This window comes from Erpetoichthys calabaricus, chromosome 17, assembly GCF_900747795.2.
Source record: "Erpetoichthys calabaricus chromosome 17, fErpCal1.3, whole genome shotgun sequence".
NCBI lineage: Eukaryota > Metazoa > Chordata > Cladistia > Polypteriformes > Polypteridae > Erpetoichthys > Erpetoichthys calabaricus.
This window is the reverse complement of record NC_041410.2, coordinates 18,525,801-18,814,158: the sequence shown is the minus strand read 5'-3', so window position 1 is coordinate 18,814,158 and position 288,358 is coordinate 18,525,801. Positions and strand designations below refer to the sequence as shown.

The 288,358-nt window shown below is 39.5% G+C and overlaps 3 protein-coding genes across 3 annotated transcripts; 2 read left to right on the top strand and 1 right to left on the bottom strand.

Moving 5' to 3' along the window:
- The first annotated feature begins 57,614 nt into the window (after window positions 1–57,614).
- On the top strand, window positions 57,615–73,650 carry mns1 (meiosis-specific nuclear structural 1). Its single transcript, XM_028823574.2, has 10 exons — window positions 57,615–57,727; window positions 58,002–58,226; window positions 62,300–62,427; window positions 62,551–62,653; window positions 63,855–64,084; window positions 67,436–67,652; window positions 67,958–68,065; window positions 69,906–70,163; window positions 70,858–70,983; window positions 73,252–73,650. Exons 1-10 carry the CDS (start codon window positions 57,725–57,727, stop codon window positions 73,360–73,362), a joined length of 1,509 nt encoding a protein of 502 aa, XP_028679407.1. The 5' UTR covers window positions 57,615–57,724; the 3' UTR covers window positions 73,363–73,650.
- Window positions 73,651–79,732: 6,082 nt separating this feature from the next.
- On the bottom strand, window positions 79,733–108,017 carry tex9 (testis expressed 9). The gene is made up of 12 exons (XM_028822925.2): window positions 107,921–108,017; window positions 106,638–106,756; window positions 104,290–104,353; window positions 102,360–102,439; window positions 100,895–100,934; window positions 99,426–99,511; window positions 97,115–97,281; window positions 95,704–95,786; window positions 90,015–90,188; window positions 87,346–87,480; window positions 84,984–85,118; window positions 79,733–81,262 (listed from the first exon to the last, which is right to left on the bottom strand). The coding sequence occupies exons 1-12, from the start codon at window positions 107,954–107,956 to the stop codon at window positions 81,185–81,187; spliced, it is 1,197 nt and encodes a 398-aa protein (XP_028678758.1). The 5' UTR covers window positions 107,957–108,017; the 3' UTR covers window positions 79,733–81,184.
- A 16,755-nt stretch (window positions 108,018–124,772) lies between these two features.
- On the top strand, window positions 124,773–274,605 carry LOC114667589 (DNA-binding protein RFX7). Its single transcript, XM_028822950.2, has 9 exons — window positions 124,773–125,325; window positions 212,877–212,910; window positions 243,363–243,448; window positions 246,578–246,700; window positions 250,964–251,080; window positions 255,271–255,355; window positions 255,443–255,650; window positions 264,789–265,090; window positions 270,847–274,605. Exons 1-9 carry the CDS (start codon window positions 125,189–125,191, stop codon window positions 274,126–274,128), a joined length of 4,374 nt encoding a protein of 1,457 aa, XP_028678783.1. The 5' UTR covers window positions 124,773–125,188; the 3' UTR covers window positions 274,129–274,605.
- The last annotated feature ends 13,753 nt before the right edge of the window (window positions 274,606–288,358 follow it).

Below are 288,358 nucleotides of genomic sequence, written 5' to 3'. Positions count from 1 at the left end.
TCTTTGGCAATATGAGCCTATTATCACAACAGGAAAAACACCTGAGCTCATCCATTTGTAATGGAAAGGAGAGAAAGAGAGGACGTGCCGTGAAAGGCACAGGGGTGGAAGAGATGCCCTGCAACTCTGCTGAATTTCCCCCTTTATATCAAACATTCCCATCCTAGACTGTCCAAAAATGTAAAAATGAATAAAAATACACCGTGTCCATATATGTTTAACATCGCCAACCTAAGAGCTAAGAGGTAACGTACACATAAACTGTCCCATGGTGGCACAAACAACTTCAGAGTATTTAATCTCAAATAAGAGAGATGGGGATTGTGGAAGAGAGGTGAAAAAGAGAGTGCAGGCAGGGTGGTGAAGAGTGTCAGGAGTGATTTGTGACAGACGGATATCAGGAGGAGTGAAAGGGAAGGTCTACAGGACGGTAGTGAGACTAGCTGTGTTATATGGGTTGGAGATGGTGGCACCGACCAGAAAGCAGGAGACAGAGCTGGAGGTGGCAGAGTTAAAGATGTTAAGATTTGCATTGGGTGTGACGAGGATGGACAGGATTAGAAATGAGGACATTAGAGGGTCAACTCAAGTTGGACGATTAGGAGACAAAGTCAGAGAGGCGAGATTGCGTTGGTTTGGACATGTGCAGAGGAGAGATTCTGAGTTTATTGGGAGAAGGGTACTAAGGATAGAGCTGCCAGGGAAGAGGAAAAGAGGAAGGCCTAAGAGAAGGTTTATGGATGTGGTGAGTGAGGACATGCAGGTGATGGGTGTAACAGAACAAGATGATGAGGACAGGAAGATATGGAAGAAGATGATCCGCTGTGGACTCCTGTAACGGGAGCAGCCAAAAAAAGAAGAGGAGGCACCTGAGATGATGAGCAATCAGATTGCTCTGAGGTGCCGGACACACAAACTTTAGCATTTTATTATACAGTTAGGTCCATAAATATTTGGACAGACAACTTTTTTCTAATTTTGGTTCTGTACATTACCACAATGAATTTTAAATGAAACAACTCAGATGCAGTTGAAGTGCAGACTTGCAGCTTTAATTCAGTGGGGTGAACAAAATGATTGCATAAAAATGTGAGGCAACTAAAGCATTTTTTTAACACAATCCCTTCATTTCAGGGGCTCAAAAGTAATTGGACAATTGACTCAAAGGCTATTTCATGGGCAGGTGTGATCAAGTCCGTTGTGGGAGGACCCAGGAAGTGAACCCAGGTCCCTAGGTCTCCCAACTGTGAGGCAGCAGCGCTACCCACTGTGCCGCCTGTTTACAAATATTTTTTTTTCTTAAAAATGATCTTTTCACTGAGGTGGGCTGGCGCCCTGCCTGGGGTTTGTTTCCTGCCTTGCGCCCTGTGTTGGCTGGGATTGGCACCAGCAGACCCCCGTGACCCAGTAGTTAGGATATGGCGGGTTGGATAATGGATGGATGGATGGTGTGGCAGACCGCTGGGGGTGGTACCCAGCCGGGACACCCGAGAGGACCGGAGGAGGGCTTGCACCTCCTCCAGACCACGAGGGGGCGACTGCCCTGGTTGTGTTGGGGACCACGGGTGCAGGGCTTGGAAGCCCAACCCTGTATGGGCCCGTGGTCACCGCCAGGGGGCTCCCCAGTGCCTAGACAGCCCTGGACCTCAGCACTTCCGCCACACCCGGAAGTGCTGGGGAAAAGAAGACTGGGGACACCCGGTGCGCAGCCGGCACTTCCGCCACACAGGGGAGTGTCCGCGGAGGAGTGTCGGGAAGCACCTGGAGCCCATCCGGGCTTGTATAAAAGGGGCCGCCTCCCTTCATTGGATGACTGGCAGTCGGGCAAGGAGTGGACGAAGTCTTGGTAGAGAAGAGTGGAGACGGCCTGAAGGAAGCAGGCACTGGAAGGAGAGGCCTGGACTTTGGGGGATTGGTGCTGGAGGCACTGGGTTTGTGCGACTGCAATAACTGTAAATAGTGTAAATAAACGTGTGTTGGGAGAACTTACGATGTCCATCTGTCTGTGTCCAGGCTGCTTCTCACAATGGATGGATGGATGGATGATCTTTTCAGTCAAATATCATTGGTTACTAAAGAAAAAAAATATATCTCTCATAATTTGTCTTCAAATTTGCCTTAACACTAACAAAATCTGACATTTCATTAAGAGTGTACGCTTTTGATATCCACCAGTTTGCATATAAATCTTTGTGTGTGCATGTATAAATAAGTGCAATAACGATATGCTAATAATTATTATGCTAATTATTACTGAGCCATAATGGATTGTAACTGGTTGTTGCTTCAAATTGTATTCTCTTTCAGTATAACTAATCTCCTCAGACCTTTGACCCCAGAATTACTTGAATATAAATATGCCATCCAATTTACTTCATCTAAATTAAAAAAATGGATTGGTTTTACCTTACAGGTAGCAGTGTGTGCACGGTATGAGCTGAAAGCCATTACCTAATAAGCCTAATTTGAGGACTAAGAAAAAGACAGATGCATAATGTGCACTAGAATTGAACAGGCAGAGAGATGCGATGATAAGGTTACTGTGGCACGGAAAAAAGAAAGAAAGAGCTGGAAAACGATTAACTTCCAAATGCTTCATCTTCTAGTAGGTCCATCTAATTCTAGTGCCTTCAAGCTACAATAAAGCTAATGCATCTAATTACATCAAATGGCACTCTGCTTTTTGTCAAGGTTTATTTACTCTTACAATTGGTATTTCTGTACAGGCTCAGCACTACTGGAAATGGCAGCCACATGGGTAATTGCAAAGTAATGCATTTGGTTTTCAATTTAGCCCGCTTTAATTCCGTTCACAATTAAAGAATTAGCAGTTCATTATCCGCTGCCATCTCACACAGCCATGGCGATCAGATAGAAAGCTGCGAGTGAAAGTCGTAAGGATTGTAATGGGATAACATTAGGAGAGAACACACAGATTAGTTTCTAAACTTTGCCAGCAGCACTCTTTAGCCTCACGTCGTCATGAATTCTGCTACCCCCACGCCCCCCCATTTCTGTTTTATTTCTTAATGCTGCTGACAGTAGAGGATGCACTTGACTTTTTTTTCCCCTAACTGTCTTGGAAAAATGCTGCTTCGGGGATGGTGGAACTGATAGGCAACGCAGGCGTTTCTTGAATATCCTTTACTGCACTTTAACCTGTTAAGGAAAATTCCCTTCACGCTTCCCTAGTGAAAAAGAACAAGACACGCTCAAATATGAGCATTTGACTTATTGGAGGTGTTAAGAGTAAGGGCCACTTTGCCAGTAGCAATTTATTTTACAACTTCACTCTATTAGAACATTCAGCTGTTCGGTTTAATTTCTCTTCGTCTTCCATTATATCATCTCTTGAAGGAGTCGAACTTACTAAGATCCATTTGCCACGTGCAAATGTTTGGTGACGACACTGCTATCGTGGGCTGCATCAGGAGTGGGAAACCACCTACACCTGAACACCAGCAAAACCAAGGAGCTGGTGGTGGATTTTAGGAGGCCCAGACCCCTCATGGACCCCGTGATCATCAGAGGTGACTGTGTGCAGATGGTGCAGACCTTTAAATACCTGGGAGTGCAGCTGGATGATAAATTGGACTGGACTGCCAATACTGATGCTCTGTGTAAGAAAGGACAAAGCCGGTTATACTTCCTTAGAAGGCTGGCGTCCTTCAACATCTGCAATAAGATGCTGCAGATGTTCTATCAGATGGTTGTGGTGAGCGCCCTCTTCTACGCCGTGGTGTGCTGGGGAGGCAGCATTAAGAAGAAGGACGGCTCACGCCTGGACAAACTGGTGAGGAAGGTAGGCTCTATTGTTGGCATGGAGCTGGACAGTTTGACATCTGTGGCAGAGCAACGGGCGCTCAGCAGGCTCCTATCAATCATGGAGAATCTACTGCATCCACTAAACAGGATCATCTCCAGACAGAGGAGCAGCTTCAGCGACAGACTGCTGTCACCGTCCTGCTCCACTGACAGACTGAGGAGATCGTTCCTCCCCCACATTATGCGACTCTTCAATTCCACCCGGGGGTGTAAACGTACACAGTATACAAAGTCATTGTCAGTTATACCTACATTTTTATTACTCTTTAATTTAATATTGTTTTTGTATCAGTACGCTGCTGCTGGAGTATGGGAATTTCCCCTTGGGATTAATAAAGTATCTATCTATCTATCTATCTATCTATCTATCTATCTATCTATCTATCTATCTATCTATCTATGTTTTGTTTTAATCGGGTTTTTATGTTGGGCGTCATGGCATCAGAAGAGTGCTCCTCTTTCTCTCTCTGTTTCTTCTCCCCATCATCTCTGAATGGAGATTTATTAAAATCAATTAAAAATGTTTTCCAAGAAACAAAAAAAAAAACCACAAAGAAGTAGGAACTGATTTGAAGTTGAGTTCAGGAGCAGGAATCTTGGTGCCAATGCGGATGTCAAAGTGGCAGTCTGTACCACTGTAGGTGTGCTACCATCTGAAAGCGTACCTTTTGTGTTTGCATAGAGGACACAGGATGGCGGGTATCTCAGCCAGGATGGATGTCTCCTTAGCTAGTCAGGAAGCTTCCTGGGAGCCATGGGTTCCTCCAAAACATAATAGGTGGCCACTGGATCTCACATGGGCACATCCGCTGAGCAGCATGGGAATTGGAGTCCCGACGGGTATCTTAGGAGCCACCGGGGGCAACTTCATGGATTGCTTGTTTTTTTTGTTTTGCTTCCAGGGTGCAGTAAAGTGGCACTAGAAGTGATCCTGAGTCTGGCATAAAGGAAGCTGATCCTCCTCAGCCAAGCGAGTTGGAGTTAGGAGAGGAGAAGAAAAACGCTTGTCTGGGAAAGAGTGGAGGGGAAAAGACAAAAAGAATTGTGCTTGTGATGAAGAGAAGGTCAGTCAGTCATTGTCAGGGGTGCGGAGGGTGCTGGACCCTATCCCAGCTAGTATAGAGTGCAATGAAGGAACAAACTCGGGACACGGCCGGGCCTGTGATAAGGTATTACGTTAAAAAATAAATTGTCATTTGAATCTCATGCCTCGGGTCCTCATGTCTGGAGTTTGGGGTCTGAGATCCCCACTATTGACAGCAATAGTTTGTTTTTGAGAATTTTCAAGTGCATTATCGTTATTCTGGTAACGTTTATGGTTGCTACATCCATTGCCATTCATGGGACATTATGTAATTTTATCCATCCATCCATTAACCAACCCGCTATATCCTAACTACAGGGTCACGGGGGTCTGCTGGAGCCAATCCCAGCCAGCACAGGGCGCAAGGCAGGAAACAAACCCCGGGCAGGGTGCCATCCCACCGAAGGGCAAGCACACACACCCCAAGCACACACTAGGGATAATTTAGGATCGGCAATGCACCTAACCTGCATGTCTTTGGACTGTGGGAGGAAACCCACGCAGACACGGGGAGAACATGCAGACTCCACGCAGGGAGGACCCTGGAAACGAACCCGGGTCTCCTTACTGCGTGGCGGCAGCGCTACCATTGCGCCACCATGTATATAATTTTATCCCGCCTATATAAGTTGGGGGCACACAGATTCTGCCATGCAAGTATTGGATTTGCTGCAAATTCAAAATATTTCCATTCTTAGATAATTAGTGGTAATTAAAACAAGTTAGTATCAAGATTTTTTGCCGGTCTTTTTTGACCTTGATTTTTGCTCCAGTATTTTCTACCTGATAATTGATATTTTGAGTTCTCCCAATATTCATATTTAAAGCCTATTCCTGACTTCACCTACGCCTCCTCCATGTTTTTACACGATTTTACTCAACTTGCCCTCTCTGTTTGTCTGGGTCAAATTTTACAATCAATTTTTTACCCACTTTTACCAAACCAATTTCTTTCAAACTTTGCATGAATGCTGATGACCGGTGACAGTGCAATATTTAATCAGTTTTCACATGGGGTCTGTACATTAGTTACATCAAATTTAAATTTCTTATTTCCTTATACTTTCAGCGATTACACACATATATACAGTATATAGTGCTTTCAGCCAAAACACATTTATATATGAAAAATGAGTAATGTTGGTCAGGTGGTTAGTGTTGGACTTTCGATCAAATGGTCCAAGGTTCAAGACCAATGTAAATAAATTAATTTAAAAAAATCATTTTGATTAATTGATATTAAAGTTTTCTCAAATTACTGCAATATGACAGTTAAGCAGCATTGGTCAAGTGGTTGGCATGATGGACGTTCAATTAAATGGTCGAAGGTTTGAGACCAATGTACACAAAGAAATTTTTTTTTTTTAATTTTACCAGTTTTTCCTCATTTATATACAAATTTGGCAAAATCAGTGATTTGGTGATATTGGCTCAGTGGATAAAGTCTTGGACTTGTCTAAGAAAGATTGAAGGTTCGATTCTCCAATAGACAAATGCACATTTCCAGGACAGGTGGCACAGTGGCGCAGTGGTAAGGAGACCCTGGGTGCACTTCCCGGGTCCTCCCTGCGTGGAGTTTGCATGTTCTCCCCGTGTCTGTGTGGGTTTCCTCCTACAGTCCAAAGACATGCAGGTTAGGTGGCCTGGCGATTCTAAATTGTCCCGCGTGTGTGCTTGGTGTGTGTGTGTGTGTCCCCTGCGGTGGGTTGGCGCCCTGCCCGGGATTTGTTCCTACCTTGCGCCCTGTGTTGGCTGGGATTGGCTCCAGCAGACCCCCGTGACCCTGTAGTTAGGATATAGCGGGTTGGATAATGACTGACTGACTGATTGACATTTCCAGGACCTTCAGGTTTCTGAAGGATTTTCTGAAATGAGAAATGAAAAGGATTGAATGTTACATTTCACTGTAAGATCGTACATTCGATTCACTTTTGTCACTAATGTCATTTCTGTCAAATCGCCTTCCCACCCAAGAGTCAAGGTTTTTGTAATGTGCCGAGGAAGGTGTGGCGTCAGGGTGTCTAGAGATTCCTGAAATAACTCTTCCAATTTGAAAATATCTCCAATTATAATCATTATCCGACATTCATTGATCAACTTTAATATGATGCGTCATTTTCTTTCCATACCTAAGCTGGTTAGAAATTCCACTTTAACAAATCTGTGCATTTTAATTGAATTGAATTCATTCTTTTATGGGCACCCCACCATTTTATTTTTAGCCACATATGAATCTTAATACAAGAAAAAAAATATTTTTACATTCTAGTGCATTTTTGAATAAAATTGTGTCATTTAAAAATCTTTTTTTTGATAATTGATAATTAATCATACTATTGTCTGCACTCGTCCCATCTAAGATCATGCAAAGGTGTACTGGTAACCAGTGGAGAGTAAACGCTCCAGCTGTGTCTGTCTGCCTGTCGCTCTGTCTGTCTGTCTATTTGTAAAGCTACTGTATACAGGTATTCAGATATAATACTATGTGTATATGTAGTGGTATCTACATGACAGTAAAAGAACACTTTTGTCTGTGTGTAACACTGTAGATGTATTGACAGTACCGTGCTGCCCATGAATTTAATATGTTTTGCACAATTTGTTTCTTTTTAATTACCGCAGGACACACACTAAGATAATGAGTCTCAAGTTTTTAGGATCAGTCAGATCACCTCATTTAAAGGAAAATTTAACCATCACACTCATACACCATTTTTTAGTGTTATCACAAAGTTTTACCTATAAAACACATAGCAAATATACAATATTAGTAAAATAAAAATAATCAGTGTTGTTACTGATTTACATGAAGAAATTTTACTGTCTCATTTTTATAGCTCCTTCTAATAAAATAAAGCATAAGAACATATGCCACTGATTCAACCATAATCATTTACAAATAAACATATAATGAAAAAAATGTGTATTATGAATTTAATATTTTTTTACACACAAATATGCATGCTTCAAAACAAAAATTACCTGGATTTCCTCATTTTATCAATTTAAGTCTACAATATTACACAGCTGTGCCCTTTCATGATCAAGAAAACATTATAGTCTCCATCAATCAAATGACATACTTACTAAATGATGGAGAACGTTTCATACTAAAAAAGACTAAAAGTCTTATCTTTTCTCCTCACAGGTGTTCCCTGCTGTATGTGAAGTTCCTAAAATGTTTAACCTCTGGAGTTTTTTGTTTTTTTTTGTAAATAAAGAGTCTGGCAATGTGTTAAGAACACCACCAGGATACCCCATGGCAGGGCAAAGTCCAAAGACATACCTCCAAGACAAACAAAAAGAGTACCACGTATGCCAGTGTGGGCTGGCAGGGGCTGCTTGGAGAAGAAGAGTGAGCGTTGTAACGGGTCAGGCCATGGGTCAAATTGGGGAACATGCACTAGTAGAGCACATTACTGCACCTACCACACAACAAAACAGCTCGGGGTCCCCGGTTGGCAACCCCCCAGGCGGACACGCAGTCCAGTCCCACCCTTACGTAAATGACCATCTATCTGCCACATCCAGGTGTTACATGGGTGTCCCCTTGGCCTGGTCCAGCTGCTCGGGTCCTCAGCTATGAGGATCCTTCAAGCCATATCACCCTCAGGAAACTGTGTCACATGGCCGTAGTGTTGTAACAGACACTCCCTGACAATGCAGGTAATGTGCCTCATTCGGGACTCCATGAGTGACCACTCTTACCCAAGTGGTACTCAAGGATTCTTCGAAGAGACACAGTACCAAAGGAGTCCAGTCTTCATCTTAGGTCACTGGATAGCATCTTGTGTGTCACAACCATATAGCAAAACAGGGAGCACCAGGACTCAAGACTTGGACCTTTGTCCTTGTGTAGAGATATCAGGAGTGCCACACACCCCTTTCCACCAACCTCATGACCCCCTTGCTCTCCCAATCCATCTACTTACTTCATAGGTAGAGTCACCAAAGACATGAATGTCACTGCTGAGGTAAGTAAACCTCTCAACGAGGTCGACACTCTCTCTGTGGACAGACACACTGCTGATGGCCGTGCCCAGGAGGTCATTAAAGACCTGATTTTGGTTTTTATCAGGACACTCGCAAGCCCAGACACTCAGACTCCTCTCTCACTCTCTCGAGACCCCCGATCAGAGCCTCCATTGACTCTGTGAAGATCACAGCATTGTTGGCTAAGTCAAGATCAGTGAATCTCTCTTTACCAACAGATACCCCACAGCCCTGCCCAACTCCCAGTCCATGCCATCACTGACCAGAGTAGGAGCAAGAACACATCAGATGAACCCCAGAATCAACTGGGAAAAAAGCAAAGATTCTGCCTCCACTCTGCACAGCACTCAGTACCAGTGTACAGGCCGGCCATGATATCCAACAACTCTGGGAGATCCCGCAAAGTCTCATAATGTCACACAGGACAGCTTGGTCAACAGTGTCAAATGCAAACACAGCAAAGAAACTCTGCCGATATTCACATTAGGCATGTGCTTGATGAGATCTCTCATTGCTGGGATGAAGTGGATGGTAGACTTCTTAGGCATAAAACCAGACTGCTCCAGTTGCAGGTAGGTGAGCAGGTAATCACAGATTGTATTGAGGATGACCCTAGCAAGGACTTCACCCATCACAGAGAGCAGTGAGAGCAGATGCCCGTCTCCTAAATGGAAGCAAAGATTGCATGCAATGCCAGGAGGACAGCCTTACCACCAGCCTGCAGAAATTCATTCCGGACACCACAGATCCCTGCAGGCTTCCCCACCCTCAGCTGGAACACCACCTGTGCAAGATCAGTGAAATTGGAAGCACAGCTTCATCCATGGACCCAGAGATGTCCAACATCCTAGCCGAAGGATCAGCTTTAAACAACTGCTGAAAGTAGCCAGCCCAGCGGGTCACAACTGCAGCGTCATCCTTAAGGGCCATTCTATCACCTGGAACAGAATCAGATGTGTGTAATGCTTCGATTCCTCTGTAGCAGGACATGGGTCGCTAGACCACAGATGGTGTGTTAGATGCTCACAAACTCCTCTAACAAACTCTTCCTTATCTGCCCTCAGAGCCCTCGCAGCCATCCTTCTCAGTTCCCAGTACAGACCAGAGTTGCCATCAAGCTGTGTGCTGCGACTCCTCTTGATGATATCCAGGGTGCCCTGCAATATGAAATACATTCTTCTGGGAGCACCAGCAACACCAACACAACTTACAGCAACTTTCAGGGTCTTGTCACAGAATTGGCATTGGCAGTTGCACCTATGTCTGCAAATTCCTCACAAGAAACAGCCTGATCTTGGAGTCCAGGTCCAGTCTCATTTTTCTAGTAGGTGGTAGCCTACTGGACCTAAGCTGAATCTTCAGAGTAGCAACATGTCTGTGGTCAGAATTCACAAATTGGGCTCTTCTGTAGGAGCCTCCAGTTTTTTCCCAAGAGATATGATCAATCTCCTTCACTGCACCACCAGTATTGGAGTACAAAGTCCAATGAAGCAGCTGAGGGCGCTGGAACCAGGATCAAGCGATCAGCAGCCCCTGACCTTTTGCAAAGTCAAGAACGCTACATCACGGTCACCAGACCCATGGGGGCCAACACAATCCTCATAGCCATCCCTGTCAGTGCCAGTGGTCACATTGAAGTCACTCATGACCGGAGCAGAGTCACTTTGAGGGCAACCATCAACCACCAAGCTCAGTTGTGAATGTCTCCCTCACCAAGACATCAGTCACCACAGTCAGACCATACAATGAGACAACAGACAAGGCACCCAGAGAGTGCTTTAATCTGAATTTCATAATACACTCATTGAAAGGAATGACATTGGACACCATCGGAAGATGCCAATCCACCACAGCAACAGCTGCTCTCTGAGTATGACAGCCATCAGAGCAATCAGACCAACCTGTACCCACCTACAGAGATTTGGCCAGTCCCAGGTCTGTACAGACAGTGTCCCACTTCCGAAATGCAGAGTTTACGAAGCTCCTCTGACAGCCGAGGAAGATCATCAACATGCCGGAGAGACATTGAGGGCTGCCTTACATTGGGACCTGAGCACTGTTGTGCAGCAGGCAATGCCCAACACAGATCCCCAACACGCCTGACCCCACTGGCTCTCCGATGGTTTCGACTCTTCCAGGGATGAGGGCCGGGGGCTTTCCCTTATCTTCTTCATAATGCAGCACAGCTATTCCCGCAGAGAGCAGAAAGGAGTCTTGTTTGACGTTTTGGAGTTGCGAGAAGTTTTTACTGTGGCTGGAGTGCCAATCAGGCCACCATCCCCCAAATTGTCCCTGCAAGTTAGAGGACCACTTACAAAGCCATCTGCAGTTTAACGTCATATGCTGCAACCTGGCAGGAAATATTTATGTTCTTATAGATCGCTTGAGGGCAGGTGACCCAGGCATATCAAGAGTAACATGAGGAGCCAATAGATCTATGGACTGATGGTACCTGGGATGCTGTAGCCAGGTTATCCACTCAAGAAAGAGCTTGGGAAGGACTGGCCAAAGTTCAGTCATCTGCCTTTTAATTGATATGGGTCAGCAAACTGTCCTTGATTGGTAGAGGTCAGGCCATGCAACCTCTTTTAGGGAATGAACAGAGGAGGAAGCAGTATTGGAGACCCAGCCCTATAAGAACTCCGGAAGTGTTGGGGCGTCATTGCCACCCACTTTGGGGAGATCAAGCCAGATTCTCCTCTAATTAAGGGTTACCCCTTATTTTAGAACGGTGGTCACAATTGTGATTTATTCACAATCCTATTTAATCACTGTGTTACAGGCATGATCAAGAATTAATCCCCTTGGGATTAATAAAGTATCTATCTATCTATCTATCTATCTAGGAATGGTTTTTGTCTAGACATGGATGAATCCCTTACATTTAGTGCACCATTGTGTACCACTGTGAAACAGCAACTTTTCTGATGACTTATGGTGTATGGACTTTTAAATGATACAAACGGAGAGAACACAGAAGGTTCATCACTTAGTCTTAAATTCTGCTTTGATCTTCAACGTACTGTACTTTACACCAGATCTTTTGCTTTGTTTACCATTGTTAATTTTGTTTCATCCTAAAAGTTCTCACTCTTTTCTGAGGATAAGCAGGTTCCTATCATCTAAACCCCTAAAGCATGGTCTTAATCCAATCAATGACATTTTGAAGCTGTAAAGAGAACCAGACCAGCAGTGTGTCCGAGCTCTAGCCAAGAAGTAATCAACAAGGGCTCGATCAGAAATGTGGATTATTTTTAAAGGTGGGAAACACACGAATGCACAGTACAGGGGAGGAATGAAATGTCTTTCAAAGCTCACCCTACAGTAACGCTCTGTGCCACTCTAGTGTTTTAACTTGGCCATCCTCCTAAAAGATTTCTGCCGCCTTCTGTGCCAATGTCAAAATTCACATGTCTACCTCAGTGTATAAGGAAATCACGCTTTTACCAACAAATATATTGACAACTCAGTTGATCAATAAGACCAATCATTCAATCGACAAAGTGAAAATGTAACTATTTAAATTAAATAAAATAAGCCATTCAGCAGTCACAAAATCAATTATTGACTCAATCAGTCACAGTATCAGTCATCAATCGAGTAAGAAAGAAAGCTATCTAGTATGACCTCATTAAATATTGACTCGGTTAAAAAGGCAGTCAATTTTCAATCACACCATTAACCACTGAATAAATACATTCACTTAATTTTCCAAACATTTTATTCCATTAGATTGCGTTGTTGGGGCTGGAACCTATCCCAGAAGCATCACATGCAGGGCAGGAACCAATCCATAACTAGTTTCAATCAAAAAATGAATGATTTAAATCATAAATGTAACTGGGTAATTCTAATAACCACAGTATCAATATTCTAAGAAATCAATCCACAATAATAAAAAGGTGCCTATGTGTCAATCTGTTTGCTATGTCTTTGTTAATCCAAAAGATAGATATTAATTTTAGTATAGTTGGCAGGAAAAGATAGATAGATAGATATTAATTTTAGTATAGTTGGCAGGAAAAGATAGATAGATAGATAGATAGATAGATAGATACTTTATTAATCCCAAGGGGAAATTCACATACTCCAGCAGCAGCATACTGATACAAAAACCAATATTTAATTAAAGAGTAATAAAAATGCAGGTAAAAACAGACAATAACTTTGAATAATGTTAACGTTTACCCCCCCAGGTGGAATTGAAGAGTCGCATAGTTTGGAGGAGGAACGATCTCCTCAGTCTATCAGTGGAGCAGGATGGTGACAGCAGTCTGTCGCTGAAGCTGCTCTTCTGTCTGGAGATGATCCTGTTTAGTGGATGCATTGGATTCTCCATTATTGATAGGAGCCTTTTGAGCGCCTGTCGCTCTGCCACGGATGTCAGACTGTCCAGCTCCGTGCCTACAATGTAGCCTGCTTTCCTCACCAAAAGATAGTGCATCACAAACATTTATAGTAATAAAATGCACTGCATTTGTCATTCCAACAGATGGCACATCACAAATATTAACACTGCTTTTATGAATCCCATACCAAATGGCATATAACGGAGACATATGCATTTTGTGGTGCACATGCTATGGCACCATTCGAATGAGCTACTCATTCATTCAATCAATCTATCTATTAATTGCAAAATCAGTCATTTAGTTATACAAATGAAAAACACCTTTTACAGGGACTAGTTTTATCATAATTTTGTTAGAACTGTCTATCTCACAATATTTTGTTCCTTTTATAAATGATGATGTGTGTATAATACAGTATTCCAACGTTAAACTCATTTGTACTTAGCAATTGACATTGTCAAATGCGAAGGCCATCGAGACTAATAACAACAAAATGGCAATGCCTGTAGTCATACCACTGTGTCCTTAGGGATTGATGATAACCAGTCGGCAATATGCAACTGGACTTATCTACACTCTGGGGTGAGAGTGTGTGCACTGCTACACCTAGTGATTATCACCCGGTCATTTGCACCCATTAGGCTTCTAATTTGCTTGACACTTGTCACTTTTCAAATGTTGCTTGTCCATATTGATGACATGCCCTTTTTCTGGGGTTCTCCTAACCAGTACTTTTATCTTTCATTATATTTTTCTTTGTTTTTTTCTTACTCATTTGCTTTTGATTTGTTTGCATTTGTACTATGTTGTGCTTATATTCCCAAGCCCTTAACCTAACCTTTTCCAGGTAGGACTCTCGGGCGCTACATTAATTCAGTCTGTGGTTACCTGAGAGTCCGATATGAACCACCTGCAGCCCCAGTCACTTTCCTGTAGTTTTAGTGAGCTTTGTTGCATTCCTTGCTTCCTTTTGTGCCTCCTTTTTTGTAAAGTTTACAGCCTTTTCACCATTTCTGCTTTTTTATTTTTTTGATTTTGTTTTTAATGCTTATGATTTTGAATTTTACTTTGTGAACGTTCGCTTTTGTAGTTAGTAACTGCTAACTATTTTCATTTCTTTTGTCTTGGTCTTGGTTTGTCTTTGGTCTTTTCTTTATGGACCCTGTAATGTTGGATTTTGAAGTCTTTTTTGAATTCTCATTTTATTAATAGAATTATTACATAAATTGAATAAATTAGATTCATGCTGGGTTAAGATTTTTAATGGTTTTGGCCTTTAAATAACTTTCAAGGCTGATTGAGAGGTACCAGTGCTTCTGCGAGGCCTCCATTGCAGTCCTCACAGAGTTGGCATCGGCAGCCAAGCCTCCTGACAGCTGGGCACAAGAAGCTGTTTTTTTTTTTATTCTCTCTTTCCTGCACCTGCAAGTGTGAGAAATGCAATAAAAAAAAAGAAATGCTGCGTTATGGAGTGCCTTATGAGAAAAAGAAAATCCAGCGAGCCATGAAGCTCAGGGGAGAACGCTGACAAGTGCTGAGCTGTAAACATGCTTGAGAGGGGTTTAATTCTTTTGACAAGTGCCAGTGGTGGCGTTGTCTCTGGCGCACACAGGGAAACGCACCGCGCTCCGGAGCAATGTCAGATCTGACAGGCCTATAAATAGCCAGGAGGATCAAGGAGAAGACGCCAGAGCTTGCAATTTATGCCTTTTTAACCATATGCGTCCCATAAAACAATTTAAGGTGATTTTTACCTTGTTCAGGCTACAGCAGGCAGGATCTACTCTGACGTATGGACCAGAGCGACATGAATTCTGTCTGACTGCTGTCACCATCAATCTGCCAGGACATCTGGAACTTGTGAAGCTCCTAAATAGAACGTGTTGTATTCGAGCTTGACTCCATGACTCGCTTCTTGACTGTGCAGCGGGTGTAGCTGTAATTCTGAAATAAGCTTACGAGCAACCAAATTACACACAAGAGGGGACCGCTGAAGTTCCTGCTGACACCTTTTTTAATTTTCTAAAACTAATAGCAACATGAAGCTCAAGTAATATATCAGTTTTGGCCTTTACTGTTTGGAGGGCCAGTTACCATTTCCAGCCCACTGTATGTCATAAACATGTTGGAGGATTCAGTAAAAAGGACTTTATTATATCCCATTGTATTATCTTTCTCTTCTTATTGACTTATATCTGGGTTGGATAGAAATCTTAGTCTCATTTGAAATATTCGTAGACATACATTTTTTCAATGGTTTACATGTAATTATGTTTTTCCTTAATATACCAGACTCTCATATATAATCATTATGGCTCCATTCCATGTGTTTTATTTTAAAAAAATGTTAAAGCACATACAGTACATTCTTGCTTTAATTTCTATTCAGCTTATATGGCATCATCGGAAGTAACTAACTAGAAGTATTCAGAACTGAAACAGCTCTGGCAAACATGAGAAAGCCTTTCCAAAATAAGTTTGAGTATTTCTGCCTGGTTTGAAAGATCAAGAAGAGTGAAAACTATTTCTGATCTCTTTTTATGATTTTAAGCCTATGAACTGTCTAAGCTAAGTCATATCTGTTTACTTTTCTTCCCTGATAGAGCTGAAGTATAAAACAATTTCTTTGCTCCTGGAAGAGTATTTTCAGACTGATTATTATAAAGCATGTCATTTGACGGGCGGCACGGTGGCACAGTGGTAGCGTTGCTGCTTCGCAGTTAGGAGACTTGGGTTTGCTTCCCGGGTCCTCCCTGCATGGAGTTTGCATGTTCTCCCTGTGTCTGCGTGAGTTTCCTCCCACAGTCCAAAGACATGCAGGTTAGGTGGATTGGCGATTCTAAATTGGCCCTAGTGTGTGCTTGGTGTTTGTGTGTGTCCTGCGGTGGGTTGGCACCCTGCCCGGGATTGGTTCCTGCCTTGTGCCCTGTGTTGGCTGGGATTGGCTCCAGCAGACCCCCGTGACCCTGTGTTCGGATTCAGCAGGTTGGAAAATGAATGGATGGATGGATGTCATTTGACCAATTCACAACTCTTTCCCTTGTTATCTTATGTCAAGGAGAGGAATGAAGAAGGTCAGAGGATAGTGGATTTTGCCAAAAGGATGGACATGGCTGTGATGAATACGTATTTTAAGAAGAAGGATGGAACATAGGGTTACGTACAAGAGTGGTGGAAGATGCACACAGGTAGATTACATCCTATGCAGAAGAGTCAATCTGAAGGAGATTGAAGACTGCAAAGTGATGGCAGGGGAAAGTGTAGTTAAGCAGCATAGGATGGGAGTCTGTAGGATGACATTGGAGATCAAGAAGAGGAAGAGAGTGAGGGCAGAGCCAAGGATCAAATGGTAGAAGTTGAAAAAGGAAAACTGCAAGGTTGAGTTTAGGGAGATGGTGAGACAGGCACTGAGTGGTATTGAAGAATTACCAGACAGCTGGGAAACTACAGTAGATGTAGGAAGGGTGACAGCAAGAAGGGTGCTTGTCGTGACATCTGGACAGAGGAAGGAGGAAAAGGAAACCTGGTAGTGGAATGAGGAAATACAGGAGAGTATACAGAGGAAGAGGATGGCAAAGAAGAAGTGGGATAGTCAGAGAGATGCAGAAAGTAGACAAGAGTACAAGGAGATTAGGCGCAAGGTGAAGAGAGAGATGGCGAAGGCTAAAGAAAAGGCATACGATGAATTGTATGAGAGGTTGGACACTAAGGAGGGAGAAAAGGACCGGTGGGCTACAGAGAGGGGCAGAGCTGGGAAAGATGTGCAGCAGGTTAGGGTGATAAAGGATAAAGATGGAAACGTACTCACAAGCGAGGAGAGTGTGTTGAGCAGATGGAAAGAATACTTTGAGAGTCTGGTGAATTAAGAGAATGAGAGAGAGAAGAGGTTGGATGATATGGAGATACTGAATCAGGAAGTGCAACGGATTACCAAGGAGGAAGTAAGGACAGCTATGAAGAGAATGAAGAATGGCATACCTATGGAAGCATGGAGGTGTTTAGGAGAGATGGCAGTGGAGTTTTTAACCAGATTGTTTAATGCTATCTTGGAAAGTGAGAGGATGCCTGAGGAGAGGAGAAGGAGTGTACTGGTGCTGATATTTAATAAGGGGGATGTGCAGGACTGTAGTAACTAAAGGGGGATAAAATTGATGAGCCACAGCATAAAGTTATGGGAAAGAGTAGTAGAAGCTAGGTTAAGAAGTGAGGTGATGATTAGTGAGCAGCAGTATGGTTTCATGCCAAGAAAGAGCACCAGAGATGCAATATTTGCTCTGAGGGTGTTGATGGAGAAGTTTAGAGAAGGCCAGAAGGAGTTGCATTGCGTCTTTGTGGACCTGGAGAAAGCATATGACAGGGTGCCTCGAGAGGAGCTGTGGTATTGTATGAGGAAGTCGGGAGTGGCAGAGAAGTACGTAAGAGTTGTACAGGATATGTACGAGGGAAGTGTGACAGTGGTGAGGTGTGCGGTAGGAGTGATGGATGCAATCAACGTGGATGTGGGATTACATCAGAGATCGGCTCTGAGTCCTTTCTTATTTGCAATGGTGATGGACAGGTTGACAGACGAGATTAGACAGGTGTCCCCGTGGACTATGATGTTTGCTGATGACATTGTGATCTGTAGCGATAGTAGGGAACAGGTTGAGGAGACCCTGGAGAGGTGGAGATATGCTCTACAGAGGAGAGGAATGAAGGTCAGTAGGAACAAGACAGAATACATGTGTGTGAATGAGAGGGAGGTCAGTGGAATGGTGAGGATGTAGGGAGTAGAGTTGGTGAAGGTGGATGAGTTTAAATACTTGGGATCAACAGTACAAAGTAATGGGGATTGTGGAAGAGAAGTGAAAAAGAGTGTGCAGGCAGGGTGGAATGGGTGGAGAAGAGTGTCAGGAGTGATTTGTGACAGACGGGTATCAGCAAGAGTGAAAGGGAAGGTCTACAGGACGGTAGTGAGACCAGCTGTGTTATATGGGCTGGAGACGGTGGCACTGACCAGAAAGAAGGAGACAGAGTTGGAGGTGGCAGAGTTAAAGATGCTAAGATTTGCACTGGGTGTGATGAGGATGGACAGGATTAGAAATGAGGACGTTAGAGGGTCAGCTCAAGTTGGACGGTAGGGAGACAAAGTCAGAGAGGCGAGATTGCGTTGGTTTGGACATGTGCAGAGGACAGATGCTGGGTATATTGGGAGAAGGAAGCTAAGGATAGAGCTGCCAGGGAAGAGGAACAGAGGAAGGCCTAAGAGAAGGTTTATGGATGTGGTGAGAGAGGACATGCAGGTGATGTGTGTAACAGAACAAGATGCAGAGGACAGAAAGATATGGAAGAAGATGATCCGCTGTGGCAACCCCTAACGGGAGCAGCCGAAAGAAGAAGAAAGTAACAGTCTTGATCCGCTGTGGTAATTCCCTTCATAATTTTAAACACTTCAGTCATGTCTCCTCTTAATTTTCTTTTGCTTAAACTGAAAAGCTCAGCTCTTTTAATCTTTCTTCATAACACATCCGCCTGTAGCCCTGGAATCAGCCGAGTCACTCTCCTCTGGATCTTCTCCAGTGCTGCTATGTCCTTTTTGTAGCCTGGAGAACCAAAACTGCACACAGGACTCTAGATGAGGCCTCACCAGTGCATTGTAAAGCTTGAGCATAACCTCTTTGGACTTGTACTATACACATCGTGCTATATAACGTAAAATTCTGTTAGCCTTCTTAATGGTTTCTGAACACTATTTGGAAGTTGATTGTGACAAGTCCACTACAACTCCTAAATCCTTCTCATTGTGTCTCCATAAGATTTTTTTTTGAAACAGGCAGTAACAATCAGTGAAGCTTACTGCCCCTTGGTGTCTGTGTTTTTTACCTTCTCTGACATGTAGATTATTTTTAACAGAAATGTGTACTCAATCAAAGTGTGAATAGGTGAACTGAATTATTCTTTAATTTTTCTTATTCTTGAATTATTCTCTGAGCCAGCAGTAGAATTTGAAGATACTACCTTGAGAATTTAAATCTATAAATCTGAGTTATATAGTGCATAGCTAGGTGAGCTAATCCTACAATTGGCCTAACTGATCGATAAAGGAATAAAGATAACACCTTTTGACTATGTGCCTGATTTTATAGAGCAATAGCATGCAAGTCCACTTTGAAAGAAATTTCATTATTAATGTGTGAGTTTCTGATTACTTTAATTGCATTGGAGTTTTATAAGATTCGTTTTTCTGTCTTTGGCTGTCTTTGGCTTGCTTCACCCAGATCCTTTGCTGTGGCCTTAGCTACGTGTTCACAATATTTACTAAAAACACAAGTTTTTATATCAAACCTCCAGTCAGCAGAAAATATCCAACCTTTGCCTAGCTTTCAGTTCTTTGGTAGAAACAGCCAGAGTGCTGGTCACTTCTGGTGGCAGTGATGAAGACTGTGTGTGCAGGAGGAAAGAGGCAGCTTCATTACGGTCAACCATGATACCACAATCAAAGTTAGAGGCTTTTTATCTAAAAAAAAAGAAAAAGCTTGGTTTTGTGGAATTATTAATTACAGCTCACATTACATATGGATATTATGATATTTTAATAGTCTATTTAGATCCCTGTAGTCACGCCGACGCTCGCTTCTAATTTTTTTTATGTGTAATGCAGCTGCTTTCAATGATGAAAGGAAAAGTCTCATTTCATCTAGAAAAGAGATTTCTTCTGACTATTATTACATATGAAAAGAGGTAGAGGCAAATACATTCAGACAAGCTATCATCAGAAGGAAAAATTAGCCTTGAAACAATATTAGATAAATGCAGGCCTCACCACATTAATTTCAATCCTAGGTGGAATTGTGAGGCTTAGATGGGTAACCTGTGAGATTCGTCAAAGCAGCGTGTCTAGCTCATTCCCAGTCGAGCATTTGAACGCTGACAGCTGGTGAAATTCTCCACGTGAGGCTTCACTTCCATATTGCCTTCATCTCAGACACCTGTAATGTGATTCATCTGTTTTCCTTGCTGCTCCCTGAGCTCATTTAAATATCATTTGCATTTTTCACTTTTCGGTATGTCTGTTTTTTTTTTTTTTGTTTGTGTTTTTCTTTTGTTTGTTTATTGCCTGCTCAGACTTAAGAAGGAAAAAAAAAACACTTAATGAACTAAATGAAAAAGGCTAAATTAATGAAAAGGAAGTAAGAATTCATTAGCAAAAATAACACAACTAATGCAACCCTGTCCTGGATAAACAGTTTAGAAAAATGGATGGATGAATGAATGAAAAGAAACACAAAAATTAAAAAACCAAGATTATCCTAGTGATGTAAAACAACAGAATAAAGAGTGCAGCAAATAATTTTACACTACCCCAAAGCAGCGGACAGTGGCTCTGTACAACTCTTTATGCGTAATTTACAGTGGGAGCATAGAGGGGTCATATGGTGTGGACTGAACTGGCAACTTTATCGTTTTATACTGTGCCTTTATAAAATTAAAGTTCTGCCCAGAATGTTTCAGTTTACCCTGTTCGATTATTTTTAACCCTGTATTATATTTTATCTATCACTAGAAGATGATCCGCTGTGGCAACCCCTAATGGGAGCAGCCGAAAGAAGAAGATGAAGACTATTCTTATTCACATTGTTAATTAGTTTTTCACTATAGCTCTTCTAGATTTACATAAGTTTTCTTGACTTTAGTTTATCTGCTCCCAAAGGGAAATGTCATTAGAAAACATAACATTCATTTTCACTCGTATGCAGATAATACTCAGCTATACCTTTATTTTAGACCAAATTACATTTCTCCTATAGTCAGGTCAGGTCAGGTCAGGGAGTATGCACTGGTACAGCGCGTTGCCACAACCACCACACGATGAAACAATTCAGGATCCTGGTTGGCAATCCCCCAGGCAGATATGCGGTCAAGTCCAACCCTCTGGAAATGACCATCCATCTGCCGCAGCCAGGTGTTACATGGGTGTCCCCTTGGCCTGGTCCAGCCACTCGGGTCCTCAACAATGAGGATCCTGTAAGCCGAATCACCCCGGGGAACTGCACCACATGGCCGTAGTGCCATAACTGACACTCCCTTACCATGCAGGTAATGTCACTCACTCAGGACTCCATGAGCAACTACTCATTCAACACAAAGTCAAACCAGCGGTACCCAAGGATTCTCTGAAGAGACACAGTACTAAAGGAGTCCAGTCTTCGTCTCAGGTCACTGGATAGCGTCCATGTCTCGCAACCATATAGCAAGACAGGAAGCACCAGGACTCTAAAGACTTGGACCTTCATCTTTTTGCATAGAAATAGGGGCACCACACACCCATTTCCTTTGACCTCATGACCCCCCATTCTCTCCCAATCCATTTACTGACTTCATAGTAAGAGTCACCGGAGACATGAATGTCGATGCCGCAGTAAGTAAACCTCTCGACAAGGTCAACACTCTCTCCACAGACAGACACACTGCTGATGGCTATGCCTAAGAGGTCATTAAAGGCCTGGTTTTTATCCAGGACACTCACAAGCCCAGACACTCAGACTCCTTGCTCAGTCTCTTGAGAGCCCCAATCAGAGCCTCCATCTTCTATAGTGTCCTCAATTACATGTGTCAGTGAATTAAAAGAGTGGATGTAGGACATCTACTTGTTTTTCAATACAGAAAAAAACAAATGACGATCTAAACAGTAAATTTACTGAATTGGCACACAACTTGAGCTGTATCATTCACACAAGTATATCTTTTAAAACACATGTTACATCACTACGTATGAAAGATATTGAGAAATGAATTCATGCATTTATTTCCAGGATTCATTCCTGCAAAATATTCACTAGCTGTTCAAACTATTCTTTATGCAACTCTTAGTTAACTTAAAATGCAGCTGCAAAAATCATGACCAGAACTAGAAATTATCACCATATAACTCCTGCACTTATGTTGTTACACTGGCTTCCAGTTAAGCAGAATTCAAAATCCTCTTTCTTACTGTAAAGCTTTAAATAGCTTAAGCACTACTTAACCTATCTGAATATATCATTACATATACGCTTTCAGATCTCAAGATGCCAGACTACTAAATATTCCAAATAGTAATAATCTGTCTACTTGTATAAGAGAAGCCCCAACAGTCTCAGCTTTTAATTCCAATCTGAAAACACACAACTTTAGACTATGATATATTGATTAGAGCTGCTGATTAGCTGTGCTTATTGCATCTCAATTTGTTCAAACATGTTAGTATTACAATAATCATGAACTCTTACCGGTCCCTCTCTATTCTGTTTCTCTTCTCTGTATACTTTTAAGCTGTTCTCCTGCACATGGGAAATACAGCAGAGGTATTGGGAGCATTGAAATGCAATGATAAATTCAAACAATAAAGAATTTTGTCTTCTTATTTGACTGTCCTGATCACACTTACATTATACTAGAGAATGACCAGGAAGGGGTGGGTGTCAAGATGAACTAGGTCTCCAGATGTATGACTGTATGTGACTTGGTCTTTTGTTAGACATTCCAACATGACCATGGACACCCCACAAAGGTTTATTTTCACCAGGACTGGTGCTGCTGGAATTTTTATTTCCCTCTCCTCTGTTGACAACTGGCCATACCTCAGCAATAATATTAATGAGCACATATTGTTAGGATTCTTTTATGTCAATCAGCTTCAAATTTAAATGAACATGTACAGTATGTATTTTAATGTGTGCGCATAATGTGATTTTTTTTTCTTTTATTTATTATTTAATTTTATTTTTTTTGATATATTTAAACTTGTTACAGCACTTTGGGTCTGCACTCAATGAAGGGTGCCATATAAAAATGAACTGAACTGAATATACACAATCTTCCAGATATATTTCCATGCAGCATTTCTTGTATCTACTATACTGTATGTCTGTTTATACTTAACACTTTACAGTTTGTTAAATTTAATATTCTACTATAATGTGAAGGTCCATACTGTTAATGGAGGAGGAGGAGGAGGTTAGGAGCTCACGCTGATACAGCGCATTGCTGTACCCACCACACGACAAACCAACTCAGGATCCCCAGATTAGAACCCAAGTGTAGCCATGCAATGGGTGACACCTCAGCACCACACTAGTTCACATGGAGTGGGACCAGTGTGAGGTTTTTTATGGTGGCTGGAGTGCCAATTCTGCCACCAACCCATACTGTTAATGGTGCTATAAAAAATAAAGATAGATGGATTGAACGCTTTCTAAGTGTGCTCTACAAGTACAAGATAAGCTATTGTTAAATTATTTGTATATCCTTTTCAGATTGCAAAACCAAATTCACTCAGGTGCACACAGTGAGTCACAGGCAGTGACTAAACTGGCGTCATCCACCAGCAGAAATACAACACTACTAATAAAGTCCTTTTATCTATTTTCTGAACCTAATTATTTCAGGGCAGATGATGTAAAAAAAGAAAGAATAAATAAACGAACTAACAGCAAACAAAGGAAATTACACAATAAATATTGAAGAAATATATTAATATTATAATAAGATCTTTATTATGTGCCCAGCACATGACTATCTCCGCTTAAATCTATGACTGTAGCTGTAAAATTCTGTAAGATAATGTGCACAAAAAATACAAAATCATTCTCTCTGTAGAGCAGAATCTATAGAAGTGATTTTGCTAAAGATCAAAAGGCTTCCAAAATGTAACAATAATAATAATAATCAGACTTGATGAATGATTTTTGAGCTATGGGTCGGATATACTCATATTCTGACATACAAACACCACTTCACAAGTGGTCAAACACATAACATAAAATACAGAAGATAAAATGTTCAGATTGGTAGTTTGATAATAACCATTTATTACTGAGATGCATTGATGTGTGATCATATACTGTAAGTGCACAAGTACACCACTAGCAGTGTGTGTTACAGTATGAAAGTAGCATAAAGAACTGTAGGGTAAAAAAGAGCACCTTCTATACTATTGGTCAGGATGCGTATGGCAGATGATAGACAAGTGGGTGGAGTCGGGTTGAGGTCACTTTTCTTCCTGCAGGTAACCAGCTTCTAAACTGTGGAGGAATCAGATGGAGATCCTATATTCACCTATAGTCAGTCCCTGAGCCTGACCACTGGCAGTGCAAGTCCTGAGGATTGTACACATGGAAGTAACCCCTGGGTATGGCTGAAAAGCACCTTTCATATAAGCTCCAGTAACCTTAGTTCAACCACCAGCTAGAAGTGAGATGGAATTTAGACCAAAGTTTTCAGAAAGAGGAAAGAGGAGGAGGTTAGGAGCAAACCAAACTCAGGATCCCCAGATTAGGACCCAAGTGCAGCCATGCAACAGGTGACTCCTCAGCACCACACTAGTTCACATGGAACAATGTGAGGTTTTTTATGGTGGCCGGAGTGCCAATTCTGCCATCAACCCCCATGTTTTTTTTCCTGCAGGTTGGAGGGCCTACAAGCACGGATGGATGCAGATTAACGTCATACCCAGGATGGAGCAATTGCAGGTTAAGGGCCTTGCTCAAGGGCCCAACAGAGCAGAGTCACTTTTGAGAAAGAGGAAGGTATGAAATTAAATATAAAAAATGAGTACCTTTATTTGTGAAGCAACGCCCCCCCCTTAGACAACAAGGAGTTCAATACCTGTGGAGAAAGTCATTTGTTAATTCCCTTCCTTGTTCCTTTAATTTTGACAATAAAGACATTACTTTTTTTATAATTTTGCTCTACTCAGCTTAATTTCTGGATTCAGAAATGGCCATGAGAGCACACTCTGTTTTCCAAGAAAGAATGAATGAATTAATGACACTACTCATATGTTAATATGGTATTATAGAAAAGATTTTATAATAGTGCTCATTAGTTAAGGCATTATATAACTGAAAAGGGTCCAAATGTAACATGTTCATATAATATACAAGAAAGAAAAAAATCTTTTACAGTGCTCATATGTTAGATATAAAGAAAGAAAAAATTATAACAGTGCTTGTTAATTAAGGGTGGCATGTTGGTACAGGGTCACGGGGACCGGGTTGGAAAATGGATGGATGGATGTTGGTACAGTGGTACTGCTGCTGCCTTGCAACAGGGAGACCAGGGTTCAAGTTCTTAGTGCTCCATGCCTGACGTTTGTATGTGTTCACCATGTCCAAGTGAGTTTCCGCTGGGTGCCCTGGTTTCTACCCCAAAGTCCAAAGACATGCAAGTTAAATGGATTGGCAAAGCTAAATTTGCCTCTGATGTATGTGTGTGGTCACCCTGTGATGGGCTAGCGTCCTGTGTTGGATTTGTTTCTGTTTTGCAGACACAGTGTTTTCTGGAATAGTCTTCAGCCTCCCCATAACTCTGCTCTGGATGAGTGGGTTTAGAAAATGGACAAGATGTTCATTAATTTACTGACTATATTATTTAAAGGACTCAAATGTAAAAATTCAGTAAGAAAATGAGTTAGTGGTCAAGTAAAATAAGCAAAAGGAGACACTACAGAGTTTGGAATAGGTCCAGGAAGGCACTGATTATAAGAAAATGAAAATGTCAGTACTACCATCAGTGGGACATAGATCAAGAGTGTATAATAAATACACCAGAATTAGGAAAGTAATAATAAAAAATAATGAAGAAAGAATTAAATAGCTAAGTAAATAATACATGAATGTAAAAAGCAGCTATAAAAAATGATTTCATATACTAAAAACATTATGGCAAAATAATTAATATATGTATGAATAAAAAGACCACAAAAATAATATGTGAGTTACAAAATTAATGATAGGTCAATTATGAAATACCACAACTAAAAGTAGAAGTAATGTACTAACAAAAGAAAAGGAAACATTATTGAGTATAAAGAGATTAAAACGTTTATTAATGTGTCAACCATTTAGGGTTGTATCAGGGGGAAGGCAGGAGCCAACCATAGAAGGACCACCAGTCCTATGCTTGGTGTACCCATGAATACACCCACACTGTGCCAATTTAGAGATTCCAAATGACCTAAAAAACAAATCTTTATGATGTGGAAGGAAAATCGAAGTTGATGAAAAAAAAATGTACAAACATGAAAAGAATGTGCCAACTCCACACAGATAAATTACAGAAACATCAGAGCTGCAAAGCATTACAGACATACACAGGCTAAACTAAAGCACACATCAAAGGTACTGATAACAATCTGACAAAAGAAATGAAAATGTAAGCAAGGCATGACATTCTACACAGGGGGGTCAGGAGTAGTCTTAGGAAGTCTTTATCAAGATGAGATAACATGTGCTTTGTACCAAATTTTGGGTCATAAAGGATGGCTATCGTTATCCTACATTAGTTGAGCATTCTGGTTATTTGTTAAGGGAAGACTCCACCCAAAAATGATCTTCTATGAATTTATAAATGTAATGACAGACAGTGGGTCTTCAATTCAAATGCTCGGGTGTGTTGGAGCAAATGCCATTTTCAGTTACAGGAGCATTTTCCAGAAGTGGTTTATTTAAATGTATTTTAGTAAAAAAGACACTTGTTTTGTACTATGTGAGCATATGAATGGATGATGTGATAGATAGATAGATAGATTTTAATTTTAGTATAGTCGGCAGGATTAGATAGATAGATTTTAATTTTAGTATAGTCGGCAGGATTAGATAGATAGATTTTAATTTTAGTATAGTCGGCAGGATAGATAGATAGATAGATAGATAGATACTTTATTAATCCCAAGGGGAAATTCACATACTCCAGCAGCAGCATATTGATAGATAACAATATTAAATTAAAGAGTTAATGTTTACCCCCCCCCGAGTGGAACTGAAGAGTCACATAATGTGGGGGAGGAATGAATGTGATGGGATTACATAACATAAAGAATGTGAGATATTTTTTTTTGGACTTTTTGATATTGTTTGTCCAGTTTTGGTCATCTTAGACTCCTTTTTATAACAGAAAATGTGTTATAATAATAATAATAATACATTTTATTTATATAGCGCCTTTCCCATGCTCAGATTTTATGTTATGTATTAAATTTTATGTTATGTATTAAAACAGGAGATTACATTTTTTTTCTTGGCCATCACTACAAACTACATGGGCTAAGCAACATATAAAAAACTATCCACGAGTTTTCCTTTAATGCTTTTCATACGGCTCTTTTGTTTTTAAATGTTACAGGCGGCGTGTCTTTGATAAGTCTGCTTTTTTGGAATGTGGGGTGTAAGTGCCAGACGTCTACATACTGCTTATCATTTGTGCTGACCATTGGCTTCAGTTGTTTGAAATATCATTCATTGCAAAAGCTTCCATTTATAGAGTTGGGTAAGAGATCAGGTGGGGACAAACAAAAGCCTGCTGTCAGGAGTTGGGGGCAGCTTTGTCTTTAGAGGTTTGCCTTAATTTTCCCACTCACACTATGATGTGGTTGCGTGTTTGTGAGCTTGTGAGGTAGGCTGCTATAAGTGCTTTCATTTCATCTCTTGTAAGTTTAGATATTTATTTTTAACATGTTTGAACTTTAATCCTTGCATTTTAAATAAAGACTTATGGTGAAAATTATTAAATAAATTAATAAATTATTAGTTTTTTAGCTGATTATAATTTCCAAAATTCAAGATACATGACTTGAATGGATGTCAGCATTCTGCATCCAGTAGGCACACTCAGTTTAGCTTGCCACTCAGCACAAGCCTTGACATGTGTACTACTGCCATTCCACCATTTTATATATTTCTGACTTAGAATTGGGTGCCAAGTATGAGTTCAGTTGAAGACACTCACCCCATCTGGGGCAGGCACTGAACTCTGGATTGAAATGCAATACACAGTGGATTACCAATACAACAATAAAAGGAGTGGCAGCAGCTGATCCTTAACCAGAGACCGACAGTATTTCCTGAAGTTAAGTTTTTCAAAGCTTTCGCAAGAACTCATTCAGACTAATAAAGCTCCATGGGACTGGATTCAGCATTGATTGTCAATGGCTTCCTATCATGTCACAGCAGGAAGCATCAAATCCTTCCAGGGGGACCTCGAGGAGACGGAGGCTTAGCTTGTTTCTTTGATCCAGGCCTTGCATGGCAAAGTCTTTCATCCATCATTTAAAATAAAAATAAATAGCGGCAAGGCCAACTTGCCCCCGATTTGGTCCTTGTCACATGTCATTCAATAAAAGGCAAATGAGAGTGGCAATAGAACGGGGGCTTGGAATCGACTTCCTTGTACTGCACTGCCGGCTTTCAATCATTCAGGGGATTATTCTAATAATAACTGTGCCCATCGTCCTGCTCCTTTTCAATTTTAAATGGATTCGAGAGGGAAAGGAAAATGACGAACATATCAATGCTTATTGTGCTCAAAGCACCAGGCACTGCAGCTCACCCACCACCACTTATACAGCAAGCCCTATAGCTTCTTAAATGTATGCTCCCGGCAAAATACGGATGGCACTGAGATATTTGGGAATCTAAGGCAGATGCTGGCATGATGTACATATATATATATAAAAGGCTTTGGGGATAATTTCAATGGAGGGACTTTACTCAAAAAACATAGCTTCTTTACTCCTGGGGAAAACAGAAGGCGACAATCGGGTCCAGAGCCCAGGAGGGGATTCGTGAGAGAACAAATATCAATTGTAGGAATGATTTAGTATCCACGAGGGTACTGTTTACTTATAACGTACGAAGTAAGGGAATAATCACTGTGGCAGCAGATTACTTATTTAGTACGAGGTGGAGAAAGAGTTCGTAAATCATGGACATCATTTCTTTAATTGATTTTGCCATTTTACACTGTACTGCTTCATGTAACTGCTGCAATTTCAAAATTCCTATGAGTCAGAAAAATATCGTGCCAAGAACACAAGAAAATCATACCTGCAGTTTATTAAATCATTTTAAAGGCTTGAGCTATCATATAAAGTATTTGTTCCCCACGCAATAGTAAATTATTCCCACAATATGAGCAGATAAATGTTAGGAGTAAATCATTTCCGTAATATAATAAGTCCCCATATAACAACAAATTGTTCCCCATGAATCCCCATAAGTCCATTATTCCTGTAATATAAGTAAATTATTTCATACATCTTACCAGATCATTCCTATAACAAATTGAGGGTTAGGGGTAATATAGCTAAACTTCTCTAAAATGTAAATGTCCACAGTGCAGTTCATAAGTAATGTAAATAATTTCAATAACTAAATCATTTCCATAAGACACTTAAATTTTCTCATACTATAAGTAAATAATTTCCCAGTCTGAAAAAATGGATGGCATAATGCTAAGCATTGATGCCTCATAGCATCCTTAACCCAAATCCCACGGCCAGTCTGTGCCAATGTAGAGTTTGCAGATTTCTTCTGTTTCTTGGTTGGTTTTGCTCCCATAAGCATGTTAGGATAATTGTTAACTTCAAAGTGGGCGAGTGTGTAAGATGCACTGGTACACTGTCTAGGGCTGTTTCCAGCCTTGAGCACAGTGCCACTGGGATGAGCTCCAGCCCCCATGATCCTTGATTGAGGTAACATTGTTTGAAAATGTTTTGTTATATATATATAATCACATGACCACAACATACTATAAATAATTACCTTAAAATAAACAAATTGTTTTCTATGCATTTCTTTAATTAGTACATTTTCTGAGGAAATTTCATAGAAAAGGCAGATTTGGACCAAAATGTTTAAGTTCCTTTAAGACAGCCTGGGTGTCACAATCCCTCCTAACCCACTAACAGCTGTGTTTGGTGTTCTTCCAGATGGGTTCAAAGTGGGGAAGGACAAACAAACTGTGATTGCATTCACTACACTTTTGGCACGCGGACTTATTTTGCGAAACTGGAAGAATCCTAACTCTCCTCTTTTAAGTCAATGGGTAACCAATGTTTTATACTATTTGAAATTGGAAAAAATCAAATATTCAGTTGAAGGTTCTGTACAGAATTTTTTTTAAAACCTGGCAGGATATAATCAATAAAATTTTAAAATAAGCTCTTAAAGCACCGAGGAAGCAATTATCACCGCATTTCTTTTTCCTCTCCATGCATCTCTACTGGCCTATTAAACTCATAAATTTAAATATGTCTACAAGCCTTAAGTTTTACTCTGTTGGCCATGCTCTCTCTCTCTCAGGGGCGGGGGTCAACTTGTTTTTTTGTTTTTTTTCTTCAATCTTATTATTTGTAAAAATTGATTGATTTGTATGAATGATTACAATAAAATTAATAAAAAAAAAAAAAGAAAAGGCAGATCCTGTGCCAGTAGTAACAGGAGCAATGGGGTGAAACTCACTGTAGAGCGGTGCCAGTCCATCAACATTTTATACTTATGCATGCAAACTGGGAACCAGCTCTGGAAGGAATGCTAGCCCATTGCAGCCACACACATTCACCATGGGTCGGAGTAGAGTCTCCTAAACACGTGACGGCATGTCCTCCTGCTGTAAGATGGCGGCCACATGAACTTAAAAGTAACATCAAAACTCAACTGGAGAGCAATGTTAATTGACATGCCACTTTGCTACTCACTCTAATTTTTCATCAGTTTTTTTTTTTAAGTTTGAATGTTGAAGAAAACAACATTTCATACAATCGTGTCAAATTTAACAAACCATAATTCAACCCCCGCCCGAGAGAAAGAGACAGCAAAGAAAGGAGAATGTCCTTTTCCCAAGTATACAGGAAATACTTAGATTCTAAGGTTTGATTAATTAGATCTTGCCATATTTTAAAAAAGTTTTGAACAGATCCTCGAAGTGATAATTTATTTTTTTCCAATTTCAAATAGTACAGAGCATCAGTTACCCACTGACGTATAACAGGGTGGCTGGGATTCTTTCAGTTGAGCAAGATAAGTGTATGTGCTGGTAGTGTGGTATAAACAATTACAATCAATTAGTCCTTTTCCACTTTAAACCCATGCAGAAGTACACCACACCTCTGCTCTTAATGGGTTAGGAGTGATTGTGACACCAAGGCTATTTGATAGGCATTCAAAGATTTTTGTCCAAAATTATGTTAATTTGGTACACACCCAAAACAGGTGGCCCAGTGAGGCTAAAGCTAAATTTCAATGTTCACAGGCTGAATTTTGCCCTGGATACATGTTGGACAATTTTAAACAAGATAAACATGCTCAATTAAAGATTATAAGTTGGGTGAATAAATGCTCTGCACATATGGAGCTAGAGTGTATTCTATGCATGGCTGCCTTACACTTCTTTTCGGAGGCATTAAGTTAAAGATCCTATCCCCAATGTACCATAGGATATTTGAAAGGAAGAGATTTTAAAATGCTTTTATATATTGTTCACATGCTGTCAAAGTCTCCAAGACTGATCAGTATTGGCTCTGGAATAGAAATGGGTGGAAGGTGAGGAGAATTGGGCAGGTTCCTTTTAGCGAAGCTTCTGAAAGTAGTGGAAAATAGTGTTGATGGGAAGTTAAATTTGAAGTGTAATTGTTCATAAGCTACAAAGACATTATCCATACACATATCTCTAAGTGTTTTAATCCCAGACGTTTTGCGAACATTAAATACTGTGTAAGTTTAAGAGGGTAGAAAAAAGTGATTATCATGTAAAGGTGCAAAAGATAAGAGCTTCTCTGTTTTAACGTCTTCCTACATTGATTCCATATACTGAGGGATTGATAGACAATTGGATTATCAGTATATTGATGCTAATTTACTGGGACATAAAATAGGGCACATAAATAAGTACAGCAAGATTTTATTACTATTACAGACCAGGCTTGTGTATATTCATCAATGTGTGTTGATGTCCAGGTCTGTATATTTGTCACCCAGTAATAAAACTGAAAGTTAGGTAGTGTCATGCGCCCTTCTGCTTTAGTCATTGTAGAGACGTCTTTTGGATGTGTGGATGTTTTGTATTCCAAATAAATGAGGTTATAACTGAATCTAATTTTTTAAACAATTTTTTAAACAACAATTGGTTACTGTATATGGGGATGCTTTGAAATAGAAATAGAAGCTGGGGAAGGATATTCATCTTGACAATATTGATTCTCCCTGCTAATGTGAGATGGAGGGTTGACCTTCTGTTCACATCTTGTTTAATTTTTTCCATGCAGATAGCAACATTTTGTTAAAAAACATTTTTATATTTACTTGTGACATTAACCCCAAGGTATTTGAACTGATCTGCTAAAATAAATGAGAAGGTGTCCAGTCTAATATTGTGTGCTAGAGAGTTTACTGGAAAAAGCACACTTTTATTCAAATTAATTTTGAGTCCAGATATCTGCTAGTGCGATGAGGACTGCTGGTACGGAGGTTTGTGGGTCTGATATATACAGCACCATATCATCTGCATGTAGTGATATTTTCTGATCAAGTCCTCTCATAATTCCGTTTATCTCTGATACATTTTGAAAATTAATGGCCAATGGCTCAATGGTAATTGCAAAGAGCAATGGTGATAAGGGGGCATCCTTGTCGAGAACCACGTTCTAGTATGAAGTAGTTTGTAAAAATGTTGTTAATACAAACAGAGGTTTCTGGACTGGTATAAAGTAGTTTGATCCATACACATATATCTGGGCCAAACCCAAATTTGTGCAATGTGGTGAATAGGTAATCCCATTCAACCATGTCAAAATACTTTTTCTGCATCCAAAGATAAGATCTTTGGTGTGTTCGATTTTATGGGTGAGTATATTACATTAAACGAACATTAAAGATTAGAAGCTAAATGCCTGCCTTTAATAAATCCGGTTTGGTCTTGTGATGATATTACAGAGGGAAGCACTTTATCAGTCCTTCTAGCTAGAACGTTAGAGAGTATCTTAACATTTTATTATTCACAAGTGAAATTGGTCTGTATAATGCACAGTATTGTTCTTTTGGAATAGGATACTTAATGCTTGGTGAAAAGTTTGAGGTAGAATTGTGTTGTCTCTGTAAACATTACTAATAGTAATGGAGCTAACTTATTTGAAAATCGTTGATAAAATTCCACTGGGTATTCATCAGGGTCTGTTGCTTTCCCACATTTAATTTTTCATCAAATCTTTTCTCATCTAGTTAGACGACATCCTATCTGTTATTACAGTACATGTAACAACACCAGTAAAATTTGACCATATCATAAATAAATCATAATCCATATAATTAACATAAGTACATAATTGTCTTAACATAACTATTGAAGTTCCTACAGTTAACCTCATCATGTTCAGTTTCATTCAGTCATCCCTTAATTCATCTATTTACTTATTCATTCACCCATTATCAGTACCCACATTTTCCATTAGAGGGACAATGGTGTCAGAACCTGTCCTAACAGTATTGTGTGTAAGGCAGGAATCGAATCAATCCATCACAGGCGCCACACTTGCTTACATCCAAGCTCTGTTACCAGTCACCTTAACAGAATGCTTTTGAATTCAAAAGGGAAACTCACACATGCTTTGTAAGAATGAATACTTTAAACAGAAGACATCTACTGCAAGAATAAATACCACAAGGACCATGAGGAAATACCTCCTATTAGTTACTTATTTCCATACTATAACTAAGTTTTATCCCATAGTTTAAGTTCATTATTCCTCATAGTCTTAACAAAATTATTGCACACATCCAAGTGTATTATGCCTACAGTTATTTACATAATAGATATAAAATGCTCCCCATTCTTTTACACAAAAATAAACAGTTTATATATATATATATATATATATATATATAATTTATCCATATAAAATTTCCCAAAGTATATTCTTATTTCTCCTACATAATAAAAATAATAACAATTCATTAATTTATATAGCGCTTTTCTCAGTACTCAAAGCGCTATCCACAGAGGGAGGAACTGGGAAGTGAACCCACAATCTTCCACAGTCTCCTTACTGCAAAGCAGCAGCACTACCACCTCCTTTCTCTAAACTAATTAGCTAGATGTGACGGTTCTACACAAATTTGACCACAATGCTCTTTAATATGACTTTGTCGTATTTTTGCCAAGTCCAGTATCTGTCCTTCTGGGTATGATCCACATTTCATGGCTAACACTTGGTGATCATGGCACCAGTTTGACTATGCATTGCAGGGTGGTTGGACTTGCAAGTAAGAATTTCACTGTATTCTGTACACGTGACAATAAATTCGAACTTGGACTTCTAGTTTTATGTTGCTAAATGTGTTTGTTCTTAATGTTTCCTTGGATGGTATTTGCTTTTATATTTTCTACGACTTCTTACTTTGTGTTGCTATGTTTTTTTTTAATTGTACAATTAGTTTGTGAGGGGCATGGTGGTGCAGTGGTAGGTGCTAGTACCTTACAGGTCCAAGACAGTTGGTTTAAAGCTCCACCTGGGTACAGTCTGTAAAGTTTAGATGTATTTTCCCCTCACATTTCATAGGGATGATCATTAAGTTAATTGGTCATTGTAAATTAGTCTCGTTGAGCCAGGAATGGCTCTAAAGTGGCCTCCCATTCACAGTTCTAGCTTTGTGGCTAACACTGCAAAGATAATACGTGACTTCCTACAACTCTATATTTAAATAACATGTAAGTAAGAAAATGAATGGATAAATGATTAGCATGTATTACTGTACTGTAATCTTGTTTTCTCTGTAGTACATTGTACAATGTGTTGTTGCATGTTGCTAAATGTGTCATCTGAAATAAATATACTGATTGATTAATTATATTTTCCTAGAGCATAAATAAATCAATCCTATAATATAATAAAATAACATTCTCTAAACCACTTAATATAGTTTTGATTGTGCAGGGCTGGAGCCCATCTTGGAAGCTTAGGGCATAAGGCAGAAACTGACCCCCATAATATAATGTTTCTCATAGTTTGAGTAAGTTATTACCCCTGTGCTCCAAAATATATGTAAACGTCTCTCATAGCATAATTTAATAATTTAACACATACCAAAATCACTCAGCTTAGCTCTTAGCTAAACAAACAAGCATGGTGGTCTTCTTATAATTCAATTAAATTAAATTAAATAACTACCATAAAAAAATATATATATGTTCCTATTATTAACAATTTAGTGTTTGTCAGACATTCTCCATATATTCCCACAATAACGAGTAAATATAGTTAATTGTATATCCTTTATAACAATGTAATTCCTACTCATCCCTAACACGTTTTCTGTTTTTTCCCTAAAATATAAATGTATTATTGTCATAGATGTTTTTTTCCCCTCTCCCAACCCATCACGTGTCCAGGTTTGGCTCCATAGTCAGGAGATGTTTTATTTATTTATATATATATATATATATATATATATATATATATATATATAAGTTTCTTTGTTTTCCTTGTTGTTAAAACCCTCCGGAAAAAAAAAAAACATCAGAAAGCCGCAGAGAAAGCAGATGCATTTATTACCCCAAGACAGGCATCAGCTGCACAGCCAGTTTCCAATTTTCTAGAGAAAGGTGAACTAAAAAAAAACTTGTCACTGCTCTACGCAACCTCTTAATCTTCCTGTTTATTCTGGGCTTCATTAAAATCAATCTCGGCTCGGCGGCCTGTCATTCAGCCCGGGCCTAGCCGGCTGTCGACTCTCTCCTGAGAACATCCTTCATCCTGATAAATGGTCTGTTAACAGAGTTCAAAGGGGGAAGAATGCTCTAACAACTAAATAGACAAAAGTGGACAGATCCCTCAAAGATATCTCAGTAGGATTTATTAAAGGGGCTTCATTAAGGTATGGGTACACTTGGGGATGCCGGGGCTGGGAGAAGCCATGTTAACTATGAGATCATAAACCAGGCAGGCTTGGCTGACACATGAACACCTCTGTTTCTGGCAAATTACAAAACGCAGTCTTTGTGGTTCTCAGAACGCTGAGCTGGGCCACCACCGAATTCCCTCAGCCGCATGTGTCAGGAGATTTGAACAGGGCAGCAAACATGTTGAACAGAAGCCGACTGCCCTGTCCTTCTACTGTCGGGAATGTCCATTTTAGGCCTGGGTTGGATAAAATTCTGAAGATTTCTTCTAAATATTTTTATCACCAAGATTACACCTTTTTGATCTTTTAAAGATGCTGCAGGACATGAATTCAACCGTTATACTAGAAGAACATGATTGTGGTAGGTTTATTTAGCTTCTTGAGCTGTCAGGTCAGCCGGAACTTCCATTTCAGGTCCAATAAAAACCTGAGGAACATATATTTTTTTAATTAAGTGCTGATATACAGTAACATATTGCGTACATATCAGAATTCTTCACTCTCAGATCCAAATTCCTAGAAGTACCAAAAACAAGCAGAGTACAAGACAGGCACCGTGACTTTTATTAATGGTATGAGACATATGTTTAACCTAAGATAGAAGCTGCAAGCAGTTTTGCAACTTTCAGGCCTGTGATTGTGACAAATGCCCAAAACAATGCAACTGACATGCCAGACTCTTTTTAATTTTTAACAGTATAACTTGTAGTGAGAAATTTTAATTTGGCAAACACAGTATGTAATCAATATGTAAAGACCTAGAGTCTTTACACACATCCTTTTCTATACATGGTGATGAGGCTGAGGAGAATTATGCTGATGACTGCTTGAAGGTAATAGAAAAAAAGGTATGGGTGGATGGAGGTGAAAATATTTATATATATAATGTATAATAAATATTATATATAATAAATATGTGTATTGTAGGAGGAGAATAGGCATCCTAGCCAGATCAGATGCTGTGCCATTACCCGGACAGGCGACCAGCACGAAGACGCTAGCAAATTGGACTGCGGGTGTGGAGAAATAACTTTGTGTCTGGCTGGCACAAGTAAATGGATGGACCAGCAGAAGCCAAAAGCTGGGAGTTGTTCCATTCCCCCATACTCCAGCTGGTGTGTGGCATCATATGGCAACCCAGTCGGGACACCCATAGAGGTGCTTGGAAGTTGGAGACCGGAAGTGTAGTCCTGTCAGGGTCCCTAGTTATTGTTAGAGGGTGCTGTCTAGGGAGGACCTCCCTACTTATTTTATGGCCTGGAAGTGCTTACCAGAAGCATTCCTGGGTCTGACATAAAAGGAGTCTGCGGCCTCAAATCAGGAAGACAGAGTCGGGAGGCAGCAGGCAACACTCAGCAGGAGGTAGCCAGGAGGAAGAAGTGTTTATTGCTTTGTAATTATGGCTATAATTGGAGAGGTAATCATTGGAAAGGTGCTTGGTGTGAATAAATATGTTTTATTTTATTCTGTAGTACTAGGGTGTTGTACCGTGTTAGCCATTATGAATGTAGAGAAAAGCCAAGCAAAATGACACCTTTTATTGGCTAACTAAAAAGATTACAATATGCAAGCTTTCGAGGTAACTCAGGCCCCTTGATGATTACATCTTGCCTGTAATCTTTTTAGTTAGCCAATAAAAGGTGTCATTTTGCTTGGCTTTATTTTTATTCTAAAAATGTGTGGTGTATTGCTGTGACTTGAGTTTGGGGCTCACTGGCACCCCTTGTGGTCACAGTGTATATTGTAGTTTAACTTTCTCTCTCAGATCTGGCCAAAGTAGAAATGACTATAAACTTGACTTGGTTGGAGTTGACCTGACTACACCATTTCAATCATTTTGTAAGGAGATGGTTAAAAATCTCCTGTTGAGTTCATACTTCAGCCAAGTTCTGGAATTACATTTGCAACACAGATGGCCTGTATTTGTTTCAGGAATATAAAGATAGAGCATCCTCCAGTAGCCCTCAGCTGTCTCTGTACAAGTAAGACTTTTGTTAATGTGCCAGGTGTTATGAACTAGAGGTTGCCTATGCATAAAGTCCCAAACAATGACTCAAATTTCCCACTAGAGTGGGAAAACCGTTAAACCCTAGTTAGTCGAAAAACAGCAAAGGTGGTATCTTTTATTTATAATCATTCATTATAAAGAAATGTTTGACAACTGTGAAGCTCCAAAGAGCACAAAAATACCGAAGGCAATGCCTTCAAAGTTGTCTATCCTAAAAACAAACAATGTTTCAATACAAACCCCCCCCCCCCCCAAAAAAAGTCTCAAAACTCTAGCAAATCAAAAATAATAAAAACAGCCAAAAACACCAGAGCACTCACAACCCATCTAGTGCATTCAATGAACCACAAGGGACTGTGTATTTTCCTCTGCCTTTACAGGACTGTGGGCAGCCCCTTGCAGTGAGGGGCAGGTGGTCCCAACTCTTGGGGAACTACCTACAAAAGAAATGGTATGTTAAAGAGGATGCTTCATCATAAAGAAACTAAGTGAACTACAATATTAACAGTGAAATTGAACACCACCAACTTTCACACACGTGCAATTAGAAGGGAGCTGAGTGGACCAAGTGGAGGTAATTACCCGCCAGGCCAGGGGTTGTTGGATGCGCTAAATCTATTTCTGTTATCTCTGCAGGCCCAAAACAGGAAAACTTGCCTGATTTAACATCACTTCCGGCTCCGGCACCACAACAGATGTCACTTCCAGTTCCGTTGCCAGATGACATCACTTCCAGGTTTTGCCTTTAAATCTGCCATCTTTTCCCCAGTCAAATCAGTTCAATCTGGAACTTAACCCACGCACATCAGTGCTTATTTCAAAACCCTTTTTGCAGCCAGGGACAATATTCCCTTGGGATTAATAAAGTATCTATCTATCTATCTATCTATATGGGTGGCTGCCCCAAACTTTTCCAGTATGTTGAGACTCATTCTTTTACACAACATAAAAGAGACTAGGACCCTAGCCTGGGATTGGATTGGAGGAACCATGGCTGAAACACAACACCAAGTCTCTAAGCCATTTTTAAACATCTTTGTTCTGCCAAACATGTTTTGGTAAAGACCAGAAGGTTAGAGATTAACCAGAAAGCGGTTAACAATTTGTAAGCAAGAAATCAGAAAACATAATCGTTAAAACAAAAATCAAATCCTAAACTTGCAGTCAAAATGTTGAAACCACTAAATCTGTTTGCCAGAAAGACTAACCAAATGAAACATATGCAATTCTTTATGTTTTTCCCCAAAACTCAGAAAGTGAGTTATGCCAACGGGTTGGTGACGTCACATGCCTCACATGTCCGGATCGTTTCTTAAGCAAAGTGGTAGTGACCAGGTAGCAAGGGATTCAGCAACTGTTTAATCAGACCCAGAGGGGTGGCAGAATTTTATTTTCAGTTGTGTTTAAATGTATATTTTATGTTGTCCAGTGTTCATCCTCCTTTTATTCCCTTCTTATCACAATACACATACATACATAAATTATATTTATGCAATTACAGGTTTATCTGCCATCAGTGTGCAGTTTGCAAGTGCTCCCATGTTCTGCTGCAAGCTAGACATGATGGTACACGAATTGAGAACTAAACTGGCCCAGTGTGTGCGAATGGGATTTTCTTTAAGGTGGGCTGATGTCCATGGTTGTTGCAGGGACAAGCTTCAGCCACTTTAGTACAGTATTGTTAGTACAATATTGATAGGAGCAAAAAAAAAAAAAACAAGGAAAGAAAAGATTTGGATTTCAATAGTCACTTAATTCACAATTATAAGATGACATTTTAATGCTTTTAAGGTGTCTGCTGCTATAGTCATAAAATATGAATCTTTAAATATCCTTACTGTAGAATGAAGTAATTGCATTATTAAATATAAAATATGAGTACTTTAATGGTTGTTTATGTTTAAGAATGCCATTTAAAGTAAAAAATACTGCAAATGAGAAACTTCAACACTAGAACAAAAAATGAAGTGCAAACTATTCACATTAATAGACATATGTTGCTCTAATGTGACTTCAACAGCAATGTTTACCTGGGTAATTCAAAACAGCCTTAGTGCTATCACTACTGGAACTGCTGTATGTCTGGAAGCTCATACATTAAACATTTTTATTTAAATATTGAAATGGCCGATGCCCAAAAGATGTTCTTCTTAAAATGCATGTGCAACATGTACAAAATAATTAGGACCAAGCCATCAGAATAATTGGTGCTCTGCTACATAAATTTTGATGCATTACACTATCAACAAATAAATAAACGGATCCTTGACTGACTGTGGGTGACTTGCATGAAGAATACATAATTCATAATTATATACTATATGTATACACACACACATACTGTATATATATATATATATATATATATACAGGGTACACATACATACATATACACACACACCACGTGTATATGTGTGTGTATACACTAACATAATATAAACAAGACAAATTGAGATGTGTGCAAGGACCTGATGAATTTTCTCCTTAAGGCATCCATTAATATAAATCAAAAGCCACACTTTTGTTTGATCATTTATTTGCAAAAATCATTAAGACTTATTAGCATAATTATTCCCAACGGGGCTACATGACACAAAAATGAAAAATGGCATTATCAATATTTAAAAGACAGTATGAATCTTTCAGACTAATTTTAACAATAGTGTGCAGGTGCTGTCCAGCTGTAGCAAATTAGGTACATTTTACTAATTAATAAAGTTAACTTGACTTTAATAGATTTTTTTTCACACAGTAACTCAGCAGAAACTGTACAGTTAATTTTTTACTTTTATCAGTGTCACTGAGGCAAATCTCCAACACCACAGCACAATAATGAATGAACGTACACGATGTGGATAAACAGTGCAGGCACATGGCTAACCAGGCTGGAAAATAATGAAGCAGTGTAGCCAAGCAGAAAGGTTAGTGTGTTTACGGCCCTCAGGGACTAACAGGAGCTACTTACACTGTCTAAGACATGAGTCATGCACGACTTTTAATTCTTGCTGTGCTTCTAATATTGTAAAACCTTATTAGCAACCCATCTCTCCTCAAGCCGCAATGCAAGAAAAGAAATCATAAGCAACAATACTAAAAATACACATCTATCTCTTTTACATTTTTTATTTAATAGAGAACTTTTTAAAGCCAGATAGTTAGACAAGGCAGTACATGATAGATAGATAGATAGATAGATAGATAGATAGATAGATAGATAGATAGATAGATAGATAGATAGATAGATAGATAGATAGACCGACCTGAAATGTAACTTATATGTAAATAGACAGATCTTACACACACACATTTTTATATATATATATACATACATTTCATTATATTCTTTTCTGAAAACTGCCTGCCACTTTTGGTCATATTCCAACTACAATCAAAGCATGCCTGGCATGGCCCAACAGCCATCATTTTCTCCCAAGGTGTAATTATTCATGTCAATAATCATCCTGGGTAAGCAAGTGAAGGCTAGAGACAAGCTACCTCTCCAGGTGGAGCTCAGCCTTATAAATTTCAGATGAAAAGAGTCAGTTCACAAGAAGCTGTAGGCTTCAAGCCTGCACTGCAGACACGCAACCTGGTGCTACAAGCCTCACAGGGTGCTTGGTGAGGTCAGTGTCAGAAACTTTTGTGTCAGGGAAGCTCACTGGGACTTTGAAAATCTCTTTGACACCAAATGCCTTGTCTTTTTTAACAATTGACATTAAATAGATTTTTAACATTTCCCTCTTCCCCCTCCTTTTCTTTTTTATGTTTCTGTTTGAGTTAACAGTTAAACTCAGAGGCAGAAAGTGAAAAAATGTTATTTACATTTATTGTTAATTTCACTTACTCACTTATTAACACCACGGACATTGGACAATAATGGTGCAAGAAAAAAATCTCATACTGAATATGGTATTAGTCAACTACAGGAAATAAAATAAAATTTATGTCAATTGTTTTGAGGCCGGGTGGCACAGTGGTAGCGCTGCTGCCTCGCAGTAAGGAGACCTGGGTTCACTTCCCGGGTCCTCCCTGCGTGGAGTTTGCATGTTCTCCCCGTGTCTGCGTGGGTTTCCTCCGGGCGCTCCGGTTTCCTCCCACAGTCCAAAGACATGCAGGTTAGGTGCATTGGCGATCCTAAATTGTCCCTAATGTGTGCTTGGTGTGTGGGTGTGTGTGTGCGTACCCTGTGGTGGGCTGGCACCCTGCCCAGGATTTGTTCCTGCCTCGCACCCTGTGCTGGCTGGGATTGGCTCCAGCAGACCTCCATGACCCTGTGTTAGGATATAGCGGGTTGGACAATGACTGACTGACTGTTTTGAGGCCACAGTTAGTATGTAATAGAAATGCTTTACATGAATTCATCAAGTATCAGGTGCCAGGTGAAAATCAAAGTTTTCTTGAGATATGTTCCAGTTCTCTTTTACCAAAGAGAGAATTGATCAACCTTTTAAAATCATTGTTTTTAACAATAACTCATTAACAGCCACCACCAGTGGGACAGGCCTGCTGAGCATCTGTGGGTCCCGAAGGGGGGGGGTGCTCCTGATAAGGGATGTCTCTACTTTCAGGGACTTTTGCCTGACCTGGGAGAGCTTCCTCCTTGACAATGGAAGCATTTCCAAGTCCAGCATAAAATAATGCATTCAGCGTTCAGTCGGAAGATGAGTCGGACCAAGCTCACGTGGGGGATTGGAGGGAAACTGACGTTTATTATAGTTGTGTACTGGAGAGAAACATAACTGTGTAAGATACTGCAAAATAAAATGATTTGTTTGCACCATGACTGTGTTTATAAGATTGTGTCATGGGTTTGGAGACCGTGAAACGCCCCCTACAGGCCACACTATGTAAATAGAAGTCATGGCCATTATAAAGATAAAGCAGACTGGACACTGAAAATGAAAGCTGTTAGTAATTGACAATCATGATTAGTGTATTTTACTTCAACAATGTGGTCTAATTAGGCTGTCAAAAATAAGAGTTACTGGACGGTTACATGTCCAGGATTATAGATAGATAGATAGATAGATAGATAGATAGATAGATAGATAGATAGATAGATAGATAGATATGTGAAAGGCACTATATAATAAATAGACAGATAGATAGATAGATATGTGAAAGGCACTATATAATAGATAGATAGATATGTGAAAGGTACTATATAATAGATAGATAGATAGATATGTGAAAGGCACTATATAATAAATAGATAGATAGATAGATAGATAGATATGTGAAAGGCACTATATAATAGATAGATAGATAGATAGATAGATAGATAGATAGATAGATAGATATGTGAAAGGCACTATATAATAGATAGATAGATATGTGAAAGGTACTATATAATAGATAGATATGTGAAAGGCACTATATAATAGATAGATAGATAGATAGATAGATAGATATGTGAAAGGCACTATATAATAAATAGATAGATAGATAGATAGATAGATAGATAGATAGATAGATAGATATGTGAAAGGTACTATATAATAGATAGATAGATATGTGAAAGGCACTATATAATAGATAGATAGATAGATAGATATGTGAAAGGCACTATATAATAAATAGATAGATAGATAGATATGTGAAAGATACTATATAATAGATAGATAGATATGTGAAAGGCACTATATAATAGATAGATATGTGAAAGGCACTATATAATAAATAGATAGATAGATAGATAGATATGTGAAAGGTACTATATAATAGATAGATAGATAGATAGATAGATAGATAGATAGATAGATAGATAGATAGATAGATAGATAGATAGATAGATAGGAGAACAAGTAATTTATTTCTGCACATAAGACAGACAGCATTTGGAAACAATCCACCTATAATCATCTGTAAGGTCCCACATGAGGCTGTGTTAGAGAACTATACTATATGGCCAAATGTCTGCGCACACCTGGCCATTACACCTATATGAGGTTTTTGTACATCTCCTTCTAAATCCATCCGGCATTAATTTGGAGTTGCCCTGGTTTGAATCCTACATTGATTGTTGTCTACATGGGGCTTGTATACTCTCTCCTTGTCTTTTTGGGTTCTCCTCTTCCATCCCTTAATCTGTGTGTGTGTGTGTCATGTTTTTAGGTGACTCTAAAATGACCCTGTGTTACTGCATCCTGCTATAGACTGTCACCCTATGCAGGAACATTTAAATCCTTGTGCCCAGTGCTGTCAGGATAGGCTCTGGCTCCTTCAAACCTGGATGGCATTAGGTAGGTTTGAGAATGTTATGTTAATGTAATTGTACTTAGTGTATGCAGCTCTGGGCTTATCACTGGAAGCACACATTACAAGAATAAATTAAAAATTGATATCCTTAAATAGAGTCATTTGATGATATTCACAGTCGCAACCATATGATACGAACTGCCTTTGGAGATTTATGCATAAAGAATGCAATTGTGAATCTAATCGGTGTATCAAATTACACAATTTTAGGAATTTACCCTCTGATTGCTCCTTGAAATGATTCTTTATAAGAATCAAGGACAATTATTCCTTGCAGAGACAGGACCGATTTAATTTCTTCTTTGAAAAGCATTAAGGAAGAGAAGAAATAAAACATTGCCTTACTTCAAACAAAATGTGACTAACCTGCAATTTGGGCTAGTCATTTTAATTTTAACACAGAAAGACATCATTGCTTTTTATGACAAAATGATTAGGTTTTGAGTATTTCTTGGATACTGTTCTTATTTTTTCTGTTAAGACACAATATAGTTTTGTCACCTTTTTTATAGCTAAGCCCTGTAAAGCAGAAAAGTCAGAAAAGAACTGCAGGGAAAGTCCTGCACAGTATAGCCATCTCTCTAAGACACCATAAATATTAAAACATGATTTCTACGCAGGGCAGTGTTGAAGGCTCACAGAGATGGACCCCAGGTTCAGTTCCAGACTGTGGGGTCTCCTCTGCAGAGTGTGCATGTTCATTTCCAATGATACATGGTAGGTTTATAAAGATGCACCCTACTCTCTGAGACAAATCTATAAGCATCTGCAAAATGAATGACCCCTTACCTCAAATCAAAACGCCATTGGTTATTTATCCATAAGATCAGCAGCAATACATCCAAGCTGTGGTAGTGTACCCTGTCTGATGACTTTAGATTAGGCTGAAGGGTAACACTACACTGGCTCAGTATAAATGAGTATGCTCTCCAATGGACTGTCACCCCAACCAGAGTTGCTTCCTTCCTTATGCTGATGCTGCTGATATCTGGCACCCTCTCCCCCAAGACGCTGAATTGGATTAAGATAGTTTAAAACAATGAATGGATTATAACATGTGTAGCTTGTCCATCTGAAAAATACGTCACAATTGGCAATTTTTACAATTTATCAAATCTAGTGTGATGAATGGGCCTGATGAACCATACAAAGATGCATGATTTCTAGTGTGATACTATATAACTGCAACAGTAAATTTCTGATTTTGCTATTTGGGGAATTACCCAAATCAGCAGAAACAACTGCAAGGATGTCAAAGAGTGCTTTCTTTTTAAAGTGGCCACTTTTACCCAGAACTTGAACATCCTATCACTGAAAATCTCCATTTTACATGGCCTCACTATACCCCTACATGACTTTCCTCATAGAAGGGGAATGTGCTGTTAAATGTACTGCAAATGCACTTTAACAAACAAAATGACTAACTTAATCTATCAGTTTTATAACAAAGTATAATTATCCACATATTAAACTTAACATACTTGTCATTTTTTTCTTTTAATTGGCAAAAACTAATAACAACAATTAAACAATTACATTTCTGCACTGAACACTAATATTCAGCTTGTGAAATAGTGCTAAAGAATCACAATAAGAAAACAGCAGCAGTGACATAAAAACTGACTGTAACATCATAAAAAAAATTGCTGAAACAATATTTCACAAGGGGTGCATGGGCAAAATTATTTATTAAGGATTGTTAAAGATTTTTTTTTTCATTCTCCAGGTTTCAGTTAGTTATATCTTTATGTAATGGGCTAAACAAAACAATTTGAACCTCAATCTAAAAACTGTATTCTCTAGTGCAGATTTTGTAAGTGTGCTAACAGGAGCTCCTGGGTACTAACATACATCAATTTATAAGTTTATAATAATAATAATTCATTTTATTTATATGGCACTTTACATTTTGTAGTAAACCTCAAAGTGCTAGTTTCTAACATTTGTGCATTACAATGTATGTTCTGTGTTTCAGGACCAAGTCAACACTGGTGCTTAAAACCACAAAATTGTGCCAATGCTGTTTTTCTAATGCTAGAAAAAATGATGCCTTCAGAGATTTATTCTCACATCGTTGACGTATGTCAGGAGTCTGGGTCAGTTTCCTTTAGATGCAACTATCAAGAGATACTGTACGGAATTCCACAACTGGAATTACCACTCTAGCAGAGGACGCAAAGTCTGGTTGGCATTCACCTTCAAAGACAAAAGAAACATTGCCACCATGGAACAAATTGCACTAGAGGATTGAAGTGTGATGGTGCATAAGAAAACATACACTACAGAAATTAGTTATGGGTCAAGTGAAAAATCATAATAAACAGTCAAACGGGAAAGAGGTCTGTGCACATTGGGTGCCAAGAATGTTTACGTCTGAACAGAGGCATTGCTGCATTCAATGTTTCAAGGGGAATATCAAACTAATGAATTCAAACTGGAAGAAATTTAAAAAGCTTTTGCTAACTGGGAATGGAACTTAGTTAGCTCACTTGTACCCCGAGGACAAAGAATATTATAAATAATGGAAGCATGGGGATTCTCCAACACCAAAGGTCCAAGCTGATGCCAGCAATATCTCAAGTACAATCTTTTATGATGTTGAGGGATTGGTTTATATTGATTACATGCTTCAAATGGCCCACACGGATTTGCTTTGGCTTTAAGGGAGTCATTCAAGGAAAGTGAGTAAAGCTACCAAGCATCCTTCTTCTGTTTTATGTCAATGTCTTTAAACATGATCCAGGGATTGAAAAAGCTGCTCTGGTAAACTGTGTATTCAAAGGAATGTCACACCCACTCCATACAACTAAAGGACATGCTATGCCATTGATAAAGACATCCATAAAACCCTCATTACTCTTAATAATGGATTTGAGTGGAAAAATAGTGGAATGAATGAGCAGTACCAAGAATGCATTAACATTTTTTTTTTATTTTAACTTATTGTTTGCTTATAGGGCGGCACGGTGGTGCAGTGGGTAGCGCTGCTGCCTCGCAGTTAGGAGACCTGGGTTAAGACTCCCTGCGTGGAGTTTGAATGTTCTCCCCGTGTCTGCGTGGGTTTCCTCCCACAGTTCAAAGACATGCAGGTTAGGTGCATTGGCAATTCTAAATTGTCCCTGGTGTGTGCGTTTGTGTGCCCTGCAGTGGGCTGGCACCCTGCCCGGGTTTGTTCCCTGCCTTGCGCCCTGTGTTGGCTGGGATTGGCTCCAGCAGACCCCCGTGACCCTGTAGTTAGGATATAGCGGGTTGGATAATGGATGGATGGATGAATGTTTGCTTATAATTTTACGAAAAGGACAGTGATGTAATTATTAATATAATTTTTGTAACATTATTTTTGAGCACCACAATGTTGTGTTTTTATTTGTATGGTGCAACCATTTTCTGTGCCTGATCATTATGATGTTACGTCTTTGTAAAGTGCATTATGTATTTGCCATGTGACCCATGACATCATGGCAGCCATATTATATAAGATGGCCAGACAATTACAGCAATGGTCTAACCCTGCTGAGAAACAAATAAAAGGCGTGTGAGAAAATTTTGTTTTTGAGCACTGCATTAGTTAAAATCCTCTTGGTTAATATAGTTTTGATCCTTAACTTAGTCATTTAGTCTGTCTGGACTTAACAAAGCTCCTACTAGCCACAGAATTAAGTGGAAAAAGGTAATTAGTCACACAAGATGTACATCACTTTGCTCTCCACAACAACCTGAGTATATTTGTGGTGCACACCAAATTACTCTAGGAGAACAGAATGCTTAGAAGGCTTCTGGTAAGTCTGTTATGGGTTGAGGTACATTTGGCATGTTTCCGACAGGCAAATACCAACAAAAACAAAACAACCGTAAGTGGTTGTGTTTACCCTATGGCAGGGGTGCCCAACTCCAGTCCTGGAGGGCCGCAGTGGCTGCAGGTTTTCATCCTAACCCTTTTCTTAATTAGTGACTTGTTTTTGCTGCTAATTAACTTCTTTTGAATTCATTTTATTTGACTTGTTCTTGAAGACTCAGACCCCTCAATTGTTTCTTTTTCCTTATAGCAGCCAAACAATAATGAGATACAAAATGAGCCAAAACAGGACCAGCAAACTGTGACCATCATACAATATCTGAAAATAAAGAAAGGTGAAGGTCTCAGGAATGCTGATCTGCTCTTAGAGAAGAGAAAATCCACAATTTCTGAAATGTCTGCTATTGCACAACGAGAGCAGCAACAAGCCATGGAGTTAAAGAACGGGTTTAATTTACGACAAGACTCAGCGCCTCATTAAGCAACTGGTTGGAGTGAAATTGGTTGGAGTTTGAGGCCCTGACTTAGTTAGGCTTCTGTTGGCTCACTCACTTCACATTTCATTTCTGTTTGGCTGCCATTTAAGGAAAGAAATGAAGCAATTCAGGGGAACATTTCTTAAAAACCAAGTCAATTAAAATTAATTCAAAAGAAGTTAATTAGCAGCAAAAACAGACCACTAATTAAGAAAAGGGTTAGAATGAAAACCTGCAGACACTGCGGCCCTCCAGGACTGGAGTTGGGCACCACTGCCCTATGACAGTGAAATTACAAAATTATGAAATTACGACAATACATGTATCCATATAGTACAAGTGCTTAGTGAATGGTCAGACCAGTACAATCATGATATGCCTGTCCCTGTCACATGTTCTCAACCTAGTTAAGCAGCTATGGACCATTCTGAAGCAGTGCCTGAGACTTTGGTTTTCATCAACATCATAAAACATCATGGCATGGAATTTCACATAAAAGAATGCAATTACATGACTTTAATACAGTTACAGACAGTTGTAAGTTCTGCATTGAGGTGAAATCAAGCTGTTCTTGTCATACATGGTGGTCAAATATATTATTAGAGCAATTTTCATCGGGGGCGGCACGGTGGCGCAGTGGGTAGCGCTGCTGCCTCACAGTTGGGACACCTGGGGACCTGGGTTCACCTCCCGGGTCCTCCCTGCGTGGGTTTCCTCCGGGCGCTCCGGTTTCCTCCCACAGTCCAAAGACATGCAGGTTAGGTGGATTGGCGATTCTACATTGGCCCTAGTGTGTGCTTGGTGTGTGGGTGTGTTTGTGTGTGTCCTGCGGTGGGTTGGCACCCTGCCCAGGATTGGTTCCTGCCTTGTGCCCTGTGTTGGCTGGGATTGGCTCCAGCAGACCCCCGTGACCCTGTGTTCGGATTCAGCGGGTTGGCTAATGGATGGATGGATTTTCATCGGTATAGCCTCATTTTATCATCTACCTGCTACTAAACAGAGCTTTTCTAAAACTATCTATAAATGGTGTTTTTTTTTTATTGTCATGTGTTTTGTCACTCAGCAAGCCTGCTTGTTTGTATTATAACAGAAATCCCATGATTCATTAAATAATTCCGTAGATTCAAAGGGAACATTTTTGATTGCAATGTCACCTACAGCCAGTAGTGTTGAATTGCAAACTGTAAACAGGTTGAGTCTCCACAGGTGCCTCATTGAGTTCCTGGCATTTCCTATACTGTGTAAATATGGTAACTATTCTTGGAAGTAAAGGAGATGTGTCAGTCACTTCTGTAAAATAAAAAAACACTTCAGTTAAAACTAACAAACAAGACTATCTCTTGTTCCCTGCTTTATTAACCTAAGTAATGCACAACCAAATGATTTTCTGCATTAAATTAACAACTGTTCAGAGTAAGCCTTTCGATTGACATTTAGATTAGAGGGTAAAATGACAGAAGTCAAAGCTCAGGATCACTTGGTTAATTTAACATCGTTGTCACAGTCCCTCTTGCCATTTAAACAATTTGCACCTTACGTGTAGTGTGCCTGTTCACAGCGATCGCTACTCTATTTGCGTGTGCTTGGATGACAACGACGGACTTGTCAACTAGAAAACATAGTGACGTAACATTCACTTCAAATGCTTTTAATGAGTTGTATATAGGGCTTTCGTCGCTTCTTTAATTTTGTCTGTTCTTCCAAGTAGGAAATTTTCTTCGATGATCCTCTGTCTATAGGCCTACCACTTTACGAGCATTTCCGCGCTTCTCGGATGAGATGACGTGCCGGTGGCTGCGCAAAAGCCCGGAGGGATCAATCACTGAGAATGAATGGTTTTAAGAGCACCGAGAAATAATATATATATGGCAAAGATGCTGCTGGAATCTGCATTTACAGAATTCTAAACCGAATTGCTAAGTTACCTTGAGACTAACGATGACCAGATGTTCACAGCATTGTCTACCGTTCATTAGTTAAAGCATCTGTGCTAAAGATGATGACAAAATCAACGTATCAGCAACTACCTGGGGTCACGAGCCACACTGGTACATAAAATATGCACAGCTGCTCGCCGCCTTCCTGATTCACCTTACACAGCATCAGGCTTGTAATTATTTGAGGAAACGTGACGCAAACATTCCAGCAAAGGAGCAAAATCGAAAATAACTAACTGCCTCCCGTCAGAAGCGTTATGTGATATTTTAATATTCACGAATAAACTGTCTCTCAGTTAAAAATTCTGTTAAATAAACCATGGGTAAAAAGTGTTTTTATTTCTTCAAAACTAACATAATTTGCCCATTTGCTTTTTTTTTCTTTCTTTTATAAAAGACGTTGTGAAAGGGAAACGTTTTCCGGGATCATCAGATTAAAGATAGAAAATAATCTTGAGCTGAAAAACAGTCTGTCATAGGCCACACGCAAGTACTGTATACACTCCAAATTTTGATTTCTTAATCCACCTTATTGAGTGTCTCTGGACTGTGGAACGTGAATTTAGTTAATCTAACTCTGTGCCTGGCTTCATTTGTAAAATTCATTTAATTGTATATAAGGATCTAAATACGCTGGCACTACTCCTTCTCTTATTTTGGAGTGCTTGTGTGTCCCCCTTTCCCCATTCTGTAACTCTGGCTTGTTCAGTATTCCAAGTGTGATAAATAAAAGAACTGGTGAGGTGGTTTTCTGTTTCTATAAAGCAAAATCAGGAATAGGCCTACTTAACAGTTAAGGATACACTGGGCAAGGGTAGCTGAACACTTCAAAAAAGATACTGAAAACCCACCTCTTTAATCTGGCTTTCTTAATCATTTAAGAAATTACGAGCATCACTAGTATTCCTTCATACATCCATCCATCCATCCATTTTCCAACCCGCTGAATCCGAACACAGGGTCACGGGGGTCTGCTGGAGCCAATCCCAGCTAACACAGGGCACAAGGCAGGAAACAATCCTGGGCAGGGTGCCAACCCACCGCAGGACACACACAAACACACTCGCACACCAAGTTAGAATCGCCAATCCACCTAACCATAATGTCTTTGGACTGTGGGAGGAAACCGGAGCGCCCGGAGGAAACCCACGCAGACACGGGGAGAACATGCAAACTCCACGCAGGGAGGACCTGGGAAGCGAACCCAGGTCCCCAGATCTCCCAACTGCGAGTCAGCAGCGCTACCCACTGCGCCACCGTGCTGCCCTTCCTTCATACATAAAGGCTGAATTTTTTCTTTACATGAAATGCACTAATATTTTCTGTTTTATAGGCTAGTCATTAATTGCTGATTTTGTGTTCTTTCATTTTTGCCAGTACTCTGTGGTGGCCCTATGTGGCATTATTCCCTGACCTAAGTACACCATAACCACTTGAGATGCTGGTAAGATGACGAGTGCTCCACAAGAGTATCCTGTTAATGATGACACATTCATGGCCTTGGATCACCATAAGTTTATTTTCTCCAACATCCTGCCAACTGGGATTTTTATTGTCTCATCCTTCCTGCCCATCTGACCATTTGCAATTAAGCAGGACATTATGATTCTTTACTTTTATAAATAACTGCTCCTTTTTTTTACATACTTTTACAACTATATTACGCATTTATTAATGTAGAGCACTATGAGCTACTTTAATATATGAAAATGTGCTATAGAAATAAATGTTGTTGTATTTGTTAGTTAGTCTGAATTTATTGATGAAAAAAAATTGTTCACAACCAATCAGGTTTTATCCCTCTATATGCATTTTGTTCTTTAAACTTGCATTTTTGATATGTTTTGGTGTTATTGTCAATGAAACAAATTATCAAAGTACTCATCTGTAGTACGATGGCACAGAGGTAGCAGTGCAAGAAGACCAGTTCACGTCCCAAGTCCTCCCTATGTGGAATTTGGAAGTTGTCTATGTGGGTTTCTTCTGGGTGCTCCGGTTTCCTCCCATGGTCCAAAGACATGCAGGTTAGGGGGAATGGTGACACTAAATCGTCCCTAGTTTGTTTTTGGTGTTCCTGTATTGCACCCTATGCTAGTTGGGATAGGCTCTAGAGCTACTACCCACCACACCACGACCTTCCCGGTCTGGATTTAGTGGGTAAGAAAATTACATGACATCTGTACACTTAGATGAAGTACTGCATTAGTACACTCAGGAACATTACTTTCATTGTGTACTTATTGAAGCTTTCACCTACTAAGAATGAGTGGCTTGCTTCATGGAAGATATTTTGTATTAAATATTTTTTTTTGACTGAATTACTTAATTAAACATTATTATGCCTTTCCAAAATCAACCTATCAGTAGTTGCCAAGTCTGCTAAATTTACACTAGGGCAATCTTTCATTTTTACCAATTTTGAGTTACCAAAAAAAAGAAAAAAACAAATGTTTAGCATGTGGTAGGACGTTGCCTGAAAAACAAATGCAGATAAGGCAAGAATGTGCAAAATCCAGAGATCCTGGAGTTAAATTTAACCTGGACACTAATTGTAGGACTAATCACTGCATGTTTTATTTTTATAGATCCTTTCATTATGATACTTGAGCAACTTTACAGAACAATCAAGAAAAGAATAAAAAGGAAATCAGGATAAATCTTATCTATATAGCTTATTTCATATTGGGGCATCATGAGTAGTTCACTTCCTTGGACAAGCGGGAATAAAGAATTGAGTTTAATTAAAAGGAAATCTTCAGAGATAGTATAACTGTATTATATATCTGAGAGATGAGATGATGCGTCACTGCTAAAGGTATATCACTATATGCCAATAGATATTGGGAGCCAAATATGCAATTTTCCACTTTCAGTGAGAGTGGCATGATGGGAAATATACAGTGCATCCGGAAAGTATTCACAGCGCATCACTTTTTCCACATTTTGTTATGTTACAGCCTTATTCCAAAATGGATTAAATTCATTTTTTTCCTCAGAATTCTACACACAACACCCCATAATGACAACGTGAAAAAAGTTTACTTGTGATTTTTTGCAAATTTATTAAAAATAAAAAAATTGAGAAAGCACATGTACATAAGTATTCACAGCCTTTGCCATGAAGCTCAAAATTGAGCTCAGGTGCATCCTGTTTCCCCTGATCATCCTTGAGATGTTTCTGCAGCTTAATTGGAGTTCACCTGTGGTAAATTCAGTTGATTGGACACGATTTGGAAAGGCACACACCTGTCTATATAAGGTCCCACAGTTGACAGTTCATGTCAGAGCACAAACCAAGCATGAAGCCAAAGGAATTGTCTGTAGACCTCCGAGACAGGATTGTCTTGAGGCCCACCTGAAGTTTGCCAAAAGGCACCTGAAGGACTCTCAGACCATGAGAAAGAAAATTCTCTGGTCTGATGAGACAAAGATTGAACTCTTTGGTGTGAATGCCAGGCATCACATTTGGAGGAAACCAGGCACCGCTCATCACCAGACCAATACCGTCCCTACAGTGAAGCATGGTGGTGGCAGCATCATGCTGTGGGGATGTTTTTCAGCGGCAGGGACTGGGAGACTAGTCAGGATAAAGGGAAAGATGACTGCAGCAATGTACAGAGACATCCTGGATGAAAACCTGCTCCAGAGCGCTCTTGACCTCAGACTGGGGCGACGGTTCATCTTTCAGCAGGACAACGACCCTAAGCACACAGCCAAGATATCAAAGGAGTGGCTTCAGGACAACTCTGTGAATGTCCTTGAGTGGCCCAGCCAGAGCCCAAACTTGAATCCGATTGAAAATCTCTGGAGAGATCTTAAAATGGCTGTGCACCGACGCTTCCCATCCAACCTGATGGAGCTTGAGAGTTGCTGCAAAGAGGAATGGGTGAAACTGGCCAAGGATAGGTGTGCCAAGCTTGTGGCATCATATTCAACAAGACTTGAGGCTGGAATTGCTGCCAAAGGTGCATCGACAAAGTATTGAGCAAAGGCTGTGAATACTTATGTACATGTGATTTCTCAGTTTTTTTATTTTTAATAAATTTTCAAAAACCTCAAGTAAACTTTTTTTCACGTTGTCATTATGGGGTGTTGTGTGTAGAATTCTGAGGAAAAAAATGAATTTAATCCATTTTGGAATAAGGCTGTAACATAAGAAAATGTGGAAAAAGTGATGCGCTGTGAATACTTTCCAGATGCACTGTAACTGTCAAAAGGAATCTCCTTACCAGCCCAATGGAACATGATTCATTTACATTCAACATGAAATCCTAAAGGCTTCACTCTCTCACTGCCTTAAATAAAAACAGAGCATTAATCCAGGCAGATGTGGAAAAACGTATTTGTATTTTTTGATTGTACTTAACAAAACAGACAAGTTGGTCCTGAATCACGAGGTCACAGATTCAGTTCATTTCAAAGGGCTGCTGCATGACACTCAACCATGAGGAGCTCTCTGAATCCTCATCTTTGGAACTCTCTACCTAGATCAGTTCATGTAGATTTTAAAGTTTAAATGAAGGCCATTCTTCTTTCCTTCTGCTTGGTACAAGGTTTCTTCAAGCAGACTTTACTGTTATATTCAAACTCTGGAGGGGTACAGTGGCTGCAGGTTTTCCTTCCCGCCACTTTCTTAATCAGTTTCTGCTAATAATTGACTTCTTTTCTCTTAATTTTTAAATGCCTCTGCCCTCTGAATTGTTTGTATTTTCCTTAAATGGCAGAAAACGAAAATGAGATGTGAGCCAACAGATGACCAACTAAGTCAGGCCTTAACCAATTTTGCTCCAAACAGTTTCTTAATTAGAAGTTAATTCTTGTTAAACATTTTTTTAGCTACAACTGACATGTCCAAAACTGTGTGGTTTTTTTTTTCTTTATTTTCATATATTTTATAATAGACACAGGTTAGCTGGTCATGTGTTGGCTCATTTTGTATCTCATTATTGTTCGGCTGCTAATTAAGGGAAAAAAGGAAACAATTTTGAGTTTTAAACAGCAAGTCAATTAAAATGGAACCAAAAGAAATTAATTAGCAGCAAAGACTGGTTACTAATTAAGAAAATGGTTGGAATGACAACCTGAAGCCAAGGTAGCCATCAACGATCGGATTTGGACACCCCTGGTCTAGCGCATCATGAGTTTCGATGAATTCTTTCTCTGAAATACATTATTCTTTGTTACCGAGTGTGACCTTCAGGGCCGGATTTATATGAAAAGAGGCCCTAGGCCAGGGGTAGGCAACGTCGGTCCTGGAGTGCCACAGTATGTGCAGGTTTTTGTTCCAACCCAGTTCCTTAACGAGAACTCAATTATTGCTGATGAAGCACATATTGCTTAAGTGACATTTTAATGCTTCATTTTAGTGGTCTCGCTTGTTAAGGTTCTCCAACCTTAATTGCTTATTTCAATCTTAAACTGCTGCATTCAGTGTTTTAATTGCTCCTTATTAGCAATAAGATGTAAAACAGGGGTAGGCAATGTCGGTCCTGGTGAGCCGCAGTGGCTACAGGTTTTCATTCAACCCAATTGCTTAATTAGAAATCAATCATTGCCAATCTCAGACCTTATTTAATTTTATGGCTTGTTAGTCTGTGCAATGTAAGGCTTTTATATCGTAGATGTTTTTCCTTTCCAAGGATATCATCCAAATGATTTGAAGCCTAAAACAGATCATTTTCAGTCTGTCACATTTTTCTATTAAGTGTTTTATTAAATCAAACCGTGCATGATGAACACACACAGATGTAATTGGAAAAAAGCAAACTGGAGAACTGCTGGCTGCTTTGTCTTTTACATCTTATTGCTAATAAGGAGCAATTAAAACACTGAATGCAGCAGTTTAAGATTGAAATAAGCAATTAAGGTTGGAGAACCTTAACAAGCGAGACCACTAAAATGAAGCATTAAAATATCACTTAAGCAATATGTGCTTCATCAGCAATAATTGAGTTCTCGTTAAGGAACTGGGTTGGAACAAAAACCTGCACATACTGTGGCACTCCAGGACCGACGTTGCCTACCCCTGCCCTAGGCTATTCCACTTATGAGGCCCTTTCACCTTCCATTTTTAAGTTTGTAAATTACATGAGAGATAATAAAATTTTGCTAACAATTTGAATGTAGGCCCCTCTTGATCTTGAGGCCCTAGGCTGAAGCCTAGTTAGCCTATAGGAAAATCCGGCCCTGGTGACCTTGTCCAGCAACTCGCTTCTGAATCAAATGTGAGAATTTTAATCTCTGTGGACCTTTTCCCACAATATCAGGTGATTGTCATGAAAAACGCTACATAGCATAAAGATTTACTTCCTTGTTTAGAATTGTAGTGCTTTTTGTACACATAAACGGTAAAAAAAATGGTTTGCTTTATCAGCATTAAAATGCCTGTTAACTTCACACCCGAGTTCAGGACTCTAGTGTGGCGGGGCAGCGCCACCTTGCCGCTCTCACACTGGCCTTGCAAGCACTATGTGGCAGCTACTTTAACGTCTTGTTCATTCTGCCAGAAGTTTAAAACTAGAAAACAAATATATTTATATCTTGTAAATTTCGTACTATTTGAATAATACTGTAGCGACCCAGCCAGGTTGATGCCTTTTTTTTTTGACTGACTGTTAGGTCCGATTGAGGGAGTGCGGAGTGCAGCACTGAAGACTGACAGCGGGGTATTGATTGAGGCGGTAAGGGGGGGCGCGGGACCCGGGATGGGAGTAGGGTTTGGAGAGGGTGCTTAAAAGGGGGTGTATTTGGGGTTACGAGGTCGGCGCTCTTTTTCTTGATTGTTCAAGCAAAAACTTTTTGGTGAGACTTTACTACGTCTGCCTGTTTTTTTTTTCTTCTCTTTTTGAGCCTGACGCGGAGGTCGCTACAATACCTTATTTATTATTACTTACATGTATGTAAGCTCCCATGACAGACGAGGCTGTACCTGCAGCATAATGAAATACCAAACCCCAACAAATCCTTACGTGCTGCCCTCTTCATATCCCGCCCGCTTCCAAATCAGCTGCAGGTGTCAGCCAATCCAGCTGAACTTCCGGCACAGTGCTCGCCTACTTTGGTTGCGGCAACAAATCAAACTGTTCGCTGCGCAGATTTTCACGCATATTTTGCAGTCGCTAAGCTACCAAAACCGCTTTGTGCGCATTTAAGCCAATCAATAGCCTTTATGTTAAGGTGTAAAAAAGGCGCCAGGTTACCCAGGCGACAGGGGTGTAAACTAGAGCATCGGGAACTGGAGAAGTACTGCACCTCCCCTATATTTTGTATATATATATATATATATATTTTAAAATTGCAGACTGATGGTAAGTTTGCAGTATTATTAAATGGATTGTTTTGTAGCAGTGTATAATTTTTCCCAAAATAATGTATAATTGGAATGATAAATAATAAAAAGTACGGTACGAGTTAAAACACGACTTTGATACCGAACGTAAAGCTATACAATTCAAATGGTGTTAAAAGAGGAGCCAAGAGACCGAAAGTTTGAAATAACCTTTTCAGGGATTCGCATTACGGGATTGTCTGCATTTTACTTTCGTTCACATTTTCGTAATAAAAATGTGTTACGTTTTACAGGCTTCAATGAGTCAGCGACGTAACTTGACACACAAGCAGCAGGAAAAAATGATTCTGAAAACAAGACAACAGGAGTTCCAGCGGGAGGATCGGTTGAAGCATCTGACTCAGGAGAAAATGATGGAGGCCAATATGATCAGCGAGGAGCGCCTGGAAAATAAACGGTATCAGAGAAGACTGAACGACGCGCAAAATGAGAGGCGCATGGAGGAAGCCCTTCAGCAGGTGCTTACAATAGGAGAACATTCAAGCCACATTCTTCCTAACCCTTCCATTAACCCCACATACCGTTTGTTTTTATTTGAGCTAAGCGCCTAATAAGAGATTGTTAAACGCACACTCTTCTTAAGGTCCGCACACATATATATATATAATTAATATATATGTGTGCGGATTATAATTAATAACTGATACCACAGTTTTCAAACCTGAATGCACACAAAGCCAGTCGCTGATATACTTTTTATATAACACTGAAGAGACTCGGCATTTGACAAACACAAATAAACTAAACCCTTTCTCGAGGCAATTTAAAATATCAAAAAGTTTAGGCAAACCATAATCTGTACTAAACGTGCATAGCTTTTTAGAGAACTACAGATTTCTTCATTATATTTTACGTGGCTTTCATTCAGCATCACTTACAAATAAATAATTTTATGTTTAAAGTTTTAAGGACAGAAAAAAATATTCTAAAAATGTGTCAGTGTGAATTGCTGGAATCTGGATTCATCATATTAAGTGATGTTTCTTATTTCTAGATCTGTGTATAGCGCTGGTGTTTCATTGATTGCTGCAACTGCAAATATTTTGGTTTTTGATGACAGGGGTGGAGGTTTGTTGGTTTTCTGGCTGGTATGCCCCATCTATGACATGAACAATGAGTTGTGCGATTTTGAAAAACTACTTTTGGCACCATTGCTGTATTGTGCTGTTAATTGGCTGACTAACACCCATCTGTTTCTTAGCAGAAATCGTGCTGGTCTCCCCTTTTCATCAACAGTCTGTTCCAGACCACAGGACTGCCTTTGGCAGGGTGTTTTTGGGCAGTTGCCTATTCTTAATACATTCATGACACATTTATTACTGATGACCACAGCAGTATTGCCGTCTTTGATTCACTCCTGTGTGTCCATTATTATGTCCAGTACAAAGTCAGTTAAATCTCAAACATTGCTCATTCATTTTCTAAGCATCACACTTGCACACATCTACTTGCGTGCATTTTGTGTCTGCTCATTTTCAATAATTTTTGGCTACTTCTTGTTGTAAAACAAATGACTGAAGGATGTGTTTTGTTTTGACAGTTCAGTAATTTGTTCTTAGATCTAGCTTTGCACTTCATAATATTATTATATTGTTTGATGATTTTTTAATTAAGCCAATTATTATTATTAATTATTATTATTATTATTATAATACGTAGCACTTTTTACAGAGTGTACCATAATAAGGTATTTTATAAACTGTATATACTGTCCTAATAGTACTCTACACACATAAAAATAGTTGACCTGTCTTGTTAAAATGAGTTAAAAATTCAATAAATACAAAGTTAAACCACATCTAACCTGAACTAGATTACTAGACACTGTTTAAAAAAGTAACCTTGTGCTTGTGCACCTAAGTGATCCTTAAAACTATTTTACCTGAAGGTAAGTTCCCCTAATAATAATGACTTTAATAATAACTTAATGTATGATAAGGTGCTATATAAATAAACATGCAACTCAAGGTGCTTTGCACAGATTTATCAACAAAAACAAAGATGTACTACTTTTACTTGGATTATCATTAATTAATACTATGATAATTTCTAATAAATGTAATTATACTAAATACAAAATCAATCCGGTATTGTTTAGCAAATGTAACCACTAAAGTACAAAACAAACCTTCACTCGTATCAGGAAAAAGGTTTTCTAATTAAAATATTGATACATTAAGGCTGATAATTTAACAACCAGGTCTAATTAATAAACAGGTATATAAAAATAAATATATACAGTATGTATCTACAGTTTACCTAGGCATATGTAAATGAGAACCCATTGAGTAGAAACAATTTGATGTTATTAAACTTAATGAAAAGATACAAAAGCAAATTAAACAATCAGTAGCGGTTTCTGTTTATTTAGGATGTCGATGAAGTTCTTGTGATTTGTTTAACCAGCTGATGCAGAAGAGAGGAAAGGAATAAAGTCCTACGATCGGCCATAGGAGAAAAACAAACCTCTGGAGGGCCACAGTCGGTAGACAGAAATGAGCAAATCAGTGGTAGTCAGTTTTTACATCATCCATCCATCCATCCATTTTCCAACCCGCTGAATCCGAACACAGGGTCACGGGGGTCTGCTGGAGCCAATCCCAGCCAACACAGGGCACAAGGCAGGAACCAACCCACCGCAGGACACACACAAACACCAAGCACACACTAGGGCCAATTTAGAATTGCCAATCCACCTAACCTGCATGTCTTTGGACTGTGGGAGGAAACCGGAGCGCCCGGAGGAAACCCACGCAGACATGGGGAGAACATGCAAACTCCACGCAGGGTGGACCCGGGAAGCGAACCCGGGTCTCCTAACTGCGAGGCAGCAGCGCTACCACTGCGCCACCGTGCCGCCCAGTTTTTACATCATGAAAGTCAGAATTACCTAGGCCGGCAGGTTTCCCACCCTCCACTGGGCACAGCTGATACAGCTAGCACGGTCGATAATAAGGTTCCTAGGGTAATAGGGTTGGCAGTAGGGGGGTGAAACAGACAAAGAACCATTTAGTAAAAAGCCTCACGATGGTCTCGGATAAATCAAAGAATACATTGTCTCGAAAAGGAATACTAGGATCTACTCCTAGAGCAAGGCCAAAGCATGGAGTTCACTGGTGTGCACCTGATGGCAGTGTGTCCCATTTACTGTAGCTCAGTCAATTCTGTCTCAGGAAGCTGCCCACAAGATGAATGATTGAGTTGAGTACAATGCCAGTAATGCAACAGACAAGAGCAGGACATATCCAAGCATATTAAACCTTGGCAATGAAAACTGGCTCTGGGAATGTGAAATGTAACTTCTCTGGCAGGTAATGAGCTGGATCTCATGTAGGAAGTTGAAAAATATCAAGTTAGATATTGTTGAAGGCCATGCACAGCATTGACTCTGGAACTAGATTTGTTGGTCAAGACAAGTCCCACACTATTCCAAGACAGTTGCCATCAGGCAAAAGATAGAGGAGCATCAAAACAAAGACTCACGGACTGAATAACAGTTTCTACCCTGTTGCTATTAGGGCTCTGAATGCCACCTAATCACCTCCAATGCAGCAGTGCAATAGATGACATCTTGTGTAATAGTGTTCATGCGCAATTAAGGTCTTGTGTTGAATGTTTGTGTTCTACCTCATTTCTTCTTATCCTTTCCTATCCTTTTGTAATTATATTTATTTATATTTTGACACCACAGGGACTGCACCTAATTTCATTGTATTTGTTACAATGACAATAAAGATATTCTGATTCTGACTTTTTATAGCTGCAGGGGCATAGTGCAATTGTTTATATTTTTAATAAATAAAACGCAGGTAGGTAGGTTTAAATGATCTTCTCAGAGAGTGGTATTGATTGCACTAACAACCTTATGCTTCTATGTTGCGTCTTTTGTATAGCCATTGTCATCCCAAGGTTCTACACAAGTACAATGCTATAATATAATTTATTTTTTAAAACTGGTATGTGCTCAGTTTAAAAAACCCATTCAGAGTCGTACAGTAAGTCTACTGACTTACACATACAGTCCAGTACCTTGGTCAAATTTACACTATTGCAGAAAAGGTGGAAAATATTAATAAGGCAACTTGTAATTGTTGCTCCAGACTTTTTATGTGGTTTCACTTGATTGTGTCCATTAAGTTATTTTCCTCCCATCTTCCAGGTAAGCCAGGTTAAATGTAATGTCCAAAACACAATGTACACTATGTAGCACCTCATCTTTTTTAAAGTCCTAAGCTGAAACTGTCCTATACAGTATGTCCCACCTGGATAACCCTACACAGTTGTTCAGAAACTGGATTTTAACTGGCTTACCTTTCTTTAAGTACATGGGCTATCTGTGCTCTTTAACAATTTGCCATTGAGTTATAATTTTTCATTTATTAATGACCACAGTTTTATAACCCATTGAATATTGTCAACTGTGCACAAAAACTGTAAGCCTGACGTTATCATGGAAACATTCATGTGCTAAGAGCGTCCATTGTTTTGATTTTTGTAGGGCAAATATAGTTTTTTTTTTTTTTTTAATTAGGCTGAAAATGAAAGAATAATGAAAGAACAACAGTTTGAACAGGAAGAAAGGATGGCTAAAGAACTATCAAGGATAAATTATGAAAAACTGAAGGATGAGAAAATCAGACAACGGATCAGAGAAAACAGGTAACAAAAAACATAACAAGAATGTTGTATTTATAGAGCACAGTGGTGATCTAGAATCCAGCAAAGCGATTTTCAGTTCAAAAACTATCTGTACATTCACATTTTGGATTTTGTTTTTTCTAGCATTGAACTTCGTGAGTTGGAACTGAAGCTAAAAGCAGCTTATTTGAACAGAGAGAGAGCTGCCCAGATAGCCGAAAAAGATGCGCTAAAATACGATCAGTTAGTAAGTAGTACTTGAAGTGGGTGTGTGTGTGTGTGTTTTTCTATGTAAATGATACATTTTTGTGTCATTTTGGTTGACATAGGATGCAGGTATTAGTCCGGCTGCCTCACAACGCTGCTGCCCAGCTTCTTGTACTTTGCCCAGCCATTGTCTGCGTAGAGTTTGCCCGTTCTCAGCAAAAGATGGACGTGTTGAGTTAATTGGGTAACTTTGAGTACATTTGGGATGTACAAGAGTGTGTGTTGCAATGGAGTGAGTGGCATTCTCTCCAGGGCTGCTACTTGTCTTCTGATCAATGCATCTGGGATAGTCTGTTGCTTCCCATGACTACTTGGGTTTAGAAATGCATGAATGGATTTTCCATTTTTATGATAGTGTGTGCAACGTTCTGACTTGACTTTATGAAGAGCACAATTTAAAAATAAACAGTACATTGACATTTTGTGAAGTACTTTGAGCTCCATCCTGTTTATTAAAATATGCTATAGAAATAAATCTTATTGTAGTCACTGAAATATTTAATTCTTATAAAAATGGTTTTTTTTTTTTTTGTTTTTTTTTTTTTTAATTAGTTTTTTTGTCCCATCTGCTCCGTGATGGACTGGGCCCTCTCCAAGGAACATTTCTCCTTTGTGCCTATTGTTGTTATCATGAGATAGTAGCAGTCTATCGAACAGTGCACGTGAGCCTGCTCTGTGAACATGACAAGTGAACTTTGGGTTGCCAAGTTGAGCACTCGGAAAAAGCTTACGTAGACACAAAGAAAATGTTAAATTATTACATAGATATTGAGCACGCTGGGAATAGGATTCAATTCAACAAAAATGTGAGGTGGCAACGGTAACCACTGTGCTGGCATGCATGAAATATTCTTCAGCTAATTAAGCTATCCATAAGGAAATTGCATAAGGAAATGTAGTCTTCAAGATGGAAAATAATTATATATATATGTGTGTGTGTGTGTGTGTGTGTATGCAATATACTGTATAAAACAAAAATGATCTAATGTAATAAAAATATATATATAGAGAGTATATTATAATATATATATAATATATGAATATATAATAACTAAATACAATATATACACAGTACGCTTCAGATTATGAATTGAATTTTTCTTTATATGTATTTTTTGTTAAAATGCCCTTAAGATTCTATAAATATTTTACCTTTCATAACCATAATGTTTTATCTGCAGAGAGAAGAAGCAGAAATGCTCCAAAAAATGAAACAGGAGCATGAAAAAGTGTCAGAAGAGGAGCTTAAAGCTGAAAAGAGACGCTATGAAGAGATGGTTCACTACCAGCAGGACCTGGAACAGCAGCTTGAGGAAAAGGAAAGGATAAAGCAAGAAGCCTATGAAGAATTTTTAAAAGACAAGCTGTTGATTGATGAAATTGTTAGAAAAATTTATGAAGAGGATCAGACGTAAGTTCTACGTTTTATACCAAAAAGATGGGTGTAACTATACTCTGACTACAAGGTTCCACCATAGAAAGTTTGGGGAGAACAAACTTAAAGAAAGATTCATAGCTCTGTGGGGTGTCCACATTTGGAAGAGTGTTAGAAAGTGTTTTTACTTTACACCTTATGCTTCCAGGATGGACACTGATTTCCTGTGATCCCGTACTGGATAACCAGGTTAGTAAATGGATGGATAACTGGAGTTACTTTGATATGAGAGGTACTGAAAATTAAGGTATTTTTTAATGTCTCCATCCATCCATCGTTGATCTTGAGAGCCTCTGGTGTAAGGCAGAAACAAATCATGGATGGGATAGTGGTCCATCATGGGAAACAGTCAGATGTTGGAGGAAATTCGGGATACCCAGAATAGACTAACAAAAATGGGGATTGGGGGGGCCTGCAAATGTGAATGGTGACTGGGCAAGGATTTGAACCAAGATGTCTAGATCTGAGAAGCCCTAACCGCTCTGCTGACCTTAATGAATAGAGTACTTCTGAAATATGTGTACAGTGTACTTGAACTGATTAACACACTACATTAAGTACTGGTACTGTATACAAATTAAAGGTGAGTGCTCTGACAAGCTGATACCTAAAAGTGAGAAAAGTGGCAGAACATTTTACTGACCAAAATAAAAATAAATACATAAGTAATATTTCCTAAAAACAGTTCTTTTTTTGTTTGAATAAAAAGAAAAACATAAAGGGAAATATTAGAAATGGTTCTTCTTGTTTTGTGCTGCTGTACCCCACTCCACACCCACTCCCCACTCACCACCATGCATACAGCACCCTCTGGTGGTTTTCTACTGCATTTTCCCTTAGATAATATGTCAGTAAGCCCTATTACCATATAGTGGCCTATTATTGTCTTACTTCTGTCAATTCTTTTCATACTTAATAGAAGTTTTAATGATTTTTTTGTTTTTTGCATTTATTGTGGGTAGTCAAATTAACATTTAGAAATAGCACAAAATTAATTTCACTTATCTTAAAATGCAGTTTACCTTTTTAGATATTTATAACTGAAATCAAGACATCCCAAAATAAGTTCCCTGTATATTTTAAGCTATCAAAAATATATTTTGAAATATCTCCCATTCATTTCATGATATGTAAATTAAATTGTCAGATATCTAAAAATACCTTTCTCTGAATTTCAAGATATCTCAAATACATATTCATATATTTCACATTGACCTCGTATGCATTTTAAGATATCTGAAATTAATTTGGAACTATCTCAAAATCATGCCCTATAAAATTTCCTTCTCTTTTTAAAGGAATTTCCTGTTGAATTTAAGATATCTTGAAATATTTAATTGTATTTCAGATATCTGAAAAAAAATCAGATATATTGAAATAAAATGTGAAATACAGTACCTTAAAATACATTTTAAGATATCTCAGATGGAGCAGAGGTCCATTTTAAGATATCGGGGAATTCATTTGAGACTGGACATATCTTAAGAATGTATTTTGGTTGTCTCAAACATGTGTCAATGTAAAGGTATCTGCAAAGTATTTGAAAATATCTAATTCAGTTTCTGGATATTTTAAAGTAACACCTAGACCATTTTTAGATTTCTGAAATGCATTTTGATGTTACATCTTAAATGTATTTCCAGATTTCTTTGAAAAAAGTTTCTTGTGCATTTTCCTAGATCATAAGCAAAATATTTAAGAAACAAAAACTCCTGTGCAATTCAAAATATAGTTACTTTATTTCATGATATCTTAAAATGAAAAGAAGTCCCATTAAAAACATAAACAATTACAGTCAAAGTCATCTATCCATTATCCAACCCGCTATATCCTAACTACAGGGTCAAGGGGGTCTGCTGGAGCCAATCCCAGCCAACACAGGGTGCAAGGTGGGAAACAAACCCCGGGCAGGGTGCCAGCCCACCGCAGGGCGCACACCCACACACCAAGCACACATTATGGACAACTTAGAATCGCCAATGCACCTAACCGGCATGTCTTTGGACTGTGGGAGGAAACCAGAGCACCAGGAGGAAACCCACACAGACACAAAGAGAACATGCAAACTCCATGCAGGAAGGACCTGGGAAGCGAACCCAGGTCTCCTTACTGCGAGGCAGCAGCGCTACAACTGCGCTGCCCAAGTCATTTTCACATATCTTGATTTGCATTTCAGACACCTCAAATTGCAAATAGAGTGTTACCTCAAAATGATTTTAAGATATCAGTCAGTCATCCTCCAATCCACTATATCCTAACCCAGGGTCACGGGGGGGTCTGCTGGAACCAATCCCAGCCAGCACAGGGCGCAAGGCAGGAACAAATCCCGGGCAGGGCGCCTGCCCACCATAGGACACACACACCCACACACCAAGCACACACTAGGGAAAATTTAGGATCGCCAATGCACCTAACCTGTGTGTCTTTGGACTGTTGGAGGAAACCCACGCAGACATGGGGAGAACATGCAAACTCCACACAGGGAGGACCCGGGAAGCGAACCCAGGTTTTTTTATTGCAAGGCAGCAGCGCTACCACTGCGCCACCCGATTTTAAGATATCTTAAAGTTTATTTAAGCTATCTGAAAGTGACCAGGATGTCATTCTAAGATATCTTGAAATGGATTTTGAGCTATATCCAAATGTTCATTTTGGTGGTCATAACTGTGGTTAGCACTGATGCCTCTCAGCTCCAGCAGTCTGGGCATCCCTGATGGCATGGTCACTATCTGTGTGAAGTTTGCATGTTCTCTCAGTGTTTGTATTGATTTTCTCCTGGTGCTCCAGTATAGCAAAGATATTCTTATTAGGTTTATTTATGATTGTAAATATACCCATTATGAATAAGTGAGGGAGTGTACCTCAATGTACCCTGTAGTTGACTGGCATTTCATCCAGAACTGTTTCTAGCCTTGTGTCAAAAGCGGCTGGTGTAGGCTCAGAATCTCCATAACTATTTAATGAAAAAGTAAGTTTAGAAAATTGACAGTGACATCAGACACCAGGGCCATCTTGGTGCTCTAGAGTATCTTCTGTGTGTCTACAGGTGTTAAGTTCACCCCAGTTTTACATAGGTTTCCTTCCACAGAAATGATAATAGCGTCATTGGTGATTCCAAATTAACCTAGTTTTGAGTACAAATATATTGACCTGTATAAAAACATATGCATATTTTTCCCCATCTAGAAATGGGGAGAAGTGTTTTTTTTTGTCAGGTATCAGCCAGGATTTCATCACACACATAGTACTGTATATGTACACGTATATCTACAATTTTAATATGTGTTTGTGTTCATATACTATATTTATTAACTGCTGTGTTTGCAGGGAAAGACAATTAAAATTGGAAAAAATGACAGCTACTCAGAGATATATTAAAGAATTCACCGAGCGCCAGACAGAGTGGAGACGTATGGAGCGTGAAAGAATGGAAGAAGAAAACCGGAAAATCATGGAGTTTGCTAATTTTCAGCAGCGCCGGGAAGAAGACAGAATGGCTAAAGTCCAGGAAAGAGAAGAGAGAAAATTACTTCTTCAGAAAAAGGTCAAAAGTTTATGCTTTTATGTTATATTGAGTAATAAGATATTGCCTAAACCAATAACTTTATCTAAAATTCACTTCTGCAAACACTTCCAAAGAGTTTTTAAACTATTCATTACTTTTTATATGTATGTTATTTCTTTATTGAACCCATCCGAGTTTAAAATGTCTTTTGCAAATGAGACCCAATCATCCAGAAGCAAATAGAGATAAACATTCTTATCAACAAAGCTATTGTAGCCATTGTATATATTTTTTGTATTTGAAGCTGTTTTCAGAATATACTCAATTTTACATTTGAACCACAGCTGGCAGAACAAATTCAAATGGAACAGCAACAGCGTGACCAAATGGAGAATATCAGAGAGGAGTTGTATCTTGAAGAGCAAGAGGAGGCTGAAAGACAAAGAGAAATTGTAAGTCATTTCAGAGTGCCTCAAACTGTTTGTCACTCCTTCACGATTGACTGCTGTGTATATCTGTTAAAATATAAGTCAGGTTATGTTGTTAGTTGTCCATATTTTGTTCACACTGTTTTTGCTTTAGCACAAGGTTATTACAGTACAAGTAAATAACATACAGTACTTTAAAAATCTCCGATCCATTACAGGGTTGCAGGGAGTCAGAGGCTATCCCAGAAACAACAGATGCAAAGCAAAAAATAACGCACACAGGGCCTGTTCACATTTATGCCCACACTCCTATTCACATATTAAAATGATCAGACTGCTGCTTCATGCTTATTGGATACAATCAGAAGCATCACACTTACAGTGAAGTTGTAATAATGTGGGCTTTGTAGCAACATGTGGAGTCTGAACTCGTATGGCTCAGTAAATAACTGTAGAAGCAAGTGGAAAAACTGTTGCAAAATAACCCAAGCAGGCTAAGAACACCATTTAAACGGCCTATTGTGGTGTCTTTTGCTGTAAAAGGAGCAATATAAAGTAAATTCATTTAACTTAAAGAAGTTACCTAGAGGGCGGCATGGTGGCGCAGTTAGGAGACCTGGGTTTGCTTCCCGGGTCCTCCCTGCGTGGAGTTTGCATGTTCTCCCCGTGTCTGCGTGGGTTTCTTCCCACATGCCAAAGACATGCAGGTTAGGTGCATTGGCGATTCTAAATTGTCCCTAGTGTGTGCTTGGTGTGTGGGTGTGTGTGTCCTGTGGTGGGCGGGCGCCCTGCCCGGGATTTGTTCCTGCCTTGCGCCCTGTGCTGGCTGGGATTGGTTCCAGCAGACCCCCGTGACCCTGGGTTAGGATATAGCGGATTGGAGGATGACTGACTGATATCTTAAAATCATTTTGAGGTAACACTCTATTTTCAATTTGAGGTGTCTGAAATGCAAATCAAGATATGTGAAAATGACTTGGGCGGTACGGGGCGCAGTGGGTAGCGCTGCTGCCTCGCAGTAAGGAGGCCTGGGTTCGCTTCCCGGGTCCTCCCTGCGTGGAGTTTGTATGTTCTCCCCGTGTCTGCGTGGGTTTCCTCCCACATGCCAAAGACATGCAGGTTAGGTGCATTGGCGATTCTAAATTGTCCTTGGTGTGTGCTGGGTGTGTGTGTGCTCTGCCCGGGGTTTGTTTCCTGCCTTGCGCCCTGTGTTGGCTGGGATTGGCTCCAGCAGACCCCCGTGACCCTGTAGTTAGGATATAGCGGGTTGGATAATTGATGAATGGATGGAAGTTACCTGGAATTTTTCTTTCAGTGCCTTTCAAAGATGTTGTAGGTATGCTTTTTATACAGGTGGCTTTTCTGCTCAATAGAAAATTTCTGACTGTTGGTTTATATAACAACTTATTAAAATAATATACTTCTAGATATGCATTTTATGTCACCAAATGTTTATAAAGTCAAAAAGTGGATGGGAGGGAAGAGGTGGGAATAGTCTTAATGAGGTAGGGTAAAATAAGTAAGAAGAGCACAGAAAAGAAAACTAGTGCTAATAAACACACAAGGCCAGGAAGGAAAGCAGATGGAGTATTTTCCAGTTCTAAGGGCCTCATTATAAAAGACCAGAGTGTGGGAGTGTCGGACAAGAGCCCAGGTTTCATTCTATCTAAAATCCTGACCAAAGACCAAAGCTGAGGAAGTGTGACTTTATTTTCAGGCAGGTTATAGGAATAGAAGAAAGATAGTGTGCAGTGAGTGAATAAGGTGGGCTAGTTGGAGGGATTCTATTCAGAAAAGAGGTGCATATTCACTCACTCACATTAATCTGAAACATCCTTAATATAGTTTATTCTTTTTTTCATAGGAAGAAATGGAGAAGAGAATTCGGCAGAGGCTGGAGATGCAACAAACCTTCAGGGAGCAAATGGCCTTTAAGCAACTTCGGCAACAGGCAGAGAAAGAGGAAGAAGAAGAATTCAGACGAGTTATGATGGCAAAGTTTGCAGAGGATGACCGTATTGAGCAAATGAATGCTCAGAAACGGCGAATGAAGCAATTGGAACATCGCAGAGCTGTGGAGAAACTTCTGGAAGACCGAAGGAAGCAGTTCCTGGCTGACAAAGTAAGTATGATCCAGAAAGAGAGAGAGAACCACTGAACTGCTCCGTTTGATCTTTTGAAATTAATTTAATCCTTAGTCCCACGGGATCTGGATAAGTAAAGCCCTGCCCAGATCAAACGCAGAATTTGTAGTTATTGTGCTGTTAAGCACTTCAGGTTTCTTTTGTGTAACAACACAAAGATAAAGAAGAACAGATGAGTCAGCCAAACACTGCTCAGTTGGTGATATTAAGAAGCAGTGTCAAGTTGAGATTTTAAAGTCCCTAATGTGCTTCTTGGCACCAGCTGCAATTAAAGGACTGTGTCCATATACTTTCAACATGGGTTGTGAAAAACCTTTCTTGTTTTAAAAATTATAATAATTTTAACATTTGTTTGATCTCCACATAGTCAGATTCCAGTTGTATATCCACTGAAGAACTTTATTCATAATCGCTTCATAAATATGTCCCTCAGATCTACTATTTACTTTCATTTGTTGTCACCACTCGGAGCCTGAATCTGGTTAACTTTTCTTTGGACAATCTCTAATGCCATTATCTCCTGATTTTATATATTTTATTAATTGATATTGACTGTAGTACTTACTAATTTAAATGTGTGCAATTTATTCTTCAAACCAAAAAAATGCTATGAACTATATCTTATTAAAGTATACCCAGTTTTGACCTAAATAACTGCTATGTATTAAACAGGAACGTGAACAACAGGAACGTGAAATTGAGCTCCAGCAAGAAGCTATCCGCCATCAAATCATTGAGGAAGAAAGACAGAAACTGCTCAAACAGCATGCCAGTAAGCTGCTTGGGTACCTTCCTAAGGTAAGATCATAGCTCTGAGGCTAGGGATCTGCACTGGCAATCGGAAGGTTGCCGGTTCGAATCCCGTAAATGGCAATAGGGACTCTGCTCTGTTGGGCCCTTGAGCAAGACCCTTAACTCTTTGAGGGCTGAATATTTTTTTCCAAAAAACAGTTTCTGAAAAGCAATGGTTTCACACAGAAATCAACATAAAACGTCTGTTGCTGCATGCTGTGGCTGCCAGTTTATGAAGAATGTGCAGCAGGTTTGCTGCCAGGCTGTCTTCACGTGGCTGGGGCAGCAGCAGCAGCAATCATGGTGGTTTCTACCTCTTATAATTGTTAAGTGGCAGTTCTACCTGGTGAATATTGTCAGTACCACGATTAGCTGGGGACCAATACAGCTGAAGCTGAAGCCTCACATTCGTTTTCGATGACTTGTATCAAAATCAGAGTCAGACAAGTCATAGTCCAGTTCAGAGATAATAGGCAAAATGTCGTCTGCGGAGTATTTTGCTTTACGCATTCGCTTTGATCTCTCGCCAGATCTCAGTCCCATTTTTGCCATTGTTTGCGCCTTGCTACTCACGCGAGCGCAGGAAATTTTGGTCAAACCAATGAATCTAACGTTCCTCCAGACAACGAGAATCCAACTAAAACATAACAGTTGTTTTTTTTCACAGTTTAGTTGATTACCATCATCAACTCCTCCTTTTGACAAAAGTCGACATCAGCCCTGAAAGAGTTAACCTGCAATTGCTGAGCGCTTTGAGTAGTGAGAAAAGCGCTATATAAATGCAAAGAATTATAAAATAAAAAAAAAATACTGATTTGGCCTTTTCTTGAAAATGTATTTTACTGCACTGCACTGGGAGTTTATAAAGACCATCTTTATTAAAGCTGTGCAGTGTTAATGTATTTACATCTCAGCATTATTGTTAACAACAGTGACAGATCTGGCTGATCATTGGCAAGCACCGTATCATCCGTCTCCTGCCACAACTCAAGTTCTCATGGTCTGTCAGGCTCTTAGAAGCTTACATTTATGACAATACGTGAACTATAGCAATTGAAAATGTGTACATTGTCTCATTACAACAAAATAACCCATCCACCCAATATCATTCATTACCTGTTTCTACTGTTCTGGGTTAAGAAGAACTGGAGCCTAACCTTGTAGCAGAGCACAGAAAGCTGAAACCTGTGCCAGATGAGATGTTCATTTGTTATTTACCTTACAGGGTTGTGAGGACCCAGGATGGCGTCCTGCCCGGGGTTTGTTTCTTGCCTTGTGCCCTGTGTTGGCTGGGATTGGCTCCAGCAGACCCCCGTGACTCTGTAGTTAGGATATAGCGGGTTGGACACAGACTGACTGACTTATCTACATGTGATGACTAATATGTGAAAGGACTCGTTCAAGTAACTCTGACTCAGTGGTGTGCCTCAAAATTTCAACCTCACACCCTACAGTACCACTCTTCAGCGAGTAGGGGGTCACAATAGGCCAAAAAACTATCAAGTTACTTAGGAAGAATTGATAGGAGTAGCAAAAATAGTATTGCCACATGTGCAGAGTACAGAAAAATTGTTACTTGTATGTCTATTGTACATGCAACATGTCTCCACTATACACTTTTCCCCATTTTTGGGATCCAGATAGGCTGAAGCCTGCTAGTAGAGTTTGGACTCAGGCTGCCTGGTATGAGGCCTATCTTCAGGCAGGTCAGTGAAAACTACAGCTTGATTATGTGGGTGTTTTAGAGGCTGGATATAGCGGGTTGGATAATGGATGGATGGATGGATGGGTGTGAGGACCCAAATCCAAACCTAGAAGCACTGGGCTCAAAGCAGCTAAAAACCCCAGTTAATAAATAAGTAGTGGATATAAACTGTGAAAGAAACTAGCTTCACTTTCTGTTTGGTAGTTTAAATTTAGAAAGCAGAGTGCAGCACAATAGCACAAATACCAATGGAGACAACACAAATCATCTAAACAATTAAAAATGTAGATTACTGTCACCAATGAACAGGCTTTTTAATGATAACTATGACTGACAGTTTTCACCTAATCTAATCTGGACTACTAGAAAATGTTCACCTCAATGTTTACTCTTTATACTTAACATAATAATGTACAAAAATGATCAGTACATTTAACTGTTGTATGAATGTGTATGGAGAATATTCAGTATTTCTGGTAAGTGCATTTTAAATAGTTATTAAGTGCTATCCACGTTTACAAATGTAAACCATTGATTTTTAACCTTTTTTTTTTTTTTTATATGTTTAGGGTATATTCAAAGGTAAAGAAGACCTTAATTTATTTGATGAAGAATTTCAAAAAACTTTCCAGAAGAGGGAAGTGGATCCATTTTCAGAAGAGGGCTGGGACTACAAATAATTTCCTTTTAAAGGTCACTTTAGAAGAGTACCACTAGATGTCACTGTTGTCAGTATAGTTACAGCAGGCACACCATAGGATAATAAATATAATAAAGTACCCAGGTATTGTACATAATTTATTATTACTTTGATGATAAAATGACGAAACATAATCATTTTGACTAGTATAACTTTTAGCATTTTAGGTTGTTGATAAAATGGGCAGAAGTGCCTTTTTATAAATAGTGGGTTTGTGATGTATATGTGAACATTAAAGGTTTTATTTTCTGTCTGAATTTGTAAATAAGACTGAAACTAAATGGTATCACTAAGAAGATTTTGTTTTACAATTTTGCTTGAGTGCTAATGCTCTGTTGGGAAGACACTTCTTTTTATCACAATATTATTCTCTCTCTTGCTTTCTGTGCATTTTAACATAAGTTAAAAATCCATCAGAATTCAAGCCTGGGTGGATAAACTGTTATAAAATCGGGGTTCTTTTTCAATGAACAAGCTATAAGAACAGAAGAAAAATTAAATGGTGATGCACATAAACAATAACCCTACTGTGATAAAGATGACATAATAGTAAGGTTCTGCACACTATGGAGCAGCAATCAATGCCTTCAAGGGTTGAATTGAAGGCAAGAAAACTGCTTCTGCCAAATGTCTGCAACTTTAAACTCTAAATCCTCATTTTCTTCAGCAAACCGTGCTTCCTTTGGGAGGTTTGGGCTTTTTGTATTGTTGTCGGCATATTGATCAGGCAAATACACCGGATTCCCTTCCTGATGTAACCGTACAAATTTATCCGGGCTTGGGACCGGCCCAAAGAAACGCACTGTTTTGTGCATCCCCTGTAGCTGGGTTATATTGTCACATGTTACAGAGTACAATACAATTGTTCTTTGCATGTCTGACTAGCACACAACATGTCTCCATTCCCTCACACCAATTTATTTAATGCAAAATACAAATTAGTTTACCTGATGTGCTCGTTTCTTTTCCCCTGGTTCCATACCATTTGTCCTATAATGCTCTCAGTGCCATGTGGGGGGAAACACCTTGAGAAAAACTCCAGAGAATTATGCTGCCATCAAGACTTATGGAGGTATGATTTTAAATTCTGCGATAACATAACATCCTCAAATCTGTTCAATCCAATTTTGGGTTCTTTGCACTACTGGGCCAGCTTTGTAGAGCAGGGGTCTCCAGCTCCAGTCCTAGAGAGCTCCTGTGGCTGCAGGTTTTCATGCTAACCCTTTTCTTAATTAGTGAGCAGATTTTGCTGCTAATTAACTCTTTGCCTTAATTTTAATTGATGCACAACTTAACACTCAGGCCTCTTAATTATTTCTTTAATTAGCAACCAAACAATATTAAGACACAAAATGTAACAACACATAAACAACAACCTGCGTCCATCACATCATAACTGAAAATAAAGAAAGGTGAAAGCCTCAGTAATGTCGATCTGCTCAGGTCCACAAAACATTTTAACAGCAATCTTAAAAAAGAAGATCAACAGTTTTGGAAATGTCTGCCATGGCAGAATGTGCACCAAGGAATTAAATAATGGGTTTAATTAGCAACGAGAATTGGCTTCAAATTAAGAAACTGAATGAAGTGAAGTTTGTTGGAGTTTGATGCCCCACCTTAGTTGCTCATCTGTTGGCTCACTTCACATCAAATTTATGTTTAGGTGCCCTTTAAAGAAAAAAGAATCAATGCAGCAGTTAGAGCCTCAAGAAAAGTCCAGTAAAATAAAGGGAAATAGTTCATTAGCAGCAAAAACTGGTCACTAATTAAGAAAAGGGTTAGAATGAAAACTTGCAGCCACAGTAGCTCTCCAGGAGCGAAGTTGGAGACCCTCGTTGTAGAGGGATATCAGACCTTCACAAAGCTGACACTCTCATGGGATGGAGTTAGAATAGTCAACCCACTTATTACACATATCTTTGGGATGTGGGAGGAAAACCATAGCATCTGGAGAAAAGCACTTCACGAAAAGGAAGAACATGCAAACTCAACAGAAATGCAAGTGCTAATCTTCTTCTTCTTTCGGCTCCTCCCGTTAGGGGTCGCCACAGCGGATCATCTTCTTCCATATCTTTCTGTCCTCTGCATCTTGTTCTGTTACACCCATCACCTGCATGTCCACTCTCACTACATCCATAAACCTTCTCTTAGGCCTTCCTCTTCCGTGGCAGCTCTATCCTTAGAACCCTTCTCTCATTATACCCAGCATCTCTCCTCTGCACATGTCCAAACCAACACAATCTCACCTCTCTGACTTTGTCTCCCAACTGTCCAACTTGAGCTGACCCTCTAATGTCCTCATTTCTAATCCCGTCCATCCTTGTCACACCCAATGCAAATCTTAGCATTTTTCCTTAAATTTTGGTGATTTAAGACATTTTTGAAAAATTAGCTTTCTTGTGTATTTAAAGAGATTGCATTTTGAAATCCCATCGTTTTTGATGACTTTGTGTATATAATGCTTGCTTATTAATCCCTCTCTTAAAACATTAGAAGGTAATAGGATTAACAGTAGCCTAATTAAGGGGGCGATTACTCCTTCCAATATGATTTTTAGAACTGAACTTTAATTAAAAAAGGTAAGCTCATGAGAAAATACTGGAATAAAAATAAAAAACAAAATAAAAAAAAAAATGACAGACTGAGACTGTTCACTCCATTATGTGAATTTAGTTACCTGAAGGCTAAGCTGTCCTAACATCCTATGCAGATGTTTCAAAGGCACAAAGCCCCTTGAAAAATGAGCTCAGGAGCCAGCTACTGATATCTAAAACTGCTCCCCTAAAAATTACACAAGAAAGATTTTGTGAAAAGGGCGGCACGGTGGCGCAGTGGGTAGCGCTGCTGCCTCGCAGTTGGGAGATCTGGGGACCTGGGTTCACTTCCCGGGTCCTCCCTGCGTGGAGTTTGCATGTTCTCCCCGTGTCTGCGTGGGTTTCCTCCGGGCGCTCCGGTTTCCTCCCACAGTCCAAAGACATGCAGGTTAGGTGGATTGGTGATTCTAAATTGGCCCTAGTGTGTGCTTGGTGTGTGGGTGTGTTTGTGTGTGTCCTGCGGTTGGTTGGCACCCTGCCCAGGATTGGTTCCCTGCCTTGTGCCCTGTGTTGGCTGGGATTGGCTCCAGCAGACCCCCGTGACCCTGTGTTCGGATTCAGCGGGTTGGACAATGGATGGATGGATGGATTTTGTGAAAAACATCAATGCTAAGCCCTTTGCACCCTTGTCCAGTTTCTCCAGTTTGTCCAGTTACAGGTATACACAATCAAAAATGAATAATGGTTACAGTTTAGGTCTCCAGTATAAGCAGTAATTTTAATGTTATTAACATGTTATAAGCCTTTTCAACATGATATAAAACAAAGAAAAATAACATTTCAGAAGTTTTGTTTTTAATAATAATGTATTATTTTTAATACCCATCCATCCATCCTCTTCTGCTTATCCGAGATCGGGTCACGGGGGCAGCAGCTTGAGCAGAGATGCCCAGACTTCCCTCTCCCCGGCCACTTCTTCTAGCTCTTCCGGGAGAATCCCAAGGCGTTCCCAGGCCAGTCGAGAGACATAATCCCTCCAGCGTGTCCTGGGTTTTCCCCGGGGCCTCCTCCCGGTTAGACGTGCCTGGAACACCTCACCAGGGAGGCGTCCAGGAGGCATCCTGATCAGATGCCCGAGCCACCTCATCTGACTCCTCTCGATGCGGAGGAGCAGTGGCTTTACTCTGAGCCCCTCCCAGATGACTGAGCTTCTCACCCTATCTTTAAGGGAGAGCCCAGACACCCTGCGGAGGAAACTCATTTCAGCCGCTTGTATTCACGATCTTGTTTTTTCGGTCACTACCCATAGCTCATGACCATAGGTGAGGGTAGGAGCGTAGATCGACTGGTAAATTGGGAGCTTTGCCTTACGGCTCAGCTCCTTTTTCACCACGACAGACCGATGCAGAGCCCTCTTTTAATACCGTATTTGGTAAAATGTTTATAATGGCTGGCTTATAAATGACTAGCCACAGTACCTGTTGAAGACAGATATCAAATATTTTTGAAATTATTCTGTTATCTCTTGCCCTTTGTGAATCCTCAGCACCACTCCTCTTTATTTGTTTGTGTTTGTGCCCCGATTGGCTCTAGCAGAACCCCGTGACCCTGTAGTTAGGATATAGCGGGATGGATGGACATAATCCTCAATCGAAAATGCACTCAATAGCCACTTTAGCACAAATATTTTCCTCCTCCAGTCAAACTATCATGTCGCTACAATGCTCGTTGACATGGTCAAAAGTTTAGTAGTTCCTTGACTAAACAGTAGAATGTCCAAGCCACATGATCTAGGAGACTTTGACAGTGGTATGCTTGTTGGTTACAAAGGTGGAGGATGCTGCCTTCATGGGATTTTCAGGCACATGTCTCTAAAGTATACTGAAAATGTCGTAATGAACAAAAAACAAACCAGTGAGTGGCAGTTAACTGTGTGAAAATACTTTGAGAGAAGTCACAGAAGAACAGCCCGATTCGTTCAAGATAACATCCATCCATCCATCCATTTTCCAACTCGCTGAATCCGAACACAGGATCACAGGGGTCTGCTGGAGCCAATCCCAGCCAACACAGGGCAGGAACCAATCCTGGGCAGGGTGCCAACCCACCGCAGGACACACACACACCCACACACCAAGCACACACACTAGGGCCAATTTAGAATTGCCAATCCACCTAACCTGCATGTCTTTGGACTGTGGGAGGAAACTGGAGCGCCCGGAGGAAACCCACGCAGACACGGGGAGAACATGCAAACTCCACGCAGGGAGGACCTGGGAAGCGAACCCAGGTCTCCCAACTGCGAGGCAGCAGCGCTACCCACTGCGCCACCGTGCTGCACCTCAAGATAACAGGAAGGCGGTAATTCACTCCAGCATCAGCTCTTTTTAATAGTGGAGCACAAAAGGATGTCTCTGAATGTACAACATGTAGAACCTTCAAACAGATTGGCTGCATTAGCAGAAGAGCATGATGGGTTACACTTACTATACTATACATCTGCTAAGACTAGGAATATGAAACTACAGTGGCCAAGAGATCATGAAAACTAAACAATCGAAGACAAAGAAAAAATGTCACCTGGTCTGATGAATCTCAATTGTTGTTCTGACGTGGAGATGGCAAGATCAGAATTTGGCACAAACATCGTTACCGCATGTGATCTTTATCGATGCTACAGGCTAGCAGAGGGAGTGTAATGATATGGGGAATGTTAGAACTCTCAAGGCCAAGTGAATGTTTTTTGAATGCCACAGTGTCTCTAAAGCATTGTTCTAGACCAAGTGCAACCTTTAATAGCCACAGGTAATAACTTACCAAATGGATAACATGTTGTGCTATGCACCTCGAGTCGTGATTCACAAACCTGGCAGTATTGCAGAGAAGTGTGGAGTCCTCAGTTCATTTCGGCATCTTGTTGAATCAATGCCTTGAGGACTTAAGTCTGTTCAGGAGGCAAAAGTGGGTCCTACATGGTACTAGATAGATGTACTTTATAAAGTCTCCCTTTGAGGAAATACAATCTATGGCCAAAAGTATATGGACACAACCAACCCCGCCCACCCCACCCCAAATTGCTGAGTTTAGGTGTTTCATTACTAACAGCTACATAAAATCAAGTACATAGCCATGCAATCTCCACCGTCACACATTGGCACTGGAATGGGTAGCACTGAAGAGCTCAGTGACTCTAAACATGGCCATGTCATAGGAGGTCACCTTTTTCAGAAGTCAGTCAGGAAAATTTTTGTTCTGCTAGACCTGCACTGGTCAACTGTAAGTGCTATTATTGTGAAGAGGCTGTGCCGAGGGGCAGCAACAGCTCAGCCATGAAGTGATAGACCACGCAAAGTCACAAAACGGGGCCACCCAAAAATGTGGCATCAAATTTTCCAAACTGCCTCTGGAAGCAACATCAGCACCAGAACTGTGCATGTTAGGAGCTTCATGAAATAGGTTTCTATAGCCGAGCAGCTACATGCAGGCCTACAATTACTATGCACAATGCCAAGCGTCGGCTGGAGTGGTGTAAAGTACGCCACCATTGAACTCTAGAGCAGTGCAAACTTATTCACTGGAGTGATGAATCATGCTTCACTATCTGGCGGTCTGATGGACCAGTCTGGGTATGGTGGATACCAGGAGAACACTACCTTCCAGACTGCATAATGCCTACGTAAACTTTAGTGGAGAAGTGATAATGGTCTGGGGGTTTTCAGGGTTTTTGCTAAGCCCCATTGTTTCAGTGAAGGGTCATGTTAATAGATAGATAGATAGATAGATAGATAGATAGATAGATAGATAGATAGATAGATACTGCAGTATACAGAAAGATTTTGGGCAATGGTGTGCTTTCAACTTTGTGACCACAGTTTGTTGAAGGCCTTTTTCTGTTCCAGGATGACCAGGTCCAAAAAGACATGGAGGAACTTGAATGGCTAGCACAGAGACCTAATCTCATCCCTACTGAACATCTTTGGGATGAGTTGGACCGTCCACTGTGAGCCAGGTCTTCTCGTCCAACATCAGTACCTAACCTCCCAAATGCTTTTTAGGCTGAATGGGCCCATATTCCCACAGACACAATCCAAACTCTTGCGGATATCTACAAAGGTTGCAACTGCATATTAATGGCCATGCTTTTGGAATGGGATATCCAACAAACTGATATAGGTGTGATGAGCTGCAGTCGGACATTGAAGAGATGTTGATTTTAAAATGGAATAACCTTTGTTTAGAGAAGAGAAAAATACTTTTATAGCTTAACTTTTAAAATAACTCAATCAAGCTACATTTAGCATTTCTCTTTTTCTCTCAAATGTGCACTGATTTAACTGTGACATCCTAATACAAAGCCAAATGCACAGCACAAACTTCATTAGTACAGATTATATGATGAACCATTTAGGTCAGGGGTGTCCAACTCCAGTCCTGTTGGGCCACAGTGGCTGCAGGTTTTCATTCTAACCATCTTCTTAATAAGTGAGCCTTTTTTGCTGCTGATTAACTTGTTTTTGCCTCAGTTTTAATTGACGTGACTCAGACCCCTTAGTTGTTTCTTTTTCCTTAATGAGCAGCCAAACAATAATGAGACACAAAACAAGCCGCCATATAAACAGCTCACCAGAAAATAAAAAAGGTGAAGGTGTCAGTCATATTGGTCTGTTCAGGTCACCAAAACATCTTGACGGTGGTCTTAGAAAAAACAGAAAATCAATAGTCTGCTGTGGCAGAACGAGAGCAGCAACAAGTCCTGATATTCAATAATGGCTTTAATTAACAGCAAGAATTGGCTTCTCATTAAGAAATTGGTTGGAGTGAAATCGGCTGGAGTTTGACGTTCCAGTTTAGCTGGTCATCTGTTGGGTCGTTTCATATCTCATTTCTGTTTGGCTGCCATTTAATGAAGAAACAAATCAATTCAAAGGACTGAATCCTTAGGGCTATGAAAAAGAAGGAAAAGGAGTTAATTAGCGGTGAATAGTACTCGCTGATTAGGAAGAGGGTTAGAATGAAAACCTGCTGCCACTGCATCCCACCAGGACTGGAATTGGACACCCCTGACTTAGGCCATTCTCTTCAAGATTTCCCCACCATTGCCATAGATGCTGGCCCTTAAAAGTAATATTGTTGCGCTGCTGATCCAAATAGAATCCTGCATTAGTTCTGTAACCAGACTTTAAACTTCATGTTTCATATTTACAGCAGGTGTCATGTATTATCGGTCTTGGCCATTCAGTCCTCTTTTAACTTTGTCACCGATGTGTATCATGAGTTTCCCCAATCCAGTGCTTTCATAAATTCCTCTTCAGTAAATGAAAGCATCTTAGCTGCTTCAATATGCATCTGTAAAAAGAAATAACAACAGTCTGTAAGCGAGCTAAACATTGAGTGGCCTCCTCAAGCTATGCTAGCCTAGCAGCAATTTATACACATTCAATAATATGGAAGAGAAAGAAAAGTTAGCTACAATACATGTTGAGGTACGGCATCTCCTGTGGGCTGGTCAGAGCAGAACATTCCTATGGGTAGTATTGTCATGTGCACAGGGTACAGTTTACACAACATTCCAGGATTTTATGAGTTTAACTTGTATGTACAGTGTAAGAATGAGAACCAGACACAGAACCAGACAAAGATAAGGAGTTAGGGCACCGGATGGTGAACCCCCTATAACTGGCAGATGAATTGACCAAGAAAACAAAATCTACAAAACAATTGCCAGCCGGAGTTGTGGAGTGGCATCTTCTTCAGATTGACTGACTCTATCCGTCGGTGGTATTCTTCAATACCAGTAAACCCAATTCTCAAAAGAATCGCAAATCCAAGAATGGCAATCACTTTCTGTTCCCTCTGATCTTTGGAGGGATGAAAAATCATGGAGAGTGGGTGCATCCTGGGAAAGTTTTCATTGAATTAAATACTTATATTTGTACTAAAGCTGTTTCTTTTTGGAGCCGTGACTCCTTTGGTTCTGGTATTTCAGAAGCGTGTTGTAGACGCCTTCGTTCATTGTTTTTATCCATGCGGTCTCGTTTTTGTTTTTCAATGGCTGTGTTATTAGCTAGAAGTTGTTTGCTGACAGTGGTGGATTTGCATGCTGAAGAAGTGACCATGGCGGCGGATCCGGGCTTGGAGGTCTACATTACTAAATGAAAGTTGTACATGCGGTGGTGTGCGCGTTTACGTTCGGGCGGCAGTTGTACTGTGTACGGTTTGCTTCTGGCCTCTGGCATCTGTGCATACCGTATATACAACCTGGCGTGCTCGCTTTACCTCAAGTTTAGTTTACAAGTTGTGTTGTGTTGTTTGGGCGCCACCTACTGACTCTGGGAAGCCGATGAGTTTGACTCTAGGGCGCTGAGGCGCTGTGCGCATGCGCTTTCGGCACGGCTTGCTTCTGGCGTCTGGCATCCGTGCATATATACAACCTTCGTTTAGTAATATAGATGATCCTGGCAGGAACAGGCAAGAGTGTTGGGGGAAGTGGAAGTGATGCCATCACCGTTCCTTTTGCCTTCAACCTTCCCTTTTGAGGTCAAAAAGGGGAGACGATGTGAAGGACAGTGCCAGCCGCCGGCTCGGAGAGGCACCACAGTAGCAAACATGCTCTGAAAATGTCCTCTATTCATGCATATGTGACAACAGTTAAAAGTTTACAAAGCCATCATCATAGTGACACTGTAATGATTCCATATTTGGGCAAATAACATTCAATCCTCTTCTAACTATTAAGAACAAAATGGGCTTCTTTTGGTCCCCTGTGATTTTGTTTGAGGCCGCCTTCCCTTCAGAAGATTTTGCAAACAGAATGGGCCTAGCTTATAGAACATCACGACAAATCAGTGTCTTTCACGTGACATATGGTCTAAAAGTGGTACTGGGTTAGGAGTTTAGAAGAACATATTGAATGGATTACAGTTATAAGCTTATGTTTTCAATCACTTTTTTTTTGTTTAGGTATTTGTGTTCTTTACTATCAGGTATATTATTCAGAAAATTTGCAAAATGCTAACAGACAGCCTCTAATGTCACTGCTCAAGTAAATCTAAAGCTAAGTCCACACTACTATGTAGTGGTTTAAGAATGCAGACATTGGTCTGCGTTTTTATCTTTTGTTCACACTACACCAGTCTTTTTAAGCCCTGAAAAGTTTTGAAAACGCTCTCCATTTCTGAAAATACAAGTGAAAACGAAGACGTATGAAAATGCAGACTCTAATCGCGCTATGATTTGTTCATTCTTATTATGTAGCTTTACCTTGATTGGCTCTTGCTCATTAAAATATCTCGTACTTTGATTGGTCACCTTTCACGTAAGAAAATCATATTCCCACATAATGAACACAGAAGAATTCCTTTCCATGGCGTCAGTTGTGCTGCTTACCTGTATGCATCTAATTCATGTTTGTACATTTTGAATGCTGCATACATGCACAAAAGGCAAATGATTTAGCAGTCACTACAGTTTTGAGATAAATCCCCAGCTGGTCGTGTTACCATCCCTTCAAAGATTTTTCCAGTGATGTGCACATGCCCAGTGTACACTAATGTCTACATCATATGCTTTTTCAGTCGTTTTAGCATGAATGAAAATACTTTCATAAACAATATGAAAATGCAGGTGGATGGATATTATTTTCATTTAAAAATGCTGTAGTCCACGAGGTTGTGTGGATGTAGCTTTAATATTCTGGTACTGGAGAAGGATCTTAGCCTAATGCCCTGGCAAGAGGACAACAGAACTACAATATTTTTAGTGAAGAGAAACTCTCTTGTCAGCAAGCAGCATGGGTGACATAGCTCAGCCTCCTTGTGCTGTGTTACAGCCAGGGTCTGAGGTCTGGCTTATGTTTTTTTTCTATTTTATTGTTATATTTGTCTTTTTTTAATTATCATGTTTTCATGTGCTTTTCATTTTTATATAATTTTGGTTAATATTGTCATGTTTATTTATTTAAGATTTATGTGTTGTATATATGTACTTGGGCGGCACGGTGGCGCAGTGGGTAGCGCTGCTGCCTTGCAGTTGGGAGACCTGGGTTCGCTTCCCGGGTCCTCCCTGCGTGGAGTTTGCATGTTCTCCCCGTGTCTGCGTGGGTTTCCTCCGGGCGCTCCGGTTTCCTCCCACAGTCCAAAGACATGCAGGTTAGGTGGATTGGCGATTCTAAATTGGCCCTAGTGTGTGCTTGGTGTGTGGGTGTGTTTGTGTGTGTTCTGCGGTGGGTTGGCACCCTGCCCAGGATTGTTTCCTGCCTTGTGCCCTGTGTTGGCTGGGATTGGCTCCAGCAGACCCCCGTGACCCTGTGTTCGGATTCAGCGGGTTGGAAAATGGATGGATGGATGGATGGATATATGTACTTAAAGGATACATTCCTTGTTTTCGGTGGGAGGCGAGGCCAATATTGCATCACTGCTAAGGGGCCGCCCATAGCCTTTCAGTTTAAGGGTGCCAATTGTACCCCCCAGTGGACAAAAGATTCACAATAGCATTGAAGTTGAAATTCCTATTTTCGTGACCTTTTGTTTTGTTTCTAGGGTTTCAGATTTGGACGTTTGCATCAGATTGCCTTGTTATGCAGATCTCCTTGCCCATATTTTTCCAGTTTTCATTTTTGCTCTTTTTTTGATTGTTTACAAATAAATTCTTCATTTATAAAGATTTGCATTGGCCCTATATTACCAAGCCAGAGGATTTACAGTCTGGGACATTTGAAATTACTTCTGAACTTTTAAAGCCAGTGTCCTATTTTTGGTCTCTGCAGGCTTGAAAGCTTGCCTCTTGCTTTTGATGGTCTGGCTGCACAGACGTGAAGTTTGTTTCTAGGCAGACCAGTGAAGTCCCTGGTTTGGTTTTAGTACTTTTCATAGGCCTGTGCCCTTTTTTGTTATTTTGTAATAGCAAATCACAACACCTTGGGGACCACATGGGACATCTAACCATGGAGGTGGTTCTGTGAAATCAGTAACTTAGGAGCTACCTATTCTCATCTGAGGTAGAACATCACAGATTGGTACAGTGAAATAAAAACTCTCTGGGAGAATTCTGAGCTCTGTGACATACTAACCTTTTGTCTTTTTAAAATGTCTATCAGTTTAAGTTGTTTCTTAAAGCCTGTCATCAATTCTGCTTTCTGCTTCTCGAGCTTCTTATTTTCAGCCTTTAATTGTTCCACCTTGTGATGCTCCTGGTTAGCAGTGTCCTAAGGAAAAAACATTGGAGTTATACAGAGATCTGGAGTGGGAGCCTCACATTTTACAATCCTGCAAACTGCAGCAAATAAATTAAATTGATAAAGTTGTTTGAAAAGCATGTTCTTCTCCTTCATGATGTAATGCATGGTTCGGCTAGCGAGTGATGAATCAAATGCCATAGAGCGAGGGAGAGAGAGGATGACCCACATTCTCACCTAAAGAATACTTCACGTCAGTGCAGGTACAGTGCGGGACACCATATTGACTCTGAGGTCAGGTCAGGAGGGGAGTAATGATAAAGGAGACAATCAGGAAGCAGAAAGAAATAGAAGCATTATATTACACTTCCTGAACACTGCAATGAGAAAGTGGTCAAGTGGGCAAGCTTCCTCACATGTTAGGGTCTTGCAAAACATCTTGATGAGAAAATTAAAAAGTGATCAGAAAATGAAATGTTAATTAAGGACCAGGCAAAATGGAATCAAAGAACAGGCAATGGTCAAAAATCCTAAGAGGAATTTAAAAATACCAATTGTCAAAACCAAGAATCTGTGAACCAAAACTGAAACCAAAAAATACAAGGCCAGAAATTCCTAAGTAAAAATTAGACTTTTCTAAAGATATCACTGAACTTAAGAGTTATTTTTTTTTTTTAAACAGAATTATCCCAAAAAAGACAAATAAGCAATTGCATTGCCATCTTTAATACAATGACACGATGAAGTCAGTGTGTGAGATTATTTGGATAGCAATGCAGGTATAAACAATATGGCCATGGCCATGAAAATTGACCACAACTGATAGCAGTATCTGAAAAAACAAGATCAGAATGGGACCTAAATGCAGTAATTGAAACATTGTTTAAAAGAACAGTATTAAAAATACACAAAATCTTCCTATATAATACGCTACCGTGGTTGTCCGTTTGTCTGTCCAGGAATTTAAAATCACCTGTAGCTCGCAAATCGTTTGACCGATTGACCTGAAATTTGGTACACATATACTACGTGACATCTACTATCCACTTTCCGCATTCTTTTTATTCTATTTTATTGTAGAATCAACTCTCGGCAGCGGCCAGCAGGGCATCGTATGCATATGGGCGCCATTCTCATCCCTACCACTTTTGCCGCCACTCTTCATATCTTAAATCATCCTTGAGGCAGATTGAAGAGTTAAGTGCCAGCTTAAGTGAAAAACTGAAGAAAACGTACTAAGTAATTGCAACACAAACACTGGCTTAATCAGTTTTACCGTGAAAAGATGCAGAGGAAAGAAAAGAAGAAGCGGGCCGCTAGGGTGGAGAAAAGTAGAGCAGCTCAGGAAGCAGCAAGCGCGTCAACCTCTGAGCAAACGAATGGTAAACGTACAGAAAAAGAGTACAAAAACTAGGAATGCTCAAGTCAAGAGTATTCACTGCACGTTAGTGCAGTGCGCCATTACTGGTATGCAATAAAATTGTAAAATGTGATTTCTCAGAGCCCAAATCTTAAATTGACAACGTCACCCGACAAACAAATTAACCTTTGGCATCGACTGGTCCAGTAGGGTAGCAGGCTTTTCTTAGTGTTGTGTTTCTTTTTGGGTATCACTTAATTGCAGACATTCTCAAACCCACCTAATGCAGCCCAGGGTCAAAGGAAGGCAGAGCGCATCCTTGCAACATGAGGTGCAAGATAGGAAACCGACCTGGACAGGACACCAGTCCATGAAAAGGCATACAAACAATCACAGTGGGCTAACTGGGAGTCAACAATTGACCTAATACACATCTTTGGGGAAATCAGGAAAACTGATTTGCCAAAAAAGGAAAACCCATGTACTGTAGACATGAAGAGAATATGTAAACTGAACATGGTTAACGACTGGGAGTGGGACGCTGCATATGTGAGGCAGGAACAGCAGGCTATGCCCACCTCTGAAAATGATCTCAATAAAGGTGAGCACATTTACTGGCTTGGAACGTAATCTTCTACTGTCATGCAAAGTTTGCATCGATACGTTATTAATCAACATCACTTTTAGATTTTAAAGAGTCTTAAAAAAATATTTTTTTCTTCCACAGAACAGAATTTTGACATGGTTGTGAAGATTCTGTCATGAAGAAGTAAGTGCAACGTCACACTGCATGCCACAGATATGAATATCTGGAATGACATCAGATTATGTAACTTCTACCCGGCACAAGTGACCAACTATCCTTTAACACACTAAATCACAGTGCGGCATGTTTACCTTACTACATTGTTTCACTTTGTTCAGTTCAGATTTAAATCTCTCCACTTCTTCCAAGGCCCTATTTAGCCGCACTTCAGTAGCTCCATGGGTGGTTGCTGCTTGTTTCTGCGCTCTCTTGTGATTCTCCAGCTCCTTTTATCATAAAAACAAAATTAATAAAATCAATCATTAGTTCTTAACTGCTATAAAGAAAACCTACTATTTTACCTAATGAAAAATAATTAAAGCCTGACTGAGTCACAACATGGTATACCGAACCTCATGCACAGAACCTTTACAAGGAGGCAGGAAGTTATCCAAGTCAAGGGCAGAGAGGTGCCAATCAGCTTCACCTTCCCCTTCACCCCTGCAAACTTTACACTACACGAAAAATACACCTGGATTGCATTTAACATTGAGCAAAATTTCACAGCTTACAAAAGCAAAACAAAAATAACTTTAAACGTCTTTCCATTTTGGTACAAATACGTAATTTTATTTGCTCATTAAATATTATGCATATTTATTAGTACTGTATAGGTTATTTTCAAGTTGCTTACTGTTTTGTAAAGGCATTACACTGCTCCTTTATGCACTTGAGTTTAATTTATTAAGAATAATTCATTTTTATATTTTTTAAAGATGTATCTAGGATAGTCTGCGCAACCTTTGTAGAAAATATGTAAGGGGGTAAAGACAAGGCTAGATTAACCATTAGGCAAAATAAGCCCATACTTACAGCATCAATGAAAGGGGTTACCACAAAAATTCTGCATCGTCAGATTTACCACGGACCACATAGTGCAAAACTGCAAATGGTGGATCTGAACCAGGTCCCACAAAAAGAGCCCCGCACAATAAATGAAAAATTTCATCCATACATATATATGCACTGTATATACACTGTCATTGTTTAGCTGTAAAAGATGTCAAAGCAAAAACAACAGAGATCCTCAACAGTCTTTTAGAAAATGATCTGTGGCATTGCTTTGAACGTTGGCAGTATGCAGTTGTGTGTCATCTCAGAAGGGAACTATTTTAAAGGTGACCATGGTTAATTTTCTTAATTTGTTAAAATAAAAATGAGTTACAGGCACAGTCTCATTTTTTTTGTGTCTGACCTCGTACACTGAGGATGCCAGGTAGAGAAGCAGATGTAAATTAATGTTCAGCATGAAGGTATTGGCCTCTCCATTAGTAGCTAATATCATGTCCAAGATGATTAAAATAATATTTTATGCAATGCCATCTAGACCAAGTCTATTGTTTTTGAACCAGCCAGTCAAAAAATAAAATACTGCAACAACCAAGCATGCTAGCTCTGGTGAATGTAGGAAAGTTTGTAGTGTAAATTGAAGTTTTCTTATTCGTTAGCATTTAACATGGCAATAGCTGATCTGGTTCAAACAAAGTGGAAACAGTCTAATTCTTCCATTATCTCCACCAATACATGTTGTGCCTTTAAGATGTAACACAATTAGTCATCTCCACTAGTTTTCACCCGCAGCTGCCAACACCTGACTAAAGTAACATCAGAAATGAGTTTAGATGAATAAACGCTAGTCTTCACCCATTATGCAAGTATATCTTGCAAATCCAAGGTGACTAAGAGAACAATATTATATCAGACTTAATCACAGATACTTCCAAAATTAAAGCCAGTATCATCACAGACGCAGTACCTTGTGACTAGAAGCCTGCTGTTAGAAGAGATGAGCTGCCATTTATTCTAGATTGCACAATGCTGCACACACAGTGAAGCCACTCTATGCACATAATCGGAAGGTTGCCAGTTCGAATCCCGTAAATGCCAATAGAGGCTCTGCTCTGTTGGGCCCTTCAGCAAGGCCCTTAACCTGCAATTGCTGAGCGCTTTGAGTAGTGAGAAAAGCGCTATATAAATGCAAAGAATTATTATTATTATTATTAGGCTGAACCAGCATCATTCCTAAAAAACCCTTTGAGCAAAATCATCACCTCATAGTGTGCTAGCATAGTGAAACCAATGAGTAAATGAGATGAAATTTAGAATTGAAAGGACACGGAAAAAGAGGGTAAGTTTAATCCACTGTGAGGCTAAGAGAGATGCTGGAAATTGTTTGAACAGAAGTCAAGGAATAAATGTCAAGAAAGAAGTGCCCTCCATTCATCCTGTCTGCAGGGCATTCTCAAAATTCCAAGAAGTCAAGTGCCAGATTACCACCAACTATAGCTAGGGTTCAGTTTCCAGCATCAAGCAAGTCATGCTCATGAGGCCATGCCAGGCATTCCTTTGGTAAAGGGTTCATTTCCATCTTGCATAAGCAGACTCATGTGCAGTCTAAGAAGACTGGCTACGTATCATCCTCCTTAAATGTGGGGCACCTTGTAATGTTATCAGGTAAAACAAAGTTATTCTTTCGAGGAAGCCTGTTAAACCACTGTACTAAAATGAAAGCTACAAAAAGAAACATGCATACACTGGGCCGTGTGTCTTTCCACAGCATAACTCACAAATGGGAAAGATTTACTATATGATAATAAAAGTCAAATAACCCAAACTCGCCTCACAGGGCCTGTACTCCCTTTACCCTCATTGAATTCAGGGAGGGAACACAGGAAGGGTGACTGGTACCACTGCACCCAGTCGATGGACTAGACCAGGGTACTTTCAAGGGTTCATTGTTTCTTACTTGTGAAATACATACCTTTTGCAGAGCAGAGAGCTGATGCTGGAATCCATCACTCTTCTTGCCATTCTCCTCTGCAAGACTTTTATATTTTTCAACTTGCGTCTGCTGAATATTTGTTGTTCGTTGCAGCCTTGAACGCTCCTCTTCCATTTCTTTCACTTTACCACTTAATATGCTAATCTCATCATCCTAGAGCAGACAGAGGTAAGCTAATTTAAAGGTATTTAAAGGTATTTAAGTATTTAAAGGTACAAAACACAATATTTGTATTAAACAATGTTGCTGATATTTTCAAATACTGTCATTAAACTAAATCCATCCATCCATCCATTTTCCAACCCGCTGAATCCGAACACAGGGTCACGGGGGTCTGCTGGAGCCAATCCCAGCCAACACAGGGCACAAGGCAGGAAACAATCCTGGGCAGGGTGCCAACCCACCGCAGTTAAACTAAATCCTTCTACCAAAAAAAAACTATAATACAATAAAACAAAGCACTCTTGAACTATGAAGGACAAGCTAGAAATATTATAACACAGTGACAACCCAGATCAAGGTGAGAAAAATCCATAAAACCTTGATGTTCCACAGCAGTGAAACCCAGAAGGCTTCTATATATATACTAGGGGGCTCCGCCCCCTGCTCGCTTCGCTCGCCAACCCCTGGTGTTGGGAATGACAAAGAGCGTGATGTATGAATGAGATATAGAATAGTGTGACGGTGTAGATGATGCAAATAGAAAGCAAACAATAAAGTGTGTGGCACAGTGTAAAGGTTTATTTGAAAATTTCTTTGTACACGCCGTTTAAGTGTAAAAGGTAATTCCAGCTCAGAACTTGTAAGGTAAATGAAGATGGTTATTGTTGTGATCAGAGTCAAGTTTGTCAGAGCTTAGAAAGAGTTGTGTCTCTCCAGGAAGTAATGGAATGACTTGGGTATTTATGTTTCCACATTAATATTTTTTGGACATAATATAGTGCGTTGTGTTAAAAGGGGCATTTGGTCTAATGAGATTGCTGTTCCAAATCTCTCTGTAACTAAGTCGTCGCAGATAAAGGCTTGAGGAATCGTAATAATTTGTGGCTGAAGTCCATCTGTAGTGGTGAGTGTACCATCTCTCAGTTGTAATAAGCAATTGTTATGATGTGGTTCTGGACATCGTATCTTTTTTACTAACTGTATCTTTTGAAAGCAATGCCAATTGTCTGCGTATTTTAAGGTGCATTGAACAATAGCTGAGTGCATGGCATCTGGAAGAATAGCTAATCACTGTCTAAAATCTCCTCCTCATAAAAGTACCTTTCCTCCAAATCGAATATTATTATTCATAAACGTTTGTAGAAGTTTATGAATGGTGTTGAGTAAGTGACTTCATGCCATTGAACATTCATCAATAAACATTTTTTCAAGACGGATGTCACGTGCAGTGCCACCGTTAATGTTCATAGTGGATACCGATTTGTAGGATCTAATGTAGTTGCTAAAGATTTCACTTTCAGGTACATCGTCAGTTAGAAGCTTCTGTAGATATTCAGTATATGAATGTAAAGAAGGCAGTCTAATTTGACCCTTTTGACAACAACGTGTAAATGTATAACTTGTATTGCCAGTTGTTTCTTCAGGGAAGTGAACTGAATGACAATGATTGCAAATGACATTCATTAATCCGAATGAATTTTCCTGGTGTATGTTTTGCTTGTGCCGTTTGAGAGGCGCGTTGTTGCATGTGTAGTATTTGGGACGTGTTGTTTTGGAGCTGTAATCGATTTGTCTGTGCTGTGTGAGAAGCCCGTTGTAGCCTTCGCTGCCATTAACGTATGTCTGAGACGGGAGGTGTTTCGTTTTGAATCCGTGACTGTTGCGATGCAGCACTTTGATTGATAGTTTGCGTCATGTGGATCTAGGATGTAGATTTTTGCATATTTGCGTTGTTGATTTGTCTCAGGGTGCACTGTTCCAATGCGATGCAGTATTTGTGCACATATGCGAAAGCAGTATGGGCCATTGCCTTTTGGTGGCCTGATATTTACTCCGGTAGATGCAACAGGAAATGAACTACTGTAGGATCTAATGCAGTTCATAAAGTTTTTACTTTTAGGTACATCGTTAGTTAGAAGCTTTAGTTGAGCTTTGCGTTTTTGGAGTCGAGACATTTTTTCTTTTAGAAATATGGATAAGTAATAAGGAGTATTGCACTCACTGTTAATATGGAGCCTTTTCTGCGGTTGAACGGTTAATAGTGCCTTATTGTAATGAGATCCACCTATGCTGCATAGCCGTCTATTTTGTTGTTTCTTTCGTGTTCGTGTGTTTGTTCCTGTTATCCTTTCCTTTTCGTTTTGTACCCATGACCGTGTATTCATGACTTGTTTCTTTCTCAGCATGCGAAATATGGATAAGTAATAAGGAGGATCGCAGTCACTGTTAATATGTTTCCTTTTCTGCAGTTGAACGGTTAATAGTGCTTTATTGTAAGGAGATCCACCAATGCTGACACCTATGCTGTCTAGTGTGAAGGTGTTGATGTTCACTTCAGAATATTTGGCTTTGGGTGTCACTTCTTATGGATGTGTGTGTGTGTGGGGGGGGGGGGGGGGGGGGGGTTGAGCATTGTTGTCGCGCGAGCGTCTTCTTTCTTTTTGTGTTCCTGTGTCTTGTTGAATCCCCCTCTTTGTGTGTGTCCCGTCCCTTGCTTGTAGGGTCTGTGGGGTGGTTTTGTGTTCTTTTTTTTGGGGGGGGTAAGGGGGGTGCCCTGCTGTTGTAAGCGAGCCTCTTTTTTTTTTTTTTTGGGTCTAGTTTCGTGTGCAATGCCTCATTTCTCCATTTTTCCTGTGCTCACTCCTTTTTTCTGTGGTCTTGTCCACCTCTCGCGGCCCCTCATCCGCCTCTCTCGCCCTCTTTTGTCCGCCTTTCTCGGCTCCTCAGCCGACTCTCGCGGACTCTTTTTGCGCCTGCGCAGTACGTCTTTTTGCAGCTACGGCCCATTGCCGGATGTGCCTGCGTCCATCATCCGGTTTAGCATTCTCTGTTAGTAATATGGATATATATATATATATATATATATATATATATATATATATATATATATATATATATATATATATAAAATTCCTATGTGCGTCCAGGTGTCCATGTGTGGGTGTCTTCTGGTGAAGTGCGCATGCGCAGGGCACGCTGCTATGCGCGATATTACTGTCAGAGAAAGTTAGAGGCGTTTTACGGAAATACAAAACCAGTATTACTGCAAGAGGAAATTAAAGGTACACAATACAGTGACGCATATTACAGCCACATACAAGCCAGTATTACTGTCAGAGGAGATTAAAGGCATATTACCGACGCACACGCCTGTATTACCGCCAGAGAAAATTAAAGGTATATTACGGACGTATATTACGGATGTACAAGACGGTATCCATCAATAAGGGCACGCACAAAAAGGCGAGCCTCAAAAGGACGACCTCAATTGGGCGCAGCGAATAAAGGCGCGCGTAAATAAAGATCTGCATCTGTTGCTCTTCACATATTCCAGAGCCATTTGAACTAAATTATCTACGCGCCCTTATTGAATAGAGCCGTACAAGACAGTATTACTGTCACAGAAAATTAAAGACACACAATACAAGGCGGCAGCCCACGAAGAACGGTCAGCTCAGCAAGTAAACATCAACAAAAGAAAGGTTGAAAGAAAGAAAAATACGACCGACAAAAAGAATGAGGTCAAAGTCCCTTGCCATTTAATATAGACTGTCCCTACTAATGTTTATGCACTACTGTTCTAGAGCCCGTTATTGTAATGGGCTAAATGACTAGTATATATATATATATTATATATACACAGTATACATTTCCTTTTCTAATGCAGAATGTTATATGAAAGGATCAAAAATGAGTGACAAGACTGTTTGGGATGCCTAGTGCTGGAAAAATGCAAAAATTTGACAGACTCTGTCGCCCTCCAGTGGCCCAGAAAGTGAAATTGTAAATCACGCAGTTGCAAATTCTACTGGCTATTAACAAGCCCTCATTATGCAACATTTAAATGAATGCTGATAATAAAATGTGCTGTACTGTTTATATAAAAAAAAAAATACAGTATTAAGGTGTGCTTTACTTTAAAAGATAATATATAAACTAGAATATGACAGATTAATAAATGAAAAATATCATAAAAAAACTGATTACCTAATGAATATGGATAAAGAAATATGAAAGGCACACTATATCAGATAGATATTTAGACAGATGTGCAAAGTACTATGTAATGCATGGTAATGAAAATCACTAAAGGAATGGCAGATGTGAAATGCTATGTAACAGAACGCACTGTATGTTAAAGAAAAGCTCTATATCAGTGCTTCTCAAGTGCAGTCCTGGCAGCCCCTCCATGGCAGCAGGTTTTTGTTCCAACTATTTCTGCTTTTAATTGAACTCCTACCTTAATTAAACAAGCAGTTATATCCCAATTTGGATGGTGTAGTGTTTAGAGTGGGTTCACTCCATTTTAATAGGTACTGTATTTAGGAAGCATTAATATATATTATATTAGGATTAGTTAGTGTTTTTATCATGTATTTTAAGTTTTTCATCATTATGATTTCAGATCATAATGGTTATTTAAATTGTTACTTACTAATGACCTCACTATTAGGTCTGCAGCCTTTGAGCATTCAGTAATGTCTGTCCCTGCGTCCACTCCACTCCTTTGTTAATTGTCAGTATGTTAGGGTATAATTAAGGGAACAAAGTCCACAGCAAAAAGGTAAATTAATGGGAAAACATCAGAAGACAGCTAATCACTTAAAGTGATTACAAAAATACAAACATTTCTAAATGTCTTATAAATGTAAAAATGAAACCACTGTGATTGTTTAATACTTAAAAAGAAATGACGAAGAAAAAAGACCAGCTAATCAAACAATGAGATTCATTCAAAGTAAAAATGACTTGATTATGAAACTGGCAGGAATAAAACCTGCTATTTCCTTTTTTTCAGTTGTTTCTAACCTCTGAACTTGTGTGGTACTGAGGTGTCACCCTTTGCATGGCTGCACTCGGGTCCTAATCTGGGATCCTGAGTTGGTTTGTCATGTGGTGGGTGTTGCAATGCGCTGTATCAGCGCCTGCTCCTAACCTCTCTCTCTCTCTCTCTCTCTCTCTCTCTAACCTAAACTTTAAATTTAAACTTCTGGCAGTTTACTGCTTACTTTTTATCATTTTAAGTCATTCGTTGCATTTCAACTGATTAAATTTGAAAGGAAAGCTGGAAAAACTGAGGTGTTCTAAAACTTTTCACTGGTAGTGTATCTCCCGGTCATGTTTTCTTTGCCCTTGTGGTGGGTTTTTCCCATCTAGGGCACAACACAGTGACCATACTTTTAGCTTGTTAAGCAGTTGTCATCAACGGTACTGGCTCACTGTGTAAGAGTTTTGTATTCTTCAGCTCGTTACTCGCTTTACCCTGTAATGCTCATCTTCCAACTCTTTTACTTCTTCTCTGAGACTCTTTTCAGCTGCCAGTCCAGTACCTATTATATGTAAATCGTGTTCAATAATGGCATTAGCTAAAAAAACTAAAGGTGAATGATAAGAAGCATTGTAGGTGGGAGAGAGGAATTCTGTTCTGCTATATGTTTAAATGGACAATCCGAAAACTCATAGCAGGTTTACAAAATGCTAATTGTAAAGTGAAAAATGTGTTTACCTTCTTGTTACACTCATTAGTAAGCCGGTCTAATTCTTCCTGCATCACTCGCAGCTTTGCTTTAAGAAATCGTATCTGTGACTCTAGATAAAGAAGGATAAAACAGTACTTTATGATTGAGGTATGTTATAAAACAGATGGATTTTTTTCAAATTTTATTATGAATTAATCTTGCACATTGGAAATTTATTCCAATGCTGTTATTAATTGAACTGATGTTATGAAGCAGTACAGTACAAAAATGAGAACCTCTCATGTCTGTTTTGAAGGGATGCCCAATTGGTAACAGATTATTGGGGACTGAACATTGCCAGGATGGGATGGGGTACCAGAAGGTGAGACCGCGTGAGAGGAGGCAACTGTGGCAAAATCAAAGGTCTTGGACATGTTAGTGATTGAAAGAAGGCCTCGAGACCCTGTCAGATGTGGTGCACCAAAAGGACAACAGGCAGAGGCAGCAGAGCAGAAAAACAGTGAAGAAACATGCAATGACTTCTTAGGATGCTAGATAGTGGGTACACAGGGTGCCTTACTCTTAAATCTGAGTGAGACAAACAGAGGGGATGGAGGGCTAACAAGAGGTTGCAAGGTATCCTGCCTGCTAGATAAGAGCAGTTGTTAAAATCTTGTAAAAGAAGGGACTGAGGTGCCACATCAGAGGAGTCCGGGGAATTAATGGCCAAACAGTCTGGAGTGGAAATAAATAAAACAGTGCTGTCCCTTTAAAACAAAAGGAAACAGCAAAAAAAAAAAAAAGCAGGAAATGGCAGTTTAAGGTTGAAGGCTTACCAGAGGCCAGTAGGAGGAGTTCTGGCTTTGGTGTACCAGAGGTGACTTAGTGCTTGGCCAGATGTGGCACCTGGAGTTGCATCAAGCCACAGGCCAAGTGAGAGTATAGGTTGGAAGAGAATTGTGGGGAAGCATTTACTGGCAGGAGAATGAAGCCAGGGTGGAAAAAGACAGATGAGTTGCGATAATGGTGAAGACTACCTAAGTGGTGGGAGTGCCACCCTACCACATAGACATAGGTTCAGCAATTTGTATAGTTAGAGCCAGTGGGAAAGTAGAGTTTTCTTTATCTTTTTATTTGTATCTTTTATATCTTTTTACACTATTCCTGGTTGGTGTGGGTGGAATTACAGTAGGAATGCCATGTCAAGTGCAAATATTCATTTTTCAATCCAGTTCAGTTTACTTCTGTATAGCGCTTTTCACTGAGTACAGGCTCAGAACGCTGTAACAAGTTTACAGATAAATGGAATTCCAGACATTACAAATTACTAGGCCAACTGGCTGCCCACCCCTTCCTAGGCATATCTAAAAACACAGACCCAAGGCTAGCAAAAATCATTAAAAAAAATGTGAAAGGCTTAGCGGGACCAATAATTAAATTTATAAAAAAAGAACTCACCTGAACCCATTTCATTGCAAGCACCAGGAATGACATCATCCTCTGGATCATCCATTCCATCTCCTTTGCCCAGTTTTTCCTCAATGTTACTTATGGTTTTTGCCAAAGAGAAGTCAACCAAATCCTCAAGGACAGCAACATCATCTGCCAAGGTGATCCCTGGAGTGCTAAGAAGATTTAAAACAAAAAAAATGTCTACAAGTCAATAGGAAATTGTTGATTCTGTATAACTCACTTCCATTACATACTTATTTAGCAGAATCTTTTTTCCAAAGTGACTTACAATTTGCAGGTACTACATCTCTACATGGGGGTGGCACGGTGGCGCAGTGGTAACGCTGCTACCTCGCAGTAAGGAGACCTGGGTTAGCTTCCCAGGTCCTCCCTGTGTAGAGTTTGCATGTTCTCCCCGTGTCTGTGCGAATTTCCTCCCACAGTCCAAAGACATGCAGGTTAGGTGCATTGGCGATCCTAAATTGCCCCTAGTGTGTGCTTGGTGAGTGGGTGTGTGTGTGCCCTGCCCAGGGATTTGTTCTTGCCTTGCTCCCTGTGCTGGCTGGGATTGGCTCCAGCAGATCCCCGTGACCATGTAGTTAGGATATAGAGGGTTGGACACTGACTGACTGACTTATCTACATGTGATGACTAATATGTGAAAGGACTCGTTCAAGTAACTCTGACTCAGTGGTGTGCCTTAAAATTTCAACCTTACACCCTACAGTACCACTTTTCAGCGAGTAGGGGGTCACAATAGGCCAAAAAACTATCAAGTTACTTAGGAGGAATTGATAGGAGTAGCAAAAATAGTATTGCCACATGTACAGAGTCCAGAAAAATTCTTACTTGTATGTCTATTGTACATGCAACATGTCTCCGCTATACACTTTTCCCCATTTTTGGGATCCAGATAGGCTGAAGCCTGCTAGTAGAGTTTGGACTCAGGCTGCCTGGGGTGAGGCCTATCTTCAGGCAGGTCAGTGAAAACTACAGCTTGATTATTTGGGTGTTTCAGAGGCCTCTTACCCTTTTGCTATTATTTTTTTTTTTTTGCACTGAATCATAACACCAATCACATGGTTGTCAGCATTGTGATGTGCAAAGTCAATACGCTTACTTCTAAAAATTTCAAGAATTGTTTACCTTTCATGTACTGAACTGAAGGTTTATACATTTTGTTCCCCTGTATTTTTATATCAGAAATCAGGGAAAAAGACATAGCCATGAGATTGAGTATTTTGACTTTCATTTTTGGATAATGCTTTGCGATGTTGGTGCTCAGTTTTTGTAAAATCCTTCTGATTTTCAACCCCCTATATTTTGTCTCTCACATTTAATCGGTCTTTTCAAATATTCTCTGACTCTCCTGTTCAATCTTTTCTAATCTCCTGGCCTATCAAATATAACCACTTTTCAGCCATACTTTTTCCAACAGTCATGCAGTACAGAAGCAACTGTAAAAATGTAAATACTATACAGATGATTAATTTTTGTGTTGAAACTCTTGAACTGTACGTACAATATATTCTTATAACAGTACAGGCACATAAAGTGATCCGGTCAATGTTATATAGTGAACAACGGACGGTGTTTAAACAGGACAGGTTGTGGTTTGCAGTCCAGTGCCTTAGCAACTAGTGGAGATGTTGTCACACTGTCTGAATAAGGAGACTCTATAGTGTCTTCCATGGTGAATAAAACCCAAAGTGATTTTCATATATGATAGGATCATAATATTGTAAGGAGAAGTGACCTAATAATCTTGCAGTTTACAGTCAAGTACCTTAGCCGATAAGCCATAATTGCAGCAAGATGCTCACTGTTCATGACTGGTTGATACTTACTAAGCAAACTGAAAACCTTTATAGCATGTTTTACAGCCTCACCTTTATTCATTACCTTCCTGAAAATATCAGTGTCCACTTGGTGACCATTCAGTATCCTCTCATGCATCTTGCTATTTTTCAGTCACCAAACAAACAAAAATCGACAACAGAGAACACGGCCTTCCAAACTATATCAAAATGCTCATTTGCACCTAGAGTACCTTGCCAAATAATGCTGGAAACAGCAAACTAACAATTGCTAACGACTACGGCAATGCATACTGGCAGGAAAAAAGCTGCTTTTACAGCAAAGGTTGGCCTTTTCTTGTTTTTAAAGTAAGCTTGGACAACATATACATTCTTTAACAGTACTATGGGACTTTTTTTTTATACTGAAGATAGAAAAGACTCACTTTAACACAATGATGAATGGACTCAATTGATAAGTGTGGTTTATATTGCAAAGTGATGTTTTTGCACCAACTTACCTGGTTGGTTTCTTGGCTTGATGACCTGACTGGGGTCTGTTTTGTTTTGGAGGCTTTGACTTAGCATCAGCTTTGTTCAAGACCTTCTATTAACAAAAATAAATAAATAAATACATTTATCTGACAGTTATTCTTCAAAGCAATTTAGAAATGTTTCAATTGTTAGTATACTTCTACAGCAAGGGTCCCAATGGCTTCACGTTCACTAACCCTTTTCTTAATTAGTGCACTGTTTTTGCTCCTAATTAACTTTTTTGAATTAATTTTAATTGACTTGTTTTTAAAGATTTGTTCCCCTGAATTTCTTCATTTCTTCCCTTAAATGGCACCCAAATAGAAATGAAATGTGAAGTGAGTGAGCCAACAGAAGACCAACTAAGTCAGAGCCTGAAACTCCAACCAATTTCACTCCAACTAATTGTTTAATTAGGCACCGATTCTCGTTGTTAATTAAACCTGTTTTTTAATTCCATGTCTTATTGTGCAATAGCAGACATTTCGGAAAATGCTGACTTTCACTTTTCTAAGAGCAGTGTTAAAATGTTTTGGGGACCTGAGCAGTTATTTTCAGATATTGTATGATCAACACAGCTTGCTGGTCATGTTTTGGTTCATTTTGTATCTCATTATTGTTTGGCTGCTAATTAAGGAAAAAGAAACAATTAAGGGGTCTGAGTCTTCAAGAGCAAGTCCAATTAAATTAATTCAAAAGAGGTTAATTAGCAGCACAAACAGGTCACTAAATAAGAAAATGTTTAGAATGAAAACCTGCAGCCACTGGGTCCCCTCAGGACCGGAGTTGGGGACCCCTGTTCTTTTTTTTAATTTTCACTCTACTTATCCTGGACAAACCAGGCCACATTTTCGACAGCAAGGCATAGTCTAGCAGGAGAACCAGGATGGGTATTAACACAGTTACTAGAATACCATATCTAAATGGGTATCCAACTTTATCAAGGTTCACATAACTTTATTTTAAGACAAGACAATTTGCCTTCTCACTTCTACCTGAGTACACACTGTTAACTGAATATCTGCCTCATACTGTGATGGACAGGGTGTACAGCCTTAGGCTTACTAAGACAGTCCTCCAAGTATCTGTATCTGACATCATGGGTATATATGAATGACTACTAATACCCCCCACTGCTTATTAATATTGATGATCTGAAGCAGCAAATCCCTGGTGATGATGGCTATTGCTGCATCAGCCACAATGTATGAGGGATCCGGGTGAAGAATTTAATCATGAAATCGATCTCTCATATGGGGCTCACATCAAGAGCCCTTCAACCTACAGTACATACAGCAGGAATTCATAGGTTCAATAGTACCTGTACACCATATTTTTGAAAGGTCACAGCTTCTTTTTCAATAGCTCTGTTTTTTAATGTTTGTTGCTGGGTGTTTGTGAATTTTTTTCTTTAGATATGGAAGAAGCATTCAGCATTAAATCTAGAAGAGCCTACCTTTGAAATAGGTGGTTCATTTTTTTTTATCTCAGGAGTTCTGGAAAAAGAAAAGTAAAGCAGTATCATAAATAAAATTCAATGCACATACCATTTTTTTTAACAAAAGTACAATATGACATGTGCTTAGCTCCAACAATGCATAAAACTTTATTTAGCACTTATCTAGGAGCACATTTCCATATTCATATTTAGGTTTAGGTTCAAATTTACTGTCACGTGCACACTATAAGAGACAGTAGTATAATGCAAAAAGACTGAACAAGAGGCTTAAATTTAAATTAAGAAATATTACATTTCTAAGACAGTGTGAAAATTGTTCTATTTGACACACCTGGACTAGTGTAATGCCCTTTTTAAATTTCCTCAGCCAAGAAGCTGTGGCTCATCTTCAATTGGCAAATATGTTGCAGCCCACCTTTCTACTAAGTCTAAGTGTAACAATAACCTCATTACAGTGCTCAAATCTCGCCACTAGTTGCCAGTGAGGTTCTGAATTGATTTTAATACTGATGGTTTCCTCATTGTGATTATCTAATATTACTTCTATTTATAATTTATTTTATTTATTTTCATATATTTTATTTCTATTTATGTTATTTATGTTAATTGTATGTTTTTCTTTTATTCTATTATTGTAAAGCACTTTGGCCACAGCATTCCTATGTTTTTTTTAAATGTGCTATATAAATACGTACCAAGCACTACATGGTGAGGCTCCATGAATATTTCTAAACTGTTCTTGGTCTACAATAGTAAGATACCACTCTTGACCAATGTTTTTCAGTTTTAGTCTTCACTGCCCCCACAGAAGTTGACTTTATGAGAAACTTTGTTTTCTCCATTTTCTATGAAAACATGCAATTACACTTTTTTCCATCCATCACTATAAACAATATGTGGAAAGTAACAGGTAAAAGAAACAATTTTGGGTGTACAGTAGTATTTCTTTAACCATGAGTAGCATGAATGCATGCAGAGAACAGATGGATTTTTTTCACCATTTATATACTGAGATCTGTAAATTCCATACCAACAGCCAGTCTGCTGCAATCTGTTGAGTCCTCTGTGCAGTTCCTTCCTGTCAAATTGTATCTTCTTCACAATCATAACAGCAACTCAGGTGAAAGTGTGTGTTGCTAAACTAATCCAATCTTAGACTACGTAAGCAATGGATGATTTACATTTGCTTATTTGGCTGACGCCTTTATCCAAGTTGATTTTTGATACAATTGGTTCCATTTCTTTTGGTTTCCCAATTGGAGCACAGGCAGGTCAAGTGACTTGCTCCCCGTGGTCACACAGTGTCAGTAGCGGGATTTGAACCCACAACCTCAGGGTTTGAAGTCCAAAGCCTTAACCACTCCACCACTGTCTGCCTGAACGTGTAAATATGTAAATCATTAGTAAGAAATTTTTACAAAAATATATGGTTTAGTTAAATTGAAGTGTTAGAGAATATTACCCCAAATTATGACTAGAATCTTCAATGTCGTCGTCAACATATGAGGAAACTGGTCTTGACAATACTTCTTGCTGTTCTTTCTAAGAAAGACAAAAAGCTAGTTTTAGATTTAAAAAAATAGAAAATCCTTGTACGCTCATCTGAATTTTAAACTGTAACTTTTACTAAAAAAGGGTTTTTAGAGATTTTGGTAAAAAATATATTAATTAGGCATGAGTAATGAACTAAGTACACCAATGGAAGAATGAAACGGACAAGAAGCTATGTTTCTGGGAAAATGTTCAGTGATTATGATTGCTTCAAGGTGAACAAAAACATAATTTCAGTCTGACTGCATCACATAGACATGAATACATGATACAAGATACAATTAAAAAAAGTGTTCAGAAAGCAAACTCTTTGTTGGCAGGTGTTGTTAATCAAGACCCAAGTCATATAAGACATCTTGCAATATCATAAAGATCCGCAATTTCCAATAACCGGGTTGAGGGTGGCAAGGGTACTAGAGCCTAATCCAGCAGCATCAGGAACCATACCTGGACTGAGTGCCAGTCTTATACAAGGGCACACTGACTCACACACATCCATTACACATGAGAATAAACTTGGACTTTCAATACATAGTCCCCAATCAACTAACCTGCACACCTTTGGGATGTGGAAGGAAACTAGAGAAGGAGGAGGAAAAATCCACAGACATTTAGAGACATGCAAAGTCCCTAAAGAAGCCATATTACATTCTTCTGAATCTCCACCTGAAGCTAAGCATGTTCAGGCCCGGCCAGTACTTGGATGGGAGACCATCTACAACAGGGGTCTCCAACTCCAGTCCTAGAGAGATACTGTGGCTGCAGGTTTTCATTCTAACCCTTTTCTTAATTAGTGACCAGATTTTGTTGCTAATTAACTGTTTGCCTTAATTTTAATTGATGCACAACTTAAGACTCGGGCCCCTAAATTAATTCTTTTTTTCCTTAATTAGCAGCCAAACAATATTAAGACACAAAATGAACCAACACATAAACAACAACCTGCGTCCATCACACCATAACTGAAAATAAAGAAAGGTGAAGGCCTCAGTAATGTCGATCTGCTCAGGTCCACAAAACATTTTGACAGCGATCTTAAAAAAGAAAATCAACAGTTTTGGAAATGTCTGCCTGGGCAGAATGAGCGCCAAAGAATTAAATAGCGGGTTTAATTAGCAAGAATTGGCTTCAAGTTAAGAAACTGAATGAAGGTTGGAGTTTGAGGCCCCAACTTTGTTGATCATCTGTTGGCTCACTTCACATCAAATTTATGTTTAGATGCCGTTTAAGGAAAAAAGAATCAATTCAGCGGTCAGAGTCTCAAGAAAAGTCCATTAAAATAAAGGAAAACAGTTCATTAGAAGCAGAAACTGGCCACTAATTAAGAAAACAGTTAGAATGAAAACTTGCAGCCACAGTAGCTCTCCAGGACTGGAGTGGGAGACCCCTGATCTGGAAAAAGCTAAGGTTCCTGATGGAAGTAATGTCAGTGACGCCAGCAGGTGGCACTTACCCTGTGGTCTGTGTGTGGATCACAATGCCCCAGTACAGTGAAGGGGACACTTTTCTGTAAAAATTGATCCCATCCTTCAGGCGAGACGTAAAATTGCATTCCTGAATCTCTGTGGTCATTTCTCACCACATAATAGCTAATGTATGGTGAGTGTGCTGATGCAAAATAGCTGCCGCTGCATCATCAAGGTAGATGCAACACATTAGTGGTGGATGAAGTGGTTCCCAGCTCTCAGTATGTAAAGCGCTATATAAAAGTAAAGATTTTATTAATTAATTATTTATGGTAATAACCAAACCTAACCCTTTCTCCTGAAGCTATGAGACAGCACCACCATACCACTCAAAGACAAAGATGAAGGGAATAACAACAACACTGTAGCTCTTACCATGACTCTTTCAGCTTCTCGAACAAGCTCAGCTGTTTTTGCTTCTAGGGCTGCATTAAGACGTCTGTAAAATAGAAAATATAAATAAATTCTATGCATTTTCCTGTGTTCACATATGCTAACGATAACTGTATACTTTTAATCATGTATTATTATAACAACAATCCAAATTGTAAACGAGGCTCTTTTGCCTCACAAACATGTGTGACTCTTTAGGGCAGCAGTGCCTTTTTTGTTTATTACTGTGCACTGCACTAAAAAGTCTACACTCTTATTATTTCTCTCATGATATTCTATATTATTCTCACTTTTTGTGTGAACTCACTTCAAAACTTAAACGCCATCAAAACATAAAAAGACTTGTGCCAAGTAAGTATAAATAAACGTGTGTTAGTTTGACTCTTGTATTTCAAATTTTGTCATTATACCATGTACTATGTTTCTCACACTGTTTAGCGGCTCAATACAATTTGACTAATATAGCTTACTGTGCCAAATCTGGTCACAAAATGGCACAGAAATAGGGTAAGAGCCAGTTACAGTGCCAAGAGATTAAGATGAATACCCACACTAGTATTGGTGGTACACCTCCATATGCCAAAAGTGCAAAGATAGGTAACAACATGACTGGATAGCTTCTAAGTTATGTAGTGGGATACCTGTGAGTACCAGAATTAAAGAGGAAGACTGGCACCTGGAGAAGACTCTAAAGTCATTCCCCTATGGGACTACAGGCCAGGGCACAATGGAGAGTTGACAAGAGGCCAAAATACCGCCTGGATGTTAACTAAGTCGTGAGAAGTGGCACCATGATATCCTTTTCAGGGCAAGGCCTGGAGAGACTTGCAGAAGCCAGTTTGTAATATTGCAGCTAGTTAGACAGTAGGACATCGTATCTGACTGTAACAGGTGTGATCCAGTGTGGAATATGGCCGGCCGTTCATCCCGGCCAATACCCCCAAGCCGCCAGGTGGAGCCCTGCCTGCAACATAGAGGTGCCCCGAGTTCCAGCAGGGCATCATGGACAATGGAGTTTTTCATCACAGTCCTGCTGGATACTATGGGAACCTCCAGGGGACGCTGCAGGAAGGCCCAGAGACTTTTGTTTCACCTATAACCCGGAAGTGCGTATTAGTCACAGCGACAGAGCGAATGACTCACTTCCGGGTTGAAGAAAAGGAGTTTTTATCTGACCCGGAAGTGTTAACAATCACTTGGACAGAGAGAAACACTTCCGGGAATCCCAGACGTCAAGCTGAGCTGGGTGGAAGGGTGGCAACGCGTCTGGGAGTGGAGGATTGATTAGTGATTGATTATTGTTTATTTATATGAGTATTGTGGAGTGTAGGGTGCTTTGTGCACTGTTTATTGATAAAATAAAGTCATATTGGACTTTTATCTGATGTCTGGCGTCTCGAACAGGGGTTCAAGGGAGCGATAGCGCCCTCTATCTGTTACACCGGATGCAGTTTTATGTTAATTGCCGGCCAAAATCAATTCTTCTAAGACGACTGAGGGCACATGTGTTCAGAGACACAAAGAACTCAAACCTGGTGTACCTGAACCTAATGAAGAGTCAATTCTGACACAGAAAATTAATTCAGGACTTACCTGGAAATGACCCCAGAATGGCATTTAAAAGCTGTTTCTAACAATGTAGAAAGTGCACCGGCTGGATGAACATGAATCAGGGTTGTAAGAGATTAAGAGTAATGAAGGTGAGAGGACGTGCTTTGGTATGCCTTATAGGTGGACAGGAGAAGGAACCTTATTAACCAGAACTTAAACATTTTTAAGTAAACGTTTCCAGAATTTATTTAAATATTTTAAATGCCCCAGCTATAAATGTGCTTGAAGTATCCATTGGGGAAAAAAAAAATCATAAAAACAAAATAACACCTTACTGGTTGCTGGGGTGGTTATTTAATATTTACTTAGTTAAGATATCTATCTATCCACTCATTTTCTGAGTCTGTGTTTTGCTTTGCAGAGTTATGAGAAGTCTGAGCCAGTGGCCACAAGGCAGGGCCAAACATTGGATGGAATGCCAGTACATCACATGGCACATTCAAACACATTTATGATGGGCCAATTTACAGTCTTCAATTAACCTAAGGCAAAAGGGACAAAACCAGTGTAATCACAGAAAGTCAACTTGGATGATGTGTAAATCCCACATGGACAGTGAAAGGCTTAGGAACTAAAAGACCATCTCTGGAACTGAGTGGCAACAGAACTAACTGCTGCAAAAATACTTTAAAGATATGACACTAACATTTAGTTGGATCATTTAATCCTGGAATCCACAACCCTCAAAAACCAGAATAATCAAAATAAAAGGTCCTTACTTGTATTCCTCCTCTTTTGCCAGTAAATCTGTTTGTGGTTGTTTCTTGACAGGTGCTGATAGTGGCCGGTTATTAGGATCAGAATGCTTTTCAGATCTGGCAGACAAAGGCTTCTTTACCTGCAACAAATGAAAAAGAATGTCAAATGTCCTGTATATATTCACTGGTTAGCTCTTTTATATACACTCAGTGGTCACTATATTAGGTCTACCTATCTCGTACCTGTTAAGATCCCCTCCAGAAAAAAGAAAATGCCGCAAAGTGAAGAGTACATTTCCTAAAAATACTTAAATCACACGTCTCACTTTTTCTATGCTTTGGCCAAACAACAACTAAGCTTCTTGACCATTCTGACATGTTGCATATTTAGTTTCAGCCATATGATTTACAGTTTGGAGAAGAAAGTTATTTATATTAATCAGCAGCTGGACCTAATAAAGTGGCCATTGGGTGTACATTTAAATCTTTGCATTGAGTGCATGTATAAGCCATGTTCTGAGATATTTCAGGTAAGGAAGACAGATGTTTTGAGGCAAGGATAGGCTCAAGCTTCTCACAATCCTGCTCAGGATAAGTTTGTTTAACAATGGATAGATACTGTAGATGAATGGATGGTAGCTCTGCCCACTAATCATTGGGCTGGAGAGTGATGACGTTTCGCATGTTGATTAGCACATGCATGTAAGAATTTTGTTGTATTCTGCATACGTGACAATAGTGACCTATAAACCTAGTAAACGGTCGAAACCGTAGCATGCAATGGAATAAAGACAGCAGCAATCCTTTAATTCATACATTGATTTCATGAACTTTCACAATAAGCTTTCCGAGTTGCCGGAAGATGCAACAGCTGTATTAGCATTAATTTTGTAACCAAGCTCGTATAGGACGCATATTTGTTCGCGCCATCTGTCATTTCCATGTTCTAAATCACATTACGCTTACAAAACGAAGATAACACGGGGTTCGTGCAGTCTCGTCAGGAGCAGTAGCCATATCGTAAAGGAAACTATAGAGGTCTTGTGCTGTGAGGAAACAGTGTCAAGGACCACCAGCGTCACTATAAATTTATAAATCAGACAGACAATTTTAGCTAAATATACCGAGGTGAATTTTACACATGCTGACTGGAAAAAAATCTATGCCATATTTTTATGTGGAGAAACGCTCCACTCGTTATTCTTACTTTAATAAAATAAATTTCACTTTTCTCTTTTCTACAAAAACTGTTGCCCACTACTAGAAAATCCCTATATACGTCACACAAATCTTATCTAATATACCTTTGGCAATGCAGACTTTGTTTTTCTTTCCGCCATGTTTAGCAGCCGCGTTGAAGAAATCAAAAACCGCGTCTCTGTTGCTTAGTAACCGATAGTCTCCGACGCCGAAGTAGACTCTGCGCTTGACGTCACTTTCTAACTGACACGTTCGAGGACCAATTGATTTTTTCGACGTTCCGGTGACGTCACCAAGAGCGCAGACCCAAAAAAGGCAGGAACAACAGCGGCAGAAGAGTACGTTCTTTGACGATAAACCCCGCCCCTTTTTCAGCAGCTGTTTGTTACAATGTCACTGCTGTGATACAACATGCACTATCTGTACGTAGCAGAAGTAGTGGAAGTACGTGCCTGGGTTTTTATCAGGCAAAATAATATTAAAATAGTTTTGATTGTTCATATTTTGTTTTAAAATACCTACACACAGATTTTTTATCCATTTCCTGACTGTACGTTTTCGAACAAGCTCGGCTAAACCAGTGTATGTGGCCCCGCCCATGACTCAGGTTCGTGACCTGAGCATCATGAAGGCGGCCAAAAATTTAACATGTAAAGCACATGGTCAAATTGAATGGAATAAAGTATCACCCTTTAAATAGCAGCAGACAGTTTACATTGTACTAAATCACAAGACAGACTGTTGGCATGGCTGGATCTACCATCAGGGTAACTTGAGTGCCTTGTACAAGGAAAAAAGCAAGGACTTGTGATGGATTTGGATATTGGTCAAATCCCACAGCACACTAGTCCCAGCTGCCTATTGGTAAGATGTGACTCCAGCTGTTGTACAATATCAAATCTATTACTGCATATCCTCTTACAGGAGTATTAAGAGTTTCCAGAAGATGTCAATACCTATAACACCAACTAATTACTCAATCTTTGTATTATACAGCGCCATTAATAACCTGAAAAGCCATGAGACCTGACACCAAGCTCTTAAAGACAGAACTGGTAGCCATTATGAATCATGCTACATATCCTCTTTATGACACACTATTATTATGTACTTTTAGCCAATAAATTATAAGTGCGTCTACAAACACTGGGGCTGCTTCATACTATCAACAATACACATTTAAAACGCATCACAGTGACTGAATTTGTTCTTCTTCTTGTAATTTTTGTGTTTGATTGAGAGGGGTTGTTGTTGTTGTTGTGTGCTATTATATTTTTTTATTTTTTGAGCTTCGGTAAAGGCTACATTTTCCTCTTAGATAAATAAAATTCTATCTATCTTAATCTATCTATCTATCTATAGAAATAGAAATAGGATTTAGTGTACTCCCCAGATCCAGCTGGATGTTTTAAACTTTGCAGATGATATAGCCCTTCTCTTTCTTACCCAGCATCAGCTGCAGGAAAAGACCATTGTCACAGTTAATTCAGCCCACTTGGGAATTAAAATACAGAGGGAAGAGCAAGATGCTTAAGGTTAATTCTGCCAACATGTCCCCCATCATGCTGGAAGGTGAATTCCTTTCCATAGAGACTAGGATCAGGATCTTCAATACCCATGTAAATTTAGTCCTTTACTATGGCACAAAAAATGGAGGACAACCCTTTCTACCACTAAGAAAATCCACACATTCATTGATACCTGTCTGAGATGGATCCTCCAAATCTGTTGGCCTGACTCCATTAGTAACCTAGAACTCTGGCAGCAAGCTAGCCGAGACTGAGATCCTACCAGAGAAGCCCTTCTATGGAATCTCCAGTGGAAGAAGAGCAGGAGCTGACCAAAAAACACCTGGTGCCATAACCTTGAGGTGGACACCAAGAGGGTGGGCCACACCTGGGGACAGCTTGAGAAACTAGCAGAAGATTGTGAACCTTGGAGAGCTGATGTCAAGCTTGGAAAGCGGACTATGTCTTACATGGGATAGAGGACATTAAGTAAGTAAGTAAGAAGAAAGCAACCAACCAACCAAGTGCATCCCAGGAATTAAGGACATGCCATACTCCGAAAGACTCAGAGAATTCAACCTGTTTAGTCCTGAGCAGAGGAGACTGCATGGGGCCCTAATCCACGTTTTCAAAATTCTCAAAGGCAGAGATAAAGTAGATCTAGCAGAATTATTTCAACTTAATGGTGAATCACAGGACATCAGCGGGAAATTAAGGGGAAATGCATTCAGAGCTTGGAAAGTGGCCTATGTCCTATCCGGGATATTGGGCATTAAGTAAGTAAGTAAGTAAGTAGGTAAGAGGACAGCAACCAACCAACCAAATGCATCCAAGGAATTAAGGACATGTCATACTCCAAAAGAGAATTCAACCTGTTTAGTTCTAAGCAGAAGAGACTGCATGGGGACCTAATCCAGGTGTTCACAATTCCTAAAGGCACTGATAAAGTAGATCCAGTAGAAGTCTTTCAACTTAATTGGTGAATTGCATACTCAAAGACATCAGTAGATATTAAGTAGATGCACATTAAGAACTGGAGCCATGAAACAATTCTTCATGCAAAGAATTGTGTGAATCTGGAACAAACCAAGAAACACCTGTCAGTATGATCTTGCGGCAGACATCAAGAGGATGGGCCTTACCTGAGCAATAGCCCAAAACTGTGAAGCTTGGAAAGTCCATATCAGCAGCCTATACCCCACACTGGATAGCAGGCATTAAGTAAGTAAGAGGAAAGCAGCCAAGTGCATCCTAGGACATAAGAACATGTTATACTCAAAAAGTAAGACTTAGAGAATTCAACTTGTTTAATCCTGTGTAGAGGAAACTAGTTGGGGACCTAATCCAGGTGTTCACAGTTCTTAAATGCATTGATAAAGTAGTCAACCTAACATACTTGAGGACAACAGTGGAAGTTAAGAGGAAGTGCACTTAGGACTGGAGCCATGAAGCAATTCTTCATGCAAAGAGTTGTGGGAATCTAGAACAAACTACCAAGACGAGGTAGAAACCTTAATAACATCTAAGAAGTATCTGGATGAAATATGTGGACATCTTAGCTATGAGCTAAACAAACAAGCTAAATGGATTGAATGGTCTTCTTTTGTTTGTCAAATTTCTTATGTTCTTTACATTATCTTATGTATTATTTTTTAAAATGAGAATTGCTGGAAATAACTTATAAAATACCTTCTATGGAATCTTAAACAGGACAAACACGTTTGATCTATCTTTATTTTGTACAGTGCCATTAATAGTTTGAATGACCACAAACATATTAAGTAATATAGCATTCTCAAAGTTCCTTAATATAATAAAAAGGTTATGGCCCCTCCTCGAACCGCCACCTTATCGTGGTGGAGGGGTTTGCGTGTCCCAATGATCCTAGGAGCTCTGTTGTCCGGGGCTTTATGCCCCTGGTAGGGCCACCCAAGGCAAACTGGTCCTAGGTGAGGGATGAGACAAAGTGCGGTTCAACAAAACCTCCTATGATGAATAAAAAATTTGGACGGCGTTTTCCCTCACCCGGACGCGGGTCACCGGGGCCCCTCTTTGGAGCCAGGCCTGGAGGTGGAGCTCGATGGCGAGTGCCTGGTGGCCGGGCTAACACCCATGGGGCTCAGCCGGGCACAGCCCGAAGATTCAATGTGGGTCCCCCTTCCCATGGGCTCACCACCTATGGGAGGGGCCAAGGAGGTCGGGTGCAGTGTGAGTTGGGTGGTGGCCAAAGGCGGGGACCTTGGCGGTCCGATCCTCGGCTGCAGAAGCTGGCTCTTGGGACGTGGAATGTCACCTCTCTGAAGGGGAAGGAGCCTGAGCTAGTGCGCAAGGTCGAGAGGTTCCAGCTAGATATAGTTGGGCTCACCTCGACGCACAGCTTGGACTCTGGAACCAATCTCCTTGAGAGGGGCTGGACTCTCTACCACTCTGGAGTTGCCCCTGGTGAGAGGCGCCGAGCGGGTGTGGGCATACTTATTGCCCCCCGACTTGGAGCCTGTACATTGGGGTTTACCCCGGTGGACGAGAGGGTAGCCTCCCTCTGCCTTGAGGTAGGGGGACGGGTCCTAACTGTTGTTTGTGCGTATGCACCAAACAGCAGTTCGGAGTACCCACCCTTTTTGGAGTCCCTGGAGGGGGTGCTAGAGGGCATACCTTCTGGGAACTCCCTCGTACTGCTGGGAGACTTCAATGCTCACGTGGGCAATGACAGTGAGACCTGGAAGGGCGTGATTGGGAGGAATGGCCTCCCGATCTGAACCCGAGTGGTGTTTTGTTATTGGACTTCTGTGCTTATCACGGATTGTTCATAACAAACACCATGTTCAAGCATAGGGGTGTTCATATGTGCACTTGGCACCAGGACACCCTAGGCCTCAGTTCGATGATCGACTTTGTGGTCGTGTCATCGGACTTGCGGCCACATGTCTTGGACACTCGGGTGAAGAGAGGGGCGGAGCTGTCAACTGATCACCACCTGGTGGTGAGTTGGCTTCGATGGTGGGGGAGGATGCCAGTCAGGCGTGGTAGGCCCAAACGTGTTGTGAGGGTCTGCTGGGAACGTCTGGCAGAGCCCCCTGTCAGAAGTAGCTTCAACTCCCACCTCCGGCAGAACTTCGACCACATCCCGAGGGAGGTGGGGGACATTGAGTCCGAATGGGCCATGTTCCGTGCCTCTATTGTTAAGGCAGCTGACCGGAGCTGTGGCTGTAAGGTGGTCGGTGCCTGTCGTGGCGGCAATCCCCGAACCCGTTGGTGGACACCGGCGGTGAAGGATGCCGTCAAGCTGAAGAAGGAGTCCTACAGGACCCTTTTGTCCTGTGGGACTTTGGAGGCAGCTAATAGGTACCGGCAGGCCAAGCGGAATGCGGCTTTGGTGGCTGCTGAGGCAAAAACTCGGGCGTGGGAGGAGTTTGGGGAGGCCATGGAGAACAACTTTCGGACAGCTTTCAGGAGATTCTGGTCCACCGTCTGGCGTCTCAGGAGGGGGAAGCAGTATAGTGTCAACATTGTATATGGTGGAGATGGTGTACTGCTGACCTCGACTCGGGACGTTGTGGGTCGGTGAGGGAAATACTTCGAAGACCTCCTCAATCCCACTAACATGCCTTCCAATGAGGAAGCAGAGCCTGGGGACTCGGAGGTGGGCTCCCCCATCTCTGAGACTGAGGTCACCGAGGTGGTCAGAAAACTCCTTGGTGGCAGGGCCCCAGGGGTGGATGAGATACGCCCGGAGTTCCTCAAGGCTCTGGATGTTGTAGGGCTGTCTTGGTTGACATGCCTCTGCAACATCGCATGGACATCAAGGACAGTGCCTCTGGATTGGCAGACCGGGGTGGTGGTCCCCCTCTTTAAGAAGGGGGACCGGAGGGTGTGTTCCAACTACAGAGAGATCACACTCCTCAGCCTCCCTGGAAAAGTCTATTCGGGGGTTCTGGAGAGGAGGGTCCATCGGAAAGTCGAACCTCAGATTTAGGAGGAACAGTGTGGTTTTCGTCCTGGTCGCGGAACAGTGGACCAGCTCTACACCCTTAGCAGAGTCCTGGAGGGTGCATGGGTGTTCGCCCAACCAGTCTACATGTGTTTTGTGGACTTGGAAAAGGCGTTCGACCGTGGGGGGTGCTCCGGGAGTATGGGGTACCGGTCCCCCTGATAAGGGCTGTTCGGTCCCTGTACAACCGGTGTCAGAGCTTGGTCCACATTGCCGGCAGTAAGTCGAAACTGTTTCCAGTGAGAGTTGGACTCCACCAGGGCTGCCCTTTGTCACCGATTCTGTTCATAACTTTTATGGACAAAATTTCTAGGCACAGCCAGGGCGTTGAGGAGGTCCGGTTTGGTGGACTCAGGATTGGGTCACTGCTTTTTGCAGATGATGTCCTGTTTGCTTCATCAGGCCATGATCTTCAGCTCTCTCTGGATCAGTTTGCAGCTGAGTGTGAAGCGGCTGGGATGGGAATCAGCACCTCCAAATCCGAGACCATGGTCCTCAGCCGGAAAAGGGTGGAGTGCCTCTCAGGGTTGGGAGCGAGATCCTGCCCCAAGTGGAGGAATTCAAGTATCTCGGGGTCTTGTTCACGAGTGAGGGAAGAATGGAGCGTGAGACGACAGGCGGATCGGTGCGGTGTCCGCAGTAATACGGGCTCTGCATCGGTCTGTCGTGGTGAAAAAGGAGCTGAGCCGTAAGGCAAAGCTCTCAGTTTACCAGTCGATCTACGCTCCTACCCTCACCTATGGTCATGAGCTATGGGTAGTGACCGAAAGAACGAGATCGAGAATACAAGCGGCTGAAATGAGTTTTCTCTGCAGGGTGTCTGGGCTCTCCCTTAAAGATAGGGTGAGAAGCTCAGTCATCTGGGAGGGGCTCAGAGTAGAGCCACTGCTCCTCCACATCGAGAGGAGTCAGATGAGGTGGCTCGGGCATCTGATCAGGATGCCTCCTAGACACCTCCCTGGTGAGGTGTTCAGGGCACGTCCGGGAGGCCCCGGGGAAGACCCAGGACATGCTGGAGGGACTATGTCTCCCAGCTGGCCTGGGAACACCTCGGGATTCTCCCAGAAGAGCTAGAAGAAGTGGCCGGGGTGAGGGAAGTCTGGGCATCTCTTCTCAAACTGCTGCCCCCGTGACCCGACCTCGGATAAGCGGAAGAGGATGGATGGATAATGTAATGATTAATGGCAATATAGCAGTTATTATTTTACTGGTGTAACAGTTTATCAGTCCTTCTTTTATACAATGCCTTTAACTGTGAGCAAACTGACAGAGTTTGGCATAATCACTGTTACTGCAATTTAAATAGATCCTTCACTGTTTATTTTTCTTGGCCTAAACACTTTCTTCTGTGATTCCCTATACAACTGCAAAGAAATAAAATCCTAATGTTTGACCAGATTTGCATAAAAAAATATCATTCATAAACTTCCTGGAATGAATGTGCCTGTCATGCTGAGTAAAGATCTGTACTACCTTGGGGAAAGACTAATGAGTGACAGAATGAACAGATTTAATTTTTTTTTCCAAGTTGAAAAGTTGATGCTGGTTTGAATTTTATTTGCTATGGAACAGGATTGCTCTCTTTATGCCCCAGGGCAGCCAGAGGACATCCAGCTCTTAGTCAACATGTTTCAGGTAGTTGAGTTTTTGCAGGTTTATGCTTGTATCATTGACTAGTGGGAAAAGTACAAGCTTATATGCAATTCCAAAATAAACTCACCATATTTTTCATTCATTTTGATACTAATTGCTTTATGATGGTGTTGTGCCATACAAAACATAAGATTTAGCTGGCTGAGAGGAAAAATGAAATGCAAAGCCTTTGAAAATATTGATATATAGTACCCTTCACTAGCCCCAATACCTTTAAATATTTGATACTGTATTCAGATAAATTATAACCAATATGTACAATAACAGCTGGCACACAAAATGGCTAGTTAAGTAACTTGAACAGTTAGGAAAGTGTGTGCGACAGAAAGGGAAATGCTACTGTACTAACGTTAACACATTAAGGACAAGGTCACCCTTCCAGCAGAAATCCATTCATCCCTTTTAATGAAAAAATATTTAATCATGGAGAGATCAGAGAGTTTTGAAAGTGAGCAATATTTATTAGTACAAACATGAAATTTGTAGTCATCCACTGTTACTGACCAACAAGGCAGAAACAGCAAAACATAATCAGGACTTGGGCCACCTTGCACATCAAGTAGTGTGTTGACTTAGCAAATGTGTCATCTGGGTAAAATGGGTAGTGTGGGATAAAGGGGATCACTCAGAAGTAAAGTCTAGTTCTGACCTTGAATTAACAACAGAATGAAGGCACTCAGTGTTTTAGGGAATAGATAGATAGATAGATAGATAGATAGATAGATAGATAGATAGATAGATAGATAGATAGATAGATAGATAGATAGATAGATAGATCCCAAGGGGAAATTCACATACTCCAGCAGCAACATACTGATAACAAAAAACAATATTAAATTAAAGATTGATAACAATGCAGGTAAAAACAGACAATAACTTTGTATAATTTTACCGTTTACCCCCTCGGGTAGAATTGAAGAGTCACATAGTGTGGGGGAGGAACGATCTCCTCAGTCTGCCAGTGGAGCAGGATGGTGACAGCAGTCTGTCTCTGAAGCTGCTCCTCTGTCTGGAGATGATCCTGTTCAGTGGATGCAGTGGATTCTCCATGATTGACAGGAGCCTGCTCAGCGCCCATCGCTCTGCCACAGATGTCAAACTGTCCAGCTCCATGCCTACAATAGAGCCTGCCTTCCTCACCAGCTTGTCCAGACGTGAGGCGTCCCTCTTCTTTATGTTACCTCCCCAGCACACCACCGCGTAGAAGAGGGCGCTCACCACAACTGTCTGATAGAACATCTGCAGCATCTTATTGCAGATGTTGAAGGATGCCAACCTTCTAAGAAAGTATAGGAATATGTACACCGTTCAGGCCATCTTAACGTACAGGCATAATAGGCACTGGCCAGGGGCCCCAGGAGCATAGTGGTCCACAGTGTTTCTGATGCCTGTGTATGTTTCTGTTTTGCTGTCAAAACAGGGGCCCTAGTGCACTACTTTGCCTGGGTGCCTATGATTCTGTTAAGACGGCCCTGAGTTCATACCATCTACTGTATGAGAGAAGTGCTCAGGCTTGATGGCTTGTTCAGAAGGGTGATACAGCAGGGAAAATAAGTATTGAACGTGTCAACATTTTTCTCAGTAAATATATTTCTAATGGGGCTATTGACAGGACATTTTCACCAGATGTCAGTAAAAACCCAATAAAAGGTGTCATTTTGCTTGGCTTTTCTCTACACACATACAAAGAAATCAAAACACATAAGTCCTTAAAATGAAGTTATATGTAATAAAGTCGAATGACACAGGAAAAAAGTATTGAACACATGAAGAATAGGAGGTGCAAAAAGGCATGGAAAGCCAAGAAACCAGCTGAAATCTGTCAGTATTTAGAAAGCAATTCTGTCCCCTATCAGCGAGAATTAATATCAGCTGGTTTAGTCCTAATTGATGGCCTATAAAAAGGTTTCTCATTACCAAGGTGTCATACAAGAAGCATCTCATGATGGGTAAAAGCAAAGAGCTCTTTCAAGACCTTACTGTTGCAAAACATACTGATGGCATTGGTTACAGACATATTTCTAAACTTCTGAATGCTCCAGTGAGCACCGTTGGGACCATAATCCGGAAGTGGAAAGAACATCATTTCACCCTAAACTGGCCACAACCAGGTGCTCCTCGCAAGATTTATGACAGAGGAGTCAAAAAAATAATCAGAGGAGTTGTTTGAGATCCAAGGACCACACACAGAGAGTTTCAGAAAGACCTGGAATTAGCAGGTGCAGTTGTTTTAAAGAAAACAATAAGTAATGCACTCAACTGCCATGGCCTCGTGCAAGACTCCACTGCTGAAGAAATGTTTTGTTTTGTAATGTTGAAGCTGATTTAAAGTTAGCTGCACAACATTTGGACAAGCCAATGAAATACTGGGAGAATCTGGTCTGGTCAGATGAGACCAAACTTGAACTCTTTGGATGTCATTGCACACACAATGTTTGGAGGAGAAATGGCACTGCACATCTCCCCAAAAACACCATACCAACAGTGAAGTTTAGAGGTAGGGACATCATGGTGTTGGGGATGTTTTTCAGCATATGGTACTGGCAGAATTCATATAATCAAAGGAAGGATGAATGGAAAAATGTACCAGAACATTCTTGAAAAAAATCTGCTGCCATCTACCAGGATGGTGAAGATGAAATGAGGGTGGACATTTCAGCAAGACATCTCAGTTGGTTTCAGAGAAAGAAAACAAAGCTGCTAGAATGGCCCAGTCAATCACTCGACTTGAATCCAATTGAAAATCTATGGAAAGAACTGAAGATCAGAGTTTGTAGAACAGGCCCCTGGAACCTTCAAGATTTGAAGACAGATTTGTGGAAGAATGGGCCAAAATCACACCTGAGTAATGCATGCAACCAGTTTCTCCATACATGAGGCGTCTTGAAGCTGTCATTACCAACAAAGGCTTTTTTACTAAGAATTAAATAAATTTCAGTATACATGCTCAATACTTATTCCCTGTGACATTCCACTTTATTACACATAATTTCTGGACTTATTTGTTTTGATTTCTTTGTATGTGTGGATTACTTGGGTTGTTATCGACATCTGGTGAAAATTTCATATCAATGGCCCCACTAGAAATATATTTACTCAGAAAAATGTTGACGGGTTCAATATTTATTTTCCCCACTGTATGTTTATCATTGTTAAGTTTAATTTTGGTAGGGCAAATTATGAGAAGATGTGGCAAAGTCTTAGGAGGATAGACTGGGATAAACGTTTAAGTGTGGAGACAGTCGAGGAGCAGTAGAACAGGTTTAAAAATGTATTACACATAATGAGAGACAGGTACACACCTAAATCTGCAATTAATAGAAAATTTACAAAGCTCTGCAGTGTAATAATAAAGTTTTAAAAAGAAACTGCAAAGGAAAAAAACAGCTGTATAAGGTGTATAAGACTAATAGCTCCAAAGTGAATCATAGGGTGTATGAGAACATGAGGGCATCCATTAAGAAGGATACTAGGCAGTTGGAGAGGAATATAGCAGATAATGCAAAAGTCAACCCTAAGAGATTCTTTCATTGGTGTGACGTAAGGGTGGTCCTTCCTCTTAGGGCTCCACCTACAAGGAACATAAAAAAAAAACACATTTAAAGGGACAATACACAATTATAAACAACTAGCCATGTGCGCCCAACTACGTTGCGCGTGTTAAAGTTGTCTGTGAAGGGCTCCCTGTTTAAACGCGGCTGCCAGTCGTGAACTGGGCCCTTCGTCGCACAGCATTATGATTTTTTATAAGGGAAACAAAATTACAAAACAAAACCCTTGGACATTGATTCGATAGGAACGGCCTACTCGGAATCACTGTCCGAATAGTAATTATGTGGTGGTGGAGGAGCATTTCTGCTTCTCTCCGTTCACAGTCCGTCTCGTTATCATGACGCTGTCGTTTCCTCTCACGATCTCTTCTCAACCTTTCTCCAATCTCGCAGGTTGCTTTGTGGCAATCCAAAGAGTAAGGCAATACACACGGAGCAATGGTTATAAAAGGGGGACACATAGGTATCCAGGCTCTTTAAATCATAAATAGGGATCACTTCACTGACATGTGAGCAGGCCAGGGTACAACTGTGAGATGCGCAGCAGTCGCCGGCTACAACGTAACAATAATAATTTCCAGAACGTGCTGTTACGTTGTCATTCATTTTACCCACTGTCTTTCTTTCATTCATATGTTACGTAGGCACGTACCTTTTATCTTCGGCAATCTCATTCTCTAACCAGGCCTCAGGAGCTAACCAGCGTAACACTGTCCACCACCTCTTTCGTTATTCCGGCACATTGTTGACATCCGTGAGTAACAACAACTTACTAAACTGGAAGGTGGTCTACGCATGCATGGAATTCGTGGACAAACAAAGATCAAGATTCAAATGAAGATTATATATGAAGATTAGTTAATTTAAAGCACAACAATTTGTTTAGTTTGAATGTCTGTGTTTTGAGGTGTGACTGGAGTACTACAGTCTTCAGTAGTATAAGCCTGGAGGAGATTCTTAATGCAATGCCTATGTTTTAGCTGTCTCTCTACTGCCATCTAGTGCTTCTTCTTCTAATTCATTTGCGGACAAACAAAGATCATGATCCAAATGAAGATTATATATAGAGATAGAAAATATGTACAAATAAAACACACAACAACTCATAAACAACAAAAAAAACAATAAAGTACATGCACAGATATAATACCGTAACACCTCATAATTTTTATCATGCCCACATGCTGCCCCAGGTGGAGCCATATTGTCCATCCATCCATCCATCCTCTTCCGCTTATCCGAAGTCGGGTCGCGGGGGCAGCAGCTTGAGCAGAGATGCCCAGACTTCCCTCTCCCCGGCCACTTCTTCTAGCTCTTCTGGGAGAATCCCAAGGCGTTCCCAGGCCAGCCGGGAGACATAGTCCCTCCAGCGTGTCCTGGGTCTTCCCCGGGGCCTCCTCCTGGTTGGACGTGCCCGGAACACCTCACCAGGGAGGCGTTCAGGAGGCATCCTGATCAGATGCCCGAGCCACCTCATCTGACTCCTCTCGATGCGGAGGAGCAGTGGCTCTACTCTGAGCCCCTCCCGGATGACTGAGCTTCTCACCCTATCTTTAAGGGAGAGCCCAGACACCCTGTGGAGGAAACTAATTTCGGCCGCTTGTATTCGCGATCTCGTTCTTTCGGTCACTACCCATAGCTCATGACCATAGGTGAGGATAGGAACATAGATCGACCGGTAAATTGAGAGCTTTGCCTTATGGCTCAGCTCCTTTTTCACCACGACAGACCGATGCAGAGCCCGCATCACTGCGGACGCCGCACCGATCCGCCTTTCGATTTCATGCTCCATTCTTCCCTCACTCGTGAACAAGACCCTGAGATACTTGAACTCCTCCACTTGAGGCAGGATCTCGCTCCCAACCCTGAGAGGGCACTCCACCCTTTTCCGGCTGAGGACCATGGTCTTGGATTTGGAGGTGCTGATTCCCATCCCAGCCGCTTCACACTCAGCTGCGAACCGATCCAGAGAGAGCTGAAGATCACGGCCTGATGAAGCAAACAGGATAACATCATCTGCAAAAAGCAGTGACCCAATCCTGAGTCCACCAAACCGGACCCCCTCAACACCCTGGCTGCGCCTAGAAATTCTGTCCATAAAAGTTATGAACAGAATCGGTGACAATGGGCAGCCCTGGTGGAGTCCAACTCTCACTGGAAACGGGTTCGACTTACTGCCGGCAATGTGGACCAAGCTCTGACACCGGTTGTACAGGGACCGAACCGCCCTTATCAGGGGGTCCGGTACTCCATACTCCCGGAGCACCCCCCACAGGATTCCCCGAGGGACACGGTCAAACGCCTTTTCCAAGTCCACAAAACACATGTAGACTGGTTGGGCGAACTCCCATGCACCCACCAGGACCCTGCTAAGGGTGTAGAGCTGGTCCACTGTTCCACGACCAGGACGAAAACCACACTGTTCCTCCTGAATCCGAGGTTCGACTATCCGACGGACCCTCCTCTCCAGAACCCCCGAATAGACTTTTCCAGGGAGGCTGAAGAGTGTGATCCCTCTGTAGTTGGAACACACCCTCCGGTCCCCCTTCTTAAAGAGGGGGACCACCACCCTGGTCTGCCAATCCAGAGGCACTGTCCCTGATGTCCATGCGATGTTGCAGAGACGTGTCAACCAAGACAGCCCTACAACATCCAGAGCCTTTAGGAACTCCGGGCGTATCTCATTCACCCCCGGGGCCCTGCCACCAAGGAGTTTTTTGACCACCTCGGTGACCTCAGTCCCAGAGATGGGTGAGCCCACTTCCGAGTCCCCAGGCTCTGCTTCCTCATTGGAAGGCATGTTATTGGGATTGAGGAGGTCTTTGAAGTACTCCCCCCACCGACACACAATGTCCCGAGCCGAGGTCAGCAGCGCACCATCCCCACCATATACAGTGTTGACACTGCACTGCTTCCCCCTCCTGAGACGCCGGACGGTGGACCAGAATCTCCTCGAAGCCGTCCGAAAGTCGTTCTCCATGGCCTCCCCAAACTCCTCCCATGCCCGAGTTTTTGCCTCAGCAACCACCGAAGCTGCATTCCGCTTGGCCTGCCGGTACCTATTAGCTGCCTCCAGAGTCCCACAGGACAAAAGGGACCGGTAGGACTCCTTCTTCAGCTTGACGGCATCCCTCACTGCCGGTGTCCACCAACGGGTTCGGGGATTGCCGCCACGACAGGCACCGACCACCTTACAGCCACAGTTTCCGGTCAGCCGCCTCAACAATAGAGGCACGGAACATGGCCCATTCGGACTCAATGTCCCCCACCTCCCTCGGGACATGGTCAAAGTTCTGCCGGAGGTGGGAGTTGAAGCTACTTCTGACAGGGGGCTCTGCCAGACGTTCCCAACAGACCCTCACAACACATCCTGGCCCAGGTGGAGCCATAATGTCCCCAGAGGTATTTGTTGTAGTTTGGGGTCTCAAACAATCTGTTATATTTGAAGTTGCACAAGTCAGGTTTTTGACATACAACTTTCAGGCTTGCTCTCATGTGCAGTAGTGAGGATGTCCCAGGATTGGAGTGAGTGGTCATGACCCCTCAGCTGACTCAATTATTATAGCTGATTGGGATCACAAATCATATTAAGTGTAAACACAATTATTTTTCCCCACTTTAAACTTACAGCAAATTTTGGAAATAATGTCTGGGCAAGTCCAGATGGTCTGAAATACTTTGGTGTGATCTGTCACTCAGCAGAGAAACAACACCATGTGGAGTATGATGATTAGAATGTTTCAACCAAAAATATGGGTTCAATTTCTGACCATTTAATTTTTATTTTTCTTTAAATAGATGTTTCCCTCATTATTTTGGTCATGACTCCAAGAGCTCCTGGGTAGACTCATGCTGTCTCTGGAGATATTTATTGCAATTTATGGTCCTTTACACCTGAAGGAAAAAAAAAATAACAAGAATATTGAATACAAAGAAGATTTCCATTACTAACAATAGTTAAGTTCTACACATGTTTAAGCACGATTCAAAATCCTCAAAGGCATTGATAAGGTAGATCCAGGAGAATTCTTTCAAATTAAGGGTGAACCACATACATAAGGACATCAGTGGAAATAAAGAGGAAACACATTTAATACTGAAGCCAGGAAGCACTTCATTACACAAAGAGTTGTGGGAATCTGGAACAAACTACCAAGGCATGTGGTTGAAGCAGAAACCTTGACAACCTTTAAGAAGAATCTAGATGAGATATTGGAACAGGTTATCAATTAGCTTAATAAACAGGCTTGAGGGAGTAAATGGTTTCCTCTCGTTTGTAAAATTTTTGTGTTTCTTTTTTAAAATGGGAACTGTTTGAAAATAACATACAAAACAATTTCTATGGAGTCTTAAATAAATGGATAGGCCAATACCAGCGCAAACCAAGCTGTAGTATCCCAGACTAGCCCTTCCATGGAATCCCCAGGTGAAAAAAAGCAGGCACTGGCTAAGAAACACCTGGTACCATAACCTTGAAGTGGACATCAAGAGGATGCACCACACCTGGGGACAGCTTGAGAAACTAGCTCAAAATTGTGAACCTTGGAGAGCTGATGTCAAGCTTGGAAAGCGGACTATGTCTTACATGGGATAGAGGACATTAAGTAAGTAAGTAAGTAAGAAGAAAGCAACCAACCAACCAAGTGCATCCCAGGAATTAAGGACATGCCATACTCCGAAAGACTCAGAGAATTCAACCTGTTTAGTCCTGAGCAGAGGAGACTGCATGGGGCCCTAATCCACGTTTTCAAAATTCTCAAAGGCAGAGATAAAGTAGATCTAGCAGAATTATTTCAACTTAATGGTGAATCACAGGACATCAGCGGGAAATTAAGGGGAAATGCATTCAGAGCTTGGGGCCAGGAAGCAATTCTTCATAAAAAGAGTTGTGGGAATCTGGAACAAACTACCATGGCATGCGGTTGAAGCAGAAACCTTGACAACCTTTAAGAAGGATCTGGGTGCCATATTTGGACAGTTTAGGTATTAGCTAAACAAACAAGACAGATAGACAAAATAGTGTCCTCTTGTTTGTCAAATTCCTTATGTTCTTACATTATCTTATATATTCTTTTTCAAAATGAGAATTGTTGGAAAGGATGTACGAAAATACCTTTTATAGTATCTTAATGAGGATAAACGTTGACAAAGTATTTGATCAATCTTTATTTTGTAAAATGACATTAATAGTTTGAATGACCACTAACATCTTAAGTAACATAACATCTTCAAAGTTCCTTAATCTAAGGAAGAGTCATGGGTGATAAGAGCCTGATCAGGCAGCACTGGCACAACCCACATACCAAACCTGGACTGGATGCCAATAAACTACTGAGACATGACACTGAAAGCAGAAACCTCAGCAACTTTTAAGGAGGATCTGGATGACATATTGGGACAACTTACCTATTAGCTAAACAAACAAGCTAGATGGACCAAATGTTCTCCTCTCATTTGTCAAATGTCTTATGTTCTTATATAATAAAGTTTGGGAATACATAATTTGTAATTATTTTTTTCCTTTCCACTGTGTCAACTGTCTCACCCGGAAAATGCTGTGTTAACTCAGCTTGTGGCAGCTGTGACTAATAAAGGTGCTGTATAAAATAAAGGGTTTGTGGCAATTCACACTATTAAAAGATTTTTAAAAAGGCTGATCAAGTGATTTGTGACATTTTACACAATTAAAAACGATACATCAAACACATGTTGATCAAATGCTTTGTGGCAGTTGTAACTAACTAGTAAAAGTGATGTAGCCGTTTGTGGTTATTCTCTCTTGTACAGCACTGATCAAGTGCTTTGAGGCGATCTCCGCTATTTCTGCATGTGATGGCACTGGGCGGTGGTTCAGAGTCTCGTACCTTCCGTTTTAATGGCCTGCAGAAAGTAGAATTATATGTCTAAGGCATTGCTTGAATGAAAGGTTAAGGGTGCTCTGGAGTCGTGCTATTGAAATAGGATATTGGTCTTGGTATCAGACGGTCATCGGAGTAGCAGTTCGTGAGCAACCTCGCTCCTTACTATTCCGTCCGTCCCCGCCTCCCCCACCCGCCATCGTGTACACCTGCTCCCCGACTGGAATTCCCGTTTTGAACGCCTGAGCCGAGGCTAACTGGAGTGCATTACAATCTCCATGTAAACATCAGAGAGTCCAGGCAACGGGAACGAACAACTCGTCGCCCCGATCCCCATCCCGCCCCCACTCCTTCTTCACTCTCGGCACCCACAACCCGCCCCCACCCCGTTACTTCTGTAATGTTGTTGCTGTTCTTATTGCGCATTGCTCATGCGCGGCTTGGCGCCTCTGCTTGGCAGCAGCAGTAGCGACGGCGGTGACCGTTCGAGTAGCTTTCGGCTGCAGCGAAATCTGGCAAGAAGCGTGGCTCCTTTAATATACGGAGAAGAAAAGAAAAAAAATCATAAACATCGATTTGGCAAAAACGAATTCAAAAGGAAACACGTACAAACGGAAAATTAGCACCCGTGCAGCCATGGTCTATAAACATTTACGAAGGCTACTATATGGTTGAAGCGATACCAATAACAAGCTGCTCCGCTCCGTGATGTGCCATAGTCGGGGAAGAGCTACTCACTCGAGGTCCAGGCTGAGGCCTACTTATTAAAGATCTCCTCCTTTTCATCCCCTCCTGAGACTCATCATCATTCACGATGGCCGAGGATCCGCAACAACCTGATCAGCAACATCAAAAGGCGAGTTCGGGTACAGGGGCGCTGCCAGCCCTTGTTCCGGGGTTGCAAGGGGCAGAGGCCACCGCTTTGCAGCACAAAATCAAAAACTCCATCTGGTAAGAAACACAAATAATATTCTACACATATTAAACGGTTGTTGCATGTTTTTTTTTTCTTTTTTGTGACCTCGCTATTCGATTTGTATTCACGATTCCACTTACTGGGTGTGCAGTTGTGTGTGCTTTTGAATGAATAACAAGAGGCGTGCTTTTAAGTAAGTGCACAGCCCCACGTTACTTGTAGGGCTATTATTAATATCATTATTCATACTGTTTATGCTGCGTGTGCCCGAGATATGCTGATGGGGACAAATAAGACCGCGCTGCGAATTCTAATGATGGGTGACTGTGAGAACTTCATGCTCTATATTGGCGAGGGGAGTGGAGACCCCCCAGACGTGCATTTAAAACGGTCAGGGAGGAATGGCTAAAGCACGGAGCAGCAAGAATGGTGTTAATAAAATCCATCTACTACTGAATGCAGGGCACTCTGCAAAATAAAACCATTGCAAGCTTCGATCGTGTTTTTTTGTTTTTTTTCTTCAACGATTATGGTGAAAGGGGGCATGAAAGCGTGCTCTGCAGTATAGGAAGTAGGAACACAAACATGGCCCACAAACAAGCAAAACACAAAAAAAGAAAAAAAAAACCGTACAGCTCTGCAGACTCCTCGTTGTCAACGGCACGGATTAGTAATACACAAATCAGGATAGCAGTGCCCCCAGGGTTTTATTGCATGCTGCCCGATTTGTCCCCTTCAATAAATGGATTGTTTTTTTTTTTTTTATGAATGCAAGCCTGAGGACTGCAATGTTGTTTTGCTCATGTGCTGTGATCATGGTGCATGCACCAGCACATTGATAATTCTTTTGTGCTCGTTTACTAGAGCTTTTCAAGCCAATCAGATTTTCCTGTAGCAGGCTGGTACACTCTGGCTCCCAAAATACACTGTATACAAGTTTTTATAAAAGGTGGGTGTGAATTCGTCCATCCAATTTAAGTAAACGAGTTTTTAAATAATGCCAGTTTTTCATAATAACGTACCGTATGTGTGTGTGTATATATATATATGTGTGTACATTTTCATCTTTAAGAATGTTTTAGCTATACACGTTATTTTAAGAGAGCATGCACACACATCTCTTGTACACTAGGATGTCTAATTGAATAAATATTGTTTTTATCTATCGTATAACTGCTTTGGTTTCTTCTGCATTCAAGATACACACACACACGGAAAGTTGATTGTGGTTTCTAAACGTTAACGGCAAGTGTGCGTGCATGTGTGGCAGTGTGAAGTATGTACTGCATTAGACTGGTGTTCCGTCCACGATTGGTTCTTGTTTTGCTTTCAGTTCAGTCTTGGAATTTTAAAATATAGGATTTTTTCTTAGTCTGGATCCTTGGTTGCCCTGTAAATAGTCTCCCAATTTTCAGTCACCCAATCCTCACTGTTCTATACATCAAGTGTCTAAAGTCTTCTAATTCGATAGGTAGATAGTATGTTATTCATTGCAAGGGGAAATTTAGCTTTTACAGAAGCTCATTAGATATTCTAATAAATAAAATTCTCCCTCCAGCCACCGTTTCAGTTGTGGTGCTGAGGTGTCAGCCACAGCACTCGGGTCCCAGTCTGTGTGGTTTTTCGTGTAGTGGGTGCACCACTTAGACATGATCTTGCATGCCTCCTAGTTTGTTATTTGGTGCTTTTCCCTGTGTATCCACTTGAAAAAAGTTAGAAATGGCTGCAGGAATCTGTTATATAGCTGTTTTTATGGAATATCTATTCTTTTTTTTCGGAATGTATTTCATTTCATTTATTTATCCACTTGAGTCTCTGTCTACATGTTTTTATCCTTTAATGTTTAAAACCAGACTTTTTCAGTGTAGGTTTGCCAGGTGTCTATTCCACAAGGCAGGAATCCATGCTGGACAGGGTACCACTAAATCACAAAGCACACGCATTCCTAATTTGAAGTCACCAATAAATCTTAGGAGGAAACTGTCATGCTCAGTAGGTGATTGTGTGTATTCCACATAAAAGTTACACAAGTCAGAAATTGAATTGATTTTCAAGTGCAGTGTGCTGTCATATCACCAAATAAATACATGTAATGCATTCCACAGATTTATACTGACAGCATTGTATTTTTTGTGTGTGTTTACCTATACCACTATGTAACACAATTTTTGTTCCTGGTTTCCAAGAGTTATATTTCAACTGCTTATGTCTAAAGCCTAGGGAAAAACGACTACTTTCAGCACAAACTTTGATTTTATGACCACAGCCCAGAAACTTTCGTATTTATAGCGACAAAACAAGGGAATTTTTATCTTTTCGTTCATGCAGTCTGATAAAGAACAACACTTGCATGGTAAATAGACTAAGACAGTCAAAACCACTCAAAAAGGTTCAGAAATGAGTAGGTGTTCTAGATTTGCGACTGTACTGCAAATCGCTTTCTCAAAGAAGCCCCCAAATGTAGTCCACCATCATGTTTTCGTTATACTGTCCTTGGTAACGACGTTCAAAGTCCAGTATATCCTGATGAAAGCGCTCGCCTTGCTCCTCTGAGTAAGCTCCCATGTTCTCCTTGAATTTGTCAAGATGAGTGTCAAGGATATCTGCAATATCTTCCTCGCTGTCTGACTTGCTGCTGTCTCCTGAAGATGGCTGATCCCTCTTCGGAGGAGTGGGAACGGGCAGCTCGGGGCAGTGTGGTACTGGGGCAATGGAAGAAGGAATGTCTGGATAAATGATTTGAGGCGCATTCTTGCCAGTGCGACATTTGGTAGGATCCACCATGCAGAAGTAGCAGTTGCTTGAGTGGTCAGTCGGTTGCTGCCAAATTCGCGGGATAGCAAACTTCATGGCTCTCTTTTCTCCCCTGTACCAACCTTCCAAGAGTTTTCTTGCAATATTCGCATGTGAAATGAGGTGCCCAGGGCTTGTCTTGATCCCCGACGGGCATGCTGAAGTATGCCTTGTAGGACCTCGCACATCTTACGACATGCTTTCACGGAATACTTTCTCACTCTTGTCTTTATAAATTGTCCACAGACGTAGCAAAATGCATCTGCTGGGTGCAAGCAACCTCTTGATGCCATCTAAATCAAATCAAAAAAATAACATAAACCGAATTGTTGGTTCGAGTCACCTGTGCTTCTATACTTGTATGACTGCTATTGGACAGTCCGAGAATGTTCTCAAAAGTTCAAAAAGTTTCTTGAAAGTTCTAGATAATGCTGGAAAATTCTAGAAACTTCTGGACAATTCTAACAGTTCAAGAATATTCTAGAAGACTACTCAGTATTGAATGCGAATCGAGAATTTTCTCGAAAGCAGACAAATTTCAAAATATCATTGTCCTGATCACAAAAGCAAAGTTTTTGTGGAACAACAGCTATTTTCAATTTTTTTTAGGCATAACGGGTTAGGAAAACACACTTTGTACCCAGGAACAAAATAAAAATAAAAATTTGTTACATAGTGTAATATGTGCTATGCTGTCTGTAATTTTTTAATTTATATTTTTAAATAATTTAGTCAAGTGCACCTTTTCAGATAAGGTATATTCATTTATTGTTTTTATGTCCCTGCTTATTCAGTACATAATCAAAGAACCCTGGTGTCCTCACCATCAAAAATGGAACATTAGAACGATCCAGACGAGAGCAGGCCTTTCAGCCCATCAAACCCCTCTAGTCCTCTCCACTTAAATTTTTCCAAATTAACAAAGTCTAGTTTTGAAGGTCCGTAAAAGGCATACTGTGTACCATACTACTTGGTAAACTTAATCCATGTCTCTATGGTTCTCCGTGTGAAGAAGAACTTCCGAATGTTTGTGCAAAATTTACCCTTAACAAGTTTCAGACCGTATGTCCGTGTTCTTGCTGAACTCATTTTATAATAACAATCTTGATCCACTGGACTAATTCCCTTCATTATTTTAAACACTTCAATCATGTCTCCTCCTAATCTCCTTTTGCTTAAACTGAAGAGGCTCAGCTCTTTTAATCTTTCCTCATAACCCGTCCCCTGTAGTCCTGGAATCAGCCTGGTCGCTCAACTCTGGACTTTGTTTTGTTTTTTGTATTCTGGAGACCAAAACTGTACATAGTGCTTCTGGTGAGGCCTCACCAGTGAGTTATAAAGCTTAATCATAACTTCCCTGGACTTATACTCCACACATCAGGGCGCTATATAACCCAACATTCTGTTGACCTTCTTAATGGCTTTTGAACACTGCCTGGATGTTGACAGTGACAAGTACACTATGATTCCTAGTTTCTTCTCGAATTTTCAAACCCCCTATTATGTATTCAGACCTACATTTTTACTTCCTATGTGTAATACTTTACATTTACTTACATAAAATTTAATCTGCCACAAATCTGCCCAAGCCTGTATGCTGCTGTAATGATTCAACAAATTCTATATTATCTGCCATTGGTGGATTTAAAACATGAAACACCTAAGGGGGGTGGGGTGCCAATATGCCACAAGCCACACTCACACTTTCACACTGGGTTATTTTAGAGTTGCTAACAACCTGACAGTATGTAGCTTTTCTTTGATTTGAAGCCAGATTCCTAGCGGTAACCCAGGAAAACATGGGAACACACAAACTCCACACAGATGGTATCTTACCCAGTAACTGAACTTACCTCCAAACATTGCCAAGGGACAATGCCACCCACTGCGCCAGCCACTTATGTGATTTTAAAACCATATATATATTGGTCAGAGTGAGGTGAGAGAGATTCTTAACAGAGTAATAAATGGTTTAGAAAACATGTAGGGGTTCCTTCCAGGCCTGGTTTCTTTCTTACATTCTCTGTTGTATGGATGGGATAAACATGCATTCCACGTTGATTGGCAAAACTATATACTGAATGATTGAGTGTGCTAGGCGATGAACCAGTGTCCTGTCCATTACTGGCTACTTACGTGCACCTGAACCTCTTAAAATGGGCATCAGTTGTCAATGACCATAAAAAGTTGGACTAGGTGTGTATCATAACTGGATGGATGGATAAATAAATATTCATGTTTGGTTGACTAGTGGTGCATAAGTTGGCCTTTTATGATTTAGCAAGACCAGAGATTGACTGACATCAATTCTTAAATATCCTGTAGCCGTGTATCTGCTGTTTCTAAAATAGGTTGTAGCTTTCCACATCTATACAATTTGCTTAAATTGGTTAAAAAAGAGCTGGATGAATGGATGAGCATAGACTTTAGATTTGTTGGGAGCACCAAGGTGACCATTTGTGAGTGAGTGTGCCCAGTGATGGGCTGACATTAAATTCACAGCTGACTGTAGCTTTGTATATACAGTACTGTTTTTGGGATAAGTCAGGCACTCCATGATCCTAAAATATGATTACGAGGGTTAAACATAGGATGGCTTTGCATTTTTGTATTTAAGGTTAGTTGGCAACAATAAACAGGCACGTATAAATGACTGCCTAGTGATGATATACTGTAGCTCCCTTTCCAGTGTGTGTTTCTGACATAGTCTGAATGTTGTGAAAGATTTCTGCTCCCTGTGACTCGTCAATGTAGACTAAGTGACTTCAGAAAGTGGATGGATAAATATGCTCATCAGATCGGTTGATGACAATAATTGTGGCCAATGTTAGACTGGTATCACATTAGGACCTACCTCCTGCACTGTACTCACTGTGTCTAGGATAGGCTGTAGCTCCCTGCGAACCTAAAACCTGCTTAGTGAATTCAGAAAATGGTTGGATGAATATGCATGGTAAGTTGGCTGACAGTGCAAAATTGCCAAGGTATGAATGAGTATGCCCTGTGATGGACTGGTGGCTAATGCTGTTCACATAGGCTCCCATCTTGCCTGCTATAACAGTAAAATTGACTTGGGCAGGGTTTAGAAAATAAATCTAGAAATTACATTATCATTGATTTTCCATTTGTCATTAATTGTTAAATTGTTATGCACATGGATTAAATTGATGGTTATTGAATCCACTGGGGCTTTCTTCTTGTGTATTTTGTTTCTTTCAGCTATGCTTATTATTGACTAGAGCAAAAAAATGAAATCGTCCTCTCCTTTTGCTGTATCCCTTTGTATATTGGTGATTGTATGAGGCATGCTACCATGAGACAAACAACTTTGCTCGACAGCCTTATTTATGCTATTTTTTCCCCGCTGGCTGGTTATTCCTGTTTTGTTTTGTTCTTCTGCTTATGAGCCTGTAGCAATTGTATATGATTGAAACCCATGAGGCGGTGTTGGCTTCTTAAGAAAAAGGTGCCTGAATGCTGATCAGTTTACACTTTAGGCTCTTGACGTCACCTGCAGACTGATTTCATTCCTAAAGCTTTCTGTTTTTATCAGCACAGGAGTCTTGCTTTCACCAACAGCCGAGTTTCTAAGTATATCCAGACATCAAGTGACACTATTGGGTGCTCATGATAGAAAGTTTGCACATAAACCGTGGTCATTATTTTTGGTGCAGATAGCTTCACATTTTCTCCTGCACTGTGGCTTAATATCTTTAGATGAGAAAGTGAATTCTATTTTCATAGACTGATTGCAGCCCTTTGGAATCTTTACAAAGTCTACCACTGTTTGTTTTACAGTATCAAATAGCAGTCCAGTAATAAAAGGCTTATAGTACATCAACAACAAGCCTTTGCTTGTCCTCATCCCACACAGTCTGATATAAATATAGCGTACGGTACATGCCTGCTGGTGGAACATTGTGTTCTTCATTATAGGCTCGATTAGATGGGTTTAGTTAAATGTAACAAAAAAGGAATGACTATAGGTATAATGTTTTAACTCTGAGAAAGTCAGTCTTACCACTTCCATCTCGCCTTTTCCTCTACAAGGGTTGGTATCTCAAAATTTTGTTGAGCAGTGCAGGGTGAATCATCTCTAACGCAGTATCTGTGCAACCAAAGTCATGATTGTTAACATCAGGAAATGCAAAGTTCACCTGACGGGAGATGTCAACAGACTTAAACCAATAAATTAGGAAGGCTGGCTCTGTTCTGGGCACTGCCCTGGACTGTTTAGATGTAGTAGTAGAGGGAAGGATCTTGACTAGACTACAGCCTGTCGATGAACAATGCCTTCATCCTCTATATGATACCAAGGCCAGCCTTCAGGCTAATTCTATCACAGTGCTCCAGGGACTACTGTTGGAGATCTTTTTTAACCAAGTGCCTTCAGATTTTTCACCGCATCCTCTGGCCAAACAATGTTTTTCTGACATTTCAATATATTAGTTGATATAGATTGAAAGAGACTATGAGCAGTATTTATGTATTTGTTTTACTAATTAGACTTCAGTGTGTACTGTGTAGTTTTGTGCGTAGGCTGTTTAACACTGTTATTTCTCCTTGAAATCAATAAAGTATATATTATATAATGCCTTACATATCTTATCTGTTTTTTGTTTCATACAATACTAAATGAAGTACCCAGCATTTACATTTACTTATGTGGCTGACGCCTTTATCCAAGGCGACTTGCAACATTTCTTTTGGTTACCCAATTGGAGCACAGGCTGGTCAAGTGACTTGCTCATGGTCACACGGTGTCAGTAGTGGGATTGGAACCCACAGCATTTAGGGTTTGAAGTCCAAAGCCTTAACCACTACACCACACTGCCTGCATTGCAGGGGTGTATTTTTGGAATGGATTAAGGAAAGAAAAGTAAGGTTTATGTGTTTTTAAATGGTGACCCTGTTGTTATTGCTAGCTGTCACATACTGTACATCATCCACAATACCTCTCTATCAGTGTCTGCTGTTGTGAGTTGAGAATCTGCTGCTTTTGGGTTGGATTGTATTCCAGCGTTACAGTAACTCCTTGTTGGGTTGTAACTATGAACGCTGTCATGTCTGAGTTGTCCTCTTAACTCATGGTAAACAGTGTGTAGTGCTTATAGTATGAAGAAAAGCTGACAACAGTTAAACAACAACCCTTTGGTTCTCCTTTTTATTGCACTGCACTTCCACTCTTGATCAAGTCTCACCCAACAACCCCCTGCAAAAACTCAAGATTAATCTTTTTCTATTATAGTAGATAGAAGCAGCACATGGCATTGCCCAAGTAAGTAATGTTAAGTTCTGGTCATTTTTTCTACTAGTCCGGTTTGGATGTTTCACATGCTCTGAGCCAGCAGGTGTGCAAACTGTAACACAAGGAAAAAAAAACAAAACACTGGGACCCACCCCCAGGGTCAAAATTTTGGGTTCCAAAGTAAACTGTTTTGTTCGTACAGTCCTATAGAGCAAATATGCAAAATATGATACAGCTCAGTCAAAGGGTTTGGGCTGTATAGGGAACATAAAAACAGACATTCTGTTTTGTATATATAGATAACGATTATTGCATCCATGTCTCTCTCCATCCATCCATCCATCCATCCATCCGATCCGATCCGATCCGATCCAATCCAGTTTGCTCTTTCTTGGTACATTTAGGATCATCATTACCACCAAGGCCATTAAAATCATGACAGGGACTGATCATTCAAAATCTATTATACTTTTTGAGTATTTTTCAAAAAGATATACTTCCCACATTCTAGAGATGTACATTATGTTGATTGTCAAAACCAGATTGGTCCAGTATACATGACTCTGTCCTGCATTTGACTGGCACCCAATTCTGTGTTGGCTTTTTATTTGGATTAAGTGAGTTCATAACATGGACAGGGTGATTTTTGAAACTTTAATTAGCATTTTCTTCAGGGCCTTGTTGCTTCAAGACTATCCAACAATCAGTAGACTTGTAGAAATTATGCTTTTATAATACTGCTTATATAAAACAGTTTATAAGACCCCTGAATTTTGTTCTTTATTTGTACATACACACCCTCCATTTTTTGCTTACCTCTAACTTATATACAGTATAATCTATCCGTTTGGGGACCATACCCGGCATCATCTGTCACAAGTAGGAACCTCACCTGGACAGCACTTTCACCACCACAGAACACAATTGCACACACATCCATAATCACACATTCTGGAAGAGTTATCCTAAACTGCAAAGTATTGGTATGTGGGATACAAACCGGAGAACCTCCAGTAAAAATGTTCAGATGCCGAGAAAACATTCAGACTCCATAAAGAAGGTGACCCAACTGAAATTCAAAGCCATCTTCCCGTATTTGTGAGGCAGCAGCACTAATCACTGCACCATTCCTTGTTTAGCTGTAGAAGAGTGCACATTTATTTAAAATTTTATAGGAATTATTAGGTTTACCATATTTTTTGCATACACAAAAGTCATTGGCACAGTTTTTCAATGTTTTAATGCTTCTCACTTCTGTGTGACATGCTCATGTTGTCCTCACAGATTACACAGGTGTCTCCTGGTGTACACATTTCCTGTCATACCAACAGTTGAAGGTTACGTCGTTAGGTGTCTAATTTTGAGGCTGAGGATCTGCGCTGGTATCCCGAAGGTTGTCGGTTTGAATCCCTGTCACTGCCAAAAGAGATCCTACTCTGCTGGGCCCTTGAGCAAGGCCCTTAACCTTCAGTTGCTCCAGGGGCGCTGTACGATGGCTGACCCTACGCTCTGACCCCAAGGGGTATGCAAAAACTAACAAATTCCTAATACGAGAAATTTATAAGGCTAAATAAAGAACAAAACAAAAAATTTGGCTTAGGAAGAATATAAAATACTGGCATTTTGTCCAAGGGTGGTTCCTACCTTTTCCTCAGTTCTTCTATAATTGGCTGCAGTATTCTGGAAGCCTTTTGTTTGAAATGTTAAGGTGTAGTTAGTCGAAAGATAAGTGCATTAATTATAAACTACAAACATTATCTTAATATGGGACGGGCATTTTTGCACATCTTGTACACGATTAATGCATATGACAAAAACACAAAGACTGACTGCAGAGACCCTTTAAAACACTCAGCATTCTTAATGTGTCTGCAGCATGCTTATATTGTTGACTTTGGCTCATTTGGATGCTAAGCAGAGTAGATCAGTTTCCATGCAGAAGCAGCCTTCTAGATCTGCCCATTCAAATGCTGCTCAATAGCCTCAGGGGCCATAATTCCACTTGGAGCCATCTTCACCGCAGTTTTGTGGAAGGTGAGTTGGGCAAAGGATCAGTGGCAGGGGACAAGACGCCAAGGTCTGAAAAAAGATAGCAAGACAGGAATTGAGAGGGGTGGTGGAGGTGCTTGTGTGGTTTTCGGGTTTTCACAGATGCTGCAGTGGCAGCACATCATCAGGAGGGCCATAGACATATTTCTAATACTACTGGGTGCATTGCCTTTGTTTACTTCTTCCCACATGTATTTTAATTTAATGAAACCTCTCTTAAAATTCACACCTAACCCAGTCGCAGCCTTTGTTTTGCATGTTTTACCCGTGGCCTGCTTGTGTTTTCCTCACATGTCCAAAAATGAGCATGTTAGGTTAAACGATGAGTCGAAATTAGTCCTGTATGAATGAGCATTGAGGCAAGCGTGAGTAAGTCCTTTAGTGGAATAGTGTGTCATCTAGGGATTGCCTGCTTTGGGTGCTCAGTACTAACAGGATAGGCATCAGCTCCCCACAATAGTGTGTTCAGAAAATCAATGGCTGAATAGTGTACTAAAATTTCCTTTTTCTATTTTTGCATGTTATTTTACACAATATTTTTACTACAGTATTCTGGAATTCTAAATGTGCAGCATCCTGGGCTTCGAAGTAGAATTTATTTAATTTACAAGGCTACCTGTTTTAATTTTGAAGTAGGTGCTATTCTTGTGACACCTTTGAGATGTGGGAGAAAAGTCAACACAGATACCACGAAAACAAGGTAATGCCACATAGACCAAGATCAGGCTGGTATCTGAAGCCAGGATTTGTGTGCCTCAGTGTAAAGAACAGTATATAGAAGAATTGTAGCAGAGCTGTTATGAGGCAAAGAGAGTAAAAGTGCCCATGCTTCAGAGGGTTTAGCTGTTGAATGAATTGGACATAGGAGAATTCAATAATAATCATTAAAAATGATTTAAGTAATAGTTGAAACAACATTTCAGACTGAAGTATACGGTTTAGTTGATTTTTTTTTTTAAAGCTTGAATAATTTTCTGTCAATTTTATTGTAATAAATAAAAAATATCCTGTATATATAGAATTGAAAAAACACTGCACATAATTGTTGTGGCTAAGTGTTTAATCCCCTTTATCTTTGCCTCTGCATATTGTGGAAAAACATTGCTTTTAAGCTCCAGCACATATCCTCCCAAATTGTTGCTATGCATAAGCTGTTTGCCTCTCAAAATCACTGCTGTCAAATCCCCTCTGCCCATTGGCTGCCGAGGAACTGTCATGTGACGGCAGAAACCGCTTCTTTTTGTTTGCTGTCGCCCAGTGCTGCTGAGTGTTTGTAAGTGACGAGTTGAGTTGCCAGACTGAACAATTACAAATAAAGAAGTTGATGCAAAATTTCTGGGGAGTGGCTCAGTTGCTATTCAGGCTTTTTATTCTGGATTTATAGTTCTTTCTGGAAAAATCCTTTCAAAGGTTTCTGCAGATACAGAACACTGTACATTTTAAGGTTGCCCATCTTTTGTTTCTTAAATGATCAAAAATTAATTGCCATATATTTTACCCCAATCAAATCCCAAGATCTCAAAGATTATTTTTTTAACCTGTGGCCATTAGACTACATAATGAGTCTTCCCAGCATGCCTGTTATCACCCTAGTCAGTTATAATGGGCTAATTGGTATAGAGATGTGTGTTTCTTTATTATATCATTTTTTATAATGTGTGTATTATACTATGTCTTGGACTAATGATAGATTTTACATTTTGCATATTATTTTGTAGCATGTTTCAAGCTGTATGTTGCTGCAGGAGAATGTGAAATTCCCATCCGTCTGTCTGTTATCTAGTGCCTTTTTCATGCATCTGTTATAATTTTTGCACATGTATCTGTCTACAGTCAAGTAAAAAAGTAGGGTATACTTACTTTTGCATGTGATAAATTACCCATAATTTAGATAATGAGAATTAATACAGCATGACAATATTATGTGTCATTTGTTGAAGTATATCACCTTTACCTATAGACTTGCATAAAGATCTACTGTTTGCCAGGGTCCGCCCTGCGTGGAGTTTGCATGCTCTCCCCGTGTCTGCGTGGGTTTCCTCCGGGCGCTCCGGTTTCCTCCCACAGTCCAAAGACATGCAGGTTAGGTGGATTGGCGATTCTAAATTGGCCCTAGTGTGTGCTTGGTGTGTGGGTGTGTTTGTGTGTGTCCTGCGGTGGGTTGGCACCCTGCCCGGGATTGGTTCCTGCCTTGTGCCCTGTGTTGGCTGGGATTGGCTCCAGCAGACCCCCGTGACCCTGTGTTCGGATTCTGCGGGTTGGAAAATGGATGGATGGATGGATGTTTGCCTGTTGAAATATTTTGGAAACGTGAACAGTTTCTGTGGAGTGTACTTACTTTCCCACATAATTCTATCTATCTATCTATCTATCTATCTATCTATCTATCTATCTATCTATCTATCTATCTATCTATCTATCTATCTATCTATCTATCTATCTATCTATCTTATAGTGCCCTTAACATCCATCCAGTCTGTCACATCAAACCCATCTCAAGTATCTAAAAAACATTTACATATAATCTTTCACATCTAATAGTTTATCAGTTATTCAGTCCTTTTCCTTGTATATCTATCTCAAAATATTCAGAACTGCTACACAAATCTACTATATACTGTAGCTCTTTTTATATTCTCTCTTTCTAAATGCTTTTCATTTAATCTATTTGCCTGTCTGTCTTTCTGTCTGTTTGTATTTACCTTTTAATGTACTAAACCAGATTTTTCCAGTGCAGGTTTGCCAGGGGTCTATTCCTGGAATCACCTCTCAACAGGGCAGCACTAAATCACATGGCACACACATGCCACTAACACACATTCCCAGTTATAGGTTGACAATAAATCTTATGGAGGAAACTGACATGATCAGAAGGAGAACATGTGGATTCCACATGAACACAAAACCATTTCGTAACTGAACTCAAGTGTGCTATGCTTTCTTATAACTAAATGTGAATAGGTTTGTCGATTTATGGTAATATTCTTATAGTTTCTATGTACCATTGAGTGCTCAGAGATACTGGAGAAAATAGCTTTGTGATCCTGCCATATGAAGCTTGGTGGGTTTGAGTTTCATGGTAGAACAAAAGTGCTGTACGCAAACAACATATTAGATTATAATGAATCCATTGCTACATTGAGTATGCTGTATAAAGGAGTGGACCTTCAAGTGACCAAGAACATTTATCTGTTAATTTACATACAGTATGTAGAAAAATTTTATTGTCATACAAATATTTAGCATTTCAAGAAATTTAAAATTACTATTCAAGTAACAGTCTCACCGTGTCTATGAAGGTTTTCCTCTCACATCTCCAGTGATGTGACCTATGGATAAAAATGGTATCTGAATATGGAGAAGTGAATGCTGCTTGATCCTGTACTGTTTCCCAGGATGGAGAAAATGACCATGCAGGATGGTTAAGGTCTTTAATAATACTTCTGGAACCCCTGCAGATTTTATTTTTTTCTCCAGCCGTCTTGAGTTTTTTTTTTGTTTTTCTGTCCCCCCTGGCCATCGGACCTTACTCTTTTTCTATGTTAACTAATGTTGTCTTATTTTAATTTCTTATTTTGTCTTTTATTTTTCTTTTCTTCTTTATGTAAAGCACTTTGAGCTACTTTTTGTATGAAAATGTGCCATATAAATAAATGTTGTTGTTGTTTTGTATATATGCTGGGCAGAAGACAACTGCATGCTAGTAATATTCTGAGCCGACTTCACCACCCTTTGCAGTGCGTTGCAGTCCTGAGCTGAGCAGGTGCCTACCAGTACCATGCACACATATTTACTTAATAGAACAATAATAGAGATAATGCTAACAAAAGATATTGCCAGCTGACAATGGACATGAGAACAAGCAATACTTCAGTTCACAGTGTTCTTGGAGAAAATTAACCTCTGGGTGTCCCATGCTGCTTTGAAGTAACCATAGTTTGGATGGTTAATGTTACTGGCCAACGTCTCTCTTCTAGCTGTACTACAGCATCATATGTTACAAGCCAAAGTCCATAACTCTTAATTAAATCAAATACACTGGTCTGTGACAGTAGCAACTGATGTCCAATGTCCAACCTCTCTCTCATCTTGTATTTGGGCCAGGAAAAGTAGCAGGATACTGAGAAGGAAAACAGGATGGGAAAAGGTCAGTAACAGCTAGTAATGATTGGCACACGTTTATTTAAGAAAAATAACAGATGTTTTCTGCAGTATTAAGATCCTAATCATCATTCCTAGTAAACATACTCTAGACTAAAATAGTGGGTCTTCAGCCTGGTTTTAAATGTTATGACTGATTGGACATTTCTTACACTGTCAGGCTGATCCTTCAATTATGGGTGTCCTATAGCTAAAGACTGTTATCTCCTACAGAAGTTGTATTTATCTTTGGTGTTTTGCATTGTGTAATAATAATGAAGGATTTGAGCAGGGGCATTAGTAAGGTCTGTTAGGTAAAGAGAGGGGTCAAAAATCATTGTCAGTTTTATATTGATATTATTACTATATTACAAGTGGGATTTCCAGATCAGTCCTAAACCCAACTGAAAACCAATGTAGAGACTTAAGAGTAGGTGTTATATGGTTGTTTGGTGTCATTCAAGTAATACTGTTTACAGCAGTATTGTGAATTAATTTTCTGCTGGAAATAAAAGTATTTGTACAGCTAGTAAATAAAGTATCAAATGCATTTGGATAATTCCAGAAAATGAAGAGTAAAAGATAAAGTGGTTATAAAGATTCAATTCAGCTTATTTTTGTATAACACTCTTCACTGAGTGCAGGTACAGAGTACTGAGTTAAGTTCTCAGGTACAATGCAAATACAAACTTACAAATTACTAATTACATTATCAATCAATACACAAAGACACAGATTTGTTTAAACTTCTTATTGTTAACTAGAAACATGACCCCCCCAAAAATGAATACTTCTAATCTTTCTGCCTTTTTTATGGTAACTAAACTATAAGGTGACTCATCAATATTCATGAGTGGGGTGGAGCCTCCAACAAAATACACAATGGCAAATGAAAAGTTTTAAAGGCAGTTTTAGAATGAACTGAAACTGAACCATTGCTTGAACTGAATAATAGTAGTGACAGTGTAAATTGGTCAAAAGATGTTGACACGGAAAGTGAAACTAATGCCTGATATGGCACGGTATGATAGGACCACTATGATATGCCCTGTAAATTTAGTTGCATGAAGCTTCACCATGGTGAGGTAGTAACTGTATGACAAAAATGCAAACTAACTGCAATCAAGTGCAAGGACAAGCAAGACATGAGCCCCATAAGCACTGTTCACAATGTGGCAGCTGTTAGAGTTTGTAGTCACTAAGCCTTGCGCTGTGGTAGCCTGCAATAACAAAAGGGGCACATCGATTGTGCAGGTCTGGCACTGACATTCTATCCTCTCATGTATAAGCAATAGAAAAAAATGCAAAGAAACACACTTCTGATGTTCTGATTGCATCATCAGGCTGTGTGATGTTGACTATCTCAAAACATATCACTCAAAGGACATGTAGTAGATCTGTATCAGTACAGCAGTGGACATTACATGTATCTATTCTTCTGTATTTATGTTGATCTTTTGGTTTTTACATGTGTCAATAAGTGGACACTTGAGGGTGCTGTTGCACCATGAAACCCAACAGACAGATGTTCAGGACACACGTATAAAAGCACCAAGTATAATTTTTAATTCTTAAATAAAGTGCACAAAGCACCACTATTGCCACAATCCCAAATACAAATAATAAATAATAGTACACTAATCCTCCACTCCCAGCAGCTTCGTCACCCAACCTCCCAACTCCAGCTCGCTTGCTGGGTCTCAAATAGTCCGTTATATAGTCCTTGACCCGGAAGTGCTTCTCCTCTTCAGTTCACGTGACTTGTCAGCACTTCCGGGTCATATGGAGAATTACATTTTTCTTCAGCCCAGAAATACTTCTGTTCCTCCGTCCCTGTGACTTGGGAGTACTTCCAGGCTATACGGGAAACAAAAATCCCCTTGTGTCCCTGCAGAGTCACATGGTGGCCCCCACGGTACCCAGCAGGGTTCTGAAGCCAAACTCCATCTTCCATGATGCCCTGCGGGAATCCGGGGCACCTCTAGGCTGCAGGGAAGACGCCATCTAGTGTCCTGGATGTGTCGGCCGGGATGAGCTGCCGGCCGTCCATCACATATGTTTCTGTTAACACGTAAAAACATTTTTTCTTGTTGGGAAAAAAAAAAAAACAACTTTTTTGGCTCGTTTTGCATGGGGTAAATATTAATGCTAAGGATGTTAAACAGATAAGAAAGCAAAGTAGTTAGAAACTGATTAACACTAAAATAGCCCAATAACATCTATCTGTTAATTCATTGTTGATCTATTGCCAGTTGATAACACCTAACGTGTGTGCTGTGTGAAAAGAAAGGAAGTCTTAGTGGTCAAATGTACTGTGAATGAAAGCCCTTGCTTTGTGTTTTAAAAAATAATTTGCAGCATTTAAGGAGAACGCTTTCTGTTTAGTTTAATATCATTAAGTATGTTCCCACTTAAGAGTAATTTTAATTACAAATTTAGTAAGGATTAAGGACATCAACAATAAACATGAAACATAATGCTGAAGCTTAAACAGAGAAATATCATGCAATATGAAGAAATTCCAAATGTTCTAGGTGACACCGTCCCAACTTCAGTTCTGCTGTTTTTTATTATTGATTATTTTAATTTTTCTATATATAGATATTTTAGCCATTATTTTGATGATGTTATGGCATTTCCATTATGTATATTGTTTGTGACAGCACCCACTGCCATTTTGGGTAATTCCACACTCTTGTGGCCATATTCTTGTTAGTAGTGATGCCTGGTTGCTGCCATGTGATCAATGAATGTTCAAAGCTGGATGTTTAAGATGGCGGACTAGCTCTCACAGCATCCAGATTTCTGGATAAAAAGCTATCTTTGCGGTATGTGTAGCTAGATGAAATCTTATTAGGGAGACAGAAACTTTGAATGTATTTCGATTACAACTTTTGGTTAACATTTTGGGGGAGGTGTTTTGGTATTTTTGGTACTTTTTTTCTTGACTCAGACCCCTGTTTGTTTAAGACTTTGCTTTTCTCTTTCATCCCCTGAGCCTTTTAAACAATCCTGTCCACATGGCCTGCCCCTTTTCAAGCAATGGCAGAACATTAGATCAGCTATTCTTTAAATCATCACTCTGTAGACATACATTAACGACTTTTACCGAAGTAGATCTGAAAAATATCCTTCATTTCTGGTGACCCTTCACTTCATCCACTTTGAGCTAAGCCAAAAAAAAATGCAACTAAAATGTCAAAAACAAAATCAAAATAAGAAACAGCTAATCAATATAGACTTTACAGTCAATTAAAAGCAATTGTAGCAGTAGTGGGCTCTAGTGCTCCCTTGAACCCTCAGGTACCACGCCAAACACCAGGTAAAAGTATAGCTTTTCTTATTTTTATTATAAATACGTGCACAAAGCACCCTCCACTCCACACTACTCATACATTACAATAATCACTACAATAACCAATCCTCCTCTCCCAGACACTTAGCCACCCTTCCTCCCAGCTCAGCTCAGTGTCTGGGCTTTCCCACAGTCCTTTTATATCCCCTGACCCGGAAGTGGTTCCAGTCCAACAATCCATAAGTCCTCATCACTTCCGGGTCAGATTAAATGTCCTTTTCTTCAACCCGGAAGCACGTCGTTCCTTCCGGTCATGTGATCATGACGCACTTCCGGGTTATAGGGCATGTAGCACTCTGTAAGCCTCCCTACAGCGGCTCCTGGTGGTCCCCACGGTATCCAGCAGGGTTGTGTATAAAAACTACAGTAATGCCCTGCTGGAATTTGGGGACCTTCCATGCTGCTGGGAGGGCTCCATCTGGCGGCCTAGAGGTGTGGACCGGAATATTTGGCCGGCCATCCCTCACACAATATAAAGACACTATGTGAATCAGCAGCTCCAACAAGACTTCTGTAGCTTAAAATATAAAGACCTTGTGGAAAGACCTTTGAGCCATGTTTTCTGTCACTAATAAAATTTAGTTAAAAACTTTTTGATATCCAATACTGATTTTTGTATTTGTAAATTTGGACCATGGGGCATGTATTTGCTGCCAATGCGAGTGATTAAATTAGTGGCAATACTCCGTGATAGCCTGGGCCAGGTAATTGATTTGTGTGTCAGAACTCTGACATTGGTGGGTGAGTAGGTTTAAAGGGTTATTATTGTCACATAGAGTGAAACATACTCTTCATTAGGCCAACTATTAAAGGTTCCAGAAGGCAGAGATTCAACATGAGTCTGGTTCTGCGTTTTTTTTCTTTACACTCTTCATGTTGCATGCTTAATTGTCATTTGCAAGCAGTGCAAAAAGCTTTTACAAAAGACTTGTGGTGTGCATAAACTACAATGTGCATAAATCCGCAGATATGTTAAAATCAAGAAAAAACATTTATGAATGATTTTTTGGATTATTTTAGTCACAGTGCATTAACAGTTATTCAGTACTAGTGGGGAAACCCTTCCTCACTTACAGTATGTTCCCTATAAGCTGTGCAGCTACATGCTGTTTTTTTTCCAACTTGTGCAGAAAATGCATATAACGCCAATAGTGTAATCATATTTATGATGTTGTGCACAGTAAAAACTTATAAAAAATCCAATTCTCACTTAATATAGTGAAATTGTTTAATCCAAGTTTCCAATGAGCCCTGCCACCCCACCTGCCGACTAGCAGATGCCTTGTTACTGAGACTGAACTGTTTTCACAAACACAGGAGGAAGTGTTTTCACACTGACAGTGAGTTGTTGCAGGAAATCCCATATGCTCCACCAAGCTGAATTCACTGTTTGTCCCACAGCCCCCTTGTCCATTGTAGATCATTTGTGGCTACCTAAAAAAGGCAATGGTTACTTTTGTTTCTTTTTTAATTTCTTCATGTGATGTAAAATTAGACTATTTAACCTTGTATATATTGTGACCAAAAGAGGGCACCCCAGACACTAGTATAAATCACTGTCAAGGGTACAAATGAATTGTATTTGTATTGCACTAAGTACAGTGGAACCTTGGTTCACGAACGTCTCTGAACACGTACAAATCGGGTTACGACCAAAAAAGTTCGCCAAACTTTTGCATCTGTTCACAACCACACACTCGGTATACGAACAAGCCAGTTTCCCTTTCAGTTTTTGCGCGCCGATGATTTCCGCATGTGTTCAGTCTCTCCCTGTGCAGCGAGCGAGAGAGAGAGAGGGCTGGTGGCTGCATAAGGCCGAGAAGGCAGTTAAAGAATGCACCGGGCTTGTTTTTAAAGAGACTGATTCGAGCATTGTTTTAATCTCGTTGTATTTAATGAAGACTTTTTTCTATTGGATTTTAACCTCCACTTCTGTTTACAGTGATCGGTTCGTAGCGTGCATTGTTGCAATGTGACTTTTCTTGGTTGTTTATTAAATTACGGATTTTTCAAATGTTCATGTTTTTCCCTGTGCTTAAAACTCATTAAAAAAAAAAAGTGTTTTTAGCGAGTGGTTCGTAGCGCTATAGCGCGAACTCTTGCAATATTAGTTTTCTCTGTTGTTCAAGGTTTTCTCAGTGTCATTCAATGTTTTTACATTTAGTTTACTATTATGCTGTGCATTCTATGGTATGATTAACTGTATTTGTGCTTAAAAATCTTTAAAATAATATATATTTACATACAGTTCGTACGGTCTGGAACGGATTAATAGTATTTACATACAATCCTATGGGGGAAATTACTTTGGGTCACGACCAAATCGGGTTACAACCAGAGTTTTGGAACGAATTATGGTCGTAACCTGAGATTCCACTGTACCTTACACAGGTTCTTCCTCCAAAACAAGTACTCACAATAACAAATCTCCTCTTCCAGGAGTACTTCTGGTACCACATGACTACACCCTGGAAGCACTTACAGGACAGATAGACCCACCTTAAAATGTGTGAGTCTCTGCCCCACAGCTCCCTCTAGTGGCACCCACATACCCTGACAGGGCTGTCCAATAGGACTACAATTCCCAATGTGCCCTGCCGGTGTAGAAATGAGAGCTCTTTTTGAGGAATGCTGCCATCTGGTTTACTGAGAGACTACATAGCCCCAAGAGAGAGTCCCTCCTTGTCCTTCTATTATATCTTCCTGGCCAGGAATGGTACCTGCAACCAACCTTTGCCGTGACGCCTGCCATCCATATCCTTCCGTTATGGCCTCATGTCCAGATAAGGAACCACCCTCCTTCCTGGTCGGGAGGCCAGTCTGTCCACATTGGCACCTACAGTATATTAATATGTATTTATTAGTGCAATTAAAACACAGGTAGTTTACCTTATAAGATCATCACTCATAAATGTTTAATGGTGTAGTGGTTAGCACTGATGAGTAATGGATTCAGGGACCTGGGCTTAAATTCTGCCCCTGCCACTGTCTGTGTAAAGTTTGTACATTATCCCTGTGTCTGTGTGGGTTTATTCCACCAAGTACTTCAGCTTTACACCCAGTCCTGGACAGTCCAGGGATAAGTGTTGAATATAAGTTGTCCCAGTGAGTATGGGTGTGCTCTAGATTTGCCTTGTCTTGTGCTGTTTCTTGGCTTGTGCTTAGTATGTACAGGCTAAGCTCTGGCCTTCATATATTTATTTATGTTGTGACGGATGGCTGGGACCCATGCCTGGCCGGGACGCCCCTTCACCACATCTGCCAGGGGGACAAGGGTGGGAAGCCCAGTATCTCCCCCTGGACGCTAGATGGCAGCCTCCCTGGGTTGCAGTGGTGCCTTGGACTCCCCCAGGGCTTCATGGGGGTTTGAGGGGTTCCGCTGGTGCTGCAACAGGAGCTTCTGCCCCTTTTGGGCATTGGTTTTGCCTTACCCGGAAGTGCAGCCGGATGTCGGCAATCAATCACCTGGAGCACTTCCAGGTACCCAATAAAAGGGAGCCAGCGACCACCACTCAGCAGCCAGAATCGGAAGGAAGAGGACGAGGTTGCTGAGGAGGAGTGGTGGTGGTGCCAAGGAGAAGAGAAAGTGTTTTGTGCTTAGTGTACTGTGCTGTGGGACTGTGTATTACCTGTGGCACACGGGGAAGACGTGCTCCCACAGGGGAAGAAAAATAAATAGTTTGGACACGGGAGGCACGTGTAAAATAAGCAGTCTGTGTCGGGTCGGGCGCTATATAGCGTCTTATTACAATGTATATTTATATAAATAAAATTGTAAGCTGATTGCCCGTTTTCCAAGCATGCAGAAATATGCCTGAACTAATTTTCATGACATTTTGCATTGGCGTTGCTGCTGGTCCAGCTTAAAATAAAGGCTATATTGCTGTTAACAGCCTGCTCTGAATCAACTGCTTTGTAAACCAAACCCATTCTTTGCTTTCTTTGAGCAGTTGCCTTAATTCTTTTAGGGCGGAAGTTGACTTATGTTGGCGCAAAGAGTTGAGAGCGCGACATCCAGGGGCAGATGGTGATAAAAGATACAAACGTCAATAAAATTCACTGTTATGTTATATAGATAGACCCTGTTTGCTAGGTGGACTATTAGACTCGTTGACTTGACGTTGAATCGCCCCTGCGTGTGCATGAGAAGCATAGAGTAAACGAAGTCCTGAATGGCATTAACATCAGGCATATTATTTCTTTATTTTTTGCGTATTATTGCTGAATCAGACTCTTTGACTTTTCGAACTCCGATTTTGATGTAAATGATCTGGAAATCGAAAACGAAAGTACTTCAAGCCATTTTTTTCTATAAAGTACCTTTCAGCTATTAAGTGAGGAGACAAACAGGTATGTAATAAGTATATTAATTTACATATTGTACAGTCTCATGGAAAATAAAACAGAGTGACATCTGTTATAAATAAGCATTTTATGTTGGGTTATATGTGAAACCATTGTTTTGTATGCTTTTATAAGAAACTACTAAAGGCATTACATTTTCATAAAAAATTTTTTTTATTTTTTGGGAAAATATTCAGCCCTGGGACAATAGTAAAAAAAAAAAAAATTACCCCAAAAAGAGTTAATTGAGGTCTTCCCAAGTTGCTTTCCTACTGTGACTAGATCACCTGGGTTTGTTGGCAGAGTGTGTGTTATAAAAGAAGCTTGTTTTGGTTTGGGGAAAGAGAGAGTGAGAGGAGAGGACTTATATTTAACAGAGCAAGGTATGGACAGTTAAGATTGGATGTTTTTTTTTTTTCTTCGTTTTAAAGAAATGTTTAAGCCAGCCTCCCTGATAACAGTAACTAAATTATTTTGATTGTGGAGTGTCTAGCTTTGATAAAGAGATTTGGGCTACCAAACAAGGTCTGTGTTGGCCTGCTCTGTGCTAGTTAAACATACACAAAGAAATATGTCTTTGTACTGCATACATGTGAAAATGATTTTATCAATACAAAACCTTACATTTTAAGAAAGCCAACACTATTGTACATCTACATATTGTTACTAATTGTGATAGAGATTAGCCACAATGAAACAGTTTGAAAGATGTAAGGAAGGTATATTTATGTGAGGTAAGAAAAGGTATATTTTTGTGTTTTTTGAATGTTACCCTTTTGTCATTGCTGGCTATAATTCTTGTGACGCATCTGTCATCTGCTCTACCTCTTCATCAATTTGTCTGCTCTCATGAGTCGAGAATTTGTTGTTTTTGTCTGTGTTTGGATTCCATAATTGTGGTAACACCTTGTCTGGCTGTACCCATGAATGCCGCTTCTTTGTATATCCTAGTGGATATTACTGTGGTTTACTGAGTAAATGTTTTAACTCCACATCAATAAATTGGATGGTTGTTGAATAATTGAATCATTGCTATGGCATATAAGCTTTTTTTATTTTTTTGTTTCTCCCTCTACTGAACCTGAAGCCTATATTTTAAATTGCCTGGACAATATTGTAAATATAAAATTTCATGAAAGTAGACAGCAGTTTTTTAGTGATGCTCAATTTTTGTGTTGGTCCCTCTTGACAGTTTTCCCCCTTACCCCTCACTCTCTGGTTGTTTACTACTGTTTAGTAGACCCAAACCTAATCAATATGCCAAATTCATTACCCTTGGCTGAACCTTTTAGGTCTGATTGTACAGTTTTGGCTTTATACCCCAAACAACTGCATTTCTTACTGGAAATTTTGGAAGGCTGTAAACTGTAGATATTAAGTTGCGTCTTCAATAATATGCAGACAAACGTTTCATAATTTTCAACTGATGTATTTTTTTGATCTCCCTGAAACAACCACCCTTTCTGATGAAAGTTTTGAAATGCCATATACCCTTGATTTTGTGTTGGTTCAGTTTTATTATACATGTAATATTTATTTAAGATTGCCTCAACTGTTTTGGAATAATGTACAGGGTTATGCCCCCATTACAACCCTCCTACTTGATGAAACATATGTCATATAGCCTGTTTTTTTAAGTTGGATGAACCAACAGCAACACTTCAGCTGGTTTTGCGTGATTAGTGATCAGTAAACCAACGATGTGCGATTTGAGGATTGAAATGAGGTCCATAGTAGGCAAAATGGGTAAATAACATGAATCAAAGTCTAACAATTCAAAAGATGGAGAGAGGGTATGATAATTTTATTTATGTCGATGATGGCACAGTTTGGTAGGATCTAGACCATCTTGCTTTGTGCTTTAGATTGTACAAGAATAAGTTATAATATTTGAAACTATCCAAATTGGTAGTTTAATAGAAGGAAGGAGAAAACACCAAAATAAAATACGATGACCAGGTACTGAATCAAAAAATTCTGATTCAAGATGAAAAGATTTATTTGGCACAAAAGCCACCTTCTAAGTATTTTAGTACATGAACTTTAACATGTTTAATTAATTCCTTAGGCATATGCTTTCCAGGTGTTTCCTGTGCATACATTAAAGAGCCAGTGATGCATAGCACAACTTTTGTTCTTTCCTGGAGAACCATCTTAGAAAGAAAAGCAAGCAGTTTGGATGCCGAACAAAAAGATTACAGAAAGGAAACTGGGCACAGCTAATTAAAACCCTTAGAATAATGTCAAAAATAATTAAATCACTGGTGTACCTATTAAGTTTTGAAATGCTAGGCTGATACTTGATAGAAAAATTATCCCTGCTGAGGAGAAAAACAGTAAATTAGTATAATGTTAGTGAAACTTTCAGAAGCAGTGCAGGCATCAACCTATCACCATCTACTGCTTCCAAAAAAATCTTAATAGAGGTCACATGTCATGTCACACCTCCTGAAAAATAAAGAGATAAAGCTGTAGACTTGTAGAAGAAAGTGTTGAAGGATATAAAAGACAAAGCTTCTCCTTTACCAAATCAAGGAGAACATGTGGAGAAAGAGTTACTGTAGATTACATCCTGTCCAAACTGTTACACCACCATTTGGTATATGTGGTAGAAATGGTGTCCTGGCTTGGACATCTGTAGAACTCACTCATGCATCGTTATTAGTGATGGAACTAAAGAGCACAGCACCACAAGCTTAAGTGGACAAAAACCAAATTTGCTGCTGTCCAAGAAAATTCAGCACAGTCGTTAATAAGTCATTGATCACTCCATCATTAACCGAAAATACAATGCCATTGCAACTAAAAAGTTCCTCAGAGGAGGTTTGGGCAAACTCTTATATTCAATAAGTTAATTTCTTGTCTGAGATAGAATTTTGTGTTTATTTCACTAGCTGAAAAGAAGACTGATATCAGAACCTGTACAAAAACATGGCAGAAAGTTAACACTTCTTTATCCTGTCTGACATGGTACAACTGACACAAAATACTCAGAAGAAATCTTGGTTGGCACCAAAGTTCGAAGAGCTCCTTCTCCATTTCTGCAGTCCAAAACACTCATTTTCCTTATTTCTTTGTCTCTGCTGATATTCCTCCCTTCCTTACGTTTTGTGGTCATTGTATGAGTTGTATTTCTGGACTTATTGGATATTAACTCACTGATACAAGAGTCCATCTTGTTGTAGCAAATCACAAAGTAATGTCATTTTGTCACTGGGTGTGTCATACTACACAACCAATGGTTCATAAGCATGTACTGCAACTGCCGAAACTGTAATATTGTGTTGTTTGTAGTTATGGCTGAGAAAAATATTTAGACTTGACCATCAGTTTTTTGGTGGAGTATTCCTTTTAAATGATGTAAATAAAGACTGTGACTGAAAATTGTTGGAACAAGTTGGGTAGTATTCTATGTCAAAATGTATTGGCAAAATAAAGTTTCTTTCCATTCTGAAAAAGAAAATGAAGTTTAGTAACACTTTCTTTTCTTTACTGAATCTGGGAATGAACTTTACTTTTTTCCTTTATCTGTCAGTCTTTCATAAAAACACATACAGTACACAAGTCACTATATCTACACATATAAATATATTACATTTTAATAGTTAGAGACTGTCATGTCATCACTTTCCCAGTTCAGGCATCTGTTGTAGAGTTAATTGTGTTTTACTTTTGTGAAAGCTTGCAGATGCATGCTGTTATCATAAATTTCAGTACACAGACATGTCTTTGTGACATTCTTCTCACATAAATTAATTTGCTTCATAACATTTGCTCTCCTGGTATTTGTACTTTTTTGCTTTCCCTAACTAAACATTAAACCCAGTATAAAATGAAGAAGGAAGCTTCATTTAATTTAGTTAAATTTGCTCAGTGTGCACAGATTTAGGATACATCATAAAAAGGGTTGAATCTTGTCTAATTAAATTCAGGACCTCTGACATACTTCTGTGTAGAAAATAAAGAGCAAAAAGGAAAATACACAATGTTTGGCATTTTTGAATGGCTGATTAATTGTAGAAAGAGAAAGACGCTGCATTTCATCAATCGATGTCTGCAATTAAATGTTTTAAACCCTGATTAGGAAATAGATGGAAAGAAGAATACATGTTGTAACTTGTAGTAGATATTTTTAATTATGTTCACTGTTATGCTTCCTTCTTTTTCGAATTTAATTTAGGTCTGTGTTTTAGATTTTATATTTTGAGTTTGCCTTAGGTTCAGATACAGGCAAGCTTTTTGAGGAGGCACTTTCTTATGCTTAACATAGGCTTTGAAAATGTCAGATTTCTACTCTGTACTCATTTGGATTGCAAGTTAAAACTTTGTCTTTGTTTTAGAAGTATAATATATTGCAGTTGTGTCAACACTTAGTTTTCATTGTTTCTGCTGGCCTAAACAAAAAAAAACAAGCAGACTTTATATCATCTAGCACGTTTCCATTCTAAACATTTTTATATGTATAACATAAAGTTCATTAACAAAAAAAATGTATATTAGAAAGCATAAGCTGGTCAGTGTAAAATAATCCATGTATTAATGGTGGACAGAGAAGTTTATGAAACAGCGGATCATACCAGTAATTGCTATATAATATACCAACGAGGGGGTGGAAATAAAATGCTTCCATATTTTTTTAAACTGTTCCAATATACTAGTGACACTTCATCATGCTTATTTTAGAGTCAAATGAAACATCCAGTGTGAGCCAAATCCATTTTTGAGTATGTGGTTAGAATGGATAACTGTTAGTACATCAGCACAAGATAAACATTTACAAGTTAAGAAAATAAAGCTTTAGTTTATATAGTGTCTTTCCCAGCTGAATCCCAGACCAATGAGCATTCACACACCAAGAACAGTTTTTCTCAAAGCCTTTCATAGTATGTTTTTATTTGTGCAGGTGATGTAATTGCTGAGCAAGCACACTTTGACAGAGAGTGTTCTTTTGTCTTTAGCTGCTTGTCTTTTCTTTTGAGAAATTTAGTTGTAGTTTTAAATGTAAAACCATTTTTCCCTGCCATGTGCTGTATTTATCAGAACTCTCCTAAGTCATTGATAAGGAAGGTTTTGAAAGTGCAATGTGGTCTTGCCTTAACATTGATTGCTCTTGTCTTTCTGCTACTGCAGTCCCTTTAAGTCATCCATCATTGAATTGTGCTTTCGTTATAATTTGCAGTTTATTTATAGAAGTAGTACTAGTAGTATTGTCACATGTACAGAGTACAGTGAAATTCTTGCCTAAGTCTCTGACAAGTATTAAACATTTGTAAAGTATGATTTTATACTTTTTCTCATGAACAGTATGGGAGGCACATGTCCAGACTTTTACTAGCCAGCTATCATTTATATTTTCATCTACACCTTGCAGGGTCTTGTGCCAGATTTGTTTGGGTAATAACAGCTATAGTCAGTCAGCATAGCCTGTGCAGCTCATGGTTTTTAACTGGTGATGAAGTGATTAAGTTTTCATGCACTGAAATGGATTACTAATGAAACTCAATTTTTATTTAATTTTGTTTTCTAATTAAAATGGCAGATTAATTAAGTATGCATTCACAGACGTAAATTGATTTAATTGATTTATTCATTTTCCGCGCCTGCTCCATTACGGGATCACAAGTAGCCAGAACCTATGGTAGCAGCACTGAATGCAAGGCAGAATCCAGCCCTGTCCTGGGTTCCACTCTGTCACAGTATGCACTCGTGTATTCGGTCATCAGTCATCAAGACATGTTTTGGATGTGCATCCATTTAGAGTAAAACAAACTTCAAAGAATCAGTGACTTGGGTTGACACTGCTACCTCACAGGTTACAGTCCTGTTTGATTGTTTATTTAAAGTTTTTTTATTCTTAATTTTATTATACCCCACAGATATGGAGTTTAATAGTACTAGCTGCTGTCCTATGTGACAGCAGAATACTCGGAGAACTGCAGATTTCATTTCCTTGTACTTTTGTGCATGTGAGTGTGATCTGAATGGAAATTAAACAGTTTTCTTATTATTTTAAAACAAATTAAATTGCATTTTGTTTTCTTGCAGGTTTATTTAGAGCCTGAAATCAATATATACAAGGCTAATCCAGTCAGATTAATTCAAGTAGGGACATACAGTAATCCCTTTTAGAGTTACTTCCAGCCAAGTCTGCACACTAAGTCTTGTCAGTTGAAATTGATCGATAATACCCTTCTAGAAGGAAAATTAGCATCCTTTTTATGAAATCTTACTTATTTACAGTATTTCTGAAATAACATCAAGACCTGCTTATTTTAAGATAAGTGGACCAGATTCAGACTGAAATGTGAGAAGGAAGCTTTTTAAATTATTTTTTATGTAAATGTAATGCCTTTAGTAGTCTGAATTGAATTTGTTTTGAAGGATGACAGCTAGCAGAGAACACATAAGGTTCTGATAAAGTAAAAGTTTGTACACAATTAGTGTTAAACTTTAAATGTCAAAAAATTCTAGAAATGTTGTGTTCTTTTAGTTACCAGAAATGCACAGCATTATCAGACAGGACGTGGACAGAGTTTTCATTGTGAGGCAGGATTGTGGTGTAAGTGCCAGCATAAGACTAGAGTGTGTGATTGCCAGAGTTAAAATAAGGCTGTATATTTATGTCCAACAATCCATTATCAAACCCACTTAATCTAGTTTTAGTGTTACTGGGGCCAGAGTCTATCCTGCAAATAATTGGAGGTAAAAGAAAAAAGTCTCTCCATAATAAATAATTATGACCCTTAAAACACAAGGAAAGGGTAAAAAATGCCCCTAAAATATTGGTAAAAATATATTATTTATGACTGCCAACATTGCAATACTACATAGCTTTGACACTCCAAATCCATCTAATGCTATTCTTTTTTACTGCAATTCCTGCCTGTGCCTGATTGACTGCATGAATACTCTCATCCATAACATAGATAATTTTGTTATATACAGTAGACCCCCGCTAAGTCGCGGTTCAAGGTTCACGGACTCAGTCGGTCGCGGATTTTTCCTTAGAACCTAACTATTAATTATTAGCGGAAAGTGCAAATATCCTCCGCAATTTTTTATGGCTTTTTTCGTCGCAATACTATGCTGTAGAGAGAACAGGAAGCAACCGCTGAGGGAAACGCGATTTGGGATGGTGAAAGTAGCCAATCCGAGAGCGTTATTCATTTCTCCTTGCTGCTGATTGACTGCTGCCCTGTGACGCGTCTCCAGCTGAGTGTCCTCGTGTTTTCCATTTTGTTATTGTATTCATTTTGTTATTCTTAAACGCACAAGATGTCGCCGAAACACCCTGCACCTTCTAAGGCTTCTGGCACTGAGCCGAAACGGCAGAAGAAGTTTAAAACACTCCAGGAGAAGGTTGAACTACTGGATTTGCTCCGGGAACTAAAAGGTCATGCTGCAGTTATGGCATTAATGAAAGCACCGCACGCTACATAAAGAAGAATGAAGCAACGATCTGGAGTACCGTATCTGTAAGTTTCTGTGATAGTGCCAAAAAGGTAACAACTGTAAGGAATAAAAATATCGCCAGGATGGAATCTGCCTTGGCATTGTGGATCACCGACTTCAGGAAGAAGAACATCCCCTTGGACGGTAACATCATCAGTGAGAAAGCATGGAAATTGTACCAGCAGCTCGCTACAGGAGACAATGTAGCAACTTCCCATCACAATGTTCCTGAAACATATAAAGAAAAGCGAGCATGAAACCCCACCAGAAGAAGACCCGTCCAAAGATACGACTCCTCCTGAAGCCCCTGAAGAAGAGGTGCCACCTGAGGAGTTTTAAATCCTCTGCATCGTACTGCACAGCTACTTCATCATCATCATCATCATTCATCATTGGTGAGTACCCGTACATTTTACCTTATGTTAATTAAATGAAATTATTATGTATTTACTCTACTTATAACAAAGAAAATGACAGTGCATACCAAAGAAAACATGCTTGCATGAATTACAGTACGTATAGTGGTAACATCGGTATTTTACATTCTAGCACTGCGGGAGACATAGCAGTACAGTATACAGGTTTACATTTACATTCTGTTTTTAGGTAATGTATTAAGGTAATTTTTTTAGGTAATGTATTAATGTATTAAGCTGAGTTTGCAATGAAATTAAAGTGCTTTGGGGGCATACTGTATTTAGGGTTTAAACTATAAAAATAGGCATTTAAAAGGTATTTTTTAACCACATCCAAAAGTTGCAGTTTTTCACAATTCGTGGGTGCTCTAGGAACGTAACTTCTGCAAATTTTGGGGGTGTACTGTACTTCAGAACCAGTTGTAAACATGAAGGACAAAACACAGCTACCAACAAACTAGTCCAAAATATACAGTAAATATTTGCTGATGACATATATAAATATAACTAGCTGTGTTATCCGGCTTCATTAGGGAAATTTGCTATATTAGTGGGGCTCGGTTATAGTCCCATTGGTTAATTGGATGTATCAGAAGTACTGTGTAACTAAGTACTTTTATGCATACAGTATCTGTGTTTTGTACCAAGAGCTAATATTAATTCACTTGAGCTGCTTACAGTTCTTGGTAACATTGGTGTGAAAGAGATTGCAACTGACCTCCATAGTATGGGACATGATGAAATTAGGGTACAGTGGATCCTCGGTTCACGAACATCTCGGTACATGTACAAATCGGTTTACGACCAAAAAGTTCGCCAAACTTTTGCCTCGGTTCACGACCACATACTCGGTATACGAACAAGCCAGTTTCCCCTTTCGGTTTGTACATGCTCAGTCTCTTCCTGTGCATTTCCTGTGCAGCGAGAGAGAGAGAACACACACAGGCAGCGCGAGAGAGAGAGGGCTGGACGCTTAAGGTAGGAAGGCAGTTAAAGAATGCACTGGGCTTGATTTTGTTTTCACTTCTGTTTACAGCGATTGGTTCGTAGCGTGCATTGTTGCAATGTTACTTTTCTTGGTGGTTTATTAAATTACGGATTTTTTCAAATGTTCATTTTTTTTTTCCCTGTGCTTAAAACTCATTAAAAAAAGTGTTTTTAGCCAGTGGTTGGTAGCGCTATAGCGCAAACTATTGCAGTGTTAGTTTTCTCTGTTGTTCAAGGTTTTCTCAGTGTCATTCAGTATTTTTACATTTAGTTTACTATTACGCTGTGCATTCTATGGTTTACTTAACTATATTTGTGCTTAAAAACTTAAAAATATATATATTTACATACAGTTCGTATGGTCTGGAACGGATTAATTGTATTTACATACAATCCTATGGAGGAAATTGCTTCGGTTCACGACGAAATCGGTTTACAACCAGAGTTTTGGAACGAATTATGGTCGTGAACCGAGGTTCCACTGTATTTGGTAATGTTACAAAGGTGATTTAAAGTGGATTCTTTCAAAGCTAAAAACTGCTAAAAATCTCGACTGTCCATTAGCATCAATGCCTAAAATTAGTATTGTAGAAATTAAGCTAATGCAGGAATGTTTTACTCATAGACAATTGTGTAGAGCACGTCAAGAGTAAGTTGCTCCAGTGACCTAATAATATTATTATTACTTATTGTTTGACTGTTGCCTTTATCCAAGGCAACTTAAAACATTCAAGATACAATTGGTTACATTTCTTTAGTTTTTTCTAGTTGGAATACAGGCTGGTAAAGTGACTTGCTTATGGTCATACAGTGGAAGTACTAGGATTTGAACTCACAAATTCAGTGTTTGAAGTCCTGGGCCCAAAGCCTTATCCATTACACCACACTGCCTTCCAATAATATTACCCATTAGTTTTTAAAAAAAAAAAAAAAAACAAACTACAAGTTCTGTATATTGAAACGTACTTAGTTACAGTGTACTTCTGATACACCCAATTAACCAATAATACCATAATGGAGGGCCATTATTTTACAAAATTTGCCTGGTGAAGCCGGGTAACACAGCTGGTCCTGAAAAAACTGCAAAGCTTACAGAGCTTTTTCTCATAGTAGCTCCAGAGTCATAAATGCCAAAGCAGCTGGTATTTTTGTAAAGGTGGGTGAAAACATAAAGAGTTGCTTTGTGGTAACAACCAACAAAACATCACATATCTGCTTATGGCGAAAGATGGATAATCTCTCTGATAATGTATTATGAATGGGTTAATTCAGGTAGCTAATAGGCTGGCTAATGTTACATAAAACACTATGTTAGCATGGCTGATGATGGTAATGGTGATAATGATGACGAACTTCCCATATAGAATATCTTTGAAATGCTAACTATGCTGCTGATGCAATAGTAATATTTACCTTAATTCCTATATAGAGTTGCACCAAAACTTCACATATTCACTCTTCCAATTCTTACTTATTTGAAACCTGTTTTCTTTGATTAAATCAATACCTTTCTAATGTTCTGTGAAATATTATACGCCGCATAATTATGTATTGATGGGTGAACACTTCCTGAAAGACACAGTTGTCCAAATGGGGTGGGTTTGAGGATACGACTGTAAGTGAATAAAAAGATGGAACTCTGGAGAGAGCAACATACAATTGTCCGTGACTGAAAACTGGAGGACCGCCGGCGCGCCCCCACCTCCCAGAGCGAGGGGCGGGGCTGGACGGCGTTCGGGCGTGGAGGGCGGAACGGGGGGAGAGGGGAAGGACGCCCAGGGAGGACGAACTTTCCGCCGCCTCTCCGGAGAGAGGGCGGGGAAGCGGGCCCGAGAGGTTTCAGGTCCTAACCATCCAATGACGGGTCGGCACAACCGGTAATGATCCTTCTGCAGGCTCACCTATGGAATTATGACTTTTACTTCCTCTAGACAGTCAAGTTCGACCGTCTTCTTGGCGCTCCGCCAGAGGCCACGAGTGACTGCGGCAGGGTCAATCCGAGGACCTCACTAAACCATCCAATTGGTAGTAGCGACGGGCGGTGTGTACAAAGGGCAGGGAGTTAATCAGTGCAAGCTTATGACCCGCCTTTACTGGGAATTCCTCGTTCGTGGGGAACAATTGCAAGCCCCGGTCCCCATCACGAATGGGGTTCAATGGCTTACCCACGCCTCTTGGCACCGGGTAGACACATGTTGCTCCATTCAGTGTAGCGTGCGCGCGCGTGCAGCCCCGGACATCTAAGGGCATCACAGACCTGTTATTGCTCAATCTCACATGGCTGAAAGCTTAGCAGCTGCGATAGTTTTACACTCCAGTACATTGTAGTGAGTTCTGGTGATAGTCAGGTGGGCGGGCGGGTCAGCAGGCATTCTCGTCCCATGGTCTTAGAGTTGGTGGGCGTGGCGCTGTGAGTTGTCGTCGTATCCCATGGTCTTAGAGTTGGCGGGCGGGGCTATGTCGTGCGTATCCCATGGTTGTCTTTCGTGCTCTGGTCGGCTGCTAAGTGAATTATATATATAAATATATATATTTATTTTAATAAAAAGAAAGAATACCTAACGTATACCCTGCTTAATTTTTGAGTTTCTGTCAGAGAAGCAAAGAATTCACTATTTTGACAAGATAAAATAATCTGCTCAATAAAATTAAGGGAACACTTAATCATGACAGTCTAACACCAAGTCAGTTAAGCTTCAGGGAATATCAATCTGTCCAGTTAGGAAGCATAAGCGGTTATGAATCAGCTTCACCTGCCTTGGTGCAAATGAAAGTGACAACAGGTACACTGGATTAGCAACAGCAAGACAACCCCCAAAAAGGGAAGTGATTTTGCAGGGGGTGGCCACAGACAATTGCTTTCTCCTTATCCTTCCTCACTTATCCATCTCTAGTTTTGCATTTTGCTAGTGTCCTTGTCGCTACTGGTAGTATGAGACGATACCTGCAGCCAATTCAGGTTGTACAGGTAGTCCAGGTCCTTTAGGATGGAACATGCAGAGGTGCTGTGTCTCCCCGCACAGTCTCATGAGCATGGAGGAGATACCAGGAGAAGGGGCCATTACCTTACGAGTGCTGGGGGGTACTTCCTATAATTTAACATTGGTCTTTGACATCACTGTTGAGAAATTTTAGTCCACTCCTCTTTTCAGAACGGCTTTAATTCAGACACACTGGTAGGTTTGTGAACATGAACTGCTTACTACAGGTTTGCTAGAGCATGTTTGTTTAAATAAGGTCAGGTCTATGACTAGCCCACTCCAAAACATTATTTTTATTTCTCCTGAACCGTTCAGTTGTAGACTTTTTTTCGTGTTTTGTGTCATTGTCCAGCTGCATAACCCAATTACCCTTTATCTTCTGGTCACAGACAATCTCCCTAAAAATATTCTGGTAAAGTGCAGAGTTCTTGGGTGCTTCAATTATTACAAGTCTTCCAAGGCCTGAAGCAACAAAGCATCCCCACTCCCATGCCTTTTTTAGGTATGATATTTTTACTGTTGAATGCTGCATAGCCTTATGCCTGACATAGTTGGGCCCCTGTGGTCCAGAGTTCAACTTTTGACTTATCTGTCTACAGAATATTCTCCCAAAAGACTTAGGGATCATCCAGGTGTTTGTTTGCAAATTCAAGACAAGCACAGATGTTACTCTTGGATAGCAGAGATATCCACTTTGTTTTACTCTCCCATGAATCCCATTTTTTACTCGACCTCTTTCTTATTGTGGAGTTATGAACTGTGAACTTAGCTGAGGCTAAAGAGGCCTGCAGTTCTTTGGATGTTGTTCTGGGATCCTCTGTGACTTCTTATATGACTCATCACTGTGTACTTGGGGTAATTTGGCTGGTTGCCCAGTATAACACATTAGGCCTCAATGCTACTCAGTGCAACTTGGGGACTTCTTTTCTATTAATAACTATCTCCCACTGTCCTTCCATTTACCTTGCATTCCCATGTGGTAATGGGTTTACTGCATTGACGTGATTACACAAGAAATTTGTGTGAGTGCAGTCTCCAAGTGAATGATTTACAGACTGACTCCTGTCTCGAAATTTGATGACAATAACCAGAACTCTTATTACTACTGAGTTTCTTTTTACACGCATTAGTGGAAGGTAAAACATATTTTAGATTGTGTAGTCAACCAAACAGACATAAGCTGGCTTTTCATACGGTGGTGATTTGTATAGTTAATCATGGATATATCAACACCAAGTGTACAGTCAACTTGTATCTGAATCATTGACTATACTGTTCTGACTCGTCAAATTTGGTGTTTCATTTTAAAAAACAGCTAAAATGCTACATTTGGTTTAGCAAGGCTATGGATATAATGTTAGAACTATGTGTAATGAAGCTTGATTGAATACTGAAATTCACCATTTAGAAACCAGTACATCTCTATTCAATATTTTTTGAATCTCTTTTGGAGTTTTTTGTTTTTGATACAAAAGCTGAATAATTTTCTGACACATGCAGGAGAATCTGTACATGATAAGGCTTGTTGGCTTAATCAATTCTAACTTTTCTTGTCTTATTTCTGATGGTTTTTAGCATTGTGTTCATTGGTCTCTAGTCATTATAAATGAGCTGCCACTTCCAAGGAAGATAAGAGTGCCATCTCTGGATGTGATGCTTGAGTGGCATAGATCTACTTCCCAGAAGCATTTTGTAAGCAGAAATGAAACCTCATTAATTAGTCCTTGATTAATTTTAGTAATATATATTAACCAATTGATTTGCACCCCTGTGCCCCATGCTACAAGTCCTACAGGCTCTCAGGCTTCAAATGAAACCTCTGACGCCTAAAAACCAGTATTCTCCTTTTTTCCCAAACTCCAAAACAGGCTTCGCCCTACTCAAATAATGAAAGGCCCAAAGACTACTCCAAAAACTCCATGACAAAAGCATGGTTTATTTATAATTGAGAATTTATTTAGCAAAAGTAACCAAAGTAAGGAGAATGATCAAGGAGTGATGTCTCACAAGCCACCTAGAGCAAATAAAACTCAGTAAGGAAAGAAATGATAACCTTCCAAGTCCAAACACTAGAACTAAAAAGGAAAGCATTTACTAAGGAATTTCCAAATCCACATGAAAGCCAAAACAGGAGTCTTCACACATAAGTTATCCCATGGGGACAGTGATCCTCAACCATGAATATATAGGCTTTGACATCAGGAGCCCCATCCCCTGCAGTACCACCCAAAAGAAACATATATAGTAACAAAGAATAAACATAAATTTAACAAAATTAAGTAACAAAATAATATTTAGAGGAACAAAAAAGATGAGACAAAATGTAATCAGTAATATTTTGTAAATAATAAACAGACAAAGCATATGAAGAAAAGAGAAAAACTAGGACTAAAACCATGGTTGACCTGATCTAAAGTGTTCCCTTCCTGGAAGCGGCACCATCATTGACTTACAGTGCATCCGGAAAGCATTCACAGCGCATCACTTTTTCCACATTTTGTTATGTTACAGCCTTATTCCAAAATGGATTAAATTCATTTTTTTCCTCAGAATTCTACACACAACACCCCATAATGACAATGTGAAAAAAAGTTTACTTGAGGTTTTTGCAAATTTATTAAAAATAAAAAAACTGAGAAATCACATGTACATAAGTATTCACAGACTTTGCTCAATACTTTGTCGATGTACCTTTGGCAGCAATTACAGCCTCAAGTCTTTTTGAATATGATGCCACAAGCTTGGCACACCTATCCTTGGCCAGTTTCGCCCATTCCTCTTTGCAGCACCTCTCAAGCTCCATCAGTTTGGATGGGAAGAGTCGGTGCACAGCCATTTTAAGATCTCTCCAGAGATGTTCAATCGGATTCAAGTCTGGGCTCTGGCTGGGCCACTCAAGGACATTCACAGAGTTGTCCTGAAGCCACTCCTTTGATATCTTGGCTGTGTGCTCAGGGTCGTTGTCCTGCTGAAAGATGAACCGTTGCCCCAGTCTGAGGTCAAGAGCGCTCTGGAGCAGGTTTTCATCCAGGATGTCTTTGTACATTGCTGCAGTCATCTTTCCCTTTATCCTGACTAGTCTCCCAGTCCCTGCCGCTGAAAAACATCCCCACAGCATGATGCTGCCACCACCATGCTTCACTGTAGGGATGGTATTGGCCTGGTGATGAGCCGTGCCTGGTGATAACATACACATATCTTAGAACTGTAGAAAGGAAAAGCACTGCTTGCAGCAAAAAGTATTTTTTCACTTACCATAAAAGGTGAAAAATAACAATGGGATACTAAATTGTGACCCCAATAAAGAAATTTAGGGCAGTGCTGGTCAATTGTAATTAAGGTATTATACAGTAAACCACAGGGTTGATGACACAACTGTCATTACTCATTCTTTTTGTGACCCTGTATTCATCACCCTTCATGGCAGAACTTCAATTGCATAATTATACAGACAATGTATTTTGTGACTTTTCCACAATCTTGAGTTGCAGGGTGAAAAATGGATGGATGGTTGGACTTTGTAATTGGCTGTTTAGTTAAGTCAGGTCAGTTTAGCTAAGTGTTTTTGTAATTAAGTATGTTGATCAAATGAATATAGATATATTTAAATGGGTCTTTTATTGTCTTAAATATTGCAGTTTACTATTACTTCTGACTGTTCATGGTTCTCATTTCACTAATAAAAAACTTTGTGAAAAATATATATACAGTGGTGTGAAAAACTATTTGCCCCCTTCCTGATTTCTTATTCTTTTGCATGTTTGTCACACAAAATGTTTCTGATCATCAAACACATTTAACCATTAGTCAAATATAACACAAGTAAACACAAAATGCAGTTTGTAAATGGTGGTTTTTATTATTTAGGGAGAAAAAAAAATCCAAACCTACATGGCCCTGTGTGAAAAAGTAATTGCCCCCTGAACCTAATAACTGGTTGGGCCACCCTTAGCAGCAATAACTGCAATCAAGCGTTTGCGATAACTTGCAATGAGTCTTTTACAGCGCTCTGGAGGAATTTTGGCCCACTCATCTTTGCAAAATTGTTGTAATTCAGCTTTATTTGAGGGTTTTCTAGCATGAACCGCCTTTTTAAGGTCATGCCATAGCATCTCAATTGGATTCAGGTCAGGACTTTGACTAGGCCACTCCAAAGTCTTCATTTTGTTTTTCTTCAGCCATTCAGAGGTGGATTTGCTGGTGTGTTTTGGGTCATTGTCCTGTTGCAGCACCCAAGATCGCTTCAGCTTGAGTTGACGAACAGATGGCCGGACATTCTCGTTCAGGATTTTTTGGTAGACAGTAGAATTCATGGTTCCATCTATCACAGCAAGCCTTCCAGGTCCTGAAGCAGCAAAACAACCCCAGACCATCACACTACCACCACTATATTTTACTGTTGGTATGATGTTCTTTTTCTGAAATGCTGTGTTCCTTTTACGCCAGATGTAACGGGACATTTGCCTTCCAAAAAGTTCAACTTTTGTCTCATCAGTCCACAAGGTATTTTCCCAAAAGTCTTGGCAATCATTGAGATGTTTCTTAGCAAAATTGAGACGAGCCCTAATGTTCTTTTTGCTTAACAGTGGTTTGCGTCTTGGAAATCTGCCATGCAGGCCGTTTTTGCCCAGTCTTTTTCTTATGGTGGAGTCGTGAACACTGACCTTAATTGAGGCAAGTGAGGCCTGCAGTTCTTTAGACGTTGTCCTGGGGTCTTTTGTGACCTCTCGGATGAGTCGTCTCTGCGCTCTTGGGGTAATTTTGGTCGGCCGGCCACTCCTGGGAAGGTTCACCACTGTTCCATGTTTTTGCCATTTGTGGATAATGGCTCTCACTGTGGTTCGCTGGAGTCCCAAAGCTTTAGAAATGGCTTTATAACCTTTACCAGACTGATAGATCTCAATTACTTCTGTTCTCATTTGTTCCTGAATTTCTTTGGATCTTGGCATGATGTCTAGCTTTTGAGGTGCTTTTGGTCTACTTCTCTGTGTCAGGCAGCTCCTATTTAAGTGATTTCTTGATTGAAACAGGTGTGGCAGTAATCAGGCCTGGGGGTGGCTACGGAAATTGAACTCAGGTGTGATACACCACAGTTAGGTTATTTTTTAACAAGGGGGCAATTACTTTTTCACACAGGGCCATGTAGGTTTGGATTTTTTTTCTCCCTAAATAATAAACACCATCATTTAAAAACTGCATTTTGTGTTTACTTGTGTTATATTTGACTAATGGTTAAATGTGTTTGATGATCAGAAACATTTTGTGTGACAAACATGCAAAAGAATAAGAAATCAGGAAGGGGGCAAATAGTTTTTCACACCACTGTAAATATATATATTTAGCTGTGGGTAGCATAGTGGCCCAGTGGAGAGCACTTCCGTAAAACTTCAGAGTCCTTGTTTTGAATCCCAGCCCTGCCATTGTATGTGTACATTCTTCCTGTGCTTTTGTGGGGTCTCTCCTATTATTCTAGGTTTTCTTCCATATCCCAAAGGTACCTTGGTCAGCTTGGCTCATTACAGGTGAATGTGGGTGTGTTTGAGGAAGTATCCAGCAGTGGAGTGGTCTCATATCCAGGGGTTTGCTTCTGCATTTCATTTGATTATTAAAATAAGCATTATCTGCTTAGTTTTTAAATAATTTATGCCCTCAGTGATCCTGCTCAGGATTAAGCAGGCTTAAAAAATGGTATGGTATGGAATGAATTAATAATTTTGTAATAAGCAATCAGTTATTTCTGTATGGGACATTTTTGTCAGATTTCCTGAAATGTTTTGAACAAAGTATTTGTCTGTTTTGGGGGTTTTCTACTTTAAGAATTCCGTTTTGGCGGTTGTTTATCTCTAGAACTTTTCCTCAAAAACCTTAATAAGTTTACTGTTATGTCACAGCACCATCTTGTGTGGTCAGGAGTAACGGCTGCTATTATAATATACCCAGAATGCTCTAGGAATCTGCAGCACGTGATGTCATCACAGTGACCGTATAAAGGTTGGGATGTGCAGTTCAAAATTATATGAGACTGGATAAAATTACAGTAGTGTTAGTATGTGATTCTTTTGATTACTATTTTTTCTTGGTTTAAGAATATTCTTACTAGTACTAAGAACTATGATTTTTATTGGTGAAAGACAGGTTTGAGTTTCTGGTAATGACCTTTACTTGTATTAGTGACTTTGTTTCATCTCCTGATCCTTTTCTCTAACTGTCTCTTTCTGAGTCAGGGCAATTTTATGATGAACATTTATTCTTAGTACTGATCAGCCTGGCCTAAGGTCATATTGCATAAATATAGATTCAATTGTGCTATGCATGTAATGACTTTTTATTTGTTTTTTTTTTTCATTCTATCTACTTACCTATTTTTAAATGTATTTTTTCTCACAATTTCATTTCATATGATGCACCCAACTAATATTAGACCATACTTTGGAAATATAAGTTTACTGTCATACAAGGGACATCATTGAACATTGTAGGACTTTAGTTATTAACAGTTGACCAAAATGAAAATCAAATATTGATATGTCTACATACCATAAAAATAGAAAAACATATTTTATGAAGTGTACTTACATTTTCACATGACAGTATGTAAATTGATGACTCTAAATTTCTTCTTTGAGAGTGACCATGAATTTGTGTGATGGTGCCCACTCTATAGTTCTTGACTTACTCCCAGTGCAGCCAGAATAAGCGCTAGCACCCTGAAAACATAAAACTGAATTAAGAGGCTCAGTAAATGGGCAATTAAATGAAGTAAAATATGTACCTTCGTTGTGCTGTGTTCTTGATGTTCTGCTCCCTGCTGCTTCTGAAATTGTAATTCTGAAATTTTCTTCTGGGTGATTGTTGAGAATGTGAACCTGCCCTGCCTACCTTTCAGGTAGCTGGTAGAACTTTACCAGCAAACATAAACGTTTTTCTTTATTTAACTATACCCCCAGATGCTTAAAAGGTTTATTGCCCTGGTTCACATAATGAAATCAAGTAAAGTCAGATTATATAGTCCTATATAGTGCCTATATCTGGTGATTACCATTCAGGCTTGTTTTATGTGTACAGTACAGCAAGCCGTACAAGGATAAGTAACTTTTAGTTATGGAATTGGCAGCCCCTCGAGTACAACAATTTCTGTCAGGCATTTCTCTTAACAAACCTCCCGCTCCCCATTTACTTGTTCCAGAAACTCTTTTGCTTGATGAAGGAAGAGTCTGCTTCTAGTAACCTACTGAATCTTTGTCTTTCCTTGATCTTTAGCCAAGCTACGCACAGCAAACTGAAGGTGCTTTCTCTGTCCATTGAGTTGATGAATCGCACAATTTGATTGTAAAACAAGTGTTTTTACCCGATTAGCCTGGAGCTGCAGGCAAACCCCCCATTACACGTACTACACATTGCTCTTGTAATTAATTTTATTTCCTCTAAATGCTTTATTGTCACTTTTATAGGCATGTGGCAGAATGTGCATTATAATCTTTCACAGTAACTGTAGACATCATAAATTATTCATCCTCCAGACCTTGAGCCCCAGAGTATTTTTCCATTTCTGGAAGGGTGAGTGTGTTGTGCGTAGCTTCCACATGCTTGAGTGGAATAGATGTCTTGTAAATGCTGTAGTGCCGCTAAATAAACAGAAGTCTTATCCTTTCCTGACCTCTGATGCCTTATGGATTTTTGCTTACTGTTCATATGTGCTTCTAGATGTATTTTCTTTCTTCTTTCTTTAAATGGCACTCTAGTCATCCAGTGATAACCTATGCCCATCCCAAGATGAAAAGCTATGGAGCAAATTTATCACAGTTAGTCAAATGCATGCACATAAGACACATGCCCACTACATACGTGTGTCTAGACATGCTACCTTGGATGAATTTTAATCTGCCCTTCTGAGTTCTTCAGCTTTGTCTTTCAGAAGTATTTATTTATTTTTGAGTCTTAATTCAGCGCGTGAATGAAATTGAGTATGCCCACCTGCTTGTTAATTTATAGTAAAACATTATAGGTGGCTATAAAAATCAACATATTTTATATAAATTTTTCATTGGTGTTATTTTTTAATGCTAATTCTCTATGTCTCGTATTTAGTTTTTATCTCTACATGTTTATCTCTAAATTCATCCACATACACCAGGAGAAATAATGCTGTCTATGGACAAATTAGTCACGGCTTATATTAGGGATGAGTTCAGTTCATGTTTTTTGTAATCAATTTGTTGATGCCATCCACATGCAGTAAATCAATAAATCGAACACCATTGCTTCTTGCAAAAATTTTGAGTGGCCAATTAGGGACTTAATGGAGGTCTCCATCAATATTTTATGGCAGATAGAATGTGATGAGCAGAAAGTGCAAATGCAACACTTCTTCAGTTTTTTTTTTTTTTTTTTTTTATATTCAGAATTTGCAGTATTTACCACCGATTGACTTATCAGTTTATTGATTAATAAAATAAATCCCTATTATTCATGCCACAGAAATATGTGGAGCCCCACACACCCCTTTCCAGCAACCTTACGACCCCCCCATGCTCTCCCAGTCTGTCTACTGACTTCATAGGAAGAGTCACCAGAGACATGAATGTCACTTTTGAGGTAAGTATACCTCTCAAGGAGGTCGACATTCTCTCCACAGACAGACACACTGCTGATGGCTGTGCCCAAGAGGTCATTAACTCTTTTAGGGCGGATGTCGACAGGAGGGGTTGAAGGCTAATGTCGACAAAAGTCGACATCCAGGGATAGGGGGCGACAATCAGCTGTTAATGGCGACAAATCTCACTGTCACGTCACAGGCATTCCCTCTGTGCTTGGAGGAATGCTAGACTCGTTGACTCGGCAAATAAACCTTGCGTGTGCGTGAGTTGCGAAATGTAAACAAAGGCAAGATGGCACCGACATGTGAAAAGGCAGCGAAGCAAGTGCAGAAAAGAAAACACTCGGCAGACGATGTTTTGCACGTTATCGCGGAGTCGGACTCTTGATTTTTCAGAATCGGATTTTATTGGCAGTGATCAGGAGATCGAGCAAGAGAGTGAGAAGCAGGCATCAGCTGATCAGACACCAGCCGATGCCGCGCCAGCGGATCTGCTGCCAGTTGAGTGCCTTCGCGCAGCCGATGCATCTACGGCAAGGTTCGCATGGGATAAATACACAGACATTGATCCGTTGAGAGACGATCTGGCTACCGGAGTTTACAAGACGGCATGGCTTGCTGTTGGACACGACAGATCACCAGCTGCTGTACTTCAGGTTGCTCTCTCCTGATGCTGCTTTTCAGCTACTGTCAGACGAGACAAACAGGTAGGCAGAGATTTTTTTTGAATCGCGGGCTGCGTTTGCATCGCATTCTCGTTTTTCAAAGTGGAAACCCACAATGAAAGATGAGATGAAGCGCGCTGTGGCATTACAAATAGAGATGGGACAGAACTGGTGATATAACTTCAGGGAGCATTGGTCCAAATGTGTTTTGTCCCCTGGTGGCTTAGGTACGTGCTGCTGCAAAGTAATAAACAGAAGCAAATCCCATGGGGTGAGCCAGGCTATAATGCCATACATAAAGTTCATAAAGTTTCAGAAGATGAAAAGAGGTGACAATATGGTTTTCATGCAGGCAGAAAACTTGGTGGCAGTGGCATGGCACGATGGCAAATGGGTGACTTGTCTCTCTACAGTACACACTAACAATATTTGTGAGAAAGTGCAGCAACAGACAATTGAAAAATAGGCACCAAAGCAACACGTATTGTAAGGAGTGCAATGTGGCAATGACTGAAATTGGCTGCTTTGAGCGAGATCAGACTTTGCTGTGTAAAATGTATGTGATATGTATGTGAAATCATAGAGTATGCAGGCTCATACAACATGCAAGACAGTAACATTTGTCAAAAGTAAATATTTTTTGTTGATTTGATATGTTAAACAATTGCTTTGTGTTCTTTTTTAAAAAATGTTAGTTTTTGGAAAAATATTCAGCCCTGGGAGAAAAGAAACAAAAAAAAATTAGCCCTAAAAGAGTTTAAGGCCTGATGTTGGTTTTTATCAGGATACTCACCAGCCCAGACACTCAGACTCATCGCTCAATCTCTCGAGAGCCCTGATCAGAGCTTTCATTGACACAGTGAAGATTACAGCAATGTTGGCAAAGTTGAGATTGGTAAATCTTTCATCACCAAGAGAATCCCCACAGCTGCTGGACTCCCACGAACCTGCTGAACACCCAGTCCATACAAGCATTGATATAACTGAAAAACCACGAAGGTCCAGGTCTTTAAAGGCCTGGTATGTCCTGTTTTGATATATGGTTTTGAGACATGGATGCTATCCTGTGACCTGAGACGAAAACTGGACTCTTTTGGTACTGTGTCTCTTTGGATAATCCATTCAGTAGCACTGGTTAGACTTTGTGTTGAACGAGTGGTTGCTCACAGAGTCCGGAATGAGGCACATTACTTGCATTGTGATGGAGCATCATTTAGGGCACTATGGCTGTGGGTGATCTGGCTCACAGAATCTTTATTGTTGAGGACCTGAGCGGCTGGACCAGGCTGAGGGGATGCCCACGTAACACCTGGCTATGGCAGATAGATGGTCATTTCCGGAGGGTGGACTGGATCGCGTGTCTACCTGAAGGCTTGCCAACCTTGATCCTCAGCTGTTTCATTATGTGGTAGGTGTGGTTAAGTGCTGTACCAGTGCATGCTCCTCAACCTGACCTGACCTGTATACATGCAGAACATCCATCTAAAAAGGGTCTGATGAGCAGAGTCCAATGCACCACTCCTTCAGAGTGTTTTTGTGGCTTGCGCCACCACCATCTACTCAAAGTACCATGATGTTCCAACAATGATGGATGGATTAAAAGCCAGAAGTCTGTATGACCATCAGCATCAAGTGATTCCGTGAGAACCCTAACTACAAAGAGGACTATTTCATTTATATTAGGTAGAATGCCCAGAGGGGACTGGGAGGTCTCGTGGCCTGGAACCCCTACAGATTTTATTTTTTTCTCCAGCCTTCTGGAGTTTTTTTTTGTTTTTTCTGTCCACCCTGGCCATCGTACCGTACTCCTTTTCTATGTTAACTAATGTTTCTTATTTTAATTTCTTATTTTGTCTGTTATTTTTCTTTTCTTCATTATGTAAAGCACTTTGAGCTACGTTTTGTATGAAAATGTGCTATATAAATAAATGTTGTTGTTGTTGTTTTTGATTTAATATTCAGAATTTGCAATGCATGCTACTGATTTACTTATTAATTTACTCATAATTAATATATATCCCATTTATGCATGCAGATCATCAATGTAAAAATAGTTTGATGAGCATAGAGTCCAAAAGCACCATTTCTTAAAGTTTTTTTTTTTTAATTTAATAATTAATATGGGCAACATATGCCCCAACACAGTTGTGCATTCCAATCAATTAATTATATTGTAAATACCCTACAAATTATTGTATCTTAGTGAGCAATGACTTTGATTTGGCTTGAAATACTGCTCACCAGCATCTTAATTCAGTCGATTGTGTCTTTAAAATTGTATTTTTGATAAAAGGCAGCTTCTCGTTAATTCAATTATTTGCAATAGCAAAGGTATAAATGAAATGTGTGTGAATGTGTTCATTTGCTAAATACCTGATGCATTTTCCTACATTTAGTGAAATTAGTAAAATGTTATTTATAATTACCATAATATAGTGGAAAGCACAAATTATAATAATGTATTGTGGATTGTCTAAATTAAACATTATAGAGACATAATCCCTCCAGCGTGTCTTCGGTCTGCTGCCGGGTCTTCACCATTGGGATGTTGCCCAAAGTAGCCTGGGGGGCGTCCTTACGACAAATTAGAAATAATGTTACCGGGACCTATACCTGGAGCTAGGCCTTGGGGTGATATTTGCCATTGAGCATTGGACAACCCATATAACTTTGCTAGGCTTAGTCTGAAACAGCAGTGTGGAGCCATCTTGTGGACTCACTACCTGCAAGACAGAGTGAGTGTCTGGTGTGATGCCAGTTTAGTGGCTGGCAGGGATAGGTGGCAAAGACCTTGATTTCTGTACATGACACAGTTTAGTATACATTTTAATGATCAACTGCTTATTGAATATAAATGCCTGATTTTTTTTTCAGTAATTCATCTATGTTTATCTTTGTTCTGATCTCATACTGTGGTTTAGTTTATTGTCTTTCTTTAATTGAGTTTTTCCTGTTTTCAGTAAGTTGTTCAGGTTGTATTTCTGTTAATTACTTTTTATTTACCGTTATACCTTCCTTGTTTCTTTTGTTAATTTAATTACTTTCAGACTAGATAATTTGCTCCTTAAAAGCGTAGGTAAGTGCCCTCAGGTGCTGCCATTAGATTTTTTTTAGCAGTACCTCAAGTGCAAGTTACCTGCATGAACTGTGACAGTAGTACAATAGCAACAAAACACATACACACAGAGAAAATGTATACATAGCGTGCAACCTAACGATATATGGATTGAAACTGTCTCTGAATCTATTGGTGGAAGTGTGAATGGTTGTATGCCATTTACCAGAAGGAAGAACTGAGAAAACCGACTGTGCAGGATGGATGGATTTATTTTTAAATCCTGTTTCCTATCTAAGGTAGCAAGTGTTGTGCAAGTCCTGAACAGAAGTCAGTTGGGCGCTGGTAACTTTCTGTAACTCCTTCACCAGCCTTTCCAGGGCTTTACATTCTTAAGATGAGCAGGTGCGGTCACATGATGTGATGCAGAAGTTCATGAGAGCAGATGGAGAAATATGAGGAAGTAGAGCAGTTGGTGAACATCTTTGAAAGTAGCTGAAATGTGAGTGCCCACTTTTAGTTCAGTTCAGTTCAAACTGTTCAACCTCTCAACAATATCCCCCTTAGCATACATGTAATCTGCCTTCTGCTTTTTGAAGTTTGTGACCATCTCCTTGATTTGGTGACACTGAGGATGAGATTGTCATCCTGGCACCACTTTATCAGCAGGTAAACCTCTTCTCTGTAGGTTGGCTTACCATTTGTGGTGGTCAGGCCTGTGATGGTGGTGTTATCATCAAGTGTAACGATGAAGTTTTACCTATGTCTGGCCATGAGTTGCGGGTCTGCGCTGATGCTATCACTCCATACATGCTGAGGTCTGTTGATTAGTCTAAAATCCATTTGCAGATGGTGAAACTGTGGGTTAAATTGAGGGTTTCGGAAGTCTGTTTTGACAGTACAATGGTGTTAAATCCTTACCTGTAGCATATAAACCAGGACTCTGTAATAGCAGTGTTTATTATTTAAATTTCCAGTATGGTATTGAGTGCAATGGAGATGGCATATTCTGTGAACAAGTTATAATGATATACAGACTCGAGATGATCATAACTATTTGCAATATTATGTTTAATGTGAACCAGCATCAATCTCTCAAAGCACTTGAGACATTTCATCTTTGTTTTCTTAGGCGCAAAGATAATTGTTGTCTTTATGTAGCAGGAAGGGACCACAGATTATGTCAGCAAAATATTAAAGGTATCACTGAAGTTGTTCAATAATTGGTTACTACAGGCTTTTGAAACAAACCCTGAAATTCCATCTGGAACAGATGCCTTATGGATAATAACTCATTTAAAAGACATCCTAAGGGCTACAATAAGCACCTGCTGACATGCAGTGGTATTAACCTCATGTTGTGATCTTCTGCTCATTTTTGCTCTTCTCATTTGTATTTTTGTCTGGAGATATTCTTACCATTTTGTTTTGAATTTTAGGCTTTCTAATTTGGTACAGTATTAGGTTTTTAGTATTTGGAGTTTGCCGTTGTCATAGTTTGTATTTTTATTTTAGTTTTCTTATTTTTATTATCTCAATCATTCGATATTTGAATTTTATTTTTGTGTTTTATATCTAGAACCTTAAATTTTGTACTGTATATTATGTATTAAATTGTGGCCTTTGTTTATTTTTTTGCCTGAGTGTTTTTGTTTTTGCCTATTGAATTTTGTTTTTTTGGATGAATTTAATTTAATACTTTAATTATAATTAGGTTTTCCTGTAGCCAGGTTTTTTGATAGTTTCTGTCTCTGTTTGTGGCAAATCACATCAATAGTTGCAAAATGTTTGCATTGTGTTTATAATTCTTAAAGGGTCAACATAGAGAAGGTAGCTATTCCAAAGGAAGATAACATGATTTTATAAAAATATTTTAAATGTGTATATAGTCAGTAACCTTTTATTCATTTGCTTTCAATGATATGAAAAGTACAAGCCTTTTGACGTTGTCTTGGTCATATATACTGATTCAATGCCTTTCTGCATAGTTTGGACTAGATCAGGCACAGCCATCTCTTGATTTACCTTGAGATGTGCAAAAATAGGATTCTTGGCTGCAAAACTACCCAGTATCTCAGCAACTGGTGCAGGAGAACCTTCTTTTGGTCACAGCCATCCATCTCTATTCAGATTTAGACTGTACTTGGTATGTTTAAAAACATGAAACTAATACTATTTTAGCTGAAAGTGGTTTGTTTTTTCACTCAGATTTAAGATGCCATCCTCAATTAAACATTTGATGATGCAGTTTCTCACTAGTGTACTCCACAGCTTAGCATTTTAAGTAGGAATGTAATATGCAAATGCCTAACAAAATGTAATTTATTTTACAATTGGAATATATGAAAATGATGTACAGTAAGCATTATGATACACAGTACCAGGTGTTGTTGCCAAACATTGCACGATTTTTCAGATTGTCATCTAGCTATATCTCTGTATTACTTCCATAGTCAACATGTTCCTAATCTTCACTGGATTGTTTCCATTCACATCACAAAAATGAACAGGTTCTTGTCCAAAGAGAAAGAGCAGCCCATTGCTTTTGTAGTATAGACCCTAAATGGAGTTCTGTTGTGGCTTGGCAACACTCTCACTGTTGGCCAGAGGAGCCATCCAACTAGCGAGCTGCCTAGCTGACAAACCTTGCTACTTTAACTGGGCTCACAGATTGGTCCACAAAAGTAAAAAAGGTAAAGTTCTTAAGTAATAAAGAGGATGGAATATGGAGCATCCCAGAATTTTTTTCAGATATTTAATTAACTTGAAACCATTGTCAGAAATGTGTTAAACATTCTTAAGCTTGCTGACAGTTAATCTTTATTGTTAAAAAAAGCATATTAATGGCCTCAGTGAATGTCCTACAAATTTTTACTTTGTGATACTCCAGTTTTTATTATTACTTCAAATGGCAGCACTGATTGTAAGCCAAAGGTTATTCATGTCTCTGTTGCCTTCTTGATGGTGCCTTCTTTTGTGTTGTTTTGGGAAATATGGAAGCTGGCTTCTTGGTTACAGCATTCCTAGCATGAATACATTTAGCTCTGTGACTGCTTTTGCATACTGTGGCATTTGAGCATCTGTCAGTGTAAATGAGTGTAAATAATTAATTCACACCCACATGTTTATTAGCTGTTATATGATGGACTTCATTCCCAGTTCTAAAAGCACTATGCACAAGGCAAGAACTAACCCTGGGTGGCACACCAACCAGGGTGCACATACTTTCACCCATAGTAGGCCAATTTGAAGCCTCCAGTTACCTTAAAGGTTAAATTTATTAACTTTTAAAGTCTTGTTATATTTTCACAGTTGTGGCATATGTTCATTGACCCTAAAATTGTGGATTAATTGAAATTGTATCGATTAATTAAGGATTACAATTAGGGCCCAAAGGCACCAGAAGAAACATCTAAGAAAAGCCTTTAAAAGTATTGACTCTATCCACTTTGAAGCATTATGGCTACAAAAACAACTTTTTTTGTTTTAAAGGTTCAGCATATTTACGAAATCAAAATGAAGCATGAAATAATTCATTTTTGTCACAGGTTCTTGGCACAGTCTCTCACAAGGAAAGGGAACCTGACCTTTTCTCTGTTCAAAGTGGCTGTTGTGGTTAAGAGTGTTCATACAGTATAAATAATTTCCAGTGTATAGAGTGCTTGGGAGCCAGTAGAAAGCACAGTGAGGGTAGAGTATGACAAATAATCTGGCACTAAAGCACATTTGAAACTGTTTAGCATAAACTTTCCTTTCATTTAAAATGGTTTTAAAATGTGAATACCCAGGATATAAAAATGAAATGAAATTAAAACGGGTTGTCTATATATTTATATCTATCTCCATATCTATCAAAAGAAATAGCAACTTTTATAATTGTCAAAGCTAGCTACAAGTAAATATGCCACTGCAGATGAAAGGTTGCTTCATTTGTAAATAAGATATGAAGTTCCTGGGGGGATCTGATCTTCTTTAAAAATGGTTGAGTCTCACAAAGCTAAATAACATTTTAAAGAAAACTATATTGATACACTATTCTAATGTGTGTCTTAAGACATGAATCAGTACTCAGAAATATTCTCAGATATAAAGTGCACATCCATCCATCCATCACCCAACCCACTATATCCCGACTACAGGGTCACGGGGGCCAATCACAGCCAATACAGGGCCCATGGCAGGAAACAAACCCCAGGCAGGGTGCCAGCCCACCGCAGGGCGTGCACACACACACCAAGCACACACTAGGGGCAATTTAGAATCGCCAATGCACCTAACCTGCATGTCTTTGGTTTGTGGGAGGAAACCCACGCAGACACGGGGAGAACATGCAGACTCCACGCAGGGAGGACCCGGGAAGCGAACCCAGATCTCCTAACTGCGAGGCAGCAGCGCTACTCCCTGCGCCACCGTAAAAAGAGCACATATTTAATAAATTTAAATACTTTTATTTCACTCTTCTGCTTGGTGCCTCATTGCCTCCAGTAGCTGATGCTACTGTATCAGCCTCAACTTCACATTTAAAGAACAAATAAATATATGCTACAATCATGAATAACTACAACTAAAACAAGTATTGCATTTATCCTTTAACTTGCATGTCTCTGAAAGATCAGAGTACACCCAAGAAAAGAACCCAGCAGAGAAAGGGAGAACGTGTGAACTCCACACAGACATTGACCAGTGCAGGATATAAACTCAAGCTGCAGTGCTGAACGCTGCTGCTTCATCCATAAATAATGCTGTTTATTTTTGAGAATCGTTTCAACATGTATAATTTTGCATGTAGTGTTTTTTTTATATCTTGTCTGTTTTGTTGTTGGAGACCTAGCCTTTGGCCGAGAGGGAACTGGATGCAACACTGAGGCATGTTCATAATTAGCTAACCAGAAGAGGAATGTGACCTCATTTGGAAACTTTATTCTTCTGTTCATGTGAATGTAAGGAGAAACGTCAGTGTTGTGTTCCTTCATGCTTTTCCTTGTCAGTTAAATGCGCTCCAGGGCTGGCATTATCTTTACACTTGCAGCATTTAAATAGCAACACAGATGTACCCATACATTTTTGCTGTTTAATAGCCCAACCTGGGTGTCCTTGGCATGTTTCTTTAGATAATGTGGCCCCTGTTGAAAGATTTATTAGTCAATTGATTTTTTGTCTTTGCCAGTTATTGGATAATAGGAAATGCAAAATTCACAAAGTACAAAATTCCAGATGGAAGGGTTATGTACCATTGTTTAGAATGTGTTAGCTTAGAACACTACATTTTTTTTTCCTACCTGCTGCCCCCAAATTGGATTTACTGAAATGCTTTTACTCACTGCACTAAAGATGGGGCACCCTGGTGAATCTTCCACCTCTGCTTAACTCATGGAAACCTTTCTAAAGGTCTGAGTGCCATGAGCTCATTCTCCCCTGCTGTTCAAATGACAACATGAGCTGGGTTTAGAAGCGACTTTTAATTGGCTCTCGGTGTCATTATTGCCAAGCTGTGATGCAGCCTAAGGTGTGGTCGCCTCTCTGATCTTACCGTACGCCATGGCTCTGACTCACTGCAGCACTGTAGTGGAATAAACAGTCAAGAAATTGAGAAGCTTGATGATGCTGAGCATAAAAGGCTGAATCGGTTTGATATACATACGATATACATCGTATGCTGCCTCTTTTTCAGATTTGCATTTAAATGTTTGCTACTGTAGATTAATGAGCACTGTGCCCTTGGGCAGTTGGATATAGCTAGGCTCGCTCATTTGAGATTGTCAATCAGGGGAGTTTATTGGCAATTGAGGCATGCAGTGAATGAAATACCTTTGTTGAGCTAAATGTTTACTCTTTGCATAGTTGTCTATGCCATTGTACACCTTATTTAAATGTAAAAGGAGTAGCTCTACTTATTATCTAGGAAATGTGTAATTAATGCTGTTGCCTTTTTTTTCGTTATTATTTATACTGTACCATTACTTGTGATCAGGTTGAAAAGCATCCAAAGTGACACTTATCTTAAACTTGTGCTCAGACACATTGTTCTGTGGGACAAATGTTACCCAGTGTACCGAAACACCAGAACTGGCTACTAAAATCCCCTACAGAAGCACATCACCAGAGGAGTTTGCAGAGCATGAGCGCAAACAATGAAAGATGTCATGTCATTTTCTAAACTGATTAATCCAGACCAAGATCGTGGAGGGTGTGGGAGCCTAACACAGCTAGCATAGGGCGCAAGGCAGAAATAATTCTGGGCAAGGTGCCAGTTCATCACAGGGCAAACACACACATTTACACACCAAACACACACTAGGCCCATTTTAGTGTCACCAGTTCACTTCCCCTGCATGTTTTTGGACAGTGGGTGGAAACTGTAGCAGGCATGGGGAGAACATGCCAACTCCATGCAGGGAAAACCCGGGATGCAAACCCCGGTCTCTTTACCGTGAGGCAGCATCGCTACTGCTTTGCCACTGTGCCACCCACGATGAAAGGATAAAAAAATAAATAGGTGTTGTTAATCATTCTGTAAAAAGTCTTGTTAAATAATTTAATTAGTGTGATGAGTCATTATAAAAAAAGTTATTTAACTGAACGATTGAGTTAATATTGAATTCTTTTGTATAAAAGATTAGTAAAATTAGTATCAAATTATTATTATATCTCCAATGAAGGGTACTCTAGTGCATGCACCCTACCTACAGAGGGCTAATTTAGCGTTATCACTGTATTTAACCTAACATGCATGTTTTTAGGCTGTAGGAAGAAACCAGACTATTAAGTGCAGAACCCACTTAGACAGGGAGAGCTTGCAGAAACAGTGGGTTAGAAAATGAACATGTGGATTCTTAGTAGGAATTAGGAAATTAAGAATAATAAAATTAGGGAGGAGTACAGTTTTTTTTATTCATTTTGTAACAGTTTTTTGTTAGAAATATACAAGTATTTTAAATATTTCATCTTGTCTCATTTTCTGAGACTGCTTTCCCTGGTGAGAGTGACGGTGGCCACAGGCCACAACACTCCCAGGTGTTCCCAAACCAGCTGAGTGATACAATCCCTGTATAGTATCCTGTGTCTGCTGCAGGGTCTTCGGCCAGTAGGACATACCTGAAGCAGCTCCAGAGGACATTCTTATGACATGCTCAAATCACCTTAACTGGCTAATCTTGATATGACGGCGCAGTGGCTCTACTCTGAAGTCCTCCTGAATTGTTGAGCTTCTCACCCAAACATGGAGTGCCATCCTAACTACCTTCAGAAGAATCATCAATTCTTCTACTTGTATTTGCAGTCTCATTGTTTCGGTCATTACCCACAGCTAGGTGGGGAAAGGGATGTAGAGTGACTGGTAAACTGAGAGTTTTGTCTTTAGATTCAGCTCCCGCTTCACAACTGCAGACTAGCGCAGTGTCTGCAGAAAAGCTACCAATGCTCCAACACCTTTATCAATCTCATTTTCTCATCACTTGTGAACAACATCCCAAAATACTTCTACTACTCCACTAAGGACAATTGTTCCCCACCCCTCTCCCCATGTGGAGCGAGAAATCCACTCTTTTCTAAATGTGAACCATAGGACCTCAGACTTGAAGGTGCTGATCCACATCCCAGCCTCCTCAAGGCTCGCTGCAAATTGCTCGAATGCATGCCGAAGGTCACAGTCAGATGAGTTAGAGGGCAACATCATCTGCTTAAAGCAACGATGCTACCCCTAGCCTCCCCAACTGGGTACCCTCACATTCTCTGCTTTACCTTGAAATCTGGTAATCCATGGACAATATTTAAATATTACATGAAATATTCCTAATACATAAAAAATTTGCATTATTAAACATTATGTTAAGAAATTTCAATACATATATTATTTGAAAATTACACACAGAATGATGTATTAGCAGTTTTGTACCATTTACATTATGGCAAATGAAAACATTGTTTTGTTGCCATTTCTTTTCCTGTTTTGTACATTATTTTGCACTCCAAGAAGATAGTAGATTTGTCCTATAAAACGTTTCTTCACAGAGGCTTTTGGATAGCTGTAACAAGCAACCAAGTTATGTAACTGAAACTAAATGCTTACAACTTGTAAAAAGTACCTCCATGAGATATTATTATTACTTCTTAGTTAACCCAACAGACTTAATGATCTAAATTTGTTTGTTAAACTTATGTTATAATGAATAAACGTTTGCATTCACCTCATGGGTGATTCACAAAAAAATCCTTCATTCCACAGTTCCACTGACCTTTGGAAGTATACTCTGTGAACATCAAAAATTGTACTGACATTATGGGTGGTGATGGGTGCTGGAATTTTACTTTTGCCACAACTGAAACATTACAGATGTTACAGCAGGCGCAAGGTAACCAATCATGTAGCTTCAGTGTTGTTTGCCTGGCACCAGCAATTCACAGATGGGTGAGAATATTTTGATGTTGACAACCAAAGTGAATATCTAGTTATGGTATTGACTAAAGAGAACTTCCAGGTGGTTCAGAAAATTGCCTTTGAAAATTATTAACAGATTTTGAATAATGCAGCATTTTTGCCTGTGCCCCCTGCTTTTTTGCCTCTTGCTGGATATCTGCTTCCTAGTGCCAACAACATACTTTTTGCAATTTCTGTTACATCCATTTAACAAATAAGGTAAATACCTAGTTAAATTGCATAATGAGGGTTTTGGGCCACCAGTAGCTCTTCATTACTCTTTGGTATAAATTCTGCCTATGTCTGGTACCGTCCTGACAAGATGCAACAACGTTCTTCCATGAGAATTTCCATCTTTTCTTGTTTTGATTATGGTAATGATAGATAGATAGATAGATAGATAGATAGATAGATAGATACTTTATTAATCCCAAGGGGAAATTCACATACTCCAGCAGCATACTGATAACAAAAAACAATATTAAATTAAAGATTGATAACAATGCAGGTAAAAACAGACAATAACTTTGTATAATGTTAATGTTTACCCCCCCGGGTGGAATTGAAGAGTCCTTTCATGCCCCTTGGAGAACTTGCCACAGTTTTACTCAGACTTTGCTGTCTTATTTGCATCTGTCTTCAAGTAATCCCAGACAGGCTTGATGATGTTGAGATCAGGGCTCTTTGGTGACCATGACATTGTCTGTTCCACTTTTTGTTGTAGATAGTTGTTTTTTTATGATTTAGGCAATGTGTTTGAGGTCATTGTCATGCTGTAGGATGAAGCTGGGACTGTTCTACCTGATGGTGCTGCATGATGGATATGTGTATACTTCTCAGCAGTGAAGGGACTATCAATTTTGATCACCATTGTCCAGTTTCTCGATGATCAAACTGCCTTGTGTTACAGCCACAAATTTCAACTGATCAGTCCAGAATGCCAGCTGCCATTTCTTAGTTTCTAACTTGCAGTCCTTGTGTTTTGTGCCTAGGCGAGTTGTTTGGCTTTATTTCCACCTCAGAGGAATGTCCTTCTGGTTGCAACTGTTACAAAAAGACTACTTCTGCTAAAATGTTTCCAGACTGTAGATTGGTGTATCGGGGGTCCCTGTGGTTTCTGCCATTTCTGTGTAGTGGTGCTGGAAGTCTTCTGATTGTAATGGGAACTAAGCTTGATGTATTTCTCATTTTTTGCACTCAGTTTTTGTGGCTGACCACTGTTTCCAGATTTGTTTGAAGTTCTATAGAATATCTTGAGTGCACATCTGGAAACACCTCTCTGCCGTGAAATTTCTGCTCGGGAGATACCTTGATGATGCAGGATGACCACCTTGTGTCTAGTCACTATGCTCACTTTTGCCATGGTGTAAAATTTGCAGGTTAAACCACCACTTCCACTACAATCTCTCCTTTTATTGTGATTGTTCCTTGCCCAGTTTTACTCTATCTACACAGCTGCTTATGTTTTAGTTCACCACTTTTGTTCATCATCAGCACTGCTTTGTTATATTTGATTAATCAATCACTAAACAAGAGCCTTACAAAGATCTCACGTTGTTAACTGCAAATTTTGTTCTTTGAAGATATTCAAATGTCTTTTTGTTATTTGTTCACTTTTTTGCAAAGGAATGTTTAGGTCTCTAAAATACGTTCTTTTCCATTGACAGACAAATCCAGAAGACATAAAATCATTTGTGAAAAATATTTTGTGAACATCTAAAGTGCCTAAGACTGACACTAAAATTAACGAGACCGCAAATACTGTGGAGGCAGCAAAAACAATTCAAAAAGACTTCAAAAACCTTCACAACGGGATTAGCACTTGGAAAGTGCAGTTTTAAAATAGAAATGTGCAAAATGCTGTATAGGCAAAAGGAAAATTAATTATAAATATGAGATTGTTGACATTGTCCTAAAGAAAGCAGTGACTGCTTTAGGGGCTTACCTTAAAACTCCATTCCAAAAGCATACATGCTTCCAGTTAGCTTATTAATAGTGTAACAGCGCAATCATCAGTTATTTTGCTACAGTCTGTTTTTCAATCTGTTATGGCTGGTAAAACTAAAAAAAAATCCTTGCAATATATCTGCTCAGTTAAAAAAAAATAGTTGAACATACGCTGCCTCTTCCATGTGTGCCACTGAGGACAGGAAAGAAGCTTTGATGTTATAGCCATCCTTGTATTGGTGTGTTCAGGCTATGCTTGTCGGTTGCTAGGGTTTAGGGAAAGAGACATGGGAATGGGGAGGGGGTCGGAGAGCGAGCAAGCGAGTGAGAGTACAGTCAGCTTTTTCCCAGAAGCAGTCTAGAAGAGAACTTCCTTTGAGACCATGCTACCTAATAAATAGTGCAAAGACAGAGGATCCAAGTCATGGGAGTAAAGGTGATTAATCCAGGAACCTGCCCCACTAGTAGACAGGGATCCCCAAGGATTTACCTGCTGCTGTGAACCTAAAATGTTGTAATCTTCTAAATGTATATTAGTGTATGTTCTTGTTAAGATAAGAGCAGTTTGGGGGGCTTGGGGGGGGGGGGGGTTGAATCAGAAGGTGGATAGGGTTAAAGCTCTGCTGAAATCCGGTAGCCATATTCTTCAGCACTTGAGCTCTCTTTGAAATGGTTATATTAAATTTAATCTACATTAACATAATCTGAATGCTTTGTTACACTTAAAACTCCATTACAGTTACTCATATGGCAGCAAAAAACATTTGTGCTATATAAATACAGATCTCATTAAGGATGAAATCGGGGAGAGGCAGGAGGGGTACAAGTAGTGTGAGCTCTTGGTACTTGGTGGATAAAAAGAGAAGAGAAACAGCAAAGTGTGCCTTTAACAAATGTATGTTTGTCATAAAATACAGTACAGTAATCCCTCCTCCATTGCGGGGGTTGCGTTCCAGAGCCACCTGCGAAATAAGAAAATCCGCGAAGTAGAAACCATATGTTTATATGGTTATTTTTATATTGTCATGCTTGGGTCACAGATTTGCTTAGAAACACAGGAGGTTGTAGAGAGACAGGAACGTTATTCAAACACTGCAAACAAACATTTGTCTCTTTTTCAAAAGTTTAAACTGTGCTCCATGACAAGACAGAGATGACAGTTCTGTCTCACAATTAAAAGAATGCAAACATATCTTCCTCTTCAAAGGAGTGCGTGTCAGGAGCACAGAATGTCACATAGATAGAGAAAGCAATCTCTAGCAAACAAATCAATAGGGCTGTTTGGCTTTTAAGTATGCGAAGCACCGCGGCACAAAGCTGTTGAAGGCGGCAGCTCACACCCCCTCCGTCAGGAGCAGAGAGAGAGAGAGACAGATAGAGAGAGACAGAGTTTGTTTTTCAGTCAAAAATCAATACGTGCCCTTCGAGCTTTTAAGTATGCGAAGCACCGTGCAGCATGTCGTTTCAGGAAGCAGCTGCACAAAAGATAGTAACGTGAAGATAATCTTTCAGCATTTTTAGACGAGCGTCCGTATCGTCTAGGTGTGCGAACAGCCCCCCTGCTCAATCCCCCTACATCAGGATCAGAGAAAGTCAGCGCAAGAGAGAGAGAGAGAGAAAAGTAAGTTGGGTAGCTTCTCAGTCATCTGCCAATAGCGTCCCTTGTATGAAATCAACTGGGCAAACCAACTGAGGAAGCATGTACCAGAAATTAAAAGACCCATTGTCCGCAGAAATCCGCGAACCAGCAAAAAATCCGCGATATATATTTAAATATGCTTACATATAAATTCCGCGATGGAGTGAAGCCGCGAAAGGCGAAGCGCGATATAGCGAGGGATCACTGTATATTCAATTTCTGTATCGGAAGAACATATAAGAATAGTTAATTGGCTGGTTGAATGAATAACTAATTTAGGAATGGGTGTCCGATCAGAATGCTAATTTAAGAGTGGGTATTCCATAAGCTCTCATGGGAGTGGAAGTTGGAAGAAAAAGTTACCTCTGGGGGAGGGGGCTGAAAGCAGGGCTCCATTAGGAGTGGGCTGCTGTAGGGAAGACTGGCTTTTAAAATTGCGCTTTTAGGAAAGGCCACCTCACAAAGGTAATGTAGGTGTGTCTGAACAAAAGGTTTGCTTAAGCAGATGTCACATTACGTGACATTTAGTCATTGGGTATATCAGACTTGACGACTGTAGTACAGTTGCTGATCTTCTTGCCGGACCATGTCAGTTTGTCAGTTTACACAAATGAACATTGCTGGGCATGTCGTATTTAGTTTTAAGTTTTGCTCACTCCTTTTTGTGTCCGCTAATAAGTTGCTGCCTGATGGAGCCACTGTTGCATAGAGGGTTAACAGGTATGAAATGTTCAACCGTGATCTCTGCCATTTTTTTTCTTTTTTCTATTCTGTTGTGGTATATAAAACACAAGACATTAGATAGATGAGTCACCATTCTGTTTGTGAGGTCTATAACACCTACATTTCTTATTCCTTGTAGCTGCGTTCTACACATTGCAGCTTTAATTTTTCATGCACACATAGCCCGCCCCTACAACTAAAGACAAAATCAGACCTGTTTGATTTTCCAGACAGGAAATAACAAATATATGCTACATGTAGAGTCTAATAAATTCTCAGTTAATCCTGAGAAAGTATGATGCATGCCAGCGATAAGTGTAAAGTACTGTATTTAAATGAAGCACAAATGGCAAATTTGTGATTGGATCTATAAACCAATGTGATTTTTTTATATAAAAGTACTAGGGGGTTCTGCCCCCTGCTCGCTTCGCTTGCCCACCCCCAGGTTTGGTTTACCGGATATACAATTTAAAGAGATTGTTATTTTCATGGGAATTGTTACATATGCATTATTTTCACTTTTACTTTAAAACTTTTATAAAAAAAAAAGTACTTGTCGTTTATTTCCGGCCCCGTACGTGGTTAAATCTTTCTCGCAGGACGTATAACGCTGCTCATGTTGTGAAGAGGGGGGCGGCTGAACGCACGCTAAGGAGATGCCGTCGAATCATCTACTGTCTTTCTGCTACTGCTGCTGGCGAGCTGCGTGTTCTTTTTGTCGTGCTGCACATCAATCATTTAAAAGCCTGTACAGCAGCTGTCCTTTTGCCACTTTGCGTCTCTGCCACTTGCGTTGTGAAAGGGGGGGATTGGTTGCTGAACGCACGCTAAGGAGAAGCGGTCAGATCATCTGCTGGCTTCCTGCTGCTGGCAAGCTGCGTGTTCTGCTTGTTGTTGTTTTAAGAGCTGGGAGCACATGATGTCTGTCTGCCAAAAGCATTCCAACAACTGCTTGGTTAGATGTCCGTGAACTTGTTTTAAATGTTGTCTCACTGTCTTGTCTTGCGGGACGTTAACGTGTCTCTCGTGGGATGTCAATTTGTCTTCCGAGAAGATCACGTCTTGCCTCTATAAAAGTAAAAAAAGCTATAATTAATAATTTATCCCTGGAGCATAAAGTCACATCTTGGGTAATTCTGTTTCCTTCTTAATCACATGAGGAGCCAAACTTGGCTAATCTCTGATTCATGTAGCCCACGGTCGTTTCTGCACCAACGGGGAGAGAATTTTGAAATGATCCTTTTTATTTTCCAAGGATGCTTCTAGTTGTAGGAATTGTTGGGGGTCCTTGAATCAGTAAGGTAGAACCAATATAATCTGAACCCTTGAAACCAGTTCTAAGTAGATTTTTGAGAAACACACTTACAGTACTGGTACAAGCCATGTTGAATGTAATTCATTACTTTGTCCTTGAGTGCTTCAAAGAAGCAATTGTTAGACCTTGATTAAAGAAATTGGGCATAAATCCCAGTGTTCCCCAGAAGTGTAGGCAGATTTCAAGTTTTGCTGAAATTTCAAACTCTTAAATCTAGTTGCATCTTCTTATAAAATATAATAATGATAAATGTTTGCTTTGTGCCCTGATCACAGTACAAAAAGATGTTTAGTTCATGTTATAAGTGTTATTTTACTATCCATCATTGTATAAAATTCTTCTTTTTTCTTTTAGTTTTTAGTGCATCCTTTGCATGCTGACATTACTCATTTGAGTGGATCAGTAAAACCTAATGAAATTATTGAAATGTGTTCAGTGATTTAAACGTCTCAAGTAATTGCTAAACTGGCAAAGGAGCAGCAGGCCGGTTAGTGGGTTATATGAATTTTTTTTATGGAACTTTTAAAGTGATATGTGTACTTGTCATGTATTATGACTTAAGGTTGTATGTTCTGGATATCTGGGTAAAGTGAGGTATTAAGTTGTCAACTGATCACTGCTGGACCAACATGGAAGACTGAATAAATTAGTTTTTGCTGCAAAATGACTAAGGTGTTGCATATGATCAGAATAAGTTCAGCTGCTGTATTTCAGTAAAGTTTAATGATGTAAAGTATAGATAAATAATGTTCAAGACTTCAGTCATGGTAGCAGCTGTAAGAAACTCTTTTCAAAAGTTTTTTTTGTGCATCAACCTTAGAACACCATAAGTGAAACTGTCATGTTAAAGAAAAAGGCCTTCCGTCCAGTTTTTTGTTGTTGTTGAGGCCATGGAGAATGACTTTCAAATGACCTTGAAAAAGTTCCATATACCCATGACTCAGGAAGGGTATATGAAATATTGATCAGACTGTTATCAGTAACGGTGAGGAAATGTTGATCTCAGCTGGAAATATAAATGAGAAATGGAAAGAGCACTTTGAGAAACTCCTAAACCTGATAGATATGCACTCCATGAAGGAGGTAGTGCCATATTCAGTGGTTGGCATTGTGTCCATCTCTGTGGCTGAGGTAACTGTAGTGATTAAAAGATCTGTGGGTGGCTTTGTTACTGGGCGTGGACCCAGAGGATCAGTTTCCAGTCTGGATAGAAATAACATAGTCTGTCACAATCCTTACTAAGCTGTCAGAGCTGAGGGATGATTCTTGGAGGTACAGTCTATTATGGTGGTATATTTCAGGAGAGTAGATGGTGGTGCTCATTGCCCAGTTATTTCTTTAAGTGATATTGGCTGCTACTGTAACTGGTGTCACACAACTGAGAAGCATAACATAAATTAATCACAGATTCACTGACATAAAAGACGTCACCACAAAATATAAAAGGAACACAATAAGCATCATGGTTTGACACGGTATTAGAAGGTGTCATTTAAAGAATGTAAACAGATGTTTCTTTGAAAGAAGGAACCATTGCCAATGAACAACTGTGTTCTGATGCACAAGTAGACAAAAGGATAAGGTTTTCCTGCCATATCCTCAAAACATGCAAGCTAGGTATATTGGTGATTCTAAATTTCAAACAATTGTGAGGGACTATCTGTTCATTCAGGATTGGTTCCTGTCTTGCACCTAGTGTTGCTGGGTTAGGCTCCATTTCATCACATACCTCATTTGGATTAAGTGGATTTGAAAATGTGGATTTTAGGAAAAGTAATGGCTCCATCAATTTGAAACTGAGAGAGAGAAATATTAGTGGCCTAGTGGTTGTGAGATAGAGGCACAGACATAGCAAAAGTGTCGCGAGGCCTCAAAAAAGATTGACAAAGCAGGCCTGACCTTCACAGACCTGCCCAGAAATGGCTTTACCTCAGGCCACCAGCCCCCAACTACTAATTACAGGCTCTAGCCTGTACAAGCGCAAAATGGGAAGCTGTCTTTAAATGCAATACAAGGGACAGGATAACTGTAAACCTCTTTCTTGTTGCGACAACCCAAGGAAAGTATCTTTGTAAATGAAGAATTGATTTAGATAAAAACAAAAAGAGGCTCAAAATAGAAAAACAAGACAAAATGGATTTGCCTAAAAGGCAATACGGAATCCATAAATCACAGTCCAAAAACAGAAGCAAAATCCACAAACCAGAATTCCAAAAAAAAAGGAAATACTTATTACTGAGGGAAGCCATCTCATAATCCACCAGACTATAAAGGTGGATGGCATGTGATGTCATGGTGGGGCTCTTGGAGGTTCCACTCATAGAACACGAGGAACATGTATAATCTTGAGTACACAATACACAAATACTAAATAATAAACATTATAGAAATTACATGAAAACTAGTAATTAAAAACAACATAACAGAAAAAATACATGTAAGCTAACATAAGCCAGGGAGTAAACACTGAAACATAACCCTTGTAAGTTTACCCTGCACACCTACTTAGTGTCCTCTAGGACTAATTGGTTTAATTGGTTGTGTTGTGGTGAGCCTGTGTGTGGTGAGGACTTACTCTGAAAAAGGATGAGTAGGTGTTTTGCACCCATCATTAACATTCCCTTGTGTTTTTATTAAAAAGCGTTTATTTCATGTATGTTGTTCATGCACAATTTTCATGGGCAAAACAAAGGATAGGTAAACACTGGTGGCTTATATTACGAAGATGAAATGAGTCTTAGTGATATGCTATCATGTTTTTTTTTTTAAAAAAAAAAAGTGTGGCAGTTAGGTCACTTTGCCCTTTAAAGCAATGTTTTTCACTAATTAAAAGCCATCAGATCTAATAGATGGTCATACCCTCGCTTAAAGCTTATCTCCACACAGCAAGTCTCGTGCTTTGTCAGCGTGTACGCTCAGTGCTGTCTATTGCTAATCTCATAGTACAAATGATGACAATCTGTGTGACTCAAAGCTCTCACTCTTTATATCTGTCTAGCACCCTTTGAGACTTCAAATTAGCTTTAATAACAGCAGATTTAATAAAAGGGAACTTCAGTCAGTTGTTCACGTGCAGTTTTTAGCTGTCTCATGCACTGGAAAGCTAGTTTGTGAATGTGCTCACCAGATTATCAGACCTGGTGAAATGAAGTGATAAGCATAATTGATTCCAAGTTTTTTTTGTTTTTTTTTGCAGAATCTTGGAATAATGCTTCATTTTTAAGGATGAAATTGGCTTCTGCATACTGTCCGTAGAAACTCACACCTATATTGAAATTGCAGCTACCTGGAATACTCCGCATTTAACATTGGTGGCATAACAAGCACACATACTAGAGAAATGCAAGCATTATAATAATGAGAAGTACAGATGTGGTAAAGCAAAACCTACTTATGCTAGGGAAAACGCTATACACAAATGACAAGAAACCACAAAACCATGTAAATTAAAGGGTATCTGTACTGTGCAGTTTGCTGCTCCACGTTGTGTACAGTCCCTTGTAACAAGTCTAAATTCTTGCAGGCAATGATTAAGCTGGACATATCTTGATTTGGAGATAGGAAAGAACAATATAGCCAAAAAAACCACATATGAACAACCTATCCTTCTGAATAATCTTCTAAAAATGTTAGACTCACTTATTATAAAGTGTGCATACAAGACCATGCACAGAGACATTGTCTTTAAAACACTAATGTACCAACATAAAAACACATTTGTTATTTATTTTGCATGCACAGATTTGTACATTTTCTGATAGAACATATTTTACATTTAAATGTGTTTACAAGTTTTCCATTAATGTTTGTCATCCCACAAGGAGAATTTTATCTGATATATCAGATCACCTGATTTAGGCAGACTCCTATTTGAACACCTCTAGCTCTGGAGGGAAAGTATTTACAAGCACCTGGCATGTCATCACTGTCATGGACTAGGAGTCTTAAAGCACACAAGTCCCAATAACTTTCAAAAGCATTTCCAAAAAAGAGTGGGTGTTAATCTTCAAACTCTGGCTAGTAGAAAGGACAAACACAGAGTCTTTATAAATTAAATGATTTATTATTAAAAATAAAATTTAAAAATTCTTTATATAAAAAAAAAAAAAAAAAAAATCACAAAAGGCATAAATGAGTTGCCAGCAAGGCAATTCAAAGGCAAAGTCAAAACCAAAGCAAAAAGACATTGGGTGTTGGGGAGCTCCTGACAGTGATTGGCAGGTGGCCCTGCATCTTGGGGGACCACCCACAAAACACATGGAACATAATACAGGTAAAATTCCATTATAACTTATATCTTTACAACAAAATTTTCATTACAACGATGTATTTTTATGGTTCCGACAGCTTCCCCATATGACACGAGTCTATAGAAATCTCGTTACTACCAAGTAAATTCAGCAGATACTTTCATTATAATGAAGTGCACAAAAGACCTTGAAATGCCTGAATGAATCATTCACAGAGCAGTTAATCCTGTGGCCGCAACTCCATTGTACACAACGATCCCCAAACAGAAACACTATAATTTTTTTTGTTTCTTCGAACTTTCCTCGTACTGTTTTTTTTTTGCCTGTTTTGTTTCCTGCGGTTTTCAGTGATACCTTTTACTTATTGGTTGTCAATCATCCATTGGAATTTAACTCATTGTCACCCTTCTATAGAAACAGCAGACACGAAAAAACGATAACAGTTCATATTAGAAAAAAAAACTTTAATTTTTTGCAGCTCTCGATTGCTGCAAAAACGTTGCCAGTGAATTTGGAATTTTTTTTCGCCACTGTCAACTTTCTTGAAAGAGAGCAAAAAAAGTAGAAAAATCTCATGTTGCAAACGTATGTGAACTGCTGCATTTGAAGACGTCGAAAAAGCCGTTTTTATGTGGTTCGGTTATGCTCGTTCAAGAAACATTCCTATTAATGCGGCACTCATTCAAGAAAATGTGAGGTTTGTAAACTCTTTGGGACCTCCCCCAACTAGACAGCAAGCCGAAGAGCGTCCCGAAGTGCGATCTCTGCGTCTGTACGGGGCAATAGCAGGCTCATAGATATGCTGCGTTTCTCCACCAAAGTAAACAGAAAAGATCTAGATGGGTGATGCAAGGTTAGGAGCATGTAAATTGTAAATGCAGATACTGTAACAGGATTACTTGATCACTGACCTGGCCACGATCCTGCCTGACTGCTATGTCTGTGTATAGCAGAGTGGCAGATCACGCTACAATAAATAACTGTGCTGTTCCTGTTTCAAGCTGAATAAAGCTGGTTTTGCTAAAGTATTGAGACTAAGCCTTGTGTTTTGGGGTGCAAGACAGGGACTTATAGTGCGACCCCGATCTTTTATGATTTACTTCTGTGGCGCTTCACTGCAGCAATGTGAGCCTCCTATTGCCCTGCCCCAGCAACGGACAAACAATCTTTCACAGACGCTGCAATCGCGCTTCAGGACGCACTTCAGCGTGTCGTTCCCGTTGGGTGGGGAGTGGGGGGTCTCAAAAGAGTTCAGAAACCTCACAATATGAAGAAGAAATAATGATTCAGCTCCTGACTGATAACTGCTACCCACAACATGCTTCCACATTCAGATAATGTTCGCTTTGAATACCTCCCACCCAATTGCACGGCAGCGCTTCAGCCATTGGATGTGGGGAATCATTCGCACCCTGAAAGTATATTATCGCAAGGAAATGCTGGGAAAAATTCTCATCAGCATAACTTGTAGGCAGGAGGAGATTAAAAGTAACGCGAAAGAAGCTATTGAAATGATTGCAAACGCCTGGATACAAGTTAAAGATAGCACTATAGTAACAAATATAGAATCTCATTACAACGAAATATTCATTACAACGAAATATTTTTTAGGTCCCTGGGAGTTTGTTATAACAGAATTTTACTGTATAGGCAGCTTACAAACATAAACAAAATCAGAAACAAGGAATAGTGTACATGATCAACAAAAGTAGCACTAACAAAACATAAATGAACAGAGATATAAAGAGTTTGAGCCAGAGCTAGGGGGAGAAACCCTAGGTGAGAAGTGACAATCACAAGAAACGAAACTTTTCTCCTCCAGACTGTCTGAGATGGAAATAGCAACCCACTAGCTGCATCTATTTTACCCACACACTTTTGTCACTGTGCACATTTGTATGCCTTTTGCATCAGAAGCTAGTGCTCATCTCATCAGTATCAGGTCTGAGATAATAACTTGTGTTAGATGAAATAACAGTCCAATGCGTGACACACACACCCAGACCCACTACAGCTGGGTCAAATTGGAGTTGCCAGTTAACTTAAGTTCATGGAGAAAACCCATTCAAACATTGGAAGACCATACGCAAAGACAATGTGGAGGTACTTGGTTTGTCTATACAGAGATGTTAAACACTACTTCACCATACTGCTATTTGCAAAGCTAACATTGATTATTTCCATCTTTCCACATAACCCGCAGTGCCAATTTATCACTTGTGTACATTTTGATGTACTGGAGACAGGCCAGACTTAAAAAATATAGAGATTAAAATGCTGAAATATATATGAATGTATATTAATATGCCTGTTTCTCTATATATGAAGGTTTAAAATGTTTAAAGTTGAATACATGTTGGAAGTGCATATCTGTAAAAGGAAAAACAAAAATAGGGAAAGTTTATTTCCTTGCTAAAAAAAAATAATGTTAGAGACACTTTATCAATACCGGCAATATAGTGTACTTTATTCAGTTTTCAGTATACCAGTTTTGCCTTTCATTATCCTCACAATAGGTGAGATGAAGAAAAATGTGTTAGAAGCCAAAGCATGTTTTTTTCTTTTGCGCAACCCTTGCCTGTCAGTTAGATTACTACCGGTCTTGTTTTAGTGGTTGTCCTACTTAAAGCATTAATGGACATACAGACAGACTGGTCAGTGATTAGAATCAGACACTTCCAAACCAATCCCTCGGTACCTCGTATTCTAGCTCATTTATTCTAATAAACCACATTTAAACTTATAAGCACAGCACTCTACATGATTAAAAATATATGGAAAATAGTACCAGTGCCTGAAGACCACATCAGAGAGACAAAAAAGGATCTTTTTGTCTATCTGCATCTAGTTTTAACTCTTTTACATTAAGTTTAGTTACTTATTTAGTTATTATTTATTAATCACATATTTTAGAATTCTGTTATAATGCGTACTATTGTACTCATAAAACAATGATTTTTATTGATATTAAAAAGTCGTGTATCATTGTTGGAGTTTAGGAACTAAGTATTTCACTACATATTATACTGTACTGTGACAAATAAAACTTGACTAGATTAAAGTAAAACAGAAATCACATGCAATAAAAAAACACAATGTTGAGCACAAAAATTCTATACATTACTATACACTATGTACAGTACATAGAAATATGTGAACGTATAAGTAAATATAGAAATACTGTATATTCTTTTCCACATACCCTGATTTAAGGTCCTGATTTGCTTCTGTTACCAAAAAGATTTCCCATTATTTTTTAATGGGAATAATAGAGTCTATTCTAAACAGAAGTCCGGTTAACTCAGAAATCACCCTAAAATTAAAATACCGTACTATTATTGCAGATTTACTAAAGAAAGTAATTGTCATCAAGCACAGCAATAACATAAAGTAATAATGGAAATCGTTATCATGCAGAACAATAAAATAATTATTGAAATTGCAAATGAATGTTATTTTTTCCTATCATGGTGTTAACAGATGCACAAAAAAGTACAAGAAATAAAATGACATGAAATAACATACCAAGAATTTTTTAACATTAGTTTAATAATGAAGCCGTGGACATTCAATCAGAAGAAGGCTGTGAACTGTAAAGGGGAGAGGGGCAGTGAGAGAGGAGGATGAGATGGTGACCAGTAGGTGGAAGGTGGCTTTGTGAATAAGGAGAATCAGAGTGAATTGGTGATGGTGAGCTGCATTCTGCTGCACTGTATCCGTTTGCTCTGTATCCTCCTTGGTGAGAGCCAGCGTTTTTGGAGGAACATACAGTAAGCAGTCATAGTGCTTAGAAAAGCACAAAATAATGGTTTAAAGGTAAACACAAGCTACCTTACCGTTCTTTCTCATCATGCTTTATGTTTACAACACCTTAGCATCACAAGTTTAAAACTGGTTGCATGGTCAGAGATAATTGGAATGTTTTGGGGATGATCTTCTGAAATCAATATAGTGTATAAATTCATCATGATTAGGTATGTGACTATTCAGATACCAAACATTCTTAAATAAGAATATTGCCATATGTGCATTAGTATATTTTTATATAAGTCTGGTTGTTAAAACAGCCAAATATGATATATTAATTGGAAAAAATCTAAATAAATGCAGACAATAAAACCCAATAATTTGCTTTTTTGGGGGGGGGTTGGGGGATAGCAAAGTCATCCACTTTGTGTCTAATATAAGCTGTGGCTCCCTGAAACAGCAAGTTGATTTGTAAAAATAAATGCATACAGTAAGCAATGGTTTGGAGACTAAAATGAATTGCTGATCATTGTTTGAATATTAAGCAAAATGCCTCTAGCAAACTATTCTTTTGTATTGTATCTGATTGTCAGCATGTTTGCTTTTCCTCTGAATGAAGCAGAAAAATGCCAGTAGCCTTCTGTTGTGTTCCTTTATGCATCTTTTGTTAGCAATAAGAAAAGATGGCCATACTTTTTTATTCATGTTTTTTCTGACAGTCTCTGTAGTAAATAACTGTGAAGTTCCTGCATAATTGATAGAAATGCAGTAACCTTGTTTTCCTTTGCTCAAAGCCAACAACAGAGGTTGCTGTAATGTTAATTAAAGCATCAGACAGTCATTAGAGGATTTCCATGGAGCTTAAATGATTCATTTTTTTAAGAGCTAACCATCACCCCCTGCCTCCCATGCCTTATCTGCATTTATTTAATCATTGCATTGTTAAAATCCAGAAGCCTTACCATTGTGCAGAGCATCCCAAGTTGCACACTCCACGAGAAGACTATATAAACTAGACAGATTATGAAAGTGCAGCACCACCATTTATGTCACAGCCCTTCTAAGGATGTCTCTCTAAGACATCCTCACTGATCTTTACACTTTCTGATACAATCCCTCTACAGCCTACACATAAAGAAAGTGGGTTAAGCAAATTGATGCATGGATGGATCCTGTTGCAGGTTATGACCCTTCCCCACCCTTTAAATTCAGACATATAAGTCTGTGAAGTACCTGAAATGCAAAGAGTAGTGAAGGATAAATAAAATCACAGTATAAAAATATAGAGACCCTACAGGGCTTCCTCATGATGCTGGAATGCCCTTGTTATTGGAACAGATTAAATTCTTTTTACTATTTGTTTATTATTTTCTCCCACCCAAGTTCTTTCATAATTCTCTTTCCTCTTTCTCTCTCTCTCTCTCTCTCTCACTCTCTCTCACACATTTAATATCTGGCAGCCATTCATAGCTAATAAAGAGGCACCTGCTCACACCCAACTCCAAGTTCATATAATTTTGGTAAAGTCATCTATTTACAGCTCCTAGTCACAAAGACGTTCTAGTTTGGCCTGTTGCATGCTCATTTACAGTCTGTGAAATTTGTTATGTCCATATACCAAAAACGCAGAACGATAATTTTGTCTGAATGACATGAATACTACACTTTCAAAATTAAAAGGTGTCTGCAGTTTTTCTTTTCCCATTATGTAATTATGTATTTTTTGATTACCAGCAATACAGAAATTACCATGGTAAAAATAAAAAGATCACTTTACTCCAAAATTTCTAGTAGAACACTCACGCAAATTAAAATAATGGCTTGTCATGCTATTTAATACTAGTGAACAACCTGGACCTCAGGACACATACATTTCTCCATTTTGTTGTTTTGCATTATGTATCCCACATTTCACAGTCGGCAGGTGCTGCTGCTCTTTCTCTTCCTCTTTTTTGTATTATGGTGTTCATCTCCACGTTACCAGCCTCTCTGATTTGCTTGGTGCTCAGCAGATGTCAGTGATCTTTTTCTTTCCTCCATGTCACTTTATTTGCCGACCAATTTACTGTAAGAAACCCACAAGCACAGGACAGGTTGTCGAGGTTGCTGCCACCCCATGTTTGTTAAATTACCAGCATGTATAAGTATAAGTATATGTATAAGTAATCTTGTGACAGGCGTACAAACTTTAGGATTTTATATATATATATATATATATATATATATATATATACACACATACAGTAAAGGTTACAACTATTTGGAAATAAGGGTATTCATATTGTTAGACAGCAAGGCCCCAGTAATTCTTGCAAGCATCCTTTGCTATTTGGATATCTAAACTCATTACAGAGTGGAAAAAGCTACTGGTCCTTTGAATATTAAGCAAAATTCTATAAATATTTTTCTAAAATTATTTTTTACTGCTATCTATGTCAAAGCAGCAGAGGAGAGCTTTCTACTACTGATTCCTGATTGACTGATTTTCTCTCCAAATGACCTGATCAATGATCAGTAAATTGGCTGATCTAAATAAATTGTTTTTTTCAGTTCCTCTTTTCTAAGTGTTACAGTAATTTAGCTGTAGTGCTCCTTTACTCAAGGTATTATGGCACTGAAGAAGTTCTTACGTAGTCTTACAGCTTCCTGTTAGCAGAGAGCAGCCAGGCAAGGAAGAGAACATCAGAACATTGTTTTTTACAGTGTAGTAAGAAAAACTGAATAAAGGGAATCAGAGGAGTCGTCTTCTGCATGGAGAGAAATGGCAAATATACAGTATATGTTTACAGTATAGCTAAACTTGATAAGGAGGAAAGGCACATCTTTGGCAGAAGTTAAAACAGAAACCGTTCTAATGAGTTTGGAATTTTTCATTTTGTCCTTTCTTAAAACAGCTCTCCTTTTCTGAGTGAGGATGGTGAGTGAGCTTTTGTTTAGTACAGCAGCTCACATTTTTAATTACAAAAAAAAAAAATAATAATAAAGAACTTCCTACGCTGCATAGTAAACAATAAGCTTGTTAGCTTAAGTATATTAGCGTTATGTTTTCCTGATAGACATCTTATGATAATCCATATTACTAACCGAGAATGCTAAACCGGATGATGGACGCAGGCACATCCGGCCATGGGCCGTAGCTGCAAAAAGACGTACTGCGCAGGCGCAAAAAGAGTCCGCGAGAGTCGGCTGAGGAGCCGAGAAAGGCGGACAAAAGAGGGCGAGAGAGGCGGATGAGGGGCCGCGAGAGGCGCAGGCGCAAAAAGAGTCCGCGAGAGTCGGAGAAAGGCGGAGAAAAGAGGGCGACAAAGGCGGATGAGGGGCCGCGAGTGGCGGACAAGACCACAGAAAAAAGGAGTGAGCACATACAAAAAGGAGAAATGAGGCGCAAAGTCAAACGCAGGAAAAGCACGAAACACATTGCACACGAAACTAGACCCGAAAAAAAAAAAAAAAAAAAAAAAAAGAGGCTCGCACACAACAGCGAGGCACCCCCCCCCCCCCTACAGGCACCGGACGGGACACACACCAAGAGGGGGATTCAACAAGCCCATGGAACACAAAAAAAAGAACACAAAACCACCCCACAGACCCTACAAGCGAGGGACGGGACACACACAAAGAGGGGGATTCAACAAGACACAGGAACACAAAAAGAAAGAAGACGCTCGCGCAACAACAATCCTCAACACCCCCCCCCCCACATCCATAAGAAGTCACACCCAAAGCCACATATTCTAAAGTGAACGTCAGCACCTTCACACTAGACAGCATAGGTGTCAGCATTGGTGGATCTCCTTACAATAAAGCACTATTAACCGTTCAACTGCAGAAAAGGAAACATATTGAAACAAGTCATGAATACACGGTCACGGGTACAAAACGAAAAGGAAAGGATAACAGGAACAAACACATGAACATGAAAGAAACAACAAAATAGACGGCTATGCAGCATAGGTGGATCTCATTACCATAAGGCACTATTAACCGTTCAACCGCAGAAAAGTCTCCATATTAACAGTGAGTGCAATACTTCTTATTACTTATCCATATTTCTAAAAGAAAAAATGTCTCGACTCCAAAAACGCAAAGCTCAACTACAGCTTCTAACTAACGATGTACCTAAAAGTAAAAACTTTATGAACTGCGTTAGATCCTACAATAGTTCATTTGCTTTTAGTAAATATCAGGCCACCAAAAGGCAATGGCCCATACTGCTTTCCCATATGTGCACAAATACTGCATCGCATTGGAACAGTGCACCCTGAAACAAATCAACAACGCAAATATGCACAAATCTACATCCTAGATCCACATGACGCAAACTATCAATCAAAGTGCTGCATCGCAACAGGCACAGATTCAAAACGAAACACCTCCCGTCTCAGACATACGTTAACGGCAAGGAAGGCTACAACGGGCGTCTCACACAGCACAGGCAAATCGATTACAGCTCCAAAACAACACGTCCCAAATACTACATATGCAACAACGCGCCTCTCAAACGGCACAAGCAAAACATACCCCGGAAAAATTCATTCCGATTAATGAATGTCATTTGCAATCATTGTCATTCAGTTCACTTCCCTGAAGAAACAACTGGCAATACAAGTAATACATTTAGACGTTGTTGTCAAAACGGTCAAATTAGACTGCCTTCTTTACATTCATATACTGAATATCTACAGAAGATTCTAACTGACGATGTACCTGAAAGTGAAATCTTTATCAACTGCATTAGATCCTACAAATCGGTATCCACTATGAACATTAACGGTGGCACTGCACGTGACATCCGTCTTCAAAAAATGTTGTTTATTGATGAATGTACAATGGCATGAAGTCACTTACTCAACACCATTCATAAACTTCTACAAACGTTTATGAATAATAATATTCGATTTGGAGGAAAGCTACTTTTATTAGGAGGAGATTTTAAACAGTGATTAGCTATTCTTCCAGATGCCATGCACTCAGCTATTGTTCAGTGCACCTTAAAATACGCAGACAATTGGCATTGCTTTCAAAAGATACAGTTAGTAAAAAAGATGCGATGTCCAGAACCAGATCATAACAATTGCTTATTACAACTGAGAGATGGTACACTCACCAATACAGATGGACTTCAGCCACATATTATTACAATTCCTCAAGCCTTTATCTGCGACGACTTAGTTACAGAGAGATTTGGAACAGCAATCTCATTAGACCAAATGCCCCTTTTAACACAACGCACTATATTATGTCCAAAAAATATTAATGTGGAAAACATAAATACCCAAGTCATTCCATTACTTCCTGGAGAGACACAACTCTTTCTAAGCTCTGACAAAGTTGACTCTGATCACGATAATGACCATCTTCATTGACCTTACAAGTTCTGACCTGGAATTACCTTTTACACTTAAACGGCGTGTACAAAGAAATTTTCCAATAAACCTTTACACTGTGCCACACACTTTATTGTTTGCTTTCTATTTGCATCATCTACACCTTCACACTATTCTATATCTCATTCATACATCACGCTCTTTGTCATTCCCAACACCAGGGGTTGGCGAGCGAAGCGAGCAGGGGCGGAGCCCCCTAGTTTTATTAGAACTGAGATTTGTAATTACAACAATTTTATTTGAGAATGAGTCAGACATAACATTGTTCATAGCTACAGCCCAGAAAGAAATTACTGAACTTCTGGAGTCCAATCAGACCCAAAAAAATACCAAAACAAATTCTCAATTCACGAGAGCGTGATACAGACGTTGACAGAGAGATAGAATGGATGACTGATGGGATATACAGTAGCAATATCAACGGGGTCACCATTTAAAAATCTCTTAAACCTTTATGTTCCTTTCTTAAACCATTATACAAACATATTTGGAAATGCTGGGTACTTCTGCTAGTGATGAAATCAAATAAGTCCATCCAACCCATTCTTTCATTGCCAAAACCCACTTTTTGTAGGGCTGGAGCCTTTCATTGCTGTATCCAACCTTGGTCAGGTTGCCAGTTGACATAAAATTAAGTTCCTAGTTTAATGTACACATTAATGGTGAAATTACTTACTAACAGGATAAAAAGTAAGCATTAAATTAACAACAGTCTAAAGAAATAATCAAAGTTCAGTTTCATGTTCAGTAACTGTAAATTGATATAGCAACAATGGAGGAGAACATGGAGTTGTTTGCCTTACAGCTTAGAATCAGTCCTAGATTCGAATTATAGCGTGGTTGCTCTCTGTTACTTTGAGATATTCCTTTAATGTCTGTTTAGGTTTTTTTTGCTCCAGTTACTTTGGTATTCTTCCCACATTGTAAAGATGTGCAGTCCCGCCTAGGGTTTCTTCCTACCTTGAACCTGACCTGCCAGGATATGTCCAACCCCAGAGATACGAAATTAGATTAAGTAGATATAATGATGGCTTAATTGTCAAACTGATAGGAATCATTGACTATACAACAGTACATGTAATGGCAAAATATTAAAACATTTACCCAGGTGAATATTCTTTTGTCTCTACTCATATACACATTTCAAATAGACATTTTAAATAAAATTGGACAGTTTTTCCATTTCTCAAAGATATGTAGGTTTTGTTGACTGGCATCTGTAAAGTGCTGTATTGCAAGTGAGATGGTCTACAAATTTGTGTGCTATACAAAGGACTAACATGTATGTGGTTAGCTAATAATGCATTCCACCCAAAACTACTTGGATTGACTTTCACCAGTTACATCCTTGAACGGGAATGAACAGTGCCAGAAAACCATTTGACAGAGAAGAATGTGGATTTTCAGGTGCAAGATCTTTTAGTGTTATGTTGCTGTATTCCTACACATTGTCTCCTGGATATTTGAAGCAATGTAAAAACATGAACAGGAGGTGTTCTAGTTTACATTTTTTGAAGTTGTTGCTTTCCGTACATGTACAGTAGCCACATATAAATTATTGTGTCGTGTTAGGTCAGGTTGGGGAGCATGCACTGGTACAGCGCATTGCCGCACCCAACACACAACGAAACAGCTCAAGATCCTGGTTGGCAACGCCCCAGGCAGACACACAATCTATTCCCACCCTCTAGAAATGACCCTCTATCTGCCACAGCGGTACCCCAGGATTTGCTGAAGAGACACAGTACCGAAGAAATCCAGTCTTCGTCCCAGGTCACTGGATAGCGTCCATGTCTTGCAACCATTTAGCAAGACAGTAAGCACCAGGACTCTAAAGACTCGGACCTTCTTCCTTTTGCATATATGTTGGGAGTGGCACACAACCCTTTCCAGCAACCTCATTACCCCCATGCTCTCCTAATCCGTCTGCTGACTTTATACGAAGAGTCACTAGATAGATGAATGTCACTGCTGAGGTGAGTAAACCTCTCAACAAGGTCAACATGCTCTCCACAGATCGGCTCAGCCATCAGCAGTGTGTCTAAGACAGGGGTCGGCAACCCGCGGCTCTGGAGTCACATGCGGCTCTTCAGCCTCCTTGTAGTGGCTCCCTTTGGCCTTGACAAAAAAAAAAAAAACATGAAAATGAATAATGGCAATTTCTTAATTTAAGTTGTATTTATATATATGTTTATTTACGACTACTACTGTTATACATTTTAACATCTAATTTAGAGAGTTTAATTCTGCGTGGACAGAAGCAATTGCCTTCACCGCCAACGACGCTGGCTTACCGGTGTGCTTAATATGTCGCGATAAATTATCGAACAACAAAAAATGTAACGTTGAAAGACATTTTCGAAACAAGCACTCAGCATTCAAAATACCCAAGTGAAGATAAGCGAAAGAGGGCAATTTCGGAACTGCAACGGAAAGCTGAACAGAGCAAACATACTTTCAAAAAGTGGATCACTTCTACACAGTCAACTACAGCTGCTAGTTTTGTGGCAGCTCAAGAGATCGTAAGGAGGGGTAAGCCGTTCACAGACGGAGAATACATGAAAGAATCGTTCATAAAAATATCAGAGCATCTATTCTCCGACTTTAAAAACAAACGGGAAATTGTTCAGAAAATGCAAGCTGCATTTAGAGAAAGATTCAGTGAGTTCAGAAAGGAAAAACACACACTCTCTCCTTCCCTGTCACACCCCTGGACATCGACCCATCCCTGCTGAACACATCCGCATTCACAGGAGTGAGTAAGTAAGCCCGATCTAGAAATTGAACTGGACGACATGGCAGATAAAGATTAATGGGTGTCCAAGTTCAAATGCCTGACAGCGGATCTTGAAGAAGTCGCCCGTCAGAAGGCTACTCTCGCTAAAGAGCACAAATGGAGTGATATTTAAAACCTCCCCAAACCCGACAAATTTGTTTTCGACACATGGAGTGCCATTCCCGAAACGTATATGAACATGAAAAAATATGCATTTGGAGTCCTGTCCGTCTTTGGCTCAACATACTTAAGTGAGCAAGTTTTCTCAAGCATGAACTTCATAAAGTCCAAATATCGCTCCCGCCTCACACATGAGAGCCTGCAGTCCTGTGTGAAGGTCAAAGTCACATTGTACAGCCCCGACATAGAGATGATCAGCAGCGAACTTCAGGAACAGAAGGCACATTAAACAGGTGAGAACAATAGCATTTAATATGCTATTATTTTTCAGAAAAAAAAAACACATTTATTTCGGACCCGGAGCTGATGTAGGTTTTTTTGTATGTTCAGGTGCTTCAGTTGATTCAGCACACTGAAATGGAATTTAATGTTTACTTTTTTAAAGCTGCTAAGCTACAGCTAAATGTTTTATTTATATTAAAGTGGGCTAGTTTTTATTTTAATTTTACACAGGTATAGGAAGGACCCAAATAGGCCTGCATAGTTCAGTTTAATTTATTTCAAAGTAGGCCTACACATGCACACTGCACTTCTGTTTGTTGTATTCCGTGGTTGTAACATGTAAAATCTAAAAAAAGATTAAAACTTTTAAAAGTTTATAAGCTGTGTTATGTTTTGCGGCTCCAGACTATTTTTCTTTGGAGGAAGGGGGGGCAAAATGGCTCTTTTCATAGTGAAGGTTGCAGACCCCTGGTCTAAGAGGTCATTAAAGGCCTGGATCTTGGTTTTTATCCAGGACACTCGCAAGCCCAGACACTCAGACTCCTCACTCAGTCTCTCAAGAGTCCTGATCAGAGCCTCCATTGACTCCACAAAGATCACAGCATCATCAAAGTCAAGATCAGTGAATGTTTCTTCACCAACAGATGCCGCACAGCCGCTGGACCCCACGGCCTTGCCCAACACCCAGTCCATGCAAGCATTAAACAGAGTACAAGCAAAAACACACCCCTGACAAACCCTAGAATCAACTGCGAAAAATGCAGAAGTTCTGCCTCCACTCTGCACAGCCCTCTCAGTACCAGTGTATAGGCCAGCCATGATATCCAGCAACCTTCAGGGGATCCCGCAGAGTCTCAGGATATCCCACAGGGCAGCTCGATCAACTGAGTTGAACAGTACGAAACTTGACAAAGGCTGCAAAGAAACTGCTGGTATTCGCATGTGCGCTCCATGAGAACCCTCAGTGCCAAGATGCGGTCGAAGGTAGACTTTTTAGGTGTAAAACCAGACTGTTCTGGTTGCTGGTAAGTGAGAAAGTAATCACAGATCCTATTGAGGACGACCCTAGCAAGGACCTTACCTGGCACAGAGAGCAGTCCAGGCGATCACCCTTCCCTTTCCAGATAGGGACGACAAGTCCTGTTTTCCATTCAGTTGGGATGACGCTAGTCTCCCAAATGGAAGCAAAGATGTCTTGCAATGTCAGGAGGACAGCCATACTACCAGCCTGGAGAAATTCACCCCAGATACCACAGATTTCTGCAGCCTTCTCTACCCTCAGCTGGTTCAACACCTGTGCAATCTCAGTGAGATTGGGTCGTTAACAGCTAATTGGAGGATCAGCCTCAACAACTGTGGACCCAGAGATATCCAATGTCCCAGCTGCACAAGTAGCCAGCCCTGTGGGTCACAACTGCAGTGTTATCCGCCCTAACTGTGACTCTCCAAGGAACAGATTCGGATGTGCATAATGCTTTGATTCCTCTGTAAGCTGGAGGATTCAAAAGTATTGTGGCATGGTCATAATTTATATTCCTATGTTTTCAATGGAATTGCACAGTTTTTTTAGGCATCGCCAAACACGATTTTATCACTTTGGGACAGACATTTCTGGGTTTGTGTTTATGTATTAGGATGCATCTCCGTGGACAAGAAAGTGATTTACTTAATCTGACTGAATATTGGCACTCTAATTATTAATGTAAAAATCAAGATGAATGTTAATTTTGAGCAAAATTCTTCTAGCAGAGATAATGATTCTGCCTTTGGCCTGCAGAAGTTTACTTTTAAAGTTACACTAAGTCATGTTCTGGATATAGTACATCAGATTTTTTACAGCCTTGATCTGCATAAAGTGGTGATAGATGGGTATTCGTTTGCTTAACCAGCTGCAGAACTACAACAGGCTCACTTCCCCTCACTTTTTCCACTTATTTTTCAATCAAAAACAAACCAACACTGCCTACTCCCAGGTGTACTTAGCATGCATTTAAGCTTCTTTTTTCAATTTTTCCCCATCTTGGCCAATTTTCTTCTCCTATACTTCACACTCAAGTTTCAGTTCTTATTTATGTTGCCTTTCTTAGGCACTACTTCACACTCCTTCCTCTTGTTACCAAATTTTATTAGCCGCAAAGCATAAAACTTATAGAACCATAAATTGCCCCCCTCCCTAGCAGTCAGGTTTATTATAGGAAGTTGTGGTACACACTCCATATTGATCAATTCCATATATTTTGTTGTATATTTTTTCTGAAGTGGGCTTTATGATTCCTATTTAAGAAGGCTGTGATCCAAGCCCCTCTCTGCACCCACAGCAATAACTACATGGTGTAGACATACAGCTTGCTGTAAGTGATTAAAAGCTTAGCTTAAATAATTCCCAGTCAGGTGTCATCTGTTATGCGACTAGAAAGGGAATTTATCCGCCATCATGTGCTATAAAAACTGAAAGTTGGCATTAGGAACATATTAACATTGAAACAAAGCAGCATTTGAATCATTTTTAAATTACAATTCTTTTATTTTTTATTATATTTTTAAAGTGAAGGATGACAGATACATGTACATTAATGGGAGATTTGATACTTTGTAATAGGAGTTGCATGTAATAGCACCCCCAATAAGATGGGTTTCCTTCTTCTAGCTGTTACTACCAGTTTCACTTCTAACTGCATTGTGCCAAGCATCTTCTGAAGAGATGATAGCAGTAATAAACATACACTATTTAATCCATCTATTGCTTATTCCTGTCTCCTGTAACATGCTGCCACGATAGGCTCCAGTACTCTGTAATCCTGGGTTGAAATACTGTATGATGGTTGGAAAATATTATGTTAATACTTTCACTTTTTGAAATTTCACTTTTTTCGTTATAGTTTCAAGGGTAGCCTAAGCCAGTGTCTACTGTTTGCCAATAACAGTATATGCAAGGCAGGAGACAATCCTGGATGGGACACTTATTCATTACAATTCATACTTGGCCAATTTAGAGTCAATACCGTGTTTCCCTGAAAATAAGACTGGGTCTTATATTAAATTTTGCTCCAAAAGATGCACTAGGGCTTATTTTCAGGGGATATCTTATATTTATTCATGTACAACAATATACATTTATCCAAATACATTCATGTCATCTTCTTCTGGAATATTGTCATAACTCTCCTCTGAATTTCTTGCTACTCCAGCCGCTTTTAGGATCCTCCAGGATCGATGTGTATACTTCGATGTTTGATGAATGGTTCGATGTGGTGAAGCAAAATGCCGACATACAGATGTATTCATGTTGGTTTTATATTCAAGCGTCACATATTCCCCAAAGTAATGCATGATATATTTTAAAAGTCTCACATTCCATCTTCGGTGCCTGTTTTTTTGTTTTGCACCTTCACAATACCATCAGAATGTACGGCGGAGTATGTGAGCCACAGAGAAAAAAAAAGAGGACTTAATGAAAATGTCTATTTTGTGATTAAAGTGGAATTTTCAGCTTTAACCTCGTAGTTTATTCTGTCATCAAAGTAGACCGTCATAAACGTCATCTTAAAACCGACCCAGTTGATAATCGCTGTGCACTTCTGGAGCTTCCTCCTGACCTGACAGTAGCGGCAAACAGCAATAGATCACCACACAGAACACGTTAAATTTATAATATTCCAGCTCTCTGCACATTTAGAATTCTTAGATTTATATTTGATATCACTTTCATGATGAAATGCATTAAAATATGTATCTTACATTTTACAGATATATTGTTAACTTTGTTTAAATAATGAATACTGTTAATAGTTACACATATGGGGTTGGCAGAGTGGTAGTGCTGCTGTCTCACAGGGAGTCACGTCCCTTGTGATCCCTGCCTGGAGTTTGCATGTTTTCCTGGTGGGTTTCTACAGTGGGCTCAGTTTTCCATCCAAAGACACAAAGGTTTTGGGGATTTGGTGAAGCTACAATGACGCCACGGTATGTGTGTGATTGTGTTCACCTTGCGATGAGCTGATGCCCCGTCCAGGGATTTTGTTTCTGTCTTGCGCCGATGCTGCTGGAATGGGTGTATCCCCGAATTGATGGATGTAATCATTAAACATCCTTTTCAGGGATATTGTGGCAGTGTGTCCTCGGAATTTAATGGATGTTTCGGGCACACACGTCGCATTGCGTGAAGTATAAACCTGACCTTAGGCACCTTATTTTTCAGCTGACGATCTTGACTAGGGCTTATTTTTGGGGTAGGGCTTATATTACAGAGCAGCTTGAAAATTATGGTAGGTCTTATTTTCAGGGAAACACGGTAGTTTAAACTGACATGTATGACTTTGAAATGTGACAGGAAACTTGATTCTTTGGGTTCTGCAGTGGTTTTGTTTTAAAGTTGTTGGTCACTAAATTAACAGCATTCTTATTCTGGAAAAGTTATGACCATTCTGAGATCCTAAATTTACACAGTTACTTATAAGTTTGCCTCATTTTAGTTTGTTATGAAAATAATATTTTTCTAATAGGAACTGTAAGGTGTTTCTGAGTAAAACTTATACTTGTTTACTCATATTTATTTTAATTTTTAATTGTAAACGCTTCTTGTAAAGAGTCTTTAGGGTTGAAAAAAGTGCTAAACAATTAAAATATATTTATTAGTTGTGCTAGTATCAGTTGTAACAATTACCATTAATCATTAATTCAGATGTAATAATAATTATGGTCATGTGGTGTGATGCTTAGTGCAGCTGTCTCAGTGCTCCAGGACACTGAATTCAAATCCCATATCCATTCGCTGAATATCTTAGAGGTTTCATATTTTTTTCCGGTGTCCAAAAGGGTACTCAGATTTTCTACCCACTTCCTAACTACACATGTATCAGAATAATTGGCTACTCTAAATTTGCTCCATCTACAAGATTATTCCCTGTGAGGAATAATACCTTACCCATGCCTGACCTCTATCTCCTACTTAGTGCTGCTTGTGGGATTGACTCCAGCTCTCCTTCACCTTCAGTTTGAATTCAGAATATTTATAAATTACTAAATCCATAGATTAATGGACAACAATAAACCAAGTGGCACAGAGGTATAATGAATAAAGTTGCCATTTCACTGATCCTGAGCCCTGGGGAGAGTCTTGCCAGCACCATCTTCTTTTTGGAACTGGCGTAGTCCCCTGTATTCATGTGGCTATCCCTCCTGAGATTTTAGTTTCTTAGAATTAATAGACATGTTTCAAGTTGATACATGCTAGCTCGACTTAAAGTTGTCAGTGAGTGTGCCCTGTAATGTATTGACAATTCCCTTAGGGCAGGACCTGTGATAAAACTGCTGCTGCCAACAGGTTTCATCTTCCAGCGACTCTGACTAGGAATAGGTTTTCTAAACTTGTCAAAAAATATTGTTTGACTCTGGATAAATATTGTTTTTAATGGTTATTTGTTACAATGTTTCTACATGTTTTGAGCTTCGATAAACTGTAAATTTCTCCTTAGAACAAATAAAGTACTATCTTTCTGTGGAATTTCATGTCATTCTTACACACGATTGAAAGAATACTCTACCCAAAAATGATATTTTTTTATATGTTACTTGCCCCATTTAGTTTGTAGTGATGGCTGAGAAAAAAATGTTCATATTTTTGTGGGGAAAAGACACAACAAAGTGTCTGATAGAACAGAAATGGAAAGCAACCACTGCTGGACAACAGGAAACCATATCAAAAATATCCATAAAAAAATCTTGTTATTTGTGTCTCATAAGCCACAATGCAAGTTATCCAATCGTATGCTCACAGTGTGCAAAATGCATGTATTTTATAACTAAAATATTGTTAAATAATAACTTGGTCCAGCTCCTTTTAAATATGCAACATTAGTGTTAAAAAGAAAAATGTGAATCACAACACATTGCGGTACACACAGACACACTCACATAAAGCCAGTTTAGAGTTGTTAACCTAATGATTATGTCTTTGGGGTTTTTAGAGAAAAACAGGAGTACAGAGGGATACCAACACAGCCAAAGGAAGACCTTAAAAAATGTCCTTAAAATGCTTCCATCTGTTAGACTACTTCATACATTATTTCACGTACAGTATCTATGGTTTGCTGTGGGAAACATACTCTTCTTTTTCATCTTCCTTCCTCTGTACTAGTTGAAGAGCTAATTTTAAAGTACTAGCTGGCATTTGCCCTAACTAGTTCCCTTCATAATGTGTCTGTGGCAGATTCACAAGCTGAATGATGTTTTACAAAATCATTTCACATGGACAACACAGAAGAAACATCAGTATTGAACGATTATGTAGTGAGATTTGAGCCTGCATTTGCATTTGCTGTGTAGGCAGTAATTTTAGCTTTTTCCAGTCTATAGATGAAAATGTGCAGGGGATTTTGATGAATCAGTCAGCAAGGGTACTTAATGAAAAAATAGAAAACTCTACTTTGTTTATATTTTCAATTTCATTGTGCATATTAAAAAAGAAATGAAGGGAGATCATGTGAGACTGGGGAGTGTTTCACTAAAGAGAATTAAGTAAGAGCCGATGCTGGGTTATGGACCAAAATGAACAAAACAGGATTTCTTCTTATAGTCACAGATGCCCTAAAATCTGTCTGTATAAAGGATGAATAGTAGGAGCCTATTCTGTCAAGAAGGATTATAGACAGCCTGCTGCAGATTATGACTTTGATGACTGAGGATCCGTTCTTTACATTAGAGATGTGTGTACTTGACCACTTCTTTTTGACTCTCCTGCCAGGGCAATGTTCACATGCCTTAAGTATTCAAATTTTGGCAAGTAGCAGTAGGTTTCATCATTTTTAAAGTCTTTCACACAATTTCTGTCAGGAATTAAAAGAGAATTCTACTTGTATTTATATATATATATATATATATATATATATATATATATATATATATATATATATATATATAAAATATAAAATTGTGTTATATTGTTAACTAGACATTAAGCCCGTTACAATAACGGGCGCTAGAACAGTAGTGCATAAACATTGTAGGAACAGTCTATATTAAATGGCAAGGGACCTTGACCTCATTCTGTTTCTTGTCTTCATTTTTTTTTGTCAAAAATATTTTTGCAAGAAGCCTAAAGTAAAATAATAATAAAAATAGAAATGTATATGGCAATACAGTAAGTATAATTAATATTACATTTATCCTCTCCTCTGTGGCTGTTGATTGATGTGTTGTGTCTGTTTGAAGATCTCCTATCCTGCCTCTCTTTATTTTAGCTTGCTGTGGCGTCTCTCCAGCAAGTACTGTGCAGTTCACCAGCAAGTATTTTAATCTGTGTTGGCGTGGAGCTGAATATTGTATGTGTGGCGTCTCCCCAGCATCGGATTTTATGTGCGCGAAAATAAATCTGCTTTTAAAAGTCATCCTATGGTAATATCATGAAAATCTGTATATTTAGGAAAACCCTTTCAACGACTGACACTTTACCGGGCCAAGCTTTTTAATCACAAATCTGACATCCTCAGAGTGAACACTTGCACAACAACACACACTAATCCCACCTCTTTGGGGAACCCCTTCAACGACTCACACTTTACAATTTACTGGGCCACGCTTCTTAATCGCAAATCTGACATCCTCAGAGTGAACACTTGCACAACAACACACACTAATCCCACCTCTTTGGGGAAGCTGGTCTCCGTGTATCAGTACCTGATTGGATTTTTCGTGCCTTATGTTTTAGGTGTTCCCTCATTTCCCAAAATCCGATTGAAGCGCAGTATTTTATAATCCGTAATATGCGTTTAATTTTGTGTCATAACAGTGGGCAATCAGCAGAGTCTCCCCAGGAACTGATGTAATGTGTGGCGTGTAGCTGATAATCGTGGCTGTAGCATCTCTCCACCAAGTACTGTGCAGTTCCCCAGCAAGTATTTTAATCTGTGCTGGCGTGCAGCCAATTATTGTATTGTCTCCCCAGCAATGGATTTTATGTGCGTGGCCGTGAGTACCCAATCAGCACTCTCCCCAGCAATGATGTCCTTTATTAAAGACTGCCCCATGCATGTGCACTTCACCAGAAGACACAGACACATGGACGCACACAGGGATTTTATTAAAGAGGATACATCAAGTGTTAATTTTTTAGTATTTGACTGCTGTTACTCTGGTATTGTGGCATATGTGTGGTGTCACATGGTTTTGGCAATCACCTTATACAGTAGATTTCAAACATGTTCAGACTCCTTCACTTTTTACAAATTTTGCTGTGTTTTAGCCTTGTTTTTAAAATTATTTAAATTATTTCTTCCCCCACATCAGATTGACCAACCGAGAACAGGATTTTAGAAACTTTTGGAAATTTATTAAAAATAAAAAAAGCTTAAATGTCACAAAAGGTTGCCTTTGGCTAACATTGCTGTTTGGGTGCTAAATGTAGTGATGCTACAATCATTTAATCGCTAATCTAAATTGACTCTATTGGTGACTGGTAAATTGGCCGAGCACAACAAACGATATTTTCAGCCCCTGCTTTATGGTAATTTAGTTGTAGTGTTCCTTTGCGTGAATTATTACATTAACTGAGCCTGCATATGTCTCTTTTTTGCTGCAGCAGCAGCAAACTTCCTGCAGCGTAAACAAAGAGCAGCAAGTCAAGGCTTGTTTTACAAGACTGCTAGAGACGACTCCTTTACTTTAAAGAGTGTGAAGCAATAAACTGAGAAAAGGAATGGCAAGAAAAGCTGCTTTAATGAATTCAGTACTTTTGAGTTTAAGGTTTCTTTATTTAGTAATGTTTACACAAGAAAACATGAAATTTGCCTTCTCAGTTGCATCTAATAACAGACAGATTTTGTCCTTTAAATTAAATCGGATACCGTTTGAGTTTGGACAGCAAGCTTATTTTAAGTGCTGCAGCTTACATTTTTAATTGGAAAAAGAAAAGATAAAGGAAGAATTTGAAATTTCTGCTTCATAAACAATAGACTTCTTAGCTTAACAGCAAAATGCATCTTTTACTTATAAACCTGTTAAGCATGTTATCTTATCTTCTTGATGAACAACTTATTAACATTTGATATATTTGCATCTTTTTCAAAGATTTTTACTGTGTTTATAATTTGTTGCTGTGTATCATACAGTATATTTTTTGGTAAAAAAAGAACATACTACATAATTAAAATGGTAATCCATATTGTATAATTACACCTCAAGAATTACGAATGTCTAGCTGATACACTGAAGAAAAAAAAAAACACCTGTATAAATACAGCAAAAAAAGGAGTGCAATTAATTACTAAAAATGATGAAACCTATGAGTGCATGTATATTTACATTTAAGCAGTGTTTAATTGCCAATACCAATTCATTGATTGTGTGAGAATATATATAATTTGCTTTTGTTGGGGAAATGGTGAAAGCTACTTTTTTTTAATTAAGCCATGTTTCAGATAGGTACGTTACAGAAAAAAATTAAACAATATAACAACTTGTAATTATGAGACACATTTAATTTTTTTTGTAACCTATGCATTATTATTTCCATATGTATTATGGATATTGGATAAAATATTGTACATATTTTATTATTTAAAGTATGTATTTTAAGAACATTTTATTGATTTTAGTATTTTTATGGTCACTGAACAATAAGCCTACAGAATTTCATTTTGTTAATAAAAAATGAACAGTTAATACCTGTAGTCAATAGTTTAACTGTAAAAATACACTTTGATATAGGATATGTGGCTTCTGTTCATCTGGTTATGCAGCAGCTTAGTGTAAAATGTTTTTTAAAGGGATAAAGGACAAAAAAATCAGAATTGGCTAATCAAGTAACATGAAATCGGTGATCGGTATCGACCTTAAAAAACTGACCAGAGCATCCTTAGCTATCGGAGGCCCCACATTTGCACATCAGCTTGCACTGGGCCATTTCAGACATGCCAATTAATCTAACCTGCACATTTCCATAATGTGTGAGTAAAGCCAGAATAAAATCAATTAGAAACTTTGCAGATAGTGGCCGGGCTGGAAACTGAACCTGGGTTTATGGAGTTTTTAGGTAGCAGAAGTAGCTACAGCTGTGAATGTGAACTATGTAGCCAAAATTGAAAAATTTGGAAAAAAGTCATAAATATTAGCATCACTTCATCTGCATTGTCTATATGCCTATCATGTCTAATGAAATGTGGAAGAGAGGTTTAGAGAATATTTTTTGTTAAGTCCATGCTATTTAAAGCAATTCTAAAAAGAAAGGTAACAATACAAATTTCATTACAACTGCTGATTAAATGTTAATATAATTGAAACCACTGAACAATGTGAACAGTATAGGTGGCACCTATTGTATGTATCCTCCAAAAACTTAATGTCATGTTGGTACAATTATTTTGAAATATCAACATCCAAAAATGAACAGAAAAATTTTCCTCCATTCTTTTTCCAACTGTTTTGGTTGTGTACAAATGGCGTGTTCTGAGATGGACTGGTGTCCTGGAACGTTTCCCATTATGAGTCTAAAGCAGAAAAGATTTTTTTTTTTAAAATATGCAATATGTAACTATTTCTTTTGATTAAAGGACACAAGTGTGTATTTCAGCACCTACTGAGACACTCTGGGAATATACATTTTCATACAGAATAGGGTTGAAATAGCCCAGTCTATGAAGTTGTGTGGCGGTGAAGCTAAACTATTGGAATATTGTGCTTTGTTATGTTTTGTAATTGATATAAGAAGCAAACATATCATCTTAGAGAGGAATTTCATCTAATGTTTAATAATTGCTTAACTTATTCAAATAATAAAGTTAAAAAAAATTAGTGCACAGTGTAATAGTCGTGTATTTTCATGGATTTAGTTACCTGATTGAATTGATGAAGCTTTTCAGGACATTTCAGAATTTTAATTTCCTGTTTTTTTTTTTTTTTTTAATTTCAGCAAAACTGCACAATCAAAAGTGGAGAGCATATTGGTAAGTAAAAAAAATAATCTGTTTTGGAGACAATAATCATTATTTTATGATGTATTTATCAAACAAGTCTGTTGTGCTTACTGACATTGGTTGATTCTGGCAGTATTGAACTAATATGGATATGCAATAATATTCTCAGAGCTCTGCCTTACTGTTTCATTCCCCCCCCCCCCCCCCCCCCGAATACAGTGTTATGTAAAACTCAGTTTTCAATGCTTAACACACACAAAGGGTGTGTGTACAAAGTATAACTGCAAATAATACATTTTAACACAGATTCCTGATACTATTTTTGTCGAGGTAAGGATATGTTTCTTGTTTGCAAGTCTGCTTGCAGCAGGCGCTGTGGTTGGAGTATGACAACTCCCCCTTTACCAAGCTATACTTTGCTTATTATCCTACTGTAATTCTGTTTCTTCAGCAGTTACGTTCTACCATGGCTAATAATAACAGACAGTTACATGCTCAAATCATATAATTATTGACACCTACTTTTTGCCAGTTACATTCTGAGTTATTTTACTATTTTATCCCACAGAATGAATATTCATGCAGAGTGGCGGTGTTGTGATGAAAAAGAGTTTCATTGTACTTCATACACAACTAAATTTGAAATGAACTGAGTTCACTTCAGAAATACCTTTACTCGGAAAGTGAAAAAGGCAGTGTGCGATAGAGCCCAACCACAATAAAACAGATTTAAAGTACCACAAAACAATTATTATATTTTTTAATGCATTATGAACACACATGATTTATCATATTGGTGGCAGCAGGCAATATAATTGTGAAATCAGCTTCCGCATAGTGAAAGAATGTAAGTGATCATATATGTGAATTTTCTCAAGTATTATTGTGTAGTTGTCTACAGAACAGAAACATGAGTTAACAGCTGGACATTGGCATTCAACAATGTCAATAACTGCACTGGGTGATGACTTTACGAGGTGGATCCATGCCCCTAGCACTGAAATGCAGCCGCATAGGAAGATAAGCAGTGAATGAAAAGCATAGCCGGTCTCTTTTCAAAATGGCTGAATCTTACAAACATATTTTGCTTTTTTTCCTACTTAAAAATGGATATGCCATTTTGCAGTATGTGTACAATCAGCGCACATCAATACTCGATAGCACTTATTATTTCTAGCTAACTTTTGTTGTTATAAGCGTGCCTCAGAAGTGTGAAAGGCAAGTTTTCTTAAATCTAAACCATCTCTACTTCAAAGTAGACGTATTTGGTAAGTTTTAATGCTTGTTTTAACATTGGGATCCTGTTACCCATAAGCTCTATTGTAAAAAGCAAGAGCAAGATAGTTACTTTTTTTAATTTATAAAATAAAGAACTCTTTAGAATGCAGTTTCATGCTATATGAAGAAATAACTTTGACTTGAAAAATACTAACCTTATTGTTTAAAATTACTTGAATACAATGCACATCAAAAGTCATTGATCATCTCAGTATTTTTCAGATGTTATGCATGTAAAATGTTTTTCTCCCTTCTAGGTACACACTTGACTGTTCATACTCCTAAATAAGTTTGAGCTTTTCTTATCTAAAATGTATAGAAAATACAGTATGCTGATCAAGTGTCTTGAGTCCAGTACATTCACCGTAGTGAAGAGATGGAGTCCACCCACTTGGCCATCTTGAGTGCACTGGAGTATGCTAGTGCAGTCCATATCTGCTACCTTCTGGCTTTCATCTGTTTGTTACAACAATAGGTTAACATTCATTCTTCTTGAACTGTTATCAGCAGTGTTTAATGGTTCTTGTGTTGATGAGAAGAAAGGCCATAGAAAAGGACTGAGATAATAATTGTAAATAAGGCTGAAAACACATATGACAAAAGCTAGTCTTCCCAGTAAGAGGGAGTACTTAACTTTTTCACTTGACTGCATTTTTTTTTTTTGAGTTTTTGTAAAACGGATGAAAGCAGAGACACCTAACCAGTGTAATCCATCTACCCATCCAGCCATTTCTTAACCCACTTATCCAGGGCAGGGCGTTGGAGCAATCATTAGGCGTAAGGCAGGAACAACATCTGGGCAATAGAAATGTGACAAAAGCTTAAAAGTGTAAAAATAAGTATTTAATCAGGTAGATTAAGGTGGGTGAATGAAATTTAGAAGAACACAGAGCATCAAATAATGCAAAAGTCATAACAACAATTTTTGTAGCACCACTGAGCCTTGTTGTACAGATGTCTTTTTTGTATTTCAATAGCAATATGTGCCTTTAAATTTCTCAACTCTCGATACTGGGATGCTCTTTTTTTCTTGACTTTCCATTTACCCCTCTCTGGTGCCTCTCTTTCTCCTCTGCAATAAAGTCTTATCACACACACCTTTTAATAGAGTAAGTATTATACTGGCGACCCCTGAGCTTCTTTCCATGATCAGAGGTAGCAATACAAAGTCTTAAGGGATCAGACCACAGTGCCTGTGTTATATACCCCAGGAGAATTGTACCCATGTTCCCCAACTTGTCCTTTAAAAATTAGCCTGTTTGCACTTGCTGATATACCATTTGAAATCTGCCAGTTTAAAATCGATCTTCCAGGGTTCTGCCAATGAGATAAGAAAAAAAATGACAACATCCTTTGATGTGTTACACTAAGTGAAAAGAATATAAACGTAGCTGTTTTAAACTGATATAACAAATCTCTGTATAACATGTACAGTATATTTACGTGCATGTGCAATGACACGTGCACAATTGTATAATGGTCCCACTGTTACTCTCCTGGTCTATATAGGCCACCCATGAATCTGTTACTTTCTTTTCCTAATTTTAGATTTTTTTTTTGGTTTTTGCATGGTTATATTTTTTGTCACTTTTTTGAGTAATCAGGTCATAGCTAATCAAGGTTTTCTGTGTTTCTGTAAGCCTTAAGGGGACTTTGTTTATTCATTAATTTTATCACATCATTAAATTGACATAAAAAACCTCTTTGTACTCAGCTCTATAAGTGAAATAAAATGGCTGAGATCAGTACTTCAGAAGTGTTAGCTTACTGCATTTCACAATAATTAGCATTGAATCTGCATTCTAAGGCATATAAGCTGTTAGGGTACGATCCTGTTACTGATTCTGTATTCATTTTATTTGTAATATTTATTGGAGGCATTTAAGAGGTAAAGTATGACATCAAGAAAACTATAATTATATTTTGGTGGAAATAATGACCAAAAAAGCCTATCAGAGCCTGCAACATACCAAGACAAACCCAGTAGAAATGAAAGCTCTGAATGGGAGCCCCATAACTGTAAAATCCACATTAGAGCTGCTCACGCTTATTTCTTCATATGTTCTTCAGCAACAAGAAGCAGTCTTAAACCTGCACAAAGTAACAATTTTTTGGTTACCGAAGGGAATGCATGAATTTGCTGCTTAAAGAAGAATTCCTCTCGTGTTTACACCTTGCCCATGTCTAGTACACTCCAAATTCTTTTACTAGCTGATCTCATAATGCATCACATCTCATGTTGCAATCTTGCTTAGTTTCTTGCATCATCTTAAGACATTAAAGTTTTATTCTAGAGATTTAGCCTTAAAGGCTCTGTATTTTAAAAAAGACCTATATAGATGTGATTTCAGAATTAATTAATTGTTCACTATGTTATCTGGGGCGGCACATTGGCACAGTGGGTAGCGCTGCTGCCTCGCAGTTAGCTTCCCGGGTCCTCCCAGCGTGGAGTTTGTATGTTCTCCCCCTGTCTGCGTGGGTTTCCTCCGGGTACTCCAGTTTCCTCCCACAGTCCAAAGACATGCAAGTTAGGTGCATTGGCGATCCTAAATTGTCCCTAGTGTGTGCTTGGTGTATGTGTTTGTTTGTGTGTGTCCTGCGGTGGGCTGGTGCCCTGCCCGGGGTTTGTTTCCTGCCTTGCGCCCTGTGTTGGCTGGGATTGGCTTCAGTAGATCCCCGTGACCCTGTAGTTAGGATATAGCAGGTGGGATAATGGATGGATGGACTTGTTAGAACTACTCCTGAATGAAGTGACAAACCATCCTCATCCATCCATCCATCCATCAGTATGACCTATCCAATTATTTCACTTCATGATTGTGGGAGGCAGAAGCCCTTTCCCAGCAATTCAGGCCATGAAACAGAAACCAACATTGGTGGAATGCAAGTATATCTGTAGAGCATCTACACACACACACATACTCTGAAGCTATGCCATTTTGGAGATGCAAGTCAGCCTAACCTGTCTTTGTTCATTCCCTCCACCCTTATTTGTTATGCTGTCTGTGTTGGCAATGTTGCACATAAAAGGAGGGGGTGCTGACAGAAGGAGAGAGAGTTCAGCTGATATAACTAGGAAGCATTTTGCTCACAAAAGCGGTCTCTGCGTGGTTCACTGAAGGAGCTCTCCATTTAGCTCATGTTGCAAGGAGATGGCTTCTGTGCCAGATGTTGTTGATTCAAAGCCGGCCACCAATAGTTACCACACCAAAAATCTTTGAACAGGGATGGTTCATGCTGTGAGTCCACAGCAGTTTACTAGGCAACAAGGGTGGGATTTGCACTGTACACGAGTGGAGTATGGTGAAGACACTGTTCAGAAAAAGTGGGGGCTGTCTCGGAGAGACCACACCACTCTCAATGTCCAGAGAATATCTCTTCTTAGCAGAATCGAGGAGCTCTCCATTTAGCTTAGTCTTCAAGGAGACTGCCTCTGAGCCAGATGTGTAAGTTTGTGGCTGGCTACCAGGAGTTGCCACAGCGTGACACCTCAGATTGAAATGCTTCATGGTGCGAGTCTGTGACAGTTTACTTTAAATGTAAAGTACTTTAGAATGATGTTAACAATGGAGAGGTGCTATATAACAGGTTTCTGTTGTGGTCCTAATACATTACTTTTTTACATATGTTCTTGTTTATACCTATGGTGTTATACTGTAAATGCCAATATTCACTTAGCCCTCCATTTACTCCATGAGATGAATCCTCCAGAGCTTACTCTGAGGTTGAGTCAATTGTAAAAGGTGCTATACACAGTTGTTTTTGTTTTACTGTTTATAAGGAGTGTGGTCCTTTAGTGGCTGCAGTATTGAACTGTAAATCCCAGAAGCATTGTAACCTTGAACAGTTTGCTTCACCTACCAATAATCAACTTTCTGAAACAATGGCAAATGAGCAGTGGCTTTAAAGCTCATTTTAATGGACTTTGCCTTTTAGAGGGAAAGTAAGTTTGTTGTGTTATTGTCTACATACAGTGTGACTTTTTAGTGGCTATGGTGTAAATCACAAGGCTGCAGCAGGTTCAATCCACTTTCTTAAATTGTTGGGTGTCCCTGAATAAGTCACATCATCTGCTTTTCCTCATTTTGTAGAAATATTTTAACAAGTGCACTGTGCTTGTTTAAAATGTTGCTCATTATGGAGAGGTGCCATATGAAGTTTGTTTCACCACATTGTTGCAATCTTTCTTGCAGGCAAGTCAGCCACCTTGTTGGTTGTTATGTTAGACTGTGAATCATAAGGGTGCTGGTTCAGTTCCCACTTTGAGGTCCATTTTAAATCCCGAGTGACTTACTTAATCAACTGGTGGTACATTTAAATAAATACTGAAACATTTGAAGACATGTTGGATAAATAGATGGGAATAAAACACATTGCTCACTCAGAATTCAGAGTGAATTTAATGACTGCTCAAACCTTCAGTCTACATCAAACAATTAAAATAACTTAGCAGGCGCTTTTCTTTTTACATGGGCCTCCTTTTGTAGCACGAGTGTGCAGAACAGGACACTCAGATTAAAAGCAAAGCAACAGATAATGAACAGGCGTTCAGGGTCAAAGGTTGCATTAAGTACTTGTGTAACAGGTGGCAGCTGATACAAGAGGGGCATGAAGAGGGGGGCGACTGTTCTAATAAAGTATGACATTAATTCACATTAGCCACAGTTTGGCTGTCTTAGATATGTGCAGCGGCGTGATTTGTCTTGGATGTTTGGGGGCTGTTTACTCTAAGTAGATTTGCGCTAAGGCGACAAGATGGAATAATTGAGAAGAAGTACTTTAAATGGATGGGTGATAAGAAGCTGTGACCTGTTTGAGTGCACCAGTATGAGTAGAGGAACGCCTTAACCATCTGCCAGTCTTCGCTGTCTTTACTAGTGGCGCCAGACAGATTCAGAAAGTGAAATAAAAGAAAGTATGTGTGTGTCTGTGTATATTTTTATACACTAGTTTGTAGCATGTCATGTGATGGGGATGAATGCAGACTGAGCTAAGTGCAATCCACTGACTGTGCACTTCTGCTACTGCACAGCAGGGTTTTCTTTATGGGTGTTGCAGTCATCCATCTCACTCCCACAAGAGAACACAGCACCTTCACCCCAATCTTCCCCAGTTTCCCCAGCACTGTTGAGACATACTAACATTGCATGTGACAGTGTGAGGACATGGGCAGTTGGCACTTAGCAGTGGTTTGTTAACTTTTTAGTACTGTGATTCTGTTTTGACACAAGTAATGATTGAGTGAGGGCGGCCAACAGTCAGATGTGAGAAGGGTCAGTTCAAGGCAGAAACCAGCCAGTTAGTTTGACTTTGTCAGCATGTGGTGACCAGCATTAATAATGGGATAGATAACTGTAATACTGACCTACTGTCAAGGATATAGCTTACTTTTCACCTCCTGATACTGTAAAAGTAACTGCTTCTTTGTGACCCCAAAATGGAAGCGTAGGTTAGTGTAGGGATGCAATCTGGTTTTTGGTAAATAAATTAAAAAAAGATGACTCTGCAAACAAATTTCAAGGAGACAATCCAGTCAAAAAGCGGCAGCTTAAATACTGCTACTAAGATGCCTTGGGTCCTTGGGGCCCCAACCAGGTAGGTGACAAGTGCCTACAGCTACCAGGCCTTTCGTATTTTCTGTCATGGCCTAACCATAGAGTTGTTTCTTCCATCTACATTCTGGTTTAGCAATTAAAGCTTTCCGTGGTAGTCTTTTCTCATCCAGAATGTAATCGAGCCATCGCTGGTGAAATCAGAACTTGGTTTCTTACAAGGTCCTTGTATCTTCTTTGCATCCAAAGTTCTGATGGTGTACTTGGTTGTTGCTTATCTTCTGTCCACACCAGATCTGACTGATGCACATTATGCACCAATGGTCAAAATCCTGTAAGCAATACTGGTCATTTCCATGCACCATCTATGTTTCGCACCCATACAACAGAGTGGACCAAACTGTATTCACTGCCAAAGGTGGCGCGGGTTTGCAAAGGTAGTGCATGCCTCCAAAATCAGCACTGTCACTTCTTTGCTTATGCTGCCATTGGCACTGATACAACATCCAAGGAAAGTGAACTTCTTCTCTGTCACCAAAAAATCACTGTTGAGAAAGAGGGGTTGGATTAGTTCAGTCCAGTCCTGAAGCTTGGCTACATTTTGATAAGGCAAAGTTTAGTCTATAGTGACACTGACAAACTCAAATTGTATGAGGCTGATTGGGCTTCATCAAATAATTCAAAGGTGCGCACAATGCCATCCTTGAATTCCAGATTAAAAACACTGCTGTTCTTTGGGATATTGAATCTTGTAACCATGGTGTTCTCCAATATAACTCATCCATCACGAAGTTGAAGAGGAACAGAGATAATGGGAAAAACTGTCAAACTCTGCCTATTGAAGTGAAGATCTTGATGGTTTGTGTGGAGTAAAGTGGGTGCGTATTTGTGAGATGACCATGCCACTTTAGGCACATTTAACTGTGACCCTTCGAAGACTGTGCTACAAGCCAAATATTGGTCATGACATGAATGTAAGTTTAAATCGCCTGATCCTTTAATAAAGTGGATGCTGGTATAAATGTATTCTAATGCAAAGATGGAGAATTGAAAAATACAATATATAATATACTGCTTAAATGCATAATGTCACATTATTTAAATTTGAACTGAAAGCTTTGATTACAAAATTGATTTGTCCTATATAATAAACCAGTAAGAATGTCTTAAACTAAAACATTTCAAAGTGGGATGTGTCAAAGCAAATTGTAGATAAACACACGTCACATTTATATTTGAACTGAAAGCATTAATTGTTATTCAATGATACTCGCAAAACTATTCAAACATTAATAAAATATTCAGTTTATGATCATGTTCTGGAATGACCAAATGTACAGATTACAATAGAAAATGTATCCATCCTTTTTCTGATCTCACTTATTTTGGAGCCTATCTTGGCATCATTGGGTTCAAGGTAGAAACCAGCTCTGGACAAAAAGGAAGTCCTTCACAGGGCACAATTGTTCGCGCACCCATACATGCTCTTACAACAATAATTTAGAGTTTCACATCTTTGAGATGTAAGAAGTAAACTAGTGTATGAGCAGACACAGGGAGAACCTGCAATTTCCTCATGGGAATTGACAGGGACAGATACTCAAACCTGGTCTCCTGGAGTTGTTATACTACAGGAATAACCACAACGTCACCATACCAGCCCACCTGAGAAAAACATAACATGCTTTGCCCTGCTTAGTTCAATTTAGGGTCACTGAGAGCCAGAGACTATTCTGGCAATATTAGATGCAAGGTTGGAATCAACCCTGCCTGGGGCGTCATTTTGCCACACATGCACACACCCAGACTCGCACGGTGTTTTGTGGGCTTGTTGCGGCATTAAATTGAAATTCACAGTTGTGTTTCCTTAGTGCTGCAATCACCTCGTCTGTATAGGAATTTTTTTTGGGGGGATAAGCTGCTAGCTTTATTTTTGCGTACATTACTGGAGATTTACAGAGTGGCTAGGCGGAGCCCAAAGTCTCTTTACACTTGTTTTTCAGTCTTCTAGATGCAGACACCATTGAAGATGCTGCATGCCGCAGGGTCTTTTTGAGCTGCAGCCAATGTAATGGACTTGACACCCTTTTGGCTACTCATTGTGTGTGTGTGTAACATATTCTGCATCCCCTGTCCTTTACTGCCTGTCTGAGACGGACGAATCCCCGACTGACAGCTCTTGGGGCTGCTAGCGGATTACTTAGATATTATTTACCTTTTTTTCCCTCACTACTGCTGCTTAGTGGCTGATAACTTTAGCCATTCATGAGCTTTGGTTCCCCTAGCAACAAACAAGCGAATAGAAAAGATGGGGAAGACGTATCTATTCTTAGAAACCAATTGTAACTGGTGTGGTGATCCAAGGGCGAAAATACGTGTTGGCAGTTTGTCAGTTTCACTCAGTGGGAGGTTCTTTGCCCAACTACTAGCACTGTAAGGGTTAACTATGGGGGATTTCCAAACAAGACAAATGTACAAAGTACAAAAACAGATCATCTTTTTTATTTTGTGTGCCCCCCCCCTTCTTTCCCCTCTCCGCCCCCTTCCCAATTAGTCTGGCTATAGCCTGGCTAAATATGGCTCAACGGAATTGGGGTGGGGGGGGGGGGGTGGGTTTGGGCAAATCACATAGATAAAAAAAAAAGCTTAATGGAAATCACATTTGTGCACCCGCATGTTGGGTTTAAATGAACAATACGAAACAGGGAGGGGATTTATATGATGCTAACCATAAAAGCGTTTATAATTTATGTAATTTGTAAAGATTTGACTTACTTTTTAAAAGTACAGTATTTCAGTGGATACGCAATCTTAAAATAATCATTTGTGCAAAACATTTTCTTTCTTTGTTTTCCTTCCAGCTACAGTGTAGTATTGTGTTGGTTCATGTACATATCTCAATATATACATAGGCATTGCCATGTTGTTTATTTTAGTGTGGGTTTGCGGTGGATTTATATTCCATGATTGGTTTTTGCCTTCCGCCCACTGCTGCAGAGAAAGGGTGTGGCCACCTGTGACCCTGTGTTGGATTAAGCTTGTTTAAGGAGTAAAACTGGTAGTTAATTATATGATACATGATAAATAATATATATATATATTATACATACACACTGTATATATTCCTGTATACTATAAGGTGCAAGATGGGAATCAATCCTTGAAAGACCGTCACTCTATTACTTACCCGCTTTCACAAATATAACAATAATTTTGAACTTCCACTCTACCTAATATACACATGTTTAGGATGTGGGATGAAATCGGAATACCTTCACAGCATGCAAAGTCTAGACAGTTTGTGGCAAAGGCTCTGAAGCTGTCATGCTGCCTTTTTAAATTAAGACATATACTTTAAAGATATGATATAAGGGGGTAATTTACACTTTGGACTTGCTGAAAATCAAAACTAAAGTGGCCACTAAAAATAATTTTTAAAAACATGTTATGGCGTTACCAATCACTCTGTGTACCTTCCTGGGTTTACATCAAAATGTTATAGCAGCTGATGGACAGCTCTGCAGTGGCAGGGTGGGAAAGCAGACACCTACAAAATGCTCTCAGGCAGGGTGGGACTACATATTTAAGTGCAGCAGGCCATTTGACAAAAAAGTGGGAGGACATCCTTTGACAAGCTTCAGGAGGATTTGAGAAACAGAGGAAAAGGTAAAAATAAGAGCCCAGTACATGCCTAAATGCTTGCTTTTGGACTCAATGACGTTGAAGATTGTAATGGTGGATAGCAAAAAGTGGCAGTGGTTGCTGACACAGTGACACCAACAGTGTTCACATCGTGATGGAGCAATGTGAGGCTTGTCAAGTGTCGTATTCAGTTGGCATTTGGTTTTTTAAGGAGTTTCCTGTAGCCCATAGCAACACTAAAAGGAAGTAATCAGACTCATTAGGCATTTAGAATGTCATTTTACTATTTGTTATTGTTCAACGAAAAAACTCGTTGTGGTGCTAAATCATTATTCAGTGGGTGCTTGAGTCCTTCTATCTTAATGCTGAAATATGAATTACAAAAATGTAATTGCTACTGTGTTTCCTTTTATTTTAGCTTTCTGTATCCTGGAAAGTTGAAGTAACTAGAAATTCAGTAGTTGTCTTTGGCAAGATGGCACTGTAGCAAGCAATGGAATAATAATTTTAGTATTCTCAAATAAGATCTACATGCATATATGCCATACAAAGTGGCAGTTTTGTGTGATGCTGGATACACCATAAGGTGTTGTGTCTGTCGTTTGCAGAATGGACCTTTTGGATAATGTAATTTGTCTGTTTAAGATATGCATATCCTAAGTAACAGCATTCTCCATAGTAACTTTTTGTATACTAGGGGGTTACACCCCCTGCTCGCTTTGCTTGCCCACCCCTGGGTTTGTTTTACCGGATATACAATTTAAAGAAGTAAGACGCCTCACGACTGGACAAACTGGTGAGGAAGGCAGGGTCTATTGTAGAAATGGAGCTGGACAGTTTGACATCTGTGGCAAAGTGACGGGCACTGAGCAGATTCCTGTCAATAATGGAGAACCCACTGCATCCACTGAACAGTATCCTCTCCAGACAGAGGAGCAGCTTCAGCAACAGACTGCTGTCACGTTCCTGCTCCACTGACAGACTGAGGAGATCGTTCCTCCCCCACACTATGTGACTCTTCAATTTCAGCCGGTGGGGAGAGGGTTGTTAACATTATACAAAGTTATTGTATGTCTGTATAACTGCATTGTTATGACTCATTAATTTAATATTGTTTTTTATTAGTATGCTGCTGCTGGAGTATGTGAATTTCCCCTTGGGATTAATAAAGTGTCTGTCTGTCTGTCTGTCTGTCTGTCTGTCTGTCTGTCTGTCTGTCTGTCTGTCTGTCTGTCTTCATGGGAATTGTTACATATGCATTATTTTCACTTTTACTTTAAAACTTTTGTAAAAACAATACTTATCCTTTATTTCTGGCCCCAGGTGTGGTTAAATCTCTTTCTCGCAGGATGTATAACGCTGCTTGCATTGTGAAGGGGGGGCTGAACGTATCCTAAGGAGAAGTGGTCAGATCATCTGCTGGCTTCCTGCTGCTGCTATTGCTTGTCGTTGTTTTAAGAGCTGTGAGCACATGATGTCTGCCTGCCAAAAGCATTCCAACAACTGCTAGGTTAGATGTCCGTGAACTTGTTTTAAATGTCATCTCACTGCCTTGTCTCGCGTGACATGTCTCTTGGCACCAAGTCTCATGTTGAAGGTCCCTGCGAGACGCTCCGTTGCCAATCTCTTTCATCTCGCAGGTCTTTAAAATGTCTTCCGAGAAGAGCACATCTCATCTCCCTTCCAAGATTTTTTTTTATAATAGAGAGATTAAGATGAGTGGCTACGTATACGTGACAATATATTGTAACAACATCTACTTCTGTGAGTACTAAAGGAGAACTCCTACCACCTAAGTAACCAACAACAACAACAACATTTATTTATATAGCACATTTTCATACAAATAATGTAGCTCAAAGTGCTTTACATGATGAAAAAAAGACAAAGTAAGAATTAAAATAAGACAACACTAATTAACATAGAATAAGAGTAAGGTCCGATGGCCAGGGAGGACAGAAAAAACAAAAAAAAAAACCTCCAGATGGCTGGAGAAAAAAAATAAAATCTGCAGGGGTACCAGACCATGAGACCGCCCAGCCCTCTCTGGGCATTCTACCTAACATAAATGAACAGTCCTCTTTGTATTTAGGGTTTAGGACTTGATTATGATGGTCATGTAGACTTCTGGCTTTTGATCCATCAATGTAGGAACATCATGGTGCTTTGATTAGGTGGTGGTGGTGGCACAGGTCGCCACCACAAAAAACCGGGAAAAGAAACAGAAGAGAGAGTAGGGGTTAGTACAGATTTTAGAGCCACCATGAATAGTTATGATAATTAATATACAGAGCATCAGGATTAAACTAAATTGAAGTTATGAGAAAGCCATGTTAAAGTAATGTGTTTTAGTAGTTTTTTAAAGTGCTCCACTGTGTTAGCCTGGCGAATTCCTATTACCATTCCTATTACCTATACCAAGCAGGCTTCTTACTTCTACTGAATCTTTGAGGGCATAATTTTACACAGAGGCAGGCTCTCTCTCTCTCAGCCTAACTAATTCCCCTCTCCTCAAATGATCCTGGAGGAGACCCCAAAGTCATTACTGTGAAATCACTAAGGGGCTCTGTCTTTCTCTATTTCCTGTCCTTACAAGGAGAGACCTGTAGTGAACATGGGGCCTCAGAGTCCATAAGTGCCAGCTTATCTTGCTGAGCTTAAGGAGAACTCCTCTCACCCAAGTGATTAAGCTGGCTTTTAACATCTAAACTGCAATCAGGTTGGCATTATGTTACATAGTGTCAAGCTCTCCCTCAGCCTTGCTGCCCACCCACACACTAAAGGTATCCCCTGATTACCACAGGGTATTTCACACACTGAGTTATTTCCTTGATCTTAATTGTCTGAATACATCTCACACAAGTAAAAAAACTGAAGAAACGTCATTATCTCTTTATTATTATCAGTTTGTCTACAGGTGAGTTGCTATCTGTTTTCTGTCAAATAAGAAGGTATGCCCTTTTCCTTTTCTAATGTAGGTTAGTCTATGTGACCTCCCTTTCAGTTGGAGGAGTCAGTGCATGGGCTCCTGTTATCTAAAATCTTGCTGACATACATGACGAAACGGTGATTTATATACCTCATGTGAGGGCAAATCTTGAATTCTCTGCATGATTAAGCTGACATGATCAAAGAGAAAGTATTGTAGTGTGGACTTTTCACTATGTGTTTGATTTTGATAATCTGCAGTGGGGAAAAATGGTATTTATGTTTGGTCAAACATGTTACACACAGTCATATCTTGTTGCTTTCAGGGGCTAAAACAAGTTACTACCAGTCCATCCATTATTGAACTTTATAGAAACTAATTCAAGGTCATTGGAGGCCAGATGTCTATCCTTGCAACAATGGGCACAAAGCAGAAACTGTCACTCATCTATGTAAACTTGAGTCTGAATAAATTTAATAAATTGAACATTTATAGTGTTATGATAACCAAGAGGTTCATATTATTACAGTAGAACTGCCAAATCAATGGATGATACATTCCAAGTCCTGCCACAAATGCCTGGAAAGGCAGATAGTAGAAAACCTTATATATTAGTCATTTGCATACATACCTGTGATAAAGATTGATAAATTATGCATGATAAGACATTACCCACATTAAATTAAATAATAATAAAACACATTGTAAATTATTATACTTGTGCTCTCTCTTGACTGAGTGGGATTCTAACATTTTAGCTTAACCCTTAAGGAACAATGGAGCAATAAAAAAATATATGGTACACATATATAGAGTTTAAACACATGTTGACATTACATTTTTACATTTATTTCTTAGCCTGTTGTGGATATACACCACCTTCTCTGTTCTTCGGAGTTTTCACTGATGGAAAGCACTTCACTGCTTCTCTTAGGCTTTGAAGAACTGACCGCATCACCATGTGTATTTTGGCACTTTGGTGCTAGGTGCTATATAAATAAAATGTATTATTATTATTAAGCAAAATTAAGTTTTTTGTTTTTTTTTTTCTTATAACAGTGCGATATTGTAGTGAAAATGGACAACAAAAATGCTGAAGGCTAAAGTTTCGTTTATACTGTACTTCATGTGTCACTGAGCTGAATATTGTGTTGGGTGCACAGGCACGCTCCCATGTGTTGCTGCTGTGGACTGCACATGGAATGCCGTGATCATATATTTCTGGAATTATCAATTTAATATTTTCAGGCCTAAACAAATTGAAAGTAACTGAAACCGCAGAAACCAAATATGTGGATGTGGCCGTTGTGCTGTACTTTACAGTTTTTCAGAATGAGAGCTGGTTCCTTGTTCATACAGTCAAAGCTGTACGTATCCAAAGTGCTCCTGCCAGGTGGTGAGTTTTATAAGCTCATGTCACCTTTGAACCCAGAGCTGCAGTGTTTATGCCAGCCATGCTTGCTAGTACTGAAGGTGCAATTTCAGTCTGAATCCCAAAAAAGCTTTGTTTGTAAATCAAAATGCTATATAAATAAATAATGTTCTAAAAAAAAAGAAAAAAATGTTGATGGGTTAAATAGGGTCAATAGAATTTTTTTTGCTATTTAAATAACATTAAATTTTTATTCCTATTAAGGACCACACAGTTTGCAGTCTGCAGGAAAGTTTAATAAATAATTTATTGTGAAAACAGTACAGTAAAGGCTCACCGATTATATCATCTACCTTGTACAGGAATGTTTGTATTGTTCTCAGAAAGTTTAATGTTTTAATCTGAAACATTCAAGTCTTGATTATTTATGCAATTAACAGCCCTGATTCACTCTGTCTTCCAGCCACAGCCTCTTTTATTGTTTTATATATACAGTACATTTGACAGGTAGCACAGCTAGTACAAAATAAATTAATAATATGATTAATGGTCATGAAAAGCTTAATACAGACTGAACAAAGAAGTTGCTGATGTAAAACATCACAGGACACCTCATGCTCACCAGATATTTGGCAAAACTAACAGGTATGATTAATGGACCCTATTTTAAATTAGTGCACTTTATGTATGCTTGCTGTTGATTCCCACATAGGTCATTATGTTTACACCTACACCACCGTGTGATTCTAGCGACATCGTAACTTTGACTGGAAAACTGCTATAGTCAAATGACACTATAATTGTTTTATGATTTATACTTTCAGTACCTTCAGTGTCAAAAGACACCTGAGGCAACAGTGATATCCACTGTTTTCAAGATGTCAGTAGATCCTTAATGCTGACTGTTTTTCTGCTACTTGCTTTAGGGTTCTCATTTAACCATTAGGACTGTCAACTCTATTGCATATTAGGATATACTGGCTAAAATAACTGGTTGCTTCTGCCATGAAGCAGCAACTTGATTGCAAGTGGATCTTGCACCATGACAGTTATCTTAGACACAGAAAAGAAAGAATTAAGAATAAAGTAGTGCTGTGCTTTCAGAAAGTATTCAGACCCCTTCAGTTTTTACACATTTGCAGCCTTGAGTTAAAATTATTTAATTTTCTAAAGCAATATCCAGTAGCCTAGAATGACAAATTGAAAAGAAGATTTCAGAATTTTTTGCAAGTCTCTCTATTATATAAAAAAAATACTGGGACAAGACGAGACTTTTTCAGAGAGATAATTTCATGTCCTGCGAGACAAGACTTTGTGCCAAGAGATGAACTGAAAACCTAACAGGTCCAAGCGGGGGTGGAAGTAAAAGACAAACAGTAGGTGAAGAAAAGACAAAGAGTAGCAGACAAAGTAGAATGTCGTAAAGAGGTTCAAAAACGTTGCCGCAATACACATGCAGAGCAGGTTAGAGATTATGAAAGTAATAAAATTCGAAAGTCTCAAAAAACTGATAGTAAAGATCGCATTATTGCTAACAAACGGAAATTATTACTTGGTGAAATAACGGAACAGCAAAAACAGATCGAATATATGGGCATAGGTGATATGACAGAGCTACTACAAGGAGAAGCAATGCAACATAGAATCAAAAGAGTTAAACGATCGGACATATTAGAAATTCTACAGCCAATAATGGATACAAATCCATACGTCCAAAAGTATCACACTTCACACGAAATTTATCTGAAAAACACAGATAAAGAAGTTTTCTTGGATTTCTATATGAATCCAAAAGATCACGCTCGCATATATAATAAACCAACGTGACGAATTGTTAGCGATAATAGTTTTGAAAGACGGAGAAAGTGCGTAGGGCCCGCACGAGGGTTGGCGAGTGTAGTGAGCAGGGGGCAGAGCCCCCTAGTTTATTAAAAATAAATCACTGAAATACCACGTTGACACAAGCATTCAGACCCTTTACTCAATACTTTGTTGACGGCCCTAGATTATGACCTTCACACACCTGAATTTGGCCTCTTTTCTCTGCAGATCCTCTCTAGCTCTATCGGGCTGGATGGAGACCATCAGTGGACTGGTATTTTCTGGTTTCTCCAAAGATATTTGATTGGATTCAAGATTGGATTCTCTGGCTGGGCCACTCAAAGACATTTATGGCGTTTAACCCTAAGCCATTCCTGTGTTGTCTTTGCTTTTTCCTTTGGGTCATTGTCCTGTTGGAAGGTGAACCTTTGACATAATCTGTGGTCCAGAGACCTTGCGGTGATTTTTTGCAAACTCCAAGTGTGTTTTTTTTTTAACACACCATGATGTTTCTGCCTGGCCATTCTGTCATATAGCCAAATCAGTGGAGTGCGGTAGTAGTAGATTCTCCCATCTCCATACAGGTTCTCTGGAGCTCAGCCAGAGTGACCATTTGATTTTTTAATCACCTTTGTTACCCCAGGCCCTTGTTCACCGATTACTCAGTTTGGCTGGGCAGCTAGAGTTAAGACTGTTCCAAACTTGTTTTGTTTAAAAATTATGAAGGCCTCTGTGCTCTTTGGGGACTTTCAGTGGTAAGAAACTTTTTTAGACTTTCCCAGATCTGTGCCTCGACACAGTACTTTCTTTAAACTTTGCATGCAATTCCTTTAACTGTATGTTGTGTGGTTTTTGTTCAACTTTTGGACCTTCTATAGGCAGGCACATGGTTTTTCTAATAATGCTCAACCAACTGAATTGACCACAGGTGATCCCCAAACAGGTTATAGAAACATCTCAATGATGATCAATTGAAGGGGATGCACCTGGGCCAAAATGTGAAACACGTGAATGAGTGTGAATACTTTCTGAAGGCACTGTATTTTTTTTTTTTTTTTCCATAGGCCATAGCAGTCTTTGGATTTCAAATTGATGGATAATCTATGATATAAATTAAAGAGTGCTGTCCATAAGACACCTAAGAATGTCATGGATCTAGAAAATATCTGCAGAGGTTCCTGTCCGCATTTTCTCCAGACATCAGACTTTGTACAGTTATGGGTGCCAGAGACATGCTGAAGCCAGTCAGATTAAACAAAAAAAAAACATTATTAATTAATTATTTTTAAATGACTATTTCTGACCTGTCTCTGCATCATTTTGTATCTTTCCTGCTGACTAGGAGGCTTTAGTTATATGGAGAATACATTTTCACCACTTTGAAAGTTATTAGAATGCTTTTCGAAAACACAAATTGAAAATTAAAATTGTGTTTTTTTATATTGTGGATGCCGCCATTAAGAGAACTATCTTCTTTTACTCTATGCCAGTGTTTCACAACCTTTGTAGTGTCATGACCCACTTTTTCCCATCACATTGTGTTTGCTGCCCACACCTGATCACCTCTGCGTGAATTTAGTGCAATTGTCTGAGCAGGGAGAGTGGGAATTTAGCGTGATTGTCAAACCAGGTGGGTTGGGTGGGGGTGCTGTGTGATCTTCAGAGTGTCAGAGTGATTAGATGAATAAAGCGTGATTGTCAATTCTTTTCCTCCTTTATGATTTGAGCACAATTGTCAGAACAGGTGTTGGGGATGTCAACCAGGATTGGCTACAATCCACCTGCAGTGCTGCTGCTGTGAATCAAGTGCCATCGTCGGAATGGTGAGGGGTGATGGGATTTTATCCTTGGTCCACCACAGCCCCCCTGCAATAACACCACAACCCAAAGGTTGGAAAAAATGATGCTACATGCTATATAGGCTCTAAGTGCATGTTATGTAATGGTATCGATACGATAGTTGAAAAGATTAGGGCTACGCATGATGTTTTACGGGATTGGGGATATTTCCTTGAAATGTTACATAGAATTTTCTTTGTTCTATATCTCCTAGTAACTTTTCAGTGCAGTTTAGGATTCAGTGTTTGTTTATTTCACCCTGTGTATTTTCATCTTCCGGTATCTCAACTTTTGCTTGAATGTTTTTGACTACATCCATCTCCTGATCCTTTTGGGTAGTTCTTTTTGTAGCTGGAAAGTTAGTGTTTAAAAGGGGTTTTAAAAGCCCATAATACAACCCAGCTAAAGTGCTAGCTTTTTCATCTGCCATTTGAAAGATTTTTCTTTATGCCTTTTTCTCTCTGGTAGAACACTTGAATAGTCGTAACATATTCTCAAACAAGAACAATGTAGAGTAGATGATGAGACTAAATGCTATGTCACATTAGATGGCTTTTCCAGCAATTTTTAGTTGCAGCCTTCATTTACATAACCGTAGCCATTTGAAGGCTGTCAACAACATGCTCTTGTGAAGCCAGTCTTCTATGTGACCTATCCACTGACTGAGGCCAGCTAGTCTGCATCTAGTTGGATTTTCTTATTGGTCAGTGAGGTGGATTATGTATGCTGGAGAGCTGACAACCAATGAATCCTCCTCTGAAAATACAGTGCATAGAATGTACCGATGAGGAATAACGAGCACATGTGTTTTGAACCTCACAAATAGAAGAAAAGCTTACCTGTCTCATGGTTTATGTACTAAAACAGGGTGGAGATAAAAAAAAAAAACAAAGACTGCAACTGAATGTGCCATACTATTAACCCTATGAACGGGTGCTATGGCAAGAGAACCTTTTCTGTCCGATGTCTAATATTGTACATACCATAACAGAAAAGAAAAAAGAATTAAAGGCAAAAATTGCTGCTGAACTGTTTGAAACTTTCAAGCCTTTGTACAGTGCCAGCTTTGCACTATTGGCTATCAGAAAAGGGGCCAAGCATGACTGTGCTGAGAAGACTGGCACTCGGTCTGTAAAAGTGACATGGGTTCTGATTTTCAGTTGGGTAATTTGACATGGTGTAGTGACGAAATCGGCAACTGTGATTATCAAATCTGATGGATCCCACAGCAAAAAGTTGTGTTATGTGACTTCAGCTTATCAACATGCACATCATGGGGAACCTAGTAGAGAAAATCTAAACAGAAAAAGACCATACCTGAAACTGAGCTCCTTGGTACTATGAAGCAGCAATGTGTGAGGACTGTACAGTATATGTGTGTATTTGTACAGTTAGGTCCATAAATATTTGGACAGAGACAACTTTTTTCTCATTTTGGTTCTGTACATTACCACAATGAATTTTAAATGAAACAACTCAGATGCAGTTGAAGTGCAGACTTTCAGCTTTAATTCAGTGGGGTGAACAAAACGATTGCATAAAAATGTGAGACAACTAAAGTATTTTTTGAACACAATCCGTTCATTTCAGGGGCTCAAAAGTAATTGGACAATGGACTCAAAGGCTATTTCATGGGCAGGTGTGGGCAAGTTCGTCGTTATGTCATTATCAATTAAGCAGATAAAAGGCCTGGAGTTGATTTGAGGTGTGGTGCTTACATGTGGAAGATTTTACTGTGAACAGACAACATGTGGTCAAAGGAGCTCTCCATGCAGGTGAAAGAAGCCATCCTTAAGCTGTGAGAACAGAAAAAAAACCATCCAAGAAATTGCTCCAATATTACGAGTGGCAAAATCTACAGTTTGGTAGATCCTGAGAAAGAAAGCAAGCACTGGTGAACTCGGCAACGCAAAAAGACCTGGACATCCACGGAAAACAACAGTGGTGGATGATCGCAGAATCATTTCCATGGTGAAGAGAAACCCCTTCACAACAGCCAACCAAGGGAACAACACTCTCCAGGGGGTAGGCATATCGATATCCAAGTCTACCATAAAGAGGAGACTGCATGAAAGTAAATACAGAGGGTGCACTGCAAGGTGCAAGCCACTCATAAGCCTCAAGAATAGAAAGACTAGATTGGACTTTGCTGAAGAACATCTAAAAAAGCCAGCACAGTTCTGGAAAAACATTCTGTGGACAGATGAAACCAAGATCAACCTCTACCAGAATGATGGCAAGAAAAAAGTATGGAGAAGGTGTGGAACAGCTCATTATCCAAAGCATACCACATCATCTGTTAAACACGGTGGAGGCAGTGTGATGGCTTGGGCGTGCATAGCTGCCAGTGGCACTGGGACACTAGTGTTTAGTGATGATGTGACACAGGACAGAAGCAGCCGAATGAATTCTGAGGTGTTCAGAGACATTATGTCTGCTCAAATCCAGCTAAATGCAGTCAAACTGATTGGGCGACATTTCATGATACAGATGGACAATGACCCAAAACATACAGCCAAAGCAACCCAGGAATTTATTAAAGCAAAGAAATGGAAAATTCTTGAATGGCCAAGTCAGTCACCTGATCTTAACCCAATTGAGCAGGCATTTCACTTGTTGAAGACTAAACTTCAGACAGAAAGGCCCACAAACAAACAGCAACTGAAAGCCGCTGCAGTAAAGGCCTGGCAGAGCATTAAAAAGGAGGAAACCCGGCATCTGGTGATGTCCATGACTTCAAGACTTCAGGCTGTCATTGCCAGCAAAGGGTTTTCAACCAAGTATTAGAAATGAACATTTTATTTCCAGTTATTTAATTTGTCCAATTACTTTTGAGCCCCTGAAATGAAGGGATTGTGTTAAAAAATGCTTTAGTTGCCTCACATTTTTATGCAATCGTTTTGTTCACCCCACTGACTTAAAGCTGAAAGTCTGCACTTCAACTGCATCTGTGTTGTTTCATTTAAAATTCATTGTGGTAATGTACAGAACCAAAATTAGAAAAAAGTTGTCTCTGTCCAAATATGTATGGACCTAACTATGTTTCACACACACCCGTCTCAACGAAATAAATATAAAAGATATTTAGAGAAATTTAAAGATATATTAAACATGTGTGTTAGTTTATTTGGGAACTTTAAAAAGGCAGAGTATGAATAAGTGTACGTTTGTGTGTGACCCCTGCAATGGACTGGCACTATTCCCTGGTTCTTGCCTTATGACCAGTGCTGCTCAGATAGAGGCCAGCTCCTAGTGACCCTAACCTGGAAATTCGTTCTAGAAATGAATGAATGTATGGATGAGTGAATGAAAGGGCATAATACATTTTATTTATTTATATAAATAAATAAATAAATTGACACCCCAATATCTGAGAAATAGCTATTTGCAGTTTGAAAGATCATGTTGTCAAATGTAAATATAAATTAATTTCTCTAGTATTTAAATTGGGGATTGAAATAGGGATTAATTTAAACGAAGGAATAAAAAATACTTCACAAGCTTCATTAGATCATTTTTAAAAAATGTATTCAAATGAACTTTTTCCCTGTCCAGTTTCTGTGCTTGCTAGTATAACAATGCTTGCTGTCTTCATCTTCATACATTTGGTGTATTTTTCTTCCAGACTGGGTGCACAGTCCTGCCTGCAGCAAAATCTGTCTCCTATTTCCATCTACTCAGGCAGAATGTAAATTATTCTTGCTCCTCTTGATCGTTGTCTATAAACCCTTTGAAGTTTGTCTTTCATTTAAACTGGCACCAGGCTTGCCGTTTTGGATTCCTTTATTTATGTATCTTTAGTTTGGTTTAGTAAAGAAGGATCCAAAGCATCAGTTTGATGGGTTAGTGGTCTGTCAGAATGTTTCACTGTAACTCGGTGTTGGTTCCCTTCCAGACTGGGGTTTTCTTAGTGTATGAAATGAGACCTAGGATCCCTTAGAACATCAAAACAAAGAAAAGTTTAAAATGTATATTAAGGGAATGCACACTTTCCTTCTTTTGAGTAATGTACACATCCTGCTTTGGTTTTGAAGTCTAGCTTTTAATAACTCATTGGTGGCAATGAACATAGTCTCAGAAGCAGTGATAATTGTAGTAGGCAGAATTCCCAGTTATAGTATTTAGACTTTTTTCTGGTCAACTGGTACATTTTTCTTGATACAGTAACTATTCTTTGGTACCTTTCTAAGGTATGAGAGTTGGATGCACCACATATTTCTTTTTATAGTGTTTTTACTTTGGTTAGTGTTTTTTGTCTGGGCGATTGTTTTATTGCAGTGTTTAGTTTTTTGGAGAGGTGACTTAAGTAGATTGACAAATGGTGCAAGGAATTTGGAGTACTTCATTACTGTGGAGTAGCAATGGTTGCAGTCTTGAGAAACCAGTAGTATTTAGAGGACTGGAGACCTTTTAAAGTGACCCTGTGGACACTAAAGGGTTTAACTGAGCCCCAACCCCTTGACACAACTACACAGGAAATCAGCCATTTTATTAAACAAAGCACCTTTTACAGGGTCTTCCCCAATACCGCTTTCATTTCTTGTCTTTCTTTTTTCTTTTCCTTTTCTCCACTCCTCCCAAGTGAACTTTGTCTTCTTCTTCCTGACTCCAACACCCCTGTGCAAAGTGGAGTGCTCGCTTTTAAATTCAACTCGGGTGTCGAAACCATTTTTAAATCCAACTTCTTCTGTTCATTGTCTCACCCTGGGACAGAGCATTTATGTGCTGATAGCTCCCATGGGCGGCCCCCACAGAATCCTTTAGGATGGCTCTATGGGACCACAACTCCCATTCTGCCCTGCGTGTTCCATACAGGGGGACCTTCCACAAGGAATGCTATCATCTTGTGTGTGTGTGTATATATAGTGGGGGAGTGCCAGTCCTGGATGCAACAGCTGCCTCCTTTGCCGGAAGAGGGAGTGACGCACCTCCCTTCTTCACCATCTGTTATAAATGGTGTCCCAGACAGAAAAGGAAACTAACTGGGTGCATCCTGGCTCTGACTCTGGTTCATCCATCACACTTCAAACATGTCACTCAGTCCAGGAATTTCAACATTAATTTCTTCATGAGTCCTTATGAATCTAGAGACTAGATGTATGTTGCAGTAAAAGAGGAAAAGTGTAAATGGGAAATGAGAACCAATTTAGATCTTAAGCATGTTCATGCATTGTTAACTATTGCACTGTGCCAATCATTACCATTACAGGCTCTTGGCCTAGTGATCTTGAAATGGATTAGGTAGGTTTGATAGTGGTTGGATGGATGGATTTGAGCATTGTCAAGGAGGTAAAAATACTTTTCTAAAATAAGAAAAGCAGACAGAATTCTGTCATGCAGAGCACAATGTCTATGAAATTTAACTCAAAATTTGCTTTAAGGCAATGCCCTCACTACTAAAATGACTGAAAACACGTACAATGTAGCCGTTCGCCTACACTAGGCTTGCATACATTGAATATTGAGTATTCGGCAAATAAATCCTTGAAGGGATGATTATATTGCATGCCACAGATTTATCACAAAAAGGTAGCGACTGGTAAGTTTTTTTGCTTTTTGCACATATATGAAACATTTAAACTGTATAAAACCTAAATACATACAGCTAAGTGACATAACAAGCACCATGGAAAGCAACTCCTCAGTGTTTGCTATGTTGGAATGTGGTTTTCTTCTGTGAAGGGCGACCAGTCAGCAAATGAGATGTTGTAATGAGCAGGATCCAATCAGGGAAGTGTCATGTAATAAGCACAAACCAATCAGAGTGTGATTTAGAGTCTGTGTCTTCCAATCTCTATGTTTTCACCCATCCACACTGCAACTCTGAGTTAACATTTTCAAAATATATGGGTCTGGAGACCGTTTTACACAATACCTGTTTAAGGAGGTCAAAAATGCTGGGGTAGTGTGGGTGAAAGGGAAAAATGGAAAGTATTGCCTGTCTCGTTTCTTCCTTGTCGCCATCTCTCGTTAGTCAGAGAGAGTAAAGCATCTCTATCCACAACTGAGACAAGGGGGGAACCATGACATGCTTCCACCCAGGCATGTCTATCTTTGTTTTGTGCTGGTACACCATGCAAATGCTACTCCAAATGACCAACACACATACAGGGCATGCTGCCCCCTTGTGGCCCCTGTGCTTTCACTCTGATTCATGTAGGCCAGCTTGTGCTGGCCATTGTTTCAGTGTTGTTTCCCTGGGTGATGTCCACTGAAGTCATTGTTGCTGTGTTCCATCCTAGTTGTGTATCAGACAGTATCATTAAAATAACAAAAAATTCAGAGAAATAATTAATTTGGTGAAGCCTTTTAGCAATAAGGAAACTTTGGAAATTTGAGATCACAACTTTACTGAGTATGCTTTTTTCTTAGCTAGCACCAAAAACACTAGTCACAGATTTTTTTTTTTTTTTGATAACTTACTGTTCCTGTAGAGTAATAATTACCAAAATGCTTGTTAATTTGTCAGACTTTCCCACTGGGTTATTAGCTTATTAGCTCTGTGTTGCTAAAGAATGGTTTGGCATGCTGGAGAGGCCTCCTTCTTTGTTCAAATGCAGGGAGAGCTTTGAGCTGAAATGCAGGCAAACCGCTCAGATATTCACAGGCATTGATTCACAAATGGGGCTGTTGCAGTGATTGTATAACAGCATAACCTACAATTGTTTTATCTTTGTTTTATATTCTTGCATTTTTCATTGATCCCATTTGTTTAGAACTAAAAAGTAGTGCTGTAGGAATTTTGTGAAATTGATGCATGGTGTGTGGGTGTGTTTGTGTGTGTCCTGCGGTGGGTTGGCACCCTGCCCGGGATTGGTTCCTGCCTTGTGCCCTGTGTTGGCTGGGATTGGCTCCAGCAGACCCCTGTGACCCTGTGTTCGGATTTAGTGGGTTGGAAAATGGATGGATGGAGGATGTCTTATGGCTAGTTGTCTGTACCCAGTGGCTGCAATGGACTGGCTCCTTGTCCAAGGATAGTTCCTGCTTTGTACCATATGCTTGCTGGAATAGGCTCCATTCCCTCTGACCCTGCCCTGGACAAGAGTGTTAAGAAAACTGATGGGTAGAAGTACTCAGTGGAGAGTGAAAGTCTGTTTTGAAGTCTGAGGCTAAGGTGACAGTGAATTTCGAGCTACATTCCTGACTCTGCCTCCATTTCATTAACTTATATTGGGAATTTGCTAAACTATCAGGAGGAGATGTTGGATGTGTAAAAATGGAATCTGTACAAGTTAAAATACCTCTCTTGAGGTACATTTGAAACAGTTAAAAAGTAATTGAGGTCACACAGTATGTTTCTTTATTTTAAGATAGATTAGGAAATATGCAGACCTATGGTCCTCCCAAGATCAAGGTTCTAGTTCTAGTAGTTCATGAATTACCAGCAGGTGTTTGATGTGTGGTGAATGCCGCAGCTATCATTCTTCTTGTTCATATCATATAACTGCCTTCTGCCATTTTCTTTATGCTTAGCAGATATCACCTTCTTGATTAGTTCACTTACACACTTTGCTGTAAGAAAGACACAAGCTGTGATAATTTCATGGAGCTTGCTGCTAGCCACATGTTTTGCTTCACCAGCTCGAATCACAGTGTGCTGTATTTCAGATACCTCAATGAAAACTGAAATTTCTCAACCAATCGCCTTCAAAAATGAGTGTACCAAGCTTCAATGAATTTGGTCCACTGGGAGCCAACTTATTTAATACATTCTGACAAGCAACAACAATAGGTGCTGTTACATTTTACGCAAACCCACCTACTTATTCTTGTTGCAAAGCCAATGTTAAAAAATGTGATGCTCAGGTTGCACGCAGCTGACATTTAATCCTTGAACCCATGACATCACTAGTCCCAAAACCAACAAGGAATAGGACTAATGATGACACATTATAACAAGAGTAATTTCAATAGTGCTCAGGGCTTTTATTTAACACAGTCCAAACAATCTGCAAAAGTGTAGTGCAGTCCATAATTGATAAATAAATAATTCCATAAAAACAGTGTTCTGGTGGAGGTTAAAATCATAAATATATTTCTTAAGTGTGTGTTATCCAGAATCCAAAATCCAGGTTAAAATACAGTCAGAATGAGTCGCTTTAGAAACCATAAACCTCAGTTTTGTCTTTCCAAATCTGTGTCGATCTCTGTTCACCTTTATGTTCTGCTCATCAGCAGAAGACACCTTCAGGGAAGCATGGCCAACCTTCATCTGGCTTGTGTCTTCATCACCATCCCTTGGAGTCCACAGGGACCCTGCTCCCTTCTCCCACTGCTGTCTCTCAGAGCTGTTGAATGCTATAAAGAAGCAGAAGTGAATTTACCCCCAGAGCACCACTACTCCGTATGGGGCATATTCCCTAACCGCTAAGCCTCAACTCTGCAGCACCCTCTCTGTCACTGATTTCTTTCTGTTCTTCCTGTTAATTCAACTTCTTCTGTCTTTCCAGGAGATTCCCTGAGCACTAATGAGGAAACTGGATGAACTGATTGCATTGTACCCCAGGGCCACTTGGCTATGCTACCACAAGTGCCTACACCAAACCTCCCCCCCGCCCCCCAACGTCCTGAGCCAGAGTTTAATATTTTTAACAAAAGCCTGCATACTGCCATGGACGCCTAATCCACATCACCACAAAGAAATATTGTAAATTAACATATTTTATGTTTTTTTACTGGGTCATGCTGCATTGACATTATATTTGAACTACAATTTTGATAGTATTAAGCAAGCAATATTTATTTTTTAATTAATAAAAAGTGATAGAGAATATATTTAATATGGGCACATATTAACAAAAAATTAATTTTCTCTTGTATCATACATCTTTCTTTCTAAAACCCACACTGAAAACCTTCACATGTCTATAAACTCCCCCATTTGTTGTTATTGTAATTGTATTTGTTTGGCTGACTCCTTTATCCTTGGAAGCACAGGTTGCATTCACACTTTTTTTTTTAATTAAAAATGGTGTTTTTAAAAGAATACAATCTCCATCCAAACTAGCATTTACATATCACTTCCAAAAGCATCTCCACCTATACTAAAGTGACTGAAAACGCATGTGACGTAGCCATTTACTTTCACTGGGCATATACACCGCTACACACAGACAACTGGGATGGTGAATACGAAAACAAAAACACAGATTGTTCTGTTTGGGCTAACGATGAAGTGGAATTGTTGTTGAGAGTAATGCTTGAGCAAAGCAGCTGAGAAAATGTAATGAGCAAGATCCATTCAGGGAAGCGTCAACGTAATAAGCACAAACCAATCAGAGCTCATTTAAAGTCTGCGTTTTCAAAACTTTTTTTCTCCCATCCACACTGCAACGCTGAGACAGCATTTTCTGAAATATTTGGCTATGGAAAGCATTTTCAAATGTCTCTGTTTTCAGTTATTAAAAATGCCAGGATAGTGTGCATGGAGGGTGAAAATGGAGACTAATATCTGCGTTTTTAAACAAAAATGTAGTAGTGTGGGCATAGCTTTAGTTGATCAAGTTATAGCCAGAAGCAGGAATTGTACTGACAGCCACGAGGCTTTAAATCTACTGCATTAGCCACTACGCCACACGGCCTGCATCGTACCATTGAGGGAAATATCATCCACATCTCTCATCTAAAACAACATTTAGTCCCAGAGTTATGGGAACGTGATGAGGCCATCCAAGGATGAATCTGAGGTGAAAAGGAGTAAGATGAGAATAATCATTTTGATATGCAGATTTTCTGAAGAAGGGAGAAGGCAAGGAAGGCTCTTTTATGTGAAGATAAACAGCCAACTGGTATGAAGAAAGAAGCTGAGGTGGAGAGAGAGACTGATGAGGTATACAATTTCAGTAGGCAGCTGGCACATAACACATTATTATGATAGAGCATGCCACACAGTACATTGTGGTACCACAGAAAGGACTAACTTTTATTGCTCTCTTGAGAAAATGTAAATGGTACCCTATGTAGTGACTCACAGAGATTTTACTCAATCCTCCTGTACTACAAAATTGATTTGTAAATCACTTTGAATAAAAGTGTCAGCTCGATAAATGGCATATTGAGTGAAAGATCGATTGTGGATTACGTCGCCTTGTTTGAAATGATGCCCATTCTTAACCCAAGACAATGTACATGGTCTGTCTTTCCTGTAATCTTAATACCAGCATGTTGTTCAGCAGAGGTTAGTCTGTCAGTGTCTTTATTTTCCACCTTGACATTCTGAAATTTCCAGACTTTTAGAATTGTTTGTAAAAGATGCAGATTCATTTTGCCAGCTTAGTAAGATGCTGTTCTTCAATTTGATTTGAATCTGTTTTACCCTGGTGAACAAAACTAAACTGTACCCACTTCACCATTTCTACAAAGAGTTGCACTGCAGTTGCACCTATTTCTGGACATCTCTTACATGGCATTCCTTCCATTGCTGCATGAAGTAGTGGTGAATTGTGAGAAGTGGAACACTTTGTTTTTATTTGTGGTGTCAAAGCAGAGTGCCCATTTATACACTTTATTTTCCCAACTGGCATCTATCAGGAATCGGCTGTGGCTGTGCACACGAAGACCCTTCCCATTGGGATCTGTTACCTAGCAATGTTTCTTGAGCAGTAGCCTTACGATGGAGGGGAGTCTGGGTTAGAGGCTTTACTCAGGGATTTGTTTTTTTGCCTTTTTGTACCTTTTAAGGTTTTTTTTTTTAAACTATGTTTCGTTCTCTTTGATTTTTCAGTTTCATCTATCAAACTTCCCTTTCATGTTATATTAAATTATGAAATACTTTCACTCTTTTTTTCATATACAGTGGAACCTCGGTTTGCGAGTAACTTGGTTTACGAGTGTTTTGCAAGATGAGCTAAAATTTGTAATAAATTTTGACTTGATAAACGAGCGAGGTCTTGCAATACGAGTAGTATGTATACGCTTTGTCTGCTGAGTGTCATGTGATCACAACTGAGCTGATGGTTCTTCTCTCTCTCGCTGCGGGATTGTGGGCAATTGTCTCCTATTCTCCGTCTGAGTCGGCGTGCCTCACTTATATAGTCAACATCCGTACAAGCATATACTGTTTACTACAGCATTGTGACTCGTGTGTGTGTGTGTGTGCGTGCGCGCGTGCGTGCTGTGACGTGCAAGTCCCCGTCTTGCACCCCAAAACACGAAGCTGAGTCTCAGTACTTTAGCAACACCAGCTTTATTCAGCTTGAAACAGCAGCAGCGCGGTTGTTTATTGTAGCGGGATCTGCCACTCTCCTATGCACAGACACAGCAGTCAGGCAGGGTCGTGGCCAAGTAGTACTGTGTCCCGCACATTTATAATGTTCCTTGTATCACCCATCGACGGCAGGCACTTATAGCATGTCTGCGTTCTTTTCGGATTCGCTTTTACGGCGAACCGCTACAGCGCTAGGAGACTGTGATTGCTTTGGGACGCTCTTCTGCGTGTCGTCCCGTTGGGTAGAATCCCACAAGAGTTTAGAAACTCACTCACACCAGCCATGATTCTTTTCAAAGGTAAAGTGCAGGTTAATTTGTTTTATGTATTTTTACTTTATATTTTGTATTAATCATTTTTATATGAATAGTTTCGGGTTGTGGAACAAATCATCTGAGTTTCCATTATTTCTTATGGGGAAATTCACTTTGATATACGAGTGCTTTGGACTGCGAGCACGTTTCCAGAACGAATTATGCTCGCAAACCGAGGTTCCACTGTACTTGATTTATTAAAGGCTAATTTGGATCTGAATTTTATTTTGGTGTGTAGGTGATCATTTGTACTGTACAGAGAGCACTGTTGTGTAGGGACCCATTCTTGCTTCCTGAAAAGCTGACATTTAGAGGCTCAGTTTTATTATTTAACAGAAAGAATTGTGCTGGTTCAACTTTATCAAAGATTTTCTTGATAAATTCTTACCTTCTTTGCAGTGCTAGGATCAATGGAATGGATTCCTGGAAATAATGCCAGAAAAAAACATAACAGAGATAAAATTTGATAATTCGTGTCTTCTTAAGTGGTGCTTGTTTTTCCTTACTGTTATTTTGCTTTGCTTTACAGCAAGACATTGAAAAGTTTTCAGATATTGAAAAGCTCTACCTCTACCTCAGGCTGCCTTCTGGTCCCAGCAGTGGCAATGAGAAAAAGTAAGTTTATTGCCAACTATTTATTTCCTTATTTCTGGTTAGGATTAATATTTCTTCATGCTGCTTCTCAGTTGGAAATTTTATGAATAATTAAAGAATATTTTTTTTCAAATAGTGAAAGTAATGAGCAACAAAAATATCCTAAGCTGTGCTAGGTCTCTGACTAGGGCATTATTTAATTTGTTTGCAATTATATTTATCTTAAGGATCATGGGATCTAAAATGGTGGCAAACTAAAATTGCAACTATTCTGTAAAAAAAAATCAAATAAGAAAATTAGCTTAAGTATACCAAAGCTTTTTATGTCATCCAGTAGAAAATTACCACCTGATTTATAATACAACTGCATTCAATTTTATTTTGTACTATGTGATGCTTAAAAAGCCTGAAACTAAGGTAGATGCATTAAATTAATTGAAGCTTAAAAACAAAGAAATGGCCCACCTGTTTTGTTGTCGAAAGATGCAAATTACTATTTAACAGCATTTATTTTTGCATAATCATTTTCTCCATCCCTCTAATACAAGGCTGTGGGGAACCAAAGCCAAGCCCAACAGATTCATGGACGTGCCTGGATCCAGCCTTACACATCACTGTAGACCACATACACGCACACATCCACAATCCTTCACACTCAGTCAATCTAGAGTCTCCAGTCAACATGAAACACATATCTTTAGTTTGTAAAAGGATATTAAAGGATAAGTTTGGTATTTTTCAAGTCCAAGTTATTTCTTCATAGGCATGGTCTCAATCGCCCTCCCTCCTCATGGCATATAAGTGGAAATTGTGTTCCAAAGTCAAGCACTTTCTATAAATTTTAAAAAAATATCTTGCCCGCACTGGCGCTTAACAATGGAGGCAATGGGGCATGAAACACAACTTTAAAATGGAAACCTAAAACATGCTGAATATGTCTTCTTTGAGTTTCGATAAAGAAAAAACAGAACTAACTTTCTAATGCATGTTTGTGACAGGAAAAGTGATCTGGAAATAATCATTTTATTGTATATTTCTGGTACTGTTTTTCTCAAGGTAAGGGTCTGTTTTCTATTTGCTTGTGTGAGATTGTACAAAACAAATCCAACAATGTGGCACAAACGGCTAACTCTGATTTGGTTCTATTGAAAGGCAACCACATCCTACAGAGGGTGCATGGTTAGCAGAAGGCTGAGGTAGCACACACAGCTCATTTTCTTTAAAAATGGATGAAGTTCATAGATTTTTGTTGTTTTTTTTTTTTTTGTTCAAAAATAACACGTATAAGCTATTTAACAATATGTGTGTTATTGCAAGAAGTGGATCAATTCTCAGCTACCTGTATTGGATTATAAATGGATATATTTGGTACATTTTAAGGATTTTTCTTTTCTAGCTATACATGTGCCCCATTAATTCCAAAGTTAAACACCAGAGTGGACAAGATATTTTAAAAAATGTATAGAAATCACTGCACTTTGGAACACAGTTTCACATGGCAAATGCATGTATAGTGTGTTTGTGAATAAGTTCAACTTGAAAAATACTAAACTTATCCTTTAAGTGCCTAGAGTAAAACCCACTTGAAGAAGGGCAAAATGTAAAAATTGGTGTGGAGTGGTTCATACAGTACATTTATACTTCCATGTAAATAACACTTTAGTGATGCTACAGGAAATCACTCTATGGAAGATTTCATAGTACAATACAACCAGCTATGCTGTACAATAATATACAGTTAAGTACATTAACTTATATTTTATCCACAATTAAAGGTAGAGTAAAATGAACAGGAAATTGGGTCAAGTGAACAACTTTAATAATATCTGATTTGAAACTAAACACCTTGAAGTCAATTGAAGTAAAGAAGTTGCATAGATAGACATAAAGATACGGGATGGCTTAATGTCTCTGTCTATGTCAATCTTTACAGGTCTAGGGTTATGTGTGTGTTTATTTCTTTGTCTTCATTACCCGGCATGGTTTTCTGGTACAGCAAACAAGCTGTCAGCTGTCTTCACTCCAAAATTTCTTTGAGTTTGTGAGTTTGTGTGATTGTGTACATTCTTTTGTGTGCCTCTGTATGTGCATACATGTACATTTAATTAAATTAGGTATCTCAAAAACTACTCATGCAAAAATTTGAAAATCACTTGGCCTAAATCAAACAATTCCTATGGCGCTTATTGTTGGATATAGGTTGAACCACTTTAAAGGATATTGGGATAAGAACTGGACCAAACTGGAAACAATAGGCTTGACATGAAGAAAGTTGTTTGAAGAAGATAGTGTCCATTTTTTCTGAAGTTACTGCAGTATATAAGTCTCAGCGTTCAAAACAGATATTTTAGAAACCACCCGTTTTAAAATGTTCTATCTTTTCTGGATTATAGACATCCAGAAGCACTACAGAATGCAAAAAAGCAGAATATTCTGACAAAAATTGTAATTTTAAGATGTGATAATCAATTCCAATTTTCCACAGACACTCCTGTACAGACATCATATTAAAATCAAGTTTTGAACATCACACAATCAGACTTAACTTGATAGTGAATTTTTGACCTCATCACCATGGAAGTACAAATTTCATCCAATCAGTGCTGTAGTTTAAGGCAGAAGTGCTCATCTGTGTTCCGCAGTACTACCCCAAATATACTTTTCCATGTTTTAAGAATAAAAAGATTTTTTTTTTTTTTTCAAAGATGTCTTGATTTTGGGTTGGGTAACAAAAAATACCATGTCTTAACAAAAAATGCTTGTTTTATATTTTTATTTTCCTTTTTTATTTTGATATAGATTATGTGACATGAGTAACATGAGGTATTTTTTTAATGGATGTTTTTATACTGTTTGCTGATGTCCAGTGCTGACACCCATCCTATTAAAAAGTGTATTATGAAAACTTGAGATTAAAAGTGTTTCTCATCCATCAGTACAAAACTACATGGGGTCCATAACTTAAAAATAAAAGAAGATAATTTTCAGGTAAAGTATGCCTCTAACATTTTCAAAAGATGATTAAGCAGGAGTCAAAAGCAACACAATGTCCTTGTTATCTGTAGCTCTCATTTTAAGTACACTAAACTCATATTTGTTCATAAAACTATTCTTAAGCATTACAATTTTTTTAATTTATTTTGTTTATAGTGATCAGGGGTCCATGTCGTCCAGTCGTACCCAGCAGATGTATGCATTTAATTGGATTCGAAATCATCTGGAGGAGCATCCAGAAACTTCTCTTCCAAAGCAAGAGGTCTATGATGAATACAAGTAAGTTTTCATTTATTAAATCTATAAAAACTGAAACATGCTTTGTTTTGTTATATTTACTATTGTATTACAAATTGCTGTACTTTTCTATTTTTTGAATTCTTTAACACCTAATTGCACATTTTCACAGTATATGCAATCAAAACAAGGTTTCAAATTAATATAGAAATGATAGTGAGAACATCAGCGTGCTTTTTGTTGAAAATTGGCCTGGTTTTGAAAGGGTTTTCCTCTCCAGATCTTTACTTTAATAAACACAGACCCCATTTTGTTTTATATAGCCGTGTCATTACGCCAACCTCATGTGTGACTGTTCTGCAGTTTTATATAATGAGTATGTCAAACATCCTTCTCTCCATAAAGAATTTAGCTAGTTCAGAGTTACCAGGAACCAATGCATGCATCTAGTGCGGTCCCGGAAACCTACAAGGTGGGAACCAACCCAATGGAATGCCATTTAGCCACAAGCCATAGTTATTTACTCTGTAGCCTGTTAAGAATTTCCAGTTAACTTAAGTGGCGTAATCATGTAAAATGTAGCAGGAGCAATACTGTACTATGATTCCTGCTTGATGTTTAAATTGCTTTACTTTTTCAGTCCCTTTTGTTTTAATGGAATTGCAAAATATACTTGACTAACACAAACTCTTAGAGAAGAACATTTAATGAGGTATTATATCTATAAAAGGAGAGTATTTTATATCAGCAAGTTGCCAAATAATAAAGTGTCCTTCCATCCAAACAATCATTTTTAAACAGTTTTTGATCCAATATAAATTCCCTGGAGACTGTCCCAGCAGCATCTTATCACAAGGTAGGAACCATCCCTGAATGATGCACCTGCCAACACAGAGTGCACATACTGAATATGAGAGTCTCCAATTAGCCTAACATGCTATGTTTTAGGATTTATCACCTGAAAAAAACCCATTCAGGCACAGAGTGAAGATCCAGTGACCACGTTAGGATTTGAATTTGACTTAATTTGTGCTGTGAGACTTTAAGTATTATGGGCAATCATAGGACTAAAACAGGTCAAGTCTTTAAAATCTTTTTTTTTTTTTTTGTCATTGCAACTACAGCTCCTTTTTTACATGATTGGTGCCAACACAGTATTTAGACAGTGGGGCATACTACTGTCACGGTGAATGAGGTGGTTAACCTGAAACTGCATGGTGGTATGAAGCAGATTTACTTGGGTTTGTTCCTACCAAAATGGCCACTTTCTGGATGATCATGAGGAAGGTGCAGAAGGTCATTCCTGTATGGCTGCGTGACCAACAATTATCTTTGCTCTTCACCTTCCATCCCAGTGACCTGGTACACATTTATTTATGGTGAAGTGCAGGTGTAGTAGTTAGGATCTCCCCAGCTATACTACTTCTTTTACTATTGAGATATCCTTCAATATGTTTTAATGGAGTCAGTGTCCCTCTGGTCAGATATAAAGCGCTGTGCAGCAAGACGCCATTTTCCTAGACAAAAGTCAACCCCAGCAGAGATGCACAGTTAGGTGTTTAACAATTCACACTGGATGCCTGTGTCCTCTGTTGGCCGACAATCAAAAACACATATCAATCATTTGTCCTGGATCTCCTTATTGTTCCCTGAGCCAGGGGCAAGCAGAGTAGTGTAGACTACATAAAAGTGTATTTTCGGTTTGAGAAGAAATCCATCCAATCCCACTCTGAAATTACAGAGTGCAACAGTGACAACACAACCATGACCCAGCAAATAACAGAGCAGCCACCATTCTATCCCAATCATTGACCATTCCTCCACTGTTCCTATTTCCTACCCAGCTTTCTGTGGTGGCATGGTGTGTTGTTCTGACTATGGCAGTCTCGTGAAGTTGTCTTTCTTGGTTGCTCCTAGAAGTGCAGTGAATCAGCAGCACCATTCTTCTAAGAGACAAAAAACAAGGGCTTTGATAATAAGACATTCCAGGGGTTCTCCTTCTGTAAACAGTTCAATGAAAGTGACCTTTAGTTCTGGGAGTTCGTTAACAGTTCTTTCATGTCTCCTAGTTTAGCCAGGTTAGGGACCCATTTGGCATAGCATTCCCTTTATAAAATTCAGGGTGGATTTTGACTCTGTGATTGCCTCAGAAGGGCCTTGCCTGTCTTCCATTCCTGGTTTCTTTTATCTTGATCCACAGGCAACTGACCAAAAGATGCTGTCCACTTGTGTGCAGCGAGACCTTATTGGGTCATATTATTTTTTAGTTACTTCTATTGAACATACTAAACTTGGCTTCTGTGTGACACTTCTGGTCCTACCCTGAAAATCAAGAACAACATCCTTTGAGGCATTTGGAGTTCCTCATCCTTTGAAACATGGGACTAGCCTATAGTTTACTTTTGAAGATGTACGCTGATGCAGCCTTTCACTAACTCCATTTTATATAACCCCTTCACTTTCAATATATATTTTGATATATATTATGATTTATTATATGTGTGTGTGTGTGTGTATAATATATATATATATATATATATATATATATATATATATATATATATAAAATCAATCCATCCATTTTCCAACCCGCTGAATCCGAACACAGGGTCACGGGGATCCGCTGGAGCCAATCCCAGCCAACACAGGGCACAAGGCAGGAACCAATCCTGGGCAGGGTGCCAACCCACCGCAGGACACACACAAACACACACCAAGGCCAATTTAGAAACGCCAATCCACCTAACCTGCATGTCTTTGGACTTTGGGAGGAAACCGGAGCGCCCGGAGGAAACCCACGCAGACACAGGGAGAACATGCATGTATGTATACAGTATATATTTAGATTGTAAATGATGCACTGTAAACCAAGAGATAGAGCTGGGACACCTAAATGATCCCTGCTCAATACCTGGTTGGCAAGGGAAAAAAAAAACTTTTGAAAAATAGAGCTGTTTTAATGATGTAAGTAAGGCTGCTCTTCACAGACTTCTGTTCTTGTTGTGCTCCTGGTCACAACTGACAGCTTCCTTCCAAGTCAGGTGGATTTTATGGAAGCATGGTTACACAAGAATACTCAGCTGGGGATGCATCACAGTCAATCAGCAGCAAGGAGAAATGAATAACGCTGTAGTGGTCCGGTGTAGCTAAGATTCACACCGTCGAGAAGACGGCGATTTATTTATTTTTATGGTGGAGATTCCAGGGACGCACCCAGCCTTGGCCCGACCCGCATGCAATCACAGAGACAAAAACAAAGCAAACCAGTAATCAAACAGCAAATAAAGAATGTAATGAAAACAAATGAAATAAATGAAAACAACGATACCACCCCTGTTCCCCTTGATTACACATTAAATACAACAAAGCACAAACAAAACACACAGAATAAATCATGAAAAATGGCAACGGATGAAATGTAATGATGAAAATAGATAGTCCAGAGATCCGCGTGTTGAATGGGAATGTAAAGATAGTCCTACTGCTTGTTCCTGAAATGGTGAAGATGGGTGGACGGGTTCAGGAGTACTCTTTTCTTTGTAGGATAGCCATGAATCCACTTACAGTCCTCATGTACACAGGCAGATGGCAGAAAATCCCGACGCCAACCACGAAACGATCCAGGACAAAATTAATAAGTATAGGTAACCCAACAGAAGGCAGACAGACAGGAACTTGTAACACAAATTACAAAAACTTTTTTTTTTTGCTTTTGGTCACCGGCCCCCTTTTTAAAAGCTGCACTGACATCCTTTGACCCCAACAGCCCCAGCACCCTCAGCAGAAGACCAATCTGAGCCACTGCATGGACTGCTGGGAGTTGCAGTTTCAAATTCTATTGGCTACTTTCACCATCCCAAGCTGCATTTTCCTCTACAGTTGCTTCCTGTTCTCTGTACAGTGCAGTATTGCCACAATAAAAGCCATAAAAATTCCAGAGGATATGTGCAGTTTTTGCTAACAATTATTAGATAGGTTCTAAGGAAAAATCCGTGAATGACTGAGGCCGTGAACTCTGAACTGCGACTTTGCGGGGGGGTCTACTGTATTGAGAAAATATTGTGGAACAATAGGTCTGCCCGGAATGACTGACAAATTTATAAAGGCATTTTACAAATAGGTATTTGGAGTAAATGACTAAAGTTTGTGCGGCTAATGTGTTTAACTGTTTGCATATTTATTTATTTACTCCTTTGTTTTTCTACCTACCAATCTATTTATCCTATTTAATGTCATTCCTCTCTGTTATTTAGTGCCTTATCTGTCTGTCTGTCTGTTTGTTGATTTTTCTTTTTTCTCTTCTAGGAGTTATTGTGACAATCTCGGCTACCATCCGTTAAGTGCGGCTGACTTTGGAAAGATCATGAAGAATGTCTTTCCGAACATGAAGGCACGTCGTCTGGGCATGAGAGGCAAATCAAAATATCCTTTCCCTGGAACTGCTTTTTTAACACTGCCCTTCTCCACCTCGGTTGCCAAACATCTGTTGTTGTAGTTCAAGTAGGTGCTAAATATAGAACAGAAACTGAAATCAGTCTGGACACTTTCAAGAGGCAAGTATAAAGAACGTCTGCTGCTGATCCAGTGGAAAGAGCTGACGATGCCAATTGCTAGACACTATCTGTGTCCGCAGTAATCACCAAGTACGTTACTTTACTTTTGATAAGTGCACATTCCCCAACATGTTCATTATTTTAAAAGTATTACCCCTTTATAAAAGGTGGTAGGGGTCATAAAATGCAAAAAACAAAATTTACAAAAACCCAGTAGTTGGATAAACCAGACCAGTTTCAAACTTGTGTTAAAATTGCCTAGCTTTTCCAATCTTAAACTCGGGAATAGTAAAAATGTCTTCCTCAGTGCAATTTGGTGACCTTGTCACTTTAACTGAAGGAAATGTTCAGGACTGATAGCACAATTTGAGATCTAATACACCTCACTGTAAATTAAAAGAGGGGCCAAAGTGCTGTGCCACACATTGCATGCACCAAGGCATCTCTGCACGCAGAAAACTGGCTAATATAAGCTGTGTTTATTGAACTTGTTGCAGTGGCAACCGAAATCTAATATGAGCCCGTGTGTAAATCAAAGCCATGTTCAGTGTCCTGATCTTCAGGATGCAAAAAGATAGCAGGCTATTTTTATTAGAACACCACCCAAGGAATGGGGTGTCTGCAGTACACAACTTGTTAGGCCAAGCCTCCTATATTAACTGCAGGACAAGGATCCTCGTCTTTCTCCTCCTTCTTTGTCATCAATGTTGATGGCTGACAGTTTAACTGTTCATCTTTTGAAAGAGCAGAAAAGGACAGACAACAGACTTCCTTCTTGACTTTGCCATCTTTAAATTTAGTGTGAGCTCTGACCCATAGGTGCCATGGTAAACAAAATGCAAAGTTTTTAATGTGAGTAAAATCACCAAGATGCAAAAGTGCAAAAAATGAAAATTTGTTATTTTATCAGTCCATCCCAGCATGACGCATTAATCCATCAAATGGCCCACTCACACATGTGCACTCAAGGAAAAATTTAGAGTCCCTAGTTAACTTCACTTGTACTTCTTTAGGATGAGGGAGCAAAACCAGGCTCTTCAGTGAAAAACTTACCCAGACACAAATTAGTGAGCAAACTCTGCACCGACATCAACCAGACACATTATTCAAATACAGGACACCGAATTTGTGAGGCAGCAGTGCAACCCACTGCACTCCTTTCAAGTCACCTTATGGAATTACCATTTCTTTTTGAAGATTAGCTCTTATTTTACCCAGCATATCTAAACATTTGTTAAAGCGTTACAAGACCTTAGTGTGTTATACATAATGTGTACTGTGGATTTGAGTTGTCCATTTGACTTAATTATGGCTTTTTAATTCTACAGCATCATTGTATCAGTTTTTCATTTCTGAAATGGGGAATTTATTACTTATCTTCTAGCAAAACTCAGTGAAACTTTGTTTTCATGGAGTTGTTGGTTGCAAGATTTGCCTGTTCACAGTAGGGTTTGAAAATATTGAAGCCACTCAGTCTGGAAGTGGTGGCACTACATGTGTTAGAGACTTTGGGGCCTGCTGACAATTATGGTGCAGCAATCACACTTCAGAGCAACTGCTCATCAATGCCCTGTTTTCAAGATGCTGCCTTTCACTGCAGGTGTCGGGCACAAAAGGGAGAGTTGATCCATGAAGACAACCATACTCATATCAAACATTTGAGAAACCTTTATTTTAGAGAATGAATTAACACTAACACATTTACCTGTTATTTCTTAGGAACCTTATGAAGTGGTGGAGTTGACTCTTTATCCTCAAGGTCTTTAAAGGAAAATTGTCTTTAAGCTTGACTAGCGTGATTATTTATGATGTAATGTAGAGATTGTCCAATTCGAATATAAAGTCAAAAAGAAGGAAATAAATTAGTATAACTGATTGCAGTGTACCCCAAAATGGTTAACATGTTGTCATGTAAACCACAGACCACCTGCTAGAGCTCCAATTGTAGAACTATGAGAACAGGAGTACTGCCTTGTGACAGTTATTCACTATGATTAAGGTGCTATATGACATTGTATGTCTCTGCATCATGTGAGAATTTGGATTGTAAAGACTAAACCTCTTCACACCTTTTTCTGATACAGTAGTTATAATTCTGTGAACAAAACTTTGAAATCTATAAAGCACACTGTCCCCTCACAGCCTCAGTACTAGTTTTATTAACTGCACCATGACTTTCTTTGATGTTAACAGAATTTATAATTTTGCCAGAAGAGATATCATACTGTATAACTCCTAGTTTAATAAGCAAATATGCATCTGGATATCAATGCGGGATGGGGGAATTCTGGAATAGCAACCTGTTGCTTAGTCAGGGCATCAGAACAACATCAGAATACTGAGAGGTATAGCAGAGTTAAGTTTATGTCCTGAATGGACTGTTAGTAATTTCTCTTTAATGTCCCTTAAATGTTGTATTATTCCATTGCTAATGGTCAGTCATATTGGATTTTATAGTGTGTCAGTGGCTAAAAAAAAATATTAGTAATAATCCATTATTAAGTACACTTAGTTACAGGTCTGAATGTTTTGTATTATTGTACTTTATTTAAGATTAGTAGTTGTTATGACTTTAATAATCAATTTAGAGACCCCAGTGGAAGGTGATTTTTAACTTAGCTGACCAGACTATGGCATCTTCCACATGCCTTTGCTGCCCTCTGCTGGCAATTTCATGGCAAACTACTTTCTGATTAATAAATACAGTGATGTTTTACTTTTCCAAAGCAAAAAATATTACAGTACTTTGATAAATCATAGTGTACTATTTAAGTATATCATACATTAATCAGATTTAGACATTTTAGGACATTTACTGTTGTGTGCAATCGTAAAAGGTAATTTTCTGGGTATGGGTTCTGCTGTAAAGCACAAACTCGCTAGTTGAATTGGTCCATCTGAACAAGCCACCCAACCTGTCAAGCCTGCATTTGCTGACTTTCAGGTTTGGGTTTTATCATATTTCTTATCTGGGGATTTTCCCTTATTTGTTTTTGTGGTAATAATCATCAGTTATTTGTTAGTTTTGTTAATTTGGTTTTGCCTTAAGGACTAGGGCGACCAATTATAATTAATTATGACAAAACTATTGTAGTTTACTGTATTTAATGTGCCAGTGTGCATTTGTGCTTTATGGTGGCATTCCTACTCATGCCCTGCTGAATGCTGTTTGTTATCTAGCCCTGGCACCTCTCTTTTTGTCTAGGCTTCTGCTCAATTTGGGTACATTTTGGTTAAAACAAAACCTTATTTGCAGGGGCTCAGTCTTTGGTCTTATAGTCCCTTGTTTTGATTTTGTTTAAGTGTTGTATTTTTTTTAAATTAATTTGTTCTTTTGGGCTTTTGTATGTTTAAGTTTGAGATGATATCCCAAAGTTAGTTCTTAGTGGTCTAATTTTTCAGGTTATTTTCCGTTGTTGGTTCCTGAATTAGGTTATGGAATGTCTTTTGTAATTGGCTTTAGTTAAATTATTATTGCTGTTTTTGGCACTATTTGAATACTTTCACTTAATCAATACAGTCTTCAAAAAGTTCTTTTTTGTTTTGTTTTAGAGAAGATTTAACATATTTATTGTCACTAAAACATTTCAACAGTGGATTGGAATGGTTTTCTCTATGGAAAGGCACTATATAAGTTGAATCTTACTGATTATTTTTTGATTTGTATCACTCATTGTACTTAATTGTAATTAATGAACCAGCTATAAATAAAATGGTCATTTTCTTATTATATATCAAAGTGCTTAACTATTGATATTGTGAGGCACTATGCATTTGCAACATCTTTGCTCTTTTTTTTTTTTTTTAAGCTGTGTTCTTTTATTTTTGGAGTTGCCTTGAACTGCATTTTTTCCCACAATGGTGTATCCTCTTAGCCAGTCTATGAGTCATTAGAAAATTAAAAGTTTCCCAACCGGGAGGAGACCATTCAGTTCACTCAACTCAAATAGCTAAGTTTGAATGTTTTGGTCTCATATACTGGAGCATGCAGTGGTCATGGAATAATTTTTATATATTACAAGTCTGTTTCATTTAGCATAAGCCTTAACTCTTTAATACGTATTGCTACAGTGGCCTGAGGAAGAAGGCTTTTGTGCACATGCCTTCATTACCTAACTTGGACTTTCATAAAACGGGAGACGGGGTAAGTTTTTATGCTGTCATTTTAGAATAATTCAATTTGTAGCTTAAACATTTTAAACATGTTTTGCTCAAATAATGTATTTTGCAGTCTGATGGGATGGAGTCACCAGGGCAGCTACAAAGTGCAGATGAAGAAGTCAGGTCGGCAGCCTGTGGGTTGGTGTGTGAGTGGGCGCACAAAGTGCTCAGCAGGCAGTTTGACTCGGTCGAGGACCTTGCACGCTTCCTTCTCAACAGCCATTACATTGGTACCAAATCTGTGGCAGCTCTCACTGTAATGGCTGGATCCCATACAGGTAAGACACAGACACTTTAGGTCCTAGAGGGCCAAGCAGCTACATCATCTTCAGCAGCCAACAATACAGTTAGAAACAGCAATACATCTGTAAATAAGCTTCTCACTTGTGGTATTTACTGCTTGCTTGTTCATGTAGATAAGATACTTTTTTAATGAACTGAAATGAAGACATGGGAGTGATAGATAGGTAGACAGGCAGACAGATAAGTAGGTAGGTAGGTAGGTACTAACTAAATTTATTTGTCCCAAGTGAGAAATGTGGCTTTTTACAAGAGCTTAATAATTAAGTAAATACAGAAATATTATAACAATGAAATTTACACAAGTATTACTTAAAAAAAGAAAACTTGTATGATTGCTTGTAGCTACAGATTTTGTTTTACTGTCAAACACAAAATTCCATAAAATGGTACTATCTAACTGCATTATTAAATGGTAGCCATACTGATAATGGCACTTATATGATAGTGATGACAGTATGTTAGAAAAGCACCTTGCAATAAGCTCTTAGAACTGAAATTGCTAAACTAAACCTATGTTCTTATCACTCTGTTTTCAAACAAAAACTTTATCAGAAATAGAAAAGTATTTTAAAAGACGAAATATGTCTGCAGTGCCAAGACATAGCCTTCAAAACCTTCAAAGTTGTCATTGGATTCTTGATGGCTTCTGTTATCTGGCTCCTCTGTGCTCAGGACAGCCTGATCCAGATAAGGTCTTGGAGGACTATATTCATCCTCCATTTCTTAGTGATTACCTTGGCAATGATATTTAAGAACATTGAATTCTTTTTGCTCCAGACTTTACTTTCCACTATTTTTTTTCCTCTGGGAGCCTTTGGTAAGCTTTTGGTTGCCTGTAATTGATGCTTTACTTTGAAATGAATTTACTCTGCCGAGGAGATTTTATTATGAAATACTCCATCACATAACAAGGGTGAAGGCCTGTTTGAAGACAGCCGGTTATACCCAAACTCTTTCAGAATTCTGTTTATTATAAGGTTCTCTACTGGACCAGTACTTGTCCTCACCTAGTTTCAGTCTTGCATCTGGTGGTTGGCAGTTGCCAGTGAAGACTTTTTAATCTGGTGAAAAGAGTTTGAATATAGATCAACAGATCATTGAGGTTTGTGGAAGTTCATCACTCTGTTTCTCTAGTTTTTAATTTTTATTTGTTGTTTAGAAATTTTAAATGAGGAGTGTTACCATATGTAAATCCTAATTTTTATTTACTTGTTTGCTTTCCCTGATTTGATATGACTTAGCTTCAGTCTGTGGAGTCGAAAAATTCTAACATTTTCACATGGCATATAGACTTATTATAACCACTACTAGGGGGTTCCCCCCTGCTCGCTTTGCTCGCCAGCCACTTCGCGTCTCTGCCGCTTGCGTTGTGAAGAAGGGGGCTGAACGCACCCCAAGGAGATGTGGTTGCTCCTCCGAACCCCCCTCTTAAACTGTGATACAATGGGAAATAAATAATTATTTTTTACTTCCTCTTTGCTTGATTAGCTGCTACTGCAACCTTACCGCGTGATCTGCATCTCATACAGCACTTTGAACATTTAAAAGCCTGTACAGCAGCTGTCCTACTCTTTATGTTTTATTTCTGGCCCTGGGCGTGTTTAAATTTGTTGGTACAAAATCTCATCTCGCGAGAAGTGAGTTCTTGATATTTTTTAGTTTATAACTTAAAAACGGAATAAGAATCTGAAAATGTAGCAACATCACATTAAAGTTTGATACATTTTGAAAAGAATGATACCAAACATATATATGTAAGTTGTAAAATAAACCCGATTTAAAGCGTGACATAAAAATGTCACCGTTGCACTTTTATGCTTACGATTTTATATATATATATAGAGTAGATATATAAAAAGTTCATTCAGAAATAAAATTTGCATGCTGTGCAGTATAGCAAAACCTGTCCTGGAATCTTGATAAAGATACCTTGAATAGATTACGAGTCAGTCAGTCACAACTAAGTCGTTTGTTAAATAGCACTTAGTAGAAGATTCTTAGTCACTGGAAGTGGATTTCTGAGTGGACACAGGGAGGATACGTTGTGCGCTGCAGACAAGAAGAAAACTGTCAGCCTATGATGTTGAATCACTGAGATCACATATCACAAAAAACAGATTAATATTATGTTATGTGCAAATCTGGCAAACCCTCAAAATGATTATCAGTGTGTCATCTGTGAAACATAATCACCATCCAGCCAGATCTGATACTGGTAGAAAACAAACAGGACAGTATTCCACAAAGGTATAAACTTTATGAGAAACAGTTATTTTCAACCAAAAAAAAAACACAGTCCCAAACCCATGCAGTGAAAGAAGGGCACTTGAGCATGACAGAAAAGAAGTTGCACTTAGCAATTAGTTCATTGTTATACTGGCAGCTACAGAAAGCACAAAAGCAGGTCATAATTAGAGCAAAGTTCTCTGATTCATAATAGTGAAGGCAGGACTGAAGAGGCACTCGCATGTATAAATGCTGAATTCTACAGGTGGGCTTAAGTAGCTGGAAGGATTGCAGACGTGTGGTGGCGGCTATTGTAAACCTTCATCAAATTCATAAATGCAAAAAAAGGTGACTTAATTACAAGTGCCCAAAACATGCACTACCAGTCAAAAGTTGCCCACTCTTTCAGGTTTTTATTGAAATTCAAGATGTTCAAGTCTAGTGAATAACCTGAAATGCTACAAGGGTAAGCAGTAAACTGCCAGAGGTAAAAATAACAGTTGAAGTTACCAAAAATTGAAATTGTTATACAGAAATGTCTTTTTCAGGGAACAAATAATAGGATAACAACTGGCACTTTTATGCAGTTTTGAGGTTAATTAAGCCTTAAAAGTTGATGCACACAATTCCTACAGGTGTGCCAACTTGTTGGTTCCTCACAAATCCTCTTGACTGAATAAATGCAGTGTTGGAACAGACTTGCTTTTACACCCTCTGAAGCATTATTTGAACAATACTGCACTGTATATTTCAACCACAGTGGCAGAAAAAGGCAATTAACAAAGGAGGACAGACCGTTGTAATCCTTAAAAGTGTAGGTCTTTCCTTTAGACAAAACTCCAGTGAAAGCCAAGGTGTCAGTGAGTACAGTTTTCCACACCATGAAAAGGAACTTGAAGGAGGACCCAAAGTCACAACCCCATCAGAAGACAAGTTTCTTAGTTTCAGCAGCTTCAAGCACAGCTTAACAGTGGTTGAAAAGTGCAGGTGTCACTTTAAATTGTGAAGAGAAGACTTGAAGCTGCAGGTTTGACAGGTCAAGTGGCCAAGAAAACCATTGCTAAAATGGTCAAAAGTTGTAGAACACCTCCCCAGTTTTTCCAGTATTTATAGAACTTGCGCAGTTAAATATATCAGTATACTCTAAAATTAAAGCATAGAAAGTGAGACTTGCTTACTTAGACAGCTATTAAGAATTTCTTTTAGCTGTTGTCTTGTGAGGCACCCATCACAAAAGTTGTTGACTTTCAGAATCACGTGTTCTCGTTCTATTGTGGCTTTAGGCCTGTCAGAGCTTCCTCCAGTTTCCAAGTTCCTTTTGATGGTGTAGGAAACTACTAACTGACGACACCTTTGCACTTTTTCTATACTTTTAAGGGTTTTAAAGGTCTTTCTATCTTTCTTTTCTATTTGCTTTTTTCTTGCAATTATTACAGCAATATACTACTTCTGCTGTGCCATATTGTCCAAACCATGCTTCAGAGGGTATAGCAGCTAAGTTTGTTTTAGCACTGCTTTAATTCAGACACGGGGTTTGTAAAGAATCACTGGATTATTTGCCATCCAAAATACCAAAAATAAGGCCTTATCTTCCAAAATCTATGCCAAGGCTTGCTGAGGCCTAACGTTTAACACCTTTTTCCCCAAGACAGTAAGTAGCAACAAAACAATCCTTATTGCCTTTAGTACCAAAAATTAATAAAGAGAAAACTATGAAAAAACTCTTACTCATTAAAAATGGTGATTTATTATAAGGGAAATTGAAACATGCAAAAATATCAAAAGCAAAAAAAAAAGCAAAAGAAGTATGTGTTAAATGCTACCCAGAATGAAACAAAGCCAATTTGTATAACCAGAATCCACAGAACAGAAAAAAAAAACAAAAGTACTTTCAAATAATAAATTACAATAAACAACTCACAGTACTCATCTGTAGGACCTAACCCACTGTTTGGAAAACATAGGCCGAGAGAGGTCCTCCAGCTGTACGCCATAAAGGCCCCGATACTGTATGTTAGGGGGACAGGGCACATAACTAAACACACTAACACAGAATTGAAATACAATACTCGAAAAAGCACAGAAAATATAATATACACAGTAAATACATTTAAATAGCAACACAAAGAATAAAACAAATGACACCACAGTGACAGAAGACGGTTGTTTCAATGTGTTTGTCTATAATTGGAACCTAGGCACATGTAATAACTTATAGTCACACACTGAGTTGGTAACAAGGGCTGAACTAACAACCCTGGGCTTCAGAGTCTGATGCCTTATCCAGTAGGCCATGCTAGCGGCCTGCTTTTAGTTGTTTCTACATTTGTAGATTGTGGTTGACCCTCTGCTTCCTTGGGTGCTCTTAATCTTTTGTAATTTTACAACAAAAGCAGACATGGTGTTGACCACTGAGAGCTGTTGGGCTTTCAGTATGACCAATCTGCTTACTTTGCACGTGCATACCATCTAAGGGAGCCTTTTTACTGAATCTCTTTAAACCATGATGTGCGACTTGCTGGATAAGGAGTTTTGTTGCCTCATGCTTGTATTATAGAGGCAGCACTTTTATGGTATAAAGCTTTTTTTATTCCCACTTGATGTTCAAATATGAAGAGAGAGTTGCATATTTGTAAACATGTTTTGTCTACAGATTTTATTTGAAGAGAGAAGTGTGTAGAATGGAAATGACAGTATGACACAAAAAAGACATATAAGTGTTTGTAAACTTTCCAGCTACATTTACATTTGTGTTTCTTTTGAATTTTTTGAAATGCAGCAGAGAATGCCTGGCTGCTTAAAGCAATAAGAATAGGAATCCTGTCAGGCTAATCCAGCGTCATTCCAAAAGGTGTTAAACTGCTAACATTACACAGCTAATAGACTAATCCCAATGCAGGAATCTCTCATGGCATCTACAGTTGTCACTCAGGAACACACGGAGGTCACGGCTTTCATAGGAAAGGCAAACTTGGTGGCCTCTAAGTTACAGAGAGAGAATTTGTTAGGTGGCAGACATTTATACTCTCAAGGCCATCAGGGCAACAAAGTAGAAAACAATTCTAACTCATGTTTTAAGTTAGTTGCGGTCCCTTTTTGCTTTGTTTTGACACTTTGTATTTATCTGAATCTGTATAAATAAAAGGAGAAGATAAAGGTTGTATCTATTTAAAATTCTAAGTTAAAATAGTTATTACTTAAAACCAAGGTTACTTGGCAAACTCTCTCAATACAAAGCACACAAAAATAAGAAGAGTTGATATAACAAGTATGATTCTGACACCTAGAGGATATATACAGCCACTTATTTTGAAACAAACCTAAAATTTTAAGCACTCTGTCTTCAATGTGGAAATTAACAAAAAAAAGATCTAAGGAATCTCATAATACATCAATACAGAGAAAATCTCAGAGGAGCATACAGTACCTTGGGTTCGTAAAAGCTGTCCTGCATTACATTTCATAAACCAAATAACAGACATTCTTCATAGCTCTAGTAAATGTTGGGGTGTCTCATTTTTAATATTGATAGGCCACACAATTATATGTAAAGTTGTTTTCACGAATTTCAAAAACAAAAGTAACAAATCTCTTTAAATATTGACTTTTCAGAACAGACAGTTGCATCAAAGATACATAATACGAGATTATGTTTAGAGCCATGAGGGGTGTCATAAAATTATTGCTGCGTGTGTAACTTGAACATGGCAGGATATGTTGAATGTGATCAAACATAGTGGTGTGTCTATTTTCGCATATAACAGTGGGAGTAACAGGTCAGTCATCATAAATGACCTGAGCTGATCTGCAGTGGTGTCATCTTGCTGCCAGATAATGCCTGACCACACACTGTTAGCACCACTCTTTTATTGTCATGGTGCTTTGCATTAAAAGTGTTGGACCACCCGTCTCACACCCTGAACGTCGCACCAAGTGACTTCCATCTCTTTGACCTATTGGAGGATCATTTGCGTGGTAAAATATTTGCATTTGATGGTGATGTACAGAAAGCTGTGACATCCATTGCTTTCTGCCCAGGGATGAAAGGATTAGTGTCACCATGGGAAAAATACCTGAACAAGTTTAGAGATTACAGTGGACCCTTGACTTATGAACTTAATTCGTTCGTGAGGGCTGGTTGTAACTCAAGTTGGTTGTAAGTCAAGACTATTTTTCCCATAAGAAATAATGGAAATACCCATAATGCGTTCTGAACCTCCCACTGCAACACTTACTTAACCTTTTCATAATAAAAAAGGGTTGTATAATGTGCATAATTTACCAAAACACCAATAATTTTTCTAATGTACTAACCAAAAAGTTATAAAAAGTGCCTAGCCTACCAGAAGAAGGCTAGATTAAGCTAGGAGCATGGCGGCGCGCATGGTCGCAGCAGCTCAGGGCTCTCCTTTTCAGTGCACTTTTTTGTTGTTTTTGTACTTTTTTTTCTTGCTTGTTTGTGCACGATCGGTTCGGCAAACATCCGCTACACCTATCAGAACCTTATTGACATCAGTGTCCAGAGCCAGACATCTGTTTCGAGTGTTTTTCATCACACGCACAACATCCCAGACAACATAGCGAGACCAGTGGGCTCTCTGTGGATTGTTGTCGGGTCTAGGAGACGACGCAAACGGAGGAGGGAAAGGAAGCAGAAGCGGGGCCGCAGATCCGGCGTTATGCTAAGGCTAAAGAAACAACCATACAAGCCCTATGCAGAACTTTTTTTTTTGCAACTTCTTTGCATCTTTTCACACCATTTGTTTATCTGTTAATTTACTTGTTGTGTTCTACACATATGTCTGCACTGAAGGAGCTGCTTTTAATCTCATTGTACATGTGTATAGTGACAATAAAAGGCATTCTATTCTATTCTAGAAACAACAATTTCATACTGTACTCACCATTTAATTTGACATCTTTGGGCTGCAGGAAAGGAGGAGGAGGAGAATGAAACGTAAGGTGGTTGTTTAGAAGGAACCTCCTTATGCAAATCTTTTCTTTGTAAAATTGTCGAGATGGTGAATTTCGACATGCTGTACATATTAGCGAGATCGGTCACATGAACAGCACTCTCATATTTCCACACAATTTCCTTCTTCGTTTCGATTGTGATCGCTTTCTTTACCTTCGTTACCTTCTCTTCCTTCCTTAGCAATTATGTGTCTTGCTTGCATGGTCTTAGTGAATTATATATATAGGTAAATCACTGCAATGACCGAAATTACGTCCACAAACACATGTATCTGGGCTCCGACTGACGCTTACTAACGCTCTCGGTTGTTTGTTTACAATTGCGCAAGCGGATACACGTGACCGCATTCGGGTCATAATGCAAGATGTTGGTCGTAAATCAAAACAAAAATTTTGGTCGTAAATCAAGTTGTTCGCATGTCAGGCCGGTCATATATCAAGGGTCGACTGTATGTGGAAAAGTAGCAACAACAACGTGTATTTATATAGAACATTTTCATACAAGTGGTGTAGCTCAAAGTGCTTTACATGATGAATAAAAAAAAGTTTATAAAAAAAATAAAAATAACATTAGGCAATAGTAAATAACAAAGAATGAAATAAGGTCTGATGGCCATGAGGACAGAAAAACAAAACAAAAACAAAAAAAACTCCAGAAGGCTGTAGAGAAAAAAAAAATCTGCAGGGGTTCCAGGCCACGAGACCACCCAGTCCCCTCTGGGCATTCTACCTAACAAAAATGAAATAGTCCTCTTTGTATTTAAGGTTCTCACGGAAGGACTTGATGATGATGGTCATGCAGACTTCTGGCTTTTAATCCATCACTGTTGGAACATCACGGTGCTTTGAGTAGATGGTGGTGGCCAGAAACCAGAAAAAGAACAAGAAGAGAGAGTAGGGGTTAGTACGGATTTTAGAGCCACCATGAATAGTTATTATAATGAATTGGATATACAGAGTATCAGGATTAAATTACAGTGAAGTTATGAGAAAGCCATGTTAAAATAATGTGTTTTCAGCAGTTTTTTAAAGTGCTCCACTGTATCAGCCTGGCGAATTCCTATTGGCAGGCTATTCCAGATTTTAGGTGCATAACAGCAGAAGGCCACCTCACCACTTCTTTTAAGTTTTGCTCTTGGAATTCTAAGGAGACACTCATTTGAAGATCTAAGGTTACAATTTGGAATATAAGATGTCAGACATTCCGATATATAAGATGGAGCGAGATTATTTAAGGCTTTATAAACCGTAAGCAGAATCACATGAATGACACCGGTAACCAGTGTAGTGACATCAAAACTGGAGAAATGTGCTCGGATTTTCTTTTCCTAGTTAGGATTCTAGGAGCTGCATTCTGCACTAGTTGCAAACGATTTATGTCTTTGTTGGGTAGTCCTGAGAGGAGTGCGTTACAGTAATCTAGTTGACTGAAAACAAACGCGTGAACTAATTTCTCAGCATCTTTCAGTGATATAAGAGGTCTAACTTTTGCTATGTTTCTTAAGTGAAAAAATGCTGTCCTAGTGGTCTGATGAATATCCAGCACTTTCTCCTTGGCCAAGACCCTGTTTTTAAATTAGATAGGTTTTGTTAAATGAACAGCTGGATAATCACTAAAAATTATTCCAATTTTTTGAGTGCTCATACATACATACATACAGTATTTGTGTTATCTAAACTTGAATTGTTGTTATCTTTATTTGTAAATGGCCACTTAGATTTGAATATATTTCAGAGTATCCCATGTAACTTGCAGATGAAGTGAAAACATTTATCTAGAGACTATCAGCTTCAGGATGCCTCATGTAATTAAAACTCAAACGCATGTCCAGTATTCATGGCTGTTCTTGATTTCTTGTGAAATATGTTCATTTCTTACTATTTGTCACTGTAAATGCTTTATTCCTTAACAGGGATGAAAACGCCAACGCAAGCCTCAGCATTTGTTCCTACAGCAGAAACCAACACGTTCCAACCACAAGTTAAGACTTTGCCGTCGCCCTCAATCGATGCCAAGCAGCAGCTACAGCGCAAAATTCAGAAGAAGCAGCAAGAGCAGAAACTGCACTCTCCGCTGCCAGGCGAGCCCCAGAATAGGCGAGCAGAAGTGTCAACACCTGGAGGTGTCCCAAGTATCCCCAGCAGGAGCCCTGCACTCCTCTCACCTCAGCCCACAATTGGCATTGTGGTGGCAGCCGTCCCCAGTCCCATCACGGTACTATACTTTTTATCATGCTGTTACCTAAAGTATCTGAATAAAATGCCTGGTACTTTAACAAAACCCATATGAGCATATTCGTTTAGTATTTTTTTGCTTTGCTAAAGTACCAGCATAACATTTCAAAAGGGTTGTGTGACACATTTCAGCTATCCCAGGAAGTTCACAGTGCATTGCATGCATTTATTTTCCTGACTGCATTCATTCAAAGCAAGTTAAAATTACAGTTTTATACTTCTATAATAAAATAAAGTGTGCAGAAAGTGAAGGGGTCTGAATACTTTCTGAATCCACTGTATTTTATTTTACATTTGGAGCACAGGAAGGTAAAAAGATTTGCTTGAGATCACATAGTCAGTGAGAAGTAGGAACTCAGCCCGGCAGCCTTGGGATTTTAAATCCAGTGTCTTCCCCTCCATGTGCACTACTGCACATTCTAGTATAAGAGAACAAATGGTTACCATGCATGCTGAATATAAGACACTGGTATGTTCTTGCTTTTGCCTCATCGTGTCTTTAATGTAATTTTAAATTTTAGTTCATATTAATTTTTCCTCTTCATGATTAGCTGTATTTAATTTAGATAGATAGATAGATAGATAGATAGATAGATAGATAGATAGATAGATAGATAGATAGATAGATAGATAGATAGATAGATAGATAGATAGATAGATACTTTATTAATCCCAATGGGAAATTCACATTCTTCAGCAGCAGCATACTGATACAATAAATAATATTAAATTAAAGAATGATAATAATGCAGGTGAAAAAACAGACAATAACTTTGTATAATGTTAAATGTTAACGTTTACCCCCCCGGGTGGAATTAAAGAGTCGCATAGTTTGGGGGAGGGACGATCTCCTCAGTCTGTCAGTGGAGCAGGACAGTGACAGCAGTCTGTCTCTGAAGCTGCTCTTCTATCTGGAGATGATCCTGTTTAGTGGATGCAGTGGATTCTCCATAATTGATAGGAGCCTGCTCAGCGCCCTTCGCTCTGCCACAGATGTCAAACTGTCCAGCTCCATGCCTACAATAGAGCCTGCCATCCTCACCAGTTTGTCCAGGCGTGAGGCGTCTTTCCTCTTAATGCTGCCTCCCCAGCACACCACTGCGTAGAAGAGGGCGCTCGCCACAACTGTTTGATAGAACATCTGCAGCATCTTATTGCAGATGTTGAAGGAAGCCAGCCTTCTAAGTAAGTATAACTGGCTCTGTCCTTTCTTGCACAGCGCATCAGTATTGGCAGTCCAGTCTAATTTATCATCCAGCTGCACTCCCAGATATTTATAGGTCTGCACCATCTGCACACAGTCACCTTTGATGATCACTGGGTCTATGAGGGGTCTGGGCCTCCTAAAATCCACCACCAGCTCTTTGGTTTTGCTGGTGTTCAGGTGTAGGTGGTTTGAGTCGCACCATTTAACAAAGTCATTGATTAGGTCCCTATACTCCTCCTCCAGCCCATTCCTGATACAGCCCACGATAGCAGTGTCATCAGCGAACTTTTGCACATGGCAGGACTCCGAGTTGTATTGGAATTTACAGATGTATATGACTTTTGCTCTGTACTTCGTGTCATAATTACTAGAATCTTTATAGGATGAATAATAATTTGACTAATACCAACAACAAATCCACATGTTAGCCCCTGTTTGTGTGTTCTTACCTGACATAAAATAATAATGACAAGTGCCAGGTATTTTTAAAATTTTGCATCACATCTATACCACAGATTAAGGCATGTTACAGTACTTCAGTTTTATTTGGCAACAACAGCGTTATGTTGCAGCAAGCATTTCTAACTCCATACAGCAGTAGAGCATTAAAACTGACAATAATGCGAGTTGTAATACACCAGTAGCTCTTGAGTTCAGTCCAGGGGGACCCATGTCACTGCAGAGTTTATCCCAACCAACGTGTTGCTTTTAAATGGACTCTGTAATTAAGCAGGCTGTTATTTTTGTTGTGTGTGTGTCAATCCTGAAATTAGAAACTAGTTTACTGAATGAGACAGAAATTTGTGTTAGATGCGTAAGATTCTGTGTGACATGGTGACACAGTGCTAGCGCTGCTGCCTTTCAGCAAAAAAGACTGGGGGTTCGCACTTCAGGTGCTTACAACATGGAGCTTGCATGTTCCCTCCCAAGTATGTGTGGGTTTCCTCCAGGTGCTCCATTTTCCTCCTACAGCAGACTAAATACATGCAGGTTAGGTGGACTGGCATTGCAAAATTTGTTCTACAGAATGATTGTGTGTGTCTGCATGTCAACACTGTGATGGACTGGCTACCTGCTCAGGGATTGTTCCTGCCTTACATCCGACACTTGCTGGGTTAGACTCCAGCTGACCTGTGAACCTGACTGGGATAAGTGGGTTTGAAAATTGATGAACATTTTGTTCTTCTTTTATTGTTCTGGTTATTTAAGCTATTTTTTGCTTATGAACAGACAAGTGGGTAACACTAAAAATGCTGCCCTTCAGCATTCATTGTTTTTGATGCTGTCTGCTCTGCTCACTTAAGAGATTACAATCCATAGATGAAGTGAAATGAAAAGAAAATGAAAAAGTATTTAAGGATTTAGAAAAAAAATTAAACTTTTTATACCTTGAAACAAACAAATCAAATAGAAATAAAATTGACATACTGTGAAATTGGCTGGAACAAAAACCTGCAGCCACAGGGGACCCTGGAATGAACTTGAGAACCGCTGCAATATGATGTGTGTCCAAAGACCTAACGCCTTCCCTCCCTTAGCCATTTATTCTAAAATATAAAGTTTTCAGCTTAACAGAACAACAGAGCAAGTGAAGCTGATTGCCCACATTTGTTGTCATGTTGTTAGTATGGTAAGCTTGGCCATTCTGTTCACAGCACTGGAGTGGATAGTCTTGATCAAAAGAGCCAACATTAGAATATGATCTTACTGTCTGACCTAATGGTTGTTGAGTCTGGCCAAAGCACTGTAAATACTCATGTTTTCAGGACAAATTCAGCAAGGAATTTGTTATATCTTGCTGTAAGTTAACCACCCAAAATTATGATTTTTAAAATGTCCAACATTTTTCCATCTATTTTTGAAATTGGTCAACTTTTTTTTTATAGATGTAGAACAGGTAAACTAAATGGCTGGCTCAGGTAGGGACATTTTAGTTTGAAGTCTGTTACTTTAGCCATTTAGTTGCCCTAATTTCCGTTTGAAAAGTAAAGTCAATGTTGCATTACATGACTTCTAGTTGTAAGGGATGTCAAACTTGATGACTTCAATTGCTGAATTTATCAGCCAAGTATGTCAGATTACAAGATTAGAAATTGTAAGATATGACAAAATAAATGTGTAACGACTTTCCAGCACAGTTTCTCATTTTCAAAGTATCATGAGCTTGGTGGACATGCACAGGCTTTACTTGTATGCCGAGTTCAGCTGCAAACGTTTTTTTTTTTTTTTAAATCATTTATTCCATTTTGTATCAGTCAGACGATTCTTCTGTTTATGAAGTCCAAAACACCTCTGTTCCTTATTCCTCGTGCTACATTATATGCATTGTACTTCAAGGTGGATACTCGGCGCTTGTCAGCTCTCATACACACACAAGACTGCCCGTACAACTTAAAACTAAGACCCCATCCATACGCAGACATTAGTTTCAGTTTTCATCTTTCATCTACACTGCCCCACCATTTTCATCCCCCCAAAAAAGGAGATTTCCGAAAACATATACAGTGGAACCTCGGTTCATGACCATAATTCGTTCCAAAACTCTGGTCGTAACCCAATTTGGTCGTGAACTAATTTCCCCCATAGGATTGTATGTAAATACAATTAATCCGTTCCAGACTATACGAACTGCATGTAAATATATATATTTTTTTTTATTTTTAAACACAAATAAAGTTAATTAAACCATAAAATGCACAGCGTAATAGTAAACTAAATGTAAAAACATTGAATAACACTGAGAAAACCTTGAACAACAGAGAAAACTAACACTGCAATAGTTCACGCTATAGCGCTACCAACCGCTGGCTAAAAACACTTTTTTTTAATGAGTTTTAAGCACAGGGAAAAAAATGAACATTTGAAAAAATTCCGTAATTTAATAAACCACCAAGAAAAGTAACATTGCAACAATGCAGGCTACGAACCGATCGCTGTAAACAGAAGTGAAAACAAAAACAAGCCCAGTGCATTCTTTAACAGCCTTCTCTACCTTATGCATCCAGCTCTCTGTCTCGCGCTGCCTGTGTGTGTGTCTCTCTCTCTCGCGTGTGCCTGTGAGTGTGTGTGTGTCTCTCTCGCGCGCCTGTGTGTGTGTGCGTCTCTCTCTCGTGTGTGTGTCGCACTCTCTCGCTCTCTCTTTTGCTCGCTGCACAGGAAATGCACAGGGAGAGACTGAACACATACAAACCGAAAGGAAAACTGGCTTGTTCGTATACCGACTGTGTGGTCGTGAACAGATGCAAAAGTTTGGCAAACTTTTTGGTCGTAAACTGATTTGTACGTGTTCCGAGACATTCGTGAACCGAGGTTCCACTGTACTTTTGAAAACGCAGCCTCAGTGTTGTTGTGTGGATGGGCAAAAACACAGTTTTTTCGAAAATGCAGCCTCGATTCATGCTCTGCTTTTTTCATGGTTATTTGTGTCCCGGGATCCTGCTCATTCTCTGATTGATCGGTCACCCTTCATGACAGAAAAAACATAATTCCAACATAGCAGATATTGAGGAGTTGCTTTCCATAGCACGTGTTATGTTACTTACCTGTATGAATCCAAATTTATGTTTTTGTACAGTTTGAGTACTGCATGCATATCACAAAAGGAAAATAATTTACCAGTTGCTATAGTTCTGAGATAAACCCCATGACGGGTGGCGTTAGCTTCCTTTCAAGAATCACCGGCTTTTGTTGAGACATCCGTAGCGTGTGCATATGTGACCAGTGTAGGCAGACAACAACGTCATATGTTGTTTTATTGCAGAAGAAGATACTTTTGTAAATTATATGAAAAAGCTAGTGTGGATGAAGTTAATTTTTGTTTAAAAATACCGTTTTTAAACGAAAACATAATAGTGTGGAAGTAGCCAAAACCATGGACTGCCTGGACTAAGTTGCTGGGTCATGGTAGACGACTGGAAGTCACAGGAGAGCTCCACGTCTTCTGGTGACTCCCTAAGATTATGTAAAGAAAATGAAGCAACTGAAAATCGCCACAAAAGTTTAGTAATGTGACATGACCTTAAGCTGCTTTTGAAAATCCGCACAATACTAGTTTCTCAACATAGAAGATAGGCCAGACTGACCTAACAAGACTGGGCATAAACTTGGTTGTTAGACACTTTAGAAAGTCTGATATCTTTTGAGGTTGTGCTGGCAAAGTGTTCATATTGTTGGGTGGGATTGTGGATGGTGGAATATCTCCACTGCAGTTATTTCCATCGGCAAGATGAGATGTGCTATATGCTTGCCCACGGTCACTGAGATGTAGTGCTATTAGCTTGTGGTCAAAATACAAAGGGAGCTCATTATTATAACTTGCCTGCTAAAATTTCACGTTTCGGCCCTCATCTTTCACGTTTGCAAGGAAATGATGGTACCCAACTAGGATTATTTCTGAAACCAAAGTGTACCTAAGGAAGTTGTTTTTTTCCCTCATGTTGAAGTTGCTTTTCTTCTGCTCAGTTTCATTTTAGAGTTTACTTTCATATTAATCTTGAACTTCTTTTTTTTTCCTCTCTCTCTCTGTCTAGGTGCAAAGAAACACCCAGCTGGTAACCTCACCCAGTCCAGTCAGCACACCTGAAGGAAAAGTTGTTCCTGTAAACTTTCAAGTAGTTGCTCAGCACATGCAGTCTGTGAAGCAGCCACCCCGGACTCCTCAAAACATCCCAGCCAGCCCAGTTGGAGATCGTTCAGCTCGGCATCGTTACGCCCAGATCCTTCCGAAACCATCTGCTACCAGCGCTCTCACTCTTCGGTCTCCTACCACAGTGCTCATCACCAACAGTCCTATTAAAACTGTTATGCCTACTTCGCATGTGAGTTCAGTAAACGTGGTAAAAATGACAGCAATATCATTAGCCCCCAGCAACAGTGGAGCTGCACTTAGACCTGCCTCTGCTGGCAACAATGGAGCAGGGGCAAGTGAGGAGTCCAGGGCAGGCCCACATCTCAAAAACGGTTCCTGTGTCTCTCTTCAGTCTCCGGCAGCAAGGTCTCACAATGAGGCCACCACACCTACTATCGAAATTAAAATGGAGCCCGAAGCCATAACTGATGACAACCAAACCCTCAGCACAGATGGCCTGGTCTTAACTCAGGAGGCACCAAACAATCAAAAGGATACCAACGAGATGTGCATGAAACTAACGGCTATAGATCCTGCTGTGCAGGCCAGGGGTTCCGAAGAAGACAGTGAGGTCAGAGTAGAAGGGATGAGGACCAAATGTGATGCAAAGTCCCTTTTGAACAACACTGTGGCATCCTCTGCTGAGAGCAATAATCATGCAAGCACTTTCTTTGTTGCAATTTCAAACCAGAACACCAGCATGACATCAGCATCGAATTGCAATGCAGCTGATTTGCCGAAGGAAGCCAGTTCTGTTCCCAAGTGCCCTAGAAAGCGCTCTACAGGCTCTGCCTCCGAGTCTCAAGCACCACCTGTGAAAAAAGTGGTCATTAGCCAGCAGTCTGTCGGATGCCTGGAAGGATCAAAGGCAGCAGTCACTGCAACGGTGAAGAAGATGGCCAAGGCCAAACCTGAATGTGTACCAGCAGCTGCAACCGGGAAGGTGACTGTGAAGCTCAACTCCTTGGTTGCAACGAGAATTTTGGCTCACCCGCTTTCTGACATACAACCAACGCACGCAAGTGACTTTCAGAGAGTCGTAAAACCTCCATCTGCACACGATGTTGGCATGAAACAAGAGGGAAGCCCATCATCCATTGTGGATACCAGCATAACCCCAGGGGACAGCTCCAATCAGACGTTACTTCAGCATATCGCCATTAATCCTCCTCTGGCCCCCTCTGACTCTGACATGCTTGAAAGTGCCGATGTAAACAGTCTGCAGAAATCCGTGTGGGAACAGCTTGAAGGGATGCAGCAGCAAGCGTACACCCAGCTCATAACTCAGGCTACAGATATCGAACAGCTCCAGGGCTCTGCTCAGTTATCTCTGCATCCCGACATGGCCGAGTTCTCTGGATCACAGCCAAATGAAAGCCTTTTTCCGTTTGATGATGAGATTACCCAAGACAGTATTGTGGACGAGTTAGTATTAATGGAGGAGCAAATGAAAATGAACAATAACTCTCAGTCTTATGGCAGTTGCTTGGGGATGTCACTGCAGGGTCAGTCGGCAGTACCCCAAGGAGGAATGATGTCCTCACAACAAGCAGGAACTTCTTTCTATCACTCGGGTCACAGCAGCAGCACTCCAATCCACACGCCTACTCCTAATATGACACCTACACCCACTCCCACTCAAACGCCCACTTCAGAAATGATGGGTGGAGGCCAGGGCTTATCCCGGGAGAGTCCCTGTTCAAGGATGGCTCCAACAACTCCAGTTGACAGCGCTCTAGGGAGTAGTCGGCAAACGCCAATTGGCACGCCTCACTCCAATTGCAGCAGTAGTGTTCCCCCAAGTCCTGTGGACTGCAGGAATCCTTTTGCTTTCACACCTATAAATTCAAGCATCAATGCTTACCATGATGCTAGTATTGTTTCCAGCAGCCCCGTTAAGCCAATGCAGAGGCCTATGGCCACGCATCCTGATAAGGCCAAGTTGGAGTGGATGAACAATGGGTACAATAGTGTAGGAAGCTCCGCCATCTCGAACAACCCCATTGGAATTCTCCCCAGCTATCAGGATTTGGTAGACGATCACTTCAGAAAGCCACACGCCTTCGCCATACCAGGACAATCCTATCAGGTCCAGCCAAAGCATCAGGATGCACATTTTAGTCGCTTGACCTCAATTTCCCCAGTTCAGCACCAAGTAGCATCTATGGCAAACACCAAAGAGGAAGGGTTTGCAGTTCCAGCCCCCTTGGACATCAAAGGGACAAACACTTCCTCCGCCAGCAGCAGTTTTCGCTGTCGCAGCGTAAGCCCGGCTGTGCGTCAACGGAATTTGAGTGGCAGCACGGTCTACCCAGTCGCTAATCTCCCACGGACCAGCGTCAACCCCTTCAATACTCCTGTGACTCCAGAAGTCCTTAATATCTTCAACAACAGTCAAACAGATGGGAGCGCTAGCAACATGGCACAACGGAGTCAGTCAGTCCCATTAAATGTGATGATGCAGACAGCCGTACCTTCGATTCCCAAACAGAATAACAGCAAGAAAATCACTAACGTCTTGTTGAGCAAGATGGACTCTGACAACGATGATGCCGTTCGTGGTTTAGGCATTAATAATCTGCCTTCCAATTACACTGCTCGGATGAATCTCACCCAGATTTTAGAAACCACACCCAGCTTTGCGAACGCCAACCACCAAACCATGATGAGCCCCAGCCCTTCAGTCTATGAATTTCAGAAGCCAGGTTACCTCATGAAAAATAACCGAAATGAACATGTGAATTTTTCTTCTGGGGAAATACAAGCACAATCAGATATTGGGGAGGAACAGGAGCAGCAGGTGCAACCACAGACGCAGCAACAGGCAAGTGAACAAGAGCTAGACTTCAACAACACTGTCAAGGACCTCCTGGGAGATGACAGCCTTAACCCGAGCTCACAGCTTGTGAGCCAGGTGGTGTCGGAGGTCGGTGCTGCTGCATCTGATTTTTCCAGTGATATCAGGTTATCCTCGGAGCTTTCAAGCAGCATCAGTGATCTGAACACTTTAGATACCAATCTACTGTTTGACCCCAGTCGTCAGCAGGGACAGTTTGAAGACTCGACACTGGAGGAATTAAAGAATGATCCATTTTTCCAACAGATATGCAGTGAGTCTGTGAACTCCACAGGGTTTGACTGGCTGGAGAGCAAGGACCAGGCTACTGTGGAAATGTTGGGTTAATTGTTTTTTTCTTCTTCTTTTTGTACTTATCTATGTGAAAGATGTATAGCACACTGTATCAGAATCTGGACGCATCACATTTGTCCAGTGAGAAGTGCCATCCTAAACAGAAAAAAACAAAATGTGCTTGGAGGAATATTTTAGGAAAGATTTACTGCATTCCAGTGCATTAATTTGGAAAGAAACAACAGTAAAATATAGAAATAACTTCCTTTGCCTAAGAATGCAAAGAGCGCGTTTGTTAATGCTGTCCACAGGCACAGGGCTCGCTGTTCTCCTTTAGGGTGGATTTTATCACTTTGGCACATTGCCTGCAGGTAATGATGATGATGATGATGATGTTGGTGACGTTCTTACCATGTGTCCAATATAGCGTCTGTGTGTGTGCATATATGTATGGACGCATGTAGGGCTTTGTGTGTGTGTGTGTGTGTGTATGTATTTAGATACACACACACAAACACATGGACTGTCTGTCTGTCTATCTATATATATATATATAGTGTGTGCATATACATATACATACATACACACACACACACACACAGAACAGTGTGTTTTGTATGTGTGTGTATCTAGATAGATAGATACTTTATTAATCCCAAGGGGAAATTCACAAATCTATTATAGATGTGTGACTATGTATGCATTTATATATATATATATATATATATATATATATATATATATATACTGTATATGTAGTTATTTATATATATATATATATATATATATATATATATATATATAATATATATATAATATATACATACTCGCATTGTATACTTTTGGGTACAAGTTGTAAATCTATATGTATATTATAGGTAACACACAAACACTGTATGTAAATATATATAAAAAATATTTATATACAGACAGTTCATGCGTTTGTGTAGGCATATCTGTTTGTCTTTATTATGTATGTTTGTTGTGTTGGCTGCTGTCTTTCGTATGCTGCTGAGAAATGAGATTTGTCACTCCATGACCCTGAACTGGATTAAGCAGATTTTAAAATGTATATGTATGTGTGTGTGTGTGTATATAAATATCTACCTATCATGCTGTCTATGAATCTTATATAGCACATTTCCTATCTGTCTGGCTGTCTCTTCCCATTTTCAGATCTCTTTAATCACACTCAGAATCAAAGTCATGCATATAAAGATGTGTGTGTATATATTTATATGTACATGAATATGTATATATATGTATATTTGTGTGTGTGTATGTATGTATATGTATATACTGTATATGTATATATGTATATGTATATATATATATGTATATGTAGATATATATATATATGTATGTATATATATGTATGTATATATGTATGTATATATGTATATGTATATATATATGTATATATATATGTATATGTATATATATATATATACATCATAACAACTGAGAAACATAACATCATAACTCAGTAAATACTACACAAAGATAATTATTTTATTAATATTACACAGATGACTAAAATGTGAACATTATTTTTTTTCTACTCCTTTATGGATATGCCAGCAATTCATTATAATGCCAACTTCCGAGGCACATTTTATTTTTGGTGCTCTAGACTAACATGTTGAAATTATTCCCTTATTTTTTTGGACACATTGCACATGTTTGTATTTGGTTGTGTTTGTGTATGGATAAAAAATAGGCAGAATATTGTTAAAAAAGAAAGAAAGAAAGAAATGGGACTGTATAAGAAAAATTTTCATTATTAAATGCTCGCACAATTTGAAGATTATGCCCATTAGACTGGTCCCATCCGTCTCTTCTTCCACACTTTGTGTTTTTTAGGTTGTCCGCTTTAAGCTTCTTTTATCTGCTTCATGTTATTAAGATGGGTTCCTTTCATGAAACCAAAGACAGTGACAAGGTGTGAGATCTGGCTGTTCCATTTTTGTGATTTGCATGTAGGTGTGGTGGGCTAAAAATGTGATGATACCAGAATTTCTATCACAGATTTTCTAACATGGTAGCTAATGCACATGAGGCGTAACCTGACAACTTGTTAGATGATCTGAATGTATGAGCACTTGAACTTGCAGACACCACCGTAATCAGCTGGTGGATTTGTTTGAAGAAGAGGCATTAATAAGTCATGTAAACTGTTTTTTCTTGTTTCTTTTTTTTTGTGTGAGTGTGCGTTTTTACACAGACATTCACTATATACAAATAAATAATGTTTATGTATGAATAAATAAATAGATATATATGTATGCACAGACATTTGCAGTGTATAGTGTGTGTGCATAGGTATATAGATTATTATAGATATATCTATATAGATAGATATGTAGATATAGATTTGTATATGAAATATAGACAGTATTTCATGAAAAATAGCCCAATTGTATGTATGTCTGTGTATGTATGTATATGTGTGTGTGTGTGTATATGTATGTGTATATATATATATAATATATATATATACACACTGAATGCACGCTAAGGAGATGTGGACGAATCGGCTGCTGGCTTGCAGCTGTTGCTACTGAGCTGCGTGTCCTGCATGTCATTTAAAAGCCTGTACAGCAGCTGTCCCTTTGTCTCACTTCCTTGTCTCTCGGGACGTTAAAGTGTCTCTGAGAAATTGTTTGTAAGTAGGGTGTGACGTACAAGTAGTCTCGCGGGACTTCAAAGTGCCTCCCTGAGATGATGACGTCTCGACCCAAAATTTTTTTATATAATATATATATATATATATATATATATACAGTATATATATATATATATATACAGTATATATATATAATATATATATATATATATATATATATATATATATATATATATATATACAGTATATATATATAATATATATATATATATAATAGAAAGAGAGAGGAATACAAAGGACACAAGAGAAACAGGGTTAAGGTCCAAGGTTTTGGCTCTCTTTAATGGTTGTTGTAAAATAAAGTGAAACAAATGTCAGAACCATTGTGGTCTGATTATAAACTTTAGTAAAGCACTTTTGGGGCATTAGTTCCACCACCACCATTATAGTGCTTCTTATTTAGTCAGCAGGCTGGAAGGGATTGGGCCTCCAGGTTTATAGTGGAAGTGATGTCAGAGTGCCACTCTGCTGTCATCCTTGGGTCTGCATCTGTATCACCCAGTTCTCTGCTATCCCAGTTCCTACCTGATTAAAGCCTTGAAAGATGTGTGTGTGTGTATAATATAAAAGATATTATTTTATAATATATAATTATAAAAGTGTAATTATAAAATATATAATATAAAATACACACACACACAGTGCACATTTGCAGAAGCAACTGTATAAAGTAAATTTACGTGTGACGCGGAGGTGCAGTATACAGTATGTGTATGGTATATGCAGGTCCTATTTCATCAAATGCATACACATAAACTATATGTATAGCTCAAGTGTAATTAGTGTATATATAGACACTCACTATATGTTTTAAATAACCATCCAAAGGTTACATTTTAAGCAGCATCAAGTTTTCTAAATTGACTTTATATTTCTTGTTGTCATTATATGACAGGATTAAGGCCAGCAAAAATCAGTATTTTTATTTGTTTTATAAAGAACCATATTTTATATTAAAAAATAATCATCTCTTGCATTACAACACATAATAACATTAATAAATATAAATTTGCTTTTTTATTTGCTCTTCTAAATTATCTTTAAAGTTCCATTTCCCACTATGCTTCAGTATCAAATGAAGAGACTATTGTAGTTCGTACTTCTGAGAAGGTCGAGGCCTTTAGAAAACAACTGTGAAAAATGAAACAGGCGATTAAGGGAAATACTAAAAATAAAATGAAGGGCTAGTCCTTGAAATACTCAACTGGCTGGGAATGCATTTTATTTATTTCTCTGGTTTACTTTTCCAGTTGAGGGTACAGGACAAAAGCCGCTATATATGCATTTCTACAGATCGTGATAACTCTGAAAGTGAGCTGTGAATTTGTCTTCAAGAATAATGAACAGATTTGGTAACATCAGGCTCTTCAAAAGCAGATCAGATGGCTCAAACATTTCCATTCTGATGCCTTTTTTCAGTATTTCTTTTGCTATTTTGTAAAACGTTATCATTATATTAAAATCGTTTTTAAGTTGCTTTAAATTGTGAGACTAGTATTGTGAGGTGTTAACCCCGTCAGATGAGAAAGGAAACGTCTTCCTAGTGCAGCTACTGTAGTGCGGATTTTCTCTTTGATTTATTCATGTGATTTTGAGGTTTCTACAGTACGGTACACACGTGGTCTTATCATACAACTGACATGGTGTCACTGTCCACTACACTCCACCTCCTTGTTGTTCTTCATTTTAAATGTTTAGATGTAGCCTTGTGATCCTTGTTTGAACAGGCAGAAGGATTTTTAACAGGTACCATAAAAAAAGGGAGTCCCGCTTGTCACAAACTGGAGCAAAGAAAACGCCTGAAAAGGCAACGAATGCTTTAAATTTATTTTAATGTAAATTAACGTGTGGTTCATTATTGCGCTGTTCGGCAGCTATAAGCCCATTGCCCAGTAGCATTTTGAATTATTAAAATGAAACTCACAGCAGTAACTAACCTGTTTATTTGTAGCCAAGTAAGAACAGCGTTTGTGAAGTAAGTCATGGTTAGGGTGAGAGGAATAGACTGTTAAATTAATCATTAAAGATGAAATCAGACATCATAATACTTGAAAAAGAAAGGAAAAAAAAAATCAGCCTTTTGCAGTAGACACTGGATAAGAAAATAACATATGTGTGAGGTCAACGCTCAGCGTGTTTTCTGAGGTTCATATTATTGCACTAAACTTTTTTTTAAGAACCTAAGGCATGGCACCTCTTTTAGGACAAATGCAGCAATGGGAAGCCCGCAAAAAAAAAAAAAAAAAAAAAAATATTTTTTATAAAGAGCTTCAATATAAATTAAAAAGGAAAAACTATGAAAGATATGGCATGTCATCCAAACAGTGACAGTTTGAATTGTCTTATGTAGCAATGTGCATTGATCTCAATGAGATAAATCTTTTACTCATTCTCTTACACGAGAATATAGAACAGGATTACAAAAAAGATCCGTTTTCCTTCATGATATTGATATATGATCACAAGTGTGCATGTGTATTGAATTCTGTTGTACAGTACTAAATATTCTTTGTAACCACTTTTTTGCTGTAATAAAGACTGGTTTGGAGTTGACCAGCTCAGCTTAGTTATTCACAACACAAGCTATTTACGTTGTTTGATGTTTACTAATTCAAACTACTACTTGTTGAATATGTTTTTTTATATATATATATATCTATCTTTTTTGCATTTTTCTTGTAAAGGCCATTTTGATTTCCTTTTTTCTTTTTTTTTAACTGTATTTTTAAATAGTTGTACAAGCACTGAATTTAAAAAAAAAAACAAAAAAACAACAGAAATTACGTTTTTCTCTTTTTTGGAATGCACAAGAAAATCATTCATCCGGTTGTCAAAAACTGTATTTCGCACTGTACCTTTTTCTCTAAGGTCGTAAGACCCCCTTAAACCCCATAGAATAGAAGACTGAACTCCTTCCTCCACCCTGGTGGTAATTGTCTGTTGTACTGCTGGATTTGCAAAAGGATGCTAATACTGCGATCGCAATCCGGCAGTAGTTTTTGGTTTTTTTTTTTTTTTTTTATTCAAAGTGTTCACATATGTTGAAGTTTTCTAAATGGTTTTAAAAACCAATAAATTTTTTTTTTACTATGTAGTCCTGTTTTTAATTATCTAATTATATGACAGGGTTGTGTCGGTCTGTCACGCGATTACTCGCAAACCGCTGGGGCAAAAACCTTGTCGTTGTTCGTAGTTGAAAGCTTACAACGTGATAGCGGCAACCTTTGCATCTTTCTTACGGCAGACTGCTCGAGAGGGTAACATGGCAGAAAGGAAATGTACGAGGGTTGTTTCATAAGTTTTGAGACTTTTTTAAATAGATCCAACATGGTTTGGTCAATTCCGAAGAAAATTTTTACTCACATAAACTTGTCATTTGGCAACACTTCAGTGCTGTTCAACATACTCTCCCCCGATTTCAATGCACTTTTTCATGCGATAAATCCAACGATCAAAACTGTGACGAAAATCAGGTTCGGTCAGTTGGTCAAGCTGCTCTTCCACCGCAGAAATGAGGCTGTCCCTGTCCTCAAAATCCATTCCTTTCAGCTCCTTCTTCACCAGTCGGGAACAGCCAGAAGTCACAAGGTGCCAAATCTGGTGAATAAGGGGGCGGATGAAGGACTTCAATCCCAGATTTGGCGAGGAACTCAACAGTTTTGTTTGACTTGTGAGGTGGCGCGTTGTCATGGTGAAGGAAGGATGAAGTTTTTCAAGGTGCGATTAGGGCGACCTCTAGTGAGATTTTTGAAAACTTCTGGAAGGCACAAGGTTGTGTAGACATCAGAGTTCAGGACGTGGAACTGAAGCAATAATTTTTTTGTAGCCAAAAAAGATGGCAAACATGGTCCTCTTGGCTGACCTTTGGCACCTGGCTTTCAGTGGAGGAAGGCAACCTTTTGGACCCCACTTCGAGCTCTTTTTCTCATCTCCATCTGTAGCTGGGTGGGCCAAAAATTTATTAGAAGATGTGAAAGGATTGTAGAACAATAGAAAAAAATTTCGTCCGCCTCCGATGACTGCAAGTGACCGAGTCTCAAAACTTATGAAACAACCCTCGTACATCCGCTGACAGTCAAGAGCATTGCTGAGGGCGCTCACTGCAAAAAGAACAAGAACACCAGCGTCATCTGCTAAGTATCAAGTATGGATGCCTACACGGCAAACAGAGACAAGTGCCTTCAAAAATCAACCTGTGAGCAGCTGGCTAATACAATGGCTCCTTGACATACCACACATAGCTCCATGATACAGAATGGAAGAACAGCAATTATGGAGAAATGTACGTTGACCAATGAGGAGTTTGTCAAGTACTCACAACTTCTGCCCATAACCAAACATTGCTTTTACATCCTTACATCAAAGTTTAGTTGAGGAGCACAACTTTCAGAAGTTAGAATGGCAAAGTGCTCACTGTGGGGTGGTGTTTTCTTACACTGAAAACAAAAGAATGTGCGGCCAAAATGGAAATGTTTAGCTTGCTCTTGTCTACCACCAGGGGGCGTACAGTTCCCCAAACCCCGGACAAAGAAGACACAGAGCCCAGTCTTGCCACACAACACACATTTATTTATAGTGGGGAAACACGTTCCCCCATTTCCCTTTGGTACAGCACACTTCGCAAGCACAAACACCGCCCTTCTTTTTTCCTCTCTCTTCACCTTCACTCCTTCTCGCAAGCTTTGTCCTCCACCTCACAACTCTGGCTTCTCAACTGGCTCCTTTTATAAAGCACCCGGAAGTGCTCCAGGTGTTCCTTGACCTTCTTCTGGCAGCACTTCTGGGTGTGGCTGAAGTGGTGCCACAGGTGCAGTACCTCCTGGTGATGCCAACTCCCAGCATTCCCTGCGGTGATCCATGGTCCTGTAGCAGCCCAGAGGGGCTGCCCTCTAGCATCCCAAGGAAGATATTACCCCAGCCGTGCTCTCTCCTTCAGTCCTTCCACCCAGCAGGCGTCCCAGCCAGGTAACGGCCCTGGCCATCCATCACACTCTATACAGACCACCTTTATTTGAGGGCTGGAGGTCTGTGTGTCACCTAGTTATTATTATTATTAAATCCTCTAATTACATGACGGTCTGAATTTGGCTGGTGGATCAGACTGGGGCAAAGAAACCCAAATGTGTGTATGTGTGACACTGAAGAAAGATGTTTATACCAAACCTGTGAAAGGTTCTATGATATAAGGGATCAACTGAACCACAACAAATATAAGAGGTGCAAATGATCAAATGGACATGCAGAGTTTACATACACTGAGGAAAGAAGAAGGCAACTGCAGAGAACTGAAGGACGATTTGCATGTTGGGCAAGATATGGAGGAGAACAAGAGTGTCTGAATTTGATTTGAATGGAAGTGATGGTGATGAAAAGAGAAGATCCATCTAATTAATTAATTGCAACTACATCAAACACAATGCAGGACTCGAGTACTTTTTGAAGCAGCGAAAGGGGTAATGATGGCTTGTAAAATGACCCATAAAACAGGCCAGCACTTCTCTCGCCTGCCTAGAATAGGCCTCACCCTAAGCAGCCTAACTCCAAACTTCACAGGCAGGCTTTGATCTACAAAGTCCCAAAGGTAGATCTGGCTTCAAACTACTTTTTTGTTCTTCAAATGTCCCAAAATACACAAAAATATACATAAATGCCTTACAAGGGAGTGGAACCCCAAAACCTCTGGCTTAAGAGACAAGTCCAAATTAAAAATATAAATATTTATATGACGCAAAATAATCAAAATGATAAAAATAAGGCAGCAGGGTTTATCTAAAAAGGCAACACATCCTAAAAGAAATCTAGTATTCGAGGACCAAATAATATGAAAAGAAAAATCATAACCAGAAGATGGAGACTCATCATTCAATGCACCCTGCAAGCAGCAGTGAACCAATGCAGGACCTAAGGACCAGAATATATCTCTGTATTATAAAATGAAATCCTGGGATGAGACTTTTTCAGAGATAATTTCAAGGGCCCATGAGACGATACTTTTTGCCAAGAGACTTCAAAAAGTCCCACACTCCTCTCAAACATTTACAACTACGCCCACGGTCCACTCACTTCTCATTCGTGTGAATGCTATTGTCAGACCCAGCTCCAAGTGAGGTCGGAAATAAAAGACAAAGAGTAGAAAACAAAGTAGAATGTCGTAAAGAGGTTCAAAAACGTTGGCATGATACACATGCAGAGCAGGTTAGAGATTATGAAAGTATAATAATTTCAAAAGTCTCAAAAAACTGATAGAAAAGAGCACTAACAAACGGAAATTATTACTTGGTGAAATAACGGAACAGCGAAACGAGATTGAATATCTGGACATAGGTGATATGACAGAAGTATGTAGATATTGTAAGGCTTTAAACTTTAAGTCGGAGTCTTGTAGATCGTCTAATTCGTGTTGCCATCAGGGAAAAGTAGTGTTTCTTCCCAATGAAGAGGCGTAACTGTTGTTTGGTGAAGGTGAAATCCACATACGCAAGCGGCAGAGACGTGAAGTGGCCGACTCATAATGCAGGCCGGGGGCAAAGCCCCCTAGTAATATGAAAAATAAAGAAAACTCAATTAGTAAATAAAAGTAAACTTTTAAATTACAAAGCAACATGTGAGGACAATAAAAGCAACACTTATTCACTCACGGGCCACTTTATTAGGTACTCCTTGCTAGTAGCGGGTTGGACCCCCTTTTGCCTTCAGAACTACCTCATTTCTTCATGGCAGATATTCAACAAGGTGCTGGAAACATTCCTCAGGGATTCTGGTCCATGTTGACATGATAGCATCACACAGTCTCTGCAGATTTGTCGGCTGCACATCCATGATGCGACTCTTCCGCTCCACCACAACCCAAAGGTACTCTATTGGATTGAGATCTGGTGATGGTGGTGGCCATTTAAATACAGAGAACTCACTGAGATGATTTGAGCTTTGTGACATTGTGTGTTAATCAACTGGAAGTAGTCATCAGAAGATGGGTACACTGAGGTCATAAAGGGATTGACATGGTCAGTAACACTATTCGGGCAGACTGTGGCATTTAAACGATGATCATTTGGTACCATGGGGTTCAAAGTTTGCCAAGAAAATATCCCTCACACCATTACACCACCACCACCACCCTGAACCGTTGATACAAGGCAGAATGGATCCATGCTTTCATGTTGGTAAAGCCAAATTCTGACCCTACTTCGAGACTCATCAGACCAAGCAACGTTTTTCCAATCTTCTATTGTCCAATTTTTGTGAGCCCGTGTAAATTGTAGCCTCGGTTGCCTGTTCTTAGCTGACAGGAGTGGCACCCACTGGGGTCTCCTGCTTCTGTAGCTCACCTGCTTCAAGGTTTGACGTGTTGTGCATTCCAAGATGCTACTCTGCATACCTCAGTTGAAATGAGCGCTTATTTGAATTCCTGTTGCCTTTCTATCAGCTCAAGTTAGTCTGGCCATTCTCCTCTGACTGCTGGCATCAACAAGGCATTTTCACCCTGAGAACTGACGTTCACTGGATATTTCCCCTTTTCAGACCACTCTCTGTAAACCCTACAGATGGCTCTGTGTGAAAATCCCAGTAGATCAGCAGCTTCTGAAATACTCGGCCAGGCCCGTCTGGCACCAACAACCATTCCATGTTCAAAGTCAATTCAATCCTCTTTCATCCACATTCAGATAATCGGCTAGAACTTCAGCAGGTCGTCTTGACAATGTCTACATGCCAAAATGCATTGAGTTGCTGCTATGTGATTGGCTGATTAGATACTTACGTTAACAAGCAGTTGAACCAGTGTACATAATAAAGTGGCCGGTGAGTATATAAACAAGTGTTAATACTATTTATTTAATTATAAAGCACTTTAAAAACAACATCAAGGCTGACCAAAGTGCTGTACAATAAAAACCCAACATCTCAGAAACCGAAACACATAAACACATAAGAGCTGAAGAAATTCATAATAAAAAGTACACAGTCAACATTTCACACTGGATTAAAGGCCAGGGAGTAAAAGTGTGTTTTTAAATAAGATTTAAAGACAGCAAGTGAAGGATCCTGCCTAATGTGCAACGGCAAATTGTTCCAGAGTTTTGGAGCTGCAATTGCAAAAGCCGAATCACCTCGGAGTTTGTATCGTGCCTTAGGAACACGTAAAAGCATCTCGTCAGCTGATCTGAGAGAGCGAAACGTTACATAAGGGTGCAGCAGTTCCGACAAATAAAATGGGGCACAACCATTAAAGGATTTAAAAACAAATACAAGGATCTTAAAATGGATTTGAAAACGAACTGGAAGCCAGTGAAGGGAAGCCAGAATTGGGGTAATGTGCTCCTGCTTTCTTGTGCCAGTTAAAAAATCAAGCAGCTGCATTTTGCACCAGCTGTAGGCGAGCAATGGAGGCCTGGCTAATTCCAAAAAGCAGTGCATTGCAGTAATCTAGACAAGAGGTTATAAAAGCATGTATCACTGTGTCAAGGTTGCGTTTAGACAAAACGGGCTTGATTTTATTGATACTACAACAGAAAGCTCTGTATGAGCAGATACACTTACAAATATGCCTGCACTGGAGAGCATTTCAGTTCGGAAAAATGTATTTGCATTAAATCAGCTTTGCTGCTGGCAATGAGTGCAGCTCCCATCAGCCAGTCAGTAGTAATCTCACCACAATAGTAATGTCTGGAAGAAGTGATCATTTTTCAAAAACGCCACCTCTACTAATTTAGGTCCATGTCGACTGCCCTGGGTAATTCTTTGGAATTCTTGGATGCCTCTGCAACATATGGCATGCATGCTGGGGGCTTGATGAGTATTCTGTAAAGGAAGGACAATACACATAATAAGAGTTGGGGCTCCAGCATCCTGCTCGTTTCTTTACTTTTTCTAGGTGCTCCTACTCAGGTCCGCGCCCATCGGTCCCCCATCTAATAACCAAACACAAATATTTCTTCCCTTGGTATCACATCAGTGTGACGATGCGGGTTCTGCTCCACGCTCCCATTGGCTGTTAGGGAGCCCTTGAACCCAACACCGTCTGTAATGTCAACGATGAGCTAGACAGTGAGGCAATAACAATTGAGCAAGGGGATGGTTTAAAAGTGCGAAGTGCTTTTATTAACAACAAACAATCAAAACAATCAGTGTTCTAAAAAATAGTGCTGTGCAGTTCATTCAAAGTCTTCATTAAATAAATAATCCATAAAACAGTTGTGAAGTGGAGGTTAAAACCAATAGAAAACATCTTTAAAACAATGAGGTTAAAATCATGCAGAAAGCTGTCCTTTTCAAAATCTGGTGCATCCTTCTACTACTGACGGCCTCCCTTGCTTCTCCCACCTGGGGTTCTCAACAGGGGAGTCGCTCTACATGCAGCTGACCTTCTCTGCACTGTCCTACTTCAGCTGTTTGGATCGCCTCACCGACCCCTGGCTCCGGTAGGCTCCTCCAGACAGCGACTTGGGTTCCACAGCGACCGGGGCGCCCACGCTGGGGAATACACACCCCAAGTCTTAACTCCAACTCCCGCTGCCATCCGCGGCCTTATGCGGAGAGTCATCCACCTTCCGGTCACTCCCGCCCTTCCGAATCAACTCTGCGGGAGCGACCGCTACTGCTGCTCCTCGGGTGTCGGCCTAACACCCAAGCTACCTGTACAGCTGCACGCGAGCCTGCACTCGCTCGCTCTCTCTCTCTCTCTCTCCACTGCTTCCTGCCTCCTCCTGCAACCTCCGTTTCTTTCAGTCTTTCCTTTTACTTCTTTCTCCCTTTAACCTGCTCGCACTTCTCTATATATGCGGAGAGGACATGGCAGCTGCAGCCCATTAGCCACAGGAACGATCACGGATGTGGGCAGTCTCTCACCTGTGCACTTAGGTGAGAAATGCCCACACCACAGATCGCCCTGCGGCTCGCCACAGTTACCACGCCCCCTCACTAAGCCGTGAGCGCGGTGATTATTTATTTAACTGGCCTTTGCTGGGAGAGCTGTGGACCCATAACACCACAATCAGACTTTTGGCTTTATGTGAGGTGAGGAGGCAGAATTCTGGGGCTTTGAAAGGCTGCATCCACTGTGGCAGTTGGGTGGCAACTTTTTTCTTTTCCTGAGCTTTACTGGCAGTCCACAAAACTTAATAACGGTGTGCAGCCACAAGACCACACTGCCTTCTGCCAGCTTTTGCAATCCTCTACGTCAGCGTTTCCTAAAGTGCAGGACGTGGCAACATTGCAGGTGGGTCTCGGCTGAACCTGCACAACCACCCCACATACCCCCCACCCCTCCATTACCACTCTGATGATTCACAGCGGCAGCAGGGGGATTGTATAGAGAATTCATATGTATTCAAAGTAACAGTATACATATTGTAACTGATGGCTTCAGGCATTGTAAGAGTTAAATAGTAAAGGATTTTTGCCTGTACTTTTTCTTCTCTAAGTATTCTGGGATGCCACCAATATTTACAAACCAATGTGACAGGAAATTAAGAGGTGGTCACTCCATTGGCCTGATGGCAAACATGCCTCTCAGGTCAAGATAATGGTGGCAGGTGATAGGTAGAAAGCAATTATGTCCATCATAAAGTTATTAATACCTATTAAGCACTCGAAAATATTGGTGGTGTAAGCAAAATGAGAGATTTGGAGGACCTACTGGGAGTCAGATAATGATGAAAAATATGCAGAGTGAGGTAATCTTATGATAAGAATTGTAATAAATACGAGGTTCTGCCGGACTAACAGCACTCACTTCACTGAACTGAGTCGGCATTGTGCTCTATGCAATAAAGTTTTATTCTGATTGCTTATGCAGAATCTCTGCTTGTTTTCTTCCAAGCAAGAATGACTCTTTTCTCCATGAAAATCGCAGCCTCCCACTCTGATGATTCTACTCGATTCACAAAGGAGGAAAATAGTTGATGATCATGCTTATTTATCTAATGCTCTGGTGATTCCATGGGACCACTCCACGCCCTCTGCTCAGACAATTGTGCGAAATTCACAAAGTTCCCCCCACAGTTGCATTAGAACAATTTGGACGAGAACAGGCCATTTAGCCCAACAAAGCTCGCCAGTCCTATCCATTCATTTCTTCCAAAAAAACATCGTCGAGTTTTGAAAGTCTCTAAAGTCTTACTGTCTACCACACTACTTGGTCACTTATTCCAAGTGTCTATCGCTCTTTGTGTAAAGAAAAACATCTTAATGTTTGTGCAAAATTTTCCCTTAAGTTTCCAACTGTGTCCCCGTGTTCTTGAACTCATTTTAAAGTCACCATCTCGATCCACTGGACTGATTCCCTTCATAATTTTAAACACTTCTGTCAGGTCTCCTCTTAATCTCCTGTAAAGGCTCAGCTCTTTTAATCTGAACTCATAACTCATCCCCTGTAGTCCTGAATCAGCCTCGTCGCTCTTCTCTGGTCCTTCTCCAGTGCTGTTATGTCCTTTTGGTAGCCTGGAGACCCAAACTGCACCCAGGGCTCCAGATGAGGCCTCACCAGTGTGTTATAAAGACTTGAGCAGAACCTCCTGTGACTTGTACTCCACACATCAAGGCGCTGTATAACCTGACCTTCTGTTAGCCCTCTTAATGGCTTCTGAACACTGTCGGGAA

Excerpts from the sequence above, each read along its gene's own strand:
- mns1 (XM_028823574.2), top strand. Across the intron at positions 64,085-67,435 it reads ATTTATGAAGAGGATCAGAC|GGAAAGACAATTAAAATTGG; the intron begins GTAAGTTCTACG and ends CTGTGTTTGCAG. Across the intron at positions 70,984-73,251 it reads TGCTTGGGTACCTTCCTAAG|GGTATATTCAAAGGTAAAGA; the intron begins GTAAGATCATAG and ends TTATATGTTTAG.
- tex9 (XM_028822925.2), bottom strand. The coding sequence starts at position 107,956 with ATGGCGGAAAGAAAAACAAAGTCTGCATTGCCAAAG. Across the intron at positions 95,787-97,114 it reads TTGCAATGAAATGGGTTCAG|AGTCACAGATACGATTTCTT; the intron begins GTGAGTTCTTTT and ends TTCTTTATCTAG. Across the intron at positions 85,119-87,345 it reads AAGTGAAACAATGTAGTAAG|GACACTGCTAACCAGGAGCA; the intron begins GTAAACATGCCG and ends TTTTTTCCTTAG.
- LOC114667589 (XM_028822950.2), top strand. The coding sequence starts at position 125,189 with ATGGCCGAGGATCCGCAACAACCTGATCAGCAACATCAAAAGGCGAGT. Across the intron at positions 212,911-243,362 it reads CAAAAGTGGAGAGCATATTG|CAAGACATTGAAAAGTTTTC; the intron begins GTAAGTAAAAAA and ends TTTGCTTTACAG. Across the intron at positions 255,651-264,788 it reads AATGGCTGGATCCCATACAG|GGATGAAAACGCCAACGCAA; the intron begins GTAAGACACAGA and ends ATTCCTTAACAG.